The sequence below is a fragment of the Sylvia atricapilla genome, chromosome 5 (assembly GCF_009819655.1).
Source record: "Sylvia atricapilla isolate bSylAtr1 chromosome 5, bSylAtr1.pri, whole genome shotgun sequence".
Taxonomy (NCBI): domain Eukaryota; kingdom Metazoa; phylum Chordata; class Aves; order Passeriformes; family Sylviidae; genus Sylvia; species Sylvia atricapilla.
In genome coordinates, this window is record NC_089144.1 from 17,680,405 (window position 1) to 17,891,112 (window position 210,708).

The 210,708-nt window shown below is 41.0% G+C and overlaps 7 protein-coding genes and 2 long non-coding RNA genes across 18 annotated transcripts; 3 read left to right on the forward strand and 6 right to left on the reverse strand.

Annotated features, from left to right (window-relative positions):
* Positions 1–1,920: 1,920 nt before the first annotated feature.
* On the reverse strand, positions 1,921–32,193 carry CDC123 (cell division cycle 123). 3 transcript variants are annotated; one of them, XM_066318836.1, is made up of 13 exons: positions 32,006–32,192; positions 30,108–30,179; positions 28,195–28,249; positions 27,363–27,395; positions 25,111–25,206; positions 24,269–24,375; positions 18,006–18,054; positions 16,321–16,396; positions 13,200–13,322; positions 9,895–9,923; positions 4,756–4,884; positions 2,858–2,995; positions 1,921–2,037 (listed from the first exon to the last, which is right to left on the reverse strand). In XM_066318836.1, the coding sequence occupies exons 1-13, from the start codon at positions 32,077–32,079 to the stop codon at positions 2,011–2,013; spliced, it is 1,008 nt and encodes a 335-aa protein (XP_066174933.1). In that variant the 5' UTR covers positions 32,080–32,192; the 3' UTR covers positions 1,921–2,010. The 3 variants fall into 3 exon arrangements, with proteins under 3 accessions (XP_066174933.1, XP_066174934.1, XP_066174935.1); XM_066318837.1 differs by lacking the exon at positions 30,108–30,179 and having other exon boundaries at positions 32,006–32,193; XM_066318838.1 differs by lacking the exon at positions 13,200–13,322 and having other exon boundaries at positions 32,006–32,193.
* A 69-nt stretch (positions 32,194–32,262) lies between these two features.
* Positions 32,263–43,970, forward strand: NUDT5 (nudix hydrolase 5). Of its 3 annotated transcripts, none has more exons than XR_010743573.1 (9): positions 32,263–32,626; positions 36,747–36,836; positions 38,830–38,897; positions 39,674–39,726; positions 40,382–40,489; positions 41,035–41,130; positions 42,076–42,186; positions 43,315–43,368; positions 43,631–43,705. XR_010743573.1 is itself a non-coding variant. In XM_066318839.1 (9 exons), exons 1-9 carry the CDS (start codon positions 32,417–32,419, stop codon positions 43,738–43,740), a joined length of 891 nt encoding a protein of 296 aa, XP_066174936.1. In that variant the 5' UTR covers positions 32,263–32,416; the 3' UTR covers positions 43,741–43,970. The 3 variants fall into 3 exon arrangements, 2 of the variants coding, with proteins under 2 accessions (XP_066174936.1, XP_066174937.1); XM_066318839.1 differs by having other exon boundaries at positions 42,076–42,177; positions 43,631–43,970; XM_066318840.1 differs by lacking the exon at positions 32,263–32,626 and adding an exon at positions 33,488–35,182 and having other exon boundaries at positions 42,076–42,177; positions 43,631–43,970.
* Positions 43,971–45,286: 1,316 nt separating this feature from the next.
* Positions 45,287–59,521, reverse strand: SEC61A2 (SEC61 translocon subunit alpha 2). Of its 2 annotated transcripts, XM_066318830.1 has the most exons (12): positions 59,278–59,521; positions 57,726–57,793; positions 53,910–53,975; positions 52,363–52,441; positions 50,629–50,760; positions 50,378–50,487; positions 49,612–49,765; positions 48,463–48,623; positions 47,252–47,449; positions 46,861–47,052; positions 46,645–46,721; positions 45,287–46,343 (listed from the first exon to the last, which is right to left on the reverse strand). In XM_066318830.1, the coding sequence occupies exons 1-12, from the start codon at positions 59,282–59,284 to the stop codon at positions 46,157–46,159; spliced, it is 1,431 nt and encodes a 476-aa protein (XP_066174927.1). In that variant the 5' UTR covers positions 59,285–59,521; the 3' UTR covers positions 45,287–46,156. The 2 variants fall into 2 exon arrangements, with proteins under 2 accessions (XP_066174927.1, XP_066174928.1); XM_066318831.1 differs by lacking the exons at positions 57,726–57,793; positions 59,278–59,521 and adding an exon at positions 54,819–55,577.
* A 3,516-nt stretch (positions 59,522–63,037) lies between these two features.
* DHTKD1 (dehydrogenase E1 and transketolase domain containing 1) lies at positions 63,038–81,955 on the reverse strand. Its single transcript, XM_066318816.1, has 17 exons — positions 81,796–81,955; positions 79,896–80,051; positions 79,197–79,408; positions 77,359–77,553; positions 76,791–77,060; positions 73,633–73,804; positions 71,906–72,104; positions 70,760–71,072; positions 69,594–69,678; positions 68,855–68,994; positions 68,334–68,484; positions 67,306–67,412; positions 66,859–67,023; positions 66,336–66,418; positions 64,639–64,808; positions 64,044–64,129; positions 63,038–63,595 (listed from the first exon to the last, which is right to left on the reverse strand). Exons 1-17 carry the CDS (start codon positions 81,953–81,955, stop codon positions 63,494–63,496), a joined length of 2,766 nt encoding a protein of 921 aa, XP_066174913.1. The 3' UTR covers positions 63,038–63,493.
* Positions 81,956–86,706: 4,751 nt separating this feature from the next.
* On the forward strand, positions 86,707–140,322 carry UPF2 (UPF2 regulator of nonsense mediated mRNA decay). Its single transcript, XM_066318821.1, has 22 exons — positions 86,707–87,140; positions 91,896–92,275; positions 93,910–94,689; positions 98,393–98,553; positions 99,556–99,753; positions 100,970–101,119; positions 101,527–101,630; positions 101,951–102,036; positions 108,383–108,491; positions 109,642–109,755; positions 111,013–111,129; positions 116,086–116,271; positions 116,813–117,016; positions 117,630–117,905; positions 119,296–119,479; positions 121,549–121,688; positions 122,719–122,823; positions 123,741–123,839; positions 124,520–124,687; positions 129,082–129,223; positions 132,846–132,966; positions 139,098–140,322. Exons 2-22 carry the CDS (start codon positions 91,914–91,916, stop codon positions 139,105–139,107), a joined length of 3,816 nt encoding a protein of 1,271 aa, XP_066174918.1. The 5' UTR covers positions 86,707–87,140; positions 91,896–91,913; the 3' UTR covers positions 139,108–140,322.
* Positions 140,323–143,239: 2,917 nt separating this feature from the next.
* LOC136361124 (uncharacterized) lies at positions 143,240–150,709 on the reverse strand. Of its 3 annotated transcripts, none has more exons than XR_010743574.1 (3): positions 149,544–150,709; positions 145,172–145,384; positions 143,240–144,715 (listed from the first exon to the last, which is right to left on the reverse strand). It is a non-coding gene; the product is annotated as an uncharacterized lncRNA (long non-coding RNA). The 3 variants fall into 3 exon arrangements; XR_010743575.1 differs by lacking the exons at positions 143,240–144,715; positions 145,172–145,384 and adding exons at positions 146,946–147,257; positions 148,763–148,850; XR_010743576.1 differs by lacking the exons at positions 143,240–144,715; positions 145,172–145,384 and adding an exon at positions 146,946–147,257.
* Positions 150,710–150,739: 30 nt separating this feature from the next.
* Positions 150,740–173,814, reverse strand: PROSER2 (proline and serine rich 2). Of its 3 annotated transcripts, none has more exons than XM_066318833.1 (5): positions 173,670–173,806; positions 173,292–173,402; positions 164,196–164,408; positions 153,994–154,246; positions 150,740–153,103 (listed from the first exon to the last, which is right to left on the reverse strand). In XM_066318833.1, exons 3-5 carry the CDS (start codon positions 164,370–164,372, stop codon positions 152,112–152,114), a joined length of 1,422 nt encoding a protein of 473 aa, XP_066174930.1. In that variant the 5' UTR covers positions 164,373–164,408; positions 173,292–173,402; positions 173,670–173,806; the 3' UTR covers positions 150,740–152,111. The 3 variants fall into 3 exon arrangements, with proteins under 3 accessions (XP_066174930.1, XP_066174931.1, XP_066174929.1); XM_066318834.1 differs by having other exon boundaries at positions 173,292–173,407; positions 173,670–173,784; XM_066318832.1 differs by lacking the exon at positions 173,292–173,402 and having other exon boundaries at positions 173,670–173,814.
* A 4,256-nt stretch (positions 173,815–178,070) lies between these two features.
* LOC136361988 (uncharacterized) lies at positions 178,071–188,803 on the forward strand. The gene is made up of 3 exons (XR_010743712.1): positions 178,071–178,379; positions 186,875–186,935; positions 188,488–188,803. It is a non-coding gene; the product is annotated as an uncharacterized lncRNA (long non-coding RNA).
* Positions 188,804–192,465: 3,662 nt separating this feature from the next.
* ECHDC3 (enoyl-CoA hydratase domain containing 3) lies at positions 192,466–198,051 on the reverse strand. Its single transcript, XM_066318817.1, has 5 exons — positions 197,918–198,051; positions 197,710–197,831; positions 195,490–195,587; positions 194,452–194,652; positions 192,466–192,962 (listed from the first exon to the last, which is right to left on the reverse strand). Exons 1-5 carry the CDS (start codon positions 198,031–198,033, stop codon positions 192,633–192,635), a joined length of 867 nt encoding a protein of 288 aa, XP_066174914.1. The 5' UTR covers positions 198,034–198,051; the 3' UTR covers positions 192,466–192,632.
* Positions 198,052–210,708: the final 12,657 nt, after the last annotated feature.

Consider the following 210,708-nt stretch of genomic DNA (forward strand, 5'->3'; position numbering starts at 1 on the left):
TAGCCTGGCTGAGCAGCCTGTGAATTCAGACTGGGCATCTGTCAGCATTTCACACAAGAGAAAAACTCGAGCCTACCCACCTAAATGGACACTCCAGAGTGCACAGGGTCCCAGACTGGTCCCATATGTGAACATTCAGCAAAGACAGCTGAGAAAGTGGTAAATTAATTTGTGGAGCCCATGTGGAAGAAGTGGGAAACTATCTTTAAACCAGTTTTAAACTAAGATTATGTGTTTTTAAAGACAATACTCTGTAGTTTAGAAGTATTTATGAATCTATTGGAAGTTCCAGGGCATCACCTGTGTAAAGGAAGTGTGGTTAGATCATCACAACAGTTTAAGGTATGGCTAGAAACTTTAGAACAAAGAGGAAAGCTTTGTTGATTTTTTATCCTTTGAGGTTCCTACCCCATTTAGAGACATTTCTACTCAAATTATACCTCTGATGAGGGTGAGAAACACTCATCCAAAAATCCTGCAGTATGGCAGGATTAGGTATTGCCCAGCCCTGAGTTAATGATCATCTAATTTGGATACAAAAAGCTACTGAGAAGCAGGTTCAGCTATTGAGAAGCAGGTCCCAAAGCTTCAAATGCAGAGCAAACCTGTTCTGACTCCAGGAGTTTTCATCTGTGATCTTTCATCACTGTGTGATTCTTAATCTGCATAATCTTCAACTCGAGTAAGTTTTCATTCAAAAGTGAAGCTAAATAAAGACAGTAAGTAATAATTTAACAACTTAGCTCAGATTTAACATCCAAGAACAGATTGTAACCAAGCACCATTCCAATCTGACAGCAAAAGCAAGGCAAAGAAACACAAACAGCTTTATACACACACACACACACACACACGGAGTATCACATAACTGGTTTGAAATAGGGGACCAATTTCCAGGGGTTATGAGCTCCTTCAAATGTCCTTTTGTTTCAGGGGGAACTCTGCACACTGTTAATAAATTAATGATGCCATACGAACACCTATATACTAAAGTCAGCTGGTGATTCACCTAAAACTGTCCTCCCCCACCTCCCAAACAACAGCAATTGGTAACAAGAGCTTCTGTTTCCCCAGATTTAGCCAAGATTCCCTTTATACAAAAAACATGAAGTACCAAATGAATACAGAATTTTAAGAGCCGAAAGAATAATTGCTTTCATAAGGAAATCAGAGATGTGACATAAAAAAACAAGACTGAGTCTGCATATAAAATTATAGGTTGATGTTAATTATGTATATTAAAGTCACAGATGATGCCTAGTATGTAATCATGTTAAAAAACAGGTTTCAAGAAAGCTTTACTATGAAAATGAAATGAAATTTGGTAAAGTTAAATTAATTTTGTTGCTTTAGCGACTGTGAAAATATTACTTTACTTTAAATGCATTCAGAATTCCAAATTCCCAATATGTAAAATTTTCAAACCTTACGTAGTCTACTATAGCTATAGTTGTTGTCTGAAATATTAGCCCTTAAACAAAGAAAAAATTTCTTCTCCATTTATTATTTTTTTACATAAAGAATGAGAAGTGTTCCCAAAACAAAATCAATTTACAATTTTAAAAGATTACTACAGATAAAAATGTACATTCCTTTTTCTTTGTGACTACATATTAAGCAAGACTGTGCCCAAATTCAGAGAATGCTCCATGTTTTTACTGCACAAGCATTATGTGTTGCCATATTTACACTGGGGAGTTCAAAAGAGTAGCTCAGTGCCATCAATCTTCACATTATGAAAAATGGAAAGCAGTTGTTCAGCTGCACTCAGGCTGTTGCCTCTTTGCACCTGGAATCCACTGAGAACTCACCCTGACCTTTCACGTTTCCCTGAAAAAGCTTCCCTACTCTTTTGTATAAACCAACAGACAACAGGGGATGAACAGCTCTTCAGTTCTTTCATTGACTATAAAAAGCAGGTTTTCTTTAAATCAATAGTTTAATAGTTATGCTAAATACAGCTTATGCCACATTTCTTGCTTGTAATTCAATGTAATGCTTCTGGGTACCTCAGTCATCATCTTGCTGATTTCTTTTCTGTCAACAGAACAGAAGAGTTCAGAGCATTAGGACACAGTTATCTGAAGTAAGAGCACTAATAAATCATGACAAGTGTGCCAGATACAATGGATTAGACAGTGACTGCATTTCAAGTCATTTTTTGGAACAGTAAGAGATAACATTTCCAGCAAATGGAACAGAGCAATATCAACCCTCTCTCTCATGTCAAACTACAGGATTTTATTTCCAGTAAAGAACAAGATTTGCCTTGTCCATTAACTCATGGAATATACAAGAACCAGAAAACATCATGGTGGTGGCAAGAGTCAGTGATCTAGAAGCAGGTAACCTTGCTTCCCTACCTTACAAAGATGTCATGTTTTCATGTGACTGTGCATTAAAAGGTCAAAGAAAGAAGACTGAAAAAGAACAACTCTTTCATGGTTTTTCCTAATATATTTGTCTTGTAACTTTTAAATGAAAGAGTTAAAAACATTAAAAGTTAAAAGCATTAGCTCCAGGCATTCAAAAAGCACACTTTCATTCATATTTACAATTCAGTAAGAAAGGAAACAGCTCTGTCCTACAGTAAGATTTGTCAAACTACCTTCCTTGCTTCCCATAAAAATAAAATTATTTAAGCCAAGGGAGAGCAGTAAAAAGCTTGCTCTTCATCACTTCAGAAACAATTAACCCAACAAAACATTGTGTGATGGCTTCATACATTGTTTTTTCTGTAATTATGTGCTCTTTGTTAGTAACAAAAGCAGAGATCCAGGGAACTTCAGTGTTCCCAACTGACAAAGGTGGAAGAGTAGAGATTTTTTTTTTTTTTTTTTTTTTTGCTACTTCTTACCAGTTTAAGAAAGTCAATCAATTTGTGAACATCCTCTCCTGTGGAAAGGTCCACAAAGTCCTTGGGCAGTCGGTAGCTCAGGTAGGGACTGGGCTGGACAGTGACTTTGCTGTTTGTACAACGGAACACTGGATAATCCTTTGGAAGAGAAACCGGAGATAAGAACAGTGGACATGAATAAAGCCAGAAATGTTTCTGGGACTCCTCCATGAGACTGAGTCACGTTGCCAGTGAGTTTATTTGGCACTCACTCAACTAAACTCGCGCTTTCTAAAAATTGTATCTTTCTTATGAAACCTCTGCCCACTTAGGAGCAATTTAAAATGTCAAACATGTTAAACAGTCAAATAATGGCTTTCATTACCTCACTTTAAACTTTCCACAGTGCATCAGTTATTAATGTATTTAATAAATTCATGCTTATGACAGTGCTGTAATAATGCAACTATAAGGAACTTCTAGATAGTATCCAGATACATATCTGGATAGAGAAGTATCTTTTTGATAGAATCTCTAAACTTTTTTCCACAGTTTCCTTGTATAAACACATTTTCAACTATAACCTTACTGAAATTATAATTTAAGCTTTCCAACCAATTTACTTACTGAAGGAAAAAAAAAGCGTATCTATAAAAGGGCCAAAAATATCTCTAAATGCTCAATTGTAGAAACAGGTTTTGGGGAATGATAGAATTTTCAGTTCAACCCATTGACATGCCATGCACTTGCCAGCTGTACAGCAATGAACTGCTTCATTTTACAAGAGATCAGCAACTTTGCATCAGATTCTGTGACTGGATGTAAGATGAAATACGAAGACAAGTTATTCTACTTTTCATCCAGGACTGCAGAAAACAGTGTAAAGTATCTGGCAATAAGAAAAAGAAATCCCAAAATGAAAATTCACATGTCCCACAGGCAGCTGTAGAATTGGGAATATGTTTTAACAAAGGAGACAGCTTTTAGCAGGAGATTTCATGGAATTGGTTTTTATACAGCAACAGCCCCACGGTGAGACAGAGGCAAAGGCCTGAATAACAGCCTGGAGTGGGGTTTCCTTGTCAATGTGTTACAGAAAGGGCCACAGGACTAAAGAAACTCTCAGATGTTTAAATCAGCTCAATGAAGTTTGTCATTTCAGTGACCTCCAATGCAGTTCAACAGCAAGGAAATAAAGAATAGCCCACACTGGCCAGCCAACTCTCCTCAGAAAACATCCACGTGTTTCCCAAGATCCATTAGCACACCACTTTCTATCTCCTACCCAGCTGTCCAAGCACTTGTTAAGATGTGAGGACACTATCTCAAGATGCAGTGAGAAAAACACAGCTGGAATACAAAAAATGAAGACTATTCCTCCCTTTCTGCATTAAGGGGAAGTTACTTGTTTTTACAGAGGAAATGCTGCTTGGAACAGAGAAGGAAAAGCCTTGTTCTGCAAGTCCTGGGAATTCAACCAGAGGACAAGGCTTTGCTAACGGTATTCCAGATGAGGAAGAGACAGAAGTTAAGCTTCTGCACCCAAGCATAAAATTGGAGATGTGGAGAACTGCATGACCGATACAAAGAACCAAGCAGAAATTTAAATGATTATATAGAAAAGTAATAGATTTGAAGTAAAACTGAAAGGAATGCATCAAAACTGTGTAAAAGCAAGTTTCAGGGCATCTTCTTTACACTGGGGTCAAAGCTGCAATACGAGCTTGTGCTGTTTGAACTAAAAATTCCCTTGAAGGCATCTAAAACTAGCAGGTGGTAGATTCTACTTTCAAAGAATTCACATTTCACAGGGGTTTCATTTACTTCAGCGGGATTTACACCATAATTTGATTGTAACAGCAAAAGAAAGAAAAAGATAAGGGCATAAATCCTGTTGGATATTATTCAGCCTCCCTCACCTGTTCCGTTGCTTCCCCTTCACTCTGGTCTCCTTTCAAGTTTTTTCCAGAGGTGAGTTCTTCCCATGTAAAGAGCAGGGAGTCTGTTACTTCACCAAATGGGTTAAAATCTATTAACCAAATCTTACCCTGCAAGGGAACCACAGACAAATTAAAACAAAACAAAAAAGAAAAAAAAAAAAACAACCAAAATACACATATACTTAGATTATTGTAGTATGCTTGGTCTTTAGATAAAAAGATGTCAAAATCGAAACTACCTGGTTTTAAGCAGTTAAAATATTCTAACATCCTTTACCTTATGGAGTTTTATATCATAGGAAGCGATATGTACTAATTTACTTTGATTTTTTTTTTTTTTAAATAGAAGATCAGACAGAGCTCAAATAAACTGAATGTGCCAGGTTCTTTCAGGTGAGCCCACAGAAATTCGGGCTAATTCCCATGATCCACCAAGATCTCCAGAGAGAATGAACAAGGAATAGGGGAGAGTCCCAACCAAAAACCACAAAAAAACCCCAACCCCCCAAAAAAACCAAACAAGCAAAAAACCCTCCAAACCACCTAAACAGGGATTTTGTTTTCCATGAAAAACCACCTCAACAACGCTGTATCATCCAGAAGTCTACAAAGCTGCTGTTCTTAGTCTTAGAAGGGGCCCTACAAACAGAGAGCAGGATCTGCAAAATGCTACTGGAGCTCATGAAAGCTCAAAGATGCTGTACAGACATAGATAAATAAAGAATAACTTAAAGGCATTTTTAATATAGCCATTACTAGTAGTCCACACTAAATTCTATCTCATCTCTAAGACATCTGTGTTCCAAACAGTTGAGGTAGTGTGCACAACAACACAACTGCTTTACAACTGAAAAATGAAAGCAGAGACTGACAAGACGTATTAGAAGTAACAGACGTGTGGGGGAGGAAGAAATAGTTTGTGTTCCTTGAGTCACTTCAAGATACAACTCCCAGTACAGGGCCATCTTCTCTTGCCCAAGGAAGTACCAACTATTCTAATAAAAGAAAGCATTGTAATAAATTATAAGGAAATATGACTACATCTGCTAGTAAAAATTTGCAAAACCAGTATTACATCTGGAAGAAATCAGTTCTCTCAAACAGGGAAGAAAAAAGTTGCAGTAACATAAGCAGGACTGAAGAGTTTTATTGTGTTTATTATAAAGATCAACTGGAATTGGAAAATAAGCCTGTAGACTGTAGCTACTAAAAACTCATTTTGCTTTCTCCTCTTTTCCTTCATTTCTGAAGGATCTTCTCTCTTTAAAAGATCTTGCCTACCTTGATACAAACAGCAAATCCATTCAGTTATTTCAGCCATCGGGTTTCTAATACACAAAGATGGTTTGGAAGTGTCAGCAGAGAGTAACATGGAGACTGCCTCTGCCACCCACAGCCCCTGAGAAGTCCCACAGGCACTGACACACTGTGGCACTGCAAATGGTGGAAATCTGTGAGATACAGAGCAGAAATTTCTGGTGCCTCTGTTACCATCCACAGCGAGCCCCTGGTGCAGGTGTGGAGAGTCCCAGCAGAGATGAAACCAGTGGTTATGAGTTGCAAACTGGAGCTGGGCCAGCAGCCCAGCAGGGAGTGTGTGGTTGCACAGAGGCTTTCACAGGTGTCTGTCTCAGGGCAGGTCCACGGGGTACACCTCTCACAGAGCACATTTGAAGAAGCCAGAGCACAGCAACAACAGCGCTGAAACCAGACAGCTACAAAGAAACTACAAACTGGGGGACACAGACCTGAGTGGTTTTTTATTTGCTCTGTAAGGGTGAGCAAGCCTAGATCTATCTGCATGGTTGAGTTGCAATACCTCTGCACTAATACTGGCACCATCAGAGCAGAGAGCCAATGGGGCAAGCTCTGCTGTCATTTCCCATCTCTGGTCCTCCTCAAAGAGCTGTCACAAATTCTCATGATAAGCCACCTTTTACTTTTGCTAATGGGGGTGTCTTGTTAGCTCCAAGGCAGCATGAGGAGGAATCTGTGGGTTTAAATTCATTCCACCACTCTAGAAAAACAAGCTAATGAACCAATTTAATCACAGACAGAAGCAATGGCTGGCAAGGTTCATTCTGCAGTTCAGAGAATCTTTGCTTGCATCAGAAGCATTTATACCTAATACTTCCCCACGAAAGGCTTTCACAGAAATTCCTCTTCACCCCAAATACATCCAGCTCAGCTTTTTCACAGAAACATTAAGATCATTTCTCTAGAGAATAAAAGCATCCGGCAAAAAAATGAAAATTTATTTAGAGACTACTGAAAGCAACATGTTTTTTGTGAGCAACCAGTAGTGTTTCTCCACCTCTGCAGGCAGCAGTGCACCATCTACAGCAACAGCTGTTTCCTTGAGATGGAAAGCACTGAGCTTTGCTAGCTGCAAATTGATGAGAAGTGGCAAAACAAACTAAATATCTCTTTTCAGGGCTCATTAAAAGGAGTGTATATAACCCTGGGTCAGTAACCAAACTGCCTTTTCTTAAGATTAAATTCTCTCTCAAGTCTTACATGCAGTATCATGATTTAAACACAGTTTCAGGTAACTTGCACTGTGTATCTAAAAAGCAGTAATAAGGCTAATTATCTGCTATCTTTTGTCTGCTATTAGTAACCTTTGTCATATAAGAGCACAGAAATACAGAAGCCAAGAAAAAAAAAGTTGTGTGTAAGTGGAATGAGGAAAAAAATGCCCCTACTTGTACTACATGGTGTTTTCTTCTCATTCAAAAAGAGGGAATCAACAGATTCACTGTCAGCTTCATGCTTTGTTTTACTAAGACATTAAGCAGCAGGGCGCTGAAAGGAAGTGCCCATGACAAAGCCTGTTGTTTAAAGGAAGTCAAAGATAGGTAAAATGCAAACTTAACTGTCACATCTCCCTAACTCCAGCTGCACAGTGACAATGCTCACAAGGCACAGACACAAGCACTGCTCTGCTCCTTAACAAGAGCTGTGAGCCAGCAGTGGTCTGGAGGCACTCCTTGCATTGCTCTGTCTTACCAGTGACTTGTCTTGAACTTGGTTTGTTGCTCACACCTGGGAGACAGCAAAAAGCAACAGCAGAGCCGACTCTCAGGCTTTTGTGAACTCCCACCTCCAACTCAGCGAGCAGAACCTGTGGCAGCCAACTCCAGACAGTCTCTAAAGCAATTAAAGTGAGCACGGAGAGGGGGCTGCTGTCATTTACAACCATAACAAGAACCTGCTTCTCCAAGCTGCATATTTAGAGTTGAAAGGACTTAAAACAAGCAGACTGTGAACATTTCTCTCCTTCTGTAGGTGAGGTTGCTGTGCAACCAGCCTGATGAGGAGCACGGGCTCTGGAAATTAATCATGCTCACAATATTCTTTTGCTGCCTGTAACTCACACGCCAAGGGAGTGATGACTAACTCAGTTGCAAACCACAATGGTACGTGTGAAAGGAGGAGCATCTGACACACAAAGGGCTATCTGGCAGTTTACAAGACCTGAGGGTAGAAGGCAGTGAGAGAAATCTACAAACAGATATATTTGATCTCGACAGATGAAGAAACACTGCTCATTTGAGATCCCACAGGCTGAAACCTTTTACTTAAATAATCTGTCTTCATGCCTCAGCTATGAGGCAGAGCACCCAACGGCAGAATCTGGTTCAATGCTCAAGTGCTGCTCCTCATTTTCCCTGACAGCATCCTCACGTCTTTTAATCTGAGCCTGGCCAGGTAATTTCCATTACAGCAAAGCTGCTCTAGCCCACAGCCTCGTTTTAGGTACCTACATTAAAAGTTGGGCTGAGAAATGGTACAGTTGTTGTTTTCCACATGAGACACATTCCTGTTTTGTAAACTGTGGCATGATTTACTGTTACACAATCATAAAATAGTTCAGCAACATTCAAAATGAGAATCAGGACTTACTCCCAATATACTCAACTTTAATAAAGGCTTTCTCCAATCAAGCCTTTAAGCACAATTCATCTGACCAAATATTTCTCTCCACTTACACTAGGAGAAGTCAAGGTTACTAACTCTGATATTGGCACAGAATTACTTAGGTTGGAAAAGTCCTTTAAGATCATCAAGTCCAACCCTTAGCCCAGCACCTCTGTGTTCACCACTAAACCACACCCCTAAGCACTACACCTACATGTCTTTCAAACTGTTGAGGTGGGATGTTTCTCCCCAACTCCATCACTGTCTAGATGTTGAGGGCTCTGATCTGCCCAACTCTCAGAACCACAGCTGGAGCAGCTTGAAAAGAAAAAAGTGGCTTCTATCTGTCACAAACTGGGCACATCACATTCATACCCTCTTCTGACAATTATCCCTTCCTATCCTAGACATCCAGATATGAACCATTTTCCAATCTCACAAGGATAATCTGAAGAATAATTAAGGATAATTTTGATGAGTTCAAATGCTGCAGTGAAAAAACACATACAGGGAAAAGGAAATAAAGCCCACAGAAATATGTCTTAAAAGAAAATTCCCCAAACCTGTTTGTGTATTTGAAAGCTATTTGGACCATGCCTTTAATGAAGAGTCACAGAATATGCTGAGCTGGAAGGAACCCACAATGCCACTGAGCCCAACTCCTGGCCCTGCACAGGACAGTCCCCTGAATCCCATCATGTGCTTCAGAACACCACCCATAACCACACAGCCCTGAACTGGTCAAGCAGCAGGACTTGATGACCACTGTAGGTCCCTTCCAACTGAAATACTCTATTCTACTCTCAATTACTGCAGCAAGAACTCTCATGTCATAACAAAACCTAAGCTGCCTCCTGCAGATTCACAGAACTGAGAAAACTGCAGGCAAAGCCTAAATTCTGTGCTTTAGAACAGGCAACTTCTCTGGAAGATATTAATTAAATAATTACATCACTGGCACAGGCATATTTACACCCCAATCGTATTATTCTCCTACTGTAGACAGCATTTAACATAGAAAAAGACCAGTGGAACGGAATAACATCAAGTGGGTTTTGCTTGTTGTTTTTTTTGTTCGGTTGGTTGTTTTTTGTCCAGGATCACTTCTAGGAAGACAAAGCTATTACTTATTTGATCTTTGTAGCATTTCAAGTTTTCACATAAGAAACAATTATATACAACCTATTGTTCACTTACCCTGCTGTCTCTGTACACATCAAAAACAACTGAAAAGGAGAAAAAAAGTTAATTGTAAAAGATATATAATTTCACAGGAGAAGTCTAAATCTGAATAGATACTTGTGTACACAGCACAATCTGCAAAGTCAATATGTCTAAAGAACTGCAAGCCAGAACTGGTATACTTCTGAGAGGGAGCTGAAATGTTTCAAGAACTACTGTTAAAGCACTGGAAAATCAGCTGCTGGGTTTTTCCATTTAATGCTGGTTTCTTCTGTTAATTTTTTCCCCATGAAGAATATTTGATAAACTCTTAGCCCAGAGAGCTTATCTTTGACATTACTGCTGCTTCATTTAGAACAGAACAGAGACGTTTCAGGGAAGGATCAAGACTCCACTGTGTTGGACACTGCACAAACAGTTAATAAGAGAAAGTTCCTGCTCCACAGACATTAGGATTTCAGCAGCTAACAAGACAAACAGGTTGTAGGAACAAAGGGGTAAGTGGCAGTGAAATGGCCATATTTGATGTCACCCAGAGCAGACATAACACACCTAATATCAACAACTCCTTCAAACAACCCCGTTGCCACTCAGTGACTGAGTGACAAAGCTGCCTTGCCTGGCTCCACTGTTGTTCCTCCCCTTGGCTTAATTAAACATGACTCTGTATCTGCAGCTTTCCATCGGCTTCTGTTCTGTGTGGTTAAACAAACCTTTGAGTTGTCTTTCTATTGAGATAGGGAAATCAACAGGGAAGCATTCAGGCATGGCTACATACAAAAGTTGGACCAGTTTAGCAGGAAGAAAGGGAAAAGAAAAAAAATAAAATATTTAGAAAAACTCAGACAAATACTATATTGTTACTTCCTCACCAATAAGGGAATATTTCAGCTAAGATATTTCCCAGTACATGTGGATAAACTAAACTCAGGATATGACTGCAGAACACTTGAGTCTCAGGAAGCTGCCTGTCAGGAACAGGGATGTTGACTGATCACATCCATGCATGTAAAGCTTAATCTGACATTTCATGTGAAGCTGGCTGGGCTAAGGGCAAACCACAATTCCACAAAGCCAAAGCCAGTCACGTAGCTGGCTTTTACCATGCAGCCTAAAAATCCACACAGCTTTTGCTGGGTTGCGTCAATGCCAAAGTCACTCCAGGATTAAGTGCTCCATTCTCCCAGGAACACGAGCCCTCAGTGGCTAAGCCAGTCATCAATGCAAAGGGGGGTACAGGAACCCCAGGATTTGTTCTCCAGCTGTTCAACTGAACTTAGTGCCTGCATCACAACCTCTCCTTAGTCATATCCCAAAGATATCCCTTGCAACTGAGGGTTTCTATAGTGAGACCTGTCAGCCCAAAGCAAGCCCATGGCAACCACTGAGGTTAATGGATTTATTGGGATTCACTAGGATTCACACAACTGGAATTCAGACTGATTGCACTCTGATGACTGGTTCAGGACAGTCACAAACACCGAACAAGAAGAAAACCTGAACTGCTTCCTCTCCTTAGGAATCACCTCAGAGTGTCCTGTGCCAGTGAGACTGTAGTGAAACTTCACCAAAAACTGCTCTAAACAGAGGGAAAGCCAAAGTCCAGCTCTGCACTATCCACACCTCCAGAGCACTGCTCTTACTGGGCTCCTATCAAAGGTATTTAGAAGGTTCTAACATAATTTAGAAGTATTTATAAAGCATTCACCCATCTGTTATCCTACTGCTCTGACTCTGCAATGCTTCAGCTGCTCTGACTCAACTCTTCCATCTGGAGATGCTACCAGACCAACTGGAAAAAGCAGAGCAAACAGCATCAAAATCCCCAATGAAACAAGAAGTCATGAAAAAAGCTGTAATACCTTTCCTTTTAAAAGCAAACAAACAAGCAAACCCAGATTTTTCTTGTTAACAACACATATGCTACCAGGCAGTGGATCAAAGGAGATGATGGGGGATAAATGCAATGTGGTAAAAAAACCCCCACTCACAAAAACACAAAAAACATTTTCTGCATGGCATTTCTCTGCAGATGGACCAGCATTTTGTGCCTAAGAATAAAAGGTTAACAAACCTTCATCCCAGAAGGTTGCCCTGAAACCTCCTTTTCCCTCAAGGCAATTCAGATGGCATCCTTTACATAAGGTGACATTTCAGACCTTTCAGTTCACCAAACAGCCGTTTCAGAGCCTAAATCTAGGCATCAATTTCCAAAAATAGTGCCCTGAATTCTTATCTATCAGTTGATTACATACCAGCTAAAATTACATCGGAACACAGAGGAAAATTAAAAGGCAGTAATCAGAATGCCAGATCTATATGACTGATCTTACTTCAAAATGTAATGGACTTATTAAATTAGTGTACTATTCTACTGGTCTTCTCTAAGCAGCAGTCCATGAGAACTTCTCTGGACTGAAACAGAGCAGCTTTGCAGAGTCAAATTATCATGAATTTCAATATAACAGAGACTGGCACTCGAAGGTACCTTTCAGAGATCTGTTTGCTCTGGTATCTCAGTAAAACAATTAAAAATGTTAAAAACCCACCTAAAGGCTGAATTTTCAAAGCTTTAGAGATGACAATAAAACTGCCAGAAAATTCTTATGTTTATGGGTTTTACTATGCTGAGGTTTGGTCCATGCCAGACCTAATTTAAATTTCTTCATGCTATTTTTCACCACTATTGATCACCTATCACAATGCAACACCATTCAATTCTCACTAAACCATATCAGAAAACTATTTCAAATCAAATTTGCAAAGAACTTCCCATTTAAAGAACAAGACAATTTACTGGACTGATTATGTGTATCAAATACTGTGGCCTTTATTCAAAGGTTTTGGCACCCAACCTGCTGTGCATTGATATTCTAGGAGAAATAATTAAAACTTTTTGAAAAGAAACTTAAAAATTCTTTATTCAAGGAATACATCAATATTTTCCCAGCAAACATCTGACAACATCATTATAAATAAGTATTCCTCTCACTACTGAATGCCTTTTGTCAAGGATCTCCTGCCCTGCTTTTCTGGTATAAAAATAATTTTCAAGTATAAGAGGGAAAAGCCAAAAAACCCACTGAACTTATTATGCCTTCCAAAGGGATCTCTTACTAATTTCTTGTGTTTTCTTGAACAGCTCCAGCCTATTCCTTCAGGATTTTTTAGTTGCCAATGTAATTCAAAACCTTTGCTGCTCAATGTGCTGTAGGCACAAGAACTTTCAGACTCTCCCAAACTAAAGAGAACGAAGCCCAGTGAAAATAAGGGCAATGGAGAGAGAGATGCAGACCCACAGATACTCTCAAGATACTTACAGTCTTCATCCAAGAATTTATACTGTATGTGTTTCTTGAAAAACTCCTGTATGGATCTACAGATCTCCTCATGCTGCTTGGAGATATGATCGTAGTACTGGGTGTAGTCCCTCTGTGATATACCTGTCAATAATTTCAGGTAATTGTAATTATGAAGAGCTCTAGGCATGCAAAAAAAAAAAAAAAACCCAACCAGGAAAGAAAAGCAGTTATCAGACACAGAAGATGGGACTTCCCCAAGTTTCTACCATTATTAGTGGCTTACTGTTTGGCTTTATTCTGCTATACTTAAAGTACTTCCATTAGGAATCTCTTCCTTGAACAGCTCTGTACTAAATTTTGTGAACCTCATTTTATATGTACACACTTAGACTATTTTAAAGTGAATTTCAGGAGAAAACTTTGCCTTGTGTTTAAGTTTCCAGGTTACATCTTTTCCTTTCTGTTTTATTCCCTTTGGTTACTCTGGTCAAAAACCTTGTTGTGCACATCACATGTAGGGACCACAATTTGGAACCATGAAATGCCAGGGGTGGAGGCTAAGCTTGCATATTAGCAAAGATGATCCTTGGATACCACAGATTCTCATTTAACTGATTTTTTTAAGTGGAATAACATGCCTGTTTGATGAAGCACTGCAAACCCCAAGTGGGATGGCATCAGGCCAGTATCCTAGTGCTCCTATTTGCTCCTTCAAGGGCTTTCTTGCCTATGTAGACAAATCATCCCTCCTACAAGTCTTAATTTCATACATTTGTCTACAAGACACTGGTTTAAAATGACATCAACAGGATTACACACTTGCATGCATCCTGAGTGACAAGAGTTCTCATACAGGATGTGTCAACATAAAACATTGCAATACCCTGCTTGACAAATGTCAAATCCAAGACCTGCCCCATCACTGTAGAATGAGTAATTCAGGCTATTTACATACAAAGAGACAAAATTCCCCAAGGAAGATGTATCAGTGATGTCAGTTTGCTGTTTTAACCATTGATAAAATAGAGTTTTACTGTAAGACAATGCTGACTACTGCCAAAGACATGCTCTTTTTTAAAAATTTCATATACAAAGTTTATTCTGTTAGTGGAACTTTGGATTCTTAGTACCACTGCAAAGCTTAACTTGAGTCTAAAAGACAAAAACCAAAAGATGATGGCATCTAAGGGGATGCAGATGTGTAATTGGAAAATCCTTCACTATACTGCAAGTATCATTCCTTAGTTTGACTGACAGGCTTATTAATCTTATGAGTATGGGAACATATTGTGAGAAATCTTGGAACTATCTTCAGAAATGCAGCTGGAGTGCTAACTAAAAAAAAAAAAAATCCCATACTGCCAGATCTACTAGGTTTCAAAACCTGGTCATAAAATGTACAGAGTGCTTAATTAGCCAGTGAACAATGCTTTGAGGTACTTGAAAGAAAATATTACTACATATACATATATATGATGTAATAAATCTGCATTTTAGAGGTTACTACAGCAATGGGTATCTCTGGCAGTTGTGGTGTTCCAGCATCACAAAGTAGGACAGGATTCAGGTCTCCTCCCTTCAAAAAGCTCTGTCAGGAGTCATTAAGCAACACAGACTTAATGGGAAATCCCTGCTATTAGGAAGATAAACTCTGTTACAGAGAGCTGTAATACACTTGCAACTGGCATAAATGGAGAGAAAATGGGAAGATGAGCATAGGAACACCAGAAGGAACAGCCAAATAAGAGGGCTTAGAAGAATGCTGTCTGTTGACAGCACCTGGATTAGCACAGCTCAAGTATCTGGGTGCAGCTCCATAGGAAACCCAAATCAAGAAACCAAGAACAGGGAGTGTGCTCCTAAAGGTTCACAGAGGTGGGGCTGGATGGAGCAACAAATTGCTGACAGCTCCCAACAGGTACAAGAAGGCACAGCCAAAACAAGCCCACATTAACCACGCTAAGACAGGAGAAACAGTGAGAACTACATAGCCAATATCCCTGGCCTTCCACATCATCACAAGGAACCTGGAGCAGACCACTTGTGCATAGGGAGCTTGGGGCTTGTGAATATGTAGGCATGAGAGAGGCAAAGTGAGCAAACCTGGTTTTATCTTAAAGCAAAAAAACCCCAAAAAAATCACCTTCCTTCCTGTAGAGTCTGGATTTGCTCCATCCCTGCTTTAACACCTCCTTGTTAGAAGAGTTCAGGCAGAATGATTCAACCTTGTTCAGAACAAATGTGCACTAATCCTGTGCTATTTGAGTTTCTGTTCTTCGCTAAAGATTTCATGGTAGACCACACCAAAATCAAACTTCAGAGTAGTAATTAGCCTGAAATTAAACCCCTCAATTCAAGCACCTGTATGTGCACTGGGTATCTCATTTCCTGCTACAGTCAGCAGAGAATAGTCAACACAACCAGAAGAGTAAAACTGAGCTAAATTTACCCTAAATTACCCTAAATTTACCCTACTCAGCTGCCTACAACACATGCTCCAGCACAATCTGCCTGATCTCCAGCTGCCAGAGGGGCTCTGTGCATGCTGTGGATGGATACCTTGGCTCTTCAGTGCCCCTTGAAATGTTTTCCATTTAGGATTCTGCACCTGAGTAACAGAACAACAAGTTCTAACTAAGCTACACTGAATTTCACATGAACTCAAGATACCTCCTACACCTGTGGAGATGTCCTGACCTCCTCAACTCTCTGCATATAGTATCCACATGGAACAGCACATTATGTATTTGCAGCACAATACACAAGTGCCTCTGTATCCATTCTGCAAGTTGGAGATGATGCAGTTTCCTCCTGAATATAAAAGACTCACTCATAAAACTGCCTTTGGGTGAAGTTTCTGAATTAACAATTTAATTAAGAATATTCCCACAATATTCAATAATTCAATATTAACAATTAAATTAAGAATATGGCAAGCATGCTGTGTTGTCAGGCTTTCAAATACAGAGGAAAGTGAGATGTGGTAAACCACATTTTAAATTACAGAAAGAATAAACCATTAATTTCAGAAATGAGGTGTGAAAAGAAAGAACTCTCTTCAGACTTAGCTCTCATTCAAGGAATCAGAGAAACTCCTCAAAACTTCATCCAATAATTTTGTTTTTAAGAAATTCCTTACCTAAAAGTTTGTTTTCCTTGACAAAGCATCTAAATTCTGCACCAGGGATTAGTTCACACCATTTACGAAGAACAAGCTGTGGAGGAAAAACAAATGACAAAGCACTGTTTCAGAAAAGTAACAGCATCCTTTTGTCAACAGGTCTGCCTTTTAGAGCTCAAGTTTTGCTGTACTGATAAGATGATCACTACTAGGAAACAAAATAATCTTAAATCTGCAGTACACACAATGATTTTTGCAAATATTTCAAAACAATTAGATTTAATATTAATTTCAGAGAATCACAGAATGCTTTCAGGTAGATGGCATCTCTAAAGACCACATAGTCTAAATTGGCTTAAAGCAGAAATGTTCAGATTGCGCATAAGGAACCATGAGGACTCTCAAGCACTGGAAGAGCTCCCTCACTGAGGTTGTGCAGCCTCCACCCACTGAGGTTTTCAGACCAGATTTTATAAAATGCCAAGCAAGACAATATGATCTCATTCCTTACCCAGTTTTGAGCATGAGGATGGACTAGACACCTCCTGAGGTCCTTTCCCACCTTAATTATCTTATGCTCTTCCACTTCGTACAGTATTTATAACTGTGAAATCATTTATGAAACAACTTCCAAGTTACATTAATGATAAAGCATGGAAAATAAAAACTCTGCTGTACAACATGACAAATCTGTCATGGAATTGACAGAAAGTTGCTCTCTAGTCAAAGGAGTTGATGAGCAGAATTAAATTTATCCAAATCAACCTCTATTCTGGTACACACCCAAGCAGAATTCTGTGACGCCTTTGAAGGCGCAAACCAGTTAAAATAAGGACACAGGACAGAAATAGAAAGCAAACTATTATAGTCAATAGGACAGACTGCCTGAGAATCAAAGCATCTCTCTGGCACTTTCTCAAATTTCTGTATTTCCTAAGCAGAAATATTCTGAAGGATCCATGTTTTTGAAGGCCCCAGTTACTGCTACTGGATGCTGCAAACTCCCAAACCCTTTAAACTGCAGCAGAAAGCTTCAGAAAGCAGAGATGACATTCCTAACTACAGTGTTAACATTCAACCCTTTGTTCCAACTTTTAGATGTCCTGTATCTTTAAAGCACACTTAATAGTACTTCAAAATAAAATAAAGTTTATTCACTTTTGAAAAGCCCTTTAAGCCCACAGCATGATGACAAATGTTATATTTACATAAAAACTATTATTAGAGAGATGACTAGATGTTACCATAAGAGCAGTAGCTCCACATTAACAGTTTAAAGCATCTCTAGCTGAACATTTCAATCTGGTAACAAACATAGGAAACAAGATGTGACAGACCAGTCCAGGATGTCCCCAGCCATTGCAGCAAGCCTCACCCTTGGTAACCTCAGTGTGATGTTCACAAGCAGCTCACCATCAAGAATGTATGACTTTGAACTACTGAACTTGTCCTTCCTGTCACAACCTGACAGATATGAGAGGACATTGCAAGGAAGCTTCTCAAGTCTGCACTTTGGCCCAACTGATCTGCAATTAAATGAACTTCTTATGACCTGCAGTGCTGAACCAGACTTCCCTTCATATCCACAGCAACACGAATAAAACAAACATAACACATTTCATGGACAGAAACCCAACCACAGATGTCACCCAGCCTCTGAGCAATTCTTTTAAATTACTCAGAAATCATGCAAGGAGTCCTACCTCATAGTTCAAGGAAGGATCAGGGGAATCATCAGTACAGTGAATAAATCTGGAAAAGTAAGGCACAGATTTCAAAATCTGCTTTACATGAAAGATTTCAGCTGTAGTGAGAAAAATAACCCCAAACTGTGAAACTTAAGAACTATTGTTAAATTATTTCCAATACGTACAAAGCAAGTAAATGCAATACATAACAACAACTCTCCTTTTGACAATTATCATGGGAAAAAACCAGAATCGTCACCTCTTATATTCTAGTGCAATTTGGAAGCACTTAAATCTGGACAAGGATGTGTCCAAAACATCATTGTTGATTCACTGTTGACTTATTTCTGTTTGAATCAACAGTGCTGCTCCTCTCCCCTTGTATTGTTATGTTGGTGTAACTAAATTCTCAAAAAACCAATAAACTTGAGCAATCTAATCCAGTTTCACTGCAGCATGTTTTCCCAAGTACTTTTAATGTTTAACTTTGCAAACCACACAACAGAGACACATCATCATGCCTTACAGCAGTTCATTTCCATGAATAAAGGATTGAAAATATCACTGCTGCTCGGCACTCCTGATTCCATAGCATGGTATCTTCCTAAATTAAGAGCCTTAAGAAATACTCTTACAAATCTCTTGAGAGTGGGAATAAACAAAACTATTTCCACAACTTCATGCAGATGTCAAGGTTTTGTCCCTTGTGAGGAGCTGACTCTGTCGGTCTCCTTTCAGGAGCAATCAAGAATGGAGGCAATTATAAGCCAAGTCAACTTCCATGTACCTTTTTGTCATTTTACAGCAAACCTTGCAAAAGATTCTGTAATTTTCAAAAGGTATTCACAGAAGAATATGTGTTTTTCTCCCAGTTCTACTCCCTGACCTTATTGGCAACAAGCTACTTGGAAGCACAGAACTGTGTCAAGGGTCACTGCTGAGCAATAGTTCTAAATGCAATATTTATAGGATCTCCTTTTAGCAGTGAACTTCATTCAGCAACCCAAGAGTCTCACATAAACATTGCATTTGTAAGACATGGCTGCCCAGCCTTTGGTTTGAAGTGAAGAGCTATTGTAAGAGTTCATTCTGTATGCTGCCAGCAGAAATAAATTTCACACATTTTAGTTTAGACTTTAATATCCCCCAACACACAGAAAAGTAGGGCAATACAGGCAGGCTTTCCAAAAGCACAGTGATCAAACACATCGTATATATATCTGTAAGCCTGTGTAAACAGATAACATCCTTCAACTACAGTTTAGATTCCCCGCAATTTAAGATCTGTCAAGGCAACAGAAACAAACCCATGAGAGCTCACAGTTTTGCTAGACTCAGAATTCCTCCCTTACTAGAGTATATGCCTATCATGGTGAAGAAAATATCCTCCACACACACAAAGCCAATAATAAACTCTATCTACAAAGGCAGCTGAAGTCCAGCACATGGAGTTTTACAGTGTCTGCTCATGAGGACCTGTATTACCTCTCACAGACTCCATATCTGAGGTTGGGGTACATGCAATCTGCTTCATTCCAATGAGTCTTTTCCAGCAGTCAAAAAATCCCAGCCTTATAATCAAAATTATTCCCTATAATCAAAATTATTCCCGGACTCAACCCTCAAATATTTTGGGTAAGAGCTACGTGAGGAAGGATGGTTCCTCTTTCCTTGTAAGTCAGAAAATTAAATCCTTGGGTTCCATTCCAAGCCCCACACACTGTGCAGGTATCACTGCCAAATCAAGCAGACAGGCAAAAATACTGCAAGACACAGTAAGGAGATTTTTTTCTTTTTTTTTTTTTTTTTTTTTTTGAGCCCTAATGACACAAGACTGAGTAGAAATGAGGAAAAAATGGCTTAACACAGTGCAAGACAAAATGAACTCATGTTTTTGTAATCCAGCTTTCCTGCTTAATATTATCATGCGTTTTCATTGACAAAAGGTCACTTTTGTTTGGGGAGTAAATTTTGGATGACTTGAGGTTGCAATTTTGTATTTCTTACCAGCTCATTGTATCATTTATTGCCCAGACCCATCTGAACTTGTGTCTTACAGATGGGCCTTTGATCTCTAAGAGGCACAATGCTAAGTGGGGTGTCTTCAACCCACATCCTATTCAGGTTTGCATGCACTTGAAAGATCAACCAGAAAGATGTCAGGAACCCCAAATGAGACATGCCCGGGCTGTATTTTCTGAAGCATCTGAAAACTGTCATATTGAATACTATGGGTGAAGGGCTCAAACTCTATTGCTGTTGTGGTCAACAGCTTTTTTACAGAGTTATACTTACAAGTCAAGACCAGAAGGATCAAGATCTCTTTATATGTGGCAGCTCAATGTCAAACTCCAAATGCAAATTACTGACCACAGGACATACTACACAAAGCCATTATGCAGGTCAGTTTTCAACACCGAGAAAAGCAATTTAATAAGGTTGGCAAGTTTCTCCAGTACCTATCCTGCTAAGAACTCATCTGCAAATCACTGAGATAATTAGGAACTATTATGAATATGATGAGAATTGTAAAATTTATTCTGTACCTGATACTTCCCCGCTATTATCTCACAGTTTATTTTAAAACCTTATTAAAAAAAAATAAGGAGAAGCTTTTAACAGCCTTTGAACTGTATCTTTATTCCGTGAATATTAAACCTTGCTGGAACTTTGAGGCCTAAAAGAAATAGGAAATTATTGCGCCACTCAAAAGAGAATCTTGTACTACACTGTAAATTGCTAGGAAAAATGGGCGAGAGTAAAACCTCAAGGAAAAAAAAATCAACATCAAAGGTCTCATTTTTCACATCCTCTCGTGTGGAACTGCCTACCTTGAAACAGTTAATACTAAAGCCTAAACTATCAGCTCCTGCAAAAAGATACTGGAGTGCTAAGGCACATTCTTCATGATCCAACACTGCCTCCTATACTCTATCAGGAGAAGGCAGGCTGCTATTTCTCCACATCTCAAAAAACTTTGAAATTTCTCTAAAATTTGGAATCCAATATTAAAAGCACTAAATATGACATCAGAAGTGTTGTCAGAATGCAGGGGCATTATCACATTATTTGAAGTACTGTTAATATTTCTACCAGTCTCAAGGTGGGCAATCAATCATGTTCTAACAAAACATAGTCCACCCAGTCTAGCAATAAGAAAGAAAACTGTATTTTACACCAATATATCCATAAGGGCTATATAGAGCTTTTTGCTCAAAAGAGGAGTTTTAATCACGTAACAGAAATCCCAGTTAGGAAGGGATTTTTTTACCACACATACTCAACAATAAATTTCTGAAAGCCTACATTACTGCCTGAAAAATTAACAACACACCACCCACAAGATTTTATGAGAACTCAGATAAGTAAAATACAATGCCGACTTTGAAGCAGAAACAACATCAACTGCATTAATGAGTATATCGCTCTGAAGTCTTTGTTAATTTGTTTTAAATTAACATGCTGGAAAGGGAATTCATTAGTCTGAACTTCTCAACCAAGGTGTCAGCAGCATGAGAAAATCCAAAGTTTTAAAACAGTCAAAGCAATTTATTAACGCTCAGCATATTTGCATTGAGTCCATATTTTTTATTATTTTAATGTATTAAAGCATTACATGGTTGAAGTTTTCTTGAAACTTGAGACAGTTGAGAGTTACAATAAGAGCATTCCCTGACCTGAACAATGCTTAGAGGCAGATAGGAAATGGGAGAGGAAGAAACAGGCGAAGAAAGTGGTTTGCTTTAAGTTCTGCATCACTGGCTTAAATTTCTAGGTTAAAACTCAGATCTACAAATTGCCATTGCAGCATGTTTACCATATTATGACCCACAAAGTAGATATTTAAGTTCATACAGTTGAACAGGACATAAAGCAACAACAACAAAAAAAGGGTATCCAGCAATTCAGCTGCTACTTATGCAGGGCAAGAAACTTTTAGATCATACTGAGTATTATTGATGAAGTAGAAATATAGTGCATTTCTCCTCCCTCCAAGTAGTCCTTCCAAGAGATTTGGATGCATTAGGTATGTAATTTTCATTTATTCAGCACTTCAGGTTCTTATGCCAGCTACATTTTTAATTTCTGCTTGCTAAGGACTAATGAACTGGCAGCTAATCAATAGTATAATTAAGGACGACCACTGTAAAGATTTAGCAATAATCATTGCACTGCTTGAGGACATTCTGTACAAATAACTTTGTAATTTAGAAATATCAAGCAGAGACTGGACAATAATATATGCTTTAATCAAGCATGACATATTCATCAACTACAAGATATACACAGAGATCAAGGTGATTTCCCACAATCATGTCATAAGCTTTACTTATTTACCACCTCAGTTGTGCTATCTGGTGGTCTTATCACATTGGAAAAGAAGCCTAAATGGACTGGACCAGTGGAGTTTGAGGTGTTGCCTTTCTGCAAGAGGTTATTCTCCCACAGCAGGATCAGGAGAAGGGAATGTGCCTGCTATGGGCTGCTCAGCCACTACTGTACTTGTGTGAACTTAAGGTGAAATCACTGATGGTTCAAGTCAACAGCCCTGCTGTGAAACCTCACCCCACAGCCAGCAGAATGTCTTCACTGCCTCTCCCACCAAGCCAGTGCTGACTGCAGGGGGTGAAGAGCTGAGGCACTGACTGCCACTGACACAAGATTAAACGGGACAGAAAATGCACTGATTTCAGTATCAGTGAAGGTGGCTGAACCAATTCATTCTACCATACAAAGAATTGCCACAGCCAAATCAAGTGGCACTTGCTGAACGCTTGCTTGTCTCTGTGACTCACCAGAAAACAGTCAACCAAACAGGAATCCTACAAGGAGCTCTGGGTACTTTTTGTTGGACCTCTTTATCCATGAAGACAGTAAAAACAAACTCCATATCATTTAACATTCACAAAGGGATGCTGCAAAGTGTGCAGCTCTTTTCAGATCCACAAGAATCAGTCCTGAAAGCCACTGCAACAAAAATTTTACTGCTCAGCTCTGTGAGCAAGCCATCCTCCAGACAGCCCACCTCTCATTAGAGGGAACCATGAAAAGCAGGTCCTTGGGAAGGCACCAAAGGCTTCTGAGAATTCACTCATCTCTGACATGTAAACTATAGATTTCTCATCTCCCTCATTCCTTCTGTGACCCCAGAATCACGAATTCTCATTCTTCACAATTACTTCCCAAGCCCAACATACTTTCAAACTGTTTTATCACTCCAGTATCTTCCCTCCTCCTCAGCCTCTTCCCCAGCACCTCCTGACATTGCAGGTTAGGCATGATGTAAAATCCAACATCAGAACTGGACTCACAGCCTTGCTGTCAGCAGCACCCAATTTTTTTTTCATGTACCGAAAACTGGGGGATGAAAGTCTCATTAGAGTTGGAGGAATAAAAAAGAAGGCAGTTGCACAGCATTAATGCAACTGGTTTCACACTTTAAAAAGAAAATTTTTATCAAGACATAAGCCACTTGACATGAAACTTATACCTGTTAACCCTCTATAAGGCACCTAGAACAGTGCCTCTGCATTTGACTTGAATCTCCTAAACATTCCTTTAATGGAAATAAGCATTGAATAATTATTGGAAAATAATCTCTCAGATACCAAGCCATGGACTGCCCCTTTTCTTTGAAATTCTGCTTGTCTGGGGAAAAAAAAAGTAACCATAGTAACAGAAATATCAACTCCAGTAATCTCATTTTCTTTCAGAAAAATGCTGTATTTTAGAAATGAGTGACATAAATCAATGAGATGCAGGTACTACAGGAGGAAACTGTTCCTATACAATTAAGTATTCCTTCATGTCAGCAGATAAAAATCAACCCCAAGCACATAATATTTTTAATTTTATCTGTAACTGCTATCCTTAGTCTCCTGGAATGTATTTGTTCCAAGAGCTACAAGAACTTGGGTTCAGAACATGCTCTAGAAATACGTGAAATAAGTTAGCAGAAGTCTCAAGCATCTTCCAGGCAGCACACAAACCTCAAGGGCTTTAAAATACGAAAAAGACACAGTAAAGTGTCTGTATTTACCATAAGAAGTGGCACCAATAAGGGGAGGTAGCAAAAAGTAAACACCAAGAGGGGTAAGAAGGCAAAAAAATCTCAAGAATACAACATGATTTGCTCTAGAAAAGTAGTAAAAAAATATGGTCTTGGTCCAAAGTCTCAAAGTACACTGGCTGCATGTGCTACTTTAATGTCTTTCTGGTTTGCTTTTGGTTTTTTCTGGCTGTGTATAACTAAGATTTTCTGCTGAAAATCTACTTACGGCTGAGTGAGGTCACGAGTTATGAAGTCTGAACTCTTGAAGAGGAGGAAGATGTCACTGAGAGCTTTACATTTCAGAGAGCTGTTCATTGCTATCCAGTAGGCATCCTAAAGAAACACAGAGAATACCTGAAATACACCTTTATTATCAGGAGGGACTGCAAACTTCAAGTCTATCTAATTCTGCAACGTTTGAAATATGTGCAGAAAAGTTTTTTCATTATTTTGAGGAAAAATTCATCAGTGGTTTAAAGAGACAAAATAGTTATCATTTTTCTTATGAATACTCTGATGAATGCAGTACAAATGCATTTGCAAAAGTAAGTTTTTGCTTTACTGCTTCCAGGAACTTTCTTGGAATGCTGGACTGAACACAATGTCCCTTGAGAACACAAACCAGTATTTGGGTGCACTAATCCTTACAGTATAGTTAAGAGTACCTAAAATTAACTGGAGGAAAGTTTATTGCCTTTTTTTGAAACTGTGGCACTTTTCATCTTTATACCAGGTAAAGTTTTCAACTAGTATCCTGAACAAGAAGAGCCTGCCCATCACACAACCACCTGTGACCAGGATATAGGTTTTAGATAGGAAAGTCAGTAGTGCCATGCATCAGCCTCCCTAAAAATGCACCATCACCATCTAGTGATAGACAAAATATCAGTGAAGTGGTGGATTCCACTCAGATTAAAGAATCCACCACTTCACTGATGTCTTGTGTATCACTTCTTCCTTCACCAGAACCACTAGTCTCTTCTTCTTTCCAAAGCATTGAGAGAAAACAAACACAAAACATTTAGTATGACAACGTCTGTTACAAGTTTTGGGAGTCAGCATTCTTACCCTTGGGGCACTCCAGTTGAGTTTAGGAAAAACACTGCCACCCAAGGAACTTATTGCTTCCTGAACTTTAGCTGTGAACTCAGGAAATTCTGGTGCCTGAACAAAGAACAGCAAAAATATAAATTTCAATAAATTCAATAGTGAAGTGTAGCCATCTGCTAAACACTATCAGAAATACATATTGCATTAGAAATAAGTACAAAATTAGTATGAACCCTGGAAACATAGCATACAATAAAATCACTTAAATTAATCACTTTATCAAATCTGTCATTCTTTCAATCAGAGTAAACAAAATGCTCCCAGTTGGAACTCTCATTACTAGCAAGTATCATGAACTTCAGGAGAAAACCCAAACCACTGTAACAGTTACCATGAAATCTGCAACAGCTGCAAAAATACAAGTCAAATAGCCAAACCTTAAATATTTACCTGTTGGTTTATATGCCATGCTAGATTATTGTAGACAAATAAGATCCAGTAATATTTAAACTTCTGAAGAGTGATTTTAGAATTAAACATATCTTTATCAATTCATAGGCAATTTGAGTGACTGGGCTCATTTAAGCTCTAGTTTTATAAAATGTTAATAATACTTTAACACATCAGCTCTTAAATTAGGTCTTAAAGTAGCTGCTTAACAATATATGGATTCAAAACAGAGGACACACTGCAAAGGTTGGACTAGAAAACCTTGTCTTGTAAGGAACACTGAAAATTTAAGATTGAGATTTTAAAAAAAAAAAACAAACAAACAAAAAAAAAACACCAAAAAACCAAAACTCTTCAGGTTGCTCCAAACTCTACCCTGAATATGGTGCTACAGAAAAATAACAGGTTGCTGACCTTTAAAATAATATGAAAGGATTTGAAGCATATGTCAAAGATTTTTCATGTAACAGGATTTATAGAAAAAAGTATATAGGAACACTATTTCTGCCTATTTTTAAACTCAATTCAAAAGTAACTTCTAGGCTAAAGCTAATTGCTGCCTCTTAAACAACAAAACTCTCACAGCCATACAAGTGAAGAAAAAAACTCATACATTCTGGCATCTCCTCACTGCAGCCTCCCAAAATGCAAACACTTAAAAAAACCTTCTCACATTTTAGTGCAGTGACCTAGACTGAACTTCAAGCATTCTGAACCTTTCCTTTATACATTACCTAGTCTCCATTGGAAACTACACTTGGAAAACTCAAAAAAACCACTTCTCTAATTTTATTTTTAGACTTTCAGTCGATTCTAGAAACTGTTACTGCAAGAAGTAAAATTCTTCATCCACTGCATTCTGATCTAAGCTTCTCTTGTTTTGACAGGAATCAGGAGTCCTACTATATATGTAATAACCAGTACATACCAAGCCTCCTTACTGTGTTCTACATTATAACAGAATCTGATTCAAAACTCTGGCATTACTTATTTAGCATCATTACCATGACCTTTGAAAACCATATGATGGATCCTAAAATCCTTGGTTTAAGTAATTTACAATTTAAGGAATCTAGGATATCAAAGGTTAAATATTTGAACTGAAGATTAATCAGTGTGCACAAATTTGCAATGTATTAGTTTTAAACTCTAGGCTATACAATCTGTACTAGCAGAAGCACCACTCAGAACGGAGTTGCGATTATATGGCACCTAATCCAACATGAGCAATTCCACACCCTGACGAACATTAGGGAGCTACAGGACTGACAAATGCCATGAGTATTTTAACTCTGACAATGAAACAGCAACAGCAAATTTCAGAAACAGATGCAAGAAAATGATCAGGAAAGCCTGGTTTGTATCCATTATGATCTTGAGTCCATGTGCAAGGAGACCATAAAGACAGGAAAAGAATAGAGAGATGTACTTAGAAGAAATAATGGCACATCGAGAGAAGAGCTGTGAAGACTGAGCTGCAGGGGCTTCATTTCTTCTCCATCCAGTCTGATTAAATAATTTGGAGATACTCAAAGTGGTGAAAATGAAAGACAGCTATATTTAGAGCTGTACTGCAGCTCATTTCCTAGGTCTAACAAGTGTATGATTGTCAGGGATGAAGAAAAAAGTATTTTAGTTAAATAAAATTAAGGCAGTAAAACGTTTTTGAAGTTGCAGACATCTAAACTGCCATCCATCTAAAATGGTCTGAAAAATGCTAAATACAACAAGAGATATCTCTAACCAGCAACAAGTTTGTATAACAAGGCTGCAGAAAGGAAACTGCTGACAAACCCATACTGGGCTTTTACAGACCTTACCTTAAGTGTTGTAGTGTTCTCATCATCTGACCACTGTTCAAAATAAGAACAAATCAAAGGTTACCAGTTTCCTGAGCCATCCATTATAATTTATGAGAACATCAGAATTCATGCAGCCTCTTACAACATGTAGATCAAATCATTGCCCCAGGCAGCATAACATCACCATCCTGCAATTATTCTAGCTGTAAATTAAGACAGGAAAAACAGTGTATATTCAGCAGAACTACTACTCTGAAGTATTGATAAAAAGATACCTGTATATATTTCAATTGCGATTTATATCAGAGGGATGGACATTTCAGACCTCAGTCTTCCCTATCCACAGCTTGTCTCCAGCTCCAGCACTTCCATCCTTAGATCCATGATCCATTAGTTTCACTTTTATTTCTTTTTCATCTCCTTGTTGTACCGTTTGTCACTTTGTACTTAGAATATTTTTCATCATTTTCCCTCTAGAATGGCCTTTTGAGTTATTATGGCCTCAGAAACTTTCACTGTTTCTTCAAGTAATTACTCCAAATGTACTTCTAATTTTTCAGGGCATGAAACAGCATTAAGTTCAATTTCAACATTCCCCATTCATTACTACAAATGCAATTATCAAGAAATGAAAATTAAAAAAAAAAAAAAGTCCTCTGTGAAAGAGCACAGAAATATTTTAAACTTTCCCTGACTTCACAGCACAAGTGCTCACATTTCTCTGTTTTTCACGGCAACTACCACATAATTATTTCTGTGAAGTACTTTCTGCACCTATAAAATACACAGACAAAGTTATAATTCATGTTTTTCTCAACAGACTTGACATTAATTTGCATTTTACACTGACCTGTATCTCCTCTGCATCATCACTCCCCTCCTGAGCATGACTTGGCGGATCTTCTCTGAAACAAAAAATCAACAGCAAAAAAATTAATCACTGGAGTTTGACTTGACCATATCCATTACATTTGCACAGCATTTCCAGCTCTTGGTGTTAAAATGTTTTTATAAGGAGATTAAACCTCAAAACCCTGTCAGAGAAAAATCAGAGAAGCCAGTACTGAAAACTGAAGACCAAATGGCTTGCATTAGGCCTAGGTCCTACCCTGAACATTTTTCTTTTTTAAATTAGCAGATCAGTTTTTGCTCTAAAACACCATAACTGAAGCTTTTCAACACCCTGTTAACGATTCTTTTCCAGCTTTACTGTTCTCTGACACAAACACAATTTGAACTTTTTTTTTTTTTTTTTAAATAACTTCAATTAAAATTACATTTACCTCCACACTCCCCTTCCAAGTAAAATTCCATAAACCTTGAGTTTCAAAAGTTGACCTGTGAATTTCTGGCTCTGAAAAGAAAACATCCTCACGCACTCAGCACACAGACAAAAGAAGATCCTATGGAAAGTGGAGAGTGTAGCAACCAGGGCAAGGTCAAATGAACATCCCTGCCAAAAGTCAATTCTTAGACAAGCTGAGTCTCTGCAGTCCCTCAATGCACTTCCACAGGGATTAAACCATCAATCCAGTGTTTGAGATCTAGAGGTCAGGTAGGGGTGCACTGAAGGTTAGAAGCAATCTTGGCCTTGACTGCAAGAAGATCACAATTATAGCTAAGAAAATTCAACTCAGACAAAAAATGGTTTTTAGAAGGAATTTTAACTGTAAACATCTTAAAAATGTAATTTAAGTCAATCATACAGCTGTCCATTACTCCACTGAAGACAGCAAAATTGTAGGACAGCTGTTAAGTCAAACCTTCAATTTCAGCTTTTCTGAGGGCTTATTAAAATAAAGAGCTGCTGCTAAATAAATTGCACAATTCTCCAGAAGTAGGTGACAATACTACTTCTGATCCAAAATGGTTTAAAAACAATTCTAATTTTCTGGATACCCTTTAATAAGGAAAAAAATTTAGAAATTAAAAATTAAACCCTTTCTTCTTTACAAGGTATTTAAACAGCTTTAATGTTTATGTAAATTGATACCTGATAAATCAGACCAAGCTCCCTTTCACTCACAGCCTCACTGGTTGCTCTGCAAGGGGCAAACTGCCAGTTAGGGAATCATGGAGTGAGGACTGATTTCTGAGTTTGATCATTTACAAGATGCATGCAGCAACCACTGCACAAGGAAACCACACAGTGAGATCCTAGGCAGAAACAAAGATCAAGAGTGTTCTTACCAACTGTTCCTTCTATCTATCCACCTCATTCTTCTCCATCCAAAATCCTGGTGTGGGTGTACATACAGGACATTCAGCTTTGTCATATGCATGGATTACCCACATGCAAATGATTGTATCAAGTGTTACTAATTATTGAGTTTGTATATAGTTTATTTTATTGAGAACTAAGCCCAGGTAATGTCACTTCACTCCTGGACACTGGGATGGGTCAAGCCTGTGAACTGGACCCAAGCAGATCCAAAGAACCAAACACAAACCAGCAGCTGGGCATCCCAGAGACTGGTACACTCCCTCAAAGAAAAGTGGAGGAAAAAAATGAAAGGACTGTGTCCACTTGGTGTACAATGAAATGTAGTTCATGGATTTCAGGATCTGCTTCAGGCAGCAGCAAATCCAGCTGTGCTAACAACAGTCAGCCCATTCACATGCTCACACAGTGTGAGGTTTACTGCACTCACACTGGTCAAACTTAAAAACTCATTATGCTCAATAAAATATGGATATGCAAAATGGCACTGTGAATATAAAATGGCATTAATAGCTGGAAGCTGGGGAGAAAACACACTTTACCTTCCAGAAACCACCAGTGTTCCATCATCCAGCAAATACTCTTTCACATTCTCTGGCAGGGAAAGTATAACACTGGAAGAAATGTGAAAATCTCTTTAATACCTTATTATTACTTCTATAATAAAATCCTAGTGGAATGAAAGAACTTGTTTTTTTTCATAGCACATACCTCAACAATACTATGTTTTATTCTCTAACATTATGGAAGAAAATTCTCTTTGGCCCATCTTATCCCTCACCCAAAAAAAGCAATGCCCATTTTCCCTCCAGGAAAGTACAGGACAAAAATTTTAGATGAAATAAACAAAAAGGCCCCACTCCTTCAAAGCCCCAAGAAATTCCAAGTAAAATTGTGTGCAGGTTGTGAGGAGAAAACATGTTGCTCAAAATAAACTTTTTCCTTCTGAAACTCAAATCAGAATTTGCCTATGCCATCCTAACGTTCCAAAAATAAGCCTGTATTAAACACTAAGAAAGATAAAAGATCAAATGCTTTGATTAATACAAGCATGATGTCAGAACTTTTTAATCCAACAGGGCAGCTATCTCGACTTTCCTGAGCTACTGGTAGTTCTTGTAACTATCTCATGACCTGCAGCAGCACCTCAGAAACTGCAGAATTTCCTATGGCTTCCAGAAACACACAGAAGCACCAAACTGGCCACTTGGGTTGGATCTATTCAGTCACAGTTTAAGTAGGAAAGTAGGAACAGCAGGATTTGGATACTAGGAACAGTGTGGATTTCTTCTGACACTCAGCATGGAGTCCCACCAGGAGTGCAGGGAGCACAGGGGTACCTGGCCTGCCCCAGGGCTTCCAAAAACACTCCCTTGGGATGTAGAGACAAGACTCCAGCTCCTGGGACTGCAGCTGATGGCTCAATCAATCCTTCACCACCTCTACCATAGCTCTGCCCCACACAGGTCCCCTCTATCTCACCCAACCCTGCCCCAACACAAGCTCATTTTCACCCCAGATGCACAGAATCCCAGAATGGCTCAGGTTGGAAGGGATCACAGAGCTCATCTGCTCCCTGCTCAGGCAGGGCCATCCCAGAGAACACAGCTGTGTCCAGACAGTTCTGGAGTATCTCCGGTGAGGGAGACTCCACAGCCTCTCTGGGCACCTGTTCCAGTGCTCGGTCACCGCACAGGACAGAAGTTCTTCCTCGTGTTCAGGTGGAACTTCCAGGGCATCAGTTTCTGCCCTTTGCCTTCTGTTGCTGGGCACCACCAAGCAGAGCCTGGTCCATGCTTTGGCACGCCCTCTTTAGATATTTATATGCATTAATGAAATCCCCTCCCAGTCATCTCTTTTTCCTTCCAGGACCTGAAGGGAACTTGCAGGAAAGATGGAGCAAGAGTATTTACAAGAGCTTGTAGTGATAGCACATGGGTTCAAATGTTGAACCCATGTGAGAGTGTTGGTTTAGATAGATATTAGGAAGGAATTCTTTTTTGTGAGGGTGGTGAGCCACTGGCACAGGATGCCCAGAGAAGCTGTGGCTGCCCCATCCCTGCAGCTGCCCAAGGCCAGGCTGGAAGGAGCTTGGAACAACCTGGTTTAGAGGAAGGTGTTCTTGCCCATGGCAGGCGACTGGAACCAGATGATCTTTAAGGTCCCTCCTAACCCAAACCATTCTGTAATTCTGGGGGCTCAACAGGCCCAGTTCCCTCAGATTTTCCAGTCCCTTAATCATGCTCGTAGCCCTGCAGTGGAGCCGTTCCAGGAGCTCCGTGTCCCTCCTGCTCTGAGGAGCCCGGACACAGCACTCCAGGTGAGCCTGACCGCATGAGGGGAGGGGCAGGACACCCTCCCTCACCCCACACTCCTCCCCAGCCTCACCCCACACCGAACCCGGAGTGAATCCACCCCCAGCGCCCCTCACCGCCCACACCTGCGGATGGTGACGGCCTTGAAGAGCGGGTACCAGACGGAGAACTGGCAGTGCGCCACCTGCTCCTTCTTCATCCTCCTCCTCCCCCTCGGCCGGGCCGCTCCGGAAGCTGCCGCTCCGCCCGGAACCTGCCGCGCAGCTCGGTGCGCCGCCCGGCGCCATCCCCGGCGCACAGGGCCCGGCTCCGCCCCCGGCGGCCGCGGCCCGGAGCGCCCCGCCGCGCTGCCCGCCCTGCCCGAGCCAGGAGGAGCTGAGTGACGCCTCGTCTTGTAGGTTCTGCTGTCCTCGCTGTGCCCGCGTGTGCCCTGCATGGAGCTGTTTCATGGTCTCGTACGGTGTTAAGGGGTTGGAAGGGACCTTAAAGATCATCCTGTTCCAATCACCCGCTGCCCGTGGGCAGGGACGCTTCCCATGAGAGCGGGTTGCTCACGGCTTTGTCCAGCCTGGCATCCACAGCTCACTGAGCAGTCTGTTCTGGCGTCTCACCACCCTCACAGTAAACGATTTCTTCCTAATATCTCAGCTAAATTTCCCCTGTTTCAATTTGAACCCGTTACTCCTTGTTCTCTCACTACAGTTCTGATGAATAGGTCCTCTCCAGCTTCCATGTGGCTCCTTCAGGTACTGGAAGGTGCTCTGAGGTCTCCACACAACCTTCTCCAATTTTCTCAGCCTGTCTTTGTAGGAGAGTTGTTCCAGTCCCTTTACCAACTTCGTGGCCTCCTTTGGACTTGCTCCAACATTCCCAAGTCCTTGTTATGTCGTGGACCCAGAGCAGCGCACAGTGCTCCAGGAGGGCTCTCACAAGGGCAGGGGCGAGAGGCAGAATCTTTGGATGCAGCCCAGGACACCTTTGGCTTTCTGGGCTGTGAACGCACATCGTCGGCTGCTCCTGTTAAGTTTTTTATCAACCACTCTTTGGTTTTGTTCAGTCCCAGGTGAAGCATTAACAGAGTAGTAGTATGGGGGGTTTTTAAGCCCCGTGGCTCAGCTGTTGTGTCTGTGCCTGTGTCCCCTGCATGGCGTTGTTTCCATGCCATCTTTCCTCCCGTGCTCTCACCTCTGCACTTCAGCTGTGTGACACCTCAGCTCTTGGGAAGTCTGATAACACCTTGGAGCTGCCTCTAACCCTCTTTGCTGGTGTGAGATAGTCCTTGTTTGCTCCGCAGTCACTTGTCCGTATTTTATTTGGCATTCAGTGGGTCTCCATGCTTCTAGATACCATGATAAAATTGAAACATCCTCCCCCTGCTTTTCTCCCTCCCCTCAACTTAGTTGCTAATTGATATTGTTTCTACAATCATAGCACTGAAGTGCAAGTAACAAGTTTAAAGTGCCTGAGGAGTTTTTAATGATGTGTATCTTCAGCCTGGGTATCTGGGAGTGCCGTTTGTTAAATCGTGCATAAAATGTTGCCAGTGTCTCTTCTGCACATTCTTTATGAGAAAATCTGTATTTTGTTTGACCTTGACCTTGAGTTTGCCATGGCACCCCCCGTACTGAGCTTCCATTACATCTTGTTGCTGTCAGCTGGAATGTGTGTTTGGATCAGAGGATGTCTTCTGAAAAGTGATTTAGGAAAGCTAATCCATCTATCTAAGTATTAATATTGAAGTATAGTTCTGATATCTTGACTTCTCTCTTGAACTGATTCACAGATCTCAGTTGGCATACGATTTTAACTGCTGGGAAGGATAATTTGGAAACTGTAGAATGGTTGGATGCTGCCTTGAAAGGACGCCATTCAATGAAGGAATAAGCAATGGGAATAAAAGTTACATGTTTTATACATGGCATGGCTTTTTCAGGACAGAATTTGATCCCAGTTTGAAATAAATGGAAGAAGTAGCATGATTTGCTAGCAGTACACTGTAACACTGGGCACAAAAACGACCAGATAAGGTAGAAAACATTTCTTTTTCCCCATAATTGATAGTTTGAGGGCTGTTGGTTCATGTTAAGGCAGCTGATAAGTGTGGGCACTTTGACATATTCTTAAGATTGCATTTATAGCTATTAAAAACGTGTATTCTTAGAGCTCATGTAATCCTAGATCAGGTAGCCAGGTTCCCAGGCTCCTATATCAGTTGCACTGAATTTTTAACTCAAATGAACTCATATTTATATGCAGAGGGAATTTTGTGAGGTGGAAGAACTGCAAGACAAGGCATGTTCTGAAAGCTAAATAGGCCTTTAGAAACCTCACATTTTAGTGTTAAATTTAATTTTCAGTTGCAGCTAATTTTGTTTATGAACAAAAAATGGTGCCATCCTTGACAGCATGACTAACGTGAGGTGCCAGAATTGCAGCCTTCATTTAACCAAACGGTATTTCAGCTTTCTAACAGCAGAAATTCTCACTTCCCTACTGCCAACTGAATCTGGATAAAAATACTGTTTTGGTGGAGCTTTTAAAAATGTCACTATACATAGAGTTACTGCACCCACTTGTGGAGGAGACCCAAACTACAGAAGCTGGGATAGATCAGCATTCCCCTCTCTTTGAAGTGTTCACCCGTTTTAGGTTTTAGTGATAATTCTAACCACTGAAACTGTATTTGTTGTTGTTGTTGTTGTTTTAAGTAGCAAGTTAGTGCTGAATTTCTCAGGAGAGAGCAAGCTGTTTTGAAAATAGCTTCTGCCATGAGATGAGGTTCTAGTTTGTTTTTTTTTTTTAATGATACAACTGTGGTAATCCACATTTGAGAAAGATACACTAATATTTGTGCGGAAGGATTGGTGTGATCAATGGAACAGGATTTCCTGTGAGGGGAGAGTAAAAGAGGATGACTTAGGCCAATCCAAAGACAACTTTAACAAGGCTGTGGTTTACTCTTTGTTCCTTTGATATATTTATATTGACAGTGCAAAAGGCCCTAATTCTTTCCAAGTGTAGGAGGTGAATTTGCTGTAGCTGGGTATGTAAGGTTTTTGTTTTTAAAGACATCACACAGAGCTTCTTTTGACTGTTTCTCCTGGGCTCTACTTCTTTTGCATACGTTTAGTGGAAAGCTTGGTCATGTATTTGAGAGTCACAGCATGAGACCATGGCCATTGTCCAGATAAAACTCTTCAATCCTAAGAGAAGGGAGTTCCAACCACTGGAGCAGCTGACTGAACTGAAGTGGGATAGAAACTGGAACATAAGCAACTGAACAGTTTTTCATACAAATAGTGGTAAGGTAGATAATAAAACTGCATAGTTATGAAAAGGAGCTTCCTTGCTTTAAGAAAATATTGCAGAACATATTTTTGAAGGACCAGAATTTGGTTTAACAGGTCAAGGTTTCTTCTCAAGACTTATGTTACATAAAACCAATCTGCACATTTGACCTCTATGACCTACTTCATCCAAAACCACTTTCTTAAGATTTAAGAAAGAGCCTGTCCTGTGTACAGACCAAGGAAATGGTTTCATGTACTTTAGCTTTACTCCTGCTGATAAACAGAAATATTTAGTCCTACCTGTTCCTTTTAACTACTCACTGCAAATAAACGTCAATCCAGTACGTAAGAAAGCTGATTATTCTCTTAAACTCTTTCATGTTTCACAATTGTGCAACAGATGTTACCGTAAAAGGATAAAGATGATGTAAAAAATGAAAGTGCTAAAGTTGGGTGTGACAGAGAAGGTTTTCACACACTTTGGTAGTGTTCCTTGCTAGAATCCACCCAGAGCCTTATTAATCCATAGTTGAAGTCATGGAAAGATTCTTTTTGACTTTATGGAAAATTTATGACCATCAATGCTCTGGATGATTGAGATCTTAAAGATTATCTCATCTCATCTCATCTATCTTGGTGTCTAAACTGATTTGTTTCTTTTCACTGGCTTTTGCTTATGATTCATGATGATTTTCAGGACTCCAGTATTAAGTTAATATCAGAGAATGGTTTCCCTGGAATAAGTTTCTGTGCTGAAAGTGCCCTGTATTTCCACAGTGACAGTCTCTAATACATTTTTTTTTCTGCTGCCTGCTGTGTCTAAGCTGGAACTGGAATGGAATGCATAATCTCAGTTTCCTGGGGATGCAAGCTGAGGCACTGAGCTGCAGGTGCAGAGCCTTGCTTTGGGCATTTTTTAGTGAAAATGCTGCCTTTTGCATGGTGTTGGGCACATCATTCCCAGCGGGAGACTGACATGCCATGGTCACACCAGCCCCACGTGCTTCACAGACTTGCAACACGTGTTGTTTTTTGACCTTGTTTTTTAGTGGAAGGATTGAGTAATTTATGTGTTTATTTGTTTTGTAAGGTGGAGGTAGATTCTACTTCTGACTTTTAATAGCAGACAATTTTCACCACTGAAGTCCTCTTGGTAGAAAGTTTATTTTTGCACTTTCACAGGGGAGTGCACAGTCCTGTTGTCCAGGCACTGTTTACAGAGCATTTCACCCAGATCAGAATGAAACAATTTGAAATGGATTAGTTGTCTTTATGAGTGTCTGACATTTGAATAGTTAAGAAAAGTGTCTTCAGCCAGCATAGCTACCTGACAGCTGATAGGACTATTAAAACTATACAAGTGAGGGATTTGACCCAAATTTACGTTTCTCCTTTGAATTATTTGATTCTGGAATCACTGGGTGGAGCTCAAAACACAAACTGAACTTGCCATCACACGTCCCTGACTTTCTCCAACAAGCTATATTTGTTAATTTTCAGGGCAGAAATGAACCTTTTAACTTTACACTGAAAGCAAATATTGATTTTGTTTCATATATATCTGGACTTTGCACAGGAGGGGAAAACCCTGACATTCCTGAAAATGGCAGCTGAGACATCCACAGAAGTTGCAAAACCAGCTAAACAATTCGTCCTTAAGGAAGAGGTACAGCATGCTTGGGTTTGACTTTTTTTGTTGCTAAATAACAATTACTTGTAAGTTTTTGAGGGCAGAGTACAAAATGCTAGAGAGGCTGTATGAAAACCTGTTCAATGGACAAAACACTTCTTCCTAATTGTCAGAGAGTTTAAAACATATGGCATTCTTCTTTATTGAAATAATTATCCAAATTATCAATGAGGAGAGAGAAATACAGTGTTGCATTATTTTAAGCTTCTGGGTTTTTTTTTAGATTTTGTATTTGTTTCTTATATTGTCTCTTCAGGAGGTTTTTCAATGCTCAGAAATAACGCTGATATCTCTGAGAGACTTTACAACGTGGTGGGTTATGAAACCAACAACAGTTTTCTCTTTGAAACAGTCTTCTGGTTTTTAAGGTGGTGAACCACCAAGGGTTGCTTTAACATTTAGGATTGTACCACATTTTATGTTTTCTGAAAGGATTTGAATTTAGATAATTGCTGTTTTAAAGATATCAGTGAGGAAGTAGTAAGAATAATATTAGTCCTAAGAAAGAATTCTGGAGGTACTTCATTTTTATTAGAAGCATTTTCACCCTAAACTGCCTGTATTTGTTTCTTTTCCCTTTTAAGTGAACTCTTTAAAAGTTAATCTTTGGTGTGATTAGGTTTGTGTGAGCAGGTTTGTGTCCTGCTCTTGTTAAATCACAAATGTGGTTTCTTTTATTTGTTCTTTATGGAATGAACACACTCTTGTCATTTCTTCCGTGTATGAAGGCACAAGGAAAGAAGAGATTTGTTTGGATTATGTCTTTTCTCTGGGGCATTTTTTTAATACAAATATTTCACAAGCATAAAGGATTTAATTTTTGTAATCTTTTTGAGTTTTCTACTGAGACCTGGGCTTTCTGCAGGCAGCATTTTCATTTTGTCCTCTTTTCGTTTGTTTTTGTATAGTTTTTTTATAGTTTTCTTTGTTTGGTTTGTTGTTTGGGGGTTTTTTTGTAATGTTTCATAGTTTTTCTCTTTTAAAACAATGTTCTCTTCGGTATCACTGGAAATTTATAATTAGATCTTACATATTTTGAGCTATTTACTGGTTTCAACCATTCTGTAGGCTTAATACAAAGAAGTATTTACTTTCTTTCTGCCAGCGGCTCTTATATCAGGAGTGGTTCTGTAACTGTGCAGTAACAGTGTGGTCTGATGCTGGAATATCTTCCATAAAAATGGGAACCGATCTTACTTCATTCTTCCTTTTTCTGGGAAGGTACATTCATGCTGTTACAAGCAGATGTTTTTTGCCCGACAAAGCAATAAAAATAACTCACTTTAAAACAAGTTACAGTAAAAGATGCAAACTGCTGGGCTAATATCTAAGGATATTTCTCTTTTAAATGAATTGCATAAAAGATGAGGAAACATCATAGGGAAAATAAACTCATTTAGCCCAGAAAAGACATTTGGTCATAGTGTTCATGCCAAGCACCCACTAAGCAGCACTCAGAGTCCTAAAGACAGGTATAAATCACTCTCACAGCTGCAGAAAACAGAAGTTACACAAGGCCACAGACTGGGATCAGGGCAAGAAAAGTTTCAGGTTAGTTTGGTTGTCAGTCTTGCATGCTCAGCTTTTGGGCTGTGCTCTCTGCTAAGGGGCACTCGTGAGCACCACTGTAGCTAAAGTGTATGCAGCCCAGAGATATATTACCCTTGCAAAATCCCGCTAAAAATGAGGAAAATGAGGACTTTGAGTACATAAAATCCCACTGAATTCATCAAAACTTGGTTATAAAACTCATGTTAAAAGACTGTCTTAGGGTTATTTTTTTATTCATATTCAAGAATTTAAAGTAATTTTTTTTTTCTGTATTAGCAACAGGAATGCTGTTGCACATTCCTGCATGTGTTGTGATGCTGAAATTTGTCTTCAAAAGAACCTAAACATAGTTGTGTTGTTTCCCTAATTCTTTGGGATTAATTTTACAATGTATTTAACAAAGAACTCTTTATTTTAGGTAATCGTAGAAAGACAATGGTTGAAGCTTGCAGAAACGACTTACACTGATCCCTTTGGAAAACCCAGGTAATTGCCTCTGTGGTATTCCAGATTCCCAATTGCACAGACTGGCCCCAGGCTAGAGAACATGAGCATTACAAGCACATCACTCCACACAAGGTGAGAGCTATTCATTGTGAGGTTCCTTCAGAGAAGAGAATCTTACTCCAGCAGATGTGCAAGCATTGGGATTGAATTTAGCTCCTAAATCCTCTTGAGAACACTGGACCTGCATTGTGTTGCATTTCCAGTTCTTTTTAAAGATGCTACACAGAAGTTTTAGCTGTGCAACTACTCTGTGACAGAGTCCATGTGTCTTTTCTGATTCTTCATTATGGGCTCTTTCTTCCCTGCTGGTGGTGCAGGATCTTGCATATTATTGCCAAATTAATGTCCTCTTGTATGTGTCTTATAATTTCTGTCCAATCCTTTTGTATTCTTTAGTTTCGCTGTATTTATGTAGGCATTACAACATGGCTTTAGTTCCCTCCCCTCAAAGTGTTAGATTCTGTACTGATTGCTTTCTCTAGTGCCTCCCAGTTCATCAGCAGAGTATCCTCTTAAAATTAACAAGATTGGATCTTCTGTGTAGCTAAAATTAACTATTTTCTCTCTCCCTCCTTAAGTAGGCAAAAGAAAACTATGCCATAGACGTTTTATAGTGCCAGTGTATGACAGGGCCAGCTTTGGCCTGCTGCTTCTTACAAGACCTCACTGTGTGATGGTACATTTTGCTTTAAATGGAAGTAGCAAGGTTAGAAGATTATTCACTTATTCATTTGTTGTTTTCTCTGTTTAAACAGAACCTGGGAAACTGTAAAACGTACTGGCAACAAAAAGGGAGTCACAGCTGATGGTAAGAATTGGTTGCTTTTTCTTTTTGCATTTTTTTCCCTATGAAAGTCCTTCTGGTAAGCTGACAATGCAGATTTTGAGCTGATCTGTTCCTGAATGAATGAGGATGTGGAACAGGTGGTTTGGCAGAGCTGGCTATACACCTGAGCTAATGAAATGCTAACTAAAGTGCTGAAGAATCAGAACCTTACTGGTGGGAGTGCCTTCCCAAGATCATTGTGTTCCCATTAAAATGATGGAGCACTTCCAAAGACTCAGGGGTGCCCTACACAGAGTAGCTCACAAACTGGTGATTGGTTTTGCTGTTAGGAGCCAAGGCTCAAGGGGCTCTTTGGGACATGATTTAGACATGAAGAGTGTAGTAGGGAGTTCCCTACAGAGGCTTTCAAGCAGTTTCTGTAGGCAGGAGAGCTCTCCTTCCCTGAGGCTCAGTCTTGATTGGTACGTGTGCCTCTGGCTTGCTGGGGAGCTTTGAAGATCTCTCACCATTCATGATATAAAGAGCTTAAATTCATCATTCAGGATTCTGGAGCAGGCATCTAAACACTGAATGATCAGAGTAGCAGTGTGTGGGTTCCTTTCCAGGTCTGGCACTCAAATCTCACATTCTGCTGCACTCACATTCCATGTCCTTGTGTCTCCCATGGCTGTGGCAGGTGTAGCAGTGATAGCAGTGCTGCAGAGAACCCTGCACTACGACTGCATTGTCCTGGTGAAACAGTTCAGGCCTCCAATCAATGGTTACTGCTTGGAATTTCCTGCAGGTAAGTGGCTAAAACACTGAGATGAGTCTCATATGGTTCAGTGTATTTAGATGTGCTTGGAGTGTCAATCTTTATGTATTTTATAGGTTAGACTTAACGATCTCCAAGGTCTTTCCCAACTTAATTGATTCTCTGATTCTGTGATCTTAATGAAGCTCTAGCTGGAAAACCATGCTGAGCTCCACGTGCTATTACAAAAGAGGAATATTTGATAATGAAAAGAAGAAAATAAGCTTGGTTTTAGCAGATTGGAGAAAATTTCCTCCACTTCTTTCTCTGAGAGTCAAAGCATTTGGCTTCTTTCCCTCATGAGAATATTATTGCCATTTTTGTGGAAGGCAGCATGATTCTGTAGATAATTGGTTAAGGATGTTGGCAGCAGCATGAATCCAGGGACTGGAATCCTTCCTAACACTTATCCTTCTGTAAAGACAAGAGTAGTGAGGATGTTTCCCCTATTCCATAAAGCTTGATTAGATCTCAGGGTGGATATTGCAGTTAAGTGGGAAGCTTTTAATTGTTTTTGTGTATTATGTATCTCCCAGGCCTCATTGAGGAAAACGAGTCAGCAGAAAGTGCTGCGCTTCGAGAGCTGAAGGAAGAAACTGGCTACAAGGGAGAAGTCATTGAATGTACTCCAGGTCTTTGCTTTTTTTTTTTTTTTTTTCCCACCAAAGCTAATCCTGTCTTGATGGCTACTCTAAATGTCTGAAATGCTCTAAACCAAAGGGAAAAATCCAAGCAGGGTAGCATCTCATGGCTGTAAAAGTGAAACTTTAGTCCTTGATGTGAATCAGTTGCTGAACTTCTGTCTGAAATAAGTTTGATGCCTTTAGGGTGGAAATTGCTATTAATTAAGATCCTTTAGACAAACCAAATTATTCAAGCTGTGATTTGGCATTTTAGTGTAAAGGTCTAAATTGCTGTACTTCAGTGAACAGCATCTGTGAACTTAGACAAAAAGAGCTGCATGATGCAGAGGTCACCCTTCTTCAGCCAAGGGGAGGTGACAGTACTCGGGTTCACCAGCCGGAAAGAAGAAAGGAGAGTAATTGGAATAAATTCAGAGATCCTTTGGAACATAATTGTTCCAATCCTATGCTTCCTACATAAGATAAAATGAAGGCAAAATGAGGATCATAAATCAAACTTGAGAAGGTAGGTGAGGCAACTTAGGATTTTGAGGAAATGTCATTGCTGTTGAGTCTTGTCTCTCAGTTATCGGGTACAACTGCATGCTGGGGATTGGGAGAGGTTGGAGACAGGTGATGGCAAAATTAGACTCCAACAGACTGAGGAGGTCTATAAGGAATACTTTACAGTAAATCTTTAGTCTTTTGAGTGGAAAGTAAATTTGACTGTGAAAACAAGTCTTGCCAGAGATCTGTAAAAGAGCTGAGAGTTACAGAAACATTACTTCTAAGAATATGTGAAGACAAAGTTTTCACTATTCTTACAGCCCAAATGCCTGCCAAATATATATTCTCCTGTTGTATCAGATACATTTCTGTGAAAGCTTTTGTTTAAATGTCAAGGTGCCTGACTCCTGCCCTGAAAAATGAACCTCTCCATGTGCTCATTGGCAGCTCTGTGCTTGGACCCAGGAATGTCAAACAGCACAACACACATCGTGAGCGTCATCATTAATGGAGATGAGGCTGAGAACACAAGACCGAAGCAAAACCTTGGTGAGTTCTGTCCCATTTATTTGAAAATTTTGAGAAGATAACAAAACAATGGGTTTAAAACAATTAACCCCACCACTGCATCTCTCTGTTCTAGCTGTTTTGGATACTGCACATCCTTCTAATCACATCCTGCAGTCCAGATGAGCAGAGTGTGTCTCTGCTGAATTCACTGGGGAAGCCCAGATGTGAAGTGTCAGCTGTTGGCACACTCAGAATAAAACACTTCAGTGCCAAATTTCAGTGAGGGCCATAAGCACTTGTGAACCTAGATACTGCTCTCAGTTGTAGCTTCACTCTGGAAGTAATTGCAGTGTCACTCACAGTCAGCCATCAAATGCTTTTTAATTGTAAACTCTAGTGTATTTCAACCCTTTAACTCAGTACTTTCTTTCACTTGCAGATGATGGAGGTACGTAATGTGACTGCGATCTCATTAACAATGGGGTCAAGCGTGATTCTTCGTATGGCAAGTTTTACTTAGAAAAAGTCAGTTAAAACTGGTTTTTATTTGTGCTTGGGTAATCTCCTGACCCTAATCAAACGTGCCTGAGGTTGACTTTGGCCTAGATGCAAATTCCTGTGGGGCATCATTGCGTCAATTATCTTTCCCAGTATTGCACCTATAGCACCAGGTGTAGTATTTCAGGAAATACAGATTACTGACCCACCAAGAGTATAGATTAAGCCCTAAAGACAGGTAATTCAGAGAGACAGGGAAGGGGTTAACCAGCATAAATTTGTCTTGAACAAACCCTTTGAGACAGTTTGGTCTTGAAATGCATCTCCAATCCATTTCTGTACCAGGAGACGCCAAATAAGTTTTCTTCAACAGTGCATTTTTCATTCTTGAAAGGGAGGTTTCTCTTTTGGGGATTCTTATCCTTCACAGCTACCAGCTACATGTTTTTCACAACTGTTTTTCCAGCTTCTTTCTGGCAAACATGCTTTTTAGTGAGCCCAGTCACTGCCTTCCCTTGTTTAATTGGCCATTTTTGATATATGAAAGCTCACAACTTTTGGATGGTGATGAGCAGTCAGTTTCTTTCCCCTTCTAAATTCCAAGAAACAGAAAACACAGGTAAATTTTTCTACTGTTCACTAATTTAAGGATGCATAAACCTTTTTCTTCTCTCCTAGAATTTGTGGAAGTTGTTTCACTTCCAAAGAATGACCTTCTGCAAAGGATTGATGGTAAGAGCTTTCTGACACATTAAATGCACTAACATGAGCTTCAAGAATCCATTCTCTTCTCAGGGCTCCTTTTGTCATTTCTCATCCTAGAATATACTGTATGTTAAGCAAAAAGCTGTGAGAGACTGGGCCAGGTATGAGTTAGTGGTAGCAGGAGTTTGCAGTGTCTGGAATCCTACATATCTTCATTTTAGCAAGGACTTAAAATTCTGTAAAGGTGAGGTTTTAACAGCATCTCATAATTTTTCACTCTTATTTTCAGAGCTGGTAGCAGAGGAACATCTGGCAGTAGATGCCAGGGTTTATACTTACGCGTTGGCTCTGAAGCGTGCAGCAGAAAAACCGCTCCAAGTTCCTTTTATGAAGTTCTAGAACTGGACAATGAGAAACGTAATTCAAAACTGCCCAAGCTAGATGACTTAGAAGTACAACTGTTCTTGTAATCAAGGTCCTTTGCTTCACTTGTAGTGCAAAAAAAGTGTTTGTAGTAATGATTCTGGTATTTTTATTTGGAATTATCTAACTGACAAAAAGTGTTTTTTCTAACTGCTGGATCAAGCCCTGATAGAACATCCATAATAAAAACAGTTTAATTTTCAGAATGGCTCATTTCTCACTTTCTCTGCACTTACAATTCAGTATAGGAAAGACACTTACGTAACCCTAGTTGGTGTTGTAACCCCATGGTTCCAAAGGAGGCAGAGGCAGAAGAGTGAGTGCAGGTCTCTCTCACTCCCACACCACTCCCACAGCACTCCCACAGCTCCCAACACCTGGAGACAGGAGAGCTCACGGTGGTGTGCAACTTCTTTATGATGGGCTAGAAATGATTTCTTTCTCTAGTGACCAGTGATAGGACCCAAGGGAACAGCCTGCAGTTGTGTCAGGGGCAGTTGAAGTTGCATATTGGGAAAGGCTTCTTCACCCAGAGAGTGGTTGGGCACTGGACCAGGCTCCTCAGGGAAGTGGCCACAGCACTGAGCCTGGCAGAGTTCAAGATGTGTTTGGGTAACACTCTCGGGCACATAGTGTGATTCTTGGGATGTCCTGCACAAGGCCAGGAGTTGGACTCAGTCTTGTGGGTCCCTTCCAACTCAAAAATCATAGAACTGTAGAATACCCTATTAAGTAGTAACTGTCTGTGATTGGAGCAGGGACAGCAGCACAGGAACACTGTGCATGCTCTGGCTGAAGTAATTGAAATGGCAATTTTAAGAACTTCCTATTATGATTTAGACATGAAGATGATGTTTTCTTCTCCCAGCCCTAACTAAACTATGCAGAAAGAGAAAACTGGTTTGTTTAGTCTAAAATAATCATTATGACACCACAAGCCACTGGTGCAAAATAGAACTGTGCAGGCCCAGCCAGGGGATCCTGCTGGTCACTTATGCCTTGCCGTTTTCCCTCTCCTAAGGAGAGGCTGCACCTTCATTCAGTCAAATCACTGCTGGGTATATCTTATCCCAAATAAACCTTCAGTGCATCTGCACGCAGTGGGCTGCTGCTGTTACTAATTATGTAAACCTCCACCACTGCTGAAAGGTCGGGATCTGAGAGTTTCAATAAACACACATCAAAATCAGTCTTGCCTCTGAAATAGATGAGGACAACCGTGCATAATCAATTTTCTGAAACAGAAAATTGCTTTAGAGTTTCTTACCTTCACAAACAACACAAGGTTACTTTCAAGTTAAGAGTGAGAGAAGACAGAAGGAATGTGACATCAAAGGGAAAAAGTGATTACAGCAGACCAGGAAAGCTCAATGATTTTAAGGGGAGGAATCTTGGGATTTTAATTGTGGCTGCTAAAAATTAATCAGAATTATATTCTAGAAAAAAAAATCAAGGGCATTGTAGAAATTACCAAAGACTGTGCAATGGATTACAACTGGCAGAGACAAGACACAGGAGAGGCTTTAATTAAATAAGTTTATTGTCTAACGCGTACATTTGTTACATCGCCGCTGTAAAGTGCGACAAATTTTCAGCAGGAACTTGCTGTTCCCCCTTTTCCCTCCTATGAAATGTTTTAGGAACCAGGCCTCGTTCTTTAGACTCACAAAAGCAAAGTGGACATAAAGTTTCAGTGGCACAGTTTTCACAAGTACATGGTTGACCAGAACTGCTGGGCTGGGCCCTGCCAGCGGCTGCCCCACGGGATGCCCGGGGCAGGACCCGGCTGCAGCAGATCCACCACAGCAGCAGCTCACAGGTGAGATGAGTATCAGCCACAGGTAAATGTCTGCCTGCCCACCCTCAGAGCTCAGAGAAAGGTGCCCCTGCGTGGAGGCACTGCAAAGGGCTAAGGAGTGCTGAGTTCAGTGGTGGGGAAATGCAAGTAAAAAAGTATAAAAAAATTAATGTAAAATACAGATACAAATAAATCTTGTCAGGAGTACTGGCATGTGGCAATCTGAACTCAGGTATCTTTTTTTCCTGTTAGGGACAGGGAACTTAATTTAACACTTTGCTGCTGTGTGCAAAGACATTTACGGCTCTCAAACTGATACATTTTACCATCTCACTGTAGTGTCTGAACAGCAAGGTAGATGAATTGTTTCCAGCATTACAGGCAACACTAGATAATACTTAAACAAGATAATGTAAACTTTATTCTTAAGGCAGCTGGTACTAATGCTGCACACAGGCATCGCTCAATGCCCATTACAGTAATGGGACACGTAGCACTTGAAAACAAGTAAAAAGAAAATAGCATTATTGGACTAAATGACGCATGTTGTCAAAATACTTTCCCTTTCACACAAACCATAAAATATTTGGACATCTAGAAAAATAATGCACCTACGCCTCCAACTTCAGCCTGTTCTTTTACAAATATTTCAAAATACTGATAAATTATAGTGACTGCAAGCAGAATGCCAGTGCCAGAGCCAATGGCTCCTAAGAAGTCAGCCAGTACTGAAAGGGCACCAATGCACAAACCACCAAATGCAGCTGCTGTAGGGATGTATCTGTAAGAAAGGAAAAAACAGGAAAGAACAAGGTAATAACCAAGGTATTTTTCTTTTAAAAACCTGGAAAAGATTGAACTCAAAATCCATTGTTATGTCACTTAAAAAAGATAGGACAGGTTGTTAATCTCTAATCTGCTGCTGTAACTTCTTTTGCATATCTAAGGAAGGCAACAGCTGAATGCGAAGAATCTTCCCTTTTGTAGTGGAAACAGGTATCAGATTCTTATGACAATCTCTGCTCTAGTTGACACTTCCCCAGCACTCTTCACCACCCACCTGGATGTCAGCATTTCCTTACCTGTTAAGCTCATGAACCATTGATGTATCCCTGTGGCCTCTCATCACCATTTGCTGTTCTTTGAGTTGCTTGGCAACCTGAAAAAAATATTATTTTATGAAACTGCTGCAGTGCTTCACAGTCACTTGATGTTTACTGGGCCAAACTGATCAGTCAGTAGCTGGTCAGTTCTAAACCAGAAGCACTGTTTGAAAGGGATTAAGGTGGAACACCTACATCTTTTGCTGATGAGCCAGACACCTCGATCCAAGTCTTGGAGAAGAATGCACAGGATCCCAACATAAATATTATATAAACTATTACATGGACAGGATCCTCAAATATTGCACCCATGGATTCTGGAGGGGACAAGTAGTAGCACAGGCCACCAACAGGGTAAGAGCGAGCAGGGCCACCTCCACTGACATCCTGAGGGGAAGAAAAACGCAGTAAATTATTTCCCACATTCCTGTCTTGTATTAATAGAGAAATGCCTCTTTGATGTTTGAAACAGCTTCTATACACAAATGTTAAAAATTAAGTATTCCAGTTGGTTAAATACCCAGGGTTCACATCGAAGTAAAAATGCCAACAATTCTATGTGGCTAAAATGTGATAGAATACTCACTGCCCACTGCCCCAGCAAGTTCACAAGGAAGTTGCCACTGAAGCGAACAGACAACATCTGGGAAATGACATAGAGGTTTGACACCAAGGCAGACTGCAGAATGATGGGAATGTTGGAGGTGTAGAAGAGCTTGATGGGATAGCTGCTGTACTGCCCTCGGTACCGTGCAGACTTGATGGGTAAATCCACTCGGAATCCCTGGAGGAAAGAACACAAATGCACCAGGCTTCACTTCTGAGACACAGGGTATTCCCAGGGTGCCCCAAAGCTATTCCTGACCATGCAGCTCTTGCTAGATAAACAAGGACTGCAAGGTTTGTGATAGTAAAGCCAAAAGGCTTTCTGCTACAGTGTGGATTACGAATTTTAAGGATTTAAAAGTGTTACTGCTTGGTTGTATTACATTCTTTTCACATGAACATGGTTTCTCATCTGCTAACTGGTACTCCTGTAGAATATATTTTATAGATTAGGGGTTGACAAAAGCCTGTAATGGCTTCCAACTGACCTAGCCAGTTACCAGCAGGCTCTTGTGTAGTTTTCCAGGGCAGGATCTTTTCTGAGTAGACCCAAGAAAAACCACATGAACTTGAAAACCTGGTCTTTTTTTTTCTTTTTTTTTTTTTCCTCCCCAAAACTCAGACTCAACAACTTAACAAAAAATTTTTTAAAGATCACATTTTAGCTGCCACCATCCCCAAAATCTCCATATGGATCCTTCTTGGGTGTCCATTTTAGCAGATACTTAGATTTTAAAAGAAACATTTAATTAAATGTTTCAGGACAATTTTAAAAGAAACATTTAATTAGATGTTTCAGGACAATTACGGGAAAACCCATAAGCTACACACCCCAAAGAAGCAAAGTTCTCCAGCTTTGTCCAAAAGTATTCTTTTCAGTCAATGATAAATATTAAGAATATTATTGGTGTGATGCAACCACTACAGTACCACAATCCATTTTATTAAAAATATTCTCATAGTGTGAATGGCATTCAGTGAGATTACACAGTGAGTGCAAGTAGGCCTGGCTGTAAAATTTTACAGCTTAGTGTCACAGAGGTAATACTGAAATAACAAATAATAAAACAAGTTCATTACTCAAAGCTAAGATACTTCAGTTACTCTGGCTGAAACCTTCCCATCTTTTTCCAACGACTGCAGTGTCCGCATGCACTCCTACCTCTGCAGGGCTGCTCTGAGGAGTTTTACCTGGAAATAGATGACTACAGCAAACACAAACACTGTGGCAATCAGGTTCATGAGGTTGGGCAGATTCTGTCGGTAAAAAGCCTCCCGCAGAGCCCGGACTTTGTCAGTTCGTGTGGCCAGGAGATGGAATAATGCAATCACAGCACCCTCAAACTCTGTTCCTGCATGAAGCAAGAAAGTGAAAGAAAGGTTAATCTCCAAATTAAAACAGATTTTTAAAAAGTACCTTTCTTTTGGAAACTTTAAGTATAACAAACAGAAAATCTGATACAATTGGACATGGATCTTGTAACAAATATGTCACTACTGGCACATAGTCACATATGACTAGGTCCTATATGTCATAGGACTCTTTTTTAGGTTATGGAATGTAGAATGATCTAAAAAACATTACTCCTGGTTAGAAAAACAGAAATTAAAAAGATAATCAAAGTAGCAAACATGAAAGAATACTCTCTTCCTTTCTTTTCTGGGAGGAGGAGGATGTTCAGAAGAAAGAAATAATAAACAAGGTGAAAAATAGCTTTTAGAAGAACAGTAATAAAAATGCAACAGAACTACTAAGAATTAAATTCAAATGAATGCAAACTAAAAGCACAGCTCAGGATTTCAAATGAATGCAGTAAATGAGTTAATTGCTTGATGCTGTATCTTAAGGTGCTATTTCAGGGGTCTCAGAACAACCAGATGTTGTCAAAGCCTGGCTGAGGAATGAAGAGATTGCAGCCTCTGAAGAATCAAACCAGCTTAAAGTAATTCAGAGGCACCAACTACAAAAGCATCCTATAGCCATAAACAACAGCTGGATCACAAACAACTCCTCTGAATGGACAGCATTTCCTATCTTCTCTACTTCCATGGACTAAGTGATGCTAAAACAAGATGATTTCAGTATGGAAATACAAAAATTTTCATTCAAGGAGCCTGAAGTCCCATTTTAACTGCTGCACTTCAAATCAGCAAACTTGTATTAATCTCCATGTCAGTCAGACATTTTCATCTTCAATGTTGATTGGACAACTGACTTCAGAGACAACTCACCACCCATAAGAACTTTTTCTTTTAATGCCATCCAATAAACATCTGATAGTTTATGTGCAGTATACACCCACTGAAACAAGCTGTGACTGACTGTAACAGCACACGTACCTCTGCCAGTGTTGATGGTAGTGGGACTGAAAGCTTTCCACACAATGGTTTCACAGATATTGGTAGCAATAAACAGGGAAATACCAGACCCCAATCCATAACCTTTCTGGAGCAACTCATCTAGCAGCAACACAATCAAACCAGCCACAAAGAGCTGTGAGAAAAGAAACAAAACTGAGCAGAAACAAGAATAAATCAAGTCAAGAGTTGTGTTTTAATTCCCCACTTCAGTATTTTCATCATGTTGGAGAGTGATCAATAAGTTTTTCATCTAAATGTCATTCATGCAGTGTTTCTGACCTCTCATGCACCAAGGCCTGCACATCTCACCTGGCAGTGAGCTCTGTGCCTTTTTTCAAGGCAGACACAGCAAACAGATTATTCAGTAATAACTTTTTTCCTAAAAAAGATGTTTAAGTTTGTGCATTTATTGTTTTGTTCTGCAGGAGAATGTCTCAAAGCTGCAGCTGGTGCCATTTAGTGAGAATTCCTCCACAGCATTGAAGAGCAGCTACTGTTTCTAAAGTCCACCAATTCTTGTATTTTCAATTAAGCACCAACCCTACCTGAAATACTTCTGATATTAACTATCCCAGCATTCTCCTCCTTTATGGAATATTTCTCATATCTAGACAGACACAAACAATGATGCTTTGCAGCATTAAAAATAAACAAATTGAAGCCACCCAGACAGAGAAAGATTTTTCCTACCAGCTATACTGTCTCTAACCAGTCTCGGTTACACACAAAATAGCTCTTTACAAACCTGAATTATAATAAGAAGACAAATTCCAGCACCCATTTCAGCAGGATCTCCATACATTCCAGTCATAACATACACAATGGCTTGCCCAATGGTAATAATCATCCCAAATACTAAAACAAGAGAGAAAGCAAATCCTTTAAAAAAAATCTGAAGTCACCTACCAAAGAAATTTCATATCTAGTATCACTTAGCCAGGCAGATTTCCCAAGAATAAAGATACACTCAGTGATTTTAATTGGAACAGTGCTTACATTTCTGAGCTCCATTGAACAAGGCTCTGTCTTTTGGAGTATCACCAACTTCAATGATCTTTGCTCCTGCCAGCAGCTGCATGATCAAACCTGATGTCACAATGGGCGAGATACCCAATTCCATCAAAGTACCTAGAAAAGAAGAAAAATTAAAACAACTGCCATTCCAGCACCTCTCCTAAACCATAAGGTCTCTTCAAAGGTTCCTGACCTAGAATAATTATTTCTAATAATGCTTCCAATAATTCCTGTATAGGTATGACAAAACAGTTATGGGCCTCACAAAAGGCTGCTGCGTTAAAACCTGTAATTTTGAAGGCAGCAGGGAAAACCCATGTAGTTTTTAATTACAAATATTTTTGTGGAACCATGCTAACACTGAAGCTCAGCTTTTCTGGCATATCCTCGAGGAACATCTCCCTGGACAGCATCTTGTCCCTGGCTGTTTATTCTGTCAGTACTTCAATGTCACATTTTCCAAAAGTTTAATTCTGCAGACCACAAAAATATGCTGCAGATTCATAGTTTCTGAGGAGACTGCCCTTGGAATCACTGCCTCCAATGGAGAGTTTAGGATTAAACTAGTTCTTACCAAAACAAAAGACTGTCATTAAGGTGCTCTTAACTCTGCCAACTCACTGGAACTGTGTCACTGAAGTACCACTCCCAAACATATACAATTCAAAGAGGGAAAGCATTAAAGTAATTATTGTAATTTGGTTCTTTCATACTTGTATCCTGGAGTTTCCATGTTAAATATTACATGACCTGTCATGGAAATTTCTATTCTTCCAGCAGCCAGAAAATTAGGATGTCAAAAACTTTAGCATTCACTTCACATCCTCGAATGACTTCTAGTCATTTGACTTAAGTAAAAACTCACTTTCCCACTCCTGCTTTTTATTGCCTTCAGTCTCTCTAGCCTTTTCTTGGCCACTGTTACTACTCTGTTTGGTTAGTGGACAGCATATTTAGTATCATACATTGCTAAGGACACACCAAATTCTGCAAACTCTGCAGGAGAATTTGAAGCAGGGAACTTCTTTACCTTATTATCCTCACTGGTGTAAAAAATTTGCTATTCCTAAGAAAGCAGTACCTTCACATTAGAGGGTTCCAGTGATTTTCTTACTTCCAGCCAATTTTCCAAGCTACAGATGAGATCAGTGTCCTCATTTAGAGTCAGGCATGACTGGTCACCCATCTTAAGTTTCAGACTTCTAGCATTGGTTTGAATCTTATACATTTGGTTGTGTTCCACTTTACTCTTCTAAAACACATTAGTTTGGTTTTGCTGAAGTTTATGCCAAATCATCTCTGCCTTCAGCTTTCCCACCTAGAAAATTACTCACCCACAACACTGCCAAACTATTATAAAGTGTAACTGACTTGCACAGGTGAGGCATTTCCTAATCAACACCCTTGTACTACACATTACTGCAGTTCCTAACTGAAAAGTCAGAAGATTCCCTCCCATATATTAGTTAGAAAGAGACTGCTCTAAAATCCTGAATGGAATCATCCCAAAACTTGTGAATCAATATTAATCTCATCTGCATCTCAAAGAAATCCCATTCCTAACATGAAGCACTGCTCAAGTGCTGATTTTAATTCCATCTGTGTTAAGAACTTTACAAAGTGTTCCAACCTGACATCTGGGTGGTGTGGAATTTAACAGCCAACTGTTTTTCTCCTGGTTTGTTTATCCCAATAGAGAAAGGAGTGAGCACCAACCTCTGTTTGATGCAAGAATGACTCTCATCCAATAGAAGGGGTCTGCAGAATCTGATGACATGATTCCAAACAAAGGGATCTGTCAAAGCACACAACAGCATTAAACAGATACACACAATTAGCATGCATTAATACAAAATCTAAATATGTAATGATTCCACTGTTACATTGTTTAATTTTTTTAAATAAACCAGAAGTACTGATACCATCTCTTTTAATCCTCCAATTAATCCTGGGGCATCAGTCAGAGGACTAAACTAAGAGCCTTCCACAGGAAAAAGCAGAAATCCCTAGAGAGAAGTTTAAATATTGAAAATCTAGAGACAGAAATATGTTTTGAAATATCCCAAATGGAACTGTCAGTACCAGACATGTTCACACAAAACTTCCAATATTCTGTATGTCAATAGTGAGGGATTTTCAGCTCTTTATAACTCTTCCTAATCGCCAAAACCGTAGAGAAGGAATCCAGGCAAATCTTAGAGATCAATTTCTGAAAACTCTAGTCTGCACCATCTGTTTTCCTTATTCAACTACTATAATCTCTCATATAGATACAAAATTCTAACTATGCATACATTCAGCTGCTAGTAAACCCAAATAAACTACATGTTCTTCTAGCTCTAGTATCATTCCCACTTCCCCCTTCCAAAAAACAGACAGGTACAAGAGCTGGGTTTTAGCCTTTAACCAGTCCATCAGAGCTGAAAACAAAAACTACTAATCTACTGCTCTGCAGTCTAGAATGGCTGTATTAAGAAACATAAGCTAAAAACCCTGATTCTGAAATGCACAGTTCATTTTGAATCTTCCAAAAAGTCTGTATGTTCTAAAAAATGCCTATCAAGTAATACATGGATTCTCATTTTCTTCAGTATCCAGGTATTCTTTAAAGAAAAATATAAACAGTCTTCACTGTTTACAAGCCAAGAACAGGTTCTAGGAACGCCTACATCTATGAGTAATAAAGATCACATAAATGTTTACAAAGACAGGCATTTTGGAAGGGTTTTAGCAAACAACTTTACCAGGACATTCACAAAAAACCTCTAAATGTTAACTTAAACACTTCACGAAAAACATTTTCCTGCAATCTTTACAATCCATCAGTTTGTTGAAGAGAAAATTGGTAAAAAAGTCACTTGATTTAGTTTCCACATTTGTGAGTGCTAAAATTTAAGTGTAGCCATGAACAGAGGGTAAACAATGCATTTTTGAATTGCTTGGTTTGTTTATGCTGTTCAGTAAATAATTACCTTGGCTGTTTACCCTGCAGCCACTACCTTTATTTGATAGGACCTTTGTAACAAGAAAAAAACATGTATTTCTGACTAAATACGAGGCAATAGTTTCTAAAAACATCTATGCCCAACACTAAAGACTATTTCAGAGAACCAGGTTTTTTTGAACTGAACTTTAAATACTTTTACATAAAAATAAAAGCTGAAACTGGTAGGTCAACATGAAACAAGAACATCTCGTACTTTCAGGGTACTTTTTATGTACAGAACACACATTTTGTGACCACAGACAACATCAATACCTACCTGGCAGCACACTAAGAAAATGAAGAGTGTGATGGCTGTCCATAGTACCTTCTCTCTGAACTGGATCTACAGGACAGAGTGAAGACACAAACATGTTCATTGCACTGTAGAACTTCCACTCTCACAACAGTACTAAATGCTGTTATCAGTCAGAATTCAATGCAAAGATATGAAACCAGAAAGCATCACTTCTCATTGGAATTTATTTTTAATATAATTTCAGATTTCAGAGAGAAAGACAAAGGTAACTTATGTGGGACTGGCCCACATTCAGTCACTAGAATATATTTTATCTACAGTATTCTAATACAGTGGGTATTTACAGAAGAGCAACAGCATGGCTAAAATCATGGACATACCAGAGCAAACATGAAAGATTAATGCAAAAAACTTATCTTCGGTACTCAGTGCTCTAGGCTTCAACAGAAGTTTTGTGAGGCTGGAAGTTTAATTAAACTAAAGCACGATAAAGTTTTTAGAGGGACTGAACTGTTGTGAAGACACATGATTAAAACCAGAACCATGAGTTTTTGACAGCAATTCAAAGTATCTAGAATTAAGTTCTTCAAAGGGTGTTAGAGGAATCTTTATATTCATCATTATGTTCATGGATATACAGCACAGAATTATTTTTAAATATTCTTTGTTTTCCTCCAAAATATTTTTATTGATGTAGGTTATATATGACTTTAAAAAGAACGTCAGCCCAATGATCCCTGGTTATTAATTCACTGAAGAGAATCTCAGAGGCACATTTGAGGCGCCTGTAATTAGTGCCAGGTGCAAGAAAGAGAAGAATCACAAGATTTTAAGTTTGAGCCAGAGGATTACTCAAAGCACGAGACAGAAAGAAATGCACTTGAGGAGTGCAGAGAGAGCTGAGATGCAGGGTTATGTTCAAGTTCCCACCTCTCCTCCAGGGACTGTAGACCTGAGGGTTAAGTGTGTTCACTGCAGACAAGTGCAGAGCAGCTACTAAAACATGACATGAGCTAACACATAAGAGAGATACAGCAGAAATGGTTGGAGCTCTCTGCGTCCAACCACTGAATCTGCCTGTGGAGAAGTAACAAGGATTAGTGCCTGGTTTAAGAGGTGCTGAACACACACAAATGAGAAATTACAAACCAGTGTAGCAGCAGCACAGGTCCTCAAGCAAAAGAAAACTCAGTCTACATCTTTGTAAGTGAAACTATGCACCTGGAACCAAAATAATCCAGGTAATTTAATTTATTTCCTGCTACTGCCTCACTCTTAAAAGAGGACAGATGCTAAAAATACTTACAGCACAGAGTTATAAAAAGAAAAACAGTGACAGCAGCAAATAAATCCAAACAATACCTTGTGTTAGACTATGCAGTGCTGACCCACTTTACCAAGTCTGAACTCCACAATTCAGATTTTAAGCACAGACTTCCAAAGCCAAAAATGCTTAACCAAATTATCTCTACAGCCTCACAGTTAAACTTGGCTTCAGAGGCATCAGTGAAAGCCTAAAGGTGCTCTGGTTCTCTCTATGGCTGTGGTGAATATGAGCATTAGCAGAAATCTGCATCACCCAAATCACAGTCATGCACAAGGAAAACAGTCTCTATGAGTCAAGACAACAAAAAAGAAAAAAGAGTCATCCCAATCCATATGCCAGGAATGGCAAAATACAGAGTGGTACCAAAATATTCCAGCACAGGCACAGTAAATCTCACCATCTGATCTGATTCAATTGGACATTTTCTTCCTTTGACATTTTTCTTAACTCATGTGAAAAGGAAGGGACTTGAGCATTATCATCTTGGTGCCCTGAACAGTGTGTTCTACTTAGCAAATCTGTGCATGAGAGAAATGTGAGCCCATTCTAGTAACTACAAAAGTAGCAATCACTTTTGCTAATCAAGTTGGCCAAAATACAAAAGCAACACTCCCCAGAGACAGAAGAAACCACTTTCCTCATCAACAAGAATGGCAAAATGATTCAGTGAGAGCCCAACTGAATCAAAACATCATCTTCACTTAACAATCAATACATGTTTAATGAAAATTAATCTCCCTTTCTATTTGGTTATCTAAATTTCTTATCCTGGCCTTAAACCAATTCACTAAAACCATTACCGGTCATATCTGCCTGTGACAGCTTGCAAGAAAACAATAAATTACAGAGAATTAGTTACATGGAATGACCTAAATCACTTGATAGATTACATAGAAGCAAGGAATGTGACTGAAAATGGTCAAAGGGCTCTTCAGCCTAGGAAAGATGTTCCCAATTACATTTTGACTTTAAATTTGCACAAAGCTGGCAACTGGTAGCCATTGTCTAGACAGCGACCTAAATAGCACTAAAGACAAAGTGAGCCAAATAGAGAGGACAGGAATCTTGGCACCTCTCTGGGCATCCTTCATCTGCTGATGGACAATGAGGACAGATCAAGCCCCTCTTCCTCTCTGGCAAATAACATCTGCCAGTGAGTTTTACAGAAACATCAGCATCTGCAGGTTTGTGTCAGCTTTCTCTTCTCACTCACCCCACAAGATAAAACAGGATGGCTGTAACCAAGTAATCACAGAAGTGCCATAAATCAGCACCAAAAGATTGCACCAAGGTTCCCCGCTGCAGAAACAAAGACGGGCACCTGCCAACCAGACCTGCTGCGTCCAAGCCTTAGCATGAGGGTCTGGCTCTGGAGATTTCTGCTCTGAAAACACCTTTGTCTGACCTAACTAATTTGTTTAGAAACCTGTCCCAAAGCTGAAAGATGCTGGAAAGCAACTAGGTGGAGCAAAGAGCCAGGGGGTAAATCCTAGTCTTTTTAAAAAATCAGTTCCAGAGGGCCATAATCATATTTTGTCACTGTATCCTCTCCATTCAATTCAGTAGGCTCAGCTATGGTCACTGGCACAAACACCTCTGCATCCACAGCCCTAACCCTTGGGAACGTCTCATTAACCAAAGAAGATTCTGTGAGATGTATCATGTTCCCAGTTAAGCTTTCCCTTTTAAGAATATAAAAACCAACATTTACCTCTTAAGGAATTTTCATGGAAGTAATGACAATAGTCATGACAAGACAGTTTGTTACTCTAATTAGATTGTCATGGGGGCAATATGTGCTTGCTTGAGTTTTGAAAGCAAAAATGGTGTTTGGTTGGGGTTTTTCTTTGGACAACGCAGGTCTCTTTCTGATCTGTAGAAATGACCTGTTTTTTCATTTAGAAAATGTGCCAAGAAATGGGAGGAGTTTCAAGGCCTAGAGGACTAGAGAGATCAGCTGCAAGTGAACTGAGTTCATTGATTTCAGATCAAAGACAAATGTCACATCCAGAAGGTGAACAGGGCAATTACCTGAACTGTATCACAGATCACTCTCCCACCTCAGCAACGTCAATCACAGCTATGGGTGTAGGAAATACTTTGTGGGAAGGGGAGAATTAAATTTGTGTTTCCTGATCTACAGAACAATCCTTTTCCAAATAATACATGAGCCACCTCAAAGCCAACAGTGGGATCCACAGAGAAACAAAGACTCTGCCCTAGTATATTAAAACAGATCACATGGAGCTGAAAATAAATAAACTTAGTCTAGACTTAAGATTTTTTAAAAAAAATTAGTAAGCATAAGCAAAGGGAACAACTTACCAGAAGGGTGCTCCAAATTCATCATCACAGTAATGTTTTACCTTAACATGGGTTCACCCCTGCTCCAAAGAATATATTCTACTTTAGGGCCCACTGTGTGTATTTGTATTGGAGCCTGGACTAGAATATCACAGTATTTCCACCTCTGTGAACTAATAAAAATAAGAACATAATGTGGCACTCACTTTTCTTTCCGGTTTCTGGATTTCGGGTAACACTGCACAGAATGGCTTAATAACTTCTAAAAATTTTACTGTTCCAGAAAAAAAACAACACACACACACAAAAGAAGACAGAAAAATGTATTAACAAACATTTATGAATTTATAAAACTTCACAGAACTTTATTTAGCTTCCAAAACTGTCTGAAAACTAATACCCTCTTCTTGAAAGAGCTGAAAACCAGAGGGAAATAAAAAGTGAAATAGAATTCTTGTTCTAACCGGATCTGGCCCATTCTTTTTTCCACAGCTGGAATAATTTTAGAGAAGTGGTGCTGTGTCTATCACCAGGAGTGAACTGAATTGTATTCCATCTAAAAATAAATGACCTAGTATCAGTCTGTGCTAGTTAAACACAGAACAACACTGACATCAAAAGGTATCCATGCAGAAATTAGAATTTTGTGTTTATTGAAGTATTTAGCTGAAAATATAATTAAATCACTAAAATATGTTGAGAAATTGTAATTTAAATGAGTGGAACACCTATTCTGATTGGAATTTCAGGGGATTTTATTTTAGCTTTGAATACATCTCTCTTCACAGTTTCCCCCTCAAAAACACAGAAAAGCTCAACAGTTTGAGCTCTTTTTCTGGGGGAAAATTTTAAATAATTTTAGAAAAAAAAATCAAAGTGTACGTGCTTAGTGGGGACTTTACCCTCCAAAACTTGAATATTATGTCCAGCCCTAACACACTGGGACAAAAAACCACCATTGATTCCTTTTCAAAGAGAATGCATTTATTACACTGTAAGTAACATTTTGGTTGTAGTGCCATGTTTACATTCACACTCTCATGTGACATATGTCTCCTGTATTGATCCCAAGCCCTCTCACGGTGTGTTGGAAGGTGCACCTCACTCCACAGAGGGGGGCACAGCCCTGCCGTGAACAGGACCCTAGAGCATCGTGGAATGGCTCAGGTTGGAAGGGATCACAGAGCTCATCTGCTCCCTGCTCAGGCAGGGCCATCCCAGAGAACACAGCTGTGTCCAGACAGTTCTGGAGTATCTCCGGTGAGGGAGACTCCACAGCCTCTCTGGGCACCTGTTCCAGTGCTCGGTCACCGCACAGGACAGAAGTTCTTCCTCACGTTCAGGTGGAATTTCCAGGGCATCAGCTTCTGCCCTTTGCCTCTTGTCCTATTGGTTTGCATCGCTGAGCACAGCCTGATCCATCCTCTTGACACCCGCCCTTCATATTCTTATACACACGTCTGTGTATACAGGGTATATATGCTACATACCTATATATGGTGTATATATATTTAGCAGGGCTGGAGTGGAACAGGACACCCCACCACGAAGCGGTGCCCGGCCTCACGCCGTGCCCGGCAGCAGCTCCCTGCGCGGGGAGCGGGCGCTCGGCAGCCCCGGCCCTGCCTGCGGCGGCACCCGGAGCACGGCGCCCCATCACCGGCCACGGGCCACCGGCCACGTCCTGGCCGCGCCGCCGGGGCCGCTGTCCCCAGCCCTGGCCCCGGCCCGCTCCCTCCCGGCTGCGTCCGCACTCACTGCCCATGGCGGTGGCGGCCCGGCCGCGGTCCCGGCGCTGTCACCGTCGGTGTCGCCGCCGTCACGTGACGCGCGCTGCGGACGGGCCGTCCCTCCCCGGGCGGGGAGACGCGGCGGTGCCGCCCTGCCGGAGCGCCCCCCGCGCCCTTCCCCAGGCCGGGGAGCCGGACGGGCGGGATCGGCGGGGAGCGCTGGCCGCCGCGGCGGGATCGGGCTGAGGGCGGGCGGGCGCGGCGGCCAAGCGGCGCGCTCCCGGAGTGCTCCGCGCGGAGCGAGGGGCGGGCACGGCCCCGCACCGCCACACCTCAGCCCGGCCCGGGAACGGCCCGCCCCTCGCTCGCTCCCGCTGCGGGGGCTGAGACCGCCCCGTGATGCTCCTGGTGCTGTGGTACCCGCTGAAAAGCGCAGGTTGGGCGGTTTGGTACTGAAGTGTTTTGTTAACAGCCCGATCCACCCGTACTGACAGACGGATGTGATCATTTCACGGGGTGAAAGGACACTGGGATATTGGAACGCCTCCAAAGAAGGTCAACAGAGCTGGGAAAGGGTCTGAAGCACAAATCCCATGAGAACAGCTGAGGGAGTTGGGATTGTTCACCCTGGAAAAAAGGAGGCTCGGGCTGACCTTCTCACCCTCTACAACTCCCTGAGAAGAGATTGTAGCCGGTGGGAATCAGGCTTTGCCCCTGGCTAACCAGCGACAGGAGGAGAGGACATGGCCTCAAGCTGCACCAGGGGAGGTTGAGGTTGGGCATTGGTAGGAATTTCTTCACAGAAAGGGTGATCAGACATTGGAATGGGCTGTTCAGGGAGGTGGTAGTGTCACTGTCTCTGTGGGTGTTTAAGGAAAATCTGGATGTGGCACTCAGTGCCATCATCTGGTTCACAAGGTGGTGATCAGTCATAGTTTGGACTCAAGGGTTTTGGAGGTCTTTTCCAACCTAATTGATTTTGTGATTCTGTGACTCTCTGAAGTGAACCTGAAAACCTGTTCCAATATCATCTCACAATCACCAAAACAGATATCACACCTACAGAGCTCTCAGTTACAACAGCCAATGGTCTACAAAATTAGGATCATCAGAATTTACTGCAAGGCTTAGATATGACAATTAAAAATAGGACTTACTGTTTCTGAATAAAAATGATGCATAAGCCTGAATTATTCCTGTATTAGGCTAAGTTGCCAAAACAGAACATAAAATGTGTGAAGCAGTATGGCTCCTCCAAAACTTTGAATCTATATTTTGGATTGTACTCTGCATTCCTCAAGAAATCCTCTTAATCAAGACCTTGCTCCCATACCTAAACAACTTTGTTCAATAGCTTCTCTTTTCTGAAATCACTTAGAAAAGTTTTTTCTTACAGTTTTACATACTCATAATTTAACAAATACTAATGAGCAACTCCACAGCAATTACTTTCACTTAGAGTTTTGTACCGTCTGACATATGCCCATAATTAATGGGCCTGGTGGTGTACTTGTAGATCGTGATCTCCAAATAATAGCTGGGTTAGTAGCTAAGGTCAGGAAGTTTCTTGTAATCACCCTTCATTCAGATTTTTAGCCATAGTTATTTGAGAAGTTCATTAAATTACAGGTTTTGTTAGCAAACCCTCCTGTCTCTAATTCATTGGCCACTGTTTTGGTAATTGATTTGGTAAAAGTCCAGGAGGTTTCTTCAGTCCATACTGACAAAGATGCGCCACTTCAGGTGGGCAGAACAAATGTTTCTGTCACTTTCACTGACAGAAGCAAAAAACCAAAAATGCAGTATTTTTTTCCTTGCTTATTCAAAATACTACTGTATTCAGAACTTTTCATCTTCAAAGTTCAGACTGTATTTTTTAAATCTAAACTAACATCACTGTTACAAAAATATTTCTTTTAATATGTTTGTTTTTCTGGTGTGTTTTCTTTCTGAGAGATTTTGCTGCCTCTAATGAACTGCTCAACCTAACAGCTCATTCCTTCAATGTCTTTACTTTTTTTCCTTCTAGTCTTGCACTTCTCTCTGCAAATCCTGACACATCACAATGCAAAAATACTGTAACTCTCTTTCTAGTCAGCTCCTTGCTATGTAACAGCACATAAAAGCTCACTTCTTGTGTAAATGACCTGCAGAATTTCCTGTCGAGAGACTGGGACCTGCTCTGTTACCCACTCAACCTGTGTAGCATCTCAGGCACATGGTGTGGCACTTGGGGTGTCCTCTGCAAGGCCAGGAGCTGGATTCCATGATCCCTGTGGGTCCCTTCCAGCTCAGGATATTCCATGGTTCTATTCTAATTTCTGCTTCTCTTTTCCCCAAAGCAAAAGCAATCCAGCAGTGTGCAGGGATGTCCCAGCCACCATGCAGCGAAGAGCAAGGTGCACAGATGGAAAACAGCCTTGTGTGCACCCAAAATTTCTGGGAGAAAGTGTTAGCCCCTCAGTTAGCAAGCACTTTGCCTTGCCCCTGGGATGTGTTATCCACCACACAAGAGCAGTGTCCTGCAGGCAGTCTGCATCAGCTGACTGAAGAAAGCTGTGCTCAAGCTCTCCCTCCCTACCCCAGGATCCCTGGGATCCCTCCAGTGGGGCTGGGGGCACTACAGAAATAGTTTTGTCTCCCACCAGGAGGAGCAAGCAGGGTCAGAACACTTGAGCCTCCTTTATTTGGTTGGATAACCAGATCTGCACAGCCTGTGGGGGGAATGGTGCATAACAAGGTCAGGTTTGGGCCACGTGAAACTCAACACACGGGGTCTACTCTTCCCTTGTGTGCACTGTCACAGTGGAGAAACTGTGGCTTTATGTAATCACCAGTGTGCAGTCAAGGCTGGTAATTGCACTCTACAACTTCCTTGGCTACAGCTGCAGCCAAAGCAACGTTACTCCTCAGCCTCATTTTTCTAGTTATCAGCAGAAATTTAAAGCAGAATGTGCCTTGATTAGATAAAGCTGTTCAGGATGTGCAGGAGGTTGTGCAGTTTGCTAGAGCAAAGTGGGAGAAACATGATTTCATGTTGCTGTGATGGATGCCCTAAAGCAGTGATGTAAAACATCACAGAACGGAGTTACAGAGGCAACTCCTGGGTCATATGTTAAAGAATGAATGGATATGTGAATTAACTAAGATGCTATACTAAAGCAGGCTTTGGAGATGACTTTGGGAGCTGTCTCCCCACATGAATGCACTTGATCTTGCCTGTGATCTGCTTTTTCTCACCTAGCATGACTTTCCATCTGCAAGTGCTGGATCTGGTTAAACCCCACTTGTTTCATTTCAGAAATGTCTCTGCCTCACAGTGAGTTTGGATTACTTCAGCACTGCTTGCACAGGTAATTGAAAAGAGCAAGGAGGTGCCAACTTCACCCTGAAACCAGGAAAGGAAAAATCCTAGGAGAAATCCTGTGGTGGCAGGAATGCTGCTGTGGGGCAGTCAACACTGGGGTCAGCCTGGGATGCCCCTCTTCCATTTGACTTCATTATTATCCCACTTAACCTCAATGTTTTGATACTTTATCCTTTGTTTCCCAATAAAGACTGATTTCTTTCCTTTCTCCAGATGACAGTTATGCTGGAACCATTCCCTTGAGATTTCTCACCCTCTGGGTGAGAAAAACAGTGGTGCCTGAAGCCTTCAGGAGCCATCCTGTGTGGTCCCCCAAGTGGGAATCCTGCTTTAACAACTCATGCACTGAGAAGAGCACCAACAGCCACAACAGATTGCACTCCTGGCCCTCAAGAAAAGAAAAAAGAGATAATCCACAACATTCTGCTATAGGAATGGCTCATTCCCAGGCATGGGGAAGCATTTATTTGCTCAAGCAGTACTAACACTTCAGTGGAAACAGAAAAAACAGAACCTGTTTCCACACATGCACCATCCCAGGAAACTGTCAAGTGCAAGGCATATCTGTCAAGATACAAGGTATTCCACAGTCACCTCAGCAATCTGCCCCCTGGACTGGATTTTCAACTTCATAAAGACATTAAGTAGAAAATTGTATAAGAGGAGAAGAAGTATCAGGAGTAACAGGCACTTGTCATTGTTAGGTATTCCCCAACAAAAAAAAAATTGCTTCATCATTACCAAACTTATTCCACCTTTTTTTTTCTTTTTTTTTTCCATTTTGGACAACTAAGAGTCTTAAGGATCTGGCTTTTATTCTTCACAGGAGGAGGCACTAAACATGACTGGCATCAGGAGCCGTCCATCCATTGAAAACTTAGATAAATGTGTGGGTCAGAACATCTTCCTGCTGCTTGTTGTGGAGGGTTCCAATGCCAACTGCTGGGGCTGGTAGAGGAGGTCTGCTCACAAGACGGAGCTGAAATTTGAGTTGTGGGGAAATGATTAATGAAGGACAGAAACACATCTCGAGGTCCTGATGCCACAGTGATCTCTGCTGTCAGATAACTGGGCAGTCCCAGCTGGAAGTAATGCAGGAAGTTATCCCACATCTCCCAAAGACCATGGCTCCAAGGACACTATAGCGCATGATCTGCCACAGCAAATGGCACCTTTGCATTCTCCTCCTACTCCCCTGCCTGGAATCTTTCATTATCCTGTCTACTTTGACTGAACACCATGTAAAATAAAGCTCCAGTCCTGCTCTTCACCAATGGTACTATGAAGAGCAGAAGTGGATGAAATTAGAACACACATTTGGTTAGGCATCGGGATTAGGGTTTTTGTTGTAAGCACCACAGAATTTTGCATTCAAGGAGAACCTCAAACTTCATTTCAAAGACTAAACCACCCTGGGGACATCTTACCTTAAGGCCCAGCTGCTTTTGAAACCGTGGAGACACAAAGGACCATGGACCCATGTTCTGTGGTTCTTCCTGACTCCAAATGAAGACTAAAGGAAGGATAAGGGTACATAACAAACATACATTTTTAACTTTTCAGCAGAGAAAGAAGAACAGTTTTTTCTGTTTTGTAGCACCTCCATTTTTTTCATCTTGGCACTACCTTTGAAATGAAGGCATGCCAGACTCAATTCTCTTGCAGGTCAGAACTGAATTCAAACCCAAAATATGCCCACCATTAGGGTATATTCTGCTTTTCTACTGCTGTTTTCAAAAGCTACTAAAAGGACTGGACTGAAAAAACCAATACAAAAAATATCTCAAATGGTTTGTTCTGATTTTCAGTGCTGCTTCTTGGAAGCTAACAATAGCAGAGGAAAGAGTTCTTTTAACACAAGTGATAAACATTTTTGAAACATCCCACTCCAGAAACACTTGGATGTATGAGGGGGAGAACGAATGAAAAAGCCATTACAGCTCTTCATCCTAAAAAGTAGGCAATGGATTTAATTCAGTACCTCAAAGAGACTAGAAACACAAAGGTAGAAGCCTGGCTGACCTTTTGCATGGCTGTATTTGCTCAACTCTTGTTGTAGAGCTTCCAGGGGGAAAGGACAAAGCTCTTCAAGTCTCAGAATAGCTGTGCTGTGCTGCTTCTCTCCCAGTGTTTCTCTTTGCTTCACCAGAGCATAGTAATGCTTTCCAGAACACAGCACCACTTGGGTGACACTAAAAAAAAAAAAAAAAAAAGGAAAAAAGAATGTTTCCAAGCTTAGTGTTTTACAGAAACTTGGTGCAGAAGAGCTTCACACTTGCAACCAAAAAAAACCAGTCAAACTTCAAAGACAACTTCTTAAAGCTAAATTGCTTGCCTAAACCATCTTTTCTCTTCTTTGCCTTCCCTCTCCTCCAACAGTTGGCAAACTAACCTTTGGGCAAGTATGCCAGAGGTCCTGTTTCTTCAGAAATTCTGGGAAGTTACCTTATAATGGGATTGATCTCTCTTAGCTTTGACTATTAAAAATTAAATTAAACACCCAGTCAAAGCTAGTCCTCTCTGCACTCTCTGTAGAAAATAAACCAGAGGGAGAGAAGTTGCTCCAGAGGACTTCCTGCTGGAGAGACACTACACCCTCCTGCCACCACAAAGGTCTTGGCTGCTGAATCTTACTGGAAAAACCAATGAGATAAACTACACCCTTTGTGCCTCACCATCCCACTTAAAAAACCCAAGATGCTAAAGCACTTCCAGCCTTTTGATTGGGGGTCAGGAAGTGAAGAGGAAGGAGGCTCTAATTTGAGGCAAGGAGCAGATAAGGGGAAAAAAATAAGGCTGAATTGGTCCTTATGAACAGGATTTACTGTAATACCTGAAGGGAGAGAGATATACACATGCTTTATTATGGCCCCACCTCATCAGCTCAGGCATTCCAGCCCCAGAACAAAAATTCTGGATTCAGTTTTGGGCCACTCATGACAAGAAAGACATCAAGGTGCTTGCTGGAGCCTGTCTAGAGAAGGAAACTGAGCTGGTCAAGACTCTGGAGCACAAGTCCTGTGAGAAGCAGCTGAGGGAGCTAGGGGGCTCAGCCTGGGGAAAAGGAGGCTCAGCAGGTGCCTTTTCACTCTGTGCAACTCCCTGACAGGTTGTAACCAGGTGAGAGTTTGTCTCTTCTCTCAGGTAACACACAATAGGACCAGAGGAAACAGCTTCAAGTAGGTTTAGATCGGATGTTGGGAAAAATTTCTTCTGAAAGGGTCAAGCACTTGAATAGGCCTCCCGGGGCAGTGGTGGAGTCACCATCCTGGAGGTATTTCAATATCTAGATGTGACACTTGGGACATGGTTTAGTGGTGGACTTGTCAGTGCTAGGCTAAGATTGGACTTGATGATCTTAAGGGTCTTTTCCAATCTAAACAAATCTATGATTTTGTGATTCATTCACAGCTGTTCCAGTGACTGTCACCTAATGGACATGGTGCAGAATAGGACCCATTAGGTTGGTAACTACAGTCACAAACACCCTGTGAGGCCAACGGGTGACAGCCTAAACACTTCACTGTTTTGCAGAGAGATGTGGTAACTACCAACGATTACCAGAGGAAAAGGAGAGGAAGTAAAACTAACCACAGTCACCCACCATAAAACATTTCCCCCTCAAAGTCACTTCTTTCACATCACAACAAATTTGAGCTGTTGGGTAGGAGAAAGGGACAGGACACTTCTTTTGAGCTTCTCTAAGAAAGCAGAGCTACCTTTTAGGATCTACTGAGGAGTCACCAATGACAGGCTTGAATGTTGTCCCTGGGGCCATTTCTTCAAAACTTGATACAGCAGCCTATATGGGGGAAGAGGTGGAAGTTACCAAATCTTACTGCTTTTCCCTCAGGCCAGAGTCAGAAAGAATACTGAGACAGGGTTTTGGTAAGCACAAAATACACAATCTTCCCTCTCCCTCATATTCCTGTTCCCAGTGAAAAGTGGGATGATAAGCTTCCCAAGAACACCATCATGCCAGGAGTGAACCCTACTTCTAGGTCACCTCCACCCAGCTTTAATCCTCAACCTATTTGGCCCCAGATAGGCAAAATTCCACTGATTTTACCCAAAACAGCAATCAGAGAACACAGGGAAAAAAAAAAAAAAAAACAAACCCAAAAAAAAAACCAAAAAAAGAAGAAAAAAAAAAAAAAAGGGGAAGAGAACACAAAGGAGGATAAGGAGGATAAAGAGAAAAAAAAAAAAAAAAAAAAAGGAGAAGAACATTTTTCAGCTTACTGGGAGCCTGAGTAACACTTTGGGAGAAGCAACAATGAGAGGTTTCCTGAAGTTCCGGACCATCTGCCGCCGCAGTAAATGGAAATACTGTGCTGGGGTGGTGGGATGCACAACTGACATGTTGACCTGGTCGCCATCAACTCCCTCTTCTGAGCTGTCACACATCTGTAGAGGGGGAACACAGCAATACCTTGTCAAAAGCAAGCAGTGAGACCAATATGCGAGAAAGAACCCAGGCATACAAGGCACACTGACCTGTACAGGAACAGATTAATAAATATTCCAATTCAAAAGAGGAACAACTTCAGAGAAGAAATGGGTTTAACATTTAACTGGTAAGATTGTGTTTGCCTCCTTTGAGCACGTTGCAGCACAGCTCCCAGAGCACTGACTGCCAGTGCCAGTGCTGCGCTGGGGATGTGTGGCCCTGAGAGGTGTGGTGGGTACCTGCAAGAACCGTTCCATCCGGCAGGACGAGTGCTCAGGGCCTGCGCCATCATAGCCATGGGGAAGGAGAATTACTATCCCACTCTGCAGAAGCCATTTAGCCTCACCTAGAAACACAGAATGAGGAGGAAGGAAAGGATGATTTCCACAGAACACATTACTTTGACAAAATACTCAGGAAAAAGAATGGCCAATTTCCACATCGTCAAATACAAGCCTGAAACATGCTGCTGGCATTTTGCCCTGAGGTTCACTACAGTGAAATAGCACATGTAAGGTGATCTGAAGTTCCTGAAATCATCAGGTACCTCTGGGCTCCCAGAAGACTTAAGTCTCCACACGGAGCACATAACACAGTGAAATTTTAAAACTTCATCTCTGCAGGTGTGATCCCAGCATTATCCTGTGGGCCAGTCCTGGCTAAATCAGCAGTGCTCGTTCACCTGAGCTCTGCCAAACCTCCTGCACTATACAAGAGCTTATAGTCAAATCCAGAAGGTAATTCATCCCAGCTTCAAATACACGTGAGTAGGATAAGAGGGCCTCTGAATTTCCATCTATGATACAGAGGTTTTATATCTGAGCACTCAGAAAACACATTAGAGACAAACTTAGTAATGTGTTGTTGTGGGTTTTTTTTGTTTGTTTCTTTTAAATAATCACTATTTTCCTTCTCTATTGCTTCAGGAATTTTTCAGATGCTTCAAGAAGGAAAGGTACAGCCTATAAAGCTATCAATCATATATACACACAGTAAAATACATATGGAGGAAGAAAGACCATTAGTATAATTAATTGTCCTTTTTTAATGCCTGTACTCTGCCAAGTAGTCTTTTATTTAGATGTACTGTCTTCAGAGAAAAGCTGCACGGAAGTCAGGAGCACCAGGCAAGCTCATAGAACTCCTTAAGAAAACAGAATTCTTTGCACAACATGTTGCCCTTTCACTTGAAAGAGGAAGGATTTTCCAAAAATTTGCATAATACAAATGATTAATTCTTAAATATTTTAGTTCCTTGTACACTCACCTCCAGAGATGAAAGTATCAAATATTATCTGGGCTCCATTAAAGAAGTCTCCAAACTGAGCTTCCCAAATTGGCAGTAACTTAGGGCTCTCAATACTCATTCCATACTCAAAACCAAGCACAGCTTCTTCAGACAAGGGACTGTTACTCACCTAACGAAAGGAAATTGTTTGGAGGGGTGAATGAGGAAGAAGACAATCAAGGGTTAAGAAGCATTGGAACCAGGCAATCAGTGCTGAGGACACACACTGCTAAAGGCAATTGATAGGCACTGATTTTTTGCTTTTGAATGAAGGCACTGAAGGAGAAAAGAATAGTATTTGATCTCTCAAGGAAAAGCAAACCCCCTTGTTAAAGCTGTAATTTGTAACAAAAAGTAAGAGATGCCCTGACAGTTTTTATGTCTCTATATCTAGGGTGTGCCACAACATACACTATGCCTACATATGTCTTAGCAACTTTAAAAAATGTGTTGTTTTAGCACAATTTGAAGAAGGTTGTCTTGTGGGCCACAGAACCTACCTCTAGGAAACCCTTCTGGTCTGGGGACATGTGATTCAGAGGAATGTAGGTATCATCTGTCTCTTGGCAAACCAACATCGCGTGTCGCTGGCTAAAGGTTCCTCTGCCAACATCTTGTCCACTTAGTCTGATATTAAACCCTTGCCAAGCAATAAACACAACACCAGATCAGCAAGTCATGTAAAAAGAGAACATGCAGGAAATAATTCTATCTCTTGTTTTATCTCTTTTTGGATTTTCCCTTATCAGCAACATCAAATCTGAGATGCAGTTCTTAACCAGCAACAGTTTCAACTCTCAAGTTCACAGATGCTTTGACATTATTTTGGGTAAAATGGTTCAATTTGCTGAAGGAAACTGCAAAAAAATGTGCATTCTGTATCATATGTAAATGGAGATGTGAATTTAGGTTAGCAAAGAGGGAGAAGAAATAACAGCATAAAGCATGCAAAGTACTTGGGAGCTCCACTGATGTCAGCTGCACTACTCGTGCTCAGTTCTATGCACAAATGTTTTTGGGGAGTGAGAGGCAGCCACAGTTCTTTGAAGATATTTAAGACTCAATCTACAAATATTAGCGACACATAGGATTCATATTTACCTTCTCTTAGACCATACAAATTGTCAAATTTATACATCATAGCAATCTTTTTACTTAGAAACACCTAAGAAATCTAATGTTATCCTTTACTGACATTAAAGCAAAAATTTTGCTGCTTGCTGTCTAGTTGCCTCTTACCTTGGCTCAGCAGAGAACCAAATGCTAAAGTTTCAGCTGTTGCCCAGTCCAGCTTTTTTCCTTCCTCCATTTTTTGAACTCTTGACTAAGCAAATAAATAACAAGAAAAAATTACTATTTAGTCTTTTCCCATCTGTATCTCTTTTGGTGGAACAGACTAATATTAGAAGCTAGGAAAAAACCAACACACTGTGGAGAGAAATGCTATATTCCTGCAGCCAGCTTAGGCTGGATTAGAATACAAAGTCTTATTTCAGCACATTCTGAAGAAGGCTGCCTGAGGACCACAGAACCGTAGGTGATCCATGTGTTCACCTGCCAGTCAACAAACTGTGGACTGATGAATTAATCTTAGTCTGAAAATACAAAAAATTTTGGCACAGCACAGAGTGTAGTCTTGACTGACTTCTGGTCTGTCTGGTTAGCAGTGATGGAAGATACCAGGTGTAAGTATTTCAGTCTCCAGAACTCTTCCCTGTTCTGGCCTGCAAAACTGCAGACAAATGATCAAACTGAGCTATTGGAGTTCTTGCCTTGGGCTGGGAAGACAAAAACATCAGTCTTTTGAAATACTCAACTCCCAACCTCTCTCTGGCTGCCAAGCAGACACCTGTACACACTCATCATCCATCAAAGGGAAATATTCACAAAGCCCAAACTGATCCAAACCAAACACCAACTTAGGAGCTATCAAACCCTGACCATCAAACTTGGCCACATGTTGTCTAGTGTTTATAAATATATATATGTCATTAAACACTCACTACTGTCTTTAGAAACTGTGTACACTATTGCCAGGTTCCTGAGTCATTCCTTCACAAAGTACTCATTCTAATTACCAACTATATAAATGTTAGTAAGCTATCATAATAGTTTCCTTCTATTTGTAAGAATAATAAACTGTATTCTCTATAAGCTTTTCTCTTCATTGCAATAAAATGTTGTTGCAATAACAAACTAAAGTACATGGTCAGACCTGGAGGAAGAAGTCTTTCTCCAAAACTGGAGGAAAAATGGCATCATCTCAGCCTTGAAACAGAGTGACCTGTTTTTCCTAGAGAATACCATGCTATTCTCTAACTGGCAAGCCTGCTGTGTTTAGACTTTCTTGTAACAGGCTGTACCTTTGAGCCATGGGATCAGAAGTACCATGATGCTGTGCTCACCTGTGCATAGGTCTTCAGGAGATGGCTGTGCATCTGGAGCTCTTCGGGCACCTCCACAGACTTGGCTCCAATGAACTGCAGGAGAGGCACAGGCATCCCCGTGTCCCAGGTGGTGATGCTGGCAGAAGGCTCCACGAAGCCTTCCCAGTGAGCCTGCAGGTTGGTAGGAGGTGGGCTGTATGAAGTCATGTTGGCAAGGTGATTGTTCAGCTTCGAATAGCACGTGGTCTTTATCTCAGACACTTCAGCCTCGGTCATGAGCCCAGCAGCCGTGAGGTGCTCTGCGTACGTGTCCGGGATACTCTTACGGGATCTGCCAGGGAGGAATCAAACCACACAGATTTAAACCTAAAAACAGTGTCACAGGAGAACGAGGAAATACCACCTTCTACAGTCAAGTACCATGGAAAACTCATAAATGGTGTCCTGGTGCATTGCACTTATTTGCATGAAGTTCACTTTCCTGGCTTTTTCAGAAAGGTATTAGTTCTCTTAGAGGTGTGTTTTATAGTTCTTTATTAAAAAAGTAAAATAAAAAGTGCTATAATTGGCAGTTACAGGTTTAAATAAGTCAAAACCCCCTCTGTGCTACCATGCATATTTTCTTCAGAGAAATTCACAGTAGAATTTCTGCGTTGGAGAGAATCAAGGCAACCATTCCATAAATGCTTCACCTAAAATACCAGAACTCACTGGCAAGTGAATTTTATGTGTTTTTCTTTGGGGACAAGGATGAAATCTTTAAATGCTTATAAAGATGAGTCCCCACTGGAAGCAGCAGAACGAGGCAGACAGGACAAACATCACGCTGGCTTCCTGCCCATTCTCCCACATCATGCACGCTTCCCCTTGGCACACAGAAGGAAACTTTGCCCTCTGAATACCAGTGGTCATGAATTTGAAATCCAAGAGCTACGTCCAAGATTGTTCTTCAAAAAGCACCAAGCCACACATTCAAGAGCCAACAGTAATGATTGCTCATTAACATCCTATTATCAGACTCACACTGTAGTCAAGGGCTGCTGACAGTGTAGCTGCACCTTATGTAAAGACCTGTGGATATGTCAAAGGATCTCACACAGAAACCTCTGTTGCAGCAGCAAGACTTCAGGTGGTGCAGACATATTTTGGTGGTGCACCCCTTACCTGATGATTTTGTACATGCTGGGGTTGGTGAAGAAGGGCTCATCAAGCTCATTGTGGCCCCACTGCCTGTAGCACAGCAAGTCCACGATGACATCCCTGCGGAACTGGCGCTGGTACTCCACAGCCAGTCGTGTGGCACGGACAACTTCCTCAGGGTCATCCCCGTTCACATGGATAACTGCACACCCAATGATTTTACCTGCCCAGGCATTCAAAACACAACAGCAATCACACTCTACCCTTTCTAAAGAAAGCAGACACACACCTGCTCTGCTGAAACTACAGATAATCCATGTGAAGTAAGTATAATAAAAACAAATCAAAAAAATATGTTCTTTGTGATGAGCGCTGGGGTAAGTAGAGGAGTCTTGCCTGAGAGAACATGCAATTAGCCCAACCCTTTGTATTTGTCAGTCTGAGCACAACTTCTTTACAAGCACTTTGTACCCTGAGGACTTTTTAGACACTGTTCCTGCATCATATTAATCTGGTAGTGTACAGGAACTGGGAGAGAACTACTTGGTTGCTTCTCTTTCAAATAGAAATTGAGTTTTATTTCCTTCTTATCCTAAGCTATCACTCCTATGAATTCATACAAGCCAAAAGCAACTTTCTCCCTTATTAGGAAGGAGTATCATTCTGTCCCCTGCTCCTCCAGGCAGGAAAACCTCTTTAATGAAGAGAACACTGTAAAATTTCAGTATCTTAACACTCTCTCCTGTATGACAATTTGGCTTCAAGCTCCCTTTGTACTTTATTTGTCCAAATTCTGGGAAACTAAGATACTTCAGCCATTCCTGGCTCGTGTCAGGTTTCCCTCCCTAGCAAAATTCTAAAGCTCAGCTATATAACAGCCCATCCTTACTGACAGGTAAGAGGAAAGGACAACTTATGGATGGAGGCAAAAAACCAAACCAAACAAAAACAATCCATAACACAAAACCAGCCCAGGGAAAACAGTAATAACATATGCTATCTACCTTAGCAGATCTAATGAATCTACTTGATTGGTTGATGAAAGCATAAGACAAATGCTTGATGTTATATCAAAAGTATACAAAAGTATATTTTTACTTATAGGAAACATATTCAAAATAACTAACTACTATGTCTCTGATCTTACTGATAATACATCTGTTTATCACAATGAAAGATCAGTCCAAAACTAAGCTTCTAGTTCTGGCATAGAAGGGTCTTGAGCTTCATCTTTAAACTGAAAGCTCATCAGGCTCACATGACAACAAACAAACCACCAAAAATGGAAGAGTATCTGACTAAAAATCTTGCTCAGAAAACACACTGGGATGATTTTCATGATATTTAACAAGATATATCTAAAATAGATCTGTTATATACTTTATTGCAATACCTTTTTAAAACTGTCAATAATATGACAGAAACTGAGTTATAAAGACTTCACAGAAATCTTGCAATTATTTTATCACATCCTGTAAAAATATGACAAGATTTTCCCTTGATGTTTAGTCTTTGCCATAGAGCAGATAGGGGAGGGCATATTTTTAGCATCTGAATTGTTGCTAGTAGGAGGGAATACTAATAATAATAATAATTTTAATTCCTATTCTACCATGAAACTAGAATTATAATAATCTCTCCCTAGAGCTGACAGGCAGTTGCTATAAAAAGTCCATTGCACAGTTTACACTGGAGTTAAAAATCCTTTCTGACACAACAGGCAATCTGCCTTGTGATTCAACCCTACCTACCAATGTCACTGCAGTACAGAGACGACCTTCCTCGCTCTGGAGGAGTGGTATAGCCCAGCTGGTTATTAACAATCAAATGGATGCTCCCACCAACTCTGAAATGTGGTAGATTAGAGAGCGTCAGTGTTTCAGGAACAATCCCTTGTCCAGAGAAAGCAGCATCGCCATGGACCTACATCAGGGAAGAAGATGGAAAAGTCTCTTATTAAGAAACATTGGAGGAACAGCAAAATCAAAACCGTAACTCATTAAGTAAGGCCTTCTAAATTTGGTACATGGAACAGATAAAGCTCCAGGTGGACCCACTTCTCAAGCCCTCTCAGAATACTCTTCCCACGACTTGACAGTTTATGTAGCCTTATCACTAACACAAGGTCACATCAGCCAATGCATGTACAAGAACGCCTGGTGTAATCCCTACCTAAAACTGACCTATAATCTCTTAAAACTGACCCACCAGTGTCCAGGTGACTGCAAGTTTCCTAGCTGTGGCAAAGCTGCAGCAGTCAGAGGCAATCCACTGACCCCTGAACAAAGGGAGCCACTCAGCACAGCGTTCACTACACCTTTGGTGAAGCTGAATGCTGCTGAACTGGGACTTGTGCCCATTTCCACCTTACCAAACAGACAAGAACAGAAAAACAAGTGGAAAATGAACCGAATGGAAGCACTCAAAAACAAAGAAAAACTTTCAGAAGGAAATAAAACCTAAGTTCTTAGTTACATTTCAGAATAGCAATAGCAAATAAATGTTGCCAATAAAAAAAAAAAAAAAAAAACAGATGGGAAGGGGAAGAGAGAATACTGTGATATCCAGCCCAGGTTTCAAAAAAAGGCTACAGGTACTGGAGTGAATATCATCTAACATTTCAATGTTTTGAAATTGGAGACAGTTCTCCATTGTGAATATGACCACAGCATCCTCAGAATGCAGACTCGATCATTTGCATATCAAAGTCACTACAGAGATTGATGTACTTCCTTATTGAAACCAGATGTCAGCTCTACCTTCTAGTTATGGAATAGTGGCATCAAGCCTTAAAAGACTTCTGCAAGTACAGCAAGATAACAGAGGTGCAGTCAACCAGTGAAACAGCAGCACTGGGTTTTATACCATTCAAATACAGATATTTAAGAGGTATCACAACAAAATAAAGGTAACTACTGCAAGAGAGACAAGCCAGCATGCCCACTCTATCCCTTACCATGCTACACTTGTTCCTGAAGTGTTGGGTTTTCACTTTTCCCTCCTGGTTTCTTCTGCTGCCTAAGAAGGCTACATATCTCAGTGATAGCATTTGAGTGAAGACCCTAATACATCTGAAAAAACTTTATGGCCTTTAGCACATCCCAAAGCATTAAAGCCTAAAGACAGTGTGACTATTCAACTACACAAGACTGCTCCTACGCATCTCAAACCCCAGAGGACTCATCATCGTCAAGTTTAATTCACAAAACAGTGACCCTGAGGGTGGAATTTATTTCTGGGAGATCTTACTCTCAGATTTCATTTCCAGTCATAAAGATCAGTAGTTGCCTGATGTCCAGGAAGTGGAATTAAGGTATGTGAGAAGGTGAAAAACAAACCACTCTCCAGCAGAGATGGACAATTAAATACTGCAGAGATGTCCATGATAGCTAACCAAGAAGAGTTTTATAAACCTTGTAAATTCTGAGCACACTGAAGTTCCAGAATAGAAGACCTTCAGACCCTGGACAATGAAGCTCACCACTGACAATAGCACCTTAACTGATCTTTACTCATTCTCCCTTCAAGCTCTAGTACTGAGGCTTGTGGAAGAAGAGAAAAAATAAATAAAATAAACCTCAATTCAGAGTTCAGAGTGTCTACACTTATATTTCTCAAGAGAAAGCACTGTAAAAACAGAAAGTTCAAAGACAAACTCCCAAAACCAAGATTCTGAAACACAAGGTGACTGCTTTCATCTCTTTCTTTTCAATTAGCTGAATGAGAGCAGTTAACAATTACAACTAAAATTTTGCCTGTTTTCAGTCTCACTTGTGTACCTCTTAATGACAATCACAAGTAAGGACAGTCAGGTTACATGACACATTTTCTTCCTTTTAGGAATTCTTTGAATCAGTTTACTAACATGGAGGTGTTTAGCACAAAGTCAAATGTTTCTCTTCTCTGCTATGCAATTCTCCCTGACACTTACCCCCACAAAACCTAAAAAGTGCAATTTTTCTTGGACAGGGAGAATCCTTTTAACTTGAAGAATCTTTATTTTAAGAGTTACAGTACTTTCATTACTATATGGTGAAGATTTACCATCATGAGAAAGAAACAACAGTATCTTCTCAAACTAAGACATAACTACACTGAAAGATTGAGACACTCTGGGCAGCAAAAACTGGCTGCACTTGCAAGCTCTAAAGACTTTTTTAAAATAAAAAACTAAGAACTGCAACTTGCCTAGAATCTTTTGTATTCTCATGTCTGCTTTTTCACAATATCTGCTCTCTTCCAGAAGAAAGCAAAACATTTTTTTAACTAAAATACATTTTCACTCCTACATGTAACTTCCTCTATGTTTGTTATACTTTACAGAACATTTCTGCCCAATTTGTTTTTACTCCTGGCTTTAAAATGTTGCAAGTTCAACTCACTTGTTTTTCCAAGTTAAAGTCAATCCAAGAGAAGAAAATTTATGAAGGAACTATTTAAGATTGCTTCTACAGCTATACAAGTCAGTTCAAGGAGTAAAAACTAATTCCAGCAAGTCTTCAGCAGTACCATGACAAAATGACAAAATTCTAAATCCTCCTGAACATTTTGCAGCCTTGTTGATATCTCTTCTCCAAACCCATTAATTTGAAAGAAGGCTTCCAGTGGCAGTTTAAATGCAAAAGTGAGGAAAGGCACACATGGCCCTCAATGCAAAATATTATTAAAATAAAGAGAGGTATCAGAATCAGTTATTCAGAAATCTTAGAAGTTTCATTATTTAAATGTCAGCCTCATCACAAATGCCACCTGGAAATCTTCCCTGACCTCCCCTTTCCCCATAAAGAAGATCCCAGTTCTTGACATCATACATTAACTCAGTTTTGTTTGATATTTCTATGTAGACTCCTGTTCATATTCTAGCCCAGCAAGTCTTACAAATATAAATTACAGCATGTGAGCGAAATACCTGCAGGCAAATAACTTTGTCCCCAGGCTGTGCAGAACTCTCTGGGGAGTAATCACCATCGAGCAGTGTCTGTTGCCTGGCTCGTGTCTTGCCCACAGCCACTGGGTTGATGGCTTCTAAGTGTGAGGGGTTGGGGAGCAAGGTGACATGCACAGGTCGGTGGGAGCCAAAGTCCAGATCTACAGAAGATGTCAGGTGGGAGAGAACGTCCCCAATGGCTGCAGAATTCTCTGGAAACTCACTCAAACCACGCATCTTGCGGAACATGAGCTGTGTGGAAAGAGATTTGGTTAAAGCCCTTTTCTGATTCACTGACATGTTGAAAGAAAAACACTCTCCCACTCCTGAAAGTGCAACGATGCTTCTAAGTAACAGCACATAAAACCTGTCATTAGAGTTCTTTTAACAGTCTCCTGCAGACAGTTCACTCAAGTGTTGATAGGAAGGGAGAGCACTCTCACACAGGTAATATTTTATTGCTCCAGCATGTACAACATGGCCAACTTTCGGGGGTTTATTTTACTGCAAATAAACCAGACAACTGCCCCTGAGATTAGAAATCTCTCACCTCAGGAGGAAGCTGAAGCAAGCCAGCAAGCAGATTAAGCCTTCCCCGATGAGGCATTCCGATGATGATATCCGTGACGCCGCTGTAGGCGCACATCTTGAACAGCTCGTGGAAGAAGCCCATCATGCTCTCTGCTCCCTCACCACCATATCGCTTCACTGTGGCAAACTTGGTGGCCAAGAAGTGATCAAACTCCTGTTAAAAACAGGACAGCTTCAGTATTAGGCTATTTTAAGCAGCAGCCTTCCGTTTATAAAATTTAAATATAATTTATATTTATACCCTTGAGGCATACAAATCGAAACATACCCCTGGAAAGTCTCAGCTCACTCTCCACCCACAGAGTCTGAGACCAGAAGCTATGATGACTATAAAAAATAAGTACTTATCTCTTCTAAGAAGAAAAATGTTGCATTGAGGACCAAACTTTCTCTGTCTCACATGCAAGGTGCTTCAAGAAGAACCGTAACACCAGACTAATTTATATATTCCCTGGTAGTTTATCTGTTTTAGGTAGAAATTTAGGAATGGTGTTCTTTTACAGAACAAGCCATAATGATCTTGAGATACAAAGTGCTAGAAAAGCAGTTTCATTTTGATTTACATTAGGCACAGTCCTTATTACATAGGTATAATGCTTGAGAGTAGAAAAATAAATTAATCTATATTTACTTCATTTTCTTCTCATTTCACTCCATTCACCTCCTCCTAGAAAGCTCTAATCAAGTTTTGGAAGCACTGGAAATTTCTTTAGTTTTTGCAACTGAAGATAGAAACTAAATGAAGTCTGTAACTGAGAAGGGAAGACTAAGCCACACCCAAAGATCTGACCTAACTGCTAGTTGAGCAATATTCAGTTCTAAGGAATAATTTACACAAAACTAATCACATATAAAAGCAGTTTTTTTTTCTGTCAGGGTTAAATTCTATACTCTTTGTATAGTTCTGGTCATACTGAAATTAAAGTAGAGCACATCAGGGTCTCAATATCAACCTCCTGTGTCACCATCAAATTCCTCTAACTGCCAAAGAGGAGGAAAAAAATAAAAAGTGGGCCATATACTTCCATTTAGTCATTGGCAAATATTGCATTTAACACTCCTTCCACTTGGAAAACTGGAAACAGGGACACTTTCACAGATCCTGCTCTTCTACCTTTCCAACCTTCACAGATCCTGCTCTTCTACCTTTCAATCCTTCTGGATAACATGGGAAGAAAAGGGGAAAAAATTAAAACTTTTCACAGTACAGAAATATTGGAATAAATTTTCTCTATACATTTCAAAAGTGCATAAATATTTTACTTCCTTATAGAAGGCATTGAACAAAGGTTCCTTGCTGAAAAGCACCGTATCTGCCAGTGCTATATGATAACACCTCAGTCCAACTCTGGTTTGTTCTTCCAAAACCCTGAGGGACAGCATACTTTAAGGATAGTAAAACAGATCAGCATGAGGGTGAGAGGAAAACACAGAACAGCTAAGCCAGAGCACAAGATTTCACAATGCTCTACTCAACATTGTGCTCCCATCAGTAACATTTAATATAAGCTGTCAGATCGCTAATCTAAGAGTATCTCACTTTTGAAGACGGATTATTCACGGGTTTCTAGCATTATTATTTCAGTAATGGCTGGTAAATAAATTCAGCAACAAACTCCAATGAGATTTCCTGCATTGCACTGCTTCAGGCAAAACCTTGTACTTCTTCCTCCTGCACACTGTCAAAGCTTTTCAGGACAGTGACTGTTCCTTTTCTGCATGAATCATGTCCAGAATAGTAAAGGACCCATGACAGACTCCATGACTATTACAATCCAGTAACAGGGAGCAAAGTACCTGGGATTCCAGCATCAGTTTGCACAAGTGCTTTTTCTCTTCAGGTGTAAATGCTTCTTGCTTTAGCTCTTCAAACCTTTTAGCAAACCATTCTCTCTCCTCCAAAGTTGGAAGCTGGCTTGTTTCTATGGAAATATGCCCGCAGTATATATGGTCAAGATAAGCCATCACATCCTCTACAGAAGCCTCCTCTTTTCCCATGTTTATAAGTCCTGGTGGAAAATAAATGTTATTAGTGACTTTAGGGGAGGAGGGGGAAGCACTAAGACCTGTTTTGGAGAAAATAAAGCAATGAGAGAGACCCCCCCCCCCTCCTTTATTTAAGGCTGCAGCAAGGCTCTAAGAGAGCCAAGAAAAGACAATTCTTGACTTCTGCCCCTGTACTTTCAAACCTTCACGACAGTGTTAAGTATTATGGTAAATCATAGAATGTTACAGTAACACAAGAAATTAATGTTTAACCTCAGTAGCTGTAAGAACAAGTACAAATTTTCATGGTTTCTGAAGATGCTAAAAGGCAGCCTCTCACTGCGCTATGACTTCTACAACAGACATGTATGCTGAAGTTGACAATTTTCTGTCCGACAGTTTTCATCACTGATTGAGCCACCACTCAGTATCTGACTCTTCCACAGACGCCACAGCCCCTCAATAAATTACCCATGAACAGAATTTACTGTGATAAGGCTGTGGACTCACCTGTAGTAACGAGAGGACCCTGAAGAACTTCAGCCAGCTGTTGGATTTCAGGCACCATGTTCATAACAGCTCGGCCGGCAAACAGAGGGTTTATTTTGGCTGCTTTGTGGCCATGTTCAGCATAGGCAGTTATTAAACGAGCAAGAGCATGGTCAACTAAAACCAAAAAGAAAGCAGAACAGTATCACACACATGCTCAGATTAAATTCACTTACAGTATCAACACAGGAATGTTTTGTCTGCTGGCAACCATAAAGGTTCTGGCTGGAAAGGGAGCTTTTCTGTGCAGTTGTTTTTATCTTATTATCTCACAACAGCTCCCATCAGCAAACTGCTAAATCTGCTCCCCCACCCAGTTTTAAAGCAAGTACATTCTAGATTTGCCCCACAGTTCCCCTCATAGGTTAGGCTTCTGTAAACATACGCAAAGCTACTTCATTGTGCTTTGAATCTCTTCACAACAGTGGCAAACAAAAACCACTACAAACAGGTACATCCAAGTCAAGATCAGCACATTACCAGTGTATAGTCTTATTTCCTAAACCAACTCAATCCTGTCACTTCCTTCTTCCTTGCTGGAATGACGGGAGGATTGGGTCTTACAAATAATTCAGCTCCCATGACTTCAAAAAAAACCAAAGTCTGTCTACAGGCGCCAAGAGCATGTGCCGAGCCAAACGTGGTAAAAATTATCCACAAGCAGAATTTGACCAGCTGAGAGGTCACACATGCTACTGTTACTGAGCACAGCAACAGACCAGGCTGAAAAACTGCAAACAATAAGATATACTGCAAGCACAACCTGCTACAAATTAATGGCATGAGCCAGCTTATAAAGCATTCCTAATGTAGAAGGGGTTTTCATCCTGGTAAAAATGCAGCACTGGCAGTAGTCAGGTCTGAAGGCTTCTGTTTTCCACAACAATGCAATTCTCAGACCATACCACAAGGTTATTTCTCTGACACTTGTATTTCTATTGCCAGCACTGCTCCAGCCATTACAATCACAGAGTCAGCCCATTCAAAAGAGGGCATTTTCTCTACTGGATTCTACAACAGAGGGACATAACTGAGACATAAGGATAACACTGCCCACAGTGCTCTCAGCAAGGAGGCCTTTAAAAGCAATATTTAAAATGTTACATAAAAATAAGTTAATCATTAACAAGGAGGCTACTTTGTGACTGGCCTCGGTGTCCAGGAGCTACAAACTGATTTCACTCCGGCTTCGAGGCAAAGTGTTTCATTCCTACCAGAGTCGCCGGAGTAAAGTTAATGCAAGGACCACATTCCTACCTAGAGTTTTCTGCTTGGAATCACATTTCTACCCTGTAAAACGGAGCTAAAAGCAACACACGATTGCTACAGGAGAGTCACCTGTGCTTAATCATGGAATCCTAGAGTGTTAAAGGGTTTGAAGAGACCTTATAGAGCATCCCGTCCCAACCTCCCTACCGTGGGTAGGGACGCCTCCCACTAAACCAAAGCTGCTCAAAGTTTATCCCATCTGGCTTTGAACACCGTCAGGGTGGGGGATCCACAACCTCGCTGGACAACCTGTTCACTGCCTCACCACTCTCACTTCGGCTAGTTCAAGCACCATGATATAAAACGAAAATGACAGGCGCGTGGCAGAGATACTTCCATGAGCAGCAGAACTCTCCGAGAGCCCATCGCTGAGGAAACTTCAGCAGTCGGTGCTCTCACAACAGCTTCAGCCCCTGGAACGGAGCCAGGCACCCGAGGCTTGCAGACACCTCAGCCAAGAGCTCTCGGAGCGGGTCCGCTCCGCGCTCTGTCCCGCCGGGAACAACACACACGACACCTCAGCGCGCCCGCTCCGCGCCCGGGCCCCCTCCGGGGCAGCCCCCGCCGCGCTCCCTCCGCCGGGGTGTCCGACCTGCCCTGCCGGCGCCGCGCTGCTCCTCCGCCCGCCCGCCCGCCGCCTTCCGCGGTTTGTATCCGTAGACGCCGCGCTCGGTGCGGTACCAGCGCCTGGGGCCGTCCCGGCAGACCGCGCAGCGCACGGCCCGAGCCCCCGCCAGGGCCGCCATGGCCATGGCCGCGCTGCCCCCGCCGCCGCCGCCCCCGGACCCGCCCCAGCCCCGGGGGCGGCGCCCGCAGCGGGGGCCCGCGGGGCTCCTGCGGCGCCCGACCGGACCGGCCGGCGCTCGGCGTTCCGGGCCCCAGCGAGCCCATGGGGAGTGCCGCGCCCTCTTCTGGCCTCCTCACTTCAGGGGAGACAAGCGGCTACTGCAGAGGGTCCGACTGAGCCACGGAGATGAGGAGGCCTCCGGAGCATCTCTCCTGTGAGGAGAGACTGCGGGAGCTGGGCCTGAGCAGTCTGGAGGAGACTGGGAGATTTCATGAATGCATACAAATGTCTCAAAGGTGGGTGCCAAGAAGCTGGTGCCAGACTCTTTTCAGTAGTGCCCACTGACAGGACCAGAAGAAATGGCCATAAAATAAAACTCAAGAAGTTCCACCTCAACACGAAGAAGAACTTCTTGTGGAGAGTGGCAGAGCACTGTGACAGGCTGCTCAGGGATGTTGTGGAGTCTCCTCTGGAGATATTCACAACCCACCTGGATATGCTCATGTGCCACCTGCTCCAGGTGACCCTGCCTTGGCAGCGGGGTTGGACTGGATCATCTCCAGAGGTTCTTTCCAGCTCTACTCCGGTGAGACCCCACCTGCAGGGCTGCATCCAGCTCTGGGGTCCTCAGCACAGGAGGAACACCGACCTGTTAGAGTGAATCCAGAGGAGGCCACCAAGAGGATTAGAGAGAGGGAGCACCATTCCCATGAGGAAAGGCTGTGAGAATTGGGATTGTTCAGCCTGCAGAAGATAAGGCTTCCGGGTGACTTAACTGTAGCCTTCTAGTGCCTGAAGGGAGTGTGCAAGAAAAGATGGAGACAGATTTTTTACAAGAGCATGTAGTGACATGGATTTTTTTACAAGAGCGTGTAGTGACACAAGGAGGAATGGCTTCAAAGCAAGAGCGTGTAGGTTTAGATTAGGTATTAGGAGGATGTTCTTTGCTGTTCTGAGCATGGTACCTACAACAGGTTGTGCAGGAAGTTGTGGACGCTCCACCTGTGGATGTATCCAAGGACAGGTTGGATGGAGCTCTGATCAGCCTGGAATAGTGGAAGGTGTCCCTGCCCATGGCAGAGGCTTGCACCAGATGACCTTTAAATATCCCTTCCAATCTCAACTTTTCTGTGATTCTGTAAACTTTGTGTGACTGCAGGCCTGGGGTACTGGCAAGTTTTGTAGGCTTAGTTGTCTCCTGTTGCCTTCACAATGAAGAAATCAAAGAGTATTTTTTGTCCAAATAAAACCATGGTATTTGGCTTTGGAACTGGTGGAACTGGATTTCAGAACTGAATCAATTCTCACAGCCCAGTTGGTCAGGGATTTTATGATATTCACAGTTCTTGCAGAGGGGCCACTTGTGTTCTTTGAGGCCTGTATGGTTAGGCTTATGCATATTTATAAAACCCAATTTGGGAGAAAAATATTTTTAAATGACCTTTAATGCTGCAAGGAGGGCAAAAGGATGCAGCGACAAAAGGATGTAGCCCATTCAGTAAAGTGTAATAGAAATGTGGCTGTGAATATTCATATTTTTTTCAATTAGAATGAAGGAACCTTGAAAATCATGCTGCAAGATTATGTGATTTTTTTGAAGCTGACAGCGGAGGGAGAAAACGCTGACATAGTTAAATATTTCTATTCTGTGCTTGGGGAAAAAGACAAACGTTGCAGGCACATCACAGGATGATGAAATACTTTTCCACAGTTCTTAAGCAAATACCAGTCAAACAGCAGGTATCAATGTGGTTTTGCTTTGAATCAAATAGGCAGTTAGTTGAATATTTCCCAATTAGGAATAGGTTTGAACATAAAAAAATGTCCAGTTTCTCCAACGAAATTTTTCAGTTACACAAGGTGGATCTAGAGAACTAATTGAATATTTGTATATATAAGTTCACTTAATAAAGGTTTAATAAAGTCTAAGCAGGTGTTTATGAAATATATATCTCATCAAGTCAACTTGTTAGGGTTTTTATGTGAATCAAAATCCAGTTAATCAAGATTTAAAGTACTTCACAGATTTGCCAGCATAATCATCTTGAGTAGGACACAATTACAGGTGCCAACAACATTGCTGCAGCTGTATCTAGGTCAAAGAAAGGTTTTGTTGACTTTGGTTCATGTCTAAATGTGAGAAGGTGGTACCTGTGCCAGCAGAAACACTACTGGTGAGGGCGTAGGCAAAGTGACACTCCCAGCCTGGCTCTTCTGGCACAAAGCCTGTCCTAGAGAAGGCTCTTGTGACAGGTTGATTCAGTAGTACATGATGCTCTCACTAAAAAAAAAAGTAGAAATGCTCCAAAACCAAGGCTGTACATACTAAATAATAAGTGTCTGACTACCCAGCAGAATAGAAAATCAGCAGCACTGGGAATATTTCTAAAGGAATTATCCCCCTTGCCACTTTAGTAGTTAGATCAACCCCAAAAAGCTGCCCACACCTTGAGTGCTGATGAAGTTTGTCAGCTGGAGATAAGTGAAGAAAGGTTATCTTAAATCTGAGTCAAGATGGAGATAAGCAAACATTACTTACTTCAACAGGATGAGGCAAAAGTTTGCACACATTGAAAGAGTATATGCACTAAAATGTAGTTTCTTTCCAGGAAACAGTGGCTATAAATAATCTCCAAAAATCATGAGAGAAAAAGCAGATGGGGCTAAAAAAATTATGTGAATATCCGCTCACTTGGAAAAGAAGATCATTTGCTGGATTTGGCTACAAGGAAATATAGAGGACACCTACAGATTCTACATTAGGCCAGTATTTGTAACAATTTGAATACTGTGTGCAAGTTTGGTGCCAGTAATTAAGGAAACATCAAAAAATTTGGCAAGAAGAGCTTCAGGAATTTAAAAAAAAGGATATGCTTTATGTCTGAGATCCAGGAAATGACATTTACCTGTTTTTGGTTCTGGTAAATCAGTACAAAAGCTTGATTAGTACGTGCACAAATGAAACAGGTACTTTAGGAGAAACAGTTTTCTGAGATACCAAAGGTAAAAAAAGATTTGCTTGTATGGCCTTTACAAGAGAGAGCTCCAACACGATTGTAGATGTGTGAGTGTGGTACAAACATAGAAGGAGCTTTTGCTTTTCTTTCAAAACTCTAATGACAGTGCTTTTTCTTCATGTTGGAAAGGGCAGCAACATGGTGCTTCAAAACAATATAAGCCAACATCTCTTGATGTAATGCCAGTGCCACTGACACTTAACCCAAGTATAACGCAATTCCCCCTAAAAAGAGTAATCTTAAGGCACCCATGGACAGGCCAAAGGATTGGTGCCTTTGGAAAATACAGTGCCAACATTAACGTGGATTTTCTCTCCCCCTTTTTACTATGTTCTGCCATGGATCTTCTCCACTTCAGTGAGTCAGTTTGATCAACTTGATAGTTTAGGATATTTTGGCAACCAAATGAGATCTTTGTGAGCAGGGACATGTGAATGATCTGTGCCAATAACACGTACAACTCCGTCCTTTCAAACTTGTCCAGAAAGAGATTTTTAGACACGTCTGCAGCAGGGAGAAGAGCTCTTCCCTGGAAAAAACCCCAAACCTGTCTAGTCCTGTACCAGTTGGCAGAACACACCTAAAGCTCTGCATCAGTAAACAGTGTCTTTTGTTGGGGCCAACTCTTGCCTCTGAATAAAAAGCAGCTTTAGCAGCTGAATAATCTCATTATGTACACCCAGGCCTGCGCCTGCTGTCACAGTTCAATATTGCTGAAGGCTTGTTCTAGGCCCAGAGGAGTGTAAAGGCTTTCCCAATCTAAAGAAAAAGCTTCTGTCAGAACCTGGATTCAAAATGTAAAATAAACAGCAGATTCTTACTCTGCAGCTCTGGGCTGTGCCAGTTTTTTTCCAGCTTAGACAGCTTTAGAGTTGCCCAAGAGGTGATGCCGTGCCCAGACGCGTTGGCAGAGAGCGTTTCCAACAAATCCCGGAGTTTTGTGCCACTAAATTCACCACTGTAAAATATCCTCAGATGTTCAGGTGGGAACAGTGACTGGGCAGGAGGGCAGAGAGACCGAATTTAGACTAGAAAACACACCCAGTGACAGAATCACAGAATGACAGAATGGGTGGATTTGGAAGGGATCTCTGGAGATGATCCAGTCCAACTCCCCTGCCAAGGCAGGGTCACCGGAGCAAGTGACACAGGAACACATCCAGGTGGGTTGTGAATGTCACCAGAGAGGGAGACTCTGAGGGCAGCCTGTCCCCAATGTTTTGCCATCCTCAATGTAAAGAAGTTCTTCCTCATTTGAGGTGAAATCTCTGGATGTTCTATTTTATGGCAATTGCTCTGTCACTCAGCATCACTGAGATGAGCTGGGCACCATCCTCTTGGCACCTGCCTTGGATGCATTTACTGGCATTCATGAAATCCCCTGTCAGTCTTCTCCAGACTGAGCAGGCCCAGTTCCCGCAGTCTCAGCCTCCTCATCTGTGGGGCTCCGCTGGACCCTCTGCAGCAGTTCCGTGACTCCCTTGCACTGAGGAGCCCAGAACTGAGCACGGGAATGGACGCCCATTAAACCACCCCTCAGGCAGTAACGTGGTGTTCAGACACTGTCACCCCAATGTTTTATCACGGTGACACCTGAGGGCCCCACCCGCGACATGACGGAGCCGTGACGCCCGGAGGGCACAGACACGTCACTGCGGTGACGTCACGCGGGGCCACCAGCCGAGCCGTGCACCGGGGCCACCAAGGAAGCGACATTCCGAGGCTGTTTCCTCCTTCCCCGCCGCCGTGAGGGACGCGGGGCCGAACCCTTTTCCTCTTCCATTCCCATCCTCATTCCCGTTCCTCTTCCCCTTCCGCCTCCGCACTCCCGGTAACCCGTCCGCCGCCAGGACCCCGCGCGGGGCTGCCCTCCGCGCTGCCTAACCCCCGCCCCTCGAGCAGCGCCGCTCCGCGCCGCCCGCAGCCGCCGCTCTGCCGCCTGAAGCGGCGCCGCTCCTCCCCTGGCGCCCGGGCGTGGCGGGGCGGGCGCGGCGGGCTCGGTCGGGGCGGTGCCGTGGGTCAGGCAGCGCGGCGGCGGCCCCGCGGCCGTGAGGGGAGAAGCGCTCGGGGGCCTCGGAGGGGCGGAGGAGGCGGCGGCGGCGCCGGGCGGGCCCATGTCGGCACCGGGCACAGGTACCGCGGGCACGGACGGGACGGGAGGGCGGTGCCGGGGCGTGTGTGAGAAAGGGGTCTCGGGGAGGGCGGGAGGAGGGCGCGGGGGCCTGGCGGGGGCACGGGGAGGGGGGTTCCGGAGGTGAGGGGCCGTGGGGCTCGGAGTAGGGAAGGCTCGGGTGGCGGTGCCTGAGAGCACGGGGGAGAAGGAGGCCGGGAGGACCGGAAGCGGCTGTTCCCGAGCTGCTGGTCCCACCCGGGAAAGGGCCCGGGCTGCGGGAGAGCTGCGAGCGGGGATTGGGGCGGTAGCGAAGGAGTTCTTTTATATTTAGTGCCTTGTCTGTGCGCCTCTGTTTCACGGTGGAAAGCCCGTTCCTGCAAGTCCGGCAGCAAAACTCTGCGAGAGGTGTAGAAGCGAAAGTAAAAGTGCCCGGCTGTTCGACAGGCCGGCCAGAAGATGTGTCAGTGGCCTGGAGTTGTGTTAGGGGAGGTTTAGGTGGGATATCAGGAAAAGGCTCTTCACTCTGAGGGTGGTTGGGCACTGGGACAGGCTGCCCAGGGAAGTGGTCACGGCACCGAGCCTGTCTGATCTCAAGAAGTGTTTGGACAATGTTCTCAGGTGCATGGTGTAACTCTTGGGGTGCCCTGTGCAGTGTCAGTAGTTGGACTTTGATGATCCTTGTGGGTCCTTTCCAAGTCAGGATATTCTTTGATTCTGTGAACCTTCTCTGCTGTTGTGTAAGAGACTCCTCTCTCCCTCTGCACTACGGGTTTTTTTGATGGTGTTTTTTGTTGTTTTGTTTTTTAAATGTGTGTGTCTCGTCTTCCAAAACCTCTAAGTTTATTTTATCTTCCAAAACCTCTAAGTTTATTTTCTCCTCACTGACCTGGGTATTTTTCTTATTCACTTTCCCTTGCATTTAGACAACTTCAATTGTATTTCCGTTTTTGAAACTTTAAAGTCTTCTAGTGTTGTGATAACTGGTGACGGAGTAGTTTGTTGCTCTTTGAGATTTTTCAGCCAGTCAGAGGTGCGGCATCTCGCCTACTTTCGTTATCTCCCGTATCTCTTGTACTAGAGTAGCTGCAAAAAGGACTCTTTATGTAATCCATTTAACTTCTAGTGAAAAATCTCATTGTGTTTAGTTAAGTAGAACGGTATTTCCTTCCCTCATACTTGTGTTTGCGAGGATGGGGATTCTGCATCATCTTACTCCAGGCTTTGACAGTAGACTGTTTTTATTGACTTGAGAGGATTGCTTTGAGGGCCAAGGTGTTGATGTTTATTCTTTTATCCTGAATTGTGAGTGGATTCATGATGCTGAATACCTGATATTTACTGAGTAAATACACAGATGATTTTTCTTAAATGTTACTTCTGTATTTCAAGACTATTTCTTAAGTCTCTGAGCTCAGAGTATCATGAACCCAGTCCCATTCTTTCAGATTCCAAGATTATTGTTAAAAAAAGTAGAAACTTAAGTACAATAAGAATTGACTTAACTGCAAATGTGTCAGTGTACATCAAATATTGAAAAATTAAGAGAAGTAGTTCACTCTAAAACCATATTATCTGTAGGTGCTGAAACTGAGAAGGTTTGTACTCAGTTTGTACTCAGTACTAAGTGTAACTACAGACATGGGCTGCTCAAAGGCATAGGGATGTTTGTCTTGTCTGTTTTCTTTGTCCTTCCTAATTTTCTGGTGTGAGTGCCGGTTTGTCCTACTGTTGGCTTGTGCAGTTCGTGTCATTATTATGTCTTTCCATCAGTACATTCATGTAAATGTGAGATATTAAATAGAATAAAGTTTCTCTTAATGTTTCCGTGCCATCTTCAGCCTTACTTCCTATGGAAATAAGGCCCAGGTGAGCCAGCTGTTTTTCTCTGCTATCCCACAACTTTTGGGAAAGTTGCTTGTGGGACAGTTCTGCTTGTCACAGAGGCTCTGCGCCGGCTGGGAGCTCAGCCCATGTGGAGCTCGGCGGCCGCACCGCCTCCTCCTGCCCTCGGGCGTTTGGTGTCCGCACTAACGAGCTGGCAGAGCCATCGGAAAGGTTTGGGAGATAAGGAGCTGTACACGTTGCAGGTAGTGAGAAGTATTGCAACAGACCTCTTCTGGGATACAGAACAGAAACCTATTGTAAAACGAGATTTTTAGGTTTTTTTTTTTTTTTTTACTCTAGTGTTCACTGGGGAAAAAGTGGATAATACTGCCTTGTGGTCAAAACTATAATGTGCCCAATTATGCTCCATCCCTTTTCTCTTTATCCCATCTTCTCTGGTTTGCTTTTACACAAGCAAACATCAGATACCTCTTTAAAACAGAATTATGAGTTCCTAAATTTAGTAAGAGCTCAAGCGCCACAGTGATTGTGGTAAATAACCATGTTGTTAAAAGTTACATGTGTAGCTGGATGTTTTGTTCAGAATGTTGGAACTGTGACATGCTGTTCCAGCATTTCTTTAAACATAGGCAACCCCTTCCCTCTTTGGTTAGGTACTGATTTCATAATAATACTGTTTTCAGATCAGTGTTTTTGGAATTCAAGTAGTTCTGAGATCTTGAGATCTGAAATTTTATAGTTATAGGCATGCATTAGGGAGCCAAATGTGCTACTGCTTGTTTAAGCAGTGCTGATTTGATTTCCATAAATCAGTGTCAGAGACATTTCTCTGTTGGTGCTGTTGCCAGTTGCTGCCGGAGGCCAAGTCATGAATAGGTTCCCCATTGGTGAATTATCACTGCCCAGGTATGAATACTAATACTGTAAAATTTTTTGCACACCGCTTTTTCTTCAGAAGTCCTAGACAAGCACTTTAAAAATTGTAATACAAAGTTTCATTTGGGTGGGTTAGACAGGATATGAATCTGTCAATTTATGGTTTTGGGAGATGGCAGAGGCAATGTGCAATGCTTATTAATATGTTCTTTATTGTGAACTCTTAATTATAAACATACTTCAAAATAGTTGAAATTAATACCAGAAGCACTCTACATTAGATTGGAATACAGGTGTCTCACTATCCACTCTTGAGTAGATGCAGGGAATTGGTGAATACATAATCCAGTGTAAAATGTTAGAAAGGCAAAAAGAGGGGTGGCCATTGATGTTACTAATAAAAACAAAGTGATGGCTCTTCAGAAATCATCACATGCAATGGTGTCCTATCAGTCCCACCTATACTTGGATTTAACGTGAAACATGTAAATAGGTGGAAATTACTTTCGGTTTTAAGAAATTAATTTAGCCTGAAGTAAAAGCCCAGGTGGTTTTAATTGCTTCTTGTGGTCCTGCCTGGCCCACCTGACCCTGATATGTGTCAGCAGAATGCCATTGCATTCTAGGCTGTAGTACCAGGAGTTAACTTAAGGCTGAAGAAGGTGAGTCTTTCCCCTCCGCTCAGTACTTACCACATCCAGGTGTGACTTCTCTGTTCCCAAGAAAGGCATTGACATACTGAAATAAGTCTGGTGGAAGATCACCAAGAACACAGGGAGGCTGGAGGACATGATGTCTGAAGGGAAGCAGAGAGAACTGGTTCTTGATCTGTAAGAAGAGAGGGAAATCTTGTTACTGTCTTAGAACAACCTAATGGGAGAGCACAGTGAAGATGAAGCTGGCTTCTCAAAGCTGTGCAGGGATAGGATGCAAAGAAACACAGTTTGGGGGCATGGCAGTTTTCAGGTTGGTATTAGGAAAAGCTTTTTCTCAGTGTGCACAGAGGGGACCACTGCTTCTTTTTTCCTGGACATACTAAAGCCTTAGCCAAGCCTTTGATCTGCTTGGATCTCATTGGAGCAGGGGCTGAACTAGGTGCTCATCACAGTTTCCTCCTAATCAAAATTGTCCTGGGATTTTACCCTTTTGTGTTCAGTGTGTGTTACCTTTTGTGTCCTTAGCCAAATGAAAAACCACAGCTTAGAGGGCTGGAAACTCCAAAGATGCTAAAGCTCCAACAAAAACGTTGGTTGAGTAGAAGGAGAGAGAAACTGTAGCCTTTGATAAGTCTTGCTGATTGCAGCGTTTCTGCTATTATTTCCGTTTGCTCTGCCGGCGGGGAGGTTTGTGCTCCAGCTTAGTCAGCACTGCTCCTCTTCAGCTGCTGCTTGTGCTGAGTGCCGGAGGTGCTGGGGAAACCTGGGCAGGGGTGAGGAAAGGAAGCAAGTTACGCCTTTTCACAGTGAGGATAATCCAGCATTGGAGCAGGTTGGCCGGAGGGGTTGTGTTGTTTCTTTCCTTGACGCTTTTCAAGACTGGAACTGTCTGGTCTGAACTCATCACTGACCCTGCTTTGAGCAGGAGGTTGAATTACGTGAGGTCACATCTAACCTGCATTATCCTATGATCCTAAGTAGTGGTAGTGGAAGGGGGAGTATTCTTAGGAGATGTGTAGAAAGGTCAGTGAGGTGCAGCTGGATGCTGATGTATCAAGCATGTACTTATTTTTAAGCTGGGATTACTTTGTTTTCATCAGTCTTGAATTATTTTTTTTCAGATGGACTTGTTTATGTTCAAGATCTAGCATTCCTTGCATTGTAGAAACTTCAAGATGCTTTTATTTCACAATTCATGCTGAAGGCAACTTTTCAGAACAACACGCTTCCAAAATTATTAGTTTTTACCTGTCAGGTCCATTCCTTAGTTCAAGAAAACGTAAACCTTTATTTTGATGAGTCACACATTTGTGAATTAAGTGAATATGGGTGGGCTGTGAAAAATGACTTAAATATCAACAGCAATTTACAAGTACTTGTTTTCCTGTGGTTCTGCAGGTTTGCCTGGGTAACACAATGCCAGCTGAGCGTAAAAAGCCAGCAAATATGGAAGAAAAAGAACCTCAGTTAAATAATAAAGAAAAAGAATTTAGTGAAAGGCGACCAGTGAGCAGCAGGGAGAAGCCAAAAGAAGATGTGAAGGTTGGCATGAAAAGAGAGACTTTAAAGGTTCCTGAAGATAAAAAGAAAAAAATGGAAGAGGATAAAAGAAAGAAGGAAGACAAGGAGCGGAAGAAAAAAGAAGAGGATAAAGTAAAGGCAGAAGAAGAGCAAAAGAAGAAAGAAGAAGAAGAAAAAAAGAAACTTGAAGAAGAGGAGAAAAAGAAACAAGAGGAGGAAGAGAAAAAGAAACAAGAAGAAGAAGCTGCTCAACTGAAGTAAGTTATCTTTTAAAGATTTAATTGTGCCAAATCTGGAGTTTTCATAAGGATTCTGGTCAGAGTTAAAAACGAGTTAAAAGTAACTCCAAGTGTTGGAGTTACTTTTAATAAGTTGCATATAGTGTTACCAATTTTACCTGCTTGTCTGATTGTGCTTTATATCTTCTAAGAGGTTTTGAGTTTTCACTTGTGACCTCTGTTACTTTGGTCTCTGTTGTGGGGATTTGATCATGTTCTGCATGTGATGCCCATGGAGAGCACAGTTGTGCTTCAGTAAGTGTTGTGATTTAACCCCAAATGGCATCAGCCCCACAAAGCCACTCCCTGCCCTCAACAGGATGGAGAAGAGAATCAAAAGAGTAAAAGTGAGAAATCTCGTGGGTTGACATAAAGACAGTTCAGTGGGTAAAGCAGAAGCTGTGCAGACGAGCAAACCAAAACAAGGAATTCATTCCCCACTTCCCCAGCAATCCCCAGGACAGCAGGGCTCCCTCAAATGTAGCAGTGACTTGGGAAGACAAATGCCATCACTCCTATCATCCCTCCGCTTCCTTCTTCCTCCAGATTTATGTGTTGACCATGATGTCATATGGACTGGGATATCCCTTGGGTCAGTTGGTGTCAGCTGTCTTGGCTGTGTTCCCTCCCAATTCCTTGTGCAGCCCCAGACTGGTCCTTAGTGGGGTGGGCTGAGGAGCAGAAAAGGCCTTGATGTGTGTAAGCCCATCCCAGCAACAGTGAGAGCACCCCTGTGTTAGCAGCACTGATTCCAGCACAAATCCAAAACACAGCCCCGTAAAGGATACTCTGAGGAAAATTAACTCTGTCCCAGCCCAAACCAGAGCAGTAAAGAAGCACAGATGCATTTAAGATGAAGTATTATTGTCCAAATATTGGGAATACAGACTCCTAACAAGTCTACAGACCATACATAACAGGAGCAAATCTGATGTGAGAAATGTCATTTCTTTTAATCAGTCACAGACAACTGATACCTGGATGGCAAACTCAGAATGTAACCTAGCAGTTTAATATGTGGTATTGGCAAGACCAATTGCTTATTATGTTATCCAGGAGTAATACAGCATTGAAGGTGGCATCTTTAGACCAGTAAAGCTGAGATTTTGGCCATTCCGAGGTCTGAAATACTTAATTTTTAAGATTTAGGCAATGTCATAGCCAAATTCTAGCTGGGACAGATATATTTCGCCTATTCCAAATTTTCTGTGTAATTTCATTTGTGTGGCAGTAAAAGATTTTCCTTAAATGTATAATACAGTAACGTGTTGAAAGGCTGTTTCCTCTTCTCTGACAGAACTTCATCTCCATCTAGTAAATGGAGTTTTGTATTTATATTTTTGAAGTCTGTTGGGATTAATATGTTCTGCATGGAAATATTTGAGAAATTTTGTTTTGTAACAAGTAGTACTTGCCCTTTGCAACACAAAAACAGTTTCTGTAGCAGATGCTTCAGCTTTCTAGGATTAGCTTCGTAAGTATTTAAGAAGAGAGTAAGATGAAGTTGTGTTAGAACTCCTGAAGGTTTTCCAACTGTGAGCCTTTTTTTCTTTGAACTGCTACCCTGAGATGAAGGCTTCATAACAGAAATGACTAATTTTTGTGTCTCATAGGGAGAAAGAGGAAGCACATCAGCTCCATCAGGAGGCCTGGGAGCGCCATCAGGCACGGAAAGAGCTCCGCAGCAAAAACCAGAACGCGCCGGAGAGTCGTCCCGAGGAAAACTTCTTCAGCAGACTGGACTCCAGCCTGAAGAAGAACACGGCTTTTGTTAAGAAGCTAAAAACCATTACAGAGCAACAAAGGGACTCCTTGTCCCATGACTTTAATAGCCTGAATTTAAGCAAATACATTGCAGAAGCAGTAGCTTCTATTGTGGAGGCCAAACTGAAAATATCAGACGTGAACTGCGCTGTGCACTTGTGTTCCCTCTTTCACCAGCGATACGCTGATTTTGCTCCTTCATTACTTCAGGCTTGGAAAAAACATTTTGAAGCAAGGAAAGAAGAGAAGACTCCCAACATTACCAAGTTAAGAACTGATCTGCGTTTCATTGCAGAATTGACAATAGTTGGGATTTTCACTGACAAGGAAGGTTTGTCTTTAATCTATGAGCAGCTTAAAAATATTATAAACGCCGATCGAGAATCCCACACTCATGTGTCTGTGGTTATCAGCTTTTGTCGGCACTGTGGAGATGACATTGCTGGTCTGGTACCAAGGAAAGTAAAAACTGTTGCAGAGAAGTTTAACTTGAGCTTTCCTCCTAGTGAGATAATTAGCCCAGAGAAACAGCAGCCCTTCCAGAATTTATTGAAAGAATACTTTACGTCTTTGACCAAACACCTGAAAAGGGACCACAGGGAGCTACAAAATATTGAGAGACAAAACAGGTGACAATTGAATGTTGCTTTTTACTTATGAATAAAAATTAGTTTATTTATGAAATGCCTAGATTTGTTGCAGTATTTATGAACAAAGTCTGTTAGCAGTGTGTAGAAGATAAGTGTGTTCTGCAATGTTTCTAAAAAAAGTTCCAAATTTGTTCTAAATACTTAAAGAATAGAGACAAAACAGACTCTTTGAGTATGTTTTAAAGGAAAGGGAAGTTGACCTTTAGCTGTAATTCTCTTTACTCTATTTGGTGCTCTTTCATTATCAGCATGAGAGCGATTCTGCTTTCCCAGCTGGTACTGTCCTTTTCCAGTTGGCACGATGTGATTTCTCCCTTTCCACCCACATGGATCTAACGAAGCATATGCCACAATTGCTTTGGCTTGTTTACTTTTTTTTAGTATACCAAGATGAAGGAAAAAACAGGGTAAATTAAGAAGGTATCTATTACGCTCCAAGGTGGACAAATGTATATTAAAAAAATGTATTAAAATGTTGGAGGGCATAGACAATTTGATAAAAGTTCTCCTAAATATTTATATGTAGTGCTAATATTGCAGGGTATGAATATGCAGACTTGAGCTCTGAATAATTTTATTTCTGCCATGTTCACATTGTTTAATAATTGTTGGCTTTAAAGCATACTGAATTCTCATTATTAGAGCTACCATAAACCCAAATGCTATTCTTAAAACAGTCATTCTTTTTTTTAATTCTGGAAGCATTTCAGTCAGATAGAAAAGAACACATTACTGTGTATAGACACATATTTCAGCTAAAAGGCTGGAACATCTCTGGACATCCATCCAGAGCCAAATGTATGCTTGGAATGCATTAAATTTTTATGTTTCCAAAGCAAGAATCCATTGTGCTGATGGGTTTTGTCCTGCAGTCCTATCTGGTCTCAGCTAAGTGTTGAATTTCACAGGATCATAAACTGACTTTTGAAGTACTTTACTAGTTCAAAGTGCATTACTGACTTAGGTGTAATTTTTTCAAAGTGAATGAATATGAACCTTTATACTTTCACAATTATTGGTTCTGAGCACATTGGTTCTGGCTGGCATTTCAATGAGTGGGTGTTACAAAGTCTGAATGATGGAAAATAGAGGGAAAAATGTTTCTAAGAGGTACAAAATATGTTCAGAAACCAAGAGGCAGAAAGAATGTAAATGATCTGGGAGAGAGAAATATCCTTTAATATTTACTTGTACAACTGGATACAAGTGACTGGACAGAGCCTGAGCAGCCTCGTCTGACCTCATCCCTGAGCCTGCTTTGAGTAGATCAGACAAGGGCAAATGAGGGACCTCTGAGCACCTCATCATCTGAATTATCCCTGTGGACCTGGGTGCAAAGTCTTCTTTTGGGTGAGGAATGTGAAGAGCTATCATTTATCACTGCATTAAGAAAACTGTTACTTCTCTCTCTGAATTTTAAGTTGTTTTAACTCCTGAATAAAAGTTGAGGAATAAGTTTTGTTAAACAAGACATCCAAACATTTTCCTACCAGATTGTATCTGTTTATAACATCTGTAACAGTTTCATGGCATTCGCTTGCTGTGGAAGTGCAAGGCAGGGGAGGGCAAGACAGAAATTGCTGAGGAAGAAGCCTGTGAGAATTATAGAAATGTTCCTCAACTGTGGAGTTTGGAAAAGTGATTGTGCAGTTGATTCCTTACTTGTTTTTGAATTTTTTTATGTGGGTGACAATTTTTAGGGTGTTTTTGTTTGGTTGAGTTGGTTTTGTTTTTTATTCATAGTGTCTTTCCACAGTCACTGAGGTGAATAGGGAGTGAGCTGTTCCCTTTTGTGCATCAACTGCATCACATGTTTAGGTTATGATATTTTGTCAGGTACATAACTTGATTTATCTCTGTCAGGAGAATGACTGTGAAATAATTTAAGCTGTACAGCTTGGTTGAATTAATTGAAAATTGCTGTACTAAATTGGCAGTGCTGTAGTGCTGTGTTACCTGTAGAATGCTTTAGGTAAAATTAAAGCAGACTCAAGCATTGCTGGTTAAGTGGATAGTTAGGGAAAGCTCCTTGAGTTACACTTTGACTTTAATACAGACATAGCACAGAACCTGGTGGTCATTTGGTTACAAAGCTGAAGGTGCAACAAATCTTGTCAGGCTGTGTCAGTGAAATGAAACACCTTGATTCCCCAGTTCTGGAGAGAGTTTTCAAAAAAAAGTGTTTGCTATGGAAGAAACTTACTTTGTCTAAATTAAGGATGTTTTTAAGATGTGCTGAACTTGCCTTGTGCTTTGAAGAGATGTAAAGTAAGACAAGTACTGTGTGCTGTACTTGTAATTGTATTCAGAGGTGAATACATGCTTTTTAAAGTTTGCTTTACCTTCTTTGAATTTGTTACACTTGCCTTCTTGGAACTGAAATTGAGACCTGAAAGTCTTGTATTATTGTTACAGCACTTTGCTTTTTTTTTGTTTTTAATAATAGCACAGAGCTTCAATGCTTATAAAGCTGCTGGTTTAAATTATGTATGCAATTGGCAGTGGTTTCCATGGAAAAGGTATGAATTGACACTTAACATGTTTCCTGAACCCAAACTGAACTACTGCACTTTGCAAATAGTCAGTGGTTATTTAATTTGTTAATTTTTCTTTGCTGTACTTTGCAGGAGTAGACAATACACATTAAATAAGTGTGTTTTATCAGAGACATAGAACTTTTTCCAGCATTAATGCTTCTTGCTCTCTAGCCAGACACCTGTGTCCACTTCTGGTTCCGAGCAAGGATTTTGTTGCTTACCCTGTGAACGTGTACAAAGAAGACTTGTTTTACAGTTAACTTGGAACAAGAAGATTGATATCCCTCAACTTACATTGCTTTAACTGTTTCAGAATTCTTATGCCACAAAATGCTTGTGTCTTTTGGCAAGACTGTGACTGTTTGCTTGTTCCATAATAAATGCCTAATGGTAGTGGAATCCTGCAGATTCTAATGTAATGGTACAACCTGCTTTGGGAATTGTGGGATTTGCACCTTTTTTCAGACTTCTGATGCTTTCGTCTCAGTGCAGGGTGGCTGGTCAGTGATTCCAGCACTTGTAAGCAGTGATTAGGTTCCTTCAAATGCCAGTTACTTTTGACAACATATTTCAATTTTAAAAAATATTATTTGAAACAAGTATGAATAGTTTTGTTGAAGAAAATAAAGAGCAGCTGAGGAAACAACTGTAACTTCTCATAGTTCGGACTGATAGCCTTGAAATAGCTTGGTTTGTTGGAAAGTCAGTGGACTGCTTGCAAATTTTTTGATCCTCCTGGTGCTAATAACTCAAGTAATCGTTTAAACAGTAAGGAAATGGATTGTTGCAGGTGCAAAGCAACTTTTACCTAGCTTGTTGATAAAGTTGAATGTTTTCTTTTACTATGTAAGTCTTCTTAGGACTGTTACAGCCTAATTGTGGCAGAGAGTAAGTGTGCCTTTCTCCTTGGACATGGAAGCTGGAGCTTCTGTGGCTGCACTGTCCTCAGTGGGATCGAAGTTGGAAATTCAGTGTGGTTTGGAAAAATAAGTGTCACTTAAATGTTTGCTGTTGTGGTCTAAAATTGTTACAGTTCCCTCAAAGAGGGCAGGTTAGCTTTGTTCAGAGAAATGCCTAATGGTTCAGGATAGCTCAAATGTATTTTAAGGGCAAAGGTGGTCTTACTGTAAGTTTGGTTTTTGTAGACGCATTCTCCACTCCAAAGGAGAGCTGAGTGAAGATCGCCACAAGCAATATGAGGAATTTGCAATGTCGTATCAGAAGCTGTTGGCAAATTCTCAGTCGCTGGCTGATCTTTTGGATGAGAACATGCCTGACCTCCCCCAAGAGAAACCAACACCTGAGGGTAAGCCAGATTCTAAAGCAGGTCAACAGAACCCTGGAGTCAGCTGGGATGTGGTGGAAAAACTAAGCAAAACTTCTAACCATTGTGTTCTTTCTGCTGGTTTCATTTCATTCAACCTTTCCTCCTGAAGGATATCAGTTAATGAATAATACATTTATTTTTTTTTAATTTAAGTAATTATGCCTAATCTGTAACCGTAACTATTGTATATTCTGTGTAGTTATGGAAGCCTAAGTAATATCTCTTTAGGTTTGTTTCTGGGGATAAAGTAGTAAATGGAAAATGAAAAATGTTTTTACCTTAACATTTCCTTTAATATGATGCAATTTTTAGTATTTAAAAACTGTTAGAGTTTTAAAAGCTGATACTGTTAAAAAATACATTTGAAGTCTATTTTGGGTCATGATGTTATGGGCAGGAACATTTTGTTAAGTCACTGGGTGTGGCTGGCTGGCCTCCTGAGCAGACGGGCAGCTTTCAATGCCTTTAAATCTAAACTTGGAGGTTCATTGAGATGTTGTTCAAATCACAAGCAACTTTTGCCTTAAATTGTCTTGAACTTGAAAAAGCTGTATTTCTTGAATGCCTTTAAATATTAAATTATTCTTTTAAAACTTGATTCTTAAAACTCAGTGGGATACAGTTCATGTTCGTCATACTTAAAGTGATTACTTTTAATGCTAATGTTATTAAAGTCTGTTACAACTTTCTAATACCATATAATGTGCTGCTTAATTTCTCTTGATTTGACGTCCTCTGAGTCTGTTCGTTTTTTCAATTAAAATGAAATTTAGGATTTTAAGATAATTTTTGATATGTCTAATACTAAGACTGAATTGTTAAAAACACTTTAAAGTATGTGTTGAAATCTTTAGGTGAAATTAGAAATAGTGATAGATAGTTAAACACTTTCCTAAAAGGACTCTTAATCTCTAAGGTGCCTCCCCATAAAAATTGTAAATTTGTGTAAGTAACTTTCTTATGGTTTCACTATTTTTGCAGAACATGGACCTGGTATTGATATTTTCACACCAGGAAAGCCTGGAGAGTATGACCTTGAGGGGGGTATCTGGGAAGATGAAGATGCCAGAAACTTCTATGAGAATCTCATTGACTTGAAGGCTTTTGTGCCTGCAATTTTGTTTAAAGATAATGAAAAATATTCCCAGAACAAGGATTCCAGCAAAGATGAATCAAGAGGTAGGATGCTTAGATGACTATTTTCTTCAACACATCTTGTCCAACAGATAAACAAACTTGATGAAAGTAAGGAGTCTCTAAAGAAATAATTTGTGGTAATCAGGACAGTACACCAGTTTGGATGAATTTTTAGGGTATAAACTAGGTGAGGTAGGGATTATATCTGGTTATTAAGGAAGAAAAAAAAGTAAATGCATTTTAATATTGTTAGAATTGTAAATTTCAAGTAATTGTAGTTTAACCAGGGTGAATAAATACCAACTTTTTTGTGAGAAATGGGAAGTTTTCCCCTTTTTTCAGATGTTAGTGTTTGGGGTTTTTTTCAGTGTTATTTTCCTAATAAATTATTAATGGTAAGTGGCTTTGTCAGCATAAACTTTGACTAGATTAGAAGGCCTGGGTGGTTCCTCTCTTCTGGCACAGCTCTCAGTTCACAACCAGGCATGTGCAGACTTCAGGTGCAATGGGATAAAGTCACCATCCCTGGCTCAAAGTGTAAAAGAAGATGCATGTTTGGAGAATTCTGACCTTTCCCTGTAAGGATCTCTAGATATTGGAGCAGCTTATCTAGGGAGACTGGAATCTCTGTCTTGCTATTTTAAAAAACTGGAAAAGTAGCTGTGAAATCTGGTGTGAATAGTGTTCATCTACTTTGACCAAAAGGTTGAACTGGAGATACCACCAAAGTCCATTCCAGACTAATTTTGTCTGTGATTCTAAACATGTTACTTGTTTGTGAGTCTGTATTTCCGTATGATGTGTGCACTGTTTAGAAGGTTCCACACTCGGCTTTGAAAAGTTTTAGAATTTTAATAAGCTTACCTGCCTTGAAATTTATTATTTTTAAATGAAGCATAGTCTGCAAATGCAGTTGGAAGGAGGCTTGAAAAAACAGTAAAATTCTGTAGGTAGTAATCTCCAGTGTTGTGGTCCAAGAAAAATATTAACTGTTCCTTTCTGAATTTTTATCAGATTCAGATATTGTGTTCAAGGAAACTAATCTTTATTTGATCTTTTATATAGCATGTTATTTCATCAACACCTTCCTCCTGTTCTGATTTTGCCTTTCTTTTCTTCATCTGTGTAAAAGATTTTCCATTAAGAGACTAAAGAGATGTAGGTTTAGCAGCATTAATCCTCCTGTATTCTAATAATGACTGTGTATATTTAACAGTTTGTTAGTATTTATTTGGTATTCTGCTTAACTTGTAAATAGATTCAAAAGATGCCAAAGATAATAAGGAAGCAGCTGGGAATGAGGATCTGGAATTGGAGCTGGAGAACCTGGATATTAATGATGATGCACTGGAGTTGGACTGTGGAGATGAGGCAGAAGATCTTACAAAGAAGCTTCTTGATGAGCAAGGTAAAAAGAGTTGGTTTTAAGAATTCTTTTTCTTACTGATATGCTTTTTAACTTGATTGTTTTAGTTTGTGGATTTGTAGAGTGCATTCAGGGCAATTTATTTATTTATTTATTTATTAAACTAATAGCTAGAAACTACTAGGATTGTTTTAAATGTTTTTGCAGCAAGTCATTCAGATAAAAATGAAAATTATTTCAAAGATGTTTATGTAGTGAAAGTTACCAGTTCCTTCACACAGTTTTTAAAAGTTAGCAAGTGTAAAGGCACTTGCCTGAAAAGTAACTACAAAGAGGAATGAATACTTTACAACTAAACATTACAAATGCACTGTTTGGGGAATATGTTTGTAAATTATTATATTGCATAGCTTAAAGATGTCTGCTGCTTGTTTATTTCCCTCTTTTAGAACAAGAGGATGAAGAAGCCAGTACTGGATCTCATTTAAAACTCATTGTAGATGCTTTTCTTCAGCAGCTTCCAAACTGTGTCAACAGAGACCTCATAGACAAGGTACGGTTATAGTTTCAATTTTTTACACTCTTAAAAGTCATAATGCTTGATCAGATAGATAGGAAATAAAGATTTCAAACTTTGGAGTCTGATAGTAGCTGAATTAATTTTTAATCAGTCTGTATTCCTCTCAGTGGACATGTTTTCTAACTGTGCCAGTTCTAGCCAAAACTGAAGAGTTTTCTTTATGGTTGTTTTTAAAGCAGTTGCATATAGTAGAAATAGCTCTGTAAAAGCTGTACTTTAACACCATTTTCTGTTGCTTTCTTGAAAACCCACTGCATTAAAGTGAAGTATTGCATTAACTTTCTTCTCTATAGGCAGCAATGGATTTTTGCATGAATATGAATACAAAAGCCAACAGAAGAAAACTGGTACGAGCACTTTTCATAGTTCCTAGACAAAGGTAAGAACAGAAGGGGACCAAGCTGGATCTACCCATTTATTATTTAATTTAGCATGTGCATGTATTTTTTAAAACCAGTGTATTTTAAAACCATTTTTTTATTCCTGACATGCACTTTTGGAGTGGCTTATGCTGAAGCACCAAAGAAATACTTAGAATCAATGATCCACAACACCATATTTTGTCAAGAGTTAAGATTTTTAGTTAGGATTTTTCCTTGGTACTCAGTGTTTACAGCAGATCTCTTTTCATTACTTTTTTTTTAACTATGAAAATAACAGCAAAAGTTACCTGATACCTAAAAGGGAGGATTTATATCATTCAGGAAAACTTCCACTTTTTTGTTTTAGAGCCTGTGGACAGTGAGAGCACAGTTTGGAGGGAGGATTTCCTGTGATATGTTAATTCTGATGCAGTACATTGGAACAGCCTTGTGCCTTCTGCAACAGCCAGTTCTAGGCCAGCCCCTTTGAGCTTGTCCTCTTTTGTCTGTACATCTGCCTGTGTAAAGCTCTTGCTGTTCTCCTTACCTCTGTGTAAGCAGATTTCCTGCACTTACAGGAAGAGCTCTGCTTCCAAAAATGGTTGCAAATATTCAGATAAAACCACTGAATTTATTGGAGGAATAATATATTTCTGTGTTCTCTGGTAGACTTGAACCTTAAATAAGTGAAATTATGAAGAAGTCTCTTTTCTTGCATCACCTTGCTCCGTTTGTCATGATAAGCTGTTTTGATGCTGAATTTAATTTGAAATTAACATGATCATTTTGGAATTCTTGTTAGTTTACGCTGCTTTGATTCCATTACCTTTTAATGCTGGGGGGAAAAACATAGTTTAAGTATCTGTTTTGTCTCAACAAATGTGTAGACTAGCTTTGAGTAAACAGACTTCGGTGCTTTGTTTTCCTTAAGTTTAATCACTGCTTGTCCTGTGTTTTCAACCTTAATTCAGCCTATTTCTGCATCCCATCTGTAATAAGCATCTGCTGTGCTAATAACCCTGTTATCTTGCTGTGTGCAAACCAATGGTTTGTTTGCTGACTGAGGCATTAACCTGACTCCACGGTGAAACAGTGCATGTAATCTTTCATTCTCTTGTGTATTCTTGCCTCTAAAACTTAGAGGTTTGACATCAGTGTTTGGAGACTTTGACAGAGGCCTGATTGTGCCTAACATGAATTAATGACAGAGGAGGAAGACAACTGATGATCTTCTGTGTTAGATGTAGCAAGGTGCTCTTCAGCCCAAATGTAGGTTGCAGAGGAAGTGGCATTTCTGCTTATCAACCTGCTGGTAGTCATGCAATGCATCAAAACACAATGTGAGAAGGATTTCTTTATCACAGCTAAGAACATCTTACAGCAATGTAAATCAGCAGAAGCACTTAGATTTTTGTCTTCAGCTCCGCCAAGGAGCTTTCAATTCTTGTGACATGGAAGTGACTTTTTGGCTGGTCTGTGACCATACAGTAATGTTTGTACCACTGCCCTGTGTTATTTCCTGGTGCTGTAGGTTCCAGATGCCTGAAATTGATTATTAACTCTTGGAACCTCTTTGGAAATCCTTTATTCTCTTTGCATAATCTGCTAAATAGTGCTAGGTGACAGTGAGGTGACTGGTGAAACTTGTAGATGTGCACAGCAAAAGGAGGTACTTTCAAACAGGGACAGTAGGATAAGATTTGTAAATTCAGCAGTGTGATTTCACAGATGGCATGAAAGCAAAAGTTAAATTTCTGATACATTGCACTGTTAAAAAATGTGTCTATGATCATGCTGTACTATAAACAGAGTTAAGAAACTCCTGGAAGCATACATAGTTTCCTCATTGCCGTTGATTTGTCATCTCGCCAGTGGTAATTCCATTGCCCTACAGATTTGTATTAAAAGTATTAATAATTTTAAAAATACTAACTTTTCTGATAGAATTTAACAGAGCAGGATAGATGGTGGAGTTGCCTCGAGGAGCTGTTCTTTTGTGATGGTTCTGGTCTCTAGTAGTAGGAACTAACGTTGAAATGAATGGTTCAGCTGATCTTCTCACTGTTGATCTTTAATTATAAATCTGAATTTTTCCTAATATTAAGAAGCACTATCATTTGATGTACGAAATTTTTTTAGTTCTTTTTCCTGCTGTCTGCTCTGGGACCTACTTGACTAATGAATAATGAAGCTACTTATTTCTTTTAAGATCTTTAAGTTCAGTTGTGTTATATGCCTGCATTGGTAACCCCATCTCTGGGCTACTCAGCTGGAGAAACAGGATGTTGACTGAGCTGCTTGTTCTGAACACAAGCAGTTGGAGTGTAAATACCAGCTGAACTGCCCATAGATGCAGACAATTTGAAAGGGACAACCTATCCAAATATTTAAGTAAACTGTGTTGCTGCAGTTGATAAAAGAGCAGTTCTGCTGTGTGTCTTCAAGTTAACGTTCATAATCCTTTCTGATATAGAAAATTCTATATATTCTGTAACACACTGCTTCGAGGCTTTGTGTACTGTGCATTTACAATGATCTTGCTCTGTGTATCACTTCACTGAACCATAACAATATGGCTTTGCCTTTCATTATTGTTGTTCCATATTTGTTTTTACTAATCTAGGAATTTTTTGCAATATCTCTCTGGGATACTGTGGGAGAAGAGTGCTTGGTATACTAATGTTTTTGAGGACGGTTTTTTGTGGGAGCTTCAGCAGAGCAATGTCCTTGAGGATGCAGATAAAGCAGTATGTTTTCCAAAAGCATTTAATTTCCAGGTATATCAGTTAATGCTGTTTACATTTAGCTGCTTTATTTGCAGCCATAATGAGGTATTTCAATGACAGGGTAAGTTCTCTTTCTTCTCCTGAGATCACTTTTGGGAAATGTGCAGGCACAACAGTTTCATCAAGAAAGTGTAAAACTGTTTTTTTGTTTGAGGTATAAAACAGACACTGTGAAATCAAAGTCATTATGTAGTGTTGCCAGGGAGCTTTCTTGCTGCCACTAGGGTTGGATAGATTGGGACAAATCAGGATTCTTTAGGTCATAAAACTTAATTTGACAAAAAAGGCCGTTTCTTCCTCAACTCACTGTACATCTGTGTTAGAATACATCTTTGCCCTGCTCTGTTGAATACTGATGAATGGATCACATTTACATTTTCAGCTGTGATTTGAACCTCCAACCCAACAGAACAGAAGGCCTTTTAAAAAGATTTTTCAATGCCAGTATACGAGTGGCTTTCACATTTGCATTAGAGGATTGATTTAAAACTAAATATTAGCCTTTTAAGCCAGGATTGCAGACAGTGATTTAACCCATACTGCTCACAGCTTTAGGACTTTTGTGTGGTTCTTTGCTGCCTAACTGAACTATCTTCCTCTACACAGAATTATTTAGGTTTGCCAGAATTCTGCAATTCTGTAAATGTTTTTCTTTTGCTTCAATAGGAGAAGTCTGAAATCTCTTCTTTGGCTTTAAATTCCAAACAATTCTAGATAAATGTTAAGCAGTATATAGGGGACTGTTGTGGCTTATGATATTTTTTGATGTCCCATCTATGGTGATCTGTGAATTTGCAAGTTACCTGCAGTAAGAGATCAGTTGTTCATGTGGAGGTTTTTAGTGTTATTATTGGTTGTTCTTAATTCAGAAGTTAGCTGCTTCTTAACTGCTAAATAGCTGTGTGCATTTTAACTCAAAAACTGCAAGCCTCCACTATATTTACTGTCAGCTTTTCATCCTGAGGCTTCTTTGTACCAAGGTCCTTTTTGTTCAGTTGAACTTAGCAGTGTTTCAGTGGCCTGTTTCAGTTGAGGATAAAATTGAGGGATGTGCTTGAGATCAAGGAGTTTTATGTTCTGGTGAAGAAATAAAGGCCAAAAGTGCTTCCCTGGTAACATTCCAATTCCACATCATCCTTCTCTTCCACTGAGCAGTGTGGGTGGCACTTAGTACCTGTTCAGGCCCTGTGAATGCACTGCTTTTATCCATTATGATTATGCTAGATGATCCTGCTATGGCAGGAGTTCTGGCTCCATTGCTTCATTCTTTAAGCTGTCTTGTAGAAGCACAGAAATTAGGAAATGTACAAAACGCCCCCTTCACTCTTCCTGGCATAAAATTTTGGATGCATCTATTTTAGAGGGATTGCAATTAGGACTTTGAGAAGTTTTTCTGTAAGTTGGTTTATGATTGGTTTTGTTTGTTTGTTTTCTTTTTAAAAATAAACTGACATTTTAAATGATAGAAAAAAGATATGCTCTTAGATATTTTACTGATGTGTAGCTCATGTGAGCCTGAGATCCAGAATTGACTAGATTTCAGTCCATGGTACGTGGTCTAAAGGACAATGGTCAGAAGGGGTGCTTTTTACTGTGGTGTTGAATATTCACGGTGCTTAACATGGACTTCTGAGAGTGGCTGACTCATCCCTGATGCCAGATCTTGCTTCATAATCACAAGAGCAGGAAGAGAAAGGTTTTGTGGGGTTTAGTTAGGTTCTTCCCCACTTCTCAAGAGAAAGAAGTGCTTTTGGAGGGAACAAAGCACTGCATGTACCAGTAGATGGTGCCACTGATACTGGAATGTCTGCACTTCTGAACATGAATTTTTGTCTCCCCGGAGAGGGAACTAACTCAATCTCTGATTGCCAATTTCAGCATAATTAACCCAAGGCTTTTCCTTATTATATTTCACCTCTTTAGAAGTACCCAGTCTTCGTAGGCTTCCCCATGAAGAAACCTTTTGTGTCCTGCAAGGGAATAACAACAATGTGCTCTAAGACTTTAATTTCCCCCCAGGTATACTCAGTTTACAGAGATGAAATTATTAGCTCTCAGCAGGCAGGTACTTGTTGAGACCAGAATAAAATGTTCTGGTATTTGTCTTGAAAGAGTTGCCATACAGAAATCTCCTCAGTTAAAGACACCCTCTTAGTTCAGCCACAGTCCTCTCTTGGTTTACCTTTTGTGGGTGGATGTGAAGCAGTGAGACTTTCGCTTCTCTCAGAGTTAATGGCTAAATGCTTAATAGCATGGTAGTAATTTGCTGTGCGTAGTCAGCCTTGACTGTGTGTTCCAACAGCATTGAAAAATGTAAATACTGCTTCAGTTATTGATTAACAGAAGAGATAAAAACTGTTAAATAGGTAACTGAGAGACCCACAATGTTTCACCAGGAGTTTTGTGTCTTACCAGGAGGGTGCCTTGTTATGCTTTTTGGTGGAAGTATATTCTGATACTTCTAACCCACAATTTAAGTAAATACATAATTGTCTCTTTTTCTGTAAGTGGGTATTAAATGTCTTGGAAACGGGCTCCAGTGACACAGAAACAGAAAGGAGGCAGTTGTGATGGCTTTGTTTTGGTGGTTTTGTCTTGATGCTTTGTGCCAGGACAAGCTCTATGTATCAACTGTGCTTTTGGATTTTTTGTCAGCATATTTTTTGTTTTCCTTTCCTGAGCAGTAGGGAAAACCTTAATCCTTCATAAAGTGTAAACTCAAGATGCATTTTTCCATTACAGGCAATTTCTCACTAGAAACATGCAAATTTATGATGTTCCTCTCCACATACTTTGGCTTGTTCTAGAGTTTATCTGTTTACTGCATTCACTTAACATTCTGAAAATAAACTGAAAATACTTCCTTCAGCTTGTTAAATGATATTATGAGGCCTCAGGGTGCAGTTGGATTCTCCCTATTTAAAACTGATTTATACACAGCTGGTTTGCATAAATGTGCAAAGGAAATGGGTGTGAAGGCATGTAATTAAGGCAAGAGAGAAGGAAATAAGGAAATTCTGTAGAAAACTTAGCAATATTGCCATTTGTGGGAGTACCAGCAGAGTTTTTTGGGAAAAGGTGGTCACATCACTTCTGCTTAGCTTTGTTTTGTGTAATAACTACTACATTGATTTACAAGTTTCCCACCTTAAAAGTACAGAGATTTTCTGCCTTCCTGGTTATGTCTGCTGCTTTTCAGAAAAAATATTAATATCTTGCCATAACCCATGGTCTTGTCTGCAAGAACCTGTTTTAGCATGTTGAGATGGATCTGAAGTTTCTTTCTGTTTGGTAATTTATTGAAGGTCAAATTCTGTAGCTGATGGTATTCAGCATTTTACCTATGGCAGGAGTTAAAGAGGAAATGAACTGTGAAGTATTCCGATAGGATATGGTGGTTTACTTTCTTGTATTATTTTTAAATGGCAGTGCATTCTGAAGTGGCCCAAAAAGATTGCATGTATGTAGTTCTATCAGTGCATTGATTCTTTTCACAAGTGAAAGGGTACCCATATGTGTACACAGAAATAAGTTTTTGTCTATAAATTGCCTGTTTTGTCCTCTCCTTTGTTTGCAGATTGGATTTGCTACCATTTTATGCAAGACTGGTTGCCACATTGCATCCCTGCATGTCTGATGTAGCAGACGATCTCTGTTCCACGCTGAAAGGGGATTTCAGGTTCCATGTATGTTTTAGTGATTTTGTTTTTTACTGAAACTAGATTAACCAATCTCCTAAATCATCTTTTGGGGAAGAAACCCATTCTGTGTTGTGTAGATACTACTTCTAAAATTCAGTTAATATTTTTCTGTCAGCTCAGCAGTTCTAGAAAAAAGAGGAGAAACTTCTGTAACTTTGTAAGTCCTTGTAAAAGAGAAGTTTTTGCAATGTTCCATATATGCTTACATATTTATATAAATGAACTATACAACAGAAGTTACAAAAATTAGAAACTCTGGTCCATCTGTGGTAAGAGTTTCCTGTAAATAACTTGTTTTTAAAATGAGACCTGACCTACAGGGTCCACTACAAGGCTACTATTGTATTGATCACTGTTATCACAGAGTATTTAATTCCAATTAGATTTTACAATTTTCCACACAAATATATTTTTCAGTGTTGTTTCATTCATTTTAAGTGTTATAATCAAACTTGTTATGGTGCACAGTGATGATTCCTTCAGCATTTTCTGAGTTTTGTGGCACAGATTTCAATTTTTTTCTAATATTGACATTAAAAATGTGTATAAATTCCTTAGACTTACTTGAATCTTAACTATTTTAAATTAATTTTCTCAGAAAAACCTCTTTCTGTTGGGGAAATACAATTTTCTATTTTGCAGATTATGGTTGGACGTAGATATATATTGGTGTTTTCTTATTAAATTTATGCTGAACGTCAGTAATTTTAAAAGTCTGCACATTACTCTATCTGACTTAAAAAAGCCATCAGTGGTTAACATTTCCTTGAGGACAGTACAAGTGGCCCTATTCACATAGAGACTTTTTACTGATTCTGAAAATAATGAATCTAAAATACTTTATCACTACTTCACTGTGGCAAAGGAGGAGGATTTATGGCTGTAGATATGTTAGAGGAATTAATTGTTTTTGGGGTGGGGAGATGGGGAAAAGAATTGAAAATCTTCTGAAGAAACAAGGTTGTAGGGAGAGTTTTAGGAAACCCAGTGAGAAGTAAAGGTGGAGCTTGAGAAACCAAACTGATGCCAAACACTGCTGAATTCCCAAGTGTATTTTGTGCATGTTCAGATCAAAGTAATTTAGAAGAAGTGGGTATTTTTGAGGGGCCTACAATAATTTTTGGTTGTTTTTTAGGTAAGAAAAAAGGACCAGATCAACATTGAAACAAAGAATAAAACTGTGAGATTTATTGGTGAGCTTACCAAGTTTAAGATGTTCTCCAAAAATGATACTCTCCACTGTTTAAAGGTTGGTGTTGTGATAGTCCTGTACTCCTGTGTTCGCTGATTATGTATCCTCATCCTATTCCCCTTCACTTATCTGCTGCTGATGTTGCCTGAATTTATTACATGGGATGTTTTAAACACTGGTGTCTGTGGCTGCTCTGTGTGAGGAGACTTTTATAGCTGCTGTAGAAGTTAGAATGTTTTACCTCTTCTAATGGGAGGAATATATTAAAATAAACTTCTACGTTTGGACATAGGCAAACTGCTTATCCTTTCCTTTGTAAGCATGGCAGACATTGCTACTTCCTAATCTGCTGTACATTGCAAAACTTCCATCATGGTGATTTCAGTGAATGTTTTTGTGGAGAAAATAACAGTAAGGGACAGGGACTGGGAGGCAAAAAGCATTTCAGTGATGGAAGGAGAGGCTTTTATGCCATTTTAGCAGGTGCTTTTGTTTGTTGAAGAACAAAATATCTCTGGAAAGCATTAATCTCTAGGCACATCATCTCACTTGGCATGCTGATAAACATTCAAACCTTGATAGTCAAGTCCCAAATTAAAAATAGGTTCAAAAAAATAAAAGTGCCTTTTATTAAAGATACTTGAGACTCACATCTTAACATCACTTTCTATGTGAATAGTTTCTATTCTTTGACTTGTTAGATACCAAAGCTGAACTCCTAAAGAAATCATAATCACTTATGATTTCACTTCTCTTGTCTACAAAATGGTGTAAAATGCAAAGCTGTATTAATTATAGTTATTGCTTAACTTAAAACAGTGCAGTTAGGTGTGCTCTGAGCTTACTGTGCCCTTGTGCAGTATTAATGGGTAGTTTGGATGTTTTTTTCTGCCAGTCTTTCAAAACATCCTGTTCTTCTGAAGCCTAAATTTGGGGTCTGTAGACTACAAGAATTTAAAAATGGGATTAATCTTTTGAATATTCATGGCATTGTTTGGGTTGGATGGGACCTTAAATTATCTGGTTCCAACCCCCTGTCTTGGACAGGGACACCTTCCACCTACACATGATAGCTCAGAGCTCCATCCAACCTGGCCTTGGATACTTCCAGGGATGGGGCATCTGCAACTTCTTTGGGCAACCTGTGCCAAGGCCTTGCCAATCCTAACATCTGATCAGTGAAATCCATTTACATTTATTCTGTAAAGAATTGAGAACACCAGCATAGTGTCCAGTCTGGTAGATAAAACTTAATGTTTTCTGCAGCTGAAAAAGATGTTTAACAAGCTGTGCTTTTATGTAAATACCTACCAGATGCTTCTGTCAGACTTCTCTCATCACCATATTGAAATGGCCTGTACCTTGCTGGAAACCTGTGGAAGATTCCTCTTCAGATCACCAGAATCTCACTTAAGAACCAGCGTTCTTTTGGTAAGAGAAAACTTGTTGTCTTATGGGGGAGGGTGTCATGTTCTGACGTGAAGCAATTACTTCTTTTTTGGAACTATTCTTCAGAACTCCAGCTGACCTAAAAACCTCTTCATGACTTGATAGAAAATGTAAAAAAAAAAAAAAAAAAAAAAAAAAAATTGAATTTCTGAAGTAAAAAGCTATTGCTTTTGTAATTCAGAGACTGGGCAAACCCAGAGGATGAGGTTGAAAGAATATTGTAGCTGTACCTGAACATGCCTGAAATAGTGTTTGAGGGGAAAAATAGTGGTGAATGGAACCAGACATAATTTCAACTGGAAGTGAAGACGTTTATGCAAGAGATGGTTTCTATCTCCTGTATAATGATCTGGGGTTCTAAATGTGAAAAAAGAGTTTATGAAGACACTAAGAGAAGCAGTTTTAGAAACAGAGATTGGGAATTAAAATAAGATTAGAATTGGGATCTGTAAGTCTGGAGAAGTACTGGCAAAGACTTATAAATAACAAGAACTGAATAAAAAATAAAAAGAACTGAATAAAATATATTTGCTGACTTGGGAGACAATCCTAAAACTCTGTGTCCAGGGCAAGAGACTGTCAGACATGGTTGAAAAAGATCTTCAAAGATAGATTCACTTTCTTTTAAACCAGTGGTCTCTCTTCTCATGCTCTACTTAATGGAGAAGAAGTTGCATATTTGGGTTTTTGGGGTAATTGTTGTACAATTTCTGTCCACAAAATACTGTTTTTTTTCTGAACCTCTTTGAATGTCAGAACATCTGTTGAGGTGGTACAGTCATGAGAGGAAAGAGATGGGCAAGTTAAAACTGCCAGTTCCTTGGCTCTTGCTTTTTGTAGCAGTGTACTTTCTATCTTGAAAGGTTCGAATCTCAGTTTTCTAAATGTTTGCCAGCTGATGTGTTGTGTTGTGAAATATATTCCTTTCCATAATCAAGCATTTTTCTCTTGAAAACCTCATTCCATTATCTTTAAAAGACATTTCACTCATTGCTATCAATTTTTTGTAGTTAATAAAAACTTTAGAAGTCAGGAAAAATTAAATACTTATACCAGAACTGGTTTTTGTAAGTGAATGCTTCTAATGTTATGCACTACAGAAATGCTGACTATTAGCTGGGTTGCTGGAATCTGCTGGATGAATGCTAAATGTGGCTTAAGTGTGAAGTGCAAGACAAACCACAAACCCTGTTTGAATTACTGAGGCTGAAAGCCTCACAAGGTTTTGGCTAAATGGTTTTTTCTTATGTGTTGAGGAACCAGGAGAAGGTTGAAGATGGCAAATAAGTTTGGAATATCTATTTATTAAGATGTAAAATAGACTAAATAGATTTATATCCTGTATCTATCTTAATAGCTGCGTCTTCTAACATGCCCCTAAAAAACCTACAGAGATTAATTTTGACTTAACTAGTCTTATACAAATTGGATCATAGTCTTATGGCACAAGTTAGTGTGAACTGTGGAAAAGCTTTCTCCCAAAGCAAGCTGATAAAAATCTTGTGTTAAAAATCTAAGCTATTGTAAAGCTGATCTACTCTTATGGGTAGAATTAAGGCCTGTTGATCCTCTAAATAATTATTGCCCCTAATCTTTACTGCTGACCATGTATTTTGTAATTAGATTCAAAACAGGCTGTGTGTCTCCTATTAAAGACAATGGTGCTTTGTCCTGGTGTGAAAGAAAGTCATAGTTAAGAATGGATTTTAAAAGTAATTAAAGAAAAATTACTTATTGAGAAGTAAAGTGTTCTATAAGGGCATCACAAATTTAGTGGCACTAAGCAACTTTTTCTAGAGAAACATTTAGTCATCATATCCTGGTTTTGTGGAACGACTTCATGTTTTGCAAATTATTTAGAAATTGTTCTTTTATTAGGACAATGTTTATTTCTAGTAATGGTCTTCTTGGCAAATCTTTCAAATTCAGTGTCCTTTATGTAATTTAAAAGACTAACGTAAAACTAGATTGGCTGTAGGATTGATCAGTTGATAAATGAATTATTTGAATTGGATTATTTGAATTGGAGCTTTGAAAGGAAGATCAGCTTCATCTTGATCTATGTTTATGTAACATAAACAAGTTAAAACGTCAAGTTCTTGTATTATGCTGTTGTGGTCTTGCTGAAAGAATATTTGAAATTCTGGAATTAAAAGCTTCCTGATGCATTTTTAATCATTTAACCGAGAAATTGTCTTTAGCTTAAGGGCCAGATTGCTTGTGTTGATAAATATACTGAACTTAAGCTGCAAGGTGACTTCCTTCTTAGTATGACTGCTTTTACTGGTGGTGTTGAAACTGTGGGAGATGTTGTTTGTACAGGCAGAGGCTGTGGTAAAGTAAATGTAGTTCGTGTAGAACTGTGTTAATTCACTATAACAATAATGTGCTTCCAGGAAATTAAAAATTTCCATTTTGAACTGTCGGAACGAGTAGCAGGGCAGAGCAATGCTGGTTTATTAAAGAGAAGGAGGAGCTGAGCAGTTTCAGTATTTTGTTATAATCTGATGTTTAAATGTCAGCCATGCTGAAATGCTTTCTGAAATTGGAATTCTCATGATGCTTAGGTTTTGGTTAGTTACTGCTTTCTTTTTTTTTTTTCCTAATGATCATCAGATATTCTTTTTAAATGCTTCTGCAATATATGCTACGTGCAGAGAGATTTTTCTACTCACCGAGAAGATAAACCCAAACAGTTTTAATATTTTGACATGAATACTTTAATGTTGTTTGTGGTCTGCTTTTATCAAAGGAGAGGCAGAAACCTAATCTTCAAATGTAATGATTTACCTATGTAGTTCTAGTAAAACAAAGACCCAAAGTAGCTGATGAGCTTAAAGCACTTTGGACCTCAGGTCTTGGTTTTTTCTTCTGAATTGCATCAAGATTTTTGTTACTATGATGTAGTATTATGATTTCTCTTTCCTGCCTGTATGTCTGATGTCTGAGCTGAAAAAAGACTGAAACAGTTCCTTGACACGCTGAAGATTTTTAATAAGTAGAGATTAAGACTAATACAATCCACTTACAGATTGAACACACACTGCTCAAAATCCAATAAATTACAGTGATGCTGAGACTTCAGGTAGTGCATATTGTCTCTTCTGGGAAGAAACATTTTAATTATAAACTATGATTTACAGTATAATGTACAATTTTTATAACAGGAAAAGACACAAATTACGTCAGTTTAGGGGTTTAAAATGTTATTTGCCAGCCCTTCTGCCATCTTCTCTGTTGTGCTTCACTTTGACCCACTGCATTTTTCAATTTATAATTTAGCATGATCAATGCCTTTAAGGCAGCAAAGGTGTATTTTCTCTTGATCTATCTAGAAAAGATGAAAAATTTTCAAAGGTAACATTTACATATATGGTAATGTTTGGGAATTTTCTACTCTTAAGTGTTTTTTCCTCACATGAAACAATTTATGTACTCAGTTGTTACGTGCTGTGCATCTGTGAGGTGCCAGTAGGAAAATGTGCTGCTACTGACAGAAATTTCCCATTTGGAAAGGAATGTTCTCACAGGGAATCAAAGGAAAGACCATTTGTGTTGTGGAAAAGGTTAAGAATTAAATGCCTTAGGGTTGGTGTCAGATGGAGCCCTTCCTGGTGATAGATGACTAAAATCCAGGAAGAAAATGACATTATTTGATGGGTTACTATGTTACACGAAGCTACTCTTCCTCATTGAATTAGCAGCTGAAACTCTGGGTAAAGGAACTGTTTGAGTACATTGACATTTCAGTTGAACTGAATCACTGCCTTGTAAAAGAAATTTTAAATTATTCAGGTTTAGTGGAAAGGCCACCAGCATGAAAAACAGTGCTTTCTCACTATTAATCAAAGGATGTTTAGACTCTTGGTTGGTTTACTGGATTGCCTGAATGGATGTAATAACATTTGTATGAGGACAAAAAAATAATTAAAATATTAATTTTATCTGTTTGAAGTTTTAAATTACTGTATAGCCAGCCTCTAGTAAATAATAAATTTTAAACAAGTGCAATTTCCTGATGAACCACCATAGAGTGATTTAGAATATATAGGGTCATCATATGATATACATCAAAATATGCAGAATTGCACCTATACACATATAAATACACAGATACAAACTAAAAAGTATTTAATAATGGAATTACACTCATCCTCAACTGTAAAAATCTGCAAATTAGATCTGCTATTTTAGTTTTTGAAAAGAATTTTTAGATGAATTTTTAAACCTCAAAATAAACTTTAACTTACATAGCTAAAATGAAATGTGGAGAAAAGACTGTATTGAATGAGGAAAATCACGATAATCTTGACAATTAAGCGCCACAATTAGTGTTGACTCTTACTTGCCTGATTTTTCCTGAAACATTATTTTATAGTAGATACTATTTTTCTTACAGTCAATTCTGTTTGGATAAACAGCAGCAATGGAGCATGGAATAAGGAAAATTCTGTTGTCTAAATCTTTGGAAATTTATATGAAACCATCTAAAACTCTGTGGAGTTACGTGATGATGAAAAAAGTAGATTGTCAGTCTTATGATTCACTGTGTTTGTGCCAAGACATCAGTTTTTCAGCTGCTTTAGTTAAATATCTAGTTAAATAATGTTTTAAACAGAGTTCCTATTAGTCTTATGACCCATTTATCTGAACAGTAGCATTAAGATTTTGAGTTAAATCTTAAAATACTTTCCCAAAACTTTTTTTACCACAGGTGAACCATTATAAAAATAGGGATCATAAAGAAAAATGGCCATGGAAAGAGCAACACAGAGCCATATATATGTACTTTGTCTTTTTTTCTCTCTACCCAAGCTTTTAACTTACTTTTCTGCAACCTTTTATATTTACTGTATCCCAAATGTAACTCTAAAAGCCTTTGGCTTGAAAACGTGGTATGTCAGCATCTCTTAACTGGTCATTTGCATTTGTTTCCAGGAACAAATGATGAGGAAAAAACAAGCAATGCATCTTGATGCACGCTATGTTACAATGGTAGAAAATGCCTATTACTACTGTAATCCCCCTCCAGCTGAAAAAACTGTGAAGAAAAAACGTCCTCCTTTGCAGGAATATATCCGTAAGCTTCTTTACAAGGATCTCTCCAAGGTCACCACAGAGAAGGTAAATCCTTTCAAGATCTTTAATACAGTTTTTACTGAAAGTGGAGTAGTGGTAACTTTGGAAAAGGTTTTGGGGGAGAGCTATGGTTTTTTCAGTTGTAAGAAAGAGGATCATTTTTATATTCATGTATAAAGGGGTTTAATTCCTTTTATTGGGACAAGTGAAGCTCCAGTTGTGGACCTGTGTTCTCAGCAGCATCAAATGCTGAAAAAAGGGAGAGTGAGATTAGAATCATTGCGTTCTGTAGATTGTGTTGGGAGAGTAAGGGGCAAAAGGCTTCAGTTAAATACGGACTGCAAGAGCAAGCAAATTAGGGAACAGCCTTGGACAGCTTGATCAGTAGCTCAAGGATAGCACTTGGGTTATGTACATAAAGCCTTCTATAGCTACTGCTGGTCTGGAGGGTGCCTGGGAGGGAGAATGAGGTTGTTTGCAGGTGCTAACAGGGATTTCATCCCAACCAGGAGAGAGGGGGGATGACAGGGAGCATCTTGATATTTTACCTGCTAAAATGTGAAGCTTGTCTCAAAATTTGGTTTAGGTCCTGAGACAGATGCGCAAGCTGCCTTGGCAGGATGCAGAAGTTAAGGACTATGTTATATGCTGTATGATCAACATCTGGAATGTGAAATATAATAGTATTCACTGTGTAGCCAACCTCTTAGCAGGGTTGGTCCTTTACCAGGAAGATGTTGGAATTCATGTTGTGGATGGAGTGCTAGAGGATATCCGACTAGGAATGGAGGTAAGCTATCAGTATCCTTGCTAAGCTATACTCATCTGTTTATGAAGTAAAACTAAAATAATTGTGCTTAAAGAAAGGAATCATTGGAATCTCTTTTTTTTTTTTTTTTCTACCTCAGTTATTTGCTTTGTATAGGTTTATTTAAGTTAATGGAATAATTGTACCAGAAAAAACCCCAACAAAACCAAACTAACAACATTACATTAGACAATTGTTTTGCCTCTCTTATCATAGTAGGGCCATAGAATTTATTCTTTGACAGTGTAGACAGATTTACACAACTTCAAATAACTTTGGAGAGCGGTCCGTACTTTAAAAGCTGTTATAATGACAAGAATTCTCTGGGTGATGACAAGTCACCATAGATTTAAGGTGGAGTGTATGCTAAATGTGTTGAAACTGAAATACTAGCTGACCAGCTTTCATAACTACTTTTTACTGTTTACTTTCTTGTAATGGATGTAGCCATAAATAACCATCTTTTATTATAAGAAATTCTGTCCACTTTTTTATACACTTTTTTCCTTTGTAAAAGGTTGGTTGGGTTTGGGCATTTTAATTTTCTGTTGTGTCTGCACGATAGAGTGAATTTTCTTGTTCTTTTGTGATAAAGGTTAATCAACCAAAATTCAACCAACGGCGGATCAGCAGTGCCAAGTTTCTGGGGGAGCTTTACAATTACCGAATGGTGGAGTCAGCTGTAATATTTAGAACTCTGTACTCCTTCACCTCGTTTGGTGTGAACCCTGATGGCAGTCCTAGTCCACTGGACCCTCCAGAGCATCTTTTCAGAATCAGACTCGTCTGTACTATCCTCGATACCTGTGGGCAGTATTTTGACAGAGGATCCAGCAAGCGAAAACTTGATTGCTTCCTTGTATATTTTCAGGTATTCTAAATTTTATGCAGAACTCTAAAGTTCTTTAGCAAGCTAATATAAGTCAGCCTGGTATGTATTTATCTCATTGTTCTCTAGCACCATACATTGTAGAATCTTGTCTGTCTGGTAGGAGTTTTAGTTTCAAGTGATATGTTGACTTATGCCAAAATGATCAAGAGGTGCTCATTGCTCACATGGGGGTTTGCTGAACGTGAAGAAGAGAAGATTATTTAGGCTGCAGTCCTCAGCTAATGGTTTTTGTAGAGAAAGAGGAATCAGATACTTCTCTGGCATGCAAGGTGAAAGATTGAGAGGTAATGGACACAAATTGCAGCAAAGAAAGTTCTGGCTCAATAAATGCAATGAAGTGGGGAAAAGATTTCATAATGAGTGTTTAAACACTGAAAAGAGGAATTCCAGACCATGGAATTCATGCTAAAACTTGCTGAATTTAAATTCTTTTTCTTTCTGTTTTTCTCTATAATTTTTACTAAAACAAGGGTATTAAAAAAATCAAAGTGATCGTTTATTTCAAACCTTAAGGATACAAATCACTCCATCTCCATGCAAGGTGTAAAATGATGTTTTGAAGTGTAGAACCTCAGAATGGTTTGGTTTGGATGGGACCTCAAGGATCACCTTGTTCAAACCTTCTGCCATGGGCAGGGACACCTCCCACTAGACTAGACTGCTTACAGTATGATATGGTCTGATTTTTAAATGCAAAAACAAGTGTTTTGTGGAAGATGTAATTATATTTCTGTTACACCTCGTAATTTCAGCAAGCCTTCCTCTTCAGCATGTTATCTCTTAAGTAAGATTCTGTTACTAATACTTCACTTTCACATGCAATTTTTGCAGTATCTTAGTTCTCAAGTTCTACTGTTAGGTTCACTTAAAATCAGCGTTTATTTTTTACAATATCATTGTAAGAGGTATATGTGAATTTGTTGTGATGCTGTAGTAAAACTCAGTAAGGCTGTTGAAGCTGGCTGCAGTCTAAAGATTTTTTTTATAATGTTTCGCCCCCACTTTTCCCCATAATATGGTAATTCATTTTCTTGAAAATAGTTGGGGGAAGGAATCAAAAGCTGGCTGGATGTTAAGTGGTCATCTCTTGTTGAAGCAGTTTACCCTGAGAAGACACTTTCTTCTTAGGGCTCTTTTGTTCAGTCTTCAAACTTGTAACAGTAGTTATGATTCTTAATGTTTGTGATATCCAGTGTTATCAAACCAGTTTAGTGATATCAGAATATCCAGTAGTGTATGAAATAGAAAAGTAGTGACATGAAAGCTTTTGCATTTTTTACTGTACAGACAAGGTATTTAAAACTTCATAACTTAAATGGTTTATAAACATCAGTGTGCATATAATTGATTTCGATATTTGGTATTCCAGCGCTATGTGTGGTGGAAAAAAAGTCTGGATGTTTGGACAAAAGACCACCCTTTTCCTATAGACATAGACTATATGATCAGTGATACACTGGAACTGCTGAGACCAAAGATAAAGCTCTGCAATTCTCTGGAAGAAGCTGTCAGACAAGTGCAAGACTTGGAACGAGAATTCTTAATAAAACTGGGTAAGAAAATGTGCAAATGTTTTGACAACTCCTGTAGTTCTTAAAGTTGTCTCTTTGATGGTAATAGGATAACTGTTGTTATTGTTATGATAATTTATTCTCACAATAGAAATATTTTTTTAACTTTTTTGCATGTTTCTTTCTAATCATTATAAATACCATACAGAGTCTCCATAACTCTAAAGTAGTAGATGTTGTAAAAAATAGTCAATTCTCTAAATGAGATAGTACTTGGAGAGCAGAAGAGTGTCTATGTGTATTAATTTATGGAGTCCTATGGTGCAAATGATGAGGAAGAAAATCATTAACTTAATCAGAAAAATGTAGGAATCACACTAATTTCAGGAGAAAACAGTTGGGCTGGCAGCACAGCTCATTTGAAAATATACTGATTAGTGAGTATCTGGAACTTATCATCATGTTAACCTTTAAACCTCTTGTACATATCCATTCTTAGAAAGTGTTGGATGCTACTGTGCTCATTACTTGTTAAATGAAGTTGTTTTCTAATCTTCCATCTGTATTTGAAAACAAGCTTGTTCATTAAAAGATTTTATATGTAAATTTTACACTTTTATATAAGTGTTAATTAGAGGACTTCACCTACTTGGACACATTCAATTTTTAAGAATAATTCTTGAATTCAGTGGGATGAATATGTCTAATAGCCACATAAAAGATTGCAACTTCTGTTCTAGGAGGAACTTTTTTTTTTATATGCTGTTTATTTAATTGACATGCCTTGAAATTCCCTACGGAGTAACTGAACAGCAAATTAGAATTTCCCTGTGGTGTGATCTAAACTTATGTATTTCATGGTCTCCAAATGATAACCAAGAAGAAATATACCAAGAGTTATACAAACTGTAATATTCTTTTGAAAGGTACTCAGCATTTCCTTCCTGCAAATAACAGGAGCTTCACAAAACTTCACACTAATGGCTGTCCCTAAGTGCAGTTGGTCTAATGTTAAAAAAGGAATGCGACCTAAATAGTGATTGTGTTGACTCCTCAGTAAATTCCTAGAAAAAACAGTGGCCTAGAAGTCTGACATCAGCAATCCTCTGGAGGACTACGTGGCTTTGTAAATTCAGAAAAGAAAAAAAAGAATGTATGAGAGCAATGTGTGCTGGAAGTTTGGGGATTTTGCATTGGATGACTTAAATATTGCAATAATTATTCTCTAAAAATAGATCCTGTTTTTTTCCTGAATCAAACCATCCTCAATTCTTAAAAAACATTCTGATTGAAATCTATGTCTGCAACTAAACTGGACACTGAAACACTGGAAAAAGCTAAAACTAATTTTTCACTTCTGAGGAAATGGTACAGATAATGGTATTAGATTGAAGGATGCCTTACTGAAAGAAAGGAGGTATTTATGTTTAATATTTTACACACAGAGTAAACTGAAACATCTTGAAGGACAGAAGGCAAGCAGGTCAGCAAGACAGGTTGCAAGATGAACTAAACACACAATGTAAGAACAGTCACACCTGTCTGCAAGGAGGATGAGCACACTAGATAGTACTTGGGGAAGAGATTTTGCTTTCCCAGAGATTTCAGATAGGCACCTACATCCTCACAGGTTCAAGTATGACCTCAGAGCGTTAGGAGAGAGTCATAAAGATTTATTACAGGCTGAGCAGATTGTTGTTTCAAAACTGATAATTGATAGTAGAGGGAAGTACTGCAGCAAAGACTTCAGAGGCTTCAGGCCTCTGGGTTCTGCTGGTTTTGTGCAGTCTCTGTAGTTTGTCAGATTTTGTTATGTGTTTCAGTAGGGTCTACATTTAATTAGAGGATGTTTTGAGGCAGTTTGCACAGCTTCTTCTGTTCTCTAGGAGATGCTAAACATTCTCTCTAAAGTTTTCCTCCATTTCTGACAGGACATTATTACCCTTTATGTCTAAGCTAACTGTAAAGGAAATGTTTCATTCTAAAGTTAGTTATTATGACCAGTGAGAAATTTTAGTGCTCAGTAACAATGGACTTTGGAAGTGATCTTCCACATTGAATGGTTATATGTCTTCTAATGTTCTAAATCTTTCTCTTTTTCCAAATTTCAGGAATTGTGAATGACAAAGATTCCAAGGACTCCATTACGGAAGGAGAGAATCTGGAAGAGGATGAAGAAGAGGAGGAAGGTGGAGCAGAGACAGAGGAACAATCTGGGAATGAAAGTGAAGTAAATGAGCCAGAAGAAGAGGTGAACTTAATCATTTACCTTGCCTCATGTGAAAGAAGTAATTTTGATTGCTTGTTGCTTTCTGAAGCCCTTCTAAGTCAGAGTTAGCTGGTGAAATCTGGGTGAGCACAGCCCAGCCAGTGCTGATATTCCCAGCCCAGTTCCGTGTATGTGGAAAACTGAGTGTCTGAGGTTTGTTCCTTATTTTGGCAGAAGCTTGAACCTGGCAGCTTTGCTCAGGGTATGTGCTGCTTCTCAGCAAGAAGATACCTTCAGCTTTTGGCATGAAAAAAAAAGTCACTTTCAGATGACTTTATCTGTTGTAGGAGCAAATGTATTGACTAAATGTCAAAGCAGCCATTAGGAAAAATAACAGGTGTTCAGAGTATACCTATGCAATATGAATAAATAAAAGATTTATGGAGCATAAAAACCTTCCTTATTTACTGTGCTAATAATATTTTCAATCAAAAATGGTGGGGCCAATAAAAAAACCCACAAGTACATAGAAATTCTGACTTGTCACTATGACACAGCAAAGTTGACATGATAATGGTATTGTAATAAGAAAATGAGTTCATCAAGGAAATAGAGAACAGTTTTTCTTCAAATGCTTGGGCTGATTGATTTACTAATAAGCTTTCTTTCAAAAGATGTCTCTCAGCATTAAAGGTCCTGAAGTTTGGCTGGGTTTGTGCCTTCACCCATAATTAGTATCAATAGAATCAGAAACAGGAGCAGGGTGGGGAAGGCACCTTTGGAGATTTTTGTATTTCCTTCTTTGGACTTCATGAGTTCTTGCCAATCTATTCCTCCTGCTTGTGAAGTTCCCTCTGAGTGGCAGCGTGTATCAGTCACTACTCCCAGTGTTCTGCTGTATGTTTGTGAAATTAGTAATAAAGCTGAGTGAGTTCAGACTCAAACATTAAATAAAAACCAAACAAATTTACAAAGACTTAACTAAGCAACATGAAGAGTTTAGGAAAATGTTTGAGGAACCAGCTGTCCTTCTTGTTTTGAAATAGTCAGCAGTTAAAATTGAATTTTTCAGGAGGGCTCTGACAATGAGGAAGAAGAGGGTGAAGAAGAGGAGGAGGAAAACACCGATTATCTTACAGACTCCAATAAGGAAAATGAAACCGACGAGGAGAATACAGTATGTATTGAGCTGGAGATATGTGAATTGAATTTGCATCCTTGTTTTCTTTACTCAATGTTTTTTGCCAGTGCTGCTCATAAAATATCTGGGAAAATATAGCAAGGAGACTTCCTTAATCTTTCAAATACATTTTATAGCTTATTTTCATAAGTTTGCAAACTTTGGTTACTACCTTTTGAAAATTTTTATGCTGTCAAATTTTACTACAGCATTTTTTTCACAAGGCTGTGAGCTTTCCCAGGTAGCTGGACTGGGAAACAGTGTGTAAATGATGGTTTTGCAATGCCAGCAATAGTAGCAAACTGATAGGATACAACAAGGTAAGCAATTACACTTCACTAGATCTCAAAACAGAAGAGAGACAAGCCAAGAAGTGTGAAATTCCTACAGTAGAGATTTGGGATTGACAGATTATAATGTTTGCAGCTCAAGAGCCCATCTGATTGAGCCTGAATTGCAGTTACATAGTAAGGAAATAATGAGCATCATAGGACAACATGCTGGGGTGCTGACTTCTGACATTTTTATTGTCATGTCGTGCTTTCCAAATAATTGAAGAGTAGCCTTTGTCTTGAAAATACCATCTAACTTCATTGACTTAATGGAAATTAATTTAATTGAAATAGATGTCTTGAGGATAGACTTTTTTTATTGTTGACACATCATGAATGTGTTCATGCACCTGCACACACACACAAAAGTCTGTCAGAATGTTATGAGTGAGCATAAATCAGTAAATCTGCCTTTCAAGAAGATAATCAAGGCTGAAATCTTCTTTCTTGAACAGTTTGGTTCTATAAACCTTTTGATTTTGTATGATATAGAAGCAATAAAGATATTTTCCACTTACTTCTAGACTGAATATTCATATTTCTGAAACTGATGTAATGGACAATTTTTTCCCATTGCAATAGGAAGTAATGATTAAAGGAGGAGGACTGAAGCATGTCCCTTGTGCAGAGGATGAGGACTTCATTCAGGCCTTGGATAAAATGATGCTGGAAAATCTTCAGGTATAAATAGTTATTTTCTTAATTTAATGTACAGCTGACTGTAGTTGATTTTTTTTCCTTAAGTAAGTAAGTGATTAATGCTTAGGTAACCATACTAAAGGGATGAAGATATTTGGTTTTTTGGCCTCTTCTCTGCAGTTGACTTGTTTGGCTTGTACTAAAATAGCTGTTAATTGTATTGTTTGCCCAGTGAAAACATGATATACTGACATATATTTTACAGAATGAATAATGAATGCAGCAGATACTGTGCAACACTTCTGACTGTATCTTAGGTTTTAATGGGCTTAAAATGCAGACACATTTAAATTTACATAAGCTTTTAGTACTTTGTTTTCTTAGTCACATGTGGTAAATATTTCAGGATTGAGCATAGCAACCCCATATAATAAATATATTAATAAGATGTACCCAAAAATCTTGAATTAAGAGTGTACATTCTACAAAGTATCTCATCAGGTCTCTAGATTTCTTTTCCCAAGAGATTGCCCTGTAATTTTCTTCTTCACAAGCAAAGAAAACAAAAGGAAAATATAGTAAGCCTAATAAATGTACTCATATATAACCTCGCTTTCCTGGAAGGTTAAACCTTTTCTCAGTTGTGAAACTCTGGATGTTGCCAGCCTGACTGACTGTGTCAGCATCTGAGCATTTACAGAATTCACTTCTTTTTTTCCTAGCAACGGAGTGGTGAATCTGTTAAGGTGCATCAGCTGGATGTTGCTATTCCTCTGCATCTCAAAAGTCAGCTGAAGAAGGGTCCCCCACTTGGAGGTGGGGAAGGAGAGTCAGAGTCGGGGGACACAATGCCATTTGTCATGTTAACACGAAAAGGCAACAAACAGCAGGTAAGGTATAGGTACTGGTTAAATAAATAAAGGCCTTTCACGTCAAAAAAAGTAACAAGGAATTTTTTTATTTCTTCTTTAATTTCTCAAAATCAGATCTAGACAACTTCATTTTGACACTTGGAAAATACCATATATAATTTCTTGGATTTCTTGGTTGTTAATAGAAATGATGTAGAAGAATCCTGTGGTCAAATTATACTATTACTATTTACATTTGGTGATCCTACCAGGAGTTCAGTGGTATGTCTTTGCATGTATTTTAGATATAGTTGTGGAAGGTGGACTGCCACTGAACATTGAAAGGAGTAGAAAGAAAAAAGGAATATTCCAGAATCTTTAAGATTCTACAGCTTTTCTTGAAAACACTTTCAGCTTCATATCAAAATACATGGTCATTGCTAAACTCCATTTCCTAGGTAACTGCCACTTGGTTGAATTTATTCAACTTGCAAGAAGAAAAAAGTCCTAATCCCTGAAGACACACTGTTAGGAGGCTATTCCAGAATGCACAGAGTGAATCTCTTGGAGAAACTTAAATAGAAATCAGGTTGATAAAACAAACTAACTCCTTGCTTCATGCAGCTAAGCTCGATGTTAGTCTTGGCTCTTTTCTCCAGTGTATGTTTGAATTTTCCTAGCTCAGCAAATGCACAGTACACAAATGTCTGCCTAACACATTCCACATGTATTTCTTGTAAGGGTTTAGGGCTTTTAAAGAAACCTTTTAATTTAATGATAAACATAAATTACTCTGAATTTATGTGGAAAGCATACCCAAGGCATTATTTCATGCGATGTATCTGAGCCTTTCAAGTGTTTAGATCCATGTCATTACTTGGTTTTTACATTTGTTACCCAAATTGTGACAGCAGTGTAGCTGTTTGGGTGCATAAACCTGAAATAGGCTCCTTCTCTTCCTTCATATGAAACACATTTCAAAAATCCATGTAGGAAGTGGTTTTTCTGTTTTCCTGGAACTTGAATGTGGTATACCAAGATATACAAAAACTCTGAGTGGGAGATTTTTAACTGTTGTCATTGGTCTGAGAAGGGGTCTAAGGGAACTCCATTTTTTAAAAAAATATTGTTTAACTTTTTCAGGATAATTTGTTAGGAGTAGCTACAGTTACAGGGAATTTTGGGATCTTCATACTCTATGTAAAGGGGAAAATATTGCAGAAATGTGATTTAGAAAGAAAGCAGAACTTGTTCAGGAGTTTTCCCTGCTCTTCCCCCAATATTTGGTTTTGGGAGTAGGCTCTTCCTGCCAAAACTCCTCTCAGTGTTTCTAGAAATGTAGAAAACAGTTGCTTTATAGACTACTTCAGCTCTTGAATTAATGAAAGACTTCTTTGTCCATAGTTCTGTATTCAGAAAAAAAAAAAGTGTTTTAGTACAGAGTTTTAATAGAAAAATAAGCAGGAAAGAAGAGGTGGAGTTGAAAAGAAAATAATTATTCCTTCTTATGGTTATTTTTTTTTAAATCTGCATGAGCAGAGTGTGCAATGAGTTTTGAAGTGAGGGATGCATAGTTCACTGTTAAGTTATAGCTGGAAACTTGCAGCTTTTACAGTAGAAAGAAGTTTACAGCAACCTGGCATGAGGCTGTAAGTAGCTTCATCTGCATGGTCACCAGAGTGATAAATGACATCAGCCTACTTGCTTGCTCTGCTAGTAATGATTTCAGTCTCTGTGTTCTTTGTCAGTGGTTCTCCTGAAACAAGAAATGTTAGGAAAAAAGGGTCGTGCTATGCTTCCTTCCTGGGGGTAACATTTGGTAGTGGAGGCCCAGTTGCCAAACACTCATTTCATGTGTCAGTGTCCACCCAGATTTTAGTGCAGCATTGACAAATAGTTTTTTTGAAGTGTAATACAAGAGCAACTGACTGCTATTTACCATCTGTGTATATCCAAATTCATGGTGGTTACAGGCTGATTGTGACAAGGACACCATATTTTATCCTCAAGACTTAGAAAACTTGTAGCAGTAGAACCTAACATGGTTATTTGAAATTAAGATGATGGCTTTGTGATTTATCCATAAGCCATGAGAGGAGAGCTCAGCTGTATCTAATACCATTTGGTGTTTCTGAACCAAGAATTTTTATGCCAAGTAGTATGAACTAAAATGAGGTATAGACAGTAAAAGGAAAGTCGAGAAATTTAGCTACTACCTAAGACAAAAGATTTCTTTCCTTTTGAAAGATTTTTCACAAGGCTCCATAAAAGAATGACAATATCCATGGAATAGTCAAATGTGAAATGTTTTATCTTGTTTATATCTTTATGTTTTATCTCATAGCATTTTTATAAAATCTGTAGTCTAGTCTTCTGAATAATGATTTTTGATCTTCCTTCAGTTTGACATCTTTAAAGAGATATCCTCCCTCCTCCCCCATCTCACAGGTTTGATGAGAGCTTTTTGATACACCTCTGCAGTATTTGCAAATCGGAAGTGTTTCACTTGCTCAGTAATCATCATATCCTGTAGTAATTGTAATCAGTGACTTGGTTTCAGGTGGCAGCTGATTGCCTTGAGATAGTGACTCAGTGGTGTTTTGTTAATTGCCAGGCTGCTGTTTTTCTCTATCTGTTTCTCTCATTTGCACCCTTCTGTAGTTCAGTTTTCTTTTTCTACTTTAAGCATCCCATCTGGAAACACCAATCCCATTTAGCTGATAAATCCATAGAACAGATAAAATATAAAGGACATAATAGTTAAAATGGATGAGGAGCTTAATGGTGAAGCTGAGGAATGATTTTTATCACGAAATGCTGCTAATGGATTAGTTATTTGTGTAGTTTACCTAAAGTTCATTTGATGATATCTGGGAACCTGCACAGCCTGCTCAGCAATAAGTAACCAGAGCTTACTTTGCTCTTGGAATTTCAATTTTCATTTCTGTTCTTCCCTGCACACCCTAATAACAAGCTCATATTTATATTCAATATAATGTGCTATTACCCTTGCCCCCACCCCCAAAAATCTCGTGTAAATACATCTTTAGTTGGTAGGGTTTTACCCAAGTTTTTCTCAGGTCTTTGCAAGAGTCTGTCTTTGTTTCAAACAGTTTATTTTCAAGTGCTTCATCTGAGTCTTCTCACACTCATCACTCTGCTGCTAGTGGGGCATTGCTCTCTGAGATACCTTGAGACTGTTCAGTGATTATTGCATTAAATACTAACCACAGATGGTGAGGATTTTGCTTTTACTTTAAACCTTCTCAGCAGAGGATTTGATAATATATCTTTCTCTGCATATTTTGACAGTGTAATAGAAAAGAACACTTAGGAATTAACTTCTGTTTCTTTGGAAATAGATCTTCCATGACGAGTAACAAGGAGCAGGATTCAGAGTAGTTCATGGAATATTGAGAGTGATTATCCTTAAAATGCATTAGCCATCTTATGGCACAAAAATATTTCTAAAGGACATGGAGTTGAAGGAGGAAGTGAGATTTTTCTAAATCTTTGCAAACTTTAGCATTAAGGATTTTCTGAGAACTGTTTTTGTAGTTGTGGATAAAATTAAGAATTATTTCTCTGATCTGGAACAATTGTAAAAAAATAGATATGTAGAAGTAACAAATTGGATTTTCTGAGTCTAGGGGGAAAGTCATCATGTTCCCTTACACCTTCCTGAAAATATTAGCTGGATTTTCAGAGAGAGGGTACTTCTGAGGGAGTGCCAAGCTTACCTGGTATGTCTTAGGGCAAATCAAATAATGGGTGTTGAAATCAGATTGTGTTGTGTGCACATTTGGGTATGGTGGAGGAGGAAAAGATCAATCTGACACTGTAGTTTTCTCTAGACTAAGAAGAAGCACTGGGGAGCCAGAATTTTTCTCAAAAACAAGAAGTACTGGGATTTCCAGGCAATGTCTGAAATGCTTGAAATGTTTTTCCTCTGTTATCACAAGGGATAGTAGTAGAAATTCTGCTCAGGGAGGCTCATCTCTTTGGGAGGAAGAGACCTGAAGAGGGAGGTGCAGCTTTCTGAGCCAGCTGTGGTACTTCTATCTCAAGACCAGGGCAAATCCCTGTGGGCAAATCAGCTGGTATGAAAATAAGAAGTAAAGCATATGGCTGTGCCTTCCTAGGGAAAGGCAGTCACTTTTGTTTGCACGAATACTGTGTATAATAGGTTTTTGGACTCAGCCCTTTTTGTGTGTTCTCTGCGTCTTTAGCAGGTCTTGCATTTTCTCCTGCTGCTTTATGTGAAACAGAGGTTCAAAACAAACCAACAAAACACTTCACAGTAGAAATGTCTGTAGAAAATACCTCATTGAAACAACTTGGAAATAACCACAGCATTTCTGTATTTTGAATTGTTTTGTATTGGTTGGGGTTTTTTCTCTGATGGGCACTTAAAAACTTACTTTAATTTGCAGTTTAAGATCCTGAATGTACCGATGTCTTCCCAACTTGCTGCAAACCATTGGAACCAACAGCAAGCAGAACAGGAGGAGAGGATGAGGATGAAAAAGCTCACTTTGGATATCAATGAAAGGCAGGAACAAGAGGACTATCAGGGTAAGAAAATCACCAAGTATTTTGTTTTCATTTTGGGAGGAGCCTTTGTGAATCTGCAGAAAGCGTTATTTGTGATGATGATTAGCAGCTGAAGTTCTAAATATTGATTTGCAGTACTTAGAGGAAACCTGTATTCTGGTTTTAGTCATTCTTTGTTTCCTCCCTGGTCTTTATACTTGAAGTTTTTGTAGCTGTTCCATGAAAAGGAGTTTTCAAGTGGGTCTCAAATTTCAGCATTTCTATTTATTTTGGGAAAGGGGGAGAACTGAGGTTGTTCCTTTAAAATAAAGGTAATGCAAAATCAATGTGATTTTTACTGCAAGGCTGTTGAGTTGGATACAATATGAATTCTGTGCAATTTAGGCTCTGCTTTTAAGTTAATGATAGGTATTTTAGATATTGGTAATATTTAGACTCCTTAGTCTTGCTGGAACTTGAAAAACCTGAGGTAACATTCACCTAAGAAATACAAAATGTTACTTCAGCTTCTAGGTTCTAGGAGTCCTCAAATCTGGAGTGTAAGCATATTTTAACAGAATGAGGGTTTCCTACAGAATATACAATTAATTTGTTTTTTGGAGACATGCAAGTCAGGCATTTTGAAACCTGGACTGGTTGAAGCAAACAGTGAATACAGCAGATCATATAGTCCCCAAACAGGTGCACATGATGTGTTTAGTTGTTGGGTGGTTTGTTTTGGGTTGTGGTTTTTTTCAGATTCAACTTGCCTTGGCTTACTCAGATAGTAAACAAAGCCAGACCAATAAAACTGATGTCTTGGGTTCCTGTTGCCATTTAACATCTCAAAAGTTTTTGCTCTGCTTTTTTGTAAAGATATTGTAGTCTGGTGGTAATCACAGTGTAAGTAGTTAATTAGTAGGAAATCTCATTTGAGTTATTTAGTGAAAGGCCATTGTTCATCAAGAAGTGAGAAATTAAAGCAGTTCTAATTTGGAATAAGATGTGGAATCCAGTACTTCTTGCAGACCTTCGGTAGTACCAGAACTAGACTTGTCATTGTAAAAAGGAGTGTCTTCCAAAGTGAGTGTCTGCAGAGCTCTGAAATGGTAATAAAATATATTCCCAGTGTTAAACTAGGTAATTAGCTCAGAAACTTTCCTGAAACATTCTACTCTTAAAAATTCACCTGTGAAAAAGGAAGAGAGACTCTAGAATTAGACATTTTAGTGCTTCTCTCAAACTTTTTGCAGGTTTTTCTTCATTAGATACTTGTGCTATTTCTACTGGTCAAGGCATTTGGGTTTTATATCCTGTTGTATGTCTTTGTTGCTATCTAAAATGAACCTGTTTAATCTAGGATTTTATTGTAAGCAATTGTGCTTTTTATCCAAAAAAGGATCACATTTATTTATTTCTGTTAGGCAAAATCAGACAACTGACACAAATGGATAACTGGAAATAGGCTTTTTTTTTTTTTTTTCTCTCATAGATTTTTATTTATCTGATGTGTATAAAACAATACAGGATGGAACTCAACACAAAAGAGAGAGGTTTTTCCATAATTGACATCTCTTTTTAAAACAGCTGTTGATGCATCTTATTAATCTGGGTAATATACAGCGTAAAACCAAACTAAAAAGGACCTTTTAATCAGGCTGAAATAAACAGGCCAAATTGCATTCACCTTTGGAACAATTTTTTATTTAGATTTTGTGCAGTTGATTGTTACTTTTGAAGAGTCATCCTGTCTGTGACAAGTTGGTGCCTACCCTTTGAATGAAAGTGTTTGGTTTAAATTTCTGTTTTAAGCTTTGAAGTTACCAAGGAAGGAAGAATTCTCAATTTCTTGAAGAGTGCCTCAGGGCTGTCCCAACGTTTGCACATGTACTTGTTATTCTTTTCATCTGCACAGGGTAGCTAATAGATGGAAATTCATCAGTGGACTTCAAAGTAGTATCAGATAATGATTTAATGTTTCAGAAAAGCTTATTATATTACAAACATTTTTTAATTTAAAGAACTGTTAGGAACTTGGGTGGTTCTCTTGTTTAGACTGATACTTAGACTGATACATCCTGTGCAGAATATTCTTTTCTTCACTAAAAAACCAAGGAGGTTTGGTGATGTGCCTAAAGCCTAGAAAACACAACTGTGCTCCACTGCCATCTCTGCCTTCTGTCACCTTCTCCAGTTCTGAAGTTCCCAGTGCCATATTTCTTTTCATCTGCTGTATGGAAACAGAAGGGGCAGATGTGCACATGCTTGTTCATTCACTGCTTGCTGCTCACACCTGGCTGGCAGGGGACCCTAATGTGGTTTTCCTCCTGAGTCTCCTCATTGCCTGCCCCCAGAGCTCTCTCCTGGCACACGGGGTTGTAGGGAATGCTGATGTTTCATGATGTTTGCAAACATGGGCTGTCAGTGTGTTCAGTGGCTGCCTTTGCCAGGTTCTGAATTCAGTGTACAGAACATGAATACAAGGGTCACTGACTGCAGCTATTGAATATTAAATCAGTCACAGTTTCCCAGTTTCTCCAAGACTGGGTGGATAACTTTACTGAACGTTTCACCTGCACTTTTTAAATGAGGGAGCCTCATTAGAGTCTCCAGTTGGGCCCCACTGAGAGCAGTGTGTGTGCAGCAGGTGATGGGTGTGTGTCTCCAATGAGATTACCAGAGATTAGAGAACCAGACAGAGCAGACTTTCAAACATAATCTGTTTAACAGCTTATTCCACTTTTCCCCTTCATTTATCCCATCTGTCTCTTTGCTGAGTAATGTAGATACCTGCTCAGGTGGACTGTAGGAATACTTTCCATTAGATGCATTAACAGATTGGCAGAGGTTACCTCCTATGATGTATCTGTAATTATACTGGCTACTTAATAAGCATTAATTTAGCCTGGTAAAGAAACATTTCTTTATCATTAAAAATTTTGTCATTAAAAAGTTTTAGAAATGTCAAAATACAATTCTATCCCAGTTTAAATTGCCCAAAACAAGGCTGTCCAGGGCCAAACTGGGTAGTGTGAGCTGCTTTTTGCAGCCAGATTATTCCCACTGATGATAAAGTGAAAAACTCCATCCATGGGACAGCTGGTGCAATGTAGGTCAGCTGAGTCACCTTCTTCAGGTGCCTGTCTTCCCTGGAAAAGGATCCAATTATGCCAAGCTTAGACTTAAATGCCTGACTGGCAATGCCTAATTTTAGGACAGGTTTCTAGCTGAGTCTTTTAATTGGCAGCAGCATTGTCCAGTTGTTACTATTCCAGGGAGATTTAATGTTGAGGCCACTCATGCTGCTGTGAGTCTTTGTTCCTGATCATCCGTGAAGAAAGTGGTGACTGATATGTTTAGAAAGAAGAGGTCGCAGGCCTTTTCTTGAGCATCTGTGATGAAAACCATTGCTGGCAGTTCCTTCTGCAGGAACATCTGGAAATGCAAGTTCACATTGTGGGCTAGCTTGGGTTTATCAAAGCTGTGGGTGAAATTTGTAACTTCTTGAAATTAACTTTCGTGGAATAACTTGAGTGTTAACTCTACAGCAAAGTGTAAGTGTAAATGGCAGTGAAATTTGCATATGTAAATTCCTAAGTAAAATTATGCATAGAAAATGTATTTAACTTTCTTCTATTTACTTTTCTTCTGCCTGAAATCCCAGAAATGTTGCAGTCTCTGGCACAGCGTCCAGCTCCAGCAAATACTAATCGTGAGCGGCGGCCTCGTTACCAGCATCCGAAGGGAGCACCTAATGCAGATCTAATCTTTAAAACCGGTGGGAGGTAGGACAATCTTCCTTTAAATGTGGTAATTCTGGTTCTAGGCAAGTAATTACCTTCATAATTGAAACAGATAATGATCTCTGTAGTGAGTGCTTGGGCAGTCGTTTCCATTCTAAAGCATTCTCTTAAAATGCCAAGCAGTGTTTTGTGCTTCTAACACAGTGTCTGTACCTCCGTGACAGTTTGGAAGCCAAAAGAATATTTTTCAGTTGTGAAATCGCTGCTAGAATCTGAGCCTCTTGTTGTAGGTGGAAAGATGCAAGTTTACTCTCTCCATGAGAAAGGGAGAGGATTTCCCCCCCCCCCCCCCACCTCCCGTATCTGCAGAAATTCTCACTATGCTCTTTCTGTGAGGTGAATTTGACAGCTATTTCTTTGTATTTGATGCCCTAAATGGAAAGTAAATATGGTAAAGGTGGGGAAGATGGAGAGGAACTTTCAATTTATGGTGTGCAAGAACATACCAAAACCAGCACTAACAGGAAAAGAGTAATTCCCAATAGCTTAATAGTTGTTGTGAGGCTTTAGTGCGTGTCTTTTCTCACTCAGAGTAAGCTGGCAAATAAACTATTATATTAGCCCTGCAGCACACACTTGAGTAGACGGAGTTTCAGGTGAAATGCAGACTTGCTTTCATGTTTCTGTTTTCTTTGCAAGTTAATTTTGAAGGTGGATTGATGGGAGCAGCAACTGGGAAGGGGCAGTTTACCTCCTAATGGATCTGTCTTTGTAAACTGCAAATAAGTCTAATGTAATGTACTATTTCTGTGTTACAGTAGCATTTCCAACTTCTTCGTGTTACATATTTATGATCATTTGATAATGTCCTGATGATCACTCACTCCATTGGGACCTCATACAGACACTGCTTGTACAAAAAAAAATTTTTTTGAAGATTGCAGTTTAAAATCAATGTTTTTAAACAATCAACCAGATGTAACTTATTAAAATGAGCAGTGCTTTCCATTTAGCTTTTTCATATCACTGTGACCTAATGGCATTTTAGGAATACAGAGAGTTCAGGTACACTGAATTGCACCAATACTTGCAGATGTTTAATTTACAGCTGCAGCCTTCTGTTCTTTCAGGCACAAGCTGCATGCTGCAGTTATTCTTTAAATACAACAGCCAGACCAGTAGATGTGATATCTGTAGATTTCTTTTAAATTATTTTCTTTAGAAAACTTTTTATATTCTGATGTTGTAGGGAAAATATAATGTAGGACTTGACTGTGAAGTAGGTCAGACATTATCCAGCAAACAGTTTGAGTACTGTTTGCTTATTCAAGTGCCATGCACTTGCAGTTCTGATGTAGGTATTTTTTATGGAGTTTACTCTTTGTTCCTTTTAATCCATAAGCTCCTTAGAACAGAGACCAGGAAGTTTGTTGAGCAGGTATATTTTATTTGTGGTGTACTGCAGTGCTCTGCCTGGCAGTCATGCATGGGTTGAGCCATCTCAGCCTGCACTAAGGGACTTGTACTTTTCCTAACTCCATTTATTTATTGCAGACTGTGGTTCCACCAATGGCTTCCCACTGCCAGAGATTGTCTGTTGCCTACATTCTTAGAGCCTCTGATTTGTAGGATATATTGGAAATTGTCTTCTAAATTTAAAAGTTGCACTGCAGTCTCTGCCCAGATTCCCTTCATGCTTTGTTAAAAAGTTACCCAGTGGATTCTGAGGACACTGGAGGATCTCACTGAGCAGATAGGAACTCAGCTCTTAATATCTGTGTAGAGAAGGTTTCACATTCACACCTGGTAGAACCAATGGTGTAACGCAGATGTTTTCACTTCCATAAGGACACTGTGTTGTGTTGCGGCTTCTTTGTACATGAACACAACTGAAATCTTATTTTCTTGTAAAATAACTCAAACTTTCTGGAAATAATAGTTTTCTGCTTTCTGTAAGATACGCAACTTTTTATTTTAAAATTCTTGAGGTTAGGAATAGTCTAAGTAAATAAATCTCCTGGTTGATTCTGCTGAAATGTCCAGTATGACAGGTTCTGATAACTGAGGTAGGAATGAGGCCTTTCTTGCATTTCAGGGAGTGTTGAGAGCAGAGAAATTAATTTGTTGTTTTTACCTTTGCTTTTGTGTTGCTAAACGTGCCCTAAGCACTGTGTTTCACCTTCTACGAAGTTAAATCCAAATCTACCTATCATAACAGCTCATTTCTGAAATTAATGAAGGTAGCATTGAGTGCTTCCATATGTTTTTGGCCTTTAACAACTGGATCTCACTAAGCAATTAGCTCTCTATATGTTTTTTTCAGAAAGAGAAATCATCTGCAGTTTTTACTTTATTTCTCCACTCTTAATGTCCCTGTTCTGTACTAAAGTAAATGCAGTGAGATTTACAAGCTTTGTCAGATTTCTTATTATTAAGTACGTGTTAAATGCTGGATCCAAAATTGGAGTTTATTCCTGTTGGTTTGGAATTGCCTGCTTGTATTGCCTCAGGTTTTGAGACCTGCTGATCCTGTAAGGAGGAGATTCTTTCTGGGACTTGTACATTTAAGGCTGATTGGCCTTAAAAATAACTTACTATGACTCCATTAAAAGTAGGGTTCCTTGATTTGCTTCAACAGAACTGGGAAGAAAATAATTTTCTCTCTTGCCTCCAGTTCTGTAGAATTCGCGTGCTTAGAGAGGCCCTGGGCTCTCAGGCTATTAAACTACTGTCTTCAGGAAGCACAAAATTTACTAAAGTAAATTTTTTTGGTGATGGGATGATCATAAAGATAGACTTGTACCATTATGAACAGCTTCTTAAAATATAAAATGGTTTTCCTTTGTTTAAGAGGATTGTGATCCATTAAATAGCTTGGTTTTAAAAATGAAGTAAGAATAACCACATTATATAAAATCATATTAAAAACATTGATTACCAAGAAAGTCAAATTTCTCTCTGTAATTCTTCTGTTGTGAAGCAGGGTCTTACCAAGGGTTTTATCTTGTTAAACCTCTCCTTATTAAAAGAAGCAGCCTCAAAATTTGTTGCTGTTTTGAAAGTATAGTACAGGGCCTGCCTGTGTCCAAAGTTCCCCTGCAGGGTGCAGGTATAGGCTGGCAAACCAAATCATATTTAAGTTAAATAGTGATCTCAGATCTCCTGTTTACATCTGACTTATTTCTCTAACCCATTTAATAAAGGCAAATGAAGCATAACAGTAATAACAGGATGCTGGGATTTTATTAGCTAAATATTCTCATCATAAAGAATATTGCATTAATGCTGAAAAAAAATCAGAGTTTAGATAATAAGAAGAGATGTGAATTTAACATGATTTCCTCTTTCAGCCACTGGACCAATACAATTCATGCATCACCTGTCATGAAGTTGATGCATTGACAATACTGCTTTATGAAGCTTTGAATTCACTTCTTACTGAGATGAGCCTTTTAAACACAGCTAAGAAATTCCAAACCCCTTTCCAGCTGTTTCATGAGAGGGAAGCAAAGGGAGGAATACGGGAGGGGGCTCCAAATCCTGCAGCTGCTTCTGGTGGACTGCACTGGAGCTGAACAAAAAAGAATAGAAAAGCCTCAGGTGCTTGTTGAGCTCTGCAAGCTGGGTGACAGACAGCAAAGTTGGAGAGACAGCTGATTGTATTTCAGCTTAGAGAGAATGGAAGGCAAAATTGTATTTGTAAGCCATGCTCAGTTAGAAAGACTGCTGTGTTTGAAAAGGTTCTTTCAATATAAATAATAACTACCTGCCAAAAACACCTGGAGCTTTGTGGGCCTCTGGAAACCAGCTACCAATCCCCAAAACACCTCCCTGCTCCCAACCTACTGTACACACTGACTTGGATTTCACTTAGTCAGAGGTTTTTTTTTCTTTTGTGTGTGGTTTGTTTTGTGGTTTGGTTTTGTTTTGTTTTGTCTGGGTGTGTGTTTGTTTGTTGGCTGTTTTGTTTTTGTGTGTGTTTGTTTTTTGATGGATAGATAAGAATATAAAATAACTTGCAGAAGTTAAGATTCTCTTACTTAGGTGAGTCCAGCTTTTGTGATTTATTTGAATTTTGATGTTCACGGTATGGAATGTGGTAAGTCAGATGTGATAGGTTTTTATGGGCACCTTGGTGTTTTCTGTTGCTTGTTTGTGGTTTTGGGTGATTAGGGGAGAGAGAGAACAAAGAGCAGGGAAGCTGAGATAAATTGAGCAAAAAGCAAAGCAGGGAGTGAACTAGGAGAGGAGGTGTTTGGAGCTGGAAGTTTGTGAGGAGGTTCTGCAGTACTGAGAAATGCAGAGTATTGTGGATTGGAGGACATGAGGGGATTAGGGATAAGAGTGAAATCCAACTTCAAAGGTCTCACATGTCAAGAAATAAAGAGATTTTTGTGATCTTGTGATGTCAGCAACATGCAGAAAGGAGTTGATTATTGATATTCTCCTGGGCACTTCTCAGTTTAAGCTGTAAAGTTGTCTTCTCCCGTGCCGTGGCTTTATGGTTATTTCACAGCCTGTGGTGTGATGTTTCTGTGTGTTTTCATGGCTTCCAGTTTTCTGCCTCAGCGGTGGTTTGTTGCAGAGGTTCTGTGCATTTCCCTGTCAGAGCCTGAGCAGTGTTAATGCTCAGCAGAGGCGTGAGAAGCGGACTGTGTGAATTTCATACAAATTAATAACTGTGTCAGTGGCAGGAAGGGGAGTGTGGGAGGAGACTGCAAAGAATTGATTCATTTTGCACATAGAGCTCAAGATGGTTTTAATTACATCTGTGTACTGAGTTTGACCTTGCCAAATAACGGATCAAGTTCACTAGGTCGGACTCCAATGTGAAATACCTGGTTTGGGAAAAGCTACTACTGCTATTTCTGGCAGCAGCTTGTTGCTGTAATCCCCTGAAATGGGGATCTGCCACCAGCATGTGCTGGTAGCTGCTGGTCTGGGGGAGAGTCATTTTGACCAGCCTTTTTCCTTCCCTTCCCATCAGCAGTAGCATTTTTTTTAAGGGGAGATGGAGAGTTAAAAGCATGATCCTGCAGTTCAGTGATGTCTGCCCTTGGTTGTAACATTGTGCAAGTGAGATGTCAGTCTACTAAATAAATAAAAATTGAAGTTCTTTTCTATTGAAAGCACATAGCCAGTGTTCTGATGTTGAGTGTGCCACAAGGAATTGGAATATTAAATTATGTAACACTAAAAGGTGGTTAAAACCAAATAATAGAAGCAGTGCTGCAGTGAGTTCTAATGATGCATCAGCTTGGGACTTCCTGGCAAAAATACACAGCATTTTTATATAAACAAATACTGGATATGAGAACAAAGCCTCACATACAAATACAAAATTATTATGAAAGCTTCATCTGGTACAAGAGACGCAGAAGTTACTGTGTCCGGTTAAGATATCTGTAACAGTTTTCTTGCAAGATCTTCAGTAAAAAACAGGTTTAGATCAAATGATGTTCAACAAACACTGGAGGATTATGCATTGATGTAAAGAATCATGAACTGTTGTGTTTACATGGTAAAAATCCTGGGTGTGTAGCCCTGGAGCTTTCTTAAAGTTTTATTTTACTGTCTGTTATTAATTTTAATTGGCAGCCTAAAATCAGCTGAAAAGGAGCCCAAATGCAGTAACTGCATTATGTTGGTTAGTGACACTGGAGTGGCCTCGCTGCTGCATTGCCCTGGTTTTGTTGAATCCCCTGCCTACACACTGGTGTCATTCTTCAATGCATTTGTATGTTCTTAAGAGAATTAAATGCGACTTTTTGTGGGTAGGGATGTATTTCATGAACAAGGGATGGTGGAAGATTTAAATGCACCTATCAACTCTAAAAAAGGTTCTAACCAATAATTTGCCTATAGAAAACCCTTTGTAACATTTCTGCAGAACTTCTAAACATTATGAAACTGCACAGAAAGATGAAGTCTATTCGCAATAACTCATTTTTTCAGCAATTTCACAGCTGTACTTCAGTAGTTCAGCATCTCATCTGGGACGATAAGATGCAGATTATCCCCCTGCTTTTGTCTGGTGTGGCCTTTTGAAATGGTTGTGCAGAAAAGAGAAATAAATATGTCGCTTTCCGTTAGAGAGTAACAGAGTATCAGAACAACTGGTAGAATTCTGGGCACCTGGGACTGATGTGATTCCTCTCTGGCTCTTCCCACAGGAGACGCTGATCCAGCCGCCAGTGTCATTTCATTAGGTCCTGTATCTCTGGTGTTGTGGAGTCCTCCAGCGATTAAACGAGAGCAGTGGACACATCTCAGCATGTCAGCCTAGAGCGTTCAGAACCCAAACCTGGGACAGGCTGGGGCCGTGGGGCACGAAGAGCAGCCTCCCCTCTCCCCCCCCACCCCCCCCAAAATGCTTTTTGTTATGGGAACCGCGTTGAGGGTTAATCTTCTCATAGGAGCAGAAGCAAACGAGCGAGATGGGGAACTTGACCTGCGAGCAGCTCGGTGAGAGCCGGGAGCAGCCCGGAGTTGAGACGATCACACTGGAAGGGGAAAGGCCTTTGGCAGCTCAGCGTGCAGGGAAATAAAGCTCTGAACTCGCCACAAGTTACGTTGTCTCCGACTCGAGCACTTGGTGTTGGAAGGATGTTCTTTGGGGGCTGCAAATCTGCGGTAGAAAAACATAGAGCAAATGGGAAAATGCAGAAGAAAACCCTGCCGAGTAGGATAACTCCTCAAAACACTCCTCAGTGAGGATGTTCATGGTTAAGGAAGAGCCTTTTGCTGCCAGATGTGCCAGAAAGGGGGTGGGGAGGGGTGAAAAGCTGAAGAGCCAAGGAGGTAAAATGTCTGTTAAGGTTTAAAATAGAAAGTGAAGTTGATGAACACGGGGTGTTGACTCGTACTGCTTGGAACAGCCTGACACCAGCCTAAGGACAGGGATATAGTTGAGCCCATTGTATGTATCATTGAAAACCAAAACGTGCCAGTCAGCATAACAGGAGGATGTCAAGGAGTGGATCCAAATATTTTGTTGATCTTCATGGGTTGATAAGCCTCTGTGTCTATTGAAACAAACAAAAAATTAAAAAAAAAAAAAAAAAGATTTAAGTCTGGAAACAAGTAGAATTTTTATTTTTTTTCCAAGTAGAAATGAGGTTTCTTGGTCTGTTTCTGACAATCTGTTATTTATTAGCGTAGGGTTTTGTTTGCTTTCAGGTAGAGGTAGTTCATTGAGTTAAAGAGCCCATCTGTATGTTACTACTAATTTTTTTTTTCTAGCTCTTTTAAAATCCTTTTTACCACTGGTTTTGGTTTCTGCATGTAGGAAGGGAGACTTGTAAAATTGTAACATTTCATACAGAAATGCCGCCCGATCTTCACCAGCTTCAGAAATCTGACCTTTGCCAATGCTGCAATAAAGTGTTGTAATTTAGAGTCTGTGTCTGCCTCTTGACGTTCACTTTGTTCTTTGGAAATGATGATTTGAAGGGTTTGTGATGTGTTATGGGCTGTAGTTTGGACAGGAATTCCAGGTCTTCGATTCAAGTCTGACTTGATTTTTTTCATATAGTTTTCTTTCCACATGAAATTCATGAGTACATTTATTAATCACATTTGTAGCTCTGAGCTCCTCCAGGAACGTCTCCTACACCAATGTGACCATATCCACTGGTCAGATTAATTCCCCACTTCCCCAGTGCCTACCAATTCCTAATAGCAAATTAGGCTAGAGTCAGCTTCCTTTTCTCAACATGTTGCTTAGTTTCAAAAGCATTTAATTTATCCAGATTGAGTAACTGCATAAAAATAAAATATTAGCTCTGGTTTATGTGTGTCAATCCAATGCCTTGGATGGAATTGGGATCAATGGAAATGTCTTTATAAAATTATTTGCTAAAATATTTTAGGGGTCAGCTGGGGATTTTCCTCACTTCAGGCTGAAATCAAAAAACAGTTCAGTGAAACCTTCTGAAGTTTAATTTTAAAATTAATTATTCTAATGTTGTGCCAAATGAAAACCTCAAAGATCATTGTGAGTGAAATAGTCAGGGTTGAATGTGCAGGAACAAACCTTTTAGCAGTAGGACAAGGAGTGATGGTTGTAAACTAAAAGAAGGTTGACCTAAATTCGATATAAGGAAGAAAATTTTTACAGTGAGAGTGATGGCACAGATTTCCCAGAGAGGTGGTAGGTGCCCCATCCCTGGAAACATGCAAGATTTCAAACCGATGTATTTGAAACTGTCCCTGCTCATTGCAGGGATGTTGAACTGGGTGACTTAGAAGTTCCTTCCAACCAAACCATTCCATGATACACAGAAAAAACCCAGTTGGCATCCACTTTATTCCTTGCCTTCCCATGTGCTGACCCCACATCTTGTGGTGTGGCTGGGTGCTGGTCCTGCTGCTTGCACAGCAGCTTCACCACCTGATCCACGTGCAGGTTCTGCAGGGATTGCCTGGCTGCCTCTCATGTCTTTAGAATCCTCTGCCTGCCTTTGGGGGCATTTAGTTAAAATCGTTGGGTGTGCAGCCTGGGATTGGTACAGAATAGGGAATAGCCTCTATTGTGGTCACTGTCTGTCCCCTTTTAATATTGCTGCTTTACCCAGATTACAAGGTGTTTGTTTTAACTAATACAGTGATGGTTAATGCCATTGTTTCTCTTTCCCTGCAGTGCAGTGACCCACAGTTGTGTCTGGTCACTGGGGAAGTCATCCCAAATTCAACCTGTGGCACTGCCAGATGGGGCAGAGGATGTGCCTGGGAGCCAGCTGGTTGAAGGTGCCCTTGAAGGAGCATTCTGCAGCAGTGTTCCCAACCCTGCAAGCAAGGAGTTAAGTCTAGGAAAACATACAGAGATGAGGGAGAAACTGTTTCAGGTCCTTGATTACGTAAAAGATTTCTGTTATCGTTCTGTGGAAGGAATTTGGGCTAAAGTCAGGCCCAGGCATTTGGAGTTGTCTTCACCAATGTGAGGCTCCTCCAGCTGGCAGACAAAGTGTGCTGTAGGTTTGTACTCAACAATTGGGCATGTTTTTGATGGTAACTCCCCAGATCTCGCAAGCCTTCAGAGCTGGAGGCAGGGACTTGGGGGATTAAAGTCCTTCCTGTTGTAGGGGACAGGTTTGTGACCACCCGAGTCCATGTGCCCTGGTGGATCTGAGGCCATCCCAGGCTCCTGTGAGGAGGCTCTGAGCAACCTGGTCTGCTGGGAGAGGTCCCTGCCCATGGCAGGGGGTGGAACTGGATGAGCTTTAAGGTCCCTTCCAACCCAAACCATTCTGTGATTTATGGTGCATCACTTGAAAGCCTATTGGAGCTGAGAAACTGTGTTGGCCCTTGCTCTAGGATGGAGCCAAGGTGTCTGGGAAGCTCCAAAATTGGAATTTGACCCGGGAATGTCAGTACTTGCAGGCAACACCTTGAACTCCAGCTGATGCTAATAGGGCATTTTTCTCTACCTGCAGCGATGTAATGTGATAAAAAAAGCTATAAATCTTTTTTTCTCATGAATTGCTGAGTTTGCTGACTGGCTGTAATCTCAACTTCCCAGGCCTTCAGCATAAGAAATCTCTTGGGCTATTTTAGTAGATACAAGTACAAAGCACATCCATGCACGTGTGCCACAGCACACACAATTTTATGTATATTCAGGCTTAGAAAACCACCTCTATTGTGGAGTCTGCCTGCTTTCCTCAAGCTCTCAGCATTTTTCCTTTAGCTGTTCCAGCAAAGCATCCTGCTGGCAGGGCAGCAGGATGGGCTGTGAGGAGCTGCAGTGTCAGGCACCGTGTGTCCTCACCAGGTTGAGTGAATGTTTTCAAAGTCAATCCATCCATAATGATGCCTCGAGCCTGCTGTTGCCCCTGATAAATACATCCATTTCCCCCTCGTTTTTTTCTCTTCTTTGAGCTTCATCATTAATTTGCTCCACACTGAGGTTTTCCTCAGCCATGCACTCCTCTGCCCTGCTGAAGGGGCTCCTCTGAGGTGACACTTTGCTGTCTCTTCTCAGTGCTCCACTATAAATAGGGTTTTTTTCTAGCTACTCCTAAGGAAATCCCAGTGTACTGGGAATAGGAAACTATTTGAACAGGAATCAAACAAATGAGCAAATGTCAAAATATTTACTTGCATTGTTTGAACTATAAACTTTGCTTTTAAGTTACGATCGGGATGTGATTGTGCCCTTAAAACACTTTGTGTTTATGATCCTTGTTAGAAGAGCAGAGTTCTGTAAAAAAGCCTCTCTCCGGCCCTCCCTCCTTCCTTCCTTCCCTCCATTACCTGGCTCCAGGGCGGCAGGCAAATAAAAAATTGGTTGAGACACTTAAAGAGGAGGAAGACATTTAGCTATAGCTAATGTTTATTTGTTCTATGACATTTACCTGCAGGAAGAAAGTTCCTGTTGTGCAGGGCATAAAGGGGAGTGACATTTGCAGCTGAGAACGAGTCACAGTCGACAGCCCAAGAGCTTGAAAACTTTGCTGTATTTACCCTGTAATTGTTTTGGGGGTGATTTTTTTCAATTTTTAAATTATTTACACAATATATATTAAATACACATGCACACACATCTCTCTGTTCATGGTGAACTGCAAATCAGAAGTTCTCTTCTGGGAAGCAAGATCTGAGTGTCAGTGGGGCTTGCAGAACCCATCTGGAGGGAAGTTTGGGCTCGCTGCTGTATTGATTCCAAAATGAATTGCTGCAAGTTGCTGAAGTTGCCTCCCTGGAAGTGCAGATAACCAAGTCATGAGAGGGAGCTCAGAGACAGCTTTGGCTGTTCTTATCTCTGCTCTGAGTAGCTTTTCAAGTGGTGATGGGAGCTCTGGCTTCCTCCTTGGGCTCAGGGCAGGAAGAACCTTTTCCTGGGAGGAAGACACAGCTTCAGTCCCCTTCTCTCCGGGAATCCAGCTGAGCAGTTCCTGGCAGACACCAGTTCCTCATCCCTCCTGTGCCAGACTCATTTCCAGTAGAAAGATGGACACAGCAGCAGGACTTAACACAGTCTGACTCTTCCTTTCCTACTGAAATGCCCAAGAGGGGTAAATAAACCAAGTTTGTTATTCAGGCTGGCCCCAAATCCCACACCCATGAAAACCAGGGGTTTATTATTGGCTGTGTCTTAGCTAATACAAAAATCAGAGCAGCATTTGGTTTCAGAGAAGGCCTCACTGCTGCTGCAGGGTGACTGCAGATAAAAGTCTCTGCTTGAGGGGTTTGTTACAGGATGCACCAGGAACTGCACACAGTGCCCATTTCCTGGGCTTAAGCTCACTGGAAAACTCATGCCATAAATAAAAATTAAACCTGATCAAGCAAACTAAAATCCATTTAGTAGGCAGGAAATGTTCCACAGTAATGAAGTTTGTGTTGTGAAGCCTGAAGACCCTGTGGATCCTCTGCTCTTGTTCAGGGCTGGATATTGGAAATAGAAATGTACTGACAACTGTTTCCTAATAGAGGTTTAAGTATGAAGAAGTAGTTTCCCCTCCTGCCACAATAGCTTGTAGGGATGCTGTTTTCCTTCTGGTGTCATTCCACCCTCTGAGCATCAGTACAATGCGTGGCTTATCTTCATTAATCAGAGGATGACCAACTCCTGGCACATGTGAGTCTGAGCTTCCAGGCTGTTGGATTTTCTCATGGGCTGGCAAGGGAATGCTACCAAAGAGGCAGGTGTGGTGGTGGGAGAGGAAGGGTGATTCAGGATTACTCCATAAGCCTGGAAACCCGAAGGTCAAGCCCATCTCTGCTCTTTTTCCTTGGCTTAACGTCATTGCCCTTGTTTCTCAGCTGGGAAACGCAGCCCTTGCCCTTCCTTGTGGGAATGGATAAGCAAGCAGAGAACAGATAAAAACATTACACAATTTTCTGATGCCGACAATAACAGAATCTCAGAGAGTTCAGAGCTTCCTTTGAAATTACGGGAAGAAAATGTATCACGAACATTTGAGGGTGAAGTTGACCTCCCCAGCCCTGTGAGGAAATGAGCAATCCCGCACTAACAGAGGGCTCCGAGGCTGAATCAGGCAGGGGACTCGCACGGGAAGCCCCAGCCAGCAGTGACAGGGGGATGCTGTGACAGCTGCCCTGGGCATGAGCTGGGCTGTGCCCAGCAAGGGCTGGGGGCTCCAGGCTTTGGGAGGACACTCACATGGTGCTGCCACAGCTGCCCTGAGCTGCTGAATCCCTCCCGGGCCGAACAAGGCCTGGCTCAAGGACATGGGACTCCCACAGGGAGTGTGGGGACACGGGGAGGGGGGTGTGCACTCACTGGGAGAGCAGGGACGTGGGTTTGTGCATCACCTCAGAAGAGAAGTGTGATGTTCAGCAGTAACCACTGAAGCAGCTCTGGCCGGTGTCCGGGTGAAACTTCCCTTGGCTGCCCCTGTGCCCAGATTCTTTTCCAGTAACTCCAGTAACCTTCCATTTGCAAAGCAGGAAAGGGAGAGGAAGGATGTCCTGACTCCTGTGCTCCAGCAGCGCCCTGCAAAGGCGGATTCAGTGTTCAAAGGGATGAAAGGCGCTGCTGAGCTGCACTTCCCACCCCCACCTGCTCCAGGCGCCTCCGCACGGGGCTGACAGCAAACCAGTCAGGAGAACTCTGCAATAGATAAGGGGAGACAGCCCTGCCCTGGTGCCCCGTGCAGGTTCCAGCGCTCGGGTGGCTGCTGGGGCACGTGGCAGGGCCTGAGCTGGTGGCAAGGGCGAGTTTAGAGGGTGCCCAGGGTGTGGACACTGAACTGGGCACAGCAATCACCAGGGGAGAGCCAAGGCCAAAATCCCTGACAGACCTGGAGCAGCAGCTCAGCAGAGTCCCTAGCTGGCTGTAGCACAGGCTGTGGGAGCTGGAGCTGCTCCCTGACTCTGTGGTCAAGCAAAGGAATTTATGTATTTATTTTCTTTTAAATTCAAATCTTCAACATACTTTAAAAAAAAAGTGGGGGAAACTCCTCAAACCCCAAAAATTTTGCCCTTCAGGTGAGTATACTGTGGCAGCTGCATTTCTTTATGACAGAGACACCCCTCTGAGAAGAAAATAATGGTCCTGGGTAAGAGTGCCTCAGCAGCTTTGGGAACCACTCAGAATCAGTTTGTGATTCCTGCAGCTCTGTGAAATATTCATTAAAGCTCAGTGGCAGGTGCAAGGACCCATGAACAAAAGAGAAATTGAAGCTGAGTCGCTCCTTCAAGCCTGCCAGCTGGTTTATCTACCACTCCTTGTGCCTGCTCAGTTTAATCCCAAAGTTATGGAAGCCTCTCCTGGTGCTCTTTTTTTGGCCAGTTGGAAGTAGCAGCAGGTAATTGTGGCCCAGTGGAAAATAATCTTTCCTGGCAGTTCCCTTGAGGTAAGAACACATCTGAATATTTGGTGATGTAGTCAGGGATGCACTGAGGACTTTTCAGGGAAGGCATTTCCTCATCTGGGAGGAGTCACGTAACAGTGGAAGAGAAGCCCCATTCTGGGGAAGAAAAAGGACCAAATAAAAACATCCAAGACAAGGGTGTGGTCCCTTGGAAGGGTTTGGCTCCATCCAGTCTAAGGACCCTCCTTACTGCAGAGGAAAAGATATTTATAGTTTGGAAATCAGCACTGCGATGAGGACTTGCCTCCCTTTGCCTTTATGGGATGCAGGAATTATCTAAAAGCAAGAGCAGGTGGAGGAGGGCTGATGAATTAAAGGCATCCTCTCATTGAAAAGGTTGTCAGAGTCTTTTGGGAGGCAACAGTGGAAGGCAAAGGACTTCAGGAAGGCTGGATGTGTTTCTAAGAATGAAATTTTAAAGGCACAGGAGCAGATGATCCCACATGATGAAAAATATGCCAGCAGGGAAAGAGACCAGCCTGGCTGAACAAGGAGCTTTGGCCAGAAACTCAGGGGGGAAAAGAGTGTATGACCTTTGGAAGAAGGGGGAGGTGAGGAAGGAATTCAAGGGTATCAGGGTCATGCAGGGCTAAAGCTTAAGTGGAACTTAATCTGGCTACTGCTGCAAAAGAAAAAAAAAAAAAAGTTTTTATAAATCTATCAGCAACAACAAAAGGGCTGAGAAGAATCTTCATCCTTTATTGGATGCAGGAGGAAACACAGTGACAAAGGATGAGGAGAAGCCTGAGGTACTTTCTGCTGTCTTTGCCTCAGTGTATAATGGCAAGACCAGTTGCTCTCTGGGTACACATCCTGAGACAGGGATGGGGAGCAGAAGGAAGGCCTCATAAGCCAAGTGGAAATGGTCAGTGAGCTCCTACAGCACTTGGACACACACCAGGCCATGGGGCTGGTGGGATCCAGCACCCACTGTTGTCATGGGAACAAGTGAAGTGCTCCCCAAGCCCCTTCCATCATCATTTACCAGCAGTCCTGGCGAGGAGAGAAGGGCTGGGTTGTGAATTGGCAAATGTGACACCCCTCTACAAGAAGGGCTGGAAGCAAAAACCCATGGAACTACCGGCTGGTGAGCCTGAGCTCAGTGCCAGGGAAGGTCATGGACCAGATCATCCCCAGAGCCATCACAGCATATGCAGGACAAGCACGGGATCAGGCCCAGCCTGTAAAAGGCAGGTGGAGCCTGACCAACCTGGTCTCCTTCTATGGCCCACCTGGGGATGAGGGGAGGGCTGTGGGTGTGGCTGCACTTCAGCAAAGCTTTGGACACCATCTCCTACATCACCCTCCTGGAAAAGCTGTCAGCCCAGGGCTTGGACAGGTGCACTCGTGGCTGGGTTACTGCTGCCTGGATGGGCAGGCCCAGGGAGTGGCGGGCTTCCTGCTGGATCCAGATGGCATCTGGTCACTGTGGTGTCCCCCACTGGGCCCTGCCTTAATACCATTATTGATGAACTGGACAGGGGGGATCAGGAGAGTGCTGCTGCCATGGAGTTGTGCAGGAGTGTTGATCAGCAGCAGGGCAGGGAGGCTCTGCAGAGGGATTGGGACAGGTTGGATCAATGGCCCAAGGGAATGAGGTTCAACACCACCAAGTGCCAGCTCCTGCCCATGTTCACAACAACCCCATGGATCCCTCGAGGCTGGGGGAGGAGTGGCTGGGAAAGTGAGTGGTGGGTCCCTGAGCTGTCCCAGTGCTGCTCCCAAGGCCCTTCCTTTGTATCTGCCTCCAGAGCAATCCCACTGGAGCAGCTGCTGCTGTGCCTCCCTGGCTGCCCCTGTACCAGGAAGGACAGTGAGCAGCCAGCTAAGGAAGGGCTGTGATTTTCACTTTGGTGGGTTCAGCTACACAACACTTTGAGCCTGTTAGCAGAGCTGTGAGTTACTCTCTGCTGAGGCACAAACAAGACTGAAGACCTGCCCAAGTTGCTGGGTTAAAACTACCACCTCCCCTCAGCCTCCTGCCTTCCCTGATCCCTCCGTGGATAACACTTTCTGAAGTCGTCTGTTCTAAAGGGAGAAACCAAATTCCACATGTGTGTGTATAAAACAGGAGACAAAACATCAAAAGCTTCTTCCCCAGGCTGCAGCCACTTGAAAAGGCTGCAGGTGCTGGGGCAGCTGTGAGGCTTCACCTCCAGCACGGGTGAGGCACTGGAATCTCCTTCAAGTTTCATCACAGATTGAGCCAAGTTAAATTCTCTCCCTGTGGCTCCAGGCTGGAGCTGGACACAATTACAAAAGGCCACCTGTCCTGCCATGGCTGAGACATGTAGCTGAGCCCTGAGGCAGCCCTGGAAAGCTTGGAGACAAGGCTGCTGCACCTGCTGCTGCTTTTTGGCTACCACCATATCCAGCCTCAGGGATGAAAAAAGTAGCTCAAGCAAATGGGAAGTATCTTTTTTTCTAGAGTGATTTCTAGTCTCTCTTTTATGACACATGATGTTTGGACAAATGCTCAACAACACCTGAATACTTACAAAGAAATCCTTCTTCAAAAGACAGAAAAGCAGCAAACACAGATGTAGAAGGGATGGGTAGGAATGTTCTCTGACAGGGAACTTTGACCTGTGCAACAAAGATTTCCCCACTCAGCAGAACTACACTTACTTATGGTAACAGCCTTGGAAACAAAGATGTTATTCTTCTTTCACATACGAAATATTCCTCTTGGAAAGGTCATTTCAATAATGTCATTGTGAGAGAGGGGTTTTTGTCTAATTCAAACAGTGTTCAGGATGAATTTCATTCCTGCAAAGGACCCTGATCACAGCTGCTGAAGCCCAGCAGTGAGAATACACATCTCGTCAGACAGAACCTTTTTGTTTTGGTCCCTCCTCCAGCACCTGCCATGACAGGGTTGGGCTCTGGCTCACACATCCACAGTTGCAAAATAAAAGGTTATTAAATCAGTATTAGCCATTAAGAAAAAGTCACCTCCCTCCTCCAAGAAAGAGTCGTGCTACTGGGTGGCAAAGAACACACAACGGCACCTCCCATCAGCCATCATTTCATTGGGTTTATTCTAGTTTAATAGATGATTATTCAGATTTGTGCAAGACAGTTACCTCTAGCACAAAGGGGAAGAAAGTAAAACCACAGCAACATATACACACAAAACAAGATACACAAAATAAAGCTAAGTTTATATACAAGTTATTAGCAGCTAGACTTAACTTCATTTAGTACATGGCTTTACTCACTACAGTTTTAGGCACAGAGAAGAATTTATCTGCTATGATGAAGGGCCACAATGAATACCTCGTTCCAAGTCCTCCCTGGGCAGAAACTGCTTTACCTAATGAAGATCAAACTCTCACTTCCCACCAGTTGAGGACACAGCCCTGCACAAAGGATGAGAGAACATGATCCAGCTAATTCAGCATACAGCAACTTTAGATATTAAATATCTGGGGTATTTTTAAGTAGGGTGACATTACAGAGTTATTGAGCTGGACTGAATTTCAATGAAACAGTGTCAGGGTTTTTCCCCCCCCACGTTTGCTTAGCAAGGACTCTCAGCTGTAAACAACTCAAAGAAGAGCTGGCAAGAAATGATTAGATGTGGAGATTGCTTCGTACATAGTTCACATTCATAATGAAGAATTTGCTTTAACAGGATTTAAAAGCACAAAGGCCATGAAACATTTAAATTGACTTAGCAGGTTATGTTAATAAATTATGATGCATCATCCACATGTCAGCCTCCATTCCAGCCTGCACTGCAGCACGTGCTTGGGTGTATTTTCTGTGCTCCCTTGTCCTTCTGATTTAGGACTACAGACTCAGAGCCCAGCAGAACAAGCCTGTGCTTTACTTGCAGCACATAAGCAGCCTTTTTTGTTTCAGCAGCACCTCTCACGTTTGATTATGCATGCCCAAGTGCTCTGCCAGCTCAGGAATGGCCACATATTTTAATTACTGATTGCTTATGTATAGCAAGCCTGTCACATGATCAGGAACATGATCACTTACCCAGTGAAAACACTGAAAAGAATAACTACATAACAGAACCAGCCAGATACCGTAACAATGCAATTAAAAATTTAAGCAGCAAGCAGATCATTAAAAAAACCAAACCTAAACAAAAAAACCCCCTTAACTTATGAGGCAGGTTGAGAATGACACAAACGTTTTTCCTTCAGGACAGCTTCATTTACAAGCATAGCTCAGCAAGTTTGAAATACTTTATCTCAAGAACTACAAACTTGTTTATCACAGTTATGTCAGAGCTCCTTGCCAAAGGGTGTGTCAGTTTCTGCTGTAGCCACCCCTCCTCTTCTCCAAGGTTTATTGCTCAGCTGCTTTGGAGAAGGAGTGGGTTGGTCAAGGCTTTAGAAAGTGCAGAGAGTAAGTCAGTTTTTTCCCTATAGAAAAAAAAAAATCAAAACACTGAGAAATCAAACATGAAGGAATAACAAAAAAAAAAAAAAAAAAAAAAAAAAAAAAAAAAAAAATTGAGAGTTTGGCATTTGATTTTAAAGTGGCTATTCTTGATGTTTTCAGGTAATACAAAAAAAGGGAAGGAGTTTCAATGTGGAAGGGCAGCTTTGCCATATAAAAAAACCCCCAAAAACCTACTAACAAATATATTGTGGGACCACCTTTTTACCAGCTTGTCTATTGAACAAAGGCAAAATACAACCAACTTGGACCATTCAGGAGCGGTGTGCTCCTACATGCAGCTCTCCTGAAACTCCACATAGCCTGCAAGAACTTTGGCTGTAACTTCTCTTATGCATTGGCAGGGCAGAATAAAACAAGGCTGTGAACAGAGGATTATCAGGGAAACTACAGTCAAACTACAGGAAGACCAAATGACAGTTTTAGAAGTAACAGAACTTATAATTTGTGTAGTACAGCTAGTGTTCAAAAAGTAGCAGTTCCTTGCCAGGAACCCTAACATAAAAGAGAAGACTTTTGCCATGTGGGTCTCGCTTTTGGTACAAAGTTAACTTGTTCCTATGGCTTCTCTGCTATGAGTCCCCCCTGGGACAGAGCAGTTGGGGTCACAGATTGTCAGGAGACTCTTTGGCCGTCAGTGTGAAATCCAGTGCCCGGTGCATATCCTTGAGGCTTTCCTGGTGCCTTTCCCTGGACACGTGGAGTGCTCAGGCGTGACGGAGAAGCAGGTGGCAGTGAAGGGAGGGGAGATCCAGGTGCAGCAGCAGAGTGAGGCAGTCACCCTTTCAAAGCCTGGGCTGCTCTGTCCAGGAGAAGGCTGAAGCAGAAGCCACCCTGTGCACAGTTTTTGAGGCAAGGGCAGAGTGAGGGAGCAGAAGACTCCACCTCTGGCAGAGAAAGAGGCCAAGCCAGATAATGCAGACAACAAAAACCTCACAGAAGGGTGTCACAGTGTCAGAAATTTCAGCTGTGACTGTATCTTGAGCTCCCATGGATGGATGGACAGACAGACATGTGGGCAGGACAGATGGAGCTCTGTTTTGGCTTCAGGAAGAGCAAAAAGCAGGATTTGCCAGTTTGCTATGTACAACAATACTGCACTGTACACTTCATTAACAAGATGCTGCCTGCTACAGTCCAGCATTAATTAAATAAAATTCCTCTTCATCACAAATAGCAACAGGTGAGTATCTCTGTAGGAAGGAGAGCCAAACCCCACTGCTGTACATGACCCTACGTGGTGTCAGTCCTTCTGGGATAAACACAAGTGGCCACTCCACAGTGTCTAATACCTTATTGGCCTGCCTGAAGCAAAGAACTTTCCCTTTTTTCTTCCAATCCACTTGATCCCAATCCTGTTGGGACTGTTCTAGCACAAAACCATGCTATGACTTTCCCCCCAGTGCCACAACATTCCCATCCAAGTTAGGCAGTCTCTTTCAGCAGTCCCAGTTTCCGGAGTGCCTCTCTCCTGGCTTCTTCAGTTGAGCCACGGCCAGAAAACTTCACCGTTATCCCCTGGGATCGAAATCCTGAAGGTCTAGGCAGCGAACCTGACCTCCTCCTCATGTCCAGGCTTACACCAGCTTGTTTATAATCATTACAACTTTTCTCTGTGTTCTGCTGTGTGCTGCTGACTTTGTTAGTGGCAAGAGCCACCTCTGGTTTGATTGTTACAGTTTTGCCCATAGGAAGGAAAGGGCTGGGCTCACTTTTTAAAATCTCGTGGATGTTTTGATATCCATTGGTAACAGCCTCTGACTGCTTGGGCTGCACATCAAGCTGCTGAGTGCTTGGGGCATGGTCCACTTGGTCCTGAGCTGGCTTTCCCTTAACTAGGCCGAGTTTTGTCAGGGCTTCATAGCGTGTTTGCTCAGAGGAGAGATCCCGTAAGGAAGAACTTCTGTTCCGTGACAAGAAATCGTTTTTGTGCAGCTTCTCCTCCAGTTCAGCTGCCAGAAGAGCTCCCCCACTGATGTTGGCCAGCACCTGGGCCCGCCGCTCCTGGACGTTAACCGCTGCTTTGGAAATGGTCTCGCTGAATTCCTTGCCACTGACATTTGTTATGTTGATGTTGCTGGGGAACCGGTGCAGTTTGGGGGCGGGGGCAGGAGGGTGCTTGGGTGCTGTGGAATAATCACCGTTGGCTACCTGGCCTTTCTTCCTGTCGGGATTCCCTTCCTTGAGGGCGCAGGGGAAGCGCGCCCGGCTCTCCACCTGCTGCTCACAGATCTTCTGGGCCATGATGAGAGGAGTGGGGACGGAACGGAGCAGCCTGGGGTGCTGCACTGCAGGAGGGGGTGGAGGGGGAAGAGGAAGAGTCTCAGACACGGCTGGTGGTGGTGCAGGGGGGTGTGGGGGAAGGTCAGCAGGTACAGCTGGATGAGGGCTCTCGGCTCTCCCAGTGGCATCCAACACTAAAAGGCAAAGCAGCAGAGATGTCATTAACTCTTCACACAGAGCAGAAGGCGAGCTAAAATGCTTCTTTTGGCAGCATTTCTCCCCTCTCCCTACCTTTCTAACTCAACCTCAGCCCACACAGGCAGAAGAAACTGTAACTGAAGTCCCAGCAATGGCACCTCACAGGCAATGCTATATAGCTCAAATCACCGTGTTTACGTGTCACTATCACAGCCTCTCTGCCTTTCACTCACAGTCTGCATGTTGCTTCACTGTGCTTCAATGGCTGCTCTTTCATAAGAGTTTTGCAGTTCTTATTTTTTATTAAAACAGCCAGGAGAGGACACATTACGTCCCACTGTGTGTACTAGCTGATAGATTAATTGTCCAAACAGAGAGAACACACTCTACAGGGTGACAAAAACAACATGCCATATGCTATCTTGTCACAAACTCACTGATAGGATCCTGTGCCTTTCAGTCCCACTCAGAGTAACACTGAAAACAATCTGCTATCTTAAACCTCTTGGAGAAAATCTTAAAAAGTCTTGGAGAAGAGCAGACCATGAACAGGCTGGTGAATACAATCTGCCTTGCTGCAATAACTGTACAACAGTGACAACTCAGTTTCCAAGCAGAAGACTGAGATAGCAAACCAACAGCTTCATCAGATGCATGACCCCCAATACAGAAAAGGAAAAATTAGGAAAAAAGTTACAGTAGTAACAAGAATTTCAAAAACTCCAAGGCAAATTAAAATTACAGTCCACAGAGCTCCTGATGAGTAACAAATTTATCTTGAGGTAGTAAGGAAGGTACAGAATTTCTTTATCTGCTTCTATGGAGAACTGGAATAAGTCAGAGCTGGATCAAAGGGAAAACCCACATTTGCAAGAAACATAACTACCTGGTTCAGCATCTCTGCTGGAAGGGCCTTCATGGTCACTGCTCTCAGGTGTTGACTGCACTAAGTCAATGATATCTTCAGTCTCTGAATGACTGGACACATTTTCTTCTGTTGACCTTGGGGACTGACAGTGGATGCCACTGTCACGTAGGGCCATCTCCTCCAAGTCATCTTCTAAGGCATCTATGGTTTCCTCAAAGAACATGAGAACATCCTGTTCTTCATGAGTTAAGTATTTCATACTTTCATCATCCTACAAGGAAAAAACAGAAAAAAACCAAAGATTGATGCCTTCCCAAAGAAACATTTAGACATTACAATGCTACAGCACAAAAAAAACCAAAACAAAAAACCAAAACAAAAAAAAAAACAAACAAACCACCAAAAGAGCAGCAATTGGTAATACATCCTTTAGTTTAGCAAAGAATTCTTAATTTGAGTTGTACAGAACAAATCACTACAAGATCGTTAAAGCCATAAGAGCTATTAAAAAAAAAAAAAAAAAAAACAACAAACCAAAAAAAACCCAAATAACTCCAAACAAAAAAACCCAAACAAAACAAAAACCAAACCAACCAACCAAAACACTCCTACAGTCACTTGTGCCTTTGCAAGGGTTAGGATGGCTTCTGATTCCAAACTGAGGCAAACTGTGTCAGATCCAGGGACAAGGCTTGGGGAACAACATGAGAGGGAAAGGGTGCACTCAGGACAGTCCCAGAAATGGGTTGATTCCCTTTTAGCTCAAGTCCAAAGGGTGACTTGGCTTCTAGAGGCAAAGCTGGAGCTGAGAAGCATCTCTGCCACCACAAACTATAAATTATCCAGAGGTACATAAGAGATTGTAAAGAGGTAACAGTAAGGAAGGAGATTGTTTCTAAAGATTTTACCTTTGAGTTACAGAAAGGAGAACCCAAGAATAAATATGAAGACCTGTTCCCTACAGTATAGTGCCTTAGGCTATTTTCTTCAGCAGGAAATAATCCTGTAGACCACAGAAGTGATAAATAATCGCTTGGATGATCCAGTCTTCATTTTCTCTGAGTCACTGCTCTTAATTAACTTGATTAACACATTATCACTATGCAAAGCTGGGCAGCAATGCACTATACTCTTTTCCCTCCACCCTGGGAAACACTCACTTTTCCAGAAGCTTGGAGATGACAAAGAATTATTAAGAAAGGCACTGCATTAAAACAATGGATACAGGGAAGACATTTCTCAAGAGACCCTTGTAAGTTCTGGAATGCAAGTATATATTGTTGAAAAGCAAGTGAGGTTTTCCCTTTTCTGGACTGAATTTCTCCCCTGGCAAGCACATACTGGAAACTTTGCTGTCAGTAATTCAACAAGAAGTACCAAGGACACATCACTGCACGTGCAGAAAGGGTAAAAAAGTTACTTCTCAGTAGATGGCTAGGAGAATTTAGGTAAATACATAAAGGTATGCAGTACAAATATCCAAGAGGTAGCACGTTCTTGCTAGGGCAGCACAACTTGCTTCAAACTCACCATGCCTGTTCAGATCATCTTACATTAGATTAGACTAAAAAAACCTGTGTGTGGCTCTCAGCTCTACCTGTTAATTCCTTGCACAAACAAAGCTTTCATCCCCATTCTCAGCATTAAAAATAAGAACAAGGTAGCTCTGTAGTAAAGTAATGCCTATAGATTAAGAAATATAATGTGCTGCATTGTACCCAGTGGCAGTTGATCTCCAAGCACACAGTATGCTACAGATGAGAAAATAAATGCTTCAAGGCTCTTAGCTGCCTTTGCCTGTGTGGCCAATAGAACTTCTGGAGGGTGGGAAAGATGTAGAGAGGTGTGGTTATTTCTAACTTAGTCTTACTATCCACAGTGTACTGTCAGAATAAGTAACTTATTCCAGCTTGCAGCAAAACTGCTACAAAAGCTAAAATTTGGATGCCATTTGCCACTGCCAAAAGATGAACTTCAAAGGCTGACGTAGTCCACAGCTCGCACTCACCACATGTCAGTTTTCAAAGGCCAAGGAAAGTTTTACAGCTGCACTTGAAAAGCAAGAGACAGACAAGCCTTCCTTTTTTGTTTTTTTGGTTGGTTTTTGTGTGTGTGTGTGTGGTTTTTTCCTTAATGGATGTTGCAATCTCCTTCCTTCCCCACCCAAATACTCATAGGGCTGCTATGTCTAGTAGGCGAGAGAATGGCAGGAAAGGAGCCCTTGTTAGGGAGCCCTGAGCTGGAGCTGAGCAGAACTCCAAGAACCTTTTGTTGAGGGTGAGCTCATTGCAAGACCCAGACTTACACAGGCAAAGGAAAAGAAGAGGGGGTTGCATTTAAGAAGGTCGTAGTGGCAACAAATCCAGAGCGTGGTACAGGAATTACTGTGTGCACCTAAAAAAAAATGCTCCCACATGAGCTTAACTTGTTTGATCAAGAGCTGAGCAAAGAATAAAGCAAGGAAGCAAAGACTTCCCAAAGCACTTCCTTCCACTCTTTTCTGTGCTGCAAGACTGAACATTTTTCCATGCCAGGTAAGATTTGCAGGACAGCTTTGCCTGATTTAACCATCCCTCATGGATCTTGCTGAAATGAGCAGAGTAGGTAAAGGATCTAAATTGAGTAACCATTCCTTTGCAAACACATTTGTAATAAACAGCATACCAAGATGTGAAAGGCCAACTTCATCTCTGTTAGCACTTCAATTTGTTTCCTCATGCAAAGTTTCCTTCAAGACGATCAATGTCACATTTCATCAGAGAAAAAAAAAAAAAAAAAAAAAGAAACAAACCAAAACCAACTGCTCTGGAGAATAGGCAGTGTTAGGTCAGGGCACTGTACTGAGATGCAAGGCATCCAGTCTGGATAGAAACTCCCTCAGGCAAGGCATGTTTCAGTTTGCCAGCCAAGGAAACAATCCCAATTTCAGACACACAATCACAGTGGAAAAAAAAAACCTACTCAGGCTGGTCAAACCAAAGGAGCTCAGAGATGTAAAGCAAGCAGTGACTTGCTTTATTCCCACTTGCTTTACTCATATTATAGTAAAGCCTTCAAAAAGATGGGAGGAACTTTAGTAACATAAAGGTGGCAGTTTTAACTAAGGCTACCAAGTCTATTTGCAATTAGTTCATTTTCCATATATTCTAAGTACTGGAATAGTTCATATTCTTTCCAGGCTGGTTTTCCAGACCTCCTTTTTTCTTGATGAATCTGTGTTTTTTGACAGTGAAAGAAAAGTCTTTTCAGCTACTTGAGTTATTCACCTCATAGTTTCCATCTACTCCCTACTCTTGATACACAAACACACCTCCCTAAACTAAATCTAACATACACCTAAAACTACAAACATTAAACCTACTGCCAAAAGACAGCCTGAATTTGAAACTTGAACATTGTGCCTCAGCTTAAAATCACATTACATTAGGAGGATTAAAAGGACTGCTTGGACAAAAGAAATTTGGGATGCAAACAGCTGAAATAGCTGAGCATGCTCAGCTGGCATTAATATTTTAGATCTCTGTGGAGCCAAAGATTTCCTGCTTATGCCAAACAGGAAGGAGTCTGTTATAACAGTGTTTGGTGTAAAAGAGGAAAAAAAAGTAATAAGAGAATCTATTCTTTTTTCTATTTCACAGAAAAGATTTGTTGATTCCTTTCCTACCTGTTCAAAACAATGACTTATTATCCAGAGGCCCACAACTTTTCATACACATGTAAAGAAATTCTGAACATCAAATCCAGATCCAAAATCCTAAGACCAGCACAGCTTTGACAGAAACAGAACACCACAGGAAAGCCCAAGACATCTGCAGTGCTTAAAAAAAATCTTCTAAAACCTACTAAAGAACCAAACTTCATTTAGCAAAACACCAGGAGAATGCCAGATTCAACCGATTCATCAATCACTTGACAGCACTGAAGAATTAATAGGCACAATTCCATGGGAAAGAAGTGACTGGATGCTTCTCAAAAGGACTATGAAGGGATCAAACTAATGTATAGTACAAAGGCCAGTATAGCACCACATGGACCACAGTCTGTTAATAACAAGGCAGTTCCATTTGTTAGAAGGGGTGAAAAGGAAATCCTTGTGTGCAGGAACTGTATGAGAACACGTATAAAAGCTTTAGCACAGAAGTCAAGTACCTCTGACTAGATTTACAGGAAAGGGCGATGGAATAGATTGTAGTGTTGTGTTACTGAAGCTGGAAGCAAGTGAATTTCAGCTAAGAACATGAACTACTACACAGGATCAGACCAAAAAGGCCATTTAGCTCAGTAGCCTTCAACAGCTATGAACACGCAGGACTAGGGAGAGAGGCTGAAGGGGTGTTGCTGTACATTGGATGGACATTTTTTCCTCCTCTAAATCCTTCCAGTTTCCAGCAATACATGGCTTAAAGACTTCCCAGATGCATCGGCATCTGTGTATTTAATGGCCCTTAATGAGCTTTTCTAGCATGAATTCGTCTTATTGTTTGAGCCGTGGAAATGACTGGCATTCACAGCATTCTGTGGCAGGGAGCTCCAGAGTGTAATTGTGAACTGTGTCAAAAAGTGCTTCCTCTACAGCCCACTATCTGATGGTTTTGATAATACCATTTCATTTGGTGAAGAAGACTATAATATTGAGTGCTGTTTTCTTCAGTTTATGAGCATAATTGTACCCGTGTGCTTCATAAGAGGGAGCAAAGCATATAATCAATAGGTCCTAAGTGAGGAAACAAATTATCTACAAGCACTTAAAAGATAAACTAGATGAGCTAAAAATCATAAACTGACTAAATTACTCCTAACCTACTTTTAAAGAAAGAAAGCTGACTATCTATTTAAACTCTGAAGACATCTCTTTGATAAACAAAATTAGGCTGATCAGCCTATAGAAATTAAAGGGAAAAAGAAAGTGTTAGAACAACATTGAGAAAAATGGGAAGACATTTCAGGCAAAAGCCACTAAGTAATTTTCATAAAAAAATCAAATCATTTCACACCAAGCTCATTTCTCATGAGAGGGTTATTGACTTGACCAGTAGATACAAGCACAAGACATCACATACCTTGATTTGAAACCTTTATAACATGGTCCCCAAAAATAAACCCACAGATGAACAAAAAAAAAGATGCTGAGATGAACTTAATGCAAGGCACCTGCACAATCTGTGATTCTGTCAGTTTAAGTTCCATAAAGAGGGAAAAAAATCTGCTGTTCAGGGATGCAGATCTCATCCTGGGATATATTAACCAGGGTGATGACACAACAGCACATCCTCATTTGGAACACAGAGTTCAGATTCAGTTGCTGAACTTTGGAAAGGATGCAGTCAAGCTGGACAGGGTCCAGCACAAAGTGCTACAAGCCTAGCTGCACAGGAAGGCTCAGATAATGGAGCATGCTACATTTAAAACAGGGGAGAATGAATGGTGGTGGGCAGGTACAGCCCTATGTCCCTGTGTATATTTTGACATATAAAAAGTTGCCCACTCATATAATCACAACAAATGTTCTCTACATTCACTGAAGGTGAGACAAGTGGAAGTTAGCTTTCACATTACAGAAACTTTAATGCAAGTATTCCATGAAAAGTAGTGGAATATAAAAAGAAAACACTCTGGAAGTTCAGGAATGTCTACCAGCATTGGTTTAAAAAGCAGATCTGCCCACCCACTGGAATCATCTTTACCTACCAGATCCTGCCTTGAAGCACAACGATACAGTCTGTGCACAGAGCCCGAACTGCCTTCAGGATCTATATTCTCACTAGCACATATTACAGCAAGATCATTCCTTGCTAGGAGTCAGGCTCTTATTTTTCCAAGGCACACTGCTTCCAGGTCATACTAACATCAGTTTAAAGTGGATGAAGCATTGCATAGCTCTCTCCACACCCTGTAAGGAATGGCTTCCACCTGCCCTAAGGCAGCTGTATCCATACAAAGCAAACAGTCAAAAATTCTTCTCATTTTTTGTGTATTGTTATTAGGCAAAGTCCTTGGACACGGTGAAAGGTCTTGTAGTACAGTAAAGCCTGTGCAGTATCAATGTCAAGGGGCAAAACCACATTCATTTTAACAAAGGAGTTTGTCTCAGGACTTTCCCTTGAATGTACCTGAAGTGCAGCTCAGCATCACAAGACGCATTCAAATTGTGAGGAAAAAAGGTGGCAGTGGGCTAACAGACACATGATCTGTCCTCTTCCAGACCCCCTAAATCCACACTGGATTCCCAGTGGATTCTCTTCAGGGAGGCTGAAGTAAAGAGATACCAACATGGTGCACTTAGAATGCCAGGTCTGTTGCATCTGAATTATCTGTACTGATCCAAAAAAAGGAAAAGGATCATAGCAACAAATTTATAGGCTACAAGAGAGATCAAAACTACAAAACAACCAAGTCACCCCTGAGTTAAATGGCCGAGTCTCACCCCTGAGCTAAACACTGAGCCAGCTCAGAATACTCACAGCATAGTTGCTCTTCATGCCTATGTAACCAACATTCAGAATGTCACCTGTACTATACAAGGAATCCTGGAGTGACAAACCATCCTCAGTGATTGGCTATCAAATCTTGCTAGAGCCAGGGAGGAAGCTTGTTTGAAGAAATAACAAATCAGAACAAGCAAAATCTCTTTGGTAGAGTCATAGTCTCTCCCAGTTTAAGTCATTTGATTAGTGATCAAATCAAATAGTCACTTGAACAAATTCTAGAGGTCACTACTGCCCCAAAAAGTGGTGGTGAATTGTGGCATTAACCAAAGGCAAAAAATAAAAACCGCAGTGTGATCTACCAAGAAGAACAAGAACTCACTATCCCTCAAAGCTAATCATTCATGTTCAGATACAGAAGGTAAAGTACTGAAGCTGCAGCAACAGATCCAAGGCACTGACACATATTATTAGTGCAGTTCCAATTAGCACAGCTCACTTCAGGTACAACCAGCACCTCTGCCATGGTTTTCACAGGTAGCACAATTGTCCTAGCACATTAGTCACATGTAGAAACTAAAGCAGTTACTCATGGCTGAGAATAGATACCCAGTCCAATTATCAGAGAGAAGCACTGAAAGAAGGATTGGCTTTAAGAAGTTGGTCTGTGCCTATTCAGTCAGTGCAACAAGACAAATTGCTTAAAAAAACCCCAAGACCTAGCTTTATCTTCAAATTAAGTGTCCTTAAATTGCTGCAACTGTATTTCATGGCAAGTTAATTCTTTTACCATATGTCAAGCAGTGTCATTCCAGACTGGGTTTTGGAAGCTAGAATTGCCAAGAACAGAGTGTTTTTGTTTGCCCTCACCCTTGGATAAGGGCAACTGATCCCATGCGTCAAGAAAATACACTTCTCTCAAGCAGATGTATGGATTCCCTCTTTGTTAAAAAGAACCCAAAATATATGTGCAAATTCATGTCCTCATATGTTATAACTTTTATAGTTACTAACGTACATGTGAGATGAATATATCAAGGCATACATTGCTCTCATCTCAATCTGCTGTGACAGATTAGGCAGAATAAATCCAGACCTGAACATCTATAATTTCTATGGATATACTCCTAAAAATCAAGGCAGTATCTTGCTTTCCATTTAAAAAATAAATTTGGCTTAGAGGCCTGCAGTTGTCAAAGATTAACTAAAAGCATCACTATATAGGTAAGAGAAGTTGAGAAATCTGGCAAAATTAAACTGAAGCGACAGCAGCTGGCTGGGAAGGATCCCATACACAGAATTTTAAGACCTTTTTAGCACATGGCAAATTATGTCCATCTCCTAGTCATTCCTAAACTGACAACCAGTTCCCAGCAAGTGATGCCAGCACACACAGGATGCAGAACCAGCCAGGAGTCAGCCAAACCAGCTGTGAGCAGTCAGCAAAGGCTAAAGCCAGTCCAAGAATTTGTCCCTATTATCACATCCCTGGGTTTGTTTGAATTCCACAGATGCAATACAAAGGTTATATTTAGTGACTAATGCAGTTTGACACTGAGAAGCTTAAGAGCCTGGGTTTTTACTATCAAGTAGGAAGAAACCTGCAGCATTTATGACAGAAATGGGCCTGTCATAAAAAGCACTGTCACACTTCTTTCCTTTGCAGTGCCATTACAAGAGACCAAAAAAAATCAAAGCCAACCCTGACCTTTCTTGCCATGTCTCTAGGTGAACAGATCCAGGAGAGTGATAAATGAAGAGGCAGTTAGGTCTTTAGTTGCTTCTGTTTCAGAGTCCCAAGAAGGTCCAGTGTGCCTGAAAACACATCCCCTTCTTTCTCAGAACTGACATAACAGAAATTCTTTGTCTACATGAAGTTATCTATCCCTTTTTTCTCATTAGCCATCAAAGCTTCTGCATCTTCTGAACTTTTATAACAAAACTACTGAAGCAAGAAGATAATGTCTCTAGGAACATGATCCAGCAATTAGGCAGCATTTCCTTCATGTTCAGTTTAACACAGACCTCTTCTCAAATTCAGAAACTGAAATTATTGCCTGTATTGAGAAGAGTTTCTATTGTCCAACCCATTACTCTACACATCCAAGTTACCAGCCTTATTGGACATGTCACCTACTACAGTGCTGGAAGAGGAATCATGGAAGGGGACCTGTGGCACCACAATTAAATTTGTTGATACACAACTCTATGTTTTCATGCACAAACTCAAACAAGACAAACTAAAGGCTCTGTGAACTGCTAATTCACAGGTCTGATGGGAATTGCCTAAGCCTGCAGCCAACTTTTACTCCATCTATAAATTACTGCATTACAGAGTAGGAAGGGATTCCAATTCTAGCTGATGCATCATCATATGGGTTATCACATGGCAGGATCTAGTTGGACTGAGGGAATTTACGTCACTTTCTGACACAGCAGACCTGGGATGAGACTGTACAAACAGACTGATTTATACATAGCTTTCTTATTCAATACTGATTTTTTCAAGAGTCTAGTCTCATGCCTGCTACTGCAGCTAAGAATAAAACCCAAGGAAACATGATTGACTATTACTATGTTAATCTGGAAACTGTGGTAGAGTAATAAGTGAAATTAACTCACAATTCTGTGTAAAATTTGGTTGTAATTCTCTAGCAAAATACTACTTCAACTGTAATTCTCTAAAATTCAACCAGCTTTCATAAATTAAACAACATACACTAACTTCCTGAGTCCAAATTGTGTACTTAACCTCCCCCACCCCGATCCTATACAACTTTCTTCTAGAACAGATCAGAAACAGTTAAGGAACTAAATTTCATCATATTTGTTTTGTGTTTTAACTAGCAACACAAGCTGAAGGATATAGAGTCTTATTAACAGTAAGTATTTTCAGTAGAAACAACAAAAAAAGAACAGCTTTAGAATTGCCTCCAGGTGCCAGAAAACACATAGTAGCACAAAACCATGAGTGTGTCTGAGGTATACAGGTTTTGCCATTTAGTCTTTCACAGAAAACTACCACATTAAAAGGAAACTATCAGGGAGGGCAGAGGGAGAGACAGAAAGTCTAAGTCCATGTTTAAGGCAAGACAGAGATTTAGATTTTCACTTACGGCAAGCATGTTTACCAGAGTGCTCTTTCCTCAATTAAAAATGGATGCTTTTCAAATGGTTGGGACGATAAAAAAAAGATGGAAGGAACCATACCTGCTTTCTAGGCTTAGCCTGTCAGAGTACAAAGTGTACTGTTGAGTTCAGTACCTGATTCACCCTGCTAATTAGGAAGAATGCAGAAGTGCATCCTACTCCCTCAGTTACTCACTCACGATTTAAATGGCCACACACTCATACTCACTAATGTGAGCAGGCTTTGTTTGTGGTGACATATTTGTTACTCATCTAATTAAGGTGGAAGAAGATGAGACTTTTACTCGGGAGCATCAACAAAGAGATTAAGCAAAAAGCAGTGTGTAGAACAACCACTATCCCAAAGGTTCTTTATGAGCTATTTATGAAAGCAAGGGCAGAGCAGCCCTTACTGCCAGTCCTGGTTCTCTGGGAGGAAAGGCTGGAAAGAAGCTCTCAGAGACAATCAGACCAGAATAACAAGCTGTTATACCAAAGCTGAGAAGTTATTTCTGGCCTTTGAGTTTAACAACCGAGACAACACCACCAACCACTTAGGATTAGAAATTACAAAAATCAATCTTAATTAAACAAAAATCATGTGACATGGACAGAGCTATTAATGTAATCTCTATCAGTAAGAGCAAGGCTCATTAAAACACTTACCAAGGCAAGATTTCTGCACCTAGCTTGGCTGCCATGATTCTCCACACTGCCAGCCCTTTCCATGCTCCCATGTGTGTGCTCCGGAGAGATTTCAGCTGCCATTTCAGGAGAACCCGCCAGGAGATTGCCAGGCATCACACCCTGACTTACTGACCCCGATGCAGCACAGAATGCCATCAGGGTGTTACGTGGGGCTGCTCGCTTTATTCATGTCTGGAAACAGAGAACAATGTGGTATAGGGTTAAATCTGCTTGGTAAAACACTTGAAAAGGAATGGAAAATAAATGGAAAAAAAAACCCACCAACCCACACAAGTTAATAGAGGGGATACCTTTATTCCATGAAACACATCTACCACTTTATGGGCATCTTTTAAAAAAACTAGTTTTGTTCAAAAAGATGACTAAAAATCCAACATAGAAAGGTTCTGTACCCCATCTCTCAGGCTTCCAAACCAGATGTCTATGGACAGTTAGAAGAAAAGACCCTGCATATACCCTTGTCCTACAAATTCAGTTTGTGTTTTCCATTATGACACATCATTAACAGTAATAAAATCCCACTGGCTGAGACACCAACTGGCCCAGCTCAAGTACCTTTACCTTTATTTGGTTTTAAACAAGAATTCTATTTATTGGATCACATGAGGGAAACAGAACCCCATTCATCTCCTAACACTGCTGCAGTTAACTTGTGCTACTGAAGCAGCTCTATGCCACCTGCTTCTGGTGAAAGATCCAGGAGCAGAACTTGGTGCCATTTTTGCACCAGTGCATTACAAATTGCATTTTAAAGCTTCAAGAGCTTTTATTTCACTCAGCCATGAAGAAACAGTACTTGTACATTTGGAAAACACTTACTGAAATAGACATATGCACCAGCACTCACTGGAGCAAAACCCCCCCCGTACTTTAAGCTTTCCCAATGCCCAGTTCTGTAAAACCTCTGAATTGTTGTCATCTCCCAAAACACTCTGACAGAACTTTCTCTTTTATTATCAAGGACACAAACACAAAAGTCATCTTAGTGCACTAATAGCATGAGCAGGGGGTAGGCAAAAAGTAAAACCTAGCTCATTCCTCTCTCCAATACATTAAACCACCCTCTGCAACGGGAAATTGCCTTGCTTGATAACAGTCCATCTTTTCACCCACCCTGCCTGTGACCCATGAACAGCAGTGACACATTCCTCAAAACAGCTGGTTCTGAGGTGCCACGTTATATGCAACCAGCTGGGAAATGGACACCATTCCCCTGACACTGCACAAATTAAATGAGATGCTCCTGCTGCCCAAGTGCTTCTCCCTTTATTATGGCTCGAGAGACGACATGAGAAGCAAAGTCAAGCCCACATTTCCAATTCAATTGGATTACTTCTCCTTGCTCCCCACAGCTGTGGGCTGTGGGCTGAGAAACCAGAGCCTTCTGGTAAGCTGATTAGTGTTTCATAGCAGTGAGATAACATCTGCCAATACTGAGCAACACTTCCATGCCGCTGATCCCTCCTCCCAGGAGAGGGCTATGACATTACCAGAGGTGCGTCGCAGCACCAACGTGTCCTGTGGGAAAGCTCCCACACAATGTAGCTAGGCTGCAGTCCAGCAAGTCTTGGAAGCACATCCACAATCCAGAGCACTGGGTTGCCACAACAAAAACATCTCATAGCCCTTCTCAGGAACAGTAGGTCTAATGATCAATTTTAGGCTTGCCTTTAAACAAAAAGAACACTCTTCCTTTTCTTTTTATTAAGAACTTTAGCTATCAATGATACAATGCATCCTCAGGATAATGGGCTTAAAGTGATGCTCAGAGAGGTAGAAACATGTTCATGGTCCTGGTTTTCAAACTCTCAGGACAGGCAGACACAGGAGGATTGAGGCAGCTGCTATACCTCTGGCTGCTACTGCAGAAAGCTAAACAGGAAAACAGCAGCCCAGGAATGGAACATACCCTCCAACAGCAGCTCCATCTACAACAAACCCTGTGGTGCTGAAAAGCCACACACAGACATATCCAGACAGGAAAAAATACGCAATTTTCGGAAGCCAACATTATCAGTGAAAATCTTGACTCCTCTGAAATCCTACATGTGTACAAACACACAAAAATGCATATATGATTTTTAGAAGGCAAGGCTATCAGAGAATCTTGACACCTCTGAAATTCACAGAAAACTCCCACTGACTTCAGATTCCATCCTTTGACTGCCAAGGCAATGTTCAGATGGAAAAGAGAGACCAGCAAGAGGTGAGTACTTCTACTGACATTCAACACAAGGCAAATATTATTTCTCTTCAGCACTTTTAAGTTGCAGCATCAAATTTTTATCCAGGTGTCCACCAAATAAACTGAATATGCCATGTTACAGATATGCATGCTATAGACAACTATGAGATTTCTCGAATTACACTCAAAACTATGAACATTTTATGGACTATATTATGAAAGGTCACTGCTGCAGATTACAATAGATATAAATAAAACCTACATTTAAAGACTAACCAGGAGAAGATATTAATTGATGTTACCAAGAAACGAGTCGAGAGGGCCAGATTTTGAGGGAGAAGTATTTAGGAGCATTGTTCTGCTTCCTCCAACAGCAGTACCTCAGTTTAACCAGGACTAAGTTCATGGCAGGCTATCTGCATTCAGGACAGCAGGAACACCCAGATTCAGCAGCAATAAACATTAAAGCCACGAATTCTAAATAACAACAAATAACTCTGCTCCCAGCAAGCTGCCATTACTCATTGTGGAGCTCCAGTTCAGATGTTTCACAAAGCTGCTGAACAATGACTAAAGGCAGTGAGTGCCAATGGTTCAGAGAGCCGCCCACACAAGAGCCAGTATCAAACATTACAGCACCGGTCCTGCTTTTGTGTTGGAAGCTGTGGCTTCTCTGGGAGTTTTACTCATTTCAGAAAAGCTTAGGAGCTGTGCAACGGCCTGTGAGCCTGCAGAAAAGGTGTGGGGGATGATTTTTTTTTCCCCTTTTACATCATCCTTAACACATCAAAGGTACATGTCAATAAAATCATAATCCATTAATATACATTATTTCTTCTTTCCTTTGCTGTGTTTTTTATGCTTTGAGAAACTCCTACACCTTTGTACAGTGTCTAGAGCAGCTAAAGCTGATGTGAGGCTGCCCAGCATTGCTGCAATACATACAGTATGTTTTACAAATTCCTCTCCTAACCGTGGTTAATAATGAAGTCCCTTCACCTTCTTTATGTCATCTCTATCAAGTGAAAGACTTTATAGGTTTAAGATAGAAATAGTCAAGAATCTAACAGATTGCCAGACCCTACTGTCTGTTTCAGTAGGATTGCCAAGGTAACAAGCAGGGTTCAAAAACAAGGTAACCTTGCTCAGAGAGAGCAGGAACAGCAGGACACAAGGCAGCTGTTCCTCTTGACCTTCAGAGATACATTAAATATGAAAGTTGCTTGCAATGGGATTTGTTGTTCAGTCATTGTAGCTGGGTATTTTTTAGCTTGGCTTAAGAGATGTGTGCCTGTACCATTAGGGATTATTAATAATAATAACAAAAAAATCAGACCATGACACAGGAGTGCAGAAGTGTGACAGGAACAGTATTATTTGCAGAGAGGATCCCAGATATTAAACCAGAAATTCACCTTGGGGCAGATGTGATTCTATTACCTGAAGTGATCACTTCTTGGTTACAGAGATAGCCTTCATGAGATATTTAAAACAATACAAGTCACATATCATGCATGTTTTTAAGACAGCAGAAGGAGGAAATTGAAAGATTCTAAAGTTAGCACTGAATTTCACCTCCACAGATTTAATTTTGCTTTGACAGAGGCAAATAATTCAAAGAAAATGTATTAAGTTGCCATCAAAGATAAGGTGCGGTCTGTCCTTTCAAAAAGGAGATGTTTATAGTTCTGCTGACTAAGGTTACTTCTTCACTGAAGCTCAATGTTAGCATTTACAAGGGACTGTTTCTATAGTAGCAGGAGATTGAAAGAATTTTTTATTAACAATCCTGTTTGAAGACTAGCTTAATAGGCAAAAAGATCAATCCCACAAAAGTGCAAGACATTTAAATGCTAAAAATCAACTGCTACGTAAGCCAGGAGCCAAAAGTCAGCAGACAGCACCAGGCCATTAATGGCACAATATACTTAAGGTGAGTGGACAATTTTTAGAAAATTATCATGCATTTTTAAAAACGCACAAGATCAGTCTGTCCCTTTCACTATATATTCAATTTCTAGAATACACTCCTTGCATGAAACCTTTCTCAAGATAGATTTCTACACCTTGTTGTACTCTGAGCATCACAGAGACTTCGCCTTTGTTCTTAACCAGCTCTTTCTCAGTGATTCAATTGAAACAGAAGTGGCCAGTGAACTTCAAGGTTGGTTTAATCTGTCAGCTGTGCACAGACATTGCAATGCACACACTCAGCTCTGCACGTACCAACAGCACCTTGCACTCCATGGTGGTGGTTGAGTTTGGAGAGTTAAGCATCTGGAAACACTGTGTGGTCATTGGAAGTGTTACCATGGGATGGATTTTATAAAAATGATGGTACAGGGGAGACCTTGATCAGCCTCTGACAGTTGGCAGCAGAGCAGTAAAACAAGGCAAAGGAGATTAGGAATTCATTCAGATTCCTGCATGCTGTGGTCAGGAGACCACAGTGCTTCCCAAAACAGGCCAGGTATTTGTGTCTAATAACCTCATGAATTTTTCCTTGTTTTAAGTGCTCCTGCAACATACCTTTGAACCAGCTGTACAAGACCAGAGCTGAACAAAACCAGCTGGCCCCATGATATATCTTCACTGAGCCACTGCTGTTCTAAACCCCTCAGAACTATCCCATTTCCTCCTTCTGAACAGGGCTGTCAGCAACTGAATTCTTCTTACCTCCTTCAGTCTGTGAAATACTGACCTGAGCTTTAGGGGTAACCCTACTCTTGTGATATACAGTAAGACTGAAGCTTTCTGGTTAAAGAATAGACTAATAGTAACAACAACGGCAAGTTGACTAATTCCAGGAGTCCACAAGAGAAACTGATGAGGTTTTGCTGAACATATAAAAACCCCACAGATTCAGACAGTAAATCTATAAGCTGCTCTTACAGAAAGAAACAAAGCCCAACTGAAGTAACAACAGACAGCACCTGATGTTTAGGAACCAAGGTAAACCAAAACTGGCCAACAAGGTTAAATTCTGACTTTTCTTCTGAACATCGTAAGTGGAAGCTTGTGATAACATTGCATATGATTCACAGTCTTTATCTGCTCATGAAAAATCCCATGGGTTCGAAACAGTCATGGCTATTTAACATCCAGTAACCCAGAAACATTCCTGCCCTTGTTCAGAGAGGAACTGTCACCACAGTATGGCCAGACAAATAGAAATGCTGACCATTAATAGAAAAATAAAAACAACAACAACAAAATACAGACGTAGAATCCATGACAGTAAGGTCTGCTATACAAAAGCCACGCCAGCAGTATTTTTATAGACATTTCCTTGGACATCAATGTTGATTTGCAGAACAGGTGACAAGTAGGACTGAACAATGTTTTGCCAAGTGAAAACTCAGGGGGCTCTCATGGCAGCCCATGACAGATATGCAACTACATCAAAGTAATTACACAGTGACAACAGCCACACAAATCTCCCAGAATTCATTGTATGTAACCCCAGTAGTTTGTTTTAAACTTCCTGGTTTCTGTGGCACACTTGTGACAATTCAAACTTTCCTCTACAGGCTGGGGAGCTACAAAATCCGTTAGTTTTAGAGCTAAAAACAAAGATTCTCTCAGTCCTCTAAATCTGGAAGCTGAAGCCTCAAGAAACACACTGAATGTCATTCATGCAACTTGCACTAGAATTTGTGAGAGCTGCCAACAGTGAAATAACTAATCCTGTGTACATACATTTTTGAAAGAGCTAGATGGGCAAGGCACCAATTCACTGAAACTTAAATCTGTCTGACTTCACTAGGACGTTCTATCACACACTTAAATGGTTCAGTGAACTGGATTTCAAATGTAGCAACCACTTAAAAAGAAAGGAAAAAAATCACAAACCAATATTTTCATCACCTAAGTAATAATTCAATTACTACACTGAATTCTCAAAATCATGCTTTGCTCAGAAACAACGCCTAAGGTCACACCTTTGACCAAGTTAATCCAAGCCTGATGATACCAGAAAATGAGGATTCCATACAGTGTTCATTCTTAACTGGTCTTTCTAGATTTTCAAGAACATTATTTTTACTGTTTTGAGACCCTATGCTTTAGAGACTTCATTGCATACAACCAAGCCAGCACAAGAGCATAGCTCATCACTGCCTCATAGTCCTCTCTGCAGTGTTTGGGAAATGCACCTTCTTTTAAGGCAGTGGAATACCAGTGCAGGATTTGATGATGCTAAGCATATTGGTCCAGCCTCAAGACAGAGTTTATCAGAGTAAAAAAAAGCATCTGTGACGCATGTACCCACACATCTTTGCCTTTTCCCTTGCAAATAATCTGTTCCCAGTTCATTACATCATCAACAGCATCAGCTGAATCCTGTTGCCTGAAATGAAGGCCAGTGGCAAAGGCTCCTATACAACATAGTGGATTATATCACCAGAGATCACTAAAGTGCTCACATTTCCCACTCATTTACAGTGACAGAATCCCTTACTGCCCCAACTAAAAAATAAAACTACACCCAGTGACAAGTAGTTACTTCTCTGTAGATTAAGGTCTTACCAAAGAGAGCAATAAGGCTCTCACTGATACTCTCCAGTTGAGATTTGATGACCAGTAGCTGCCCAGTGGGAGAACTACATGTTCTCCCAGAGCTGCCTTCTCCAGTTCTATATGGGGCTTTAAAAACATCCAGGTGATGCTGAGCTGAGCTCTCCTCTGACTTCAAATGTCCTTACGCAAACTTCAACAAGGAAAGCATCCCATTCTTTTCAAGTCACTCTTTTTAAATCTCCCCTGTTAACATCAGGGTGGTGCTATCTGTGACAGCCAACACTTTAGAACCATGAAGTGTACATAAACAATTTCAGGCACAGACGCCCCTGTAATTAGTCAACTTCTGTCTTGTTACAGGTGCAGCATTGCTGGGGTTTAGGGTTTCATTATGTAACTGCTGCTACAGTCATAGCCATGGTGAGCCAAATCCTGTTTTACACAGTATTTAGGATAACAAGACAATTTTCAGCCCCAGTACAGCTGTGTCACAGTCTCACAACTGGATTTTAGGCTGCTCTCCTATGTTTCTTTTTGTGACTGCTGTGCTAGTGTGGGGAAGAAAGCACAAAGCATGGGTGTTTACTTTAAAAATTAGCTACTTTTTGACATTTCATTCCTATGTAAGTACATAAACGTCTGCCTGCCCAAGGTAAACAAAGCTGAAAACAGCACTGGCAAAACAGAGCAGTAGCGTCTTGGCCCTGGACTTTACCTGGTATAATAAAGCATAATACATACACACTCAATTGAAAATAATATATTTAAGCAGTTAGTTATACTGGAAATTAAAATCACTCACTTTTATTTATTAATTAAAAAAAGAAAAAAAGAGAAGGGAGGATTTGGTAACAGTAACAGCCTGTCTGGCTGGCTTTGAAAGCCACATTCATATGCTCATTTATTTTCATGCTCCAGTATTTCAGAAGGTCAGTCAGCCTGAGACTTGTCAACTGCTCAGAAGTTAGGTTGTTCCAGTTACTATATCCAACCAGCAGTCTGTCTGCCAACATTCTTGGTTAATATTTCTCTCAGAGGCATGCAGAGAAAAAAGCAGCTATAACTAACAGGATGAGAAGAGTGTTACTACTGACAAAACAGAGATGCAATACAGAAATCTCCCTGTTCCTTTCTAATGCCAGGCATTACTTGCACTTCTAGTCATAAAACTCCAATCTACTCATTCAGTCCCTACTGTAAACCCCCCAAACAAATCATTAATAAGAAAGACACTGCTGGGAAAATCTATTCCATTTCTCAGAAATAAGTAATCTTCATTTCTTAGAGACCCAAGAAAGCAACTTTCCCCCCCCCTCTCCTTTCATTGTTTAAGCATCAGTTCCCCCATTATACAACAGTAATTCCTACAGAAGAAGGAGAAAAGCCACAATGATAATTCTTTAAAGTATTACCTGTACAAGGAAGGCCATCTACAATGCTGCATTAGTCAAGGATCTATGTCAAAGTCTTAAAATAATACCTTTTTATTAGCATAAGCCAGAAATTGCTAAAGCTTTTAAAGCTAAGACTTAGGCTTTAGGGTTTGGAAAGAAGTCTTTCCTTCTGTGCCTTTCATAAAAGGGAGGGGAAGGCAAAAACTGTTACATTTCTGATACTTGTTACAGTTTAAAATCCTTGGAAAATGTTTAGAAAGATTCAGAAGAGCTATCTTATCTCTTTCCTATTTCATCTGCATGCTTGTTACCACAGGAATCATCTCTTGCTACACTCATGCACAGGACCAAGCACAAGAGAGCTCCACTTCCAGCAACCTCCTCTCACTGCCGCACTAAAACAAAAACTATTCAGGAAACATGCCCTTGAGATCCTGGATTACTGAAAATCCCCAGAGTGTTTTTAAGGCTGTCCTTTCTCTTTACACGCACGAAACCTCACCCAAACCACCTAAGATTAAGATCTTAAGAAGCACCAGCCATCTCATCCTTACCACCTCCAGATGGAAAAGGCACCTGACAGGGGGAAGGGGAAGGAAAGTATCCTGAACTCGAATGCGCTGCGGTTCACACCAACAGCTTTCCCGATGGAAACCCTGAATTGCAGACAGTCGGAAAGCGAAGAGGAGGTACAAGGCAGCTGCTCCTCATCATCCTTAGTCAGGCAGGAACAATACACATAAAAGTTTTACAGGTATGAAACCTTTATTTGAATGTATTTTTTTTTTGAAGTTGCCGATTAGCAGAAGCAAGTTTTAGGTTATGGTACGGAGGAAAATCCACAAGAGTAAAAAAAAAACTTCCTCACAGCTCAATGGCGGGAAGCCAAGCCTTACACACGGCAGGGCAGCAGTTTGCTGACAGTTTTGGTACACGGGCGGGAGAAGAAACACTAACCCAGGCTCAAAGCTGCTCTCCGGGGCTGTGCCGGTCCCTGTCCCTGTCCCCGGTCCCGCCCGCCGCCCAGAGCCCGCGCAGCGCACGGAGCACCCGGCGTCCCGGCCGCCACTGCTCTTGGAACAGGAGGAAAGAATAATTAAGAATCCATTAGTGAGTAATAAGAGCAACGCCGAACCATTCCCGTGGGGGGCTGGCAGGGGCGCGCAGCTCCGCGGCCTCTCCCCGCAGCCAGACCGAGCCGGGGCCGGCCGGAGCTCGTCCCCTCACGCCAGCAGCCCCCGGAGCCGGCGGGGACGAGCCCGGGGGCAGCCAAACCCCCTGAGCCCGGGGCCCGCGCAGGGCGAGGGGAGCCCCCCGAGGAGGGGCGGCACTCACCGGCTTCGGGGTCCGCGCCTCTCCCCAGCCGAGGGCGGCAGGAGCCCGGGCAGGTGTCCGGAGCAGCGCCGCGGGCTCCGCCGCGCCGCCGCCCCGAACTCATGCGCACTGCGCCGGCCGCCACCCACGGCGGGCGGATAAAGCGGCCGGGCGGCGGCTCAGCCCCAGCCGGCCCCGCCTCGCCCGGGCGGGACCGCCGCCCTTGTCCCGGCGCCCGGGGCAGGGCCACGGGGACGGAGTTTGCCCTTCCGAAAGGCGGCTGCGGGGGCTGAGGGGCTGCGCCGCCCCGGGAGCGGAGCCCAGCGTGATGGAGCTACGAAGTTCGTCAAGGGTCTGGAGGATCCCACTTGTGAGGAAAGAAGGGAGATGGGCCTGGTCAGCCTCGGGAAGAGGTGATGAGATGGGACCTCATCCGTGTCTATCAGTATCTAAAGGGAGGTGTCAGAGGATGGATCAGGCTCTGCTCAGCGATGCCACCCAGTAGGACGAAAGGCAAAGGGCAGAAACTGATGCCCTGGAAGTTCCACCTGAACACGAGGAAGAACTTCTGTCCTGTGCGGTGACCGAGCACTGGAACAGGTGCCCAGAGAGGCTGTGGAGTCTCCCTCACCGGAGATACTCCAGAACTGTCTGGACAAAACCCCGTGCCTCACCACTGTGGTCCCTTCCGACCGATTCTGTGCCCCTGCACTGTGTGGGACTCGGGTCTCCACCGTGTGAGGGCAGAGACCTTGGCTGCCTCAGAGAGCCCTGAGGTAAAACCTGCCCCGATCATGCCCAGGGAAGCTGTGGATGCCCCATCGCTGCAAGTGTTCAGGGCCAGGCTGGATGGGGCTCTGAGCAACCCGGTCTAGTTAAAGATGTCCCTGCCAACCCGAACCATTCTATGATTCTGTGAGGTGTAAGTTGTGTTGAATCTGGTGTCTGAGGGGCATGTCCCTCCACTAAACTACCGGGAGGTGGTGAAGATGAAGGAGAAAATGATTGTTGCAACTGCCTGAGTCTGCCTCCTCAGTGGGGAAAAGGTTTACATGCCTCATTAATCTATGCCACCTATATACTTAAAAGCTCAATAACAAATATTGCCTATTTGTACTCTTATTTATTACTAATATATTGTCACAGTCACAGGTATTTATCAGGTGATTGCGTCCTCTCCCTTTTTCATTGTGCAAGGCCACGGCAGCCAGCAAATTAACAGTTTGGCTTATATTACACTGTAAAAATTTCAAGCTGCTCTCAGAAATCATTATTTTTCACCCATGCTGTGGAGGTTGAAATATTCCCAATGCAAGAAGTACCTCAAAGTGTGCAAGATGGGAAGGTTTCAGAAAGATGTGGCTCTACCCAAATAAATGGTGTAACAGAACAGGGAAGGGGGAGCTGCACAATGTGGGTCAGTAAGGGTCAACAAGGTAAGACCATTCCCAGTCTGCAACTTTTTTTTTTCAAGTGTTCTCCAAAACTACAGGAACAGTGTGCAGAAAGAAAGCAAATTACTAAGATTCCAGTTACGTAATTTGGTTATGTTAAAGCTGGTGCCTAATCTAAGCTGTTTGGTCATTCTACAGCCGAGAGAGAGGACCTTTCCACCAGTTTAAGAGTCTGGACAAATCACAGTGTGAGGAAACCTGTCTCTGGTGGTTCTAGTGGTGAAATCTTTTGTGTCTCTCTCGACTGGGGCACAGTTTAGAGCTTGCTGCTGTTAGACTAAATGAATCCCATCTTTCTTTTTTATTCTTGGCTCTGGCAACAACTTGGTACAGGATCATATGCCTGTCCTGTGTAACAACTGTTACACAAGAGCACAGGAGAGGAAAGCTCTTTATTTCATCAAGAAGCAAAGTGGGAGTGGTGTCTATTGCTTGGACACCCCAGCTAAGGAGAGCATCTTTCTTCTGGGAACATTTAATTCAAAAATATATTTAATAGCAAGCATTTCCAGTGTGGGGACATCAATACACAGAGGGAGAGTGCTTTGAGATTCATCAAGGTGGAATGTTAGAAAATTTCAATGTATTATTTTTACAATGTATTATATGCTAATTCAACCTGCCTGAGCTATAGTTCTCCTCACTAAGTAGGACATTATTCTGAGGAAGATTTTACAGTTCCAGGGCTTTATCAGCTCCACAGTCTTATTTTCTTGATTTCTTGATTTACTCTCATCACCTTGTAATATCAGGTGTAGTCTCACATTAAAAATGTGCCCTGTCAACGTTTTTCTATCCCAGGTGAGTCCAAAAGAGGTTTTTGTCCTTTTGATCATCACCTGTATGTTTTTTCCCTCTTTCCTCGTTCTTCAGCATTACTGATTACTGGCACCGAGTTTATTCTAGGAGACCAACTGTGTGTTGACACATTCTGTCCTGAAGGTGGGGAAATTTATGGAGCACAGTTCCAAGTACACAGCCCATTACTGTGTATTATAGAGAACTTCCCTCCTCTGCTCGGTGAAAACTCGTTATACCAGTTTAAAAATATGTCAGGTATGCATCTCCTTCCTCCAGCATTAATCATTAATTAACATGTGATACTGACATTTCTGGTTGCTACTTAATGTAGCAAAACAGTATTTTATGTGCGTTTCTAATTTCTTCTATCATCCTTCAGCATCAGTGGAGGGTGACACATCCAGCTGTCAGTGTCAGTACACTGGTAATGCTGCCCAAAACAGAGCCATGAGAACAAGCCCGTGTTTATAAAACTCCTCTCGCTAATTTGACTCCTTTGCCTCGTGTTACAGGCCAAAATTCATGTTTCTTCTCACAGAATGTGCTTATTGTATTAGCTACACAAATAGTTGAGAGTAGACACACTGAACCAAGCAGCTTTGATCAAAGAGGATCTTATTCAACTGTTTTGTCCTTTTTTCACAAACAGTTTTCATTTTGGGTATGTCTTTTCTTTTTTGCTGTATGTGTCTTGGATTTGATAAGAGTTAGTAGAACTGAGCAGTCAGAAAGAAAACATAGGCTGATGGAAAGCTATCTGTTATTTAATTGAATTTCAGTAGGCTTAGAAAGCTCCACAGTTGAAGTTCAGAGCCCCTTGTGTGAGGCAGTGTATGTAAAGTATAAGAACAGGCAACAGATAGACAAAATAGAGAAATAAATATGTACTGAGATATTAGATAACCATGAAAGAAACAGGGTTTAGCCAAAGCGAAGGTCAGGTTACATTTACAATCATTATGGTTGACTTAGTGTTGTGATAAACATGGTATTATCATGACTTGTTATTTGCATAAGAGTGGCCACAGGAAACCTCCAGACAAGAGCATGGTTTGTTGTACAAAGTACTGTACCAACAACAGGTCACTATTATTGTTTACAGTCAGTAATCCCACATGAAATGTGCTCTGGGACTGATTCATACAATTTTCCCCATGACTGACCACTTCCTTTGTTTGGCAGGGCACTTACAGCCAGAGCCAAAGGAAGGCTTCAGTGCCACAGCACTCCTTGCTTTTCAGTGCCCAGCTGGCAGAAAGCAATGAGATAAACTTACAGTAACTAAAACTTGGGGCTTTGCCTATGACTCAGTAGCAGTCAGATATCCCAGCCCAGATGTCACTGCTGCCTCCCTCCTGCCAACGCTTTGGGTTTTGTTTTGTGGTCAGGCAGGTTTGTGTAGTGAAACAGCTTAAAACAAACAGGACAAGACTGAAAGCTCCCTCCCCAAGTTTGCTGATGACACTAAACTGGGAGATGAGGTGGACATGTGAGAAGTGACAGCAATCTTGCAGAGACACCTGGAAGGGCTGGAAGAGTGGACTAGCAACAACTGTATGAAGTTTATTTAACAAGAGGATAGGCAAGGTCCTGCACCTGGGAACCCATTAGAGGCCAGGCCACACCTGGAGTACTGTGTTTGGTCCTGCTCTATGCAATTCAAGACACAGTCAGATTGGATGATCACCAAGATGATCAAAAGGCTGGCGAGCCCTCCCTGTGAAGAAAGACAACCAGTTAGGTCTTTGCTGCCTGGAGAAGACTTTGGGGAGACTTTATCAGAGCATTCCAGCACTTAAAGGGTTACTACAAAGAGAGTGGAGGCTCTCCTGGAGGAGGCACATGGAGAAGACAAGTGGCAATGAGTACAAATTGCTTGAAGAGAGGTTTCATCTTTATATGCAAATAATTTTTTATGGTGAGAACAGTCATTCACTGGAACAAACTCCCCAAGGAACCAGGTAGAGCTGGAGGTTTTCAAGATATGACTGGATGACTGGACAGGGTGGTACATAATCTCATCAAGCCTCCTGTCTCCATGAAAGACTGGACTTGATGATGTTTTGAGGTCACTTCTAGCTTGGGCTGTTCTACGATTCTATGATTCAGTGATTTTTTTTGGAGGTGCTCGTGTGTATATATATATATATATATATATATATTATTTTTTTTTAACCCAGATGTTTTTGCATTTGGTTTGGACTAACTGCTGTGGGACAAAACTTTAGGTTGAAGGAGACAGATCTGAAACCAGATTCACTGCTGCAAGGACAGCAACATCTTTGAGCTGCAGAGAGCAACTTCCGTCCCTCCCCTGGGTGATCAGGGTACATGTGTGGTGACTGAGACATGAGTTTGAACAGTCTGGTGGTTCAGAGACAACAGAGTCTTCTAGATGGGCACTTCCTAGACAAGCACTTGAGATACCATCACTTGCTGTGAAAAACAGTCAAGATAGGATCTGTGGAGAGCAGAGGTAGGCAGTATTTATTTGGTACTCTTTAGGAATGCCTTGAGCGTTTAGCCCTGCTTGTGATTAAGCCAGAAGAATATCTAATTTCCAGGTTATGTTATAAATTAATTGAGAAATGGCCCTGAGGCTGCTGTGGTTCTCTGCCTGTACAGAAGCAGAGCTGGAGGCACTGTGAGCTGTATTTATTAACATCTCTCCAGCCAACCTTCACAGTCTTCCTTCTGCCCTCTGGACTTGCAGATTCCCCGCTGTCCCTTCCCTCTTCAGTGCCTTATCTCCTCCCTGCACTGCAGTGGCCAGCTCACTGTCCCCCATCCCTTCTGCCTCCTCTGCCAGCCCCCCACCCCACCCAAGCCTCGGGACTTACCCTCCTTCCCCTACTGCCTCTGTGGTTTCTTACTGCTTCTCTCTCCATGAAGCCATGGCCCTCTTCCTTGCCTGATCTCACAGGCATACTAGTGAGTTGTCTAGGAAGTCAGACCTAATTTCTTTCCTCTCCTCCTGGTGTTAGTGCACCTCACTGGTGAGACAAGATTTGCAGGTATGAGGAGAAGGCTGCAGAGGAAGAGGAAGTTCCCTAATGAGTTGTGCTGCCTTCAGGCTTTGTCTGCAGTTTACCTGGGGGGAGAGAAAGGGGAGCTGGGGTGTATTTTTGGCACTTATTATCTCACTTTCATTTAAATTCTAGTTTCAGCTCCTAAGTCCTCTATTAGATCGACTCTTTTATCTTGTCCTTCAGCAGATCTACTCAGAGAGCAAATACTTCCGTTTTCCTGTGTTTTGTTTAGAGAGGGGTGGGACAGCTTTCTACTGGTGTTACAGTATCTGGTTAAAAGTGACCTAATTTTAATAGCTGTTCCTTTAGCTTCAGCTATTTAAAACATATGTTTTCTGACATTTAATGATAAGTTTGTTCTCCCATACATCCCAACAAGTATAAACAACTAGTTATTTTCCAATGTCAGTGTGTTTGAAATTAACGCAACTTATTTTCCTGTGGGGAATGGAGACATATGTCACTGAATTGGATTACATATTTATTGCATTATTTCCAAAGGGGAGAAGTGCAACTAGAATCAAAGAAATATAGAAAATTATTTACTCTAAGAGAGCAAAAAATACATATACTGTATTTTATATACAGTAGACATATACATAGAATGGAAATAAACCCGTCTTTTTAAATTGCTGTGGGGTTTTGTGGTTTGTGCTTTTTTCTTTTATTTACCTTTGTTTTTATTTTTCTTTATTAGTTTAAATTTCTAGTTTGATTTCTCTTAGAACTGAAATTTAATTCTTCTAATGGTATTCCATTGGCCCATGATATGTGCCTGGATGATCTTAATTCCAGTTCCCAAGGACAGGGTGTCCTGTGATACAGCAAGCTGTATTTTGCATTTGAGGAGTGTTTTCTGTTTCAGCAGGACTGAGTGGCTTGTGGAGGAGGAGAGCAGGATGGAGGGGTTCTTTGTAGGTCATGTTTGGGGGAAGGACCTGCCTTTGTCATACAGGATATTCTGGAAAGGAATTCTGGTGGGGCTGTGGGCTCTGCCCAGGGTCAACTTCAAGTCAGTGGAACAAATCCCAATAATTTCATTAGGTGCTGAATCAGGCCTTTACTAGATCAGGAAAGGGGTTTAGACTTCTGTACCAGAATATAGATGGACTTTAGACATTTAAATTTCATCTGCAGTCCAAACAGTCTCTGCTTATCAGCCATCAAAACCCGCTTCTGCCTTATCTCTTCAGGAACCTCTCAGTTTTCCTTGGAAGTGCAGTGGCAGCATGTGCTGTATGAGGTGAACAGAAAACTTCAGCTCAAACTTAACCTTGTCCAACAGAGTGGCTCACACATTTTCCATCCTCAGTGTCCCTCAAGCTCAGTGTCCACAGTGTGTTTGGGGACACTCAGGGGTATTTACTTGTGAATTTGGGTTCTGTGACTGTACCTCCATAAAAACCGGATTGGGGGATACCCTTCATGGTTCAGAAAGTGAAAGCAGAGATAAAAGCTTCTACTCAAGGCACTACAACAAGAAGACGAAAGGAGGAAAGAAGGATGGAAATCCTCACCTCCAGATCTTCAGGGACAAATCATGTATTTTACACTGCCATTGATGGATAAAATAATTCCCCATCGTGGCAAGCCCCTAATTGCACAGGACAAAGCTATTAGAGGATAATCCTAACCTAAATTGCAACCCTGTGTTTGAGCACTGGTTCTCCTAATGCTCCAGGATACAATTACAGAGCAAGGCCTGGAAACCACAGCCTTTGTTCTGCCTTATTGCTTAATTGTTTAATGAAGTATTCACTTCATCTAAGTGAGTGCTTTGTAATTTGTACTTGCATGCAGCTGGCAAAGGCAAAGAACTGGCTTTTTTACAGAATAACTTGTTCTTTTGGTGGAAGAAGGTACCATTAAAAATACCAGGCTCCAACAGTAAATAATTTGAGAGATCTCTCCATAAAATGGAAATCTCAACCTTGAAAGTGAGGAATAAAAGCACATTTGTTACTGCTGGGTTTTTGTTCCTTTTCCTCTTTAATGCTGTGCAAGGACAGATGGAAAAGGCAGTGGGACAACCAGTACCACATCTTGCACTAAGAGGTCTGTTCTGAGGTCAGGACACTGCTACCATGTGCACCTCTCAAACTGGCATGGGAGAGGTCTTCGCAAAAAAAGAGTAACCAAATAAGACTTATATCAAGATAAGAGCAATATTCAGGCCCTTAAATAAGTGCCAAGTCACTACATATAAGTACAAATAACATGAAAAAAAAACTATTCTAAAAACGTCAATGGATTTCAACAGTCTCCCTATTCTACTTTTGAAAATATTCCTATGCTCAGGACAACATGCCAGGCTCCAGCTCCTGAATAGTTCCCTGATGAAGGTCAAGTGCTCTGAGATATCTGTTCCCTACCTGAGCTGTGGGTAGGCAGCTCTTTACCTCCCAGCATTTCAGGTGTTTTGATCTTTTGAAGCTTTTCTTCCTCTTCATAACTATAGAAGGAGCTTAGACAATTAGCTCGGGGCTTGGATATCATTTTTGGCTGGTGACCTGAGCTCCAGACACAGGATATCAGGAGATTTGCAACAGGGAAGGGAGAGAGAATGACCCTGGGAACAGGAGAAAATAATTTGAACACTGGGGGCTTTTTTGAGTTCCAGCCATGCAGGGTCCCTTGCAATGCTAAGTACCAAAGAAACATTGCCAGTCTGTAATACCAAGGTTTTCTTCAATAGCTATGAAAGTGTTTTATGAATAAAATCAGCACAGACAGAAGAGGTGAGGTCACCTGTGCATTAATCCCTTCCTCTCTTGCTCTCTTGCCAGCCCTGCCTCTTGGGGAGGTACTGTCTGTGGATTCTTTCCTGGTTCTCACAAGGAAGGGAGCTTCACTGGGAGCACATTGCTAGAGGGGCACAGCAATGAGAGAGGTGGCTCACTTGGTGCTTTCCATGCAGACTCTGCTGTAGGTGCTGTTCTTGTCAAGTCCATGGAATGCAGGTGATGGGAAAGAAACCATCACACAGTTGCATTTGAGGTACCAACAGACAGAACAGTGTAGGGCACCTGGATGTGTATGGTAGATGCAAATGTATATAGTTAATACATTGATCTTGCCCCCTCAAAAATGCAAAAGACAAATGGATTATTTTTAACTGACATGTTCCATTTGAAAGCAAGTACAGGGCAAACATTTTGTTTGTCAGGACACTTTGTAACTTGTTTTCATGCAAGTACCATTTTCAACATCATTTAACAAGTCATTATAGACCTTTTAATAAATTATAGTCATTAACCTTGCCTAGGTAACTGAGGGCAAGATTTTAATTCAGGCAGTGAAGAGTCTGTCCTCTAGGCCTGTGTTCAAGATCACAAGAGTGTCAGAGCCAACACCAATTCAAGGACCAACAGGAATACACCTGGCTCACAGCCATCTGTTGTACCTTCACAGTGCTGCTGGTTCCTGCTCATGCCAGTGCACAGAGGCTTCTCAGGCTGCTGTTATCCACGCTCACTCCAATCAACTGTTCTTGCAGTTGGAAGTGCCAAAGCCTGAGAAGACCTTGGTTCCTTTGCCTTTAAGGACATACCTGGCAGCTTCTCTGTAGGGAGTTTCCTGCAGAGGCAGGAGTCTGACTCATGGCTGCTGGAGACACCTCCTGGAAGAGCTGTCATGCAATAGCCACAGGCAGTTGTGATTCAGTCCCGAGCAGTCTCATTAGCACCTGATTTCTTAATGGCATCCCGTATACACTTACATTACCAGCTATTTTTGTATCTTCCATGCAACCAACCACCACCTTAACAGGAACTCTCTGTCCACATGAAAGAGTGTTTTAATTTTGGTGGTTTTTTTTTTTTTTTTTAATTTAAATGGAAATGCTTGGATAAACTTTCCTTTAAACCCTTTAAATTTTGTTTATAATTAAGACTAAAAAACTGCTTTGCTTAAAACTGATATTTTGTACATTTTTTCCTAAAACCAACTCTTTAACTTTGTTGAGGAAAAGATTAAAGCAGGCTGAAAAAGTATTTATTTAGCACATTTTTGGCTTAAAATACTGTCTTGCCAGGTCTGTTGTTACTGCTACTTATCGCTCTTAGGTAACATTTGCTTTTTGTTCCAAAATTTCAGTTGTTTGCTTTTAGGGATGTTACTGGTGGTGGCACAATATCTGTGACTACAGATGGCCATAGTCTGAAATGGCTCCTGCTTGAACCAGCTTCTCCCAGTCAGCAAAAGCTCAAAAGTAGCAGGGAGGAAAACAAAACCAAGAGGACAGGTCACGCCTGTCTGTGGGAGCACACCTGCACAGCAGGGCTGAGGTTGTCTGGTGGAAAAGGTGTTGAATCATGACTGACTGGTCTGAGTGGAGCCTTTATAGTGAAAACTGGCAAAGCAGTTAAATTACATCTTCCACTCAGTCCACTGGTGAGAGCTGTCCAGAAGCTGCTGGGCACAAAGCTGGCATAACGTGTACCCCATTGCCATGGGCTCCTGCAGGTTTGGCCTGGGCTGGACCCCACTTGTCACCTTATCGGTGTTCTTGTTGACCTGGCTGGGTTTGCTGCATTCCAGAGCTCGTCATTCAATGTTGTTTGTTTGAATTCCTTGCTGCTCCAGCACAGCCCACTGTACTGGCTCTCTTGGTGTTTAAAGTTGTAGATTTCCCTCACTGTAGTGGCTTTGAACAGTGAATGTGCTCCCCATCCTTCTTCCACAGTATGGGAATCTGGGGAGAATGGGCTGATAACCAGTGTTCTCTGAAATTCCTATTACTAAAAGTATCATGATAGGTGGTCAAGCTCTCTTACTTTTCATGAAGCCAGGAGTAAAAGGGAGGCTCAGATAGAGACATCTGGCATTTGTATTCTTTCATATTTACAACAGTGTAATGATTACCTTCGCAGACTCTTGCAGAGTGCTCACCTCACTTGAGGGACAGAACAACTCTGCAGGATATCTGCATTACAATTGAAATATTGTTCCTGCTGAGAGAGGACTTGAGAGAATATTTTTATTTTTCAACAGCTCCTGCTGTGCCTTGGCATTTACAGTCCATCTGGACTAACACCTTCAGCAGATTTTTCTCTGCCCAGCAGACTCTGGGCCGGCAGTGACAAGAACATTAGTTCATCACCAAGCTGTGAGTAGCACAGTTGATTAACTCTTATCATTCACTGCTTTTAGTGTGTCACACAGAACTTTAGAACTTCCTTTACAGCTGGGGAAACTGAGTCATGGAGAGAAGAGACGGTGGCACTTAGTTCACCTGTTAAGGTGGGTGGAAGAGGCGGCATTGAGATTCTGGGTGGCTGAGCTCTGGCTGGGAGAACCATCCCCTGGATTCTATTCCTGAAGGCCTGAGGCATGAAGGCATGATTGTCCCCCTTCACCTCTTCTACCTGGCTTGCTGACACAGCCTCCTTGGGATGTCTTTCTGAATCACTTGTTCCATCCAGAACCTCTTACCAATCTACAAAACCCATTTGGATCTCAACTTAAGACTCCCCAGAAAAGCCAGAACAGACAGTCCCAAACTGTGCTCAGCTGAGCGGTCCAGCTGCCCAGACACAGCTGTGTTGCTCACAGGTGTATTCCTTAAAGGAGAACAGGGTCTCCTCTTGCTTCCGAAGATCTCCCTGAAATATTTTACCGAGTTGTCTGTCTTGAATCAGGTTGCAACTGGTCCTGCAATGTAATCAGTGATGATACAAAGGCAGGAAAAGCGGGAGAAGAAAGCTCAGAGCTCTGACTTGCAGGGCTCCCGGGGGTAGTTTCTCACACGTGCTGTTGGGAATAAACCAGGGGCTCATTCCCTGGGAGCAGTCCAGTAGAAAAACAAGGCTGGCAGCACCGGCCTGGCGCAGGTCCCGGCAGCCGCTTCAAGCTGTGAGCTGCCATTGCCCTCTGCCGACAGCTCGGTGTACGGTGCTCTGTTCTACGGCAAACGAGCACTTCTGGGGATCCGCAGAAAACTGAAGGATGCCCCCTCAGACAGAGATTTTTAGGGTTTATTGCTTGATTTTTTTATGTCCTTTCTCACTGTAACTTAGATGCTACACGTGAGTCCGTCAGCCAATCAATCAATCAATCACATACCAATCATCCCACATCAAAGCCAAGTGCAGTGTAAGCTGTGGCGCAAGGCATGGAGTGTACGGGGAGTGAGAGCCAAATTTGCCCTGTAGAGGTTATGGTGTACAGGGACAACTCAAATAAAACATAGTGGAAATAACCCCATTTTACCTGTACATCACTGAGATACTGAAAGGTCTACCCGAACCCACAACAAAGCAGCTCTGGTTCCCTGCTGGAAGTCAGGTTAATTCAAACCAGAAGTAAACCCCAAGCCCTGACTGCAAGGAGAATGGATCACACTGTTGGCATCTTCTTTTTTTTTTGCTTTTCAATTTTTTTTTTTCATCACGACATTGGATAACTCCTTAGCTCACCCAAAGCTACAATTCAAATGTTGTTTGGGGGTAAAGCAGGCAGAAAAAATAACCTGTGATAAACAGAAGGTTGGACTGGAAAGTCACATTTCTATTCTGCCTCTGTCAGTTTGACAAAGGTGATAGTGGAGTTTTGTGAGAAAGCCAGGAAGTGAATCAATTTTTAATTTGTTTTTGTTTTGTCTTGTCTGTTGTTGTTTTTGTTTGGTTTTTGTTTTTTCCAGGGCATTAAATTTTTTAAATTTTTATTTATGTTTCAGAATTATTTAATAAATTAAGTATAGAAATATATTGAAATATTATAGTGAATGAGTGAGAAAGGCCTAGGACATTTAACAGGTTGGTTTTTAGCCTATGAACTGCCACTGAGCACTTTACTAACTTTTCCTGTGATAAATTCACAGCTTGTGATTGTTATGAGCACTGAATAAATTCGTGTTGCATTTCAACCGTCCAGTACCTCATAAAGATTTCAGGCTGTCAATGGAAATATTTTTGGACTGCTTGCTCTGAATAAATACTCATGTGGAAAAAGACTAAAAGCTTACAGGAACATCCACAGACAGCAAAGAAAAAGGACTTTTATCTTTGACAACTTCCATTTTAGTGTGATGAGTACATAGTAGGGACTAAGTGTTTTTTCATAGGCTCTGTAAAAGGATGAAGTCTTCTCTTGCCGCTATAAATAAATGTTATTCCCCATTTTAAGCAGCAAAGGCTTCTGATTTCAGTGATTCAGGCCAGTTTCCAAGCCCATTTGTGGGGCGGAGATATCAAAATTGAAATTCCTGAACTTGAGTGCTGTCATTTTATTAAATAGATTATAGCAGGCATTATAGCAACTGTAAAAATAAGTAATAGTATTGATAATTAATAATAGTCTCAGGCTAATGAATAAGGGGCTGATGATTCTTGCAATGTCCCAGTAAAAAGGGGGTAAATTAGGTCAGTTTTCCAGCCCTCTGTGCGGGTGCTCTGAAGAGCACCTCAGTGTTTCTCCTGCTGGGCCTTCTTTCAGAGAGCCAAATTCTCTCATTACCCTGCTCTTCCATCTGTTATGGTTCAGATTTGTGGACCCATGTAAGAATGAGTACTTTAGTCATGTAAAAATCTCAGCATTCATTGAAACAAAATTAGTCCCCAAGGACAGAGAGAGAAAAACCAGAGTAAAAGTTCTGACTTCACACTGGGGTCTCAAAACCAAATGAACAAACAAAAAAGAAAAAGCACACTAGTGAGGTCCTGAAAGAGAAGGGAGATTAACTCAGAATTATTCACCATGTCTATATTTATACAATATCCTAACCTTCAGAATGGGGATTTTTTTAATATAGGATTAACTCCCTTAAACAACAGATGATAAAGTTTTATTGGCATGAAGAGTGTCTTTCATTAAACAGGTACAAGAAACAAAATATTCATATATAAACTGAAGACCACATTAGGAGAATGACTTCATGTGTTCATTTCCTTTCCCCTATGTTCTATATATGATTTACTAATTCTTTATTGTTTCTTTCCAGAAGCATCACTCACTGTCTACACTGAGAATGATTTTGGGCCAGGAAGAGGAGAAGACCAAAGCAGGTATATATATCACTTTATCCTTGATGCTGACAGGGCAAAGTGGACAGGGAAAACATCACTCATCCTTCCAAACATGATTTCATCCACTGTAATTGTTTATAGGAGGACAGGTCTGGAATAAAACCTGAGTGCCACTTTGGAAGACCTCACGCCTTCTCTGTCATCAGCAGCTGAGGCAGCCTGAATGTCAACATTCCCTTATTGCAGGGAATGTGTCCTTAAAAACTCCTTCAGGAAGCAGAGCTGCTCCCTCAGACATGGCCCATTACGTTAGAGCTCCTGATGGGGCTCCAAGGAGCCGAGTGACAGACTCAGACACCGCCATCCATACCTGTGCTGCATTTCTGGGAGGGGATGTTCCCTCAGCAGGACTGGTGGATGAGATGGAGACCTAAATCTGTGTTAAATCCAACAGGTTAATCTGCGCTGCCATGGAAGTGAGGTTAAAGAGCTGGTGGGAAAGTTTATTTTTAGTTATTAATCTGCGCTGCCATGGAAGTGAGGTTAAAGAGTTGGTGGGAAAGTTAATTTTTAGTTAGAGTCCACAGCATTACAAGTCTTGGTTTTGGTAGGCTGAAAATACCATCCTGCCTCTAGGAGGGAAAAATAAAGTCTCTCATATTAAGTAGGGCATAAACATTAGTTATTAATCAAACTTATTTTAGTAGTCAAAATTCCATTAATTATTTTACCATCTGATTCTGTTTTAATTTCTTTGTCTATAACAACCATAATCAATAAAATATAAAATAGCCCTGTGATGTTCCCACTATCATGACTCCAGGATACAAATATTAAAAGTAAGTGTTAATGCTTTAAAACTCATAGCATGAAAATTACTACAGTTGGGCACATCAAAGTTGAATGAACTCTTTTCCCCTTCCCAAACACACAGTGGTATTAGGGGTATATTTCTACTGTTTTCTTTTTAGAAAATCTACAGTTTTGACAAAAATAATTCCTAATATTGACCATAAGCATCCAGGAGATGGTACATCAGACTGTGAAGAGTGAGAAAGGTCCAGCTCTGATGGTTTTTTCCTTCCTTTGCTAGTGTAAAGGAGGATGGGAACGCATTATTCAGCAGTGAAATTCAGAATTAGTATAATTGAGTTGCAATGCCAGTGGAATCAAGACAAATGAATCCTACTCATTGCAGTATGAAATTTGTCCTATAGCTTTAGGTCTTCATGGAAATCTAACCATTTGTCTAGTCTCCTTATTGCTCAGATATGGCAGCCAGCATTTACATGAGATTATTTAAATGTAGAATTATTAGAAAAGTTTGCAGCTACAGAGATAGATGGGTTTTACATAAAATCCCTGCTCTTTGTAGCAGCCCAGTGTGATATTGAGAAAGATAATGGTCAGAAAGTACATTGCCAGGCTCCTAATGAGAAACTGTTGACAGTAGAATTACCCCAACATTCATCAAAAAGCCAATAAATGTCAAGCAAGAGGCCTTTGATGCAGTAGCTCATAATTCCTGTTCAGAAGCCTTTGCAGTCACTTCAGGGCACGCTGTCATCCTGCATTTCTGCTGATTTCACAGAAAACTTTGTTGCTGAAGAAATCCAAGGAGCAGGTGTCAGCATTCCGAGTGCCACTGCTACAGTGCCACGGGCTCACCGTGACACCTCAGGCACGGCACATTTGGCCTCAATTTCCCCACCTGCAATACAGGAATGACAGTTCAGGAAATACCCAGAGGCAATTCTGTGAAGGACACAGTGCTCCATCCATCCATCCAAATGCTCAGAAATCATGAGCTACATGGTAAAAACTCTGATGCTGACTCCTTCCACTGAGGAAGTCATGTATTTTTAATGTTAACTACGTCCAGCTTTTGGGGACTTTGTAGGACATATTTTCAACCTCTCTCCTCCACAGCTGCAGATTACTTCAAACCAACCCAAAACTAATTCTTGCCCAGGCTGCTGAATTCTGGGTTGGGTAGCCTTAAGGAAACTCCATGAAGTTTATGTAAAAGCTTATATAAAGTGTTCTTGGGCTCTGTGGAGCACAAAGGGTATAAATACCTTGCCCATTACCCAAGTCCTCTGTTTAACTCTACTTTCAGTACATATTCCCCAAGTGATGTGGTGAGGCAGGTCATTGCGTGGTCCATGAATTAGGAACAGTCTTGTGCCATGTGTTATTTGTCACTGCTCCCTGACTTTTCATTTGCCTTGTTCATGAGGGGAGCCTGAAGCTAAATCACAAGTGATATGACCATGTCCTTTTGCCTTTGTATTTTTTCTAAAATTTTCAAGTAAAGACTCAAAGCCATTCCTCTAAGGCCTCCATGGACTCTGAGGCAGTTCATTCCATTCATGCTGGCAATTCCTTGCTTGCATATCATGACTGGTTTCCATTCCAGCTGTTCCTATATATATGGATAGAAAATGTGTCCCTGTTGATCATTTCCAAGGATAAGCTGCATCGTAGAGGCTGTATGCAGATGGAGCTGCACTTAGTTTCCAGAGCCACATGCTGTTAGGTTGACTTGAAACTAGGCTAATTACCTGGCAGACTTCACTGCAGAGAGATTCTTTAATAAAAATGGAGGGGGTGACAAGGGATAGGCTCCTTGCTATTTTGGGACAAACTCTTCCCTCAAGCAGCAGATAACCATGGTGGTAAGGCTCCCAATCTATCATTTGGTTTGCTGTTTCTTGGCTGTAGTACTTAATTAACAGTTCTGGAACTGTTCTGTTTTCCAGAAATAGACTGTAAATCCATTAAATGAAACAATAAGGGCAGATGTGGACAAAAATAAAAAGCCCATGCAAGTCAGAAATGAAAAATTAAGTTGTTTTGTCAGTCTTCAGGGGCCAGCGTGAGAATGTTATAAAACCTTCTGAAGCTTTTCTGTCTAGTGTTCAAGCAAGAGGGAAATGTTCCCGTGGATGCCAACATTTTTAGAGCTGATGATTGCTAATTAAAAAAGTACTACTGACAGGACAAGGCAGAGTGGTTTGAAACTCAAAGAGGATGGTTTAGATTGGATATTAGGAAGAAATTCTTTAATTTGAGGGTGGTGAGGCACCGGAATAGGTTCCCCAGAGAAGCTGTGCATGCCCCAGCCCTGGAAGTGTTCAAGGACAGCCTGAATGGGGCTCTGAGAAACCTGATCTAGTGGAAAGTGTCTCTGCCATGGGGCTGGAATTAGATGGTCTTTAAGGTGCCTTCCAACCCAAACCATTCTAGGATGATCCTATGATTCTATAGTTACATAATTACTTTACTACATGAAATAGTACAAATACTGTGAAAACCGAGTTAAAACAAAAATATATTTTCTATTCAAAATCTGAATGGAGTTAATAATAATGCCCAACCCTATCTTGTGTAGATGGCCATCAACTGCAGAAGAATTTCTGAATATCTGAAAGAGTGTGCTCATCTAAACTGTCACTCATGCTTTAAGATGGCCAGTGAAACCATTTTATTACTGCAGTTAGCTGGAAAGGGCACTGTTCTGCAAAAATCAGATAATGTACTTATTTCTAAAAGCCTGGAACAAAAGAGCCAGTTGAGATTTGCTGAGTAGTTGCAAGATGGCCATTAAATATAAATATTTTTAAAAACAATTTACTCTTTCCTAATGCTTTTAGAGCAGTGTGTGGGAACAGAGTCTAAGTGCAGCATCTTACTGCATTGGAAAGGACATGAGGAAGGTTATTGGGCTCCAGATTTAACTCTTCCATCTTGCAATTGCTCGTAACACTTTCTAACCTATATAAACTATGTGAGTTTGTAAAAACATTACCCATCTTTCCTGGTGGTAACAATAAAAATTTAGATTTTTAAAAAAGCTAATGCCATTGATGCACATTTTTCACATTTAATGTGAAACACTTTAATGATTAATTGAAGTTTAAGTTTCCATTCTTAAAATTAGAACTTGCAGCAGAAATGGTTTTTTTTTTCTTTTGAACCTGGAGATGGAGAAGAGACTTGCTTTGTGGGGCTGTATATGTACAATTGATATTTCCACATCTGGAGTTTTAGTAGCCATAGGTAGGATTAATCTGATCTAACTTAAGACATCCAAGTCTGCACCAAGCCTTTTAGGCTGCTTCTACTATCAATAAGGAAAAAAAGGCCCATCCATACTGTGATTCACGTGGTCTTGTTTAGATGTCTGTTTAAGGATGAGATGGATGAGCCCTCATGATTTGGTTATGTGGAACTTCAGAAAAAATGTGTTTGCTTGGAGGTCATCCCATACCGATCACCATGGATTGATACCAAGGCTCCTTTCACGCATTACTGCCATCAATAACACATCCTCAGCAAACCTGCAGATTCTGTGAAACTGGGGCAATGGCTGACACCCCAAATGGCCTGGCTTTGATTCAAACCAACCACAATTCAAGAAGAAATGCAAATTTCTTCACCTGGGAAGAATAACCAGTACAGGGTAGCAGAAGAGGTGAGGAGTGGACTGGCAGGGAGGGCACAGTCCTGCTGGAAATGGGCTCCCAGCGATGCCTGGCTGAATCCAAGCCAGCAGAACACTCTCATCACAGAGCAGAGCAAACACACACTGAGAACTACTCACAGACCAGCACATGGAGGGCCTATTTTGCTCTCCTCTGCTCAGATCTGGTGATCTGGTCATATTTAGGATACAGCCCAGTTTTAGCACAAAAGGGATGTGGAGAAACTGGAACTGGTGCACTGGAGGGGTGGTTACCCAGAGAACATGACCTGCAGGGAGGGTGGAGGAAGCAGGGCTTGTTAGTCTGGCACAGAGGAATCCAAGTGTGGTCTACATGCAGCCTGTGACTGCTTGAAGAGGGTTACACAGATAATGGAGCTAAACTTTCTCAATAATGCCAAATAATGTAAATAGGGAGAATGGCCATAAAATGCTGCTTCAAGGCTCAGACTGGACATTAATAAAAAATTCACTTGGAAGGCTGCAACTGATTACCCAGGGGAACAGCTGAACGCCTTTTTCTGGAAGCTGTCAAGTCCTTAAATCCATGGCTGAAGTGCTCCAGTGCTGGTAAAAGCCCAGCTTTGAGCATAAGGATGGACTTCCCAACTAATACACCAGCCTGAAAATACAGCTGGGGCAAGACACTGCCTTTCATCCCAACCCATGTTCATCCTTCCTGGAGTCAACAAAACTCCTTAGAGCTAGGACAAGTGCTTGAACTGATGGTGGAAAATCAGGATTTGTGGGGGACAAACTGCTGACACATACAGTACACAGAAAGATATGAGGAGCAATGGGCAACTGTTACAGGCTTCTGCCTGTAACACTCAAACAGTCCCGGAATCCATTATTATGCGTACTACCATCATCTCTGGAATGTGTCCAAGCCCTTCAATTCTCTATTAATAAAAATAAATAGCAATTCTCATCCAGAACTATGGAGGGAAGGTTCTGAACAAGGTGATCTGAGCTCCCTCAGCCCCTGTGACTCCCTATGTAACCTGAGACACGTTAAACCGATTTTTGCAGCATAGAGTTACTTCTAAAACCACAGATTAAATTGACTGCTAAGAAAACCCATTTTCTTTGATTTTTCTTAACATTTATTACATACTTAGAGTAAATTTATTGTGTCTGGCATTTGAAAGAAGAGAAATTTAACTTTCAGCAAGAATAAAAATATAGTTCCCAAAGGCAACGGCGTGAAGAATCATAAGGCACAGCTAAGGTTTGTTTAGAGACAAGACTCATTTCTTCTCCTCCTGAGAGTGTGACCAGACAGGCTTACGCTTCTGAACAAAGGCTTCAATGCCTTCCTGCCCATCTCTCAAAGTCAAATTATCTACCATGACCTTAGTAGTTATTTTGTAAGCAGTGTCGAGGTCCTGGGTTATCTGTCTGTAAAAGGTAGCCTTCCCCAAGGCCAGGACGGATTTGCTGCTTTCACAGATCTTCTGAGAGATTTTCATGGTCTCTTCTTCCAGCTTGTCTTCTGGTACCACCTTGCTGACGAGCCCGTGCATTAAGGCTTCGTGGGCAGTGAGAGGTTCACCCGTAAAAAGCATCTCCAGTGCCACCTGAACAAGGAAAAATACTGTGTTAAGTCAACCCAGCTGCCTCAGTGCTTTGCTTTGTTTGGGGAGCTTCAGCCTCCTCCTTAAAGTACAAGTTACTCTTTTCACAAATGATTTAATTATTTTGGTCTTTAAAACTGCCACGGATCTGTTAATAGGTCTCAGCAAAGAGAAAGACTGGGTCTAAAGCTGGTCTCTTCAAACCTGCCTGCTGATTTCAGCTGTCCTAGGCTGACACCCCGGGTTTCTCTTCAAAAGCCCACAGTCTCTAGTTATTGCTGTAGAAATTAAAAGAGAGGTGGATCATCTACAAAGTCAAATCACTGAACTTGTTAATTTAAGCTGAGCATATGTGCAGTTTTGGAAAACACCTGTCCTAGTTTTAAGTTTAGTATGGGTGGTTTTAAATATGGACTTTTTATAGCCACATTATTTCTGTCTCCTGCTGCTTTCAGCATCTGGTGCTTGAGGTTTGAAACTAAAAAAATCCCCCAGATAATCAGTGACTATTCAATGTTATGTATCAATGAAACTGTTTTCCGAGACTCCTGATGCAACTGACCAATGCCTGAATCATAAAAGCTGATTATCCTGATTAGCATCTTTACTCTGGTAGCTGCAAGCAATGGCAACACTTCTTTCATTAAAAGGCAAAAATCGGCAATTCTGGGAACTGTAGGGAATGTTCTTATTGCTTTGAAAAGTGGCATAGAGAAAAGTATTTCTCACACATTTTAAAAAGGTAATCCTAAAGCCCAGAATTACTAATTCAGAAACAGCTACAACTGCACACAAGAGCAGACTTAGAAAAATCCCCCATGGACTCTACTTTAACAGGATGTCCCTGCAGATGGGAAATTTCAAGCTGAAGCTCTTATCCAGCAATAGGATGTGTGCAGTTCAGTCACTGCATCTCAGCAGAACCCTGCTGGGCTTGGACCGTCTGTCTGCACGAATCCAACTGGATCAGAACTTAAAACTTCTATTCTCAGTTATGGAAGCTTTATAGACTGTACTATTTTTTATCCTGTGAGAGATGTGCAGCCACAATCAGTAGGACATAAAACAGGAGGGTTTTAGATGCTATTTAAAGCATCTTGATCTACAGCCAGGCAGACCCTGCTGGCAGTGAAATGTCATTGCCTGGCAAGAATTGATGCCTCGGTGGGACTGTTATCCTGAACTTGCAGGGGTTTCCTCCTCAGGGGAGAACATCATTGGCTAAAGCCCTGAGCTGTCTGTTGGAAAGGAAGGGATTGCTGAGCTGCTGGGATGAGCTCGTGCTGGTTGGAGTCACATCAGTAGGAAGCTGCCTTTCCTAAACAAGAGTTCACCCTTTATTATTTTCCCAGTCCAAGGAGTTATGGAGATGCCTTTTGAAACAAAGTATTTTGAATGTTGCACTGCAGGAAACTAAAGTTCACGCAATGGAACTAAAACTCCTAACCAACTTTTTGCAAAATGATGAAGAATATCTGCAAAGGAAGCCTACCTTTCTTGGAAGAGATCTACCCAAGGCCACAGCTGGTGTGGAGCAGAACAGCCCAATGTTTACTCCAGGAGTAGCAAACTGCGATTTCTCACTTGCCACTGCGATGTCACAGCTGGCCACGAGCTGGCAGCCGGCTGCTGTAGCCAAGCCGTTTACTTTGGCAATCACTGGCACTGGAAGTTTCTGGATTAAAGTCATAACCTGCATGCACAAAAGGCAGTGGTCAGTATGGAAATTCAGGAAGACATGATGTTGTTTTGGAAGCCATCAGAAGTACCTTCCTCTCTATTCACCAAAAAAACCACAAACTGTTGGATCTTGGCTCCTTTCTGATGAAAGGGTGATGAAGGGCTTGTAGCTTTCACATATGGCTTTTACAGCATTCCTTAAATATGGGCTTGGCAATGTCTTAGAGATCACTAGTACTGGAGGAAGTAGAACAAAAAGTTTCAAAGTACTCACTGTTGTCACACTGAGAAGGATTAGGGCTTAAATTCTAGCTCCACCACTATCAGAGGGGATTTTGCCGTTCTCTCCAAAGGCTCCAGGATTCACTTTAACTTCCCCACCTCCCTGACCTGTGTCTTCAACAAGAACTCCGACAACCAGTGAGTCAGATCTTACTTTCACATTGTCTACTTGATATTTAAGCTGATCCTGAACTTTTAACTAAATAAATGCTGGGAAAGAACATTCGATCACAAGTGATTTGAAGGTGGTTATCCCTAGACTTCTAGAAAAGACATTGCTCAGATACTCAGCTGCAAGGAATACTGGCTAAACTAAGGAATACACCCTGACTGTGCCCATTGTTGGGGACATGCACATTAGCATTTTAGCCCTTCTATTTACATGTAGAGAAATCCAGGGAGAACGTAACTGCATTGGGATCAAGCATTGAAACAGCAGAGCAGCAAAAATAAAGGAATCTGAAGGAATAATCTGTGCTTTAGCAAGTGACCAGTGCTGTCCCTCCTTAAACCAATGCTTGCTCTCAACACCAGGCAAAGGCAGAGGCACTCAAGAAGAACTGCTTACCTCTGCACATAATTCAAACACTTGGGAATGATGCTTCACATCATCTTCACTTGACAGTTCCTTTAAATCATGGCCAGAACTAAATACAGGTCCTTCCGCTGCAAAGAATTTCAGGAAAAGTCAGTCTGAATTAATAAAGAAATCAAGAGTTGCAGCATATCAATGTCCCAGCTAAAGGGATGTCAATGGCATGCCAATGTTCAAAAAGGAGTTTGAGGAGGGAGTTTTGAACAGAATTCCAAAATATCACCTTCTGGGTTTTGTGGCAATTTTAAAGTGCTGCAATGCAACATTTAGACACAGTAACACCCATTATCACTTTTCAAGGTCTCATTTCACTTCCATTACACTTAACTCAGTTAGAAAGAATGCACTTCACACATCTGAGCCCAGTTTTGTGAAAGGATGTTCAAAACAGCTCCTCAGTACTTATCAGCTGAAGCAAGGCTGGAGTGCTCTGCTCTCAGACTGAAAAATATACTTAGTCCCTATTGTACCCAGAATTAATTATTAACTTTTGCTAAATAAGCATCAATATTTTTTCTGCCATGGTGTTGAAGGTCACAGTGGAAAAATAAAGAAAAAAGGTTATTCTGCTACAGGAGAACCAGAAGGGTTGTAGGACTGTCTTCACCACTACTAAACTGTCATCTAGAGAACCCCCAAAAGCATGTTCAGGGTTTGGGCAGCAAAAGAGGAGGTTTCTATGGAACTAAACTTTGGATTTTCTAAGATCAAAACACTCTATACAGGTACACAATCTTTATGACAGTTTTCCTTTGTCATGCGACTACCTGCCAGTCGAATGAACCAATGTGATGCCTTCCAATCCTGCAGAACTTCTCAGGTATTTGTATGGATCTGGCATTTCCAGCTGCAACTATGCAGACCAAACCTTACCTAGATTTATTTCCTATGAATCAGATTACTGAGACACAATCTATCCAGAAATAACCACACAACTGTCAGTCAACTCATGGGGTTGGCAATATGTATATGGAGATTATTTACATCTATCTGCATTTGAACGTCATTGAACAATTTGCTGCTAAGTCTGTGTTAAAGGCCCAAAGCATTCTCTGAGGAATCTTTTATTTCCCTGAAATTTCTTCTTTTGTGTTTTATTCAGCAGGGGAATCAGAAATAAACAGGAACGTTCAATTTCTAAAAAAACAAATGCAGTTGTGCTCACAAATTCCCAGAGCACTGTACTCCCAACACTTCAGTGTTTTGCAAAATTTCTAACTGCTGTTTGACATGAGGAGTATGTGCATTTAAACTCACCCCTGTGAAATCAGGTCTCTTCCACTCTTATGTGTGTGCCCTAACACAGAGTTTCCCCCTACGTATAGGAAACAGCATGATCCTAAATTAATAAACCAATTTATCTAAGATGTTTGAAGGAGGGCAAAGGATGGTTATCTTAAAATAGCAGAGGAAAAAGAAATGGCTTAGGTACGGCTCAAGTTTCATCACCTTTAAGAACTCTACAGCTTAATATCTAAATGGGTGGAAACTGTAACAGGCTTTGAGAGAGGCTATTTTACATCCGCGGGTCATGGGTGTCTGTGGTATTGATATCGTGATTTCTCCTTCACTGGAGTGCTTTTCTAAAGTAGTTCCGACAAATCATTGGCAAGGATGAAGCTGATCCTGGCTCAGAGCAAGGAAACAGAGCACTAGGTTTGCAGAAACCCTGTTTTTTACTACAGTCTGTACCTGACAATAGGGCAACAGGTGCCATCCTAGCTTTGGCCGTTCCTGCACAAAACCCCTACGTGTGGATCTTAATGCTTTACCTTGATAACTCTTACAACTTCTTTTTTGTTTGGCTTTCGTTCTGTTTAAAGTATTTTTTACATACAATCTTAAAAACAACTCACGCTAACCCTAAAAAGCCGAGGCGTACACACTCTCATACCCCGACTGAAATGCTGACGTTTAGGAACGTGTTAATGCTTACACATGTTGGCTAAAACCAAAGGCGTAACAAAATTCCCGTCCGTCGTTAATGCTGAGTTAGGAATGAGGAATTAGGCACGGGAGAGGGGAAGCTGGGGTGAGTATACAGGAAGAGGGGTGCAGACAGCCGCGGGAGACCCGAGGGCCATTATGGAAACACACAGGTCCCTTCCTGCCCCGTTCCCCGCAGTTCCCGGCGAGGTCTGTGTTCCAGCTGCCCGGTGTGTCCCCCGCCCGCCCGCCCGGGTGCCGCGGTACCCGCGATGACGATGACGCGGAGCTCCGGGCTCTTGACGTCGTGCAGCAGGTCCCGCCGCAGGCTCTGCAGCATGGGCAGCGACAGCGCGTTCCGCCGCCGCTGGTTGTTCAGGACGATGGTGCTGCAAAACCCGGGAAACACAGCGGGGTTACGGTCACCGAGCCGCCAACGCGGCCGCGTCCCGGAGCCCCCGGCGCCCCCGCTCACCGCACGCCGCCCGCCTGCCGCCGCTCCGTCAGCGGGGCCTGCCCGGCGCCCGCGGCCGCGGCGCTGCTGAAGGCGGCCGTGAGGCGCCTCCGCAGCGGGCACAGCCGCGCCGCCATGGCTGCGGGCTCGGGCCGGGGCGGGCCGGGGAGAGCCGGGCGGGCCGGGGCGGGCCGGCCGGGCGGAGCTCCGCAGCCCCGGGGCGGGCAGCGCGGCCCCGCCCGCCGGTGCTGCCGGGCGCAGGATCGCCGAATCGATCGGGTTAGAAAGAACCGCTGAGGTCATCGAGTCCGACCTGTGACCAAACACCGCCCTGTCAACCAGACCGCGGCGCTGAGTGCCACCTCCAGGCTTTCCTTAAACAGCTGCAGGCACAGTGACTCTGCCACCTCCCCGGGCTGCCCCGACGTCCAGTCACTCTTTCTATGAAGAAATTCTTCCCAGTGCGCAACCCAAGCCTCTCCTGTCACAGCTTAAGATCACGTCTTTTCCTCTTGTGGCTGGTTGCCTGGAAGATGAGCCTGACCCTTACCTGGCTACACTCAGGGAGTTGTAGAGAGCGATAAGGTCACCCCTTAGCCCCCTTTTCTCCAGGATAAACAAACCCAGCTCCCTCAGCTGCTCCTCACGGGAGCTGTGCTCCAGCCCCTTCCCCAGCTCCACTGCCCTTCTCTGGACACGCTGCAGCCCCTCAATGCCCCTCCTGAGCTGAGGGGCCAGAACTGGGCACAGCACTCGAGGCTGGCTCACCAGTGCCCACTTCCCTGGTGCTGCTGGATGTGTCAATCCCGGCACAGACCGTCCACACAGAGCCTCCCTCGGTCCTGTCTCACACCTGACTCCTGCACTGGAATGCCTGGGTGGGCAGTGGTTTCATTAAGGAGCAGCTGGAATGTTGGAGAACACTCAGAAATGTGATAATTTCTTCAGATTCCACTGAGCACTTGAATCTGTGACTATGGGATGAAGATTAGGACTGTGCTGAGTGTACTTGTCACTGGCACTGGGGTGGGATCTGTCATGACAGTGAGGACAGGGATGTCATACAGAGAAAAGGACATCACTTAGAGGCCCAGAGTAACTGGCATGAGATGAAATTCAGTTCTGCAGGGCTACGTGGGAGCTAAGAAGATAATAATTTATTCACTGGAAACTCATCATCTAGAAATTGTCATGGGAAAGGTTTTCTGTGTTCTAACTGATTCTACAGAGTTAGTCTGTAGTCCATATGATGCACTGAAGAAGAAAAAAAAGGCAAATGTGATTTTAAGAGGTGGTTTGGTGATTTTAAACTTGAAATGTAATTTTAAAATCCAGAGTATTTTAGGGACTTACAGGTACATTCACAGCCCCTCTTGAGTATTGCTTACGCTTCTGGTAACCTGTGTTCCAGAAGTCAAGCTAAAAGAGGGCAGCCATGTGGCTGAGGCAGCTAGGGAACAATTTCATCTGCTGGGAGATGCTGACAGGCCAAAAGACCAAGCAGCCTTTTTCCACACGATACAGGTACCCTAAAATGGAATAGATTTGTGTGCAGGCATATGCTCCTTGTAAATGTAAATCTGTGCTCCTGCTTCCTGATCTCTGTGTTCTTGTGAGTTGTTGCAAAGTACTAGTAGGTTCCCAGATGTGTCTCCAGTTTTCCTCAGTGTCTGTTGAACCCCTGCAGCTTTTTTGACTGCAGTGGCAATTGAGGCTTCTCAGTGGTGAGCATCAGCCTCATAAAGGAACCATTTGAATTTTGTGTTTAATAATATATTTACTTACACAGATATTAACAGCTTAGTGTGGGGATGCACTTTCTGCTTACAGATTTTATGTTGCCTAACACAATGACCCCTCAGATCCCTGCACTTTGTGGCTCTACAGTAAGAGGCACAGTGGGTTTATGTACATTTACGTACATTTTTCAGTGTTGAAAGCCACTGTCAGACCTGAGAGCTAATTCTGCTCTGGGCTTTTCCCATGTGACCATTTTCTTTTTCTCAGGGTTATTTGTTCCTCATGGTCATTCACTGAAAAGTTCTTCCAAAATTTACTTTTAATATGCAGTAGGAATTTGTAGAAAAAAAAATCCGTTTAGAAGCAAATGAGATCATCTTACATAGATCTCAGCAGTTTCAAAGTCCCTGCTTGGTGTGGCAAAGGCCACACACCTAGAACACAATGTGTGTGCTTGCTCTGGTAAGAGTTCCCAATTCCCTGAAACTCTGACCACTGACCTCTTTCAAACTTGTGAATACCACCTGATTTTTTTCTTCCAGTTCCTTCTCTTTCTCCATCTGCTTGTCCCTTTTCTGTCCATCTCCAAGGAAAGAGTATTTTTGTGGTCTTCTCCAAAAAGCTTGTTTTTTATACAGTGTTTCCAGCTCTCTGGAAATTCAGTTCTTTTTAACTTTGACAACCTCATGTTTCCTTTCACACCCACCCCCATTACAGATTGTTTTTTGGCTGCAGCTTCCCCAATGCATTTAGCAGACCTGCTGCTGCCGTCTCTGAGAAAGTACCGAAAAAACTTTCAGGCAGATTTCCTTTTCATAGCATTTGCCAGAGCACTGTGGTTATGGCTGAGCTCACAGTTTCAACTGGAGACAGCCAGAAGCCAAGTACCAGACGGGACTTTTCTAACCTTTATCTGTATTGATCCTCATAAAAATTAAAAAGGGAAATGACGTGACTTCATCCTGAGATTATTCTAGAAACTATCAGGGTATCACACTGTGCAGGAAAAGATGTTTTGAGATACAAGTGTGCTTAGCTGCTGTAAAGCCCTCCACTGTGGTGTTGCTAGATAGCATGCATGGACAATAAAGATACAGGATCCCTTCCTTTGTGAAGCATGGGTATTTATTTGGGTCTTTATTTCTTTGGCTTTCAGCGAGCCCAGATGGGATATGAATCTTGCAGGAGCACCTGCTGCTAAAAATAGCAGGTTCACCCAGGGCAAAGGCAGACCTTGTTGGGATGCAGCTGAAATGTAAAATACATCCACATACACGTATGTAAATTAGTAAATTTATCCATAAAGACATTTCTATTAATTGGAATGCTATGATGAAAACTCGGGACTGTTTTGTGGAACACGAGGCAGACATATCCTTAGCAGAGTTTCATGCAAATTATCTCTTGTCAAACGTTGTCATTCCCAGAGGATCTTGTGACCTGATTTCAACACTGCTGAAGGCATTCAAATCCCACTGGGAGCCAGAGGGGTTTGGCACCTTTAGAACTCGAAGACTGCTTAATTCTGCTCAGGTGTGTGGTAGTTCCAGGATAACAGGGAGAGCAAGGTCTTGTTCTTGCACCCAGGCCAAGGAAACTCATTTATTTCCCTGCTTTGTAAATTCTGCTAGCAAAGAGATAGACTAGTGCATCATGGTTTCTCTGATGTGGAACCCTCCAGGACTGACTAAAGAAAAGATGAAAAAAGATTTTGCATTTTTGTTTCTATTTAGCAAGGAATCTGAGCTGAGTCCCAGCACCACATGATGGGTGCTGTCTGCATAACATTTTTTGTGTGACCTTAGACAATTTATATTTTCTGTATTGCTATTAGGATATAAATAGCACAGAAACTTTAGGAAAATACTTAATTATGCTGGGACTCTCTAAGGGCATGAGACCCCTTTAGTCTGTCCACACCTCGAATTCCCATGACTCTGCTACCAAACCTCCTTTGAGTCCTAGCCCTGGGTTTTGTTCTTTGAAAAGTCTGAGAAAGGTAATTTATATATCATCCTTCTCCTTATAGAGGCTCTAATTACTAATTATGTAGCAATTAAAAATCAGTTACAGGATTAATTTATAGGAGACTATCAGAAATTTTAGCATATACTTTAAGAGAAAGTTATGTATGTTTAAAGCTACTGATTATTCTGCTAAAAGAGAGGATTTTAATCCAGTTTTGACTCCATGACTGCCATTGAGAATTTGCAGCAGCCTGTGAACCAGACGAATCACCTGCCAGTCAGGCCCAGATCTGGTCCTTCCCTGGCTGCCTCCTGCCTTTACATTTAGCATGCCTTCAGCACACAACCCAGTGTCCTGTTTGCTCCTGACATTAAACATAAAGCTCCCAGAGTCACTTCTGCGGCAATGTTTTGCAGTTACAGCTCAGAGCTGTTTTCCAGACACTGTGTGGCAGCACTGCTCCGTGTAATGGGTGCTGCTTATTTTTCCTTTCGCTTGTGAACAAGGTGATCGACCAAAGCTCTTTTGTCACTACACCCATTCCTGCTCCTCTTTCTGTCTTTTTGCTGTCTTTCTCTTATCCTCCCCACACTCATCTTTTATCCTATATTGTCCTCACTGTTAAAGTGATCTGTGTTTCTCTGGCGTTAACATTAGATTTTTTTTTTTGTATGTGAGATTTTTAAGATGTGAACAATGATCATAATTATAAAATATGTGAGGCTGTAACAAGCTTGAAAAAAAGGCGATATTCATTCTTTGCCTCATAGGATCTAACCTTTGGTTCCCAATGTAGATAGGCTCCCTGCAAAATCAGTAGAGACGTTCTCTCCCCCGCAGGGCTCAGCAGTGTCTGAATGAGCTGTCAGCGCCTCGCAGTGCCTCTCCAGGCTCCCCCTGCTCTCCGTCCATTGCAGTGTCCGGGTTTAACCCCAGCTGGCCACTCAGCCCCGCGCAGCCGCTCGCTCACTTCCCCCAACAGCATCAGGGAGAGAGTCAGCGCAGTAAAATTGAGGAAAATCGTTGACATTAAGACAGTTCAGTTGGTAAAGCAGAAATGGTGAACATAGGCAAAGCCAAACAAGAAATTCATTCCCCAGTTTCCATGGGCAGGTGAGTGTTCAGCCATGCCCAGGACAGTGGGGGCTCTGCCAAATGTGACTTGAGAAGACAAACGTCATCACTCAAAATGTCCTCCCCTTCCTTCCTTGCAGTTTTACATGCCAGTCATGACCCCATATGGTCTGAGGTATCTCTGGGGTCAGCTGTCCTGCCTGTGTCCCCTCCCAGCCCCTTGGGCACCCCTGGCCTCCTCCTTGGTGGGGTGAGGCGAGGAGCACAAAAGGCCTTGACTGTGTGTAAGCCTTGCCCAAGGATAACAAAAACATCCCTGATCTATCAACACTTATTCCAGCACAAATCCAAACCAGCCCCATACAGGCCACTGTGAAAAAAACCGGCTCTGTCCCAGCCCAAATCATCAGCAGGGAACCCAGGCAGACTGGTCTGATGCCTTTTGCCGGGCATGTGAACTTTCTTCTCACCCACAGGTACAAATAACTGACCTAAGCCCAGGGACCTCAGTGGAAGAAGGGAGTGCCAGAATCCTCTCAGCCTAATGATTCTCTAACTATCTTAGGATTCACTTCAAGATATCAGTGCCTCTCTGCTGTAGTTACAGACAAAAACATTGCTGTGAATGAAGAGGTAAACTGTAGCTACTGTTTGGGGCCAAGAGCAAAAGTTTGCCTAAAGTTGTCCATACTTGTGAACAGCCTCTATTTTGGCCTGGTTTTGGTACAAGCTGCTTCTGCAAATGACAGTTCTCCCCACAATATTGCACTCTTTACCCAGCTTGTCCCTGACTCTGCTAGTAACTACTTTACTGTAGCAAAATACATTGAATTTTCTAGACTCTTCTGGTTCACCTGTTTCCTGCTCCTTGACCAATTTTCAACTAGTTTCATTTTCTTTCAATCCTTTTCATCTCATTACGACAATCATTTTAGAACTAGGGAAAATATTAATTTTTCAATTAAATTGGATTTTTATCCAATAAGAATACCAGCCTCTTACAAACGAGCACGAGAATGACAGAATCCTAATAGTTAATGGTTCCTTGGCACCACCAACATCAGAAGCTGCACAGGGATAACACAGACAACATCCACTTTGGCTAGAAAAGTCTATGAAATCGCAGAAAAAATTAGTTCAGTCAGGAGCTGAAGCCAGTCATGTCCACACCACTCTGGGGCAGGAGGAGGAGGAGGAGAAGGAGGTTTTATGTGTCCTTGCAACATTTCTTGCAAGGGGCTTCACACAGAACGCTGCTCATTACTGTGTTGGTGATGACTTGCATATGTCAATGGTGTGTATTTTACCTCATCTTACATCTTATCTCCAGGGGCTGTGTCAGAGGTGGCAGCCAGGAGGCAGGACAAGGAGCCACCGGGGAAGCTGCCAACTGCTTGTGTGCATTTTCTTTATGGAAGGAAATGCTGGGCTGCAGGTTGGGCTCAGAACATCCAGCTGGCCCCAATACTCTCACCACACACTTTTCATCTTATCAAGGTCACACGTTAAATTCACAGTGTGTTGGCACAGAGGAAGGAGCGATGGCCTGATCCAACACAGCTGTCTGATATTGTGGAGAAACATCCTGTAACTCTCTGTGTCAAAGTGCTTGTGGTTCCTGTTTCCAAGCAGAGGAAGCAGTAATACATAATGAGCAAAGAAAATTATTCTGTGTTTAGGAAATACTAACCCACAAATGAAAGGGGCATTTTTATAATCAATTATTTTAGTTTTGAAGGAAAAAGAAAAAGCTTCGGGGAATTACGTCTCCCAGTCCCCTGGATCTGTCAAGGAGATTGGAAGAGATGTTAAAAGTTGCAGGAAAAGTATTGCTGAACGAACAGACAGAAATGAATGCCTGAGGAGAAGGCCCAGTGATGCTCTCTCTGGTATCACCTCCTGGCCAGTCCATGGTGTGCCAGTTGATACACAGCATCAGCCCTGCTCTCACCCAGCCAGGAGCTATGGGCTGTGGGAGGGAGCTGAGACACGGGGTGTTTGTGCCACACAGACACACTGGAGAGAGGATTTACGTACATGGGGAGCTTCAGGTTACTGTGACAGTGCATGACAGATTTAAAATTAGCTGTAAACAGTGTTTACTAGTCCTGTAGTTGAAGAAAGAACCCGAGTTGATTGGATAAAAATCCCTGACACTCCGTGTCGCTCGCCCTCCTGCTCCCCCCCACCCCCGTTCCTCCGGAGGAAATGTGCTGTGGTGGGAAGAGTGCAGGCTTTTGGCAGGTCAAACACAGCAGCGCCCAGTGAAGTCTGTGCCTCTTCTCTAATTTGAGGTGGTAATTTGGGTCTTCAGTCTCTGTCTGGCCTTTGGTGCTCTTAGGAGAGGTGGATACTTAAGGTCACTGAGAACCCCAGCCTGGTGTTAAATGTAGCAGGAGACAGAGTCTGATCCTATTTCCACAGGAAACCAGACTAAAATAACCTTCACAATCTTGTTAAACTCCTACATTTAAAATGATGCTGTTGTTTTCATGAAGAGCCTCCTGCACAACAGCAACACTACAGTGAACTAGAGATTTGCATCATTATCCATCTGTTTTATTGAAAGCTGAACCAGTTAGTACTGGAAAGATTCTTAATATGGCAATGGACTTATCAATTATCAATGAACATTTTAATGAACTAATCCCATTAGTAATTTTTTAGAGCTTCATTTATTTCAAACAGCTGACTGACTAGTTTATCTTTGTTTTTATTTTCACTTTTTCATTTCACTTGTATGAGAAATTTGGGCTTGGCCTTCACAAGATAGCATGAGAGACGTACATGCTGATTTCTCCCTCTCTTCTCATCAGAGGCAAGGAAATCAAATGCTTCCTCAATTTACATTCTGCTTAATCCCACTGACATTAATTTACTTAAATCTGGGTACATGATTTGTTCAATTAGATCTGTACAGTATGCAAAATATGAGGGTTTGGCTAGGTCTCTTTGAAATAATGTAGTTTAATTTATCACTTATTTTTAAACATGACCACCTGCTTTTCTCCTTCATCAGTGTTTATTTGCGTAGTTCTGGAGGAGGCAAAAGAAGACCATTCCTAATAGTAAATTTATTTAAATTTGGACTTCAGTGATCCTTGTGGGTCCCTCTGAACTCAGGATATTCTATGATTCTATGATTTTTTTTTTAATTTCTCCTTGTCTCAGGAATACCTTCTGTGCTTAGCATCTTCAGCTCTAGGAACCTGGGTGCCTCAGCTGACACTACGATTCCCAGCAGGAAACCTTCAGGGAGATGAACAGCACCTATTTGGACATCTGAGATAAATGAAATAGGATTACATGAATTAATTGAAGCTGTGAAGTTTTTCAAGTTCTTCACGTTTTTCATGAACATGCAGATTTGGTTGTTGACAGTGGCACAAGGTTTCATTTGAATTGCTGAGGATGAAAGAGTTTCTGACTTTGCAAGGCAGCTGAATCCCAGTTCAGTTTGAAGCTGGTGGCTGGAATCTCATAGATTTCACTGTCATCAGGTTTCCATCTGCCAGTTTGCTGGACCTGGCACAGCAATGTTCAAGCATTGACAGTAGTGGCAACTCATGACAGTTGATGTAAGACCCACTTTCAGCTTTGGGATATGCAGTGCCATCCAAACTGGACTAGATGATTGTTAAGGTCCTTTCCAACAAACACATTCTGTGATTCCGTGATAATATCATCTATGCAGTCTTGGAGCCACAACAGTACAAAAAGAATTTAGATAGCACCTTGAATCCCCAGTGCTCCCAAAATTACAGAGGTACATAATTGCACAGCTTTTTGGTACTGGAAGACCAACTACTTTTCTTCAGTCCACATTAGCACTAATCAGTTGTCTAGATCTGGACCAATCCATAGAAGTGAAATTACAGGGACATTAGGAAGGTAAATCATGTTTATTACATCAGTGCCTAAGGCTGAGAAAGTACAAAGCTTCCCCAGCAGACACTGTACTCCCTTCTCCAAAAAAAGCTCAGAGCTGGAGAAAAGCAGCTGAATGTGTTTGTAAAGTGAAGGTTGCAATAGGAGAGCAAGCATGTAGTACCTTGATGATGTAAGAGTCAGTTTGAGAATACAAACAGAAAGAGGAGAGAAAGGAGAAGAGACACTGAAAAGAGGATTGTTGGAGTAACAGTCCCAGGAGTGGAATGGAGCTGATGTAAGAGATTTTGAGCACAGAGGCTGGAGCAAACAACCAGTGAATGTGGGTGAATGTTGAGCCAGCACTGCAGAGTGGCTCTGGGGGTGGCTGTCACTCCTGCCTTGACAGCTGTTCTCACAGCTTGCTTCTTCCCCATCTGAGAGCTGGTTCCCCCAGAAATGGGGATTGTTCTCAGTATAAGTGTGTGCCAAAGCATCTATAGTTAATGTCTTTTTTTTTTTTTTTCCCCTGAAGTTCCTTTCTAAGCAGATTTAAGAAGTGAAACACACAGGGTACACAGAGGGACATTTGCAATATTACGTTGAAAATACTGCCCCAGATATCAAGTTTAGGAACCAAAGATTAGTGTCCACATGCTAAACTGGAGCAACTCTAATGCTGGTTTGAAATGAGAACTGGCTGCTCACAGCCCCGTTGATGAGATGTGTTCATGCTCCCTTGTTTCTTCACTATATCATCTCTAGGCCACCTCAGGATTTGACCTGTGCTGAGGGAATTCTCCTGTAACACACTGAGCTCTCTGTCAGTTTCTTCCATCTGCTCAAGCAGGGATTAGAATTTGTCTCGAGGAATCACCGCTTCCTTTTTATAGCTTCACACTGATTCACCATGGGAAGGGGTTCAGCTATGGGGAATAGTGCAGGCTCTGAACTACATCTTGCTCAGCTGCACACCTACAGCTTCCACTCATTTGTAAAAAAACAGACTAACATGCATCCAGGAGGATAATTTGGTTCTGTTCCTGTTATTAGACCTGCATGACTTGATATTACTCAGAAATAGTTTCTGGCTTTTGGACACCTGTTATTATCATTAGAAGTCTTTATAACTCTTTGTAGGAAGAGGCAGGCTTTAGATGAAGAATAATTCTCCATATCCTCAAGTTCTACTGTTCCCAAACATGACAGCTGGAACAAAAAAGACAGTCTCCTTTTCTTTGTATGTGCAGGTACTTTGTAGCTGCATTCTGTCCAAGATTACAAATATATTGAAAAATGTGGAGGGTTTTTTTACCTACTTCTTTGATCCAATTCCCATTCCTCAAAAGGAAATCAAGCAATGACCAATCCTGCAGTAAAAACCATAAAGAACAAAGTATTATTTTAATGCATTTTTGAAGTGTACTTACTTAAGAACTTTAGATGTTAGTTGATCCAGCTGGGGGTAAGAGAATGCAGTGGATGAGCCCATCTTGGTGTTCCTTCCAGTTTTGTTTTCTATGATAATATGATTGGGAAGAGGATAATTATCAGCAATATCCAGTGAGAGCACAGGAGCAGATTTGGAGGGCTGCCTGATTGCAAGATATTCGTCTGACACTCATTGTCATTGCATGAGAATGCTTTAATAAGCATTGAAAATATTCAGTTACATGGACCATCTCTGGCAAAAATAGACTGCTGTTTTGTGTTCTGTATAAATGCCAAGTGTTTAACATATGGACATGCAATGCTACCAGCTGAAAACACTAAAACCTGTAAATCCTTGATTATTATTTGCAACAGAAATACCAAGAACCTTTCAGTTTTAAGAATCTTTAATGTAAACACTTCCTTTTCAGTATGGATGAACAATATCGAAGGGTGTTTTTTTCTATTCAAAATTAGATAATGACGTTATAATCATGAAAAGGTCTAAATGAGCCTGATCTTTTTCTACAACTGCAGATCCTATTCTGGCACCTGAACATCTGAGTAGGAGGTAAGTGTATATTTAAAGACTAAATACCACACAGACAGAGCAGATTCCTGTTTGGTTCTTGTACTAGTTTATACTCAGTTCTCAGCACTTCAGATTATATTTTTCAAACACTTTACTTCTCTCCATTTACTTCATCAAAGTCATTCAAATCTGGATTTTAAACCCGTGTTTCTACCAAGTTGTCTGGAAGCAGATTCATTTACCTAATGTAAAGGTTAGACTCAGCACACAGATTAAGACACCTAAATTTAGGTGTCTGCACGTAGGTGCTGACCTGTGAGGTGGCACCGGGGCTCCTTGAGAGGGCTCCAGAGTCACTCACTGGTCACCAGATCTGAGCAAGTTCTTATGGAGCAATTTCCCAGTGTAATCCACCTCTGGAGAGGTGGGGCTTAGGGTGGCATCAATCCAGTCACCTGGAAGTGTGGCATAATGAGCTGCCTCATGCCCTCAAGCCCTTTGAGTGCCCTCCAGCCCCCAGCATGGGAGCCCTGGCACCTGGTTCACACACAGGCACATGCACTGTGGACATTAGGACCTTACCCTAATGTTAAGTGAGATCCATCCCACCCAAAGGAGGTACCAGAGGAATGGATCCTCTCAGTTGACTTCTAGCAGGAAACGGGCTGTAGAGCAGAGTTCAGAACTCTGTATGAGCAGTCTCACAAAAGCAGTGGTTAGATGACACCTGTAGCCCTCTTCATCTACAGCTTGCCTGGAGGCTCTGCACAGACCAGGCTTTTCCCAGCTCTCCCACAAAGTCTAGACAAGAAGAAAAAAAAGATTTCTTTATGAACAGTAAGGGTGTGGGGTGTGACCAGCAATTCCTTCTTCCCATGGAAAAGACCTGGGGATGACTGATGCAGCACACATGATTGTCGTTTTCTATCTCAATGCAACTGTTTCAGAACAAAATTATCAAGAAAAGGCTGATGCAGCTTGTGTGACAGATTTTCCTGACTGTGTGGAAGGTCCAGGATGTATTTTAGGTGACGCATTTTGTGTCATTTAATTAACTGATACTGTAGCTATGTTTACCCTGCCAGAGGATTTCTAAACTCTTTGTACCAACTAATTTTAGTTGAGAGCCAGTACAATGAACTTACCCTATTTTCTGCATTTTCCCAAATTCAGATTTCACTCTTTATCTTAACTGAAGCACCAGCAGCACTGTGTATTTTCTATCACCTCCTCCCCTGCTTCTAATAAAAATTCAATTATGGGTCAAATCCTTGGCTGGAAAGAGTCTATACAGTCCAGGATCTGCTTTGTATAAAAAAGTTACAAAAACAGGATGTGTTTTATTTTACTGGAGTGAACTTAATGGTCATGGGTCATTTTCATTTACGACACACTTTTTCTCATGGTTTTCAAATGTATTTTCTTTCGTAAATGACAGCAAGAATAAAATGCATTTTTCTCAGCATTTCTTTTTAAGTGCTTTCTTAAAGCACTTTGCTGGCAGTAATTTGCTAAATATTGCACCCTCCCTATATAGTGAAAATGTCACTGCTGGCCTTATCTGCTTTCTCAGCTTTCAGGCTTATTTCCCTCCAGTGGCAGGGAAGACCTGGGTGCTTTCCAATCTGGAATTATTAAGAGGACAGAAACACCATTTATATTTTATATACGTCTTTTTCTTTTTTTGTTAACCACTTGTATTTTTCTTCACTTGTCTTCCCAAACTGAAAGCTTGGTAACGAATTCTTCCTTTATCTCACTAGCATACTATTCTTCTCCCTTGTATTTAACTATTCCCCAGCAAGTCTCCGGTTTGCCCTGTTCCATTCATTCCCTCTGGAAGGGTTTTCAAGTTTTGAAAGTTCACCTCAGGAAGATTTCATAATAAGAACTCAAGGAAAATAATATAATCTTGCTTTAAAACACTTCCTTCCTCTGTTTTGCTGATGAATTATAACAATTCACAATACCATCTGTCCAGCAAGTGGTACAGAACTTCTTTCATTGTTTTAACTGTATTTGTTTCTTTTGGTTGTAGAGCCCATAACATGAGGATTCCTCTCCTGCTGTTCTGTGTTCAGACCCAGAGTACAACATGAGATCAAGATGTCCCCAAATGTCTGGAACTGGGCTAGAAATAGCCCTTGGCAAATGATCTGTAGACTTAGATGGAATTAGAACGTGAGTGATGTGGTGGAGG

Bases quoted from the DNA above. Each gene is read 5' to 3' on its own strand.
- NUDT5 (XM_066318839.1), top strand. From the start codon at position 32,417: ATGAGAGCGGGTTGCTCACGGCTTTGTCCAGCCTGGCATCCACAGCTC. The intron at 36,837-38,829 runs GTACAGCATGCT...TCTTTATTTTAG, and splicing joins AATTCGTCCTTAAGGAAGAG to GTAATCGTAGAAAGACAATG. The intron at 38,898-39,673 runs GTAATTGCCTCT...CTGTTTAAACAG, and splicing joins GATCCCTTTGGAAAACCCAG to AACCTGGGAAACTGTAAAAC.
- SEC61A2 (XM_066318830.1), bottom strand. The intron at 47,450-48,462 runs GTAAAACTCCTC...TCTTTCCTCCAG, and splicing joins CTGTAGTCATCTATTTCCAG to GGATTCCGAGTGGATTTACC. The intron at 46,722-46,860 runs GTAGGTGTTCCA...TATTTTTTTCAG, and splicing joins CTGGCTCATCAGCAAAAGAT to GTTGCCAAGCAACTCAAAGA.
- PROSER2 (XM_066318832.1), bottom strand. From the start codon at position 164,372: ATGGCATTCTGTGCTGCATCGGGGTCAGTAAGTCAGGGTGTGATGCCT. The intron at 154,247-164,195 runs GTAAGTGTTTTA...TTTTCCTTGTAG, and splicing joins GGTGCAGAAATCTTGCCTTG to GATGATGAAAGTATGAAATA. The intron at 153,104-153,993 runs GTAGTTATGTTT...TTTGCCTTTTAG, and splicing joins CAGCAGAGATGCTGAACCAG to TGTTGGATGCCACTGGGAGA.
- UPF2 (XM_066318821.1), top strand. From the start codon at position 91,914: ATGCCAGCTGAGCGTAAAAAGCCAGCAAATATGGAAGAAAAAGAACCT. The intron at 94,690-98,392 runs GTGACAATTGAA...TGGTTTTTGTAG, and splicing joins AATATTGAGAGACAAAACAG to ACGCATTCTCCACTCCAAAG. The intron at 101,120-101,526 runs GTAAAAAGAGTT...TCCCTCTTTTAG, and splicing joins GAAGCTTCTTGATGAGCAAG to AACAAGAGGATGAAGAAGCC.
- DHTKD1 (XM_066318816.1), bottom strand. From the start codon at position 81,955: ATGGCCATGGCGGCCCTGGCGGGGGCTCGGGCCGTGCGCTGCGCGGTC. The intron at 80,052-81,795 runs GTCGGACACCCC...TTTTGGTTTTAG, and splicing joins GCGCGGCGCCGGCAGGGCAG to TTGACCATGCTCTTGCTCGT. The intron at 64,809-66,335 runs GTAGCTCTGCTT...TTTTTTTTTTAG, and splicing joins TCCTCAGTAGATCCTAAAAG to TGTCACCCAAGTGGTGCTGT.
- CDC123 (XM_066318836.1), bottom strand. From the start codon at position 32,079: ATGAAGAAGGAGCAGGTGGCGCACTGCCAGTTCTCCGTCTGGTACCCG. The intron at 24,376-25,110 runs GTAAGAATGCTG...GTGTTTCTTTAG, and splicing joins TCAACTGGAGTGCCCCAAGG to GATGCCTACTGGATAGCAAT. The intron at 18,055-24,268 runs GTAAGTAGATTT...TTACTTTTCCAG, and splicing joins ACTCGTGACCTCACTCAGCC to ATTTATTCACTGTACTGATG.
- ECHDC3 (XM_066318817.1), bottom strand. From the start codon at position 198,033: ATGGCGGCGCGGCTGTGCCCGCTGCGGAGGCGCCTCACGGCCGCCTTC. The intron at 197,832-197,917 runs GTGAGCGGGGGC...CGGGTTTTGCAG, and splicing joins CGGCAGGCGGGCGGCGTGCG to CACCATCGTCCTGAACAACC. The intron at 195,588-197,709 runs GTACCGCGGCAC...AATTCTTTGCAG, and splicing joins CCGCGTCATCGTCATCGCGG to CGGAAGGACCTGTATTTAGT.